General features: G+C 47.8%; 3 protein-coding genes across 20 annotated transcripts; 2 read left to right on the top strand and 1 right to left on the bottom strand.

Moving 5' to 3' along the window:
* Positions 1-28,213: 28,213 nt before the first annotated feature.
* Positions 28,214-73,899, top strand: Tmem233 (transmembrane protein 233). The gene is made up of 3 exons (XM_075981847.1): positions 28,214-28,583; positions 59,326-59,462; positions 73,244-73,899. The coding sequence occupies exons 1-3, from the start codon at positions 28,317-28,319 to the stop codon at positions 73,248-73,250; spliced, it is 411 nt and encodes a 136-aa protein (XP_075837962.1). The 5' UTR covers positions 28,214-28,316; the 3' UTR covers positions 73,251-73,899.
* Positions 73,900-89,737: 15,838 nt separating this feature from the next.
* On the top strand, positions 89,738-100,508 carry Prkab1 (protein kinase AMP-activated non-catalytic subunit beta 1). 2 transcript variants are annotated; one of them, XM_075981845.1, is made up of 8 exons: positions 89,738-89,867; positions 89,981-90,148; positions 92,385-92,548; positions 93,548-93,641; positions 93,894-94,008; positions 95,843-95,976; positions 99,003-99,071; positions 99,299-100,508. In XM_075981845.1, exons 2-8 carry the CDS (start codon positions 89,990-89,992, stop codon positions 99,374-99,376), a joined length of 813 nt encoding a protein of 270 aa, XP_075837960.1. In that variant the 5' UTR covers positions 89,738-89,867; positions 89,981-89,989; the 3' UTR covers positions 99,377-100,508. The 2 variants fall into 2 exon arrangements, with proteins under 2 accessions (XP_075837960.1, XP_075837961.1); XM_075981846.1 differs by lacking the exon at positions 89,738-89,867 and having other exon boundaries at positions 89,874-90,148.
* A 4,564-nt stretch (positions 100,509-105,072) lies between these two features.
* Positions 105,073-281,996, bottom strand: Cit (citron rho-interacting serine/threonine kinase). Of its 17 annotated transcripts, none has more exons than XM_075981753.1 (49): positions 281,973-281,996; positions 280,645-280,764; positions 272,341-272,482; positions 261,250-261,425; positions 253,981-254,082; positions 240,870-241,012; positions 239,669-239,759; positions 233,057-233,260; positions 231,556-231,709; positions 208,964-209,147; positions 191,957-192,062; positions 190,914-191,057; positions 189,543-189,662; positions 184,145-184,402; positions 183,928-183,978; positions 182,950-183,003; positions 181,058-181,198; positions 179,075-179,200; positions 175,795-175,890; positions 171,676-171,792; positions 170,538-170,647; positions 169,300-169,474; positions 164,981-165,178; positions 153,856-153,909; positions 147,426-147,623; positions 146,158-146,351; positions 143,337-143,472; positions 141,125-141,229; positions 135,659-135,799; positions 134,788-134,895; positions 132,835-132,997; positions 132,407-132,571; positions 128,772-128,909; positions 128,098-128,278; positions 127,868-127,959; positions 126,564-126,668; positions 126,162-126,331; positions 125,528-125,572; positions 125,004-125,084; positions 124,718-124,853; positions 122,505-122,644; positions 119,197-119,289; positions 117,830-117,938; positions 117,599-117,727; positions 116,982-117,062; positions 115,124-115,202; positions 114,841-115,020; positions 108,795-109,104; positions 105,073-107,509 (listed from the first exon to the last, which is right to left on the bottom strand). In XM_075981753.1, the coding sequence occupies exons 2-49, from the start codon at positions 280,738-280,740 to the stop codon at positions 107,486-107,488; spliced, it is 6,345 nt and encodes a 2,114-aa protein (XP_075837868.1). In that variant the 5' UTR covers positions 280,741-280,764; positions 281,973-281,996; the 3' UTR covers positions 105,073-107,485. The 17 variants fall into 17 exon arrangements, with proteins under 17 accessions (XP_075837868.1, XP_075837877.1, XP_075837894.1 ...); XM_075981762.1 differs by having other exon boundaries at positions 108,795-109,101; XM_075981779.1 differs by having other exon boundaries at positions 132,835-132,952; positions 281,973-281,995.
* Between the last annotated feature and the right edge of the window lie 6,362 nt (positions 281,997-288,358).

Here is a 288,358-nt window from a genome sequence, read left to right as displayed (position 1 = left end):
GGTTTGATGCCCAGCCCTGACACAGCTGCTTACAACAGTCTCTAACTCCAGCTCCAGGGAGATAAAACAGCCCCCTTCTGGCTACCAAGGGTATTACATGGGCATGATGCACAGATACACTCAGGCAAGACACATACTCATAAAAATAAATATTTTTTTAAAAAATTTAAAGACACCCATCAAAATTCTTCACAGATCTTGAGAAGACAATAATCAACTTTATATGGAAAAGCAAAAGACTCAGGATAGTCAAAACAATCTTATACAATAAAGGATCCTCTGGAGGCATTACTATCCCTGACTTCAAACTCTACTACAGAACTACAGTATTGAAAACAGCTTGGTATTGACATAAAAACGGAGAAGTTGACCAATGGAATCAAATAGAAGACCCTGACATTAACCCACAAACATATGAACACCTGATTTTCGATAAAGGAGCTAAAAGTATACAATGGAAAAAAGAGAGCATCTTCAACAAATTGTGCTGGCAAAACTGGATGTCAACCTGTAGAAGAATGAAAATAGATCCATATCTATCACCATGCACAAAACTCAAATCCAAATGGATTAAAGACCTCAATATCAGTCCGAACACACTGAACCTGATAGAAGAGAAAGTGGGAAGTATTCTACAACACATGGGCACAGGAGACCACTTCCTATGTATAACCCCAGCAGCACAGACATTAAGGGCCTCATTGAATAAATGGGACCTCCTGAGACTGAGAAGCTTCTGTAATGCAAAGGACACTGTCGCTAAGACACAAAGGCAACCCACTGACTAGGAGAAGATCTTCACCAACCCGCAACTGACAAAGGTCTGATCTCCAAAATATATAAAGAAATCAAGAAACTAGACCGTAAACGGCTAATCAACCCAATTACAAAATGGGGCACTGAGCTGAACAAAGAATTCTCAACAAAAGAAGTTCAAATGGCCAAAAGACACTTAAGATCATGCTCAACTTCCTTAGCGATCAAGGAAATGCAAATCAAGACAACTTTAAGATACCATCTTACACCTTTCAGAATGGCTAAAATAAAAAACACCAATGATAGCCTTTGCTGGAGAGGTTGTGGAGAAAGGGGTACACTCATTCATTGCTGGTGGGAATGCAAACTTGTGCAACCACTTTGGAAAGCAGTGTAGTGGTTTCTCAGGAAATTTGGGATCAACCTACCCCTGGACCCAGCAATACCACTCTTGGGAATATATCCAAGAGATGCCCTATCATACAACAAAAGTATATGCTCAACTATGTTCATAGCAGCATTGTTTGTAATAGCCAGAACCTGGAAACAACCTAGATGCCCTTCAATGGAAGAATGGATGAAGAAAGTATGGAATATATACATATTAGAGTACTACTCAGCAGTAAAAAACAAGGGCTTCTTGAATTTTGCACGCAAATGGATGGAAATAGAAAACACTATCCTGAGTGAGGTAAGCCAGACCCAAAAAGAGGAACATAGGATGTACTCACTCATATTTGGTTTCTAGCCATAAACAAAGGACAGTGAGGCTATAATTAGTGATCCTAGAGAAGCTAAATAAGGAGAACCCAAAGAAAAACATATAGGCATTCTCCTGAATATTAACCTTCATCAGGCGATGAAAGGAGACAGAGACAGAGACCCACATTGGAGCACCGGACAGAAATCTCAAGGTCCAAATCAGGAGCAGAAGGAGAGAGAACACGAGCAAGGAACTCAGGACCGCAAGGGGTGCACCCACACACTGAGACAATGGGGATGTTCTATCGGAAACTCACCAAGGCCAGCTGGCCTGGATCTGAAAAAGCATGGGATAAAACCAGACTTGCTGAACATAGTGGACAATGAGGACTACTGAGAACTCAAGAACAATGGCAATGGGTTTTTGATTCTACTGCACGTACTGGCTTTGTGGGAACCTAGGCAGTTTGAATGCTCACCTTACTAGACCTGGATAGAGATGGGGGTTCCTTGGACTCCCCACAGGGCAGGAAACCCTGATTGCTCTTTGGGCTGACGAGGGAGGGGGACTTCATCGGGGGAGGGAAATGGGAGGCGGTGGCGGGGAAGAGACAGAAATCTTTAATAAATAAATAAATTTTAAAAAAAGAAAAAATAAAATAAATAAAAAATTAAAGACAGACATGATCTTAAACATCACAGACATGACACAGACTCAAATATGTGATACTTGTGGGCTTCGACAGATATGAACATCTAGTGAACATTTTGGCAAGCTCTTCCTATAAGGATCCAGATAAACAATTGAAACGAGTTATTTTGTCTCTGTTACAGCAACTCAACTCAATTGTTTCAGTGCAAAACAAAAAAAAAATCACAGACAAAATGCAAAAAAAAAGGCATTGTGTGTTCTGGTAAAGCCTTTTTAATATTTGCATTTCATGCATTTCTCCAGCTACTTCCAAATGCAAAAGCCATCCGTGGTTCACACGGGTCACAGGAAAACAGGTGGTGACTGGATTTAGACCACGAAGTATAGTTTGGTTTCTCTGGTTAAAGGCTAAACCTAAAACATAAATAATAATTTAAAATAGCTTATGATTTTGAGCGTTGCTAAGTACCTGGTGTCATGCAAGTATATTTCACTATGATAATATTCGGGGTAAAGCTCAGCCCTCTGATTAATGAACTCAAGTGAGACAAAACTAAGGGCATTTGTGGCCACTGTTCCAAGAACTGATTGTAACTGCAGGCGTGGTCACCCTCGTGAACACCACCTATTACTTCCTTCTCTTTTAAAAGGCAATCCTAAGGGATGGGGAGATGACTCTGTCAGTAAAACAGTTGCCTTGCAAGCATGAAGGCCTGAGTTTGATCCCTGGAACACTTTTTTTTTTTAAAGCTAGACATGGTAATATGTGTTTGTAACCTCAATGCTGGGGAGGCAGAGACAGGCAGATCCCTCAACTAGTTAAGTTCAAGATCAGAGAGAGGAGCCGGAGGAACCACCCTGGAGGTTGTCTTCTGACATCCACACACAGGCGCAGACACACAATGACAATGATATTATAATAGCACGCTTTTAAAAGCGTCCCCGGCTACCATGCTTCAGGCTCACCCAGGGCCGAGCAGGAAGGAACTGGGTCCCACCTTGCTACTTGACGAAAGGAAAACACTCAGAGGGAGTTCAAGGAAATGAACTCAATACAAAGCCAACAGCCGTCACCTCTCTTGACCCCATTGGCCACCATTTCCCCCCACCTCCAATGGCTTCAGAGCACAAATTGGCAAAAGGGAAGACAGGAGACTGGGAGGGCATCCTTCTCAATGAGGCAACAGTTGGCCAAGAGAAGAGGCAAACTTAACAGGCTTCTGGGCAGGGTGCTCAGCCCTGTTTATTGATGGGCAATGATTTGCCAAAGTAAGGGCTCTTTGGGGACCTCTGGAGATTTTTGGCAAGCCCCCATTCCAGCAGCTATTGTCTGCTAAGAGGAACTGTGGGGCTCTGACGTCGGGCAGCTGAAAAGTCAGCACCGCAGAAACCTACCAGAGAAGCAGCCCAAGACATTTTCCATGCCAGCAGGGGAATGTCTCATCTGTTTGGGAGATGCCCTTCCCCTGTGCTATATCTCAAATCTAGAATGTTCCCCCAAAGGTTCATGGAGAACCCTTCATCCCCATATGGTGATGTTATTACTAGTGGAGCTTCGATGGATGACGTAATCCATGGGGCATATGTTGGAAGGATATATCGGTGCCCTGGCTCCCTTCTCTCCTCCCTCCGCCCGTCTGTCACCAGGTAAGCTGGTCTATTCTACCATGTGCCCTTCACTGTCATCACACATCCAGAGACAACAGAACCAGGTGACCCTGGACCAGAATGAACTTTCCTCCTTTAACTTGACCATCTGGCGTATTCCATCACCGCGACAGAAAGCTAAGCAGCACACTCAGGGAGAACGTCCAGGCTCCAACGCCAGGCCTGTAACTTCTGCTTGGGAATAAGTGGTAATTAGTTCTCAGTGTGTGTTTCCTCCTGCACTCTCTGAGCTCTGTAAGTGTGTTTGTTTGGCTGTAGTAACACTGTCCCTGAGGATAAGAAGGATGGAAACTAACAACCCTCCCTCTCTCCTTCTCTTCCTCCTCCCCTTCCTCCTTTCTGTATGTGAGTGCCTACAGAGGCCAGAAGGAGAAGCCAGATCCCCTGGAACTGTAGTTACAGGTTGTGAGTCACTCAACTGGGGGCTGGGAATGGAACCCAGGCCCTCTGCAAAAGTCACAAGTGCTCCTAACAGTAGCAGTGAACCGTCTCTCCAGCCTTCAGAATTAATTTTTTAAAAACGTTTTTCATTGATGATTCCATACATGCATATAATAGGTCTGGTACAATCCACCTTCCATTCTCTCCTCTCCAATCCCTTCCCTATCCCCCACACCTTTTCTCTCCTAACCTTTCTTAAACCTACTGTGTCCACTTAGTCATATAATACTGCCTGTATGTGTACAACTGACCCCAGGGCCATCTCCTGGGGTGTAGGTAGGCCTGTCCCTGTAGAAAACTGACTCCCCTCCTATGTAGCTGGCAGCTGCCGGGATCTTCTCTGCAAGGGACTAGGGATGAGACTTCATAAACCCCTCCCCTGCCCATGATGGGATTTTCGCTGACTCTAACTCGTGCAGGACAGGTTTAAAAATGCTTGGGTTAGGAAGTTCAACTAACCATGTAAAAAAGATAAAAAAAAAATAAGAGTATGAAAATGTTATATATCATAAAATTACAATGAGCAAAACAAGTATCTTAAAGGCGGCCAGGAAAACACAGATCATTTGTAAAGAAACGGTCAATAAACAGACAGCTCACATCTCGCCAGTGACACCGGAAGCCTGCTACAAGTGAAATAGTGTTTATAAAGTATGAAGGAAAAATACCTGTCATGCCAGTGCTGTGTGCTCAGAAAAAAACATCGTTCAGAAATATGAGCTGCATAAAGCATTTCAGAAAGGCAGACCCTGGAATCATCGCTACCAGCAGAGCTCTCTGGCGCAGCTCCTTGAAGAGAGTTTAAGAAGGAGAAAGGTAATGCCACAAAGAAAATCTCAACTGTAAGAGCAGTAGCAAAGATATTAGCAGACCAGTAAATGTGAGCAAATTCTATCTATAAAAAAGCTTTTATTTGTGAGCTATAAAACTGGACTTCAAGTATGGGAAAGTAAAAATACTTTCAAGGAAGACAGTAGAACATGCCTTTGGTTTCCGCATAGAGAGGCTGAGGCAGGAGGACCTTGAATTCAAAGCTATCCTGGGCTATTCAGTGAGTCCTTGTCTTAAACGGTTATGACGTCAGGAGCTTTTCCATAACATGGCTGCTATGGTTTATGATGTGGTTTATGAACGTGGCTTGTAACACGGTTTATAAATGTGGTTTATAATGATTTATTACTTTCTTGAAAATTGCTAAGAATGCTTTTGTTTCCTCTTTGAGAAAGCTTTATCTTCACTTGGCTCAAGGCTTGGAGGGGACTGGTGGGCAGCTACAAAGTTGCCTAGTGGCTGGAGAGGTTCAGGGAGAGGTCCTGAGACTGGCTGGGATAGAACACAGCGGGTAAGAGGGGTGCTTCTTGGAAGTGGCACCTAGCCATGCTTGAGGGCTAGCCTCTGAAAGGGAGGCTAGCCCAGCAACGTACCAGTCTACCATGGTGGCTGCCTAGCCAGACTACAGAGGTTGGTCAACGTTGACAGAGATGTCTGTCCGACCCAGTCCCACAGTTGTTCAGTCCTAATGAAACACACAGAGGTCTACATTAATCATAAACTGGTTGGCCTATTAGCTCAGGCTTCTTATTAACTCTTATGTCCTACACTAACCCATAATTTCTGTCTGTGTTAGCCACATGGCTTGGTACATTTTATCAGCAAGGCATTCTCCTCTTGCTTCCTCTGCATCTGGATGATGACTGAAGACTGAGCCTTCCCTTTTCCCATAATTCTCCTGTTCTGGTCGCTGTGCTTATACTTCCTTCCTGGCCATCCCGCCTATACTTCCTGCTTGGCTACTGGCCAATTAGTATTTTATTAAATCAATACAACTGACAAATCTTTAAGGGCACAAGACCATTATCCCACAGCAGGTTGTGGGTTGCCTATCTTTTTTGTTATTTTTAATTATCTTTTTGAGATAATGATTATATCATGTCTCTCCCTTTCCTCCCTCCAAACTTTCCCATATATGCTCCCTCTCTCTCTCTTTCATATTTGTAGTCTTTCTTTTTTAAATTGTTGTGTGTGTATATGCATGTGCTCGTGTGTGTGTGTGTGTGTGTGTGTGTGTGTGTGTGTGTGTTCTTGATGCAAGAAATGGTCCTCCAGGAAGACACAGAGATGTGGGACTGTGTGGGCAGAACTACCAAATGAAGACCCAAATTCTAAGAGATGAAAGGTCCCAGCTCTGAGACACACACTTGGACTGACAGAACTGAGACGTCGCTATCTGCAGGGTCCTCCAGGGCGGACCTTATGGTGTTTGGGAATGAGTGTGAGGAGGTGATCTTTGAATGGTGTAGGATCTGGAACACTGAGGTCGGGGAGGGGGCGGCATGTGGGTACCAAGCCCGCTGCTGGCTCTAACCAACTGGAGAGAATGTCAGGTCCAAAAATCTCTGAAGATGCTCACCGTTTATATCAAGCCAGCTACCTGCCACCTTTCCTCGGGAGTTCACATTCTAGTCCGGTGTAAGCATCAAGGCATCGTTATAAAAAGGAAACAAAACAAAAACAAAAGAGAAAAATTATGGAAAGAAAATATGGGGGAGACATGGAAAATAGAAAATAGTCCAAATAGAGAGTCAATAAAACGTATAAGTTGGGCTTGGAAGATGGTTCTGTAATTAAGAGCACTGGCTGCTCTTCCAGAGGACCCAGGTTCAATTCCCAGCACCCACATGGTGGCTTACAACCATCTGTAATTCCAGTTCCAGGGGATCTGATGCCCTCTCCTGGCCTCTGCAGGCACTACATACACATGGTGCACAGATACATGCAGGCAAAGTGCTCATACACATAAAATAAAAATAATCTTTTTTAAGTACATAGATTATTTAAAAAATAAAACAATATTGTAACTAGCTATAGTCTGTCTGTGGTCACTCACCTGTAATCTCAGCACTCAAGAGGCTTGGACAAGAGGACTGGGACCAATCTGGGCTAAATGAGATAGGCTGAAAATATGGTTCGGAGGTTAAAAATACGGGCTGCTCTTCAAGGAGATGCAGGTTCAATTCCCACGTGGTGGCTCACAACCATGTGTGACTCCACTTCCAGGGGATCTGATGCCCTCTCCTGGCCTCCTTGGGCACTGCACACACCTGATGCACAGACAGACATTCAGACAAGATAACCATACACAGAAAAAATAAAAATAAATAAACCTCATTTGTTAAAAAAAGAAAACTAAACACACAAAAATAAAATAAGGGTAAGAAACAAGAGGTCAGAGAAAAATTAAGACAAATGTAGTGACCAAACACAACAGAGTCTAAGCCGCTGTCTCACAGAACAGACCGCAGGGTCTGCTAGAATGATACGGGGACAATATTTAATGATAAAGAATTTAATTCATCAAAAATCTTTAACTGCTGCAAACTCATAGGACACTAATAAAACAGCACTGATGTAAGTGAAGGAAAAATGAGCTAACACGAGGAGAAACTGAGAAGGATGTAACCAGAGTGGAGGATTTCAGCTTCAGAGTAATGGTGTCTTGAACAACACAATCTAAAAGTTCAATTATGGGCAGAGTATACAGAGCCAGTATCTAACAATTAGATTCTTCTCAATTGCACATAAAACATTTATTTTAAAAATTGACTACATTCCAGGCAGTAAAGCATATTCTAACAATTTTCAAAGAATCGATACCATATAGACTGCAATCTCAGGTCATAACGCAATTAAGTCAGCAGCCACGAGGAAACAAAAGGGCCGGACATTTAAGACCTTGCTCCTGTGTGAGCTGCAAGACAAAGGGAAGTGACAACGGAAGTTTTAAAATACTCCCGAAAATGATAAAATGCTGCAGATTAAATTTGCTGAGAGGAAATTAATGAAGTACTTTGAGTAAAACATATATTCCTACAATTATTGTGTTAAAAACATTGGCTGATATGATCAAAGTACACTGTGTATGTGCATGAAATTCTTAAAGAAAAGCTTGACAATATTACATATTACATTTTGGTTTTAGTTTTTGTTTTTTGTTGTTTGTTTGTTTGTTTTCAAGGCAGGGCTCACTCCGTAGACCAGGTTGGCCTTGAACTCACAGAGATCCAAGTGCCTCCGCCTCCTGAGTGCTGGGATTGTAGGTGTGTACTGCCTGGCTGGTGATTCCAATTTTATACAAATTCTGCCAAAGAATAAAACAAGAGGAATTTCATCCTAAATATTTTAAAGCTAAAAGAAACCACTGAAGCCAAAACCAGACAAAAATAACAACAAAAGGAATCGTTAGAGTATATGCAAGGGTGGAGTCTTGCTTTGTTGCCCAGGCTAGCCTCTAGCTCTTTGTCCTCCCTCCTCAGGCAGGCTAGCCTCTAGCTCTTCACCCTTTCTTCTCCATCTCCAGAACCCCGAGACTTGTAACATGCCCCTTCACACCCAGCCAACCTTTCAACTTTACACTCTAGGTCTATTTAAATTTTCATTTTTTTTTATTTTGATTTTTCAAGACGGGATATCTCTGTCCAGCAGACCTGGCTGCCCTGGAACTCGCTCTGTAGACCAGGTTGGCCTCGAACTCACAGTGATCCACCCACCTCTGCCTCCCAAGTGCTGGGATGAAAGGCATGCGCCACCACTGCCCTAGATGTATTTTTAATTTGTGATGCTTCCAGCCAACTATGGGTCTAGCAGAACAACGAAGCCCTCATAAGTCTAAGCGCATGTATGAGGAATGCACAGAGCAACTGCAAACAACAGACAGAACAGATTATAAAACACAGAAAGTAAATTAACATGGAATCTTTAAAAAGTATTCAAGCGCCCCCTCAGAAGGCCGCTGATAAAGCGTCAAACTAAGTTCTAGCATAGCAGTAATTACCGTAAATAGAAATGTTCCAAAAGAGTTAAAATAACTCAATACGTTGAAAAGTGAATAACAAAGTAAGAATCAGCTACAAGCTACTTCAGACTTAAGACACAGACAACTTGGTGTTTAAAGGATGGCAAATCATATACGACACAGTTTTTTATATTTTTTATATTTTTTTAAATTTTTTATGTGTATGGGCATTTGAACTCCCTCTATGTCTGTGTACCGTGTATATGCCTGGTGCCCATGAAGCCAGAGGAGGGCACCAGATTCCCTGGAACTCGGGTAGCGAGCGGCTGTGAGCCATTATGTGGGTGCTGGGAATCAAACTCAGATCCTCTGTAAGAGCAATCAGTACTCTTAGGAGCTGAGAGATCTCTCTAGCCCATGGGAGAGTTCTCCTTTGGGAAAAATGTACAGCAAAGAACTTAGCTATGACAAGGCAGCGCTGGCTCACCCACGACAAGATCACACTGACACACTGGATACAGCAGGAAGAAAATTAATGAACCACCGGTGTGAAATGGGCGAGACTGGAACTCTGACTAAGCAAGAAATGGATGGTCTTTTCTAAGTCTGAAATTATTTCAAAATAAATTCAGTGTAAACAAGAAAAGTGAGTTAGTCATATATCAGACAAGCAAACGCTGAAGGATTTGTCTCAAGAGACCTGATATACTAAAGAAAGATAAAGGGGACTCTCCGGGCCCAAGACAATCGTGGGTTTAAAGGAACCAAGACTGAAGATTCTGCGAAGAAAGAAATAGAGGCGCAAACAGATGTGGCCATGCTATTGATGGCATCAATGCTAGTGCTAGGATCCAGAGGATTTCCCCATGGGGTGTCGACTTAATGGCCAACCTGTGCAGATCTTGTCAGCCTGACCTGGATCTGAGGACCCAGAAGAAGGGGGCAGACTGTCGTATAAAACAGTGTGATGCTGCACACAGCCTCCCTTCGGGTTCAGTCGACTTTTATACACAAATCTAACAAAAACAGCAATGATCCAATGACGATTATTTGAGTTCAGAAAAACCTGGTCCGAAAAAAAAATTATCAGAAAACCATTTAAATAAACACCAGTAAGCACATGTTAAATATTAAGAGAGCAGCCCTTTCCCAGAACTTTCTGATTCCATTAATCTTCCATATAAACAAAGGAGACAGACACTATGGAATTGACGATGGTGTTGTAAAAGATCCAAAAGAACTGAGGATGCGAGGGCAGACAGGGATTTGGAGGCTGTGATCACTCATGTGCCAGCAGGCTAGCTGAAGTCTGAACCTCAAGAGAGGCAGTCATATAAAGTTCAGGAGGAGAAAACAGCATGTGCTAAGGCCCTGGGGTGCGAAAGGCTATTTAAAGGCCCCCACTATCAAAGGTCAGTAAGCATCCAGAACAATATATTCTTTCAGTTTAAACCAAGTCTCCTGAATCGGGCACTAGGTAGGAGCTTCATTCTCATAAACAAGCAGCATCCTCACCCCTTATCCTGTCGAGTTTTTGACCACAACTAACCTCAGTTCAGACCTCTGGCTTGAAGCACCTGATGGCTCCACGGCACATCTCGTCCTCCTGAACAACTCGACTTTGTCCTTTAGAGCCCCTGGTATTTCCATGATCCCGGCTCCCTGCTGAGCACTACCTAGGCAGTGTCTCCTTTAGCCCCCCCGCAATGGCCCCTTCACAGCAGTCACTTGGTGTGGCAAGTCCATCTGTCTATGTGTTGGTTTTATTGGTTAATGGATATATCTGTTTTGGCCGGTGGCTTAAGAATAGGGCAAGGCGGGAGTTGTAAGCAGACAGACGAGGCCAAAGGAGGCGGAGTTGAAGAGAAGCCAGGTAGCTCCGCCAGAGAATGACGCTGGAGGGAACTTTACCCGGTAAGTCACAGCCATGTGGCGATACACAGATTAATAGAAATGGGTTAATTTAAAATACAAGAGTTAGCCAGAAATATGCTTAAGCTATTGGCCAAATAGTATTGCAAATAATATAGTTTTTGTGTGATTATTTCGTGGTCTGGGCAGCCGGGAATGAACAAGGAGCCTCCAACAACGTTAGGCAAGAAGATCAAGATTCTTAGAGAATGGTGATTCATTCAAATCTCCCAAGCAAGTCATGGGAGACCAGGGTTTCAACTCATCCACGTGCATGCCCTGCCAAGTGGGCAGCCTATACCACTATCCCTCCTGGTGTTTACAAGACTTGACCTAAACTAGTTGCTGAAACCCTGAAAGAAAGAGTCCTCATTTACCATCGCCCGCAAAGCCTTTTGGGACCGGAGGCAGGTGGACTCCACCTGTGTCTCTAGGGAGGATCTTAATAACCAGAAATGCCACGTCTCGGGCACAAGGCAAAAAGTACATCCACTGCCAGGGATAGATCCTCCTGGGCACTCGACTGAGGGGCCAGGAGGATGAGCATCTCACACACCTGCCGCAGGAAAACCCCAGGGGCTTCCACTTTGATACTAAGAGTTGAAAACTATTCTCTTCTGCCTGAATTTCTGTTCCCAAACTTCTGCTGCCTGGAGATGTAGAAGTCACCAGCGGCTGGGTGGGACAGCCTTACGGTTGGTGATTCCACACTGTCCTTGGATCTGCATGATGACTTGTTTGGGTTTTATAAGAAAAACAAACAAGCACCGTGAGGGACAGGTGGTGCAAAGCTGCCACCCCAGAACTGCACAGGTGAGGCAGGATATCAGGAGTTCAAGGCCAGCCTAGAACACTACTGAATTCCAGGCCTACCTAAGATACATAAAAGACTTTATCTCAAAGAGGAAAGGGAGGAGGAGGAGGGAGGGAAAGAAGGAGGGAGGGAGGGAGGGAGGGAGGGAGGGAGGGAGGGAGGGAGGGAGGGAAGAGACAGACAGAGCATTTCAGAATGAAACGATAAGATAGAAAAAGTGTATATCAATCCTCATTATACTTACTTTACAGAAAAAAAAAATAAAGTAATCAGTTGTACCGACAGAGAGAGCAAGTTGAAGGAGGGAAGATGGGGGAGGAGGCCACCAACAGAAACAGGAAGAAAACAGAGAGGAGGTCAAATTGGTTCTGCTGACCATAGTGCTGACTTCAGGGGAAGAAAAAAAAAAAACACTTTTGACGATGCTCAAATGAACAACAGAAATTCTTCCTGCAGTGAGAGCATGCTGTTCTTCCATTGGCCAAAAAAGATGCAAGAAAGTTCAAATCCTTAATCCAGAAAATTCCCTAGGAGCGCCCAGAGAGCGTCCGAGCTCCCTTTATCATGTATAATTGAATACATTCAGGATGGCCTGACAACCTTTCCTGCTTTCACACGGATTGGCTTTGGAGCCTTCAGCTAATGCACGGCTCCCTCGTGTGCCTCTCCACAGCAATTAACACAGTTAATTCTGAGGCTCAGCCCTGCCCAGCCTCTGTGTGGACTGCACATCTGAGAGCTATTCCCTTCAGCTCTTTGCTACTCTAACACCATTTCCTCGGGTGGCACTCCCTCCCTCACTGTGTAGGTGAGGCACGCGAACATTTTCCTATCAGCCTTTCCTGTTCATTAGCCAGCTGGTTTCTAACGTGTCGGGTGTAGGAAGAGAAGCTGCGCTATGTGTGGTCCTGACCCCTGAGGAACTATTCATTTCTGAGAGGTTGGTAGTCGAACCCATCTTCTGCACACAAAACCTAACTTGGTCCATAAATGTTGCACCGATTTTACATCGTAACTGTGACATGGAGTCTCCAAAAGCAGAGAAGGAATGGCTATCTTATTGGGCTTGGAACAGAGTTGTTCAATGTCTGGTCCACACACCAGTGGTAGCTGCAATGTTCTAGAAGTGCAAAGTGCCATTTTAGCATAGTGACTGGGGTGACTGTGTCTCCCAGGGGACATCGGGCTTGCTTGATTGTCACAGCTCCTGGCAAGCAGGAGGTAGGGGCTGTTGCCCTGGGTCCTCTAAAACACAACCCCCACAACCGGAGAACTGCCCTGCCCTAACACATCAACAGAGCCAAGAAACCCCCAAAGGAGAGCACAGTAAAGTTGCGAACTAGGAGGGTGAGCGGGTGAGCAGGTGAGCATGGGGAGAAAGAGTGTTAGGGAAGGGCTGATTGGATGGTTCAGGAGGTGTGCAAACATCATCATCTGAATTCTGTCCCTGAATTTCACACATGTGGACACGCTAACACTTGTTCTTACTGTTTACCATTATGTGCTCTTACCAAGACGTTGGATCTGAGGTCAGTTCTGAGTTAGAGGGCTGGTTATTGAGGGTTGGATCTGAGGTCAGTTCTGAGTTAGAGGGCTGGTTATTGAGGGTTGGATCTGAGGTCAGTTCTGAGTTAGAGGGCAGGTTATTGAGGATTGGATGGCCAAGGATGCATTAGCATCAATCTGAGGCTGTGACTGGATGATCTTCTACCCTCCTGGCAGGATGCATGGACACCCGGAAAATGATGGTGTAGAGACAGGGTGGGCAAACCTGGACAATAAACTCCTTTGGGTCCAGACCCCTTCAATTTTATGCTTCAGTGATGCTGGGATGTTGGGCAGGTGACTTCGTGAGTCTGAGTCGCTGTGGAAGCGGACAATAAGAGCTAAAGCACATATCAGCTTCTAAGGTAACCTCAAGACTCCCACCCAAGTCTTGGCCCTGCTAAGTCCCTCCACTTCAGCCGGTGACAGACTTATGACTTGCTCATAGCAATAGGATACCACAACACCAATGGGAGTCGCTTCTGAGATTAAGTTGTAAAATCTCTCTCCCTATCTCCCTGCCTCCCTCCCCTTCTCTGCCCTTGTTCTGAGAAACTGGGCTGCGGTAACTAACTGCCTATATAGCACTTACATCTCTCCCCTCAACTGTTAGCAAAGACATGGGAGCCAAAGAATAACAGCCAGAACAGGGAAAGGAACACTGTCTTTGCTGTGACTGCAGGGTAGCAGGGATGTGGTCCTAGAGGGCTCTTGAGACTTCTGGACCCCAAGTTTAGGCAACTTTGCTTTGGTGTATTTCCAAAACAAGCTTGAGTGGGTGTAGGAGGGAAATACCCCATTTTCTTTCACTCTGAAACACTAGAGTCAGTTGTACAAATTCCATTTTAGGATAACTGTGACAACGTAGTCATTCATAAGCCAATTCAGCCTCTTTACAGTTGGTTGCGCTGGGGTCTACCTGAGTCTGGGGCTGCCCCAGGGACTGTAACCTGCGCTCTAGGTCTCATCACTGGTTCCCATAGCAACTCAGGCTTACAGAGTTTAAGTCCAGTGTGCTTTGCTCATATGTGTGTATGCACATGCGCACGTGCATATGCATGCTCACACGTGTGTACACATGCACATGTGCGTGCGAGACACATAGCCAAGTCCTACCACACATCAACACCTCTGCCTACTCATTTCCATCTCTCCTGCTTCTCAGGCTGGTACCCTGCATCCTTCCCCACCTACTTCTTCTCTACTACATGGCTTCGCTTAAACAGCCAGCTCACAACTGGGTGAGACCTTCCCACTTCCTTGCTTTCCTGCCACCCAGGGTGATGGACCCTGAGACCCGAGGAATGTGAGGTGAAGCAGTCTACCACTGAGCAATCCTTACCCTGTTACTATTCTCTGTCTCAGGAGACATTTTAATTTGATTTTCCACTGCTGGGATAAAGCACATAGTGCCCTAGTTACTGTCCTATTGCTGGGAAAAGACACCATAACCACGGCAACTCTTGTAAAAGAAAGCACTTAATTGGGGCTTGCTTACCGTTTCAGAGACTTAGTCCATTCTCATCACGGTAAGGAGCGTGGCAGCACACACAGCGCTGGAGCAGTAGCTGAGAGCTGTATGCTGATCCACAGCTAGAGACAGACACTGGGCGTGGCGGGGCTTCTGAAATCTCAGAGCCCACCCCCAATAACACACTTCCTCAGAACAAGGCCTCACCTCCTAATCCTTCTAATCCTTTCAAATAATGCCCCTCCCTGGAGGCTAAACTTTGAGTACATGAGCCTAGGGGGGCCATTGTTATTCACATCACCATAGTAATCAAGAAAATGTCCCCCAGATAGGCTCACAGACCAATCTGATGGAGGTCATTTGGGAGGTTACCCCTCCCCAATTGTGTCAAGTTTTGACTAAAGGTAACTCAGACAGTTATCAGTTCACTGAACCTCACCATATATCTACTATATGCCAGGCATGGATTAGGCTCTGAACATCCATCTGTGACTAGATAAAAGCTCAGAGCTGAGAGCATTTTGAAGTGATTTGCTCATGCTTCTTGAAATATTTTTTTTTATTTTAGAAAGGTGCCCACTTAGCCACAAAATATAACTTATTTTATCATTGCATGCATCCCTAGCGCTACCATTGTTCAGGGCATTTGCAGCATTTAGAAGCAACTCAGGAAGAGGCGGCTCTTCTCTTCCTTGTGTTGGCCACCTGCTCATTAGCAGACTCAAGACAATCACCCCGAGTCAAGGCAAACTCTCTCCTGAGGGGTTGGAATTTGATCCAACAGACACAGGCTCTTCACTGAGAGCCAGATGAGAAGGGGCTGAGTCTTCTGGTGGGTCCATAGCTCTGTCTGCTTACCCACTGGCCAAGCAGTCTGTCTGCTGCCCTGGGATCTGCCTGTCTATCTCTCCTTAGAACCTGTGGAATCAGTCTTCCTTTCACTAAGTTTCCCAGTGTCAGTGTTAATCTCTCTCCAGATCTGACAGCTGACTAATGCAGTAATTAGTACAAAGGGACATTAATTAACTCATCTCCAAATATAGTTTACAATACTTTAATGTTACCCTGGTGGTCTTTCCAGAATAAAATCCAGACTACACCAGCTCTGGGAAGGCCTGACCTGTTGCGGCAACACTCATCTCTCCTACCTGATCTCTTTCCCTCAGAGGGCTTCTTGCTGGTGATGGGACATTTACAGATTTTTCTCTTTTTAAGCACTTTGAGTTTTTGCTCATCTCAGGATCTTTGCCTGTGTCATGTGCATTGCCTGGAATATTCTTTGTGTAATTCTTCAGGTGTCTGACTTTTCCCTAGTTAACAGGATGCTACTCAAATGTCTCTTCTAAGATAGGGAATCAGTTCAGTGGGTAAATCATTTGTCATGTGAATATAAGGGCCTGATTTTAGACCATGTGTAAAGACTTGTGTAAAGACAGACAGGGTAGTGTAGCTCTGTAATCCTAGCATACCTGTGAACCTGGAGGCAGAAACAGTAGAATCAGTAGAAGTTCACAGACCAGCTACGCAAAATAAGAGTACACCTCAAATCTCTACATATATGCCATGTATGGTATATGCACACGCACACGCACACGCGTGCACATACACACACACACACACAGGAAATATCACCGCTAGAGAGAAACACTCTGTCAGCCATGGGTCCAGCAGGTCTCAACTGGCAGATTCACGTTTGAAACATTGGCAAATGATTTGCAAGGCCGTGGAGAGCCACCGTGGAACAACAAAGGGGCTGGTGTCAGTGTTACAGCCGGAGAGAGGAGGTCAGGGCCACTGGGACAGAGAAGGCTGCTTTGGGGGTCTTTAACCCAGAGACTCACCTAGTTCTGAAAACACGCTAGCATCTCTCCTCCTCCATTCATGCTCCCCCAATACTTCTTGTTGACCAGTCCATGCGAAACCAGAAGTCAGGGCAGCTGCTGTCACAGACTAGAAACTGACCAATATGTCCTGTGAATATTTTCCACTTTTTGAGTCTGTCACTATCACAGCTACTGAGCTCTGCTTTTGTGGCCTGAGGGAAGCAATAGCGAATGGATGAATGTAAGAGTGTGACTGTGTCCCAGCAAATCTTTACTTCCTGGCTGCCCACCAGAGCTTCATGGGAAGACTCTACTTCTGAAGGAATCACGCTCTCCAGTCATAGGTCATGGAGAAGTCAAGTTGCTGACCAAGAGCAGGCTTCCTGGTAGGCAGCATTCAGAGTACCAGACGATGTCTTGGACGATGCTGGGGAAAATACTATCAACAGTCAACTACATGATGGTGGTGTGGATGTTATGGAAGTCACCACCCACTTCCTAATTGAATTTAAGGCATACTCCATAAGAGAACCTATGGCAAGCAACCTGAACTTGAGGAGTTTGCACGTCCCAAACATAGCCTATTACTATTATTCTCTTAAATTAAAATAGCATCAAATCGCTAAGTTAAGCTCCTTAGCCATAGGCTAGTGCAGCTCAGATCTCGCCAGAGAGGTCTCTTTGTGCAGTGGGTGGCAGCTGATGCAGAAACCCTCAATTCAAAATGCGAAGAATTGTGTGTGTGACGTGCTTGGCATCTTCCAAGGCTCACGGACTGTCACAGAATGGGGGACAGAATATTACAGGAGCCAGGGATCTGGAAGAGCCAAACTGAAACAGTAATTCCCGGACGTGGTGGAACCTCTGCACTCAAATGATTGCATACACAGATCAAGCCAGTCACCATTCTGCATGGAGGAAAGAGAATCATGAACCCTATGCTAACTGAGGGGTTATTAACAGTTAGTAGCTTCTGGGAAAGAGAGAACCAAATTTCTTTAAGGGTGTGGTCCCTGGTAGCTCAACCCCATTCCAGTGGACAGTTCCGTACCCACGACTACGTGGGCACCACACATTGAACTCCGTGGATTATCTTTAAAGAGGACACGGAGGGAGATGGGAGCGGATCTGGAAGGAGTTGTGGGAAGAGTGGAGTGAATACGATCAAAACGCATTGAATGGAATTTTGAAGATTAATGGAAATATGCAGAAAAGAGGCAGAACAATTCTGAGAGCCAGAGGTGGTAGGTGACGTCAAGGAAATAGTATTCTCTGGATGAAACAATAAATATGCCTATGGACTCAGGGGGATTGTGACAGCGTGCACAGGCCCTACAAGACTCAAGCCAGACAAAATCCCAGCATAGAAGAGGGGAGGGGAGCATGAAGGGGAGCTCTTGACATTTGATTGACGGCGGAAAGGGGAACGTCAGTGTCCTTCAGTGGAGCGACACCACACACATCGACCACACTTCGGGACAGGCTTGTGCCTAGGAAGAGTGCCACAATCTGGGCTGTATCATTTGTTTGTAAACAAGAAGGAGAAGAAAGAGGAGGAGGGAAAGGAATAATATGAAGTTGAGTGGGTAGGGAGGGGGGAAAGGATCTGGAAGGAGTATGTAGAGGGAGTAAAGGCTAGCAAAATATATCGTATGAAATTCTCAAAGAATAAATAAAAATATAAAATATCTTTTATAAGACAAACCTTTATTTACGGAAACAGACAATAGGCCATAGTTTTCAGACCTTTATTGTAGAACATTAACGGTGATATTCTGGAGCAGAGGCTAAGGTAGAAACAGGAAAGCAATGACTGTGGGGTTGAGCTAAATTTACCTAGCGTGCTTCCCCAAACTTCCTATCCAAAGCATTTGCTATAATTTGGATGTTAAATGTCTCCCAAAGGCCCATGTGTTAAGGCTTGGTCCTCACTGCAGTGGCGTTATGGAGAGATAGCGAAGCCTGTAAGAGGAGGGACTTGGTGGGAGGCACTCAGGGAGATGGAAGTGTGTACCCAAAGAGGATTGTAATGCCCAGCCATCTTCTTCCTCATTCTATGCCCACATCCGTGAGAAGCATGGGTTTCCCTCCACCACAGTCCCCATGAGCCAACAGACCCTGACCTGAAACCTCCAAAACTGTGAGCTGAAGTAAAGACTTTCTACTTCAGGTTGATTGTCCTGGGCACTTGTTACCGTGACAGAAACCTGTCTAGCCCTGTGCTTCAACTCTCTCTATTCCTGTGCCAAACCACTCCGACCAGATGCGACTGAGGAAAGCTTTGTTTTATCTCACACTTCCACCTCACACTCCATACTTGGGAAAAGTCAGGGCAGGGACTAAAAAGGTAGGCTGCTCGCTGTCCTGTGAAGTGTTACCTCCAACAGGGACATCATTCACAATTAAGGAAGTACAACAGGAGCCGTGGAAGATCCTGCTTGCTGGCGTGCTCCCCCCACACACACTTGGCTAGTCTTCTTATATAGCCAAGAATAGCCTGCCAAGGGAATGGTGCCACCCACAGTGGTATGGATCCCCTTCCATTGATTAATAAGCAAGATAGTCCCCCACAGATGCCTGCAGGCCAATCTGATCTTGGTAGTCGCCCAATTAAGGCTCCCTTCTCAGATGACTCCAGGCTGTGTCAAGCTGACAATTAAGCTGGGATACACAGTACTCCCTTCTATCAATACCGCATTATCTTATTTTATACCCTAGATCATAAGTTATAAGTATCTGGTCTATCTAAAAGCACAGGAATCCTGGGTCTTGTCCTCTTCACTCTATGAATGGCTCCCAATACGTGTCTGGTGCTTGGCAGCCAAATAAACACCTTTAAATGACACAGGTTGACAAAAACCCAAACCATCTGGTCACCTTGAATTGTATGCACCAAGTGATAGGCTCCTAATGCAGACACCTAACTCTCTCCTTTCCTGGACCACACTTACTGGGTTTCTCGTTGACTTCACTTCTCTCTTCCAAACACCTTCTCTGCACCAAGCTCGCCCATCCCCTACTCCCGCATCTCCACTGTCCATTACTGTAGGATGCAATTCCCCGTGTCAGCATTCAGCCTTTTAGGCTGTAAGTGGTTTGGAGTGCAAATGTTTTTGAAATAATTCTGCTTCGTGGGACCTCTCCCCCATCCTCCCAATGTAGCTAACCAGAAAAACTAAATAAATAAAACTGCTCTTAGCTGCCATTTCATCCAGGGAAGCAAGGCCGCCTCCTGGTTAGAGTGGTAGGGGAAGAAAGGAAAGGAATGGGCAGATGAGAGTCTCTGAAACTCCCCACACCCTCACTCCAGGCATGAAAGGGAACACTCTGCAACACTGCTTAGGATGAAAGAAACAGTCAAATCATCATGAAACGCCAAAGTCATTAAAATACCTAGATACCTAGGCGGAGAATAAGGCGAAAGATGGGCAATGAGCTGTAAAAGCTCCAGACACAGAATCGTGCACACGGTTTTATTGCAAGGATGATGGGAGCGTGGGAGGCATCAATGGCCGGAGTCTTGGAAGTGTAAGTGTTTTCTGTCTGTCCGCTTCTGCAGCCTGAACAAGTGTCCCATCTGTAAGAGGGACACTCACAGTCTAGCTTACAGAAGCTGTAGTGGGGACCCAGTGAGAGCACACAGAGAACCCAGAGTGCACACAGTAGGTGCTTCTAGATGTGAGGTGATGCCTGGGTGTTGGACTAGCACCAAGTAGTTGCACGACCTCACCACTGTTCTGTTGGGCCGATTATTATCAGGGGCTCATCCTGATCTGTGGAGTGTGGTCCAAGATGCAGGGCTTTATACCAATCAGCAGGAAGAGCAACGGGATGGACAGGCGCTTTATTATTGAGTACAGCGGAGGCTAGTGAAGGAGGAATTGCACTTTAAGCTTTAGCGGGTTTGGTTTTTAGGCTCCACTGTCCTGAACTGGTCCTCACTAAATCACGCAGTTTAAGGAATTAACATCAGGAAGGATCTCTTTGCTTTCATAGGCCTTTTCTCTAGGTCTGGCCTTTTTCTCCCTCGTGAAAAGCTGCTGGAAACTGGGGAGGTATTCTAATAATATTAGCCAAAAAGGCACTATTCTCTTGGAGCAAACCCCTGAGACCACAGCAGTTACTTTACGACTGCTAAAGGCTGGTGCTTGAGACTAATGTGAAATCTGGCAACAAACACACTGGACCTCTTACGCTGTTTCCTAAAGATCTGGGCTCACTCGTATTTCCCAGATCAGCAGATTTATAGGGCGCTCTCTCGCCCGCCCTCCCACTCCACCCTCTATCTCCCTCTGCTATCTCCCTCCCTCTTTGCCCTCTCCCCCCTCCCCCTCCCTCTCACTAGCTAGTGTGCACAAGCTCTCTTGTATTCTGGCATCCTATTCAATTTGTGTCTGGAACCCTGGTTTCCAGTATAACCCTATTGTTTCAGCTCTGACCTGTTGCATATCAGAGGGTCCCCCAAGAACTGTGAAATCATTCCCTGAGTCCCGCTCTTTTCATCTCATTCCAAGCACCTCATGTTTACAGTCCACTGAAACCATGATTGTTTTTGTTCAACCTAGATTTTTTTCGGCGCATGTCTTACCACGGCTGCTCTGTGTTTTTCTTGCCCTTACAAAAGTTGCCTAGGTTCCAGTCAACAATCCCCTGTCCAAGCTCATATAAGCAACCCTGATGAAACACAGAGACCCAAAAGGACAAAGACATAGGAAAGGGGGAGGACTGGTGGGGAGGAGGGGGATTCGGGAGAGGACAGTGTGAGAGAGGCGAAGAGGGTTAAATAGATGGAAACGCACTGCTTATATATGTGAGAAACTGTCAATAAACAAGTAAAAATAAGTTAAAAGTACTTGCTGCTCTTCCAGAGGAGCCAAATTCAGTTACCAGCACCCATATCCGGTGTCTCAGTCTGTGACTTCAGCTGCAGCGGATCCTAACGTGAGCCTCTGCATTCATGTGTACATTTATACAGAGAAACATGTCAAATACATACACATTTTCCAAGATTGGCATTTGTCTTGTAGGACCACAGGTCACAAAGCAGCTGTGAAAACGCAGAGACATGCTATCAGCAATCTCACTCTAGAGCTTTTCAGAGTCACAGCAACAACAATAAATGCTAAGCATCCTATCCCTAGTGACCAGGTCGTCAGGCAGTACCAATAACCCAAAGGGGGAAATGAGAGCGTAAACCCCATTGGAGTGAGGAAACCTACGTACATGTTAGAAAGAAACCAGAAGGGAGTAGACCCGAGTCTTTGTAGTGGCTGCCTTTGTGACCCTTCTTCCAACACCGCTCTTCATTCCTTGGTTTTCTAGGATGAACTCATTTCACGTGTGGGTACAAAACTCTCAGCAAAGATCAGGAAGATGTTCTGCTCTACTGGGTTCCAGACTCTTCCTTCTCCACCATGTTAGGAAGCTGCTTTGTCCCCATCACCCCTCGAAAGGGAAGACAGGGGCTGGAGAGATGGCTCAGAGGTTAAGAGCATTGCCTGCTCTTTCAAAGGTCCTGAGTTCAATTCCCAGCAACCACATGGTGGCTCACAACCATCTGTAATGTGATCTGGTGCCCCCTTCTGGCCTGCTGAGGGCATACACACAGAATATTGTATACGTAATAAATAAATAAACAAATATTTTAGAAAGAAAGAGAGAAAGAAAGAAGGGGAAGGCAGTGCCACATCACGAAGCAATCAGCCAGTAGGGCTCGTTGAAAAGCAACAAGCTGGCCTCTCAGAGAAAATTAGTGAGCCTCTGGAAACCGGACCAAGAAACCCCAGTCGAGTGATCCAATGCACATCCTTCAAGAGTGTGTGCCACATTCATTACACTTTCTGGTATGAGCACTTTCTTTTCAATTTCATCTTAAATGTTTCGGGTCATCACAATTTCACTGCTACATTTTTGACCAGGCATCAAGCTATTAATCCGGCTTCTCTCAGTGGAAGAGAACAAAACCAACAAACTCCGAAGATGCCCATCTAACTTTCTTGTGTGGACCTGTTAGCTGGAAAAAATGTCTTAACCGTAGTTGAAATGCCTGTACTTCCACTTAGACCCTCAGGAGGCTTCTTATCTGAATCATGTTAGACATTCCCATTTGTGAACCATCTAACTAATACAGAGTTGTAGACACTGGGGCAGGAGGAGAAGGCTCAACCGTTAAGAGCAGTGGTGGTGGTGACGCCTTTAATCCCAGTACTCGGAAGGCAGAGGCAGGCGGATCTCTGTGATTTCGAGGCCAGCCTGGTCTGCAGAGTGAGTTCCAGGACAGGTTCCGAAGTTACACAGAGAAACCCTGTCTTGAAAAATCAAAAAAGAAAAAGAAAAGAAAAGAGCACTTGATGCTCTGGCAGAGGTCCCAAGTTCAGTTTCCAGCACACACGTCAGGCAGTCCACAACCTCCTGTAACTCCTTCCTCAAGGGATCCAGCGCCCTCTCCTGGCCTCTGCTTGTACACACACAGGTAGCCATACATACACACAGGCACACACACACACACACAGAGTAAATCATTTTTGAGTTGCAAGGATTAAATGAGATGTGTATTTAAGGAATTCATTGTATGCATACAGAAATCACTCCTTAAATGTTTGATAACTCTGGTAAACCAGACAGTTGTCTGGCAGAGGCGCCAATCTCCTCGTTTCTATTTCCCTAGCTGATACTAATAGGTTAGAGTTGATGGCACAACTCATGAGAAAGCAAACTTCCACATGGTACCCAAACCTAATGTTTGGTCCCACCATTAAATTAACCAGCCTCAGATCACAGGAGGGGCACCACCGAGCCTTCCCAGTGTTGGTAAGAGCCAGAACTGGAACACACTGGCTGGAGCAAGGGGGAAAGAAGACAGAGTGAAGAGTCACACGTGAGATGGGATCAATAGGGTTTGATGAATAGCCCTTAGAGAGGCTGGAGGAGGAAGAAGAATGGAGTCCGCGAGCTCCTGACTTGGATGATTAAATATAACTCTCATTCACTCAGTGAATTATCTTCTGTGCACACACTATGGTCCAGGGCTGTTCTGGGTGCAGGAGCAATCCCAGTCCAGCAAAGAGGAAAAAGATCAGCTCGTGGAGTTTGCTAACTGGGAGACTAGCATAACAGACAAAGAAACCAAGAAAATAACTGACCATGATAACTGAGACAAAGACAATAGACAAGCCAACGAGGAGACGAATAATAAGACAAAGTCTATTTCAGATAGGATGGCCCCCCTGAAGAGGGAACCCATGGGGTTCCCGAAGGAGATGGAGCCAAGAAGCAGGGAGGAGGGAGACAATCCTACGAGGGGAAGAGCAGGCTACAGACTGAGGGCTGGGAAGGGTGAGGAAAAACCTTTGCATCTGAACGTTGAAGAGGGAGGGGCTAGCAGAGAGGCTGGAGGAGAAGGCAGGGCCATTAGTCCAGGATGGGCCTTGAGAAGCAGGCTCGGAGGTGGAGCTTAACGTACTGTGAGAAACCTCCAGACTAACGATCCAAGGCCTGTCTCCCTCCCATGTGTTAGGATAAATCTAAGCACTGGAGATGCATATAAGAGGTAAAGAAAGAATACACCCTAAATGAGTGTTGTGACCCTCACACAAAAGTAGCCATGCTGATAAAATATCACCTAACAGTAACTGGACCTACTCTTGATAAGGCCTGTCTTGAGAAAGTGACTTTGAACTAAGTGGTGAAGAAAAACGAGAGGCTGTCTGGGAATGAGCATTCTGGGCAGAGGGAACCACCATGGCAAAGGCCAAATGGGAGCCTGGGTATGGTGGTACACTTATAATCCCAGCACATGGGGTGCTGAGGCAGGAGGATCCCTGTAAGTGAAAGGTCATCCTAGGCTACAGAGTGAGATCCTGTCTCAAAAACAAAATATGACAAACACAAAAAGACTGAGTCTAATCTTTTGGTTTATCTGAACTCGATTAACCAACCAACATAGAGAAGAGGGCATGATGAAGAAGGTGCTGTCTCATCTCTGGGTGTTCCTCCCGGAAGCTTGTCCCAGGCACTGTTCCTCACACAGATACAAAAGGTCAGAAATACTAGGCAGTTTGGATGCTCACCTTACTAGACCTGGATGGAGGTGGGTGGTCCTTGGACTTCCCACAGGGCAGGGAACCCTGATTGCTCTTCAGGCTGACGAGGGAGGGGGACTTGATTGGGGGAGGGGGAGGGAAATGGGAGGCGGTGGTGGGGAAAAGGCAGAAATCTTTAATAAATAAATAAATTTAAAAAAACAAAAAAGGTCAGAAATACGATTTTCCTCCTCTCTCTGTGTGTGTCTCTCTCTGTATGGCTCTCTGTGTGTCTCTCTCTGTGTGTGTCTCTCTCTGTGTGTGTCTCTCTCTGTGTCTCTCTCTGTATGGCTCTCTCTGTGTCCCTCTGTGTGTCTCTGTGTCTCTCTCTGTGTCTCTCTGTGTCTCTCTCTCTGTGTGTCCCTCTCTGTGTGTGTCTCTCTCTGTGTCTCTCTCTGTATGGCTCTCTCTGTGTCTCTCTCTCTGTGTCTCTCTCTGTATGGCTCTCTCTGTGTCTCTCTCTCTCTGTGTCTCTCTCTCTGTGTGTCTCTCTGTGTGTCTCTCTCTATATGGCTCTCTCTGTGTCTCTCTCTCTGTGTGTCTCTCTCTGTGTCTCTCTCTGTATGGCTCTCTCTGTGTCTCTCTCTCTGTGTCTCTCTCTCTGTGTGTCTCTCTCTGTGTCTCTCTCTGTATGGCTCTCTCTGTGTCTCTCTCTGTGTGTGTCTCTCTCTGTGTGTCTCTCTCTGTGTCTCTCTCTGTGTCTCTCTCTCTCTGTGTCTCTCTCTCTGTGTGTCTCTCTGTGTGTCTCTCTCTGTGTCTCTCTCTCTGTGTCTCTCTCTCTGTGTGTCTCTCTCTGTGTCTCTCTCTGTATGGCTCTCTCTGTGTCTCTCTCTCTGTGTCTCTCTCTCTGTGTGTCTCTCTCTGTGTCTCTCTCTGTATGGCTCTCTCTGTGTCTCTCTCTGTGTGTGTCTCTCTCTGTGTGTCTCTCTCTGTGTCTCTCTCTGTGTCTCTCTCTCTCTGTGTCTCTCTCTCTGTGTGTCTCTCTGTGTGTCTCTCTCTGTGTCTCTCTCTCTGTGTCTCTCTCTGTGTGTGTCTCTCTCTGTGTCTCTCTCTGTATGGCTCTCTCTGTGTCTCTCTCTGTGTGTGTCTCTCTCTGTGTGTGTCTCTCTCTGTATGGCTCTCTCTGTGTCTCTCTCTGTGTGTGTCTCTCTCTGTGTCTCTCTCTGTGTCTCTCTCTGTGTGTGTCTCTCTCTGTATGGCTCTCTCTGTGTCTCTCTCTCTGTGTCTCTCTCTCTGTGTCTCTCTCTGTGTCTCTCTCTGTATGGCTCTCTCTGTGTCTCTCTCTGTGTGTGTCTCTCTCTGTGTCTCTCTCTGTATGGCTCTCTCTGTGTCTCTCTCTGTGTGTGTCTCTCTCTGTGTCTCTCTCTGTGTGTCTCTCTCTGTGTCTCTCTCTGTGTCTCTCTCTCTCTGTGTCTCTCTCTGTGTGTCTCTCTCTGTGTCTCTCTCTGTGTCTCTCTCTCTCTGTGTCTCTCTCTCTGTGTCTCTCTCTGTATGGCTCTCTCTGTGTCTCTCTCTGTGTCTCTCTCTGTGTGTCTCTCTCTGTGTCTCTCTCTGTGTCTCTCTCTGTGTGTCTCTCTGTGTCTCTCTCTGTGTCTCTCTCTGTGTCTCTCTCTCTCTGTGTCTCTCTCTGTATGGCTCTCTCTGTGTCTCTCTCTGTGTCTCTCTCTGTGTCTCTCTCTGTGTGTCTCTCTCTGTGTCTCTCTCTGTGTCTCTCTCTGTATGGCTCTCTCTGTGTCTCTCTCTGTATGGCTCTCTCTGTGTCTCTCTCTGTGTCTCTCTCTGTGTCTCTCTCTGTGTGTCTCTCTCTGTGTCTCTCTCTGTGTCTCTCTCTGTGTGTCTCTCTCTGTGTCTCTCTCTGTGTCTCTCTCTGTGTCTCTCTCTCTCTGTGTCTCTCTCTGTATGGCTCTCTCTGTGTCTCTCTCTGTGTCTCTCTCTGTGTCTCTCTCTGTGTGTCTCTCTCTGTGTCTCTCTCTGTGTCTCTCTCTGTCTCTGTGTCTCTCTCTGTGTCTCTCTCTGTATGGCTCTCTCTGTGTGTCTCTCTCTGTGTCTCTCTCTGTGTGTCTCTCTCTGTGTCTCTCTCTGTGTCTCTCTCTGTGTGTCTCTCTCTGTATGGCTCTCTCTGTGTCTCTCTCTGTCTCTGTGTCTCTCTCTGTGTCTCTCTCTCTGTGTCTCTCTCTGTGTCTCTCTCTGTGTGTGTCTCTCTCTGTGTCTCTCTCTCTGTGTCTCTCTCTGTGTCTCTCTTATGTTTCTGTGTATGTGTCCTCTGTCTCTCCCTTTGCCTCTAGGTCTCTGTGTCTCACTGGATTGGCAGTTCAGAGAAGCAAAGAGGTGAGTCCAGTTAAGTATGACCTCCATGCTTTGTAAGCAAGAGCGTCCTAGACAATGATGTTCATGTTCTGAGAGAGCCGTGATGATTAATACCTCTGAGTATGGTGATCTAACTGCTTTTGAAATCATGTGTGTTAGTGTTATTATCATTTTTATGGTCCTACCAAGCTCCGAATATCTGGATTTCAGATGAAATATCTGTGACAGTGAATTCTGGGTCTGAGATACTGCATAATCCTTTCCAATCATTTCTTCTCTAAGAAACCAGAATCCTGAACGACGCTAACATTTATTGAGCATATACATTTTCCTGGCTTTCTGTGCAATCTCACGCCTTCTGGCAATGTCCAGGTAAGGCATGAACCATGACACACAAACTCTTTTTCAAATGTAGAAATTGGGTAAGGTGATGGGGACTTTATCCTGTGACCAAGCTGCGTCTAGTCAGAGTCTCAGTTCCGATTTCTTGGGAATGGCTGAGATCTTAACACAGCTATTTTCTTGGCCCCAGGAACCAAAGCCCATCTCTCTGTCTCTCTGTCTCTGTCTCTCTGTCTCTCTCTGTGTGTCTCTCTCTCTGTCTCTCTCTCTGTCTCTCTCTGTCTCTCTCTCTCTCTCTTTTTCTCTCTCTCTCTCTCTCTCTCTCCCCCTCCCCCATCCGTTCAGGTTGCAGACACCAGCCAAAACCACCACCTGTCTCCCATATAAGAGGAAAAATAGAGAGAAGGACCTCCTTGTTTCTACTGCGGTGGAGGGGGGCGGGTGCGGAAGGTACCTGCTCCAGACGCCTGAGCCTGCGGAGGCGTGAGAAGGGTAGTATAAAGTATAAAAACTGTTATCGACTGGATAGGGGATCATACTCCCGCTAATGATTCAAATTCAGTGGTGTTTTAAAAGGTGAGCCCGCCCTTTGAAGCCTGCAACACCTCCCCCACCCCCACCCCCGGACCAGTTTAAATCTTAAAAGGTCCTGCTTCCTCTTTTCCTGAGCCGGTTCTTGCAAACTTCTCAGTGCATCCACTGAAGTGTCTCTAGGTGTGAGGGAAGTTAGTGTCTCCCGCTGCTCCTCTGCCTCTAAGTGAGACAGATCCTGTCTGTCCGTCCGTAGGTCCGCGTCGAGGTCCCCCCCACCCCCACCCCGCGCGCCCGTCGTCCCTCTCGCCCCCGCCTCCTTTCCCTGCTTTCTCCCTCCCTCCTTCTTTCTGGGGAGGCTCTTGGCGTAGGTCCCTGAGCCCAGCCGGGTACAGGCAAAGGACCGACCTACGCGAGAGGAGTGCAGTCACATCTCCCTTGAGGCTGGAGCTACAAGCTTTTCAAGAGCGTCAGCTCACCATGAGCCGACAGCCACAGCCTCAGCTTGCGCGAACTTCGCGCTCCTCTTCCCTCCCGGTGTCACCAGCGACTTCGCCCATGTCCCAGTATGTGTCCCGCATAGATTCCAAGGGAGCATTGGACAGCAGCAGCCCCGAAGCCAACACGGAAGATGACAAGACCGAAGAGGACATTCCTACACCCAAGAACTATCTGTGGCTCACCATTGTCGCGTGTTTTTGCCCAGCGTACCCAGTCAATATCGTAGCTTTGGTCTTCGCAATCATGGTAAGTGGGGTTGATATCAAAAGCAGCTGCAAAGGAAAGATCCTGGCGGCGCGGTCTCTCATGGACTTTTTGTGCTGGGTTTTGGTGTACACACCTCTTCCTTGCCTTTCTTCTGCTCAATATTATCAGCCTCCGCAGCACAGAGTCTAGCCAAGCCTTCGGGTGGCAGAAACAACTTGGCGCTCACTTTCCCCGCGCTCCCTCTCCAAGTTCCCTATCCCCAACTGCTTTCCTAGGACCTTACCGAGTGTGCCCTACGCTCTGAGCTAGCAGGCTGTACGTCCCGGGCTTGGCCACACTGGTGCCCCTGCCCTCTAAGCCCCCAAAGTTGCCCTGTGTTAGGCAAGCTCTTTTTCTTTGCCGGCATTGGGCTCTGCCTCCATGGGGTCCTCCCTGAACTTGCCCCACTTTGCCCAGAATGTTTTCTGTAGGGTCAAAGTTCCTTCTGTTTCTTCCTGCACCCAGCACCCCTCCCTTGCCTCTCTCTGGCACCTGTTTTCCAGCTCTCTGGAAGTTGTCACCCGGACATTTCCACAGGACTTTCTTGACTGTGCCTTGCGCTCCTTTCACAAGGAAAAAGGCGGCTTGCTTTTTATTCTCCCTCAGTTTGTCCTAGACTGTCCCCACTTTGCTGCACACGAACCTTGTCGCACTATTTCCAGGAACCCCTCCACCACTCTGTCCTGTGCCCAGAGCCCCCAGCCAGTGCACTTGAGGACTCCTCCATGCAGCTGCACCCTGGGGCTCAGCTCTGTTGCCCTCTTCAATGCTCCCAAGAACCAGATCCTCTCTTATTGACTAGAGCAGCTGGTCCCGGTGGTGGCAGGTGAAATTTACATAGACGCTGTCCCGCTGCTGTCCCTGGACAACCCCAGCAGTTCCGTGCTCCCTCCCCCATAGGCCCACTTCTCCTGCAGCTAGCCAATGCAACTCCCACCCAAGGCGGGACTAAGATTGGCCACCTGTAAAACCTAACCTGGGCACAGCAGCGATTCCATTTATACCTACTCACTGACCTTCCCCACATCTGGCTGATTGCACCAGCGTGCAAGTGCGCAATCGCTGCAGTTTTTGGCTTGGTTCAAATCCCAGTCACACCACTTGTTAGTCCTAAGGTGACCAGAAATGGGTGCAGATCTCTAAACCTAGGTTTCTTTGTAAAACGGGGATTATCATAGCTATATTTCAGGGTGATTGTAAGTATTAATGAGATAACTGTGACATACCTAGAATGGTGCCCAGCATCACAATACTAATATCAATAATAATAATAATAATAATTTCCTTATTCAAATGTTACTTCATGAGACCTGGCTATAAGTTTAAAACAAAAGACACTCCCCTCCTCCATCAAGCTGAAGGTGCCCCTTCCCTTTCGCTTCCAGAGCAAGATCCTTCTCTCCACCTAATATAGTGTTTGACTTTTAAGGTTTGATCTGGGGGGAAGCACATACAGCGCGTGAGTGGAGGTCAGAGGTCAAAGGACCACTCACCTTTTAGGTGAGTTCTGGGGATGGGACTTGGGTCGCCATGCTTGCACAGCAGGCGCCTGCTGGCTGGACTATCTCACTGACCCTTTATTTTTTACTATATCTGCTGCCTGTGTCGCCTCATTACACAAACTGCCAGCTCTGTGAGGTTGGAGATATTTACCATGTTTGTTAGTGGGTGCTGCAGAAGCAATCACAAGAGGCTCTGACACACAGATAAACTTAGGAAATATTACAAAACGAAGGCATGGGTGAAGGAGTAGGTGTTGAAGGATTCACATGTCCGTTTTGCTCCTGTTTCAAAGTCCAGGAAGTTGAAGTTATCACACCCTTCCAGTAGGACCAACCAGCTGACTTCCCCACTTCCTTCCTCTCCCTGGGTATCTGATCCTGGGTTGGTTTGGGGTTTTGTTTTTATTTTCCTAGAGGCTGGAAGAGTTGTAGGCTGCCAGACTCTCCCAGCAGCAGCCTCTCAGCCTGGCACCAGTGCCCACATTCCATCCTGGTTTATTGGTGAAGCAGCTAATTTACCCTTCCGGGTGCCACTTTGGGGAAACCCCTACAGAGGCTTTCCCTCTCTCTTGCTGGTCGGAACTCAGCCACCAGCTGGCGGTGACAGGCTGGATGCTAGTGCTGCAGCTGGGAGCTGGAGCTGAGGCTTGGAATGGAAGGAAGCCTCTCTTTGTCCCATCACTTCCCAAGCTTTTCTCCAGAGCTTGACAGCATGATAGCATTTGACTGTCAGAAAGCTGTAGGAAAGTTCCATACATTTTTTTAAAATGTTTTGGTTGTTGATCTGAAAAGTGGGGATAGGATGTTGGTGTGTGTTGCTGTTGTTTGCTTCAGTTGAGGGTTTTAATTTTGCTTTTCTTTGTTTGTGTGGGTGCCTGTGCCTGGGATATGGGAGGGGAAGAGGTCAGAGACAACAGTGTGGAGTTGCTTCTCTCCCTCCACCTTTTCGTGGGTTCTGGGGGTTGAACTCTGGTCTTCAGCTTTGTGTGGCAAGTGCTTCACCCGCTATCTGTCTTGCCAGCGGTAGTTTTGTTGTTTCTTTGTTTCAGGCTTGGGGTTTGTAGGTAGCTATGCGGGTGGTGCTGTTTTGAGACAAAGTTTCACTTTAGAGTCCAGACTAGCTTTGAATATGAGCCTCCTGCCTCCACCTCTTGAGTTGCTGGGTTGACAGGTCCATGCCATGGCACCTGCCTTGTGTACGCTGTTTAACACTGGGTAGTAGAGTCATATGGATGCGACAAAATATATCTGGCAATCATGTAGAGCCTGCAGCATTGTATTGGGTATGTGTAACAGTCGTGTCATGGATGGGGAGGTAGGTTTGGTGTCTGGAGGCACCAGGCTACATATGGAAACAAGCAGAATATGAAACAATTGAAGGTAAAAATCTAAACAGCCCCACCTACTTGCTTGCTATTGTGTATTCTCTAAAGTATCAGAAGCAATTGCTCATTCAAGAAGCGTAACACAGACAGGATTGATAAATTTCATGAGGATGGTTCCAAAGGGCAAAGAGAAAAAGTCGTGCAGAGGAAGGTGAGCGTCTGAGTGTGTTATAAAGTTGTTGAGAGGAGAGAGGGGAATTTTATTTGTTCAAAGGTCCGTGTCTAACAAAGACTTTACGGCTGGCATGACATCACGAGAGTGGGAAAAGTGAGAAAGACCCGGACAAATGGGCTTTCTTGTAGACCCAATCTCACCATTTCTCACGAACACATCAGTATATCGGTCATATGATGGGGTTTATTCATGAGGGTAACACCTTGTTTGCCTTCTAAAAGCACAATCACTCTTTTATTTTTTTCAATTGTTTTTATAGAGCTATATATTTTTCCTCAGATTCCCTCCCTTCCCCCCCTTCCCCTTCTCCCTTCTCCCATGATCCCCACACTCCCAATTTACTCAGGAGATCTTGTCTTTTTTTACTTCCCATATAGATTAGATCCATGTATGTCTCTCTCGGGGTCCTGTTTGTTGTCTAGGTTCTCTGGGGTTGTGAATTGTAGGCTGGGTTTTCTTTGCTTTATTTCTAAAAGCCACTTATGAGTGAGTACATATGATATTTGTCTTTCTGGGTCTGGGTTACCTCACTCAATATGATGTTTTTTAGATCCATCCATTTGCCCACAAATTTCAAGATATCATTATTTTTCCCCGCTGTGTAGTACTCCATTGTGTAAATGTACTGCATCTTCTTTATCCATTCAGTTGAGGGGCATTTGGGTTGTTTCCATGTTCTGGATATGACAAACAATGCTGCTATGAACATAGTTGAGTACATGTCCTTGTGGTATTATTGAGCATCCTTTGGGTATATACCCAAAAGCGGTATTTCTGGGTCTTGTGGAAGGTTGTTTCCTAATTTTCTGAGAAATTGCCATACTGATATCCAAAGTGGCTGTACCAGTTTGCACTCCCACCAGCAATTCAAGAGTGTTCCCTTTACCCCATATCCTCTCCAGCACAAGCTATCATTGGTGTTTTTTATCTTGGCCATTCTTACAATTGTAAGATGGAGTCTCAGAGTTGTTTTGATTTGCATTTCTCTGATGACTAAGGATGTTGAGCATTTCCTTAAGTGTCTTTCAGCCATTTTAGATTCCTCTGTTGAGAGTTCTCTGTTTAGGACTGTACTCCATTTTTTTCCTCCATTATTTGTTCTTTTGGTGTCCAATTTCTTGAGTTCTTTGTATATTTTGGAGATCAGCCCTCTGTCTGATGTGGGGTTGGCGAAGATCTTTCCCATTCTGTAGGCTGCCGCTTTGTCTTGTTGACCATGTCCTTTGCTTTACAGAAGCTTTTCAGTTCCAGGAGGTTTCATTTGTTAATTGTTTCTCTCAGTGTCTGAACGTACAGCCTCTTGATAGTTCATAGTGGGGCCTAAATTCCAACTTAAGAGTTGATGAGATACCATATCCAAACCATAAAAAATCGTCCAATCCTGCCACGGATGCACAGGATTTGAGGTGTCTTGTGATGTCCTGTCCTGGCTGTTTTCCAGTCTCACTCAATCATAAATTCATAACAAGTATAGCAATATTCAGGGGGTCTCCGCTGGGAGTTGTACATTTCCCATAAAAACATTTGGAAATGTTGGGGAGCTTCTATAGGGGATTTGGGCATTCATGAGAAGAGTCAAAATATGAGCATCCAGCAATGCTTCAGTTTTTCTCTCAATGCTGAACTTTCTCTCAATGCTCAATACTTGGGCATAAGCCGAGTAACAACAGCACCCCATTGCTGCTTCCTGTTCATGTGATCAAACCCTCTGACCAAAGGCGACATGGGGAAGAGAGGGCTTATTTCAGCTTGTAATTCATGATCTTCCTCCAAGACGGCAGGGTCACGGCCATCGCAGCTTCATTTTCTTTTGCTGTGATGAAATGTCCTGATCAAAAGCAACTTGGGAGGAAAGGATTTATTTGGTTTTCACCTCTAGGTCACAACCTATCATTGAGTAGAGTAGGAAAAAAAGTCAAGGTAGGAACCTGAAGACAGGAGCCATTGAGAAACACTGCTTGACGACTCTCTCACTGGCCTGTGCTCAGTAGCTTTCTTATGCAGCAGCCTAAGTCCACCTGCCTAGGGATGATGATGCCCACAATGAGCCTGGCCCTCCTACATCAAATAACAATCAAGACAATTCCCCCACAGACATACGCAGAGGCCAGATTGATTTGGCTAATTCCCCACCCAGTTGAGACTCCCTCAAATGACACTGGCTGAGTCAAATTGACAACCAGTGATAATTCTAATTGAAAAAAAAAAACAGTATAGTGGAAGATGGTGTGAACATAGATGTGCTGAAAATATTGAAAAGATTCCGAAAAACCAGTTTTAAAAATGGTTAATAAGAAAAAATGCAAGCAGCCTCAAAACAATCAAAACCTGCGCTATTAAGCCAAGCCCGAGGAGCATCGAGGAGCAGTCTATGACATGTAATTACATGTTGAAGTGGGTTCATGGGAGTTAAACCTCGATTGTTCAAGCTGTGGGGATCTGTGTTCTAACACCCGTTGTGGAACCAGGGAGTCCTGGTTTAAGATTCACCGTCCACCGGTCAGTGGCAGGTCAGTGACGGTGCTGTATTAGAATGCTGACGCGCTCAGCGCCGCCTGTGGTGGAAGCATGGACATTCTCAATACGCCGAAAGAGTACTTGCCAAAAGTGTGCTTAACTCTACTCAACATGGAGAGTGGTGGGCTGCGTGACTTTTCCTAGGGTGGCGTGGAGAAATGCTCTTCTTCCCAGGCAGGGCACCAATGGCAGATTAAAAAGTTAATTCCACCCAGGCCTAGCTTAGCCAATCTGTGAGTTTGGGGTTGCTTACAGGAACATGGATGACTCCAAAGCTGCTGCATCACTAAGAAGCCCAAAGTTCCCTCCTCCCTGCTAGAATGAGTTACTGCGAACCCGCACTGCATCTCGACTGGAATTAGAGCACAGCACCCTCCTTGGGGCAGGTGCAGCCCCGAACCAGGGCATGCAGCTTGGCAAGTGGAGCACAGGCTGGCCTTCAGTCCCCAGTTATTTCTATTTATTACGTCTGAAAGGAGCCCCACAATTTCTCAGCATAGCCCTCCACCTGGAGAAAGAATGTCTGCCAATTCAACAAATATCCCTATGCTAGACTTGTTCCAGGCGCCAGCACCGCCCCCTCTTTCTACTGTGCTATTAAGACCAGCAAGGTCTCTCTATAGATCTGGAAGAAGTGAGGTCCCCTGTGGGTTGTGAGACTGCTGACACATTTGGGGTGAGGTCACCATCTACAGTATTATAACTGGAATTCGATGGCTGCCTCAGAAGACTGTGGCTGAGTCCATTCTAAGCCTCCATCCTTCTTGACATCCTGTTGCAATGGCTTCGAGACTGGCCTACACAGTCACTGCAGTCATGGGTAAAGAACAGACCATGACTTCTGACCGGATAGCTTCCCACCTTCTTCTGCCAGGATTCTCCTTTTACACCTTCAGAGCCTCTGCACAGACTCCAGTGAGGTTCAGATCCTGTGCTGTTTGTCATTTATAATTTTATGTAAGTGTCTCAATCTTTCTGAAGGTTGGGCTTTTTAGCCCTGTAAGATGGGGGCTGTGATGGTACTTAGCCAAGTACACTTGTCCAGACTAAAAGATGGACATTTGAAATTTTCCGTTTTTGCTTACAATGCAAGCAGAACACAGTAGTGAACCTGGTGATGGTGGGGATGATGATAGAGATGGCGGGGATGGGGATAGAGATGGTGGGGATGGTGATAGAGATGGTGGGGATGGTGATAGAGATGGTGGGGTGGGGATAGAGACAGTGGGGATGGGGATAGAGATGGCGGGGATGGTGATAGAGATGGTGGGGATGGAGATAGAGATGGTGGGGATGGTGATAGAGATGGTGGGGATGGGGATAGAGATGGTGGGGATGGGGATAGAGACGGTGGGGATGGGGATAGAGATGGTGGGGATGATGGAGATGGCGGGGATGAGGATAGAGATGGTGGGGATGGTGATAGAGATGGTGGGGATGGGGATAGAGATGGTGGGGATGGGGATAGAGATGATGGGATGGGGATAGAGATGGTGGGGATGGGGATAGAGATGGTGGGGATGGTGATAGAGATGGTGGGGATGGTGATAGAGACAGTGGGGATGGGGATAGAGATGGTGGGGATGGTGATAGAGATGGTGGGGATGGGGATAGAGATGGTGGGGATGGGGATAGAGATGGCGGGGATGGAGATAGAGATGGTGGGGATGGTGATAGAGATGGTGGGGATGGGGATAGAGGTGGTGGGGATAGGGATAGAGATGGTGGGGATGGGGATAGAGATGGTGGGGATGGGGATAGAGATGGTGGGGATGGGGATAGAGATGGTGGGGATGGGGATAGAGATGGCGGGGATGGTGATAGAGATGGTGGGGATGGTGATAGAGATGGCGGGGATGGAGATAGAGATGGTGGGGATGGGGATAGAGATGGTGGGGATGGGGATAGAGATGGTGGGGATGGGGATAGAGATGGCGGGGATGGGGATAGAGATGGTGGGGATGGGGATAGAGACAGTGGGGATGGGGATAGAGATGGTGGGGATGGTGATAGAGATGGCGGGGATGGTGATAGAGATGGTGGGGATGGGGATAGAGATGGCGGGGATGGGGATAGAGATGGCGGGGATGGTGATAGAGATGGCGGGGATGGAGATAGAGATGGTGGGGTGGGGATAGAGACGGTGGGGATGGGGATAGAGATGGTGGGGTGGGGATAGAGGTGGTGGGGATGGGGATAGAGACGGTGGGGATGGGGATAGAGACGGTGGGGATGGGGATAGAGACGGTGGGGATGGGGATAGAGATGGTGGGGATGGGGATAGAGACGGTGGGGATGGGGATAGAGACGGTGGGGATGGGGATAGAGATGGTGGGGATGGGGATAGAGATGGTGGGGATGGTGATAGAGATGGTGGGGATGGGGATAGAGACGGTGGGGATGGGGATAGAGACAGTGGGGATGGTGATAGAGATGGCGGGGATGGTGATAGAGATGGCGGGGATGGGGATAGAGATGATGGGATGGGGATAGAGATGGTGGGGATGGGGATAGAGATGGTGGGGATGGGGATAGAGATGGTGGGGATGGTGATAGAGATGGTGGGGATGGTGATAGAGATGGCGGGGATGGGGATAGAGATGATGGGATGGGGATAGAGATGGTGGGGATGGTGATAGAGATGGCGGGGATGGGGATAGAGATGATGGGATGGGGATAGAGATGGTGGGGATGGGGATAGAGATGGTGGGGATGGGGATAGAGATGATGGGATGGGGATAGAGATGGTGGGGATGGGGATAGAGATGATGGGATGGGGATAGAGATGGTGGGGATGGTGATAGAGATGGCGGGGATGGGGATAGAGATGATGGGATGGGGATAGAGATGGTGGGGATGGGGATAGAGATGATGGGATGGGGATAGAGATGGTGGGGATGGTGATAGAGATGGCGGGGATGGGGATAGAGATGATGGGATGGGGATAGAGATGGTGGGGATGGTGATAGAGATGGTGGAGATGGTGATAGAGATGGTGGGGATGGGGATAGAGACGGTGGGGATGGGGATAGAGACAGTGGGGATGGGGATAGAGATGGTGGGGATGGTGATAGAGATGGCGGGGATGGGGATAGAGATGGTGGGGATGGGGATAGAGACGGTGGGGATGGGGATAGAGACAGTGGGGATGGGGATAGAGATGGTGGGGATGGTGATAGAGATGGCGGGGATGGTGATAGAGATGGTGGGGATGGGGATAGAGACGGTGGGGATGGGGATAGAGACAGTGGGGATGGGGATAGAGATGGTGGGGATGGTGATAGAGATGGCGGGGATGGGGATAGAGATGATGGGATGGGGATAGAGATGATGGGATGGGGATAGAGATGATGGGATGGGGATAGAGATGGTGGGGATGGTGGTGGTGGAGATGGTGATAATGAAGATGGTGGTGATGGTGGTTGTGACGGTGTCTATAGACAAGGTACAAGTCATTACTTTTCCCAGGAGAAATTCTGTTTTGCTGTGTGACTAAAAAATCTGATATTAATAAAAGCAACAACATGCCTTCTGAATAAGTATTTCTTACAGCCTAAAGGTAAATTTAAAGCTAAACTAAAATACACTAATAACCTTCAGCTCCGCATGGAATACAGAAAGTTCTTGTTTTTCTTACTCTGATCTGAAACCACTTAAAGTGCTGGTAGGTGAACTTAAAAGTACATATGCACCCAAAGACAGACTAAGAGTACAGGGAAAGGAAAGACAGAGAGGTGAATGGTTAAGCACTGACTGACTGTACACAATGTACCACTGTGAAATCTAGACCCTACGGACTGCCCAAGACGAAAAAGCCAATTTTACCTGCAAAACTCTAAGGAGATTCAGAAATTAGAGGTATCAGAATATATTGCCTTTGAAGGTAATTAAAAAGAAACGATACAGATGAAGAAAAGGGAAATCTCTGAAAGCATGTTCAAGATGTCATGAGGGAGCTGGAGCCATGACTCAGTGCTTTAGAGAACTTGTTCTTACAGAGGACAGAGGTTCGATTCCCGGAATCCACATGGCAGCTCAGCAAACTCCCTGAAAAACCAGTTGCAGATACTCTGACACCTCTGTTTTTTTTTATTTATTTATTTATTAAAGATTTCTGTCTCCTCCCCGCCACCGCCTCCCATTTCCCTTCCCCTCCCCCGATTAAGTCCCCCTCCCTCATCAGCTCGAAGAGCAATCAGGGTTCCCTGATCTGTGGGAAGTCCAAGGACCACCCACCTCCATCCAGGTCTAGTAAGGCGAGCATCCAAACTGCTTAGGCTCCCACAAAGCCAGTGCGTGCAGTAGGATCAAAAACCTATTGCCATTGTTCTTGAGTTCTCAGTAGTCCTCATTGTCCGCTATGTTCAGAGAGTCCGGTTTTATCCCATGCTTTTTCAGACCCGGGCCAGCTGGCCTTGGTGAGTTCCCGATAAAACATCCCCATTGTCTCAGTGTGTGGGTGCACCCCTTGCGGTCCTGAGTTCCTTGCTCGTGCTCCGTCTCATTCTGCTCCTGATTTGGACCTTGAGATTTCTGTCTGACACCTCTTCTGAACTCCAAAGGTACCAGGCACTCATGTGGTGCACACACACATAGGCAGGCAAAATACCAGTCCACATAAATGAGTAAATAAATCTCTTTTCAAACAAGGAAACCAGAAGAAATCTAGACAACATCTATAGCCCTATGAAGCCAGGCAACTGCATCCTCAGCAACCGTGACCAAAGGTGGATTTGTTTTCTGGTGAGGGTTAACAGAAGGTGACTAGTCACAAGGCAGGGTAGAGAGTAGAAATCGGGATTAATGGAAAGTTCAACAAGGACGCTCTTAGCCCAACTCCACTGACACCCAGATAGGGGACGGGAGGATTTCTGTCCAACGATGTGACCAGTTACAGCACAAAAGTGTCTTTGGGGGTTGTGTTAATTGCCAACCTTAGGCTACGGCCAATACCTGACACAAGAGAAAAGGTGGCTTATTCTGACGCAGAGTTGGGGGTGCGCTCCAACATGGAGAAGGCGCTGAGGCAGGAGCTCACACTGTAGCCACGGTCTGAGTCTAGGCTGTGCCCCACAGACTCATGGTTTGAGCCTTTGTCCCAGGCTGATGGTGAACTTTTGGAAAGATGTGGCATGTTTATGAAGTGAAGGCTAGCCTATGGAAGGAGGTCAGTAGGTGTGGGCCTGTGGAGGTTGTATCTGGCTCCTGTACACTCCCTATGCTTCCTGGTCTGCCGTGGTGTGAACAACACCCACTGCACACCCCACTGCCGGGAACAGAGCTCACTCTCCTGCCGCCATGGCTGAACCGAGACTGAGCCAAATTCAATCTCTCCTCCCTTGAGGCATTTCTAGTAGGTACTGTGGTCATAGCAACGTGGAAATAACTAATATACATAGAATCCAGCAAAGGCATTCAATGTAGAAAAGAAGCAAAGATATATACCACTGCAATCAAGACAATTGGCTTTAGAAACCAACAGAAGACACCATTGAAAATGGATGCTCAGGCCAAAGTCATTTGCAGGAAGCCACAGAAGTTCCATGAACTTGACCACACCTTCTCGGGATGACAAGATTTGTGGTCGTAAAGAAAACAAATAACCGCAGAATGAAATACAAACTGAGCTCTGTCTTCTTTCCATTTGGCCCAGGGTCTACCAGGCACTGGATCATCCATCCATCAAAACTGGGTTCCAGCCAGGCAGTGGTGGCACACTCCTGTAATCCCAGCACTTGGCAGGCAGATTTCTGTGAGTTCAGGGCCAGCCTGGTCTAACAAGAGCTAGTTCCAGGACAGGCTCCAAAGCTACAGAGAAACCTTGTCTTAAAAAAAAGAAAGAAAGAAAGAAAGAAAGAAAGAGAGAGAGAGAGAGAGAGAGAGAGAGAGAGAAAGAAAGAAAGAAAGAAAGAAAGAAAGAAAAGAAGAGAAGAGAAAAGAAGAGAAAAGAAAAGAAAAGAAAAGAAAAGAAAAAGAAAACTGGTTTCAGGTGAATATCAGTTCGGTTGCCTGGTCTACATGGTGACTTCCAGGACAGCCAGGGTTATGTAGAGGGACCCTGTTTCAAACCACACACAAAAGAAAGTATAGAAAGTATGGTGGTGGCACGCCTTTCATCTCAGCACTAGGGAGGCTGAGGCAGACAGATCTCTGAGTCTGAGGCCAGCCTGGTCTACTTAGGGAGTTCCAGGCCTGTCATGGTTATATATAATGAGACCCTGTCTAGAAAAAATAAAGATTATGAACACCTGTGACTTCTTTCCTATTTATTTCTGTGTGTGGAGTCTGAAGCCCCGAGGAGCATGTAGGCGGTCCCAGAGGATAAAGATCTGACTGGTCTGCCATCATTTGAAAGTGTTCCTCTAGGCATGCGCCGACCTTATGAATCCCTGCACACTGTCTGAGCAGCCCCTGCCTCATCATTTCCAAAGTCTGATCACTGTGTGGGAGTGAACATCTGTCCTTAGGAACCTAGAATCCAGCTACTATGGCGGCCCTTTTGATCTGCGACCACAGATGTGGAATACAAATATTTCAAAATGGTAATCTATGTTTCTCTACCAAAGAAGACATGTTAAGTCCTGTTCATATTTACTGACAAAATGCTAAAACAGATGGGTTTTTCATAACGTGCATGAACATATATATACACTACAATGTAATATGTGTGCACACGGGCATATATACACACTATAATGTAATATGTGTGTATATATGTGATGTATATTTGTACATATATAATGGCTGATTGTTGAAGTGGGGTTATAGCCATGAAAATCCATTCTGTCACACTGCCAGTGCTTATATACCATTGGAATTACATATAACAGAAGTCAAGGAAGAAAGATGATGGGATTTAAAAAAAAAAAAAGACTAAGACTTCCTTCCAAAAGTAGTAAACACATCTGGATGATGATCAAAATAAGACAGCAAAATGTAAGTGGGATGAGTCACTGAATGGATCGTGGCTGCGGTGGGGTTGACCCTTCCCTAACAAGAAAGCGGTTTCCGACTTACCATGTGTGGAATCTGGTGGCGACACTGAGGACACCTTCAAATATCCACCAAGAGAGGGCCAGGCAGGAGTCACATGGAACACAACGCTTCCCAAACTCCAGTCACCTGAGGAGCTTGTTAGGCGTGAATGCCATTGCTCTCCTAGTGTCCTGTTGTAAAACCACCTCCCTGTTGGCGCCTCTCCCTGTCTTTCTCCTGGCCTCACCTGGGGAGTCACCTGTTTCTTTCACTGTTTGTATCTCAATCCTATATGAACTGAGAAGAAAGTGTCGGTAGTTAGCTCCTTCTATAAAAACTATTCTTTGAAAAGTCTCGGGTTACCGTTGCTGTGCATTGTTGTTCTGAGTGGCTACTGTGGTCCTTGTGATTGGTGTGGCCCTCGTGATTGGTGTGGCCCTCGTGATTGGTGTGGCCCTCGTGATTGGTGTGGCCCTCGTGATTGGTGTGGTCCTTGTGATTGGTGTGGCACTCGTGATTGGTGTGGCCCTCGTGATTGGTGTGGCCCTCGTGATTGGTGTGGCCCTCGTGATTGGTGTGGCCCTCGTGATTGGTGTGGCCCTCGTGATTGGTGTGGCCCTCATGATTGGTGTGGCCCTCGTGATTGGTGTGGCACTTGTGATTGGTGTGGCCCTCATGATTGGTGTGGCCCTCGTGATTGGTGTGGCACTTGTGATTGGTATTTTCCCTGACTATTGGTGCTGTTTTATAACATACAATGTTTTACTTTCTTTGGCATTTTCATAGTAATGTAATTTCACTTGGTATGCATGAAAGTTACTCTCCCTGTCTTAGACTCAGGAAGGTGACACTGGGGGGCAAAATCAAAAACATCGGTCCTTGCACTTTCCGCTCGGTCGCTGGAAACACTGTGATGAGAAGTCACGCACAGCCCTGGATAGGAGCACGGCTCTGAATGCCGTCTCTCTGAATAGACATGCCTTGTCAATACGCGAGCACCCTCTATTGAGTCCTCCCCATCAACCCATGCTGGAGTCCTCCCCATCAACCCATGCTGGAGTCCTCCCCATCAACCATGCTGGAGTCCTCCCCGTCAACCCATGCTGGAGTCCTCCCCATCAACCATGCTGGAGTCCTCCCCATCAACCATGCTGGAGTCCTCCCCATCAACCCATGCTGAAGTCCTCCCCATCAACCCATGCTGGAGTCCTCCCCATCAACCATGCTGGAGTCCTCCCCATCAACCATGCTGGAGTCCTCCCCATCAACCATGCTGGAGTCCTCCCCATCAACCATGCTGGAGTCCTCCCCATCAACCCATGCTGGAGTCCTCCCCATCAACCCATGCTGGAGTCCTCCCCATCAACCCATGCTGGAGTCCTCCCCATCAACCATGCTGGAGTCCTCCCCATCAACCATGCTGGAGTCCTCCCCATCAACCATGCTGGAGTCCTCCCCATCAACCCATGCTGGAGTCCTCCCCATCAACCCATGCTGGAGTCCTCCCTATCAACCATGCTGGAGTACTCCCTATCAACCATGCTGGAGTCCTCCCCATCAACCATGCTGGAGTCCTCCCCATCAACCATGCTGGAGTCCTCCCCATCAACCATGCTGGAGTCCTCCCCATCAACCATGCTGGAGTCCTCCCCATCAACCCATGCTGGAGTCCTCCCCATCAACCCATGCTGGAGTCCTCCCCATCAACCATGCTGGAGTCCTCCCCATCAACCCATGCTGGAGTCCTCCCCATCAACCATGCTGGAGTCCTCCCCATCAACCATGCTGGAGTCCTCCCCGTCAACCATGCTGGAGTCCTCCCCATCAACCATGCTGGAGTCCTCCCCATCAACCCATGCTGGAGTCCTCCCCATCAACCATGCTGGAGTCCTCCCCGTCAACCATGCTGGAGTCCTCCCCGTCAACCATGCTGGAGTCCTCCCCATCAACCATGCTGGAGTCCTCCCCATCAACCCATGCTGGAGTCCTCCCCATCAACCATGCTGGAGTCCTCCCTAACGTTTGGCTTTAATGATGGGCAAAAGGACAATTCTCTTTGTCCTTGAAGATATTTATGGAGCATAAACTACTAAGAGCTGAAATGGAGACAGATAAGCATGAATGAGTTCATGTAATAAGAGGAACTAGACCTTGCCCTCTGGAAGCCCCATCTCAGAATTCCCAAAAATACTTTCAGGCTACGAAACTCAGGACCAAGCAAAATCTAAACAAGAAATCCCCAAATGATCTGAAAATGAAGGCATCATTACTAAAAATATCCACTAAGTGCCCGCATACATCAGGATATTTTGATAGAAGTCAGCTGTCTAGGATTTTGGAGTCTGAAATGCTGACCGACACAGAGTTCTTGCATCCAGTCCAAAGGACTCAGACTGTGATCCGGGGTTAATGTAACCCTACAGGCTGAAAGGATGTAGGGAGAGAGAGAGGCAGAGGGACGGTGGGAGAAACATAGCCAGACAGCGGCAGAGAAAAACTCCACTCCTCCGTAGACACAGAGACAGGGGGTTGAGGGGTAAGAAGGCGGCGGAGCCTTCGGAAAAGAGGAGAGTCAGTTTGTATAAGAGAGCATATGGTGACATAAAGACTTCAGTGTCGCAGCTCACGGATGGCTCAGAGGGTGAACATACTTGCTGCCAAGTCAGACGATCTCAGCTCCACCACTCCATGCCACTTTGGTGCAAGCAGAGAACCAATACCCGATTGTTGTTCTCTGATTTTACATACATACTGTGGCACATGTGACCAACACAAACATACACACTCTTTTTTACTTTATTATATTTTTAAAAAGAAAACAAACTTTTTTTCATTTTACATACCAATCTCAGTTCCTACTCCCTCCCCTCCTTCCCATTCCCTTTACCTAACCTCCCCACACCACCCCCCAACCGCTTCTGGTCTTTTTCATTTTTAAAGGTCAAATATTAGTATATTCAAAATAGCCAGTAGAAAACATTAAGTACCCACGACGGAGGAGATGGTGCCATGGATACAGCACTTGCTCAGTAGGCATGAGGACACGCAGAAGCTGGGCAAGCATGGTGGCCACCTCTATTCCCAGCCCTCAAGGGAGTCTCTCCCGCGAGCTGGCTAACTACATTAGCCAATTGGTAATCTCTGGATATAATTGTGAGACCCTGTGTTAGTAAAAACAGAATAATCCAGGAAGACCCCTGACATCAAGTTCAAGCTTCCACATACGAGCACGCATGTGTACATACATACATGTACAAACGCCACACAAACGCCACATGTGTCAGAGCTACGTAAAGAAAACACTGCTAAGAGATGAAAGCTGAGAAACAGCAACTGAACTGAATGCAAAGCTACCCCGTGGCCTGCTAGAGACTCACCAGCATTGGCAGCAGACTTACTATTTTTGGTCTCCTTGTTAAAAATATGGAAAGTTTTTAATAATTAATTCTTTGAATAATTTAACATAATGCATATTGCTAGCTAGCTCTTACATCTATAATTAACCCATTTCCAGTATTTTATATTTTACCACGAGGCTCGTAGCCTACCAGCAAGATTTCAGCACGTCTGTCTCTGGCAGTGGCTCCACGGCTTCTCCCTTGACTCCACCTCCTCTCTCCCAGCATTCAGTTTAGTTTTCCCCCACCTAGCTCTACTCTACCCTATCACAGGCCTAAGACAGTTTCTTTATTAACCAATGGTATTCAGAGCATACAGAGGGGAATCCCACATCACACTGTCTGTGGGTAAAGCAGACATCCTCAAGACTCCACTTAGTAGAACAATATTAGGTCTCCTCTAGGACCTGTGACCTCTCCAGTCACAGGCTCTGGGCCCTGTGGTGTCAGGCATGAGGTCCTTCTGGGATCCGGGAGGCTTTAGGTTGAATTGGAAAGTGGTCTTGAGATGGATATAAGTATTGATCCCAGATTAGAAATTTGACTCAAGTGTAAAACACCGATGTGTGGCATGAGACACATGTAACGCCATGTTAACGTGTAACGTCAGTCAGAATTACATGTAAGAATTACAGTAAGCTTTGGGTGAAGGGTTGAATGGGAAAGCAGGTCAGAACATGAAACTGTATAAACAGGGAGACCACACACAATTTATCAGTAAAAGTGTCCAGCCACCATCTCTGTGCCCTCACATGCCTGAACACGGATGGAGGGAGAAAAGGCTGGAAGTATTTCCGAATGCCTGTTTCCATGTGCATTTTACCAAGTAAATGAGATCCTTCCAGAGAGTGGCGCACAGTGCCAGGAGAACCAACAAGCAGCATGAGACAGAAGGCAGGCTGAGGCCGTGCTGGAGGAGAGGTCTTATTTCAGAAACAGCGGTAGGTGAAGGCTGAAGGGTGAGATGAGGCTCAGGGCAGAAAGAAGCTATGTGTATCAGAGGTACATATGGTATCACTTAGAATGAGTCTGACTTCTTTCGGAAGGAACCCTGTCATAGAATGGGTCACCTGGTGGAGTGTCCCAAAAGGGGCAGGAGGAGGGGTGGGAGGGAAAACTGGTTGGAATATAAAATGAAATTAAAAAATAAATAAAATTTTTTAAAAACTAGTTTTCAATGGGCCTTTCTTCCGGTCAGCCCTCAGTACAGCCTGTTCCCATATCTAGCACCAGCTCACAGGTTGCTTGAACTGTCAGTGTTAACACAATTTAGGGTAACCTGAGAACGAAGTCCCAATTGAGGGATTGTATGGATTAAATTGGCCTGTGAGCAAATCTATAGAGAATTGTCTTATTAATTGATGCCGGAGGGTCCAGCACACTGTGGGCAGCACCATTCCCTGGGAAGGCACCCCTAGACTGTAAAGTAAATCCGGCTAAGCATGAGACCGAGCAAGCCAGCAAGCAGAGTTCCTCCTTGGTGTCTGCTTCAGTTCCTGCCTCGGCATCCGTTGATGACAGACTGTGACCTGTTCATCTTCCTGCCTCGGTATCCCTTGATGACGGACCATGACCTGTTTATCTTCCTGCCTCGGCATCCCCCGTTGACGGGCAGTGACCTGTTCATCTTCCCGCCTTGGCATCCCCCATTGACAGACTGTAACCTGTTCATCTTCCTGCCTTGGCATCCCCCGTTGACAGACTGTAACCTGTTCATCTTCCTGCCTTGGCATCCCCCGTTGACAGACTGTAACCTGTTCATCTTCCCGCCTTGGCATCCCCCATTGACAGACTGTAACCTGTTCATCTTCCTGCCTTGGCATCCCCCGTTGACAGACTGTGACCTGTTCATCTTCCTGCCTTGGCATCCCTTGGTGAGGGACTGTGACCTGTTCATCTTCCTGCCTTGGCTTCCCTTGGTGACGGACCGTGACCTGTTCACCTTCCTGCCTTGGCTTCCCTTGGTGATGGACTGTTACCTGTTCATCTTCCCGCCTTGGCATGCCCCGTTGACGGGCTGTGATCTGTTCATCTTCCTGCCTCAGCATCCCTTGGTGACAGACCATGACCTGTTCATCTTCCCGCCTTGGCATCCCCCGTTGACAGACTGTGACCTGTAAGCAACAATAAATCCCTTTTCTACCTAAGTTGCTTTGTTTGTGGTATCTGTCACAGAAACAGAATGGAACTAGAACAGGAGGTGTTTCTCAAGGGGCTCCCACAAAACTCCAACCTGCTAATTCTAGCACCTGCTTGGTCTTGCTGCAGCTCCCAGTGAGCACCTAAGGTAGTCATTGTGCCCACTGGCTGTTTCTGAGCCCTGCCACCATCTCCTAACAGGCACTTCTCAGGAAGCAGCTAACCCCTGGGGGCTTTGAAGAAGCTAACATTCCTTCTATCATCTTGATAACACAGTGAGGTGGGTGGGCTTTGATACATCTAAAAAGTTGGGAAGCCATCACCACAGTCCAGTTCCAGCAAACTCATGCTTCAGTAAGGTGTGCAGCTCAGACCTAACCCAGCATGGGGAAGATTGAGGCAGGAGAAGCCTGAGTTTCAGATCAAAGAGATTTTAAAATGAAGATAGAAAGAGAAAATATAAATATTGTAAATTTTGCACTAGCATAGAACTCCCATTCTCTTGGTCAGGCGTGGTGGTTTAAGCCTGTAATCACAGCCCTTGGGGGACTGAGGTAAGGATTGCTACAAGTTTAAGAGCAGCCTTGGCTACTTAGAAAGACCTTGTTTCAGATAAAGAAAAGATTTCTGGATGTACCAGGACTGTTACCCCCATGAACATAGCAGCTATGGTTGTCCATCTAAGACCCACATAAGATCAAGCCAATCAATCTTCCGGCTTGGATATGGGTTGGGTGTTATAGGCTCTACCCATAGCTGAGAGCTATCGACTTGATGGCTGCCGTGGGTTGGGGGAAACCAGCTTTCTTCAAGGGTGTGGCCTCTCCTAAATTGCCTATGCTTCAGAGAATGGCTCTGTACCATGTGCGCATGGGCAGTCCTAACTGGACTCCGTGGGTTATAAAGAGGGGGGGAAATCGAGGACATGAGGTTTGGAGGGGGAGAGTCTGAGAGGAGTGGTCTACACAGAAACGTGCATGAAATTCTCAAAGAATAGAAAAATAAAAATACAATGTTTAAAAGAAAGGCAAAGACCCCACATCTGTCATCGCTCACTCCCTGACCCCACCAGGGAAACCTGGGGCATCTATTTAAGCTGCTTGTCCCCTTGGCTGGAATTTGACTCTCCGTGACCTTTCACATCTGGCTTCCGTCACTTCGCAGGCTGGTTTTCAAGGTCCACTTATATCGTCCAGGATCAGCGTGCTCTTCTTTTTAAGGCTAAACAGCATCCCAGACCTTTTTTTAAGGCTAAGCACCAGCAAATTATACCTCTGATTAAGTGTTGGATCAACTGGAATTGCTATGTGACTCCACTCAGTACTCTTAATAGAGAGGGGGTTGTGTGCTTAGTTATCAATTCATCATTGTTCAGGTATTACAGAATCATACTAACTCACTCCTGTGCCAGCCCTGGGAGCAAAAACACAGTGTATACCTTGATGTTGCTATCTCTATATTGATTTTTTTCCAATTTCTCTTTTCCCTCTATCATTTGTTGATGGGCATTTGGATTTAATCCACTTGGGGACTGTTACGGTTTGAGTCTAAAATGTCCCCCATCAGCTAAGGTTTGAACACTTGCTTCCTAATGGGTGACACCATTCAGAGAAGTTGTGGCTCCTTTGGGATGGGGGGGGGCACGCAGAGGTGAACCCTGGCTCTTTCGGTTGGAGTCCAGCCCCACTTCTGGTGAACTCTGTTTCCTGACCAGCTAAGATGTGATGATTGAGCTGCAGAACCCTGGCCACCATGCCTTCACCACCATGAAGGGTTGAAGTAAATCCTTCCTCCCTGAGCCTCCTCCTGAAGGGGAAAGCGTCAGTTGGGGGGGTCCCCCCTCATCCTCATCAGGTGTACAGCACAGGGACACATAAGGGGGCAGATGGCGCTGTCACAGACCTCCCAGCATAAGCTCTGTGTGGTCGCATACTTCAGTCTCCTTAGGAGCATCCTTCAATCATCACTGTTGAAGCCTGTGACAGGTTAGCCTTCTGAGGACCTGAAAGACTGCCTGCAAAGCAGCTGCATCACTTCAGACTCCCACGAGTCCCTAATGGGGGCTCCAGTTTCTCTGGATCCCCAGTAGTCTTTCCCATTGCCTGTCTTCTTAAGTCTGTCCCAGTGGGTGTCAGTGGTGTCTTCCCAGGCTTTTGTTTGCTGATGACCTGTGACCTTGAGCATCTCCTTGTTTATTTTTTTATTGGCCATTTGTCATCTTTGAAGAGATGTTTATTCAAATCTTCAGTCTATGTTTAACCTGGGTTAGTTTTGTTATTTAGCTACTAGAGCTCTTTATATATGCTGGTTCTAAGTATACATTCTTAACAAATGTGTCCCCCATTGTTATGAATAATCTGGCATTTCTTCTCTGCTTCATGCTCCTTGGAGAGGTCTGGTTGTCACTGAGAGCTGTCAGTGAATGTGTTCCTTTTGTTGTTTTGTTTATATACTCCCTCCCAAGCTCCCTCCCTCCCTCAGCATTAATAGGAACACTGGGCTGGGGACAGACTCAAAGACAAACATTGTATCACTTGAGGCTTTGGACTCAGCACCCAACTCTGAATCCCAGCTCTGCCCCTTATCCTAAGTTCCTTGAGCCTAGATTCCTCACCCATATGTTGGGTACATTGACACTGGGCATTGGTTTTTTTTTAATATTTTATTTATTTATTATGTATACAATATTCTGTCTGCGTGTATGCCTACAGGCCAGAAGAGGGCACTAGACCTCATTACTGATGGTTGTGAGCCACTATGTGGTTGCTGGGAATTGAACTCAGGACCTTTGGAAGAGCAGACAATGCTCCTAACCTCTGAGCCATCTCTCCAGTAGTAAATGGGAGAGCGGGGCTCCTTTCTGCTCTCTCTCAACCTCACAACTGGCCCATATCGCCACTGTTTTACCCATCTTCCCTGGGAGGAGCTTAAGTGATCTCCTCTGAGTGCAGCTACTACCATCTCAAAGAAATGGGGCCAAAGGAAATCAACAGTAACTCGGGCTTAAGAAGCAAAGATCAAACAACCTGTAAATCCACCCCTCCCCCCCACGTGGGGCTCTGTCTTAATTCCTTCGCAGCTCCGCCTTATTTCCTTCTGAGCAGTTCTCACGCCGGAAAGTTCCCCTCTTTTGTTGTTACTATGTGAAATGTGTTCTTGGTTTGTCACCCAGGCTTGACTTGAACTCTTGGACTTGAGCAATCCTCCTGCTTCAGTCTTCAGAATGGTGGGACTTCAGGCACACCTCATTGAGCCATTTTTAACCTTGTGTCTGAGTGATAAATGCATGGTTCAACTCCTTGAGGGCAGGGGCCTTGTCTGCCTCATTCATACCTGGCTAGTGTCCCCAGAACTTATGGTACTGGTTCTGAAATGGCTGTGGCTTAATGGTTTTTAAGGAACTGAAGACCGTGGCTTGCAGTGTCTTCGAGCTCTGGGGAATGTGCTGATAGGCCAGCAGCCTGTCTTCCTTCTGGTTGTTGGAAATAGAAAGCAGTTGCCTTTGGTTGCCTGTCAGTAGCAGAATGGCACTGAGAGCTTCCAGGGCATGCGTTCATGGGATATGCTGGGAATTCAATCAGGTGAATACCTATCTGGAAGGCACACAGAAGTTAGGCAACTTACATGGAATTCTAAAACTCTGGGGTGTGACTCAGATAGAGAGTCCTTGCCTCTCATCTTCCCGGAACTGGGTGTGATCCCTAGAGTCACCAATAACAGCCACAGAAAACAGCAATTAGTATAGATTTCTCAGGTGTGGAGGCACACTTTTATAATCCCAGCACTTGGGAGCTGGAGGCAGAAAGATCACTGTGTTTACAGTAACCCTGGGCTACAGAGCAAGCTCAAGGCCAATTGAGACCCTGTCTCAAAAAAGTAGAAAATAAATAAATAAATTACCAAGGGGTTGCACTAGAGATGGCTCAGCAGTTAAGAACATTTGCTGCTCTTGCAGAGGACTCAAACTCCATTTCCAGCACCCACATGATGGTTCACAACAGCATGTGACTCCAGTCACCTCCAGAGGCTGAGGGCTCCTGCATGTGTGTGCTGCGCAAACGCAATGCGCAAACGCATGCAGGGACACAGACACAAAATAAACAAAGAAATCCTTTAAAATAATCAAAATCCAAGGACCCCGGGATGCAGTTCAGTAGCAAAGCACTTACCAGGGCACACAAGAACACCTCCTGACCCCACCCTACCCCCAAACATAAAAAGAAAAGATCTGGATACCACACAGAGCCCAGGAAGGCTGGCTCAGCACCCTTCTGCTCGGTCGGCATAGCACAGTGCCTTTCACCATTAGAAACGAAATCTGAGCCTCCAAGCCCATGGTAGGTTATCATCTCTGACCTTTGGTCTCAGACAGGAGTCTCCAATTCCAAGTCATTAGAGGGGCTTGGTCTGTAGTCCAGTGGTAAGTGTGAGGTCTTGAGTTCAAGTCCCACCCAAAATAAACTCATAAATAGAGCCATAGCAGAGGTAAATAACTCTCATCCCTGAGAAGCCAGCATGCAGACAAAGTCCTGTCCATAAGACTCACACAGGAAACCCAGCATGCAGACGAAGCCCTGTCCATAGGACTCACACAGGAAACCCAGAATGCAGACAAAGTCCTGTCCATAGGATTCACACAGGAAACCCAGCATGCAGACGAAGCCCTGTCCATAGGACTCACACATAGCTCCCGTCTCTGAGAAACCCAGTAGACGAAGCCCTGTCCATAGGACTCACACAGGAAACCTAGCATGCAGACGAAGCCCTGTCCGTAGGACTCACACACCACCACACAGAGCAGACAGAGAAGCCTAACCACCTAATTATTCAGTGCTCACCTCTTCCTTCTCCTGCCCCGCCCCCGCCCCTCTCCCCATCCTCCTCGTCTATCCTTGATTCTCATGACAAGAACCTGTCATTCTTCAGGTTTCGTTCTACATGTATTTCCTCAGATCACCGCATTTTAAGTAGGTCCTCTGATCTAGGCAGTAGGATCTGCCTCAGCCCTGGTGTAAAAGAAAAAAAAAATCAGATAATGAGCAAACTGATGTAATTTATCACTTTAGGGCCACAGCAATAGAGTCTCACCTGTGGGGTCAAACAAGGATTCCCCCCTTCCCCGCTCACCTATAACCAACCTATAACCACCTAGACCCTGTCTAAACAGGAAGAGCACTGGGCAAACAGATCATTAGGAGGGCATTTCCCAACAAAGCGTGTCAGTGAACTGGAAAACAAAAGCTGGCTATTTAAATCTTATTTCTCTTGACTAGAAATACTTGCATGAGGAAAGGCTGTGTCTCACCTTCCACCAGGCTCTTGACAAGTACAGCAAGGTGTGGCAGTACTCACAGCAAGCTGCCAAGATCAAGATGCTCAGAAGTCAAAGGCAACCAAGGAAATGACAGGCAGAACCCAGGGTTCGGTTAGCCTAGTATCAGGGGTAGCCCGAGGAAACAGACGTGTGAACCAAGACAAGAAGAATGAGATAGGATGGAAGAGGGTTCCCAGCAGAGGAAACAGCCCTCAAAACAGAAGTCAGGGAAGGTGGTAGTGGTTAGGAGAAAAATTCCACAGGCAGCTAGAGAGGAGCCAGGAACGGTGGTACACACCTTTAATCCCAGCACTCAGGAGGCAGAGACAGAGGATCTCTATGAGTTTAAGGCCAGCCTGGTCTACATATAGAGTTCTAGGACAGCCAAGGTTAAAATAAAAACAAAATAAAATTCCTGGAGCTAAAGATGAATCAGCAGTTAAAAGCACTGGCTTCTCTTTCAGAAGACCGGGTTCAGTTCCCAGCACCCACATGTCAGCTCACAAACATCTGTAACCCCAGTTCTAGGGTATCCAACACCCTCTTCTTACCTCTGTGGGCACCAGGCACATGGGTGGTACACAGACATACATGCCAACAAAACAATGATACACATAAAGTAGAGTAATTTTTTAAGAGGCTAGAGAGGTATGTGGATGGGGGCAGCTCTGGAGAGCTGGAAAGTCTCCATAATTGGTCAAAATATTGAGAATACATGGCTGTTGAATGTCCAGCCATAGTAAGATACCTATGTCACCACTTCCCAGATCATGTACCTCGAGAGAGAAAGGGGAAAGAGAATATAAGAACCAGAGGAAGCAGTTGAGGAGTGTGTGCTGACCTCCAGGCATGGCAGGGTCACTGTGCTCCTGAACTCAGAGCAGCTGGGATCACCTGCACAGGACTGAGCCAGTAAACATAGTGAGATGGAAGTGGGAGATCCATGTGCCCCCCCACACACACACTCCCCGAGGATTTCCCCACAATTAATAGTTATATGGAGGAAGAGACATTGTCTTCAGTGGTATAGCCACTGGTAAGGTGCCCGTTCCTGTAAGCAAACCCTCATCCTCCGTGATCCTGTAAACAACCCTGACTAGGTCTCTCTCTCTCTCTCTCTCTCTCTCTCTCTCTCTCTCTCTCTCTCTCTCTCACACACACACACACACACACACACACACACATACTTATATACACACATCACAGAGACTCACACATATACTCACACAACACACACTCACATATACACACTCACACACACACATACATATACTCACACACTTACGCACAGGAAAGTAGAACTAAAACTGGTTAGAAAAAGGAAGGTGGTTAGTAGAAGTGCAAGGGGAAGAAGAAAGTTTAAAGGGAACAATGAACATAATTGAAAGTCATTAAGAGGGGGCTGGAGAGATGGCTCAGAGGTTAAGAGCATTGCCTGCTCTTCCAAAGGTCCTGAGTTCAATTCCCAGCAACCACATGGTGGCTCACAACCATCTGTAATGGGGTCTGGTTCCCTCTTCTGGCCTGAAGGCATACACACAGGCAGAATATTGTATACATAATAAATAAATAAATGTCATTAAGAATATGTATAAAAAGGTCAGTGAACCCCACAGTCATGTATAATTAACATATATTTAAAATGAGTCCCAGTCTCAGAATGGTGGCATAGGCTCCTAATCTCAGCTGCTCAGGAGGCTGACACAGGAAGATGGCAAATTCAAGGCCAGCTGGAAGAGCTTAGTGAGACCTGTCTCACTGAGGACACAATGAAAAAGGCAGGGGTGGATACAGCACAGTACAGAGTATCTGCCTAGCACTCACAAAGCCGGGGTTCAGCTCTCCCCTCTTGTGCTCACAGGCTCGATGTTATCAAGGTTTTCCAGAAAAGCTACTGCACAATAATGCTGGGAATTTTCCAAAAGGGAGAACTGGGCAAGGGGGATGTGGAGCATAGAAAGTGTATTCCCAGGAGCTGGGGAGATGGCTCAGCTGTTCAGAGCTCTTGCTGCCCTGGCAGGGCACGTGGGTTTGGTTCTCAGCACCCACAATGTGGCTCATGACCATGTACAGCCTGTAATTCCAGTTCCTGGGGATCTGGCACCATTGTTGAGCACAGAGCAGGCACATGCCACACAGACATACATGCAGGCATGCACTCATGCACGTTAAATTAAAACATATTAATTTTAGGCATATTTAGAGCTAGGAAATGAGTCAGTGGATACAGTACTTGCTGGGCATCTGAATTCAGATGCCAAGAATGCACATAAAGCTAGACACAGCAGCACATGTCTGGTCTGCAATCTCACACTCGCGAGACGCAGAGACAGTAGAATCCCAAGAAGCTCACAGCTGCTGCCTGCACAGACAGCAGCAAACAAGAAATCCTGCCTCAAAAGCATGATGAAGGCGAGGACCAATTCCAGTGTTTACTCTGAATTCCATACACACATCTCAGCATGGGCCTGCCCACTTACATACACACAAACACACGCATACATATACATACACACGCATACACATCTCAGCATGGGCCTGCCCACTTACACACAGGAACATGCATACGCACACACATATACACACAGTCTTCTTTCAAATGTGGATTTTTTTTCCTCTTTGTCAAGATCAGGGAGGGCTGACCCTATTACACTATACATGAGACACCGTCCTGAGCACTTGTGTGAACTGGCTCACTTAAACCAGAATGACCAGGCAGATAAACTACAAAATATCTCTTACTGTCTTTCCACGATTAACACTTTGTGTTCAAGGAGCCTATTTTGTTTGAGGGTAAATACAGAAATTTCATAGCAGTTAAGGACCAAGAGAATGAACAAACTGTCAACACAGTGAGACCAAAGGCGTAGCTTAGAGCCATTTTCCCTATCTCCTTGCGCAGAGGACAGCACCTACCCTCAGTCAGGATCAAGTCAGCTGTGTGGTATCGGTTCATCTCTTAGATTCTGACAGGTAGGCTGAAGCAGCTCAGGAGAAGGCTTGGTCGTTGAAGTGTCTTTGGCCCCCACCGCAGTCATGTTACTGTGTCTCTCTCTGAGCCTTGGTGGTTGACGTGTCTTTGGCCCCGACTGCGGTCATGTTACTGTGTCTCTCTGAGCCTTGGATTTCTGATGCATACAGGGCTAAAATTGTTTTTAACCCCCACAAATTACCTCGTACTGTGCCTGGCACAGAACTTAATATTTACAAATAATTAGAGTAATATCTTTTCTATGAATATGCCCCCTTCCCTCTCCCTACATTTCAGCCACATTGAGTTTCCTGGGGTGGGGGTGGGGGGGCTCTAATAGCTCTTTCTCGCTTCCTCCCTTGCAATCCTCCCAGCCAGGGCCCCTCCCTCCTGCGCTTTACACACTTGCCTGCCTCTGAGAGCTCCCTTCTCCTCTTCAGGTGTCTTGCCTGAGTACCATTTATCGCATGTTTATGTATTTGTTCTCTATCCCCACCAGAATGTAAGCCGCGCGAGGGCCAGAGCAGCACAGGTGTTTAGCTGAGAGTTATTGGATGAGTAAATGAATGAAAGTCTGTCCACCGAAGACAATGGTGTCAGTCTGCCATTCCCCAAAATGACTTCCGAAGCTTCCAAAAAAACATAGGGAGCATCTGAGTGAGATGGCACAAGCCTGCTGTTCCAGCACCCTGGTGGCAGGAGGCAGAAAGATCACAAGTTCAAGGCTAGCATGGACTCTGTCTCGTGAAAGCAAACAAACAAAGATCCTTGGAACCCACCCCTAAAGATCCTGACTTAGTCTTGAGGAAGACTTGAACTTGGGGCTTCTTTAAAGCATGCTCCCCACAAGCAACCCTGAGGGTCAGCCAGTATTAGAAATTACTGATAGAAGAGAGTGTACAAAACAGCTTCACAGAGCTTCACTTCTGGTCTCTATGGCAGCAACCCCACGAAGGATGCTGTCTCATCCAGGTACCACGTGGTGTGTAGCCAGGGTTCTGCTCTGAAGAGCAGAGGGAACGAACCTTCACGTTTTCCTGCCTTAGAGCAGTGTGGTAAATGCACCATTCAGCACGCAGTGTCAGGAATTCCTAGACAGCGGATCCACTAACACTGAGATGTAGCTACCAATATGACAGTATTGCTCTGATGTCTCCTCTTTGAGATGGACGCTCCAACAGGAAGCCAAGAGTTGCTGCTGCAGGCCACAGTGGGCTAAGAGTTATTCATGTGTGAAATGATAAAATCTATAGCTTAGGAGGAAATCCCATGCCATGTTCAAGTTCCCTAAGTATCAATCTAAAAATGATGGACATGGAGGCAGAGACAAGATCCCTGGAGCTCTCTACCCAACTAGCCTGGCCTACTTGGTTAGCTCCAGGCCAGCAAAAGACCCAGTATTAATAAAAAGGTAAGCACCTGAGGAATAACACTTGAAATTGTGTTCTGCTCCCCATGTGTGCACAAAAACACACACACACACACACATACACACACATGCACATGTGAGCATGCATGTGAATGCACAACCCCCTATCTATATACATATACATATGAATTAAATAAACAAATATAAATGCCAGGTGGTCAGGCATTAGGGTAGACACCTTTAATCCCTTTAAGCCAGGCCTCAGGAGACAGAGATGGGAGTGTGGTCAGTGAGTTCAAGGCCAGCCTGGGCAACACAGGAAGCCCTCATAATAAATGCACAGCTTTTCCCCAAGAGCACCATGATGGCGCAACATTAAGAGGGGGAAGTCTGTCGCTACGACTCAGTCTCTTGAATTATGAATGGAAACAGAACACAGAACTATGCCAGAGCTAGAAGCATCAGCTTGGAGTCACACACACACACACACACACACACACACACACACACACAAATAAACCGGCAAGTTTTTGTGATTGGCTTAAACGAGCTCCTCGCTCAGAGAGCTGAGGGAACTAGACAGCCCTGGAGAGAATCTAGCACGAAGTCAGGCGAGAAGCTGCGCTCCACAAATGTTGTCTGTTACGGCGCTGTTTTGTCACAGGAAAAGCCAAACGCTGTGCCAGCTGGCTTCCTGTTACTGCAAATAAACACCTCCAATCAGCTCACAAGGAGAAAGGGTTTACATTGGCTCATAGTTCTAGAGGTTTCTGTGCGCTCTCTGTCGGTCTGTGACTTTTGAGTCTGTGAAGAGTCAACTACACAAGGTAGGGGAAGTGACTGCCATCAGGAAATCTGGGGAAAAGGGGGAGGGGTGGAGAAGTTGGAGAAAATAAACCAGAATCCTACAGGTCCCTTCAAGGACACACCCTCAGTGACCTAAAGTCTCCCAGCCCCACTTCTTGAAGGTTCTAACACCAAGCCTGCAGTACGTGGCCCATTGGGGAACCTTCCAGAACTGAACTATAGCAGAAGCCAAAACATACAGAAAAGGGGGAAGACAAGGGAAGGGAAAAGGGAGAGGAGAGAGGAGAGAGGGATAGGAAGAAGGAACTTACTTAGAAAGAAATGCAAGGAAGTTCAGTTTCAGAAGGCCCAGCCAGCCAATGAAAAGCACAAGCGAGTATTTGAAGGAAACACGGGTGGCCGATGGCGGATCTGCTATGTCTACCAGGATTTACAATCGTCTGTTCCTAGTCAGAACAAGGCATTCCTCTGCAGCCTGTGACCGCCACCAGCCTTGCCAGAGGGAGGATGAAGCTGTCTTTGCATAGATTTGTAGGAAGTATACAAGGCATTCAGATGTGAGGGACCAGGATTAGACACACAGACTTGTTACTGTGGCTTTATCTTGGCGTGTGGATTTCTTTCTCCTAACCTGTCAGAATTATTTTCATAGGATTTGTGGATGTGACATCTAAAAGACAGACCAAGCCGCTTAACACTGAGAAATACGATTAAATGAAGTATTGTGTCCTGTTTGTTTCTGGAGTGTTTAAATGATTGGCATGCATCCAAATTGCATTCATAATTTTCAGACAAATGAGTAAGATCATATAAACTGAGCCAGAGAGGCGGCTCAGCAGGTAAAAGCCTTTGCCGCCAAGCCTGACGACCTGCGGACCTGCGTTCAACCCGCAGGTCCACATGTCAAGGAAAGAACCCACTCTGACAAGATCATCGACATTTTGGATATCTAAAGCCATCCACAATCCTCTCATCCTTTTGTACCAGATGGCACAGTTTGCATTCTGAACTAAAAAAAAAAGATTTATGAAGCATATGCATTTTCTCTAAGCCCATTTCCACACCTTCAGTCTATGTTATCTGCCAAGGGACCCTTAGGACGGACTCTAAGTGGAGGAAGAGGAGAGTTCATAGTAAAAGCCAACGTGTGTTGAGCGTACAAAATCAGTGCGGATCGTTTTGCACGTTAGTCCGTGGAATCTTCTGTGCAGTGCTGCTCCCGATGCCCCCAATTCACAGACAAGTACAAGGCGACTTTGAAAGATTGGTTACTTTCTGTACCTATCATGGCTTCTTAAGTAGAATCCTAACTCAGGCCTCTGAGATCTTGTGCCTTCTCAAGTCGCCCCAGGTGGGCCTAGAGCTGGCCAAGGGCAAGGACTAGCCTGAAGTCCTGACCCCAGGCCTCTGCCCACTGGGCTGCATCCATGACAGGATGAGCTCAGGAAGAACCCTTGCCATGTGGGTTCCTGGAGAAGTCATGGGTGACACAGAAAAGGACCGAGGATGCTGGGGGCTTAAGGAAGAAGCACCAAGGCTCAGGGTAGCATTTCTCATCCGCTGCAACATTGTAACAGCCTGAGAAGCTACGGCTGTGGGTCCCAGTTAAAAGATGACCCTGACTTGTGTATAGAGGCGAATAATTGAGCCCAAGTGTTTAGTGTGGGAACGGCTGGATGTTTTCTGCAGATAATCAAACAGCAGATAGTTTGGGTTTGACCAACGCTACAACCTCTGCACAAGTTCCTAACCAGCAATAGTAAACAAATCAGTGTGGCTTTGATTCGAATGAGCTATGCGAAACCAGGTGGCAAGCTGGCCCAGGCTGTGGGTCAGACTTGGCAGTGACTGCCCCAGTGCTTGACCCAGGCGTGCCTTTTCATTCTACAGCTATGGACTCAGTCTCTTCCGCTTGACAAGTGTGGCTCTGGGAACTGACATACTGTGCAAATGAGAGACTAGCATTACCATCCACACAGTCCCTCTGTGGGTGGGTGAGACAAAATCAGTTCTCTGGTGACATATGGAGGCCTTGGGAAGACTTCCCGGGAGATGATAGCTATGCTGTTTTCTCAACAGCCTGATACTGAGGGGAACGGTCACCAATGGCTTCTTAAGAGTTGTTTCGTCAAGACAGCCTGAGAAGGCTCCCGTCTTTCCTGTCACTGACTCTTCCTTTGTGTCCCCCAGTCTCAGAACAGCTACAATGACGGAGACTATGAAGGAGCCAGGAGGCTGGGGCGGAATGCCAAATGGGTGGCCATCGCCTCCATCATCATCGGCCTGGTCATCATCGGTGTTTTCTGTGCGGTGCACTTCTCCAGGAAGTAAGTAGGCTCTCCGAAGGCCTCCTGCTACTGAATGCTTTTCTCCAGTACTCGTGGGAATCTATTGGGCTAGGTTAGGAATGGCTTTGATAAGAAAACTAACAGGATCTTTACGTTTTCTTACACAGACCATCCAGGGCAGATGCAAGGTCTGTCTTCTGCACAGTTATTCAGAGACCCAGGTTGTCAATCACTCCACAATCATAGCAATCCTATGGGGAAGAAGAGATGGGTTCAGCTTAACATGACTATAGCTCCTTGAGTCAGGACTGCCATAGCTGTCCCAAGAATGACCTGAGTCAAGTTTTCCTGCTCAGCTTCCCGTCAAACAACAGACAGACAAAACCATTAAAGTAGAAAATGGAATTTTATTTTCAGACCCAGACTTGAGGGGCACATTTGACCCCTCAATACCATCTGAAGATAAACTAGGAACATTCCAGCACGGATGAGGTCACTTTTCCCCTCCTCTCTGACCCAATGTGTAGGTCTCAGTCCAGCACGTCAGGGCCAGTCCTCACACACTGGGACTAAACGACCCTGGCATGGTAGTGAACATCGAGGCCTTGCAGAACATGAGGTCCCTACCACCACCTCTGTCATAAGTACTGAGCTCTGCCACTGGACACAACAGCAGCCACAGACAGCGTGGAAACCATCGGTATGGCTGTATTACAGTCAAACTTTAGTCACAGAAACAAGTGTTTTTATATGTGGGTTATAATTCCCCAACCCTCATTTCTAGACCAGAAAGTGATCGGAAGAAATGATAGAAAGAAGTGATGGGAGGAAGTGATGAGAGGAAGTGATGTGAGAAAGTAATGGAAGTGATGTGAGGAGTGATGGGAGGAAGTGATGGGAGGAAGTGATGTGAGGAAGTGATGGGAGGAAGTGATGTGAGGAGTGATGGGAGGAAGTGATGTGAGAAAGTAATGGAAGTGATGTGAGGAGTGATGGGAGGAAGTGATGGGAGGAAGTAATGGAAGTGATGTGAGGAGTGATGGGAGGAAGTGATGGGAGGAAGTAATGGAAGTGATGTGAGGAGTGATGGGAGGAAGTGATGTAAGAAAGTAATGGGAGGAAGCAATGGGAGGAAGTGATGGGAGGAAGCAATGGGAGGAAGCGATGGGAGGAAGTGATGGGAGGAAGTGATGGGAGGAAGTGATGGGAGGAAGTGATGGGAGGAAGTGATGGGAGAAAGCGATGGGAGGAAGCGATGGGAGGAAGTGATGGGAGGAAGTGATGGGAGGAAGTGATGGGAGGAAGTGATGGAAGAAATTGATGGGAGGAAATGATGGGAGGAAGTGATGTGATGGGAGGAGGTGATGGGAGGAAGTGATGGGAGGAGGTGATGTGATGGGAGGAAGTGATGTGATAGGAGGAAGTGAGGAGGTGATGGGAGGCAGGAAGTGGGGAGGAAGAAGGAGCCTCTGTGACTCTTCCACTGCCTGTGCAAATGTCACTTAGGCTCACAATCAGAGGACTGAAGACTGTCACGTGGCCCCGCCAAACTGCCAGAGGGCAGGCGATATGAGGGTATTAGTGGAGCACCTAGAATTGTCTAATATTCGTCTCACCAGGTGTCTGCAAAATTGTGCCCTGCATGTGTGACTTTGTATTATGCTTGCCTCATTCCTAGTTCAAGAACAAAAAAGAAAAACAAAAACAAAAACATGTGCTTTGGGATCACCCATGAGCTCTCCTGTCATAAAGAGGGGGACACTGATGTTTCCCTCTGGATTTATACATATTTCTTCTGAATCAATGCCACTTTCCATCAGGGTTTTGACAAAGGCAAAAGACACATGGTATATAGCCAGGCCCAGAAATGAGAAGCACAAACTCACAGGGCCAAGAATACTTCACCTTCTCTTCCTGGGCAGCTAACTCTTCTACATCCTTGACCAAAGCACCTTGCTCCTTAAGCTGAGAAGGCCAACCTTTTGGGGGCTTCATTGACCAAAGAGACTCACATGGGTGGATGAGAGAGGAAGTCACATCCTTTGTCTGGATAGATCAGCCAGCCCAGCCTTGGTGATAGAGAGGACAGCAGATAACATAGGAGATCAGATGAGCCAAGTGCACAAGCAATGAGGACCAGGCGCATGTGGAAGCCCTTGTCCAAACAGAAACTCTCCCAAAGGGGAGCAGAGGGCAGTGTCCAAAAAAAGGGAAAGGGGAGCTAAAAGGACAGAGAGAGCTCGGGATTTCTGTTCAGACGACATTGACACCATTGTCAAGGTCTCTAAATCTGATGATGTCGGCCTGGAATGAGGGGAAGATGAGAACACTAGAGGACAGAGGAGAACATGCTGAGCTCCGTTCTTAAAGAACGTGTGTGCGTGTGTGTGTGTGCGTGTGTGTGTGCGTGTGCGTGTGTGTGTGTGCGTGTGTGTGTATGTGTGTGGTGTGTGCGTGTATGTGTGCATGTGGTGTGTGCGAGTGTGTGCATGCGTGTGTGCATGCGTGTGTGTGTGGTGTGTGCGTGTGTGTGTGTGGTTGTGGGGTGTGTGTGTGTGTATGTGTGTGGTGTGCGTGTGCTTGTGTGTGTCATAGACTGTGAAGCATGGGTAATAGTACAAGCTTGGTACCAGATTGCCTGAACCTAGGTCCTCACTTACCACTCACCCCAAATCAATTGTTTAACTTTCTCAGACCTCAGTTTCCCCAGCTGTGCTTCACAGCCCATGAAGCTATTGTACGCATTAGGCAGGTGAGAGAGGATGTGTGCAGACTGATGGCTGCTTCTTAGCACACTGAGAACGCAGACCACTTATTGAAAGTTATTGCTACTCTTGCTATAGACGGGGTGGGAGAGGACCTCGGGCAGGCGCTAAGAGGACTCTAAAGAGAGTTCAGGACTGTGCACCCATGAGCCAAGCTCAGAGGAAAGCGTTCTGGGAGAAGGAAGCCAGTCTTGGTTTCATTTCTGAGGGCTTGTGAAAACATGCACTGCCCAGATCAGACTTAACTAAATGGTCACAGTAATAGCAGCTCTCGTTGGCGCTGATCCTGTCACACAGCAGACAACACTTGGAACTTTCCCATAGAAACACTAGAAGGAGTTCAAGAGGTATTGCCATGTTGCGAGGAAGGATACCGAGGTACAGATGGTTGGCAGAAGATAGGATTTAGCTGCAGCTCTTTGTGCTGTGTTCATGTGTGCGTCTGTGTGTATGTGTACATGTGTGCGCACATGTGTGTGTGCATGTCTGTACCCATGCATGCACGTGTGTGTCTATGTCTGTACATGCAGGTACATGCATGTGTGTATATTTCACATGGATGTATATATGTGTAAAGGTGGGTTCACCTCTGCAGGTCACATGGCAGTCAGAGGCTGATGCTAGCGCATGTCCCTCATCCCTCACCGCCTATCATTTGACCCAGAGTCTCTCTCTGAACCCAGATGTCTCTGCCCTTGGCACAGGGGTGACTGACGCACACTGCCACACCTGGCTCTTATGTTGGCGCTGGAGATCTGAAATCATGCTTACACAGCAGGCTCTTTACCCTCTGAGCTGGGTCCCACCCCTGGTGCTGGGTTCTGAAGTACAGCTTCTCACTACCTGTCCATTATTGCCTCCTTTCCCGGTATGCCCAGTGGCAGGGATAAGCTGTCCCTGCTTTATGATCAACCCCAGCATTCCCTGAGGGGGTGACAATGCCATGAGGTTTGTAATGAGCCAGTGCCAAGACATAGACGTCAAGGTCAGACAGGAGACATACATGAATGTGGTGGCCAAGTTAGGAAACAACAGAGACATGGGGACTGTGCTGAGCCATTTGAAAGGGAGCAGCCTCCCTCAGGATGCTGACCCCATTTTTAAAAGGAGTGGGAAATCTGATTGAGATGTTGACAGCCACTGTTTAAACCCGCACTAAAAGAGAAAATGATGCCCACACCTGCAGGCTACAGCATGTCTACTTGCCAATCGGAGGTGAACATTCAGATCAAACATCAGATTGCCAAAGTTGGAGAGAGCTCGCTGGTGAAGATGGCCTCCTGCTCTTAACCAGGAACTGAGTTTGGTTCCCAGCACCCACTCTGGGTAGCTCACAACTGCCTTTAACTGCAATTCCAGGGTCATCGAACCTTCTTCTGGCCTCCACTAGCACCTACACACACACACACACACACACACACACTTAAAAAATAAAATATTTTTTTTAAAAAAAGAGATGTTTGTCCCTAAGACATCACACCCAAGTTTTTTGAACAAGGGACCCAGAAGTCATCATTCATGAGGAATTCCACTATTCATAATACAAATGTTTCCAGATGGTGTCAAGGCATTGGTGCGTGCATGCTTATGATTGAAGCTTCCCTAACACAAATAAAAGCTATGAACTGAGGTCACCTCGCCACTCTTTCTTCCTCAAGGCTTGTGTCTCACAATGGTTCGAGCACGGGCTTTGCCTTCGGTTTCACCAGCATTCATGTCCTAGCTCTGACCTGGGCTGGTGATGTACACCTTTAACCCCAGCCATCGGGATGCAGAGACAAGCACATCTCTGTGATTTCAAGGACAACCTGTTCTACATATCGAGTTCCTGAGCCACACAGTGAGATCTTGTCTAAAAATAAAACTGAAAGCTAACACACATACCGTCTGGGCAAGCTGTTAAATGCTTGGACTTCTTTTTCCCTACCTGTAAGATCAGACTTATTTAGATACATTTCTGTCCAAGTTATCAAAAAAAAAAAAAGAGGGTTTCTAGAGTTAGAATCCGAAAAAGAAACTCAAATAACTTAGAGCTCTTAGCAAGGGTGAGATGAGGAAATGTTCGAGGCCAGTCCCTGCTACATACTAAGACCCTGCCACAGAGAGATAAATTCTTGTCCTTTGTGTATGAGAGAGACAGAGTAGCCTATAGAGAAAGAAATCAATTGCAATCTTCCAGGAAGCTGAAGTGAGCTAAGGACAAAATTCTCTGTAGTCTTTGAAATAAAATATCCCCCACCCTGCTTCACCGAAATTGGACGGCCATGTGGGACTGCTAAATAGAGGTCCCCGAGCTTTGCGCTGCCCAAGAATCACCCGGAAAGGTTTATAGACATTTTTATTCAAAACATGCCCAGAGGTTTCCAACTGGTGAATCAGACGTGAGCCTGGGAGTCTGCAATTTTTCAGCTCTGAACATCCTCCCCCTCCCTCCACCCCGAGGATTTAGAGCCCGGTGTTTAATAGAAGCCTCTGGTCCAATCCTGGCAAACTTCTTCCTTTTCCTTTGCAAAGGAGGAGGCACAGTGGGGTAGCCCTCAGCTCAGTGGTTGGTTTTCCTTCACATCAGCAAACTCCCTGTCCTACTTTGTCCTACGTCAGTGCCAAGGAGGGGGTAGGGTTACGGATGTGTGCGTGTCCCCACGGCGGGCTCTGTGGGAACAGTCTGGAAGCCAGCAAGGACTTCATGGGAGGGAAATCTGACTGCAGAGGACATCAAGCCTAGGAGAGGCAAAGCCAGAATGGGTATTTCTGAGTTAAATTCAAAACTCCTCTCTAAAGGAGATTTTGCAAAACTGTCAAGTGTTTGTCTTTTTAAAAACACGGGAGTGAGGTACGGTGGCTCACGACTTTAGTCCCAGCACTCAGGGTGTAAAGGTGGGAGAATCTCAGTGAGTTCAAGGCCAGCCTGGTCTCTGTGTGGCTCCAGGACAACTAGGACTACATAGTGAGACCCAATCTCAAATAAAAACAAACACAAGCCGCAGCTAGAGAGATGGCTCAGTGGTTAGGAACACTGGCTGATCTCTTAGAGGACCTGGGTTCAATTCCCAGCACCTCCTCAGGTGGCTCACAACTGTCTGTAACCCCAGTTCCAGGCGATCTGATGCCCTCTTCTGGTCTTCAAGGACACCAGGCAAGTACACAGGGCAAACACATATGCAGACAAAACATTCATACCCAGAAAAATAAAAACAGATAAATCTAAATAAACCAATAATAAAGGAAGTGGAGAGATGGCTCAGAGGCTGAGAGCATTTGCTGCTCTTCCAGAGGACTTGAGTTCAGGTCCCAGCACCCACATCAAAAAGGCCCACAATTCCCTCTAACTACAGCTCCAGGAGACCCAATGCCCTCTTTTGGTCTCCAAGAGTCCTGTGCTCATGTGCAAATGCACACACTTCCTTAAATGAAAATAATAAAGTAAACAGTTTTTAAAAATAAACAAAAAATTGATCTTCGTGACTACTGTGGTGGTTGATATCTGTAACCCCAGCTCACTTGAGAGGCAGAAAGACAACGCAACAAGATCAAGAGTTCAGGGTCATCCTCAGCTACATAGCAAGTTCAAGATCAGCCTAGGTTATATGAGTAATATGAGATATATATATATATATATATATATATATATATATCAAAAAAATTAATCCCCCCAAAATTAAAAATAATGCAGCTCGGGTGTAATGTAATTGCTTGATATGAGCAATATCTAAGATTTGGTAACTTACACTGAAAAATATCATTATTATTATTATTATTATCATTATTATTATCATTATTAAAAGTAGTTCATATTTATCGTCATCAAAAAAAAACAATTATCAAGCGGGAAAACAGAACTCAAATGGCCTATGTCTCCCTAGTGTTTCTTTAAATAGCCCCAGACTGTGGTAGTCTGTAACTAAACCCACACAAAGCCCTGGTTCATCTCATTCTATAGACTATCTAAGAAAGTCACATGATGTTTGGGGACAGTTTCATGTCACCAAATTCAGAAGCTCTAAGAATCATGCAAATATTTAGTATTTTGCAGAGAACAATGTCTTGTCAGATGGTTCCGGTTTCAAACAACATCAGACACTTAAGTCTCTCAAAGTCAGGGACTTCTCTTCCCTCAAGCTGCCAGGCCAAGTGAAGAGATGAACCCCACAGAAGAAAGATGGTATTTATTATCCCGAGTATATACAAATCCCTGACATGTCTTCAGGTTGAGCTTTCTCCTAAGTCCCTTGAAGAGTCAAGCAAGGTGAGACTAGTCACGGTGGTCATGTTTTTCAAAGTACCCTCAGCTCTCCGACCGCCTGCCGCAGATCCTGCTGGGGGACTTGTAAATGCAGATCTCTGGGACCCAGAAAGCCCTGGAGTGATCTTAAAATATGTATTATCTCACAAGGTATTGATTCTAGATGTTCTAACATCACATAACCACTGCCCTACTGTTTTTACTTAATGAAAAACATTCTCGCCCATGTGCGTGTGCCATAAAACCAGACTGTTTACATGCCTAACATAAGAGATAAGAAGATGTTTTCCCTTTTCTATATATTCGAGGAAGCACACTTCTGTGGTCAAATGTAGGCTGGTGGAGTAGCCCACACAACAAACAATTCTCAGCAAAGACCAACTGGATGCCCTGCAGCTGAGATACCCTGTCAAGAGGTACGGGCAGTTCCCACAGACTAAGTGCTCAGCTACTTGAGATGTCAGTTCTAAGCCTCCCATTAAATGTGGCTCTCTACCAGAGAGACATCAGGTTCCATGACCCCGCTTCAGACTGCTTTCATATGTGTAGCTGGCTCACAGAACTCAAGGAAGCACTAATGGGCACTCATTTGCTATGAAGTACATCACTGAGGAGTGTAGATGAGCATCTAGGTGTGGGAAGGTGTGAGAGCTTCCCTGCCACTCTGGGTGCAATCCCTGCAGGCACGAGTGGGTGGCGATGCAGATGCTTTTCAGACCCCGACTCTCTGAAGGGCTACTCTGAAGGGTTTCATAACGTTGGCATGAAGAATTATATCAATTCAGCCTCCAGCCTATTTCCCTTCCCTGGGAAAAAAGAGATAGGACTGAAAACTACTGACCTTTCATCACATGATTGGTTTCCATGGCAACACTCCAGCATTGCTAGTCTATCTAGGACCAACCAAGAGCTATCTGCTAGAACAAAAGATAATCTTTATTACCCAAGAAAACTTGATGCTCTGTGTCAGGGACAAGGTCAAAGAAAACAAAGGATTTTCTAAGTGCTGCTGTCTGTAAGGGATCAGGGGATTTCTCAGCTCCCTGGGGCAGAGGTCGTGCCACATTCAAGATACCTGCTGACCCCTCATCTCCCGCATCTCCTCCTCTTTCCCCACGGCCCTTCACATGGCTACTTGTCTGATGTCCCATGGGACCAAAGAAACTTTGTTAGCGGCAAGCCAGTTGGGCCAAAGCCTGGACCTAAAGGTAATGACGGCTGTGTGACAGTGAGGCCGTCTCAGTTAGCTCAAGTAGGGTCGGCTTTTTTGGGGGTTTGGTGTTTGGTGTTTTTTGTTGTTGTCGTTTTGTTTTTGAGGCAGAGTTTCTCTGTGTAGCTATGGAGCCTGTCACAGAACTAGCTCTGTAGACCAGGCTGGCCTCAAACTCACAGAGATCCACCTACCTCTGCCTCCCGAGCGCTGGGATTAAAGGTGTATGCCACCACCTCCCAGTTTATGTAAGATCATTTTACATCTTCTCTGGTGTTGAGTACAATCAAACTTCATCTTGGAAGCTTCCAGAGAGGGCTCCATTTTACACTCTCAGGCAGATCTGGTCAGCTCCATGCAGCACCCCCCCCCCAAACATTTCCAAAAGAGATCGAAAACCAAAGTCACCTGCTGTGTATAGCGCTCTTGGTGGCTGCCCAAACACTACACACTCCAGGCTCTTGTTATGAGGGAAAGGGTTGGGTTCCCATTCGAGTTCATGAACACTGAGTGCAGCAGCAGCCAGGTTCTCCAGCATTTGTAGAATAGCATGGATTTGCCATTAAGTAAAATAAATATACAACGTGATCCCCAGACACTACCTCTGTGTGGTCTCGGGAATATCCAAAGAGCTAAAAATAGATTCCTAACTATACTCAGATTGCTTACCTGGGCATGGAGTCACATTCATTTCAGTATCAACTGAGAGTGGAGGACCACGAGTTTGAAGCCAGCCTGGAGTACATAATGAGATCCTGGCTTATAAAATGAAACAGCACCCCACAAACTAGCACTTGCTTGTCCTTTGTAGCCACAAGAATTTTCATGTCCTAAGGTTTCTTTTTTTTTTTTTTTTTTTTTTTGGTTTTTCGAGACAGGGTTTCTCTGTGGTTTTGGAGCCTGTCCTGGAACTAGCTCTTGTAGACCAGGCTGGTCTCGAACTCACAGAGATCCTCCTGCCTCTGCCTCCCAAGTGCTGGGATTAAAGGCGTGCGCCACCACCGCCCGGCGTCCTAAAGTTTCTTTAAGGAATAACTTGCCATCTGAGGATGGTAGGGGGTCCTAGGTGCCCACTAGGAGGTGCAGAGTAAGCAGGTATTGCCACCTAAGAAAGGCAGGGTCCCAAGTGCCCATTAGGAGATGTATAATAAGCAGATATTGCCATCTAAGGGGGCTTGGTGTCCCTAATACCCATTAGGAGGTACACAATAACTTTTAACTTATTCTCGGTTATGAAAGCACCTGTCTTGTACAGGTATGGGCAGGAACCCACCCATTCCTGCCCTCATAAAGGGTTGTTGTTATATCAGGATTAGAAGGACACATGCTGTGTTCTGAGGTGGAATCAAACAAGAATTTGGCCTTTTGTCAAAAGTACACAAGCTGGGCTGGAGAGTGGCTCAGCGGTTGAGAGCACTGACTGCTCTTCCAGAGGTCATGAGTTCAATTCCCAGCAACCACATGGTGGCTCACAACCATCTGTAATGAGATATGGTGCCCTCTTCTGGCCTGCAGGTATACATGCAGACAGAACACTGTATACATAATAAATAAATAAATAAATAAATAAATAAATAAATAAATAAATAAATAAATAAATAAATCTTTAAAAAAAAAGTACACAAGCAAATCTGGGTGGGACTGGCAAGATGGGGCTAGCCTCCAAGTCTGATCAGTGGGCACAGGGGCTGGCCTCCAAGTCTGATCAGTGGGCACAGGGGCTGGCCTCCAAGTCTGATCAGTGGGCACAGGGGCTGGCCTCCAAGTCTGATGCCCGAGTGTGATCCCCAGGACCACACATGGTAGGAGGAGAGAACCAGTTCCCACAAGGTGTCGTTTGATGTGTACACACACACACACACACAGAGAGAGAGAGAGAGAGAAAGAGAGAGAGAGAGAGAGAGAGAGAGAGTGAGAGAGAGAAAGAGGGGGGGTTAACTTTTTAAAAAGCAAACTTGTGTTCTGGCTTGGACAGGACTTCTTGGATATTGTTTTTCCATAAATATATCTTCACTGAAATTTTATTTCTAATAAAAATGGGGGTCTATTTCTCAAAGATTGAGCAGGCTTTTTATTATCTCAGATAAGCTTAGACAGGGGATTCAAAGCTAAGCATCCAGCAATGGTAGATTGGGATATAACGAAGAAACAGAATATAGCACATTCAGAAGCTAAGGCCTGTCATCTTAGCATTGGAAAAGCTGAGGCAGAAGGATGGCCTCAAGTTTAAAGACAGCCTGGGCTACAGAATGAGAGCCCATATCCATCTCAAGAGAAAAAGAATGAAAAATCTTCGCTAGTGACAAGGAGACACAGTTTAAACATGAATTAAACGCTATATTTTTTTCTTGGCCAGATGGAAGTAGCTGAAAAGATGGCTGTCAAAGCTGGCAGAGTGTGAGACACTGGCTGTTTTACCCTTGGTCAGGGAGTAGCTTGAGACTGTCTTCGTGGCTGTCTCCCTGGATGGACAGTCAGACCTCTGTACCTGTGGGTCCCTCATCCTTAAATTCATTCTCAGGCCGAAAACATTTAGAACAGTGCTGCCTCTTCATCACATAGGAACTGACATTTCTCTTGTTATCTCCTAAACAATGCAGCACAGCAGCAATCTCCACACTTCCATTGTATTCAGAGTTAAATAATCTGGAAATAAAAGGATTCGGGTAGGTTCTAGATAAATAACAAGCCACTTTCGATAGGAAACTCGGGCCATGTGGATGGATGCTGGTGTTGGTGGGAGTGGGAGGAGCTAGTCAATCCCCTCAGATACAGGCATAACCATGCTCCCCATGTGCCCACTAACACACCGATTCTACACCTCAGCACTGGGAAGGCTCCCTGGCCTGACTGTCTGTCCTAATGGGAAAGCTCCAGGTTCAGTAGGAGACTTTGACTCAAAAATGAAGGTGGGGAGGTGACTGAGGACACCCAGTGCAACCCTGACCTTCACACCATAGATGCAAAAGCACAGAAATGCATGACAAATAGGGATTCTCCACTCTTGCCACGCTGGGGGACCTTAAAAACTACTAGCCTATGATTTACCCTAGGCTGTCAGACTCTCCAGCTACAAGGCCAGGCATGGGTTTTAAGACTTTCTGGGTAATTCTCATATGCGGCCAGGGTTTCAAGCCATACCTGTGCAAGGATGCTCCAGGAGGCTCTGTCTGGAACAAGGGAAGCCCTTAAAAGAATTAAATGTCCTTCACGGGGCAGATTAAACCAGCAGTGCTGTTTGGGAAGAGCAGCCACATGGCCGGAAACGTGGAAACTTCCTTTCCAAGGCTGAGTGCTTGGCTGCGCCTGCGCTCGCTCCTCTCACAGTGCTTCTCTGCATTCTCACTCCAGCAGTTGAACTCTTCTGTGTGAGCACAGAGCATCCTTCTTTGCTTTGTGGCCTTGGCACTTGCTGGCCCCAGTGCCTGGAGCAATCTTCCTCTTATTACCAGCACAGCTTGCTGCCATTTCTTCCTCAGGTACTTGTCCTGAGACTAACCCCCAGTGGATACTGAATGGATATGACCCCATTAAGTACACATGTATACATTCTCACACACATGCTTACACATATTCCACACAACTCCACACACATGCACCCCACACACGCACGCCACACACAAACACACGCATGCTCGCCACATACACACACTTCACACATGCTCCACACACACTATATATACTACACAACACACTACACACATACACTATATACACACACACTCCACCCACACACATACTCCACATATGCGCACACACACTCCACACACACCATATGCACACAGTCTAGACACACACAGTCCATACACACACATACACACTCCACACACACAGTTCACACGCACAACCCACACACACACACCATACACACACACTCTACACACACAGTCTACACACACAAACACACACACACTCTACATACACGGTCCACACACACACACACACACACACACACACACTCTACACACCTGCATGTCCATGGATATAAACAAAGAAAATGCCCAGAGGACATAGACAACCGAACCCTGAGAACTAAGTCACTAGAGAAGAGCCCGAGGCACAAAGCTACTCAGTGAATGTAATTGCATCCGTAACATTCAGGTTTTTTGCACAGACCACACACAAAATTAAATACATTTTTTATTAAAAACTTTCAAGGGCCTGTCTTAAAAGTTTTCACTCAGAGTTCAAAAAGAGAAGCCACAATGAGCATAAGACAAAAGTCTAATGGCTGTAGGGAAAAAACAAACTTCTCCCAAATGTTCTTTCTAGTCATGTGCTCTTTATTTCTCTTTCTTCATTCCACTGCCTCTACCCTAATTCTTCTGTCCTAATTGTTCATAATTTCTTTGCTCTGATTCTCTGTCTCAATTCCAATTCTCTGTTACAATATTCTGTTTCAATTCTTTCTGTTCTAATTATTTTACATTCTTTCTTCTCCTCCTCCTCTCTCCTCTCTCCCTTCTTTCCTCCTTCTCCTCTTCTCCTTCTCTTCTTCCTTCTTCTTCTTCCTCTCCTTATTTCTTCTCAATCTATTTCTTCAGCTGTAACAAATTCCATGCATATATATATATATACATATATATATATATATTAGCAACTTGTTAGTAATATAAAATACTACAAGACAAATTCTTAGGACACAGGCAGTCTTTGAAGATATGTAGCAAAATTTATCAGCTAGTTTGTAGCTAACAGCAGCTTCAGCAGTGAGGAGGTCCAGGAGACCCTTTAAAGAGGCTGCTACAGGTTACAAAGAAAGAAAACTACACCATTGAGAGATCTAAGGAAAAGGCAAAGAATATGTGCATTATTTTACATTTCTTAAGTGTGATTAATAATATCTGGACCTAAGCAGTTAGATGCTATTGGTCTCTTGAAAGACTAAGACAGACACCTCCAATACCACCCTGATTCATCATAAATCCTCTGAAGGCTTAGGGCCTACAAGGCCAGACGCCTGCAATTTCATACATAACATCTGAGGAAGTTCCCTTTGTGGTCTGTCCAGAAGGACACATGTCTGGCCAACTTGCTCTGTCTGTAAGGCTAATGGTAGAGAACAGGCTTCTAAGTTTCTCACCATGATGCGGAGAACACAGTGTAGAGAGAAGCTGTCCTTTTGACCACATCCACAAATACGACCAAGATGTAATCATGAGATTACACGTACATAGTACATGGAAATACACGGCAATGGGGAGCTATCCCAACTGTTATTGCACAAGCAAAATTACAAATGAAAGCCACAGTTTCCAGAGGCAGTGGCCTTGCCAGCTCTGCCAGGCAGGGCTCCTCTATCTGAAGATAATTTCTCGGGTGGGTGACACCTGAATTATCAATTGCTATAAGCTGTAATTGCTCCATGGCCCACAATAGCTCGTGATAAACACTCCTGACAATTTTTCAGGTGAAAAAAAATTTTTTTTCAGAAGAAAACCAGTGCTTAGAGCCCAAAGCACAAAGCCCATTAGCCCACTTGAGCAGCCTCTAGTCAGGATGAGTTCTTCAAATAAGAGCAGCAAGCCCTCAAAGCCCACCCCCAGAAGTCCATTGTCTCTCTCTCTCACACACGCTGTCTCCTTCTCTTTGTGCCACACAGCCCCTGAAGAGCCAGCAGGCAGCAGGCAGCATGGAGGACAGTCCTCATCTGACACATCCCAAGAAGTTTCTGAGGAATGGATCCTCGATTTCAGACTGTGAGATCCTTCCCTCCAGGACTCTCCAGAGGCAAGTCCCTGGCAAACGAACACCAAGTCCGGGACGCAGGAAATCAGAGTGGCACAGACATGCCCACCAAAGTCACTGACTGCTGAAAAACAAGAAAATGGTGTCTCGCTGTCTCAGTTCAGCAAACTCTGCGTCCATTCCTCTTCTGTGGGGATGAACTTCAGAAACCTCACTATTTTTCATGGGGGGATCTGGATTTGAGGGGAGCCAATGGTTTCCAAGGAGAGCAGTGAATGCTGGTGTTTACAAAATAGAATCCAAACCTTGTAGCATGTTTAAAGTTGTACAGCAACTTGAATTCATAGATTTATTTTTCCCATGCTGTAGGTTCTCACCACTTCCCTCAGCAACCCCAAAGCTCACGCAAGCCTTCTGGACTTCTGCCCCATGTTTAATGTTTCCAATAGTCCCCCTTCTGCTTCTATCTGCACCTATCCCTCGGAGCCTGAGAATGAGCCCAGATCCTAGGCATATGTGCACCCTCTCCACCCCAACTGTGGGAATAAACTGGTTATCTTATGGAACGTGGCTTTCTTTCAAACCTATTTCTTTTAGAAAATCTGGCTGCTACTTGGAAGTGTCACATTCTTGCTTTTTTTTTTCCTATCCGACATCAACCACTAAGGTATGAATACCCTGGCTTCATGATGTCATTATCCCACGTGCCTGAGCATGCTAGCATAGGGCTTTTGCAGTGTGGGAAGCATGGGCCACGGGTGGTACACAAGATGATCTCTAATTTATAAATACAATAGCAAATAACACTGGATTTCGAAGAATGCTTCCTGCTGTATCTTTTCTCATCCCTGATCGCTGGAAGGAGAATCTCTCTCTCAGGAACCTTCACACCTTCCTGCCAGAACAGTCATTGCCCAGCACTGCAAAGCAGCACAGCCTTCAGGTCCAGTCTCAGGCTAGACAGAACTCGGTGATGTTATTAGCTTCCACGCGTGGTTCGTCATGGACTGATACTCTGTATTATGTAAGTAAGTGAACTCAGAGGTAGACACCAACTGCTTAACCTAACAGGTGATATTCATGGCAAAAAAAAAAATCACCTCCAGAATTAATGTCGGAAACACAGTGACAGTGAGCATGAGCAAGGCAAAGCACCCTGTTCTAACTGCAGGAACTAGTGATGGAAAGTTCAAACATCTGTTTCAATGTCTCTCAGGGGGAATGGGTTTTCCCAGGCAACTCAGGCTGGCCTTGAATTGCTATGTAGCCAAAGATGACCTTACAAATGATCCCTCTGCTTCTGCCTTCTGAGTGCCAGGCTTAGGGGCTTCTTCGGCCATGCCCGGTCACTCTGTATTTCCTTATTTGACACTAGCTACGCACGTTGATTTTAGGCAAGTTTCTTCCTCTGAAGAATGCAGATAAGAACGGCTACCTCCTTACCTCATACTGCTACGAAAATTAATTGCTGTAATAGACGTGCCCCTGGGGGGAAAGCTCTATGCACTAAACAGATGTGGAGCATGGTAATCGTGGAAACACTAGACCCTAGCAACAAAAAGAAAATTTGACGGACATGAGAATATACTGGTCATTTCACCCAGGTGTGTCATGAGCCAGCCCTTGTCCCAGAAGGGAGTCTCAGTGTCCAGGGACACCAGCGCCATTCCAGCCTATTAGGTCCTGTTTCTCACATCTTGTTGTTTGAGTATGTTTGGGTCTCTGGTCTCTTTTGCCCAGTGGAAAGTGTTGCTGAGAGCGCAGAATAAAAATGGCTTTAAGTAAGCCCATTTACCGTGCTGTATGAGTCTGTTTTTCTTGCTGTGTTCACCCCTCTAGAAACTTCCATAATCAAAATGTTGCTCATCTACCTCAGCTTTTTTCCACAGAGAAGACCATAGAAAGGGCAGAGATGGGGCTAGAGAGTCCCCCATTGCTAAACTAACTTATATCTGACCTGTGAGGCATTTAAAACATTGGTTCAGCTAAAGTCAAAATAAGATGATACTCTCATCAGTGGAATCTACAGGGTTAAGAGGGGCTCTGAGTTTTGTTGGCCCCTAGGGCCCCAATATGGGACAGTTCTCTTCTTTAGAGCATTTTATAACATCTGGACTGGCCCTCTCCCTGTGGTAAATCTCCACTGTCAACTTGTCAACCACAAGAGAATCAAGACTTGTGGGATTATCTCCATTAGGTTAACTGAGATGGGAAGACACACCCACTGTGGGCGGCACCATTCCTCGGGCAGGGTCCTGGAGTGAATGAAAAGGTGAGCAGAAGGGAGAAGGGAGCTGAGCGCGTGCACAGACACACACACACACACACACACACACACACACACACACCTTACTTCCTGAGGAAGGAATGTAACCAGCTCCCCCTCCTCCGGATCCGGATGCTGTGACTTCCTTATGTTGAGGGACTGTGTCACCCAACTGGGAGCCAAGAACAAAGCCTTTCTCCCAGGTGTCTTCTGTAGAGGAATTTCACAACAGGAAAAGGAAGTGGGATGTCCTCGCTCCTAGCACATCATTCAGTGAGATGAGCGGCTGAAGCAAAAACTGGGGTTTACTGTTCATGTAACTGCAAAACTCAGGGAGAATGTTGGGGAAGACTAGATAATGGTGTGTTGGGTTGCTGGAAACATTCCCCGACATTTCTCATCCCCGGTTTGTTGTGTTTGTTATAGGTTCATAGCAATGAGCTTGTGACCAACAGCTTTGGACTTTCCCGACTGTTTTACCACCACCCATGGAGCTAAAGCGTTTGCTTCCATAGTTACTGGGTGGGAGGAGAATTAACTGTACAAGATAATGTACAATTGATCAGGAACAAAAACAAACAAAAAGTCCATAGACTATCCAACCATCATCAAGCAGGTGTGGCCAATCCCAGCTGACTGCGGCGAGGAGTATGTGTGCCTCTCTCCCCTCCCTCAGCTTTTGGAACACCGGGGCTGAGTGTGAGGTTAGTGCCAGACAGTCTTCACAGATGGAGGGTGTGGAAAAGGTGACTCCCCAGAGAAGAACCAGAGAGCATTTACCAGAAGGAGAGACAGATGCTGGGCGGAAGAACTCAAACTCTGTCCACACCGGGCCTTCTGTTCTAACTACACCTTCCAAGAGCAGAGTAATCAGACAGCTTTCAAAGCCATTTCCCAACTCTGTAGACTCGCCTCTCATCCAGCCTGCATTCCCTGAGCACCTACTCAAGCACGGAAACCGGACTCAGCTTTGAAATTCAAATCCCGCTAAGGGAGAACCCAGGAAGTCTGCTCACCCCCATGAGGGACAGAGGCAAATGCAAGTGTAGAAGGGAGCCATGGAGGGGGCACACAAAGAATTCCGCAGATGGGCGAGCTGGCTGCCTGCGAGGGGCTGGCGGTTCAGGGAGCACAGTTCCTCTGTGTATGACTCGCTCGCTCGGGCTGATGTCTTGAGGCGGCCCTGTCCCTACCCACAAGTTATGGGCAGAAGCAGATGCAGACATAAAAATCGCTGGCCTCAGCTCCTGGATCAGCAAATTAGCTCTGGCAAACGGCAGGACAGCTGCAATCAGCAAAACAGCTCCCTGCACGAATCTTGATATGTAACCCTAGACCCAGGCTTCTAAATATAAGAGACGGTTTAGGGCTACCAACTACTTCCCCGGATCTAAAATAGCATCCATATTCATGGTTTACTACCAATCCTGAAAAAAAAAATCCATATTCCTGTCCTTTTTAGGCCCTAGGGTTACTCTAAAAGTGGGTGCCTGAGTCTTGATACTTAATTCCTGTTCTTCTGAACACAGAATCATAGATACCATTCAAGCGCTACTTAGCATCACAGGAAAGTCTCAGGCAGAAGGAACCCCCTCCCAAACACCGGTTGTCTCTTATCAGAGGTGAGGGGAAGCAAGTGTCCGAGTCTGTACCTGTTTCCAAAGGCAGACGAGCGTGCAGTCAAGCTGACGGTAACTGGGCCACATATTTTCCCCATGTCTAGGCAGATCCCAGTCCACACCCACACAGCAGGCCACACATGAGACCCAGCAATTCCGCTTTTCCCAAGGAGGCTGCTCCTGATGCTGCTTCAAAGTGCTCACTACCGGGGGTGGAGGTAGGGGGTGACACAGAATTTACAGGAACAGGAACAAGTTGTTTGACTGCCTAGAAGGGTAACCAATGGCCTGATGAACAGCATGGAAGAGGACCTCGCACAAATCGCTACACATAAAAGAATAAAAGAGAAGATAAAATTCTGATGTCTAAAGAAAAAAAAAACCTAAACTGGGTGGGTGGTGGTAGCACATGCCTTTAATCCCAGCACTCAGGAGGCAGAGGCAGATGGATCTCTGTAAGTTCAAGACCATCCTGGTCTACAAAGCAAAGTTTCAGGACAGCCAGAGCTGTTACACAAAGAAACCCTGTTGGGGGGGGGGGGGGTTCCCTTTTAAAAAAATCCTGACATCCATCAAAACAATTCACTTCTTGTGGTGTTGCAAATCCCAAACTATCCCAGCACTCAGGAGTCAGACGCAGGTAGATCTAAGGCCAGCTTGGGTCACATAGTGAGACCCTGTCTCAAATAAATAAAAATAAATCAATACATAAATAAACTCCAAGCTTTGATGCTGATCTTCACTGCCATTTAGAATCACCCAAGACTGGGGAGCCGGCCATCTGGGGTGTCAGGAGAGTGTTTCTGTGTTCCCAGAGCTGACAGGAGCAAGCTCACCTGAGTGTGGGTGACATCTCACATAAGGTGGTCCCTCCTCAGCCATGAAGTGAGCAAGCAGCTCCCCTCTGACATGCTCCTGTCATCATGATGTTGTGCCCAAGTCCCCAAAGCCAAACAATCATGCTGTGAACTCTTCAAATGAACCCCACCTCCTTAGGTGGTTTCTATCCAGCATTTTTTTGCCACAGTAACTAGAAAACTAACCAAAAGGCAGTGACTCAACCCAAACTTATTATCCTTTGATTCTGGATATCAGAAGTCTGAAGTGGTCTCACTGGGCCCAAATCAAAATGTCACCAAGGTAGGATTCCTGCTAAGTCCTAAGTGTCTGCTGTCCCTTCTATCCTCCAGCCTTCTCCTCACCTTCTGACTCCTGCCTGCCTGCCTCCCAGACTTTGTATATGCTGCTCCCTCCGCCCCAACACCAGTCCCCAGGTTCTATATAGGTAGATTTTCTCCTGACTTTATTGCCATCTATGGCACTAGTCACTTGACAGATAATCAATCACCCTGTTTCCGCAGAGCCAAGGGCTGTGGGTTGAGCCCCTGAAACCATGAGCCAAGACAGACAGTCCCCCTTTTAACTGTTCCTTATTTCTCAGATGTTGGCCACAGAGATGAACTTTGCTGGGCAGTTTTCCTTAGACACCTTCCCTGAGCAGCCAGCTCTTCAAGAACCCCCTCTGCCCCCTGGGTCTTGGTGGAAGCCCAGTCACTGTCCTTCACTGAATGCTCTACAGGCTTGCCTACGGGCCCCATCTTACAGACACATTGTCTCAATTGGGGAGTTGGGGTCCTCCTCTCGGATGACTCTAATTTCTGTGAGCTGACGTGAAACTAGCTGCACCACTGGCTCTTTGTCAACTTGACACCCGACACTCTAAAAAGTAACCCCTTTTTCTTATTTTTTGGGGGGTCATCCCCAAGATATCATATTTTAAAAGGTCGCCAATATAAAACATATTTAAACAAATATAAAACTCTGAGATTCCATCTTACACCTGTAAGAATGGCCAAGATAAAAAACACTGATGACGGGGCTGGAGAGATGGCTCAGTGGTTAAGAGCATTGTCTGCTCTTCCAGAGGTCCTGAGTTCAATTCCCGGCAACCACATGGTGGCTCACAACCATCTGTAATGAGGTCTGGTGCCCTCTTCTGGCCTGCAGACATACACGCAGACAGAATATTGTATGCATAATAAATAAATAAATATTAAAAAAAAACACTGATGACAACTTATGCTGGAGAGGATGTGGGGGAAAGGGAACACTCCTGCATTGCTGGTGAAAGTGTAAACTAGTACAACCCCTTTGGATATCAGTATGGCAATTTCTCAGAAAATTAGGAAACAACCTACCTCAAGACACAGCAATTCCACTTTTGAATATATATCCAAAGGATGCTCAATCATGCCACAAGGACATGTGCTCAACTATGTTCATAGAGGCATTGTTTCTCAAAGCCAGAACCTGGAAACAACTTAAATGCCCCTCAACCGAAGAATGAATAAGGAAAAATGTTTACACAATGGAGTACTACACAGCAGAGAAAAATAATGGCATCTTAAAATTTGCAGGCAAATAGATAAGAATTAGAAAACATCATACTGAGTGGAGTAAGTCAGACCCTGAAAGACAATTATTATATATACTCATAAGTGGTTTTTAGACATAAAGCAAAGAAATACCAGCCTACAATTCACAACCCCAGAGAACCTAGACAACAAAGAGGACCCTAAGAGAGACATACATGGATCTAATCTACATGGGAAGTAGAAAAGGACAAAATCTCCTGAGTAAATTGGGAGCATGGGGACCATGGGAGAGGGTAGGAGAGGAGGGGAAAGGATTGGAGGGGAGAATATATAGCTCAATAAAATCAATAAAAAAATATCACAAATATAAAACATATTACAAACTTAAAAGTCCCACAGTGTTTACCAACTCAAATACATTAAAAGTTCAGTTTTTAAAAATCGTTTCTTTTAAAATTCAAAATCTCCTTTTAAAATGCAAAGTTTCTCAACTGTGGGCTATTACGAAATCAAAACTAAGGAAATTCTTTCTCACTGCAAGGGGGATGAACCAGGGCACAGAACACTCTGAATACGGCAAAACCAAACCCCAACAGTGTAAAGAACTCAATGTCCAATTATCTGGGATCTCTCACGATCTTCCTGGACTTCTCCAAGGACTTGGGGCACTTCTCTGGCTCTGTTCTCTGCAGCACACCATTGGCCTCTAGGCTCATGCCGGCTCCATTCCACGCATATTTCCTCTCCTGGTGGCCTTTCCACGGTACTGTCATCTCCAAAATGCTGGGGTCTTCTGCAAACGAGCTGCACTCTCACCAATAGCCTCTCCTGCGCTCTCTTCATGGTGAAAAGCCTCAACTTTTCTCTGTGACCCTCACCCTTTCAAGCCAGTACCAGCTGGGTGACTCTTATACTACAGACTGGCTACCAACATGAGGTACAACCTTCGCCACCTCTGCAACACAGCTCCTGTGTGCTGACCCTCAGGAAACAGGAAACACTTCCCAGAAGATTTCACTTCAATGATGCTGGCCTTTTAATTTTCAATTCCAGCTGACCAGCATCAGATGTCCCAGTAACTCAAAGGTTTTATTTCAGTGGTCCCAGTCTCTAATCACAGCAGATTCTTCAGCTCCAGCTGACCAGATACCTCAGACTTTACACAAATGTCCCAGTAGAGTCTTTGATTCCCTCTGAAACGTCACCAGCCAGGCCTCCATTGAATGCACTGTTCTCAGCGTTCTGATCTTCCAAGCTGCTACAGAAGCAGCCCGCTGAGCTCTCAACCTCAGCGGTTTTTCAAGCCCACAGTTTTAAAGTCCTTCCACAATTCTCCCAAAAACATGGTCAGGTCTGTCACTGCAATAACCTACCATGCTGGTACCAACTTCTGTAACAACTTTTCCGGGGGGGGGGGGGCAGAGGAGATTGCTACATTTCTACAGGGGGCTACCCGTTAGCAGAGTGTTAGCAGAAGAAACATCTTGGGCTGGAGAAGAAGCAGACAGCTCTGCTAGGACGTTTTGAACAGAGCAGAACTCAGCTGTAGCGGATCTCCAGGAGAAGAGCAGGATCCCTATATCCTGCGGGGGAGACCACCCCCACCACACCCCAGCTACAGGTAGCCTGGCTTCCCAATAGTCAGGACACCTTTCCTCCAGGGCTGAGCTGTCCTATTGCAGCTCCAGCCTACAGAGATGTCCTATTGCGGCTCAACCCCCCCCCCAGCTCTATACCCCCCCCCAGAGCTGTCCTATTGCGGCTCTAAGTATATCCTGGCTTCCCGAAAAGTCAGGATATCCCAACACCACTATTGTAACACATTCCCCTACAGGGCCGACCCTCAGCATGTTTACCTCTGATTCCCAGAGGTCTCAGGAGTTGGCACAAAGATTTTTCATGAACATTCATTGGATGGATGGGTGGACACACGGATGCTGGATGGATGCATGGATGAACACATGGATGATGGATACATGGATGATTCCTAGATAACATGGGAGTTGACACAAAGGTTTTCCATGAACATTCACTGGATAGATGGATGGCTAGATGGAGGATGGATGGATGGATGGATAGATGGATGGATGGATGGACGGACGGACAGGTGGGTGGGTGGACGAACGGGTGGATGGATGGGTGGGTGGGTAGGTAGATGGATGGGTGGACGGACGGACAGACAGATGGGTGAATGGATGGGTGGGTGAGTAAAGGGGAAACAGAAGAAAATGTACTTGAAGGTTTCTCCACCATCTTGCCATTGTTAACCAACAGAAAACCTGTATTTTAAGCGAAGATGATGCTAAATCAAAGTATTAGCTGAAAATTCTGTCTCAGAACACACTTTTTATCGCCTTTCACGACGGCTCAGCAGCAGGAGGCAATGAATCTGCATCCTCACAGAAGTGACTCCAAGATAAAGCACCTACCAATCTCCTGTCGAGACGGCCTTTCCCAAGCCTCCTTTGAGTTCAGGGTGCCCTCTAGCGGGAAGCGGTGGGAAAAGGCACTCCAGGATGTTGCTTTGCTGAGTGGCACTGGAAGGAATTGTGTGGCCAAAGTTCTTTCCCAGGGGGAGATATAACCAAGATCTACTTCTTCTCCTAAGGACCATCAGCAAATCCAGGCACAGTTCAGCCAAAGCTCTCTCTGAGAAACCAATGAGTTTATCGGGCTTCCTTACAGAGCATAGGTGAGGGGTGTGGCTGTTCCTCCCTCCTCAACTGCCCTCACTTGGAAAGCCTTTACCCAGAAAAGACAAGAATTTCCCTCTATCTAGAGACCCTACACACACACACACACACACACACACACACACACACACACAGCCCCCTCCCCAGTCACATGCAATGAAGCTGGGCTGCCTACAGCAGGTGGGAGGAACCTGAACTGTGCCCACATCCTCACCTGTGCCCACATGGACACCTGTGCCCACATCCTCACCTGTGCCCCCACCCCGCCCCTATATGTAAACAACAAGCCCAGCTGGGATAATCTGCCAAGAGGTGCAGCGGAATGTCCCAAGATGGCAATGACTTCCTCAGAGGGCATTTGCTCAAACAAAATGGAAAAGAGGCAACAGGAGGCTAGATGTGTGGGTGGATGGGTGGTCCTATGCATGTTTACACGTGTGGTTGAACCCCAGACAAAAGCAACAGTAAAACATAAATCAGCCTCAATAGAGTTGTGATGTGTCAGTGCTGGGAGCCGGCTCCACAGTATCAGCTGGTAACTATTTGGTGACTATATTGTTAACTATTAGGTGTAACTATTTGCCGGATCAAACATGCAGAGGAACCACGGGGGGGGGGGGGGGTTCTCATCTGCCCACCTGGGGTCACCCATGAAAATCACTGTGGTACGGGCGGACGCTTTTGAACCGGACTTTTGACTGATCACGGCGGTGGTTTTCGGTCTTACTGATTCGGCTCTAGCCTGGAATGTCCCGAGCGGCGCAGAGACAGCCATTCACACAGCTGTTCCTCAGGAATACAGAATGTAGATAAAGTCATCACGTGTCAGTATTGGGAAGACAAAAGGCGCTACAGAGCTGGAGGGGATGGTGAGGGCCTGAAGATGAACTGTTGCTGGCAGAAACAGGAGCAAGGTGAGGGCTTGCTGGTTGCCAGCCTACCTCAGGCTCCCTGTCTCCAGGTAATAAAGCAAAGAGTGATAGGGAAGGATGCCTCGAAGGCATCCACGGGGACAGGAACAGGCACTTGTGCCTGAACCCATTACATATGCACATACAACACACACTTCAAAACACGTGGCTCCATTGTTCAGCCGTCTCCATATTCATCAACAGTGTTTGTTATGTATTCTTCCAGAACTTTCCATCCTCAAGAATGATGGTGAAGTGTTTTCTAGGGTCAAATGCTAACTTTTCATGAGTGTTCACAATTTTGTGTTGGGACCACATTCGTGACTGGAGCGCAGTGGGCACCGCACAGAAAGGATTTTATTTGGGGGAGCGAGGTTGAAGAGAGGTCCGGAGATGGATTACTGGGAGCAGGCATGCATGGTTTATTGACACCGTGGACGGAGTGGCAGCGGCATGTTGGGGCCTCAGAGGAGAGCTCCTTCCCAGCAGCAGGGACAAAGAGCGTGGCTATGTGACTGGCGTCGTCTCTGTACACCTTTCTGAGGATGAGGGGAGCTTTCAGAGCACAAGCCTGCGTCCAGGCTGACTCCCAAGCAGGAGTGGGGCCAGCGGGGCCAGGGTGTGTGCTCACCTTTATATAAATGTTTAGGTAGAAGCCCTACTGGCGTCTATATCTACCCCCAAAATTTAGGATGTGGAAGCTCTAGTTTGGGTTTATTCCAAACCCCGCCCTCGGGTTGCCAAGCAGCAGGCCCCTCCCCTGGAGTTGCCTCAGTCCAGGCTCCATCCCCCTGGGGGCATTACTCCACCCCTGGAAAAAAACCATCAGTGGCTCCACCCCCAGAGGGCATTAAAAGCCCCCACCACATGGGTTCCCTCAAGGTTCTCGCATTGTCCCCTGGGGCCACCTAGGAAGGCTTTACTCAGATCAAACCTGGATTTATTAGTTCAGTTTGATTGGCTTGTGATGTCAGCGGCAGTGGATTCACCAACCAGAGTTTCAAAACTGAATAAACTCACTTCCCCTGGGAGAGACATTGGCGACGGGAAGTCTGTTAGCTAGGGACTCGCAGGTTTCTGTAGGTTCCTGTGGGTATCTGTGAGAGGGGAAGGCTGCTGGGTTCTGACTTTACATCCTCAGAAGGACCATGGGGAGAATCTTTAAGAGTGGTCTACACACTTTGTACTTTCTGTTGTCTTGGCAACTGTCTTAGGCTTTCTGTTTCTGTGAAGAGACACAATGACCACAGCAACTGTTATAAAGGAAAAACATTTAACTGGGGAGGCTTACATCTTTAGAGGGCTAGTCCATTATCACCATGGTGCGATATGGTGGTATGTAGGCAGACGTGGTGCTGGAGAAGTAGCCAGGTGTCCTACATCTTGGCTCACAAGGAACAAGAAGTGGTCTGAGACACTGAATGAGATCTCGGAGCCCGCCACAACAGTAATGCCACACCTCCCAAAAGAGCTTATGAGAGTACAGGGGCCAATTACATTCAAACTACCACAGCGACCATCTGCAAAACACCCCAAGCACACTTGGGCAGCTCTGAAGCCCACTCTAATCCTTTCTTTTGGAGGAAAACTTTTCGTCTCAATGCACACATGAGGGAGGGAACAGGTACATGCCCCCTTGCTAAGAGCCAAACACAGCTCAGAAACAGATCTCATTGTTCTGTATAAAGTAACAGCTGAAGCAGAAGGGGTCCTAGAAGGGGCCAGCTAAGACTTTAGAAAAAAACTAAAACCACTGCTGAGGTCTGCAGCTTCAGCTCTCTTTAGACTACTTTGTAGTTCTTAAAAATGTGTGTGTGTGTGCAAGGAGGCCAAAAGAGGATGTCCAATCCCCCAGAACTGGAGTTACAGATAGTTGTGAGCAGCCATACATGGATGCTTGGGAACCGAACTCTGGTCTGGAAGAGCAGGGAGTGCTCTTAACCCCTGGGCCATCTCTCCAGCCCCAGGCAACTCTTTTACTTTTTTCATCAAAAGTGACCACACTGAAACAGTGCCCCGCTAAAGCTGCACTCCCTACCCCAGGGCACACCAGGCAGGCACTCCCATTGCTCACTCCTGGACCAAACTCGTCCATCTCTACCCCTCCTGACTGCTCACAGAAGAGGGAACAGCCACTCAACCGTGAGGCAATGCTTTAGTCTTCTGTCTCCTGGAAGGGAAAGACCATTGTGTTGTGGCCGTGGTTCAGTCATGTGACGTCAACTGGGATCTAAGGTGTATGCCACCACTGCCTGGCCCAACAGATACTTTTAGGTATGGTTTCTGTGCTACCTGTTAGGAAAGCCTGAAGGTTATTGGCTTTAAATGTGTTCACTTTGGTTGAGGTCCCAATTGAGAGAAAGAGAACCCTACAATGCAACTATTTTGAGACTAAACATTGACAAGTGACTTGTTTTTATTTATGGTACTGGAGATCAAATCTGTTGCCAAGCTCATTGTGTTACAAGTGCCACCAAATGGATGGAGATAGAAAACATCATATTGAGTGAGGTAACCCAGACCCAGAAAGACAATTATCATATGTATTCACTCATAAGTAGTTTTTAAACATAAAGCAAAGAAAACCAGCCTACAAATCACAATTCCAGAGAACCTAGAAAACAATGAGGACCCTAAGAGAGACATACATAGATCTAATTGACATGGAAAGTAGAAAAAGACAAGATCTCCTGAGCATAGGGATCTTGGGAGAGGGTTGAAGGTGGGAGAGGAGAGACAGGGAGGGAAGCAGAGAAAAATGTAGAGCTCAATAAAATTAAAAAAAAAAAACACCAAACAAGTTCCACCAAAAGTGACCCAACAGAGACACTAAGTAGACATCTAAAAATGGAGCGTCCACCCTACCTGGGCTTTCCACACAGGCCAGCGGCTGATACAAATGTTAGTTCTCCTGTAATTATGAGATGTAATATAATACAGCAAGATTCCCATCACTAGTGACCCAGACCTCTGGTCCTCAACTTCATCTCTCTGAGGCCTCCTGGGGTGTACGCTGAAGTCAGTTTTGAGAGTATAATATAGTATTATTTTAGACTATCTCAAATCTGTCTTCTGAGGTTGTTGCCCATCCATCCAATGCCTTCATAGGATGCAAGCACAAGCAGACAAACTGAGTCTTAAAATATTCTGAGGTCCACAATGACTAAAATGTGTCTCTTACAAATCTCAGTGTGATTTCCTGGCCTTTAATTACTAGCACCATGTTTTTAAAAATCATTTACCAACTGTGGGGAGTTGGCTCTTTCTACCAATTCGGTCCTGGGGATTGAAGTCAGGTCATCAGGCTTGGCTGCAAACGCCTTTACTGGCCGAGCCATCTCTCCAGTCAACCCCTCTGATTCTTGGGTTGACTGTTCCTGGTGGGAAGAGGCTAGCGGCTAGCCTGTGTATAGTTATACAAATAAGAAAGGCATGTCCTTTCCCTCAGACATCACAGTCCTGAGAAAAGGACTTAGCCAGAATCTCAGCACCCACTTATCTGCTGCAGCAGGCATCCCCGAGCAGGGTTCCTCTGTGCAGCCCCGGGAACTGAACCACCTCATTGACGACTGAACAGCACTGGCTCGTGGCGTCTGGCACCAAGAGACTGTGCTTTCACTGTTATCTGAGTAAGAGCAGAGACTTTCCTGGCACATCGGAGCGTCTGCCACACTCAGACAGGCACCCCCATCGGCCCTGGGCTAGTCTCAGCTGTCTAGTTGTTTCAGAAAAGAACCCACAGCCCCTGGGCTCCCTGCTGCCATGTGAGATCACTGGAATCAGAGTTAGGAAAACAGGTCACCTGTTCCAGCCTGGCTTACTAATTTCAGCAGGCACACTCAACAGTTCTGACTCCACTGAGTAAATTCAGGCTGTTGGTCATTAGTTTCAGAAAATCCTCTCTGGCCCTCAGCCCTTCCCTTGCCTACCTGCACCTTTGCCTTCCTGTGGCCCACTCCCCTTCCATGTTGTATTCCTTTAGAATTGGAGCATATCTTTCTTACTGTTGCTCACAGCCTCACGGGCAGAAAAAAAATTATATAAACACATAAGCTAAAAAGCAAACGTCTTCCTTCTGTGTTTTCCTATTATGATCTCACCTCTTACCCAGGAGACAATCCTTCCAGAACTCTCCATCTTCAAGGATGATGGCGCTAATAACAGTGCTCACACTGAGTGTGTTCTAGAGTCAGATGCTGACCACTTCCCACGGTTTCTCTTAAGTGAGTCACGAAACAGGCATGTAAGATTGGCGTTATTTTTTTGTGGCCATTTCCCAATAAAGCCACAGTGGAACTTACTAGATGGTAAAATCAGAGTTTGGACCCAGGTAGGCTGACGTCAGAGCCCATGCCCATCTGTCATTTTGTCACTTGGCTTTGGAATTTAGAAGGTTCTGATGGCTTCATACTCACCCACCCCACACAATTCTGACTGTTTTTCTTTAAGCATAAAATGTGTGTGTGTGTGTGTGTGTGTGTGTGTGTGTGTGTGTGCACGCGCGTGTTCACCAGCCTGTGGGCGCACTGCCACAGCACATGTGTGGAGGTCAGAGGACAACTTAAAGAGCTCTGGGGACAGAACTCAAGTTGCCACACTGGCCTGGCAAGTACCTTTACTGAACCATCCTGAGGCTCCCCTCCCCCTCCCACATACACCCATTTGTGAGATTAGCTACCACTGTGTAGCCCAAACTGGCCTCAAACTCATGACCAACCTCCCAGAAGCCTCTCTGCTGCTAGGATTTCAGGTTTGTCCTGCTACCAGCTACATCCAGCTATTGGCTTTTTTTTTTAATGTTCCTTCAATATTCCGTAAAATGCCATTAGCCATTCTGGCATCGAAATACTTCTGGGGTTTTTTAATTTCTCCATTTCATCAAATCTAAGACTCTTTTATGGCTAGAAGCATCCAATTTCAAAGAGATAAAATGTCTTATAATACACATCTTAGAATTAGTATAATAATTAGAATCAATGCTTCAAAAAAGCATACTGTACATAAGTTTTGTATGTGAATTTTTATAATAATTAACTAGAAATAAAATTGTCCATAAGAATGAGATTCATTTTTTTACGTACATACTGTCCAATTCCCTCTAAAAGCCCATATATCAGTCATCAGGGTCTCTGGTTCCCTTAACAAAAAATGTCTCATGTTGCAGATAATATAAAAATAATCCTAAATAAATGTTCAGTGGATGAAATGAAAGACATGGGCTAACAAATTCAATGCATTAAAAAAATAAACACACAACGTTTTTAAAAAATGTCGCAGAGGCAGGCGTATCTTTGTGAGTTCAAGGCCAACCTAGTCTATAAGAGTTAGTTCCAGGAGAGGCTCCAAAGCTACAAAGAATTCCTGTCTTGAAAAACCAATAAAATAAAATAAAATAAAATAAAATAAAAAATGTCTGATAGGGTAGAAGGTGAGAATATTTTAGTCATAAGGGTCTCCTACTGAAGCACTAAGCACTAACGCGTTTTATGCATAATGTGTTTAAAATAATTCCAAGGCCCCTTTTCTTTCTTTCTTTTTTTTCGGCTGTTTTTTTAAAAAAAAATATATATATATATTTATTTACTTATTATGTATACAACATTCTGTCTGTGTGTATGCCTGCAGGCCAGAAGAGGGCACCAGACCCCATTACAGATGATTGTGAGCCACCATGTGGTTGTTGGGAATTAAACTCAGGACCTTTGGAAGAGCAGGCAATGCTCTTAACCTCTGAGCCATCTCTCCAGCCCCCAAAGGCCCTTTTCAAAATGACTTATCAAAAGGCCATACTCTCAACTTAAACACCAACAAAAACCCACTGAAACGCCAGTGTTTTTAAGCCTCCAAAGCGTCTACAGGAAAAAACTTCCCAGAAATCTTAAGGTCTGCCATTTTTATCAAAACACCAGCCAGAAAATCTGCATCTCCCACCGTAGTCTACAGAAAGTTTGACTTGGCAGGTCCAGAGGCCGCTGAGCAGTGAAGGAACGCTACGTTATTCTAATCCACGCTAAAGTGAGAGCCACTGCATCTAAGGGGAAACCCAAATGTGTTTTTTTGGGGGGGGGGTGTTTTAAGATTATGTGAATGAGTGCTCTGCTCGCACGTTTCTGGGCACCACCTGCGCGCTGGAATCCACGGGGGTCAGAATAAGGCGTCGGGATCACCTGGAACCTAAGGCGCGAAGAGTTTGTGCGCCCGGTATCGAACCCCGATACTCTACAAGAACAAGCGCCCCAACGGCCTTACCACCTCTCCAGCTCATGGTTTCTTAATACGATTCGCCCTTTACAAAGACCCCATTAACTGGAGAGTGCACAAACTTGGGAACGAGGCGGGCGGCACGGTCAACAGCACCCTCGCTCAGTCGGGAACGGGAAAGGGACACGCGAGCGCCTCCTGCCGGCCGTCACGAAGCTCGTCCCGGGAGCTGCCCGCGACGACCCACTGCGACTGCGCACTGAGCGGCCAGAGGCCGCCGGCGAGCGGACTCTCCCGGAACGGAAACGGAAGTGATGCCGTGCTAGGCTCGAGCGCTCCGTCCCCAGTGACCACCCTTCCTTCACTGGGCCCGGCCGGAAGCGGAAGTTGCTGAGGGGTGGGAGAAGTTGCCCGAGAAGTGTCAGGTTACGGTCCCGCTCTCGTCGGGGTTCTAGCGGCAGCTGCCTGAGCAGGTAAAGCGGGGCTCGGCGGGCGCGCGCGCCGCCGGAGGGGCGTGGTCCGCGGCCGGTCCCGGGGGTCCCGGGAGTCCCGGCCCGTCCCTTCCCTCTTCCCTGTGTCCCCGCAGACCCCCGCCATGGGCAACACTAGCAGCGAGCGCGCCGCGCTGGAGCGGCAGGGCGGCCACAAGACGGCGCGGAGGGACAGCTCGGGGGGCGCCAAGGATGGGGACAGGCCCAAGATCCTGATGGACAGCCCCGAAGACACCGACATCTTCCACTCCGAGGAAATCAAGGTGCTGAGTCGGGGGGCATCCGAGCCTTCTGGGCTCAGGTGGAGGGGAGGGCACTTTCCTGTGTTCCCGCCACGTTCCCAGCCAGCTTCGCACCGGGAGGGAGCTGACCCTGTCGCAGCCCTCTTGCTGTCAGGAACCTGTGCCTAATTACAGAAAGGAGAGTCACCCTGGGCTTCATTGAACATCATTAAGGAGAAAGCAGCTCTGGGACCGAGTTTAAAATTCTTAATTAATTTGGAGTCGCGCTAGCTGTAATTGAGCACCAGCGTCTACTTTTCTCTTAGGTGTAATTGATTGCACAGCTTGGCGGAAACTTTTCCTCCCCTTCAGGCCGGCCGGCTTTTGCAAAAGTTGGGCTGGGAGTTTTAGTGTTCGTTTTGGAGGTAAACAGGAGCACATCTGTTAAGCTGAAAACGAAGTTGACTAGCAGACTGCCGGAGGTGTTTGGTTCTGCCGCTTCTGGGCCACCCTGCTAACTCTTTCAGATCTGGCAAGTCCATTTGAGGAGGTCAGTGGCCAAGAGTCTCCCGGAACAGCAGCCAGCATAGCTAACGACTACTCCACTTCTGCTTTGCTGAAATAATGGCTTGGACTTTAAGCAGACCAGAGCAAACCATTTTTTTGCAGGTCAAACTAAAAGTTCCTGCTTGAGCCACATTCCCTTACCCACAGTGATGTGGCCAGGGCTTCCAGCCCAGTCCAAGGACGGTGGGTGATCCTAGTGGAAATAACCACAGTTAGGAAGGTTGACTCTGCCCAGCATGGCCTGTTACTGTCTGCTTGCCTATTAATCCTCATTACTTAACAGGCTAGTTGCCTGGTCTTCCCTCGCTGGGCCTTTCCTCACCCCTGCCCTCAAATTGAGATAGGAACCCACATTCTTGTTCCTTGGACCTTAATTTTGAGTCTAACTTTAAGGAGCCTGCTTCTTGTTACTGTAACTCCTTTTCTGGGCTCGCTGCTTTGGCGGAAAGGTGTGTGCTGTGACTTTTGAGTGCTGTTTTCTCCACTGAGTTGAGGTTGTCCCCACCCCTAGAAGTGATCTTGGCCGGGGCTATTTAAGAGGAAGCAAGTATTTGTGTCACCTTGCCTTCTGCTCTCTGCGCTGAGCTGGTAAATGTCTTTAGAGGCCTGGGTGGTATTACTGCTATCCACTGGATGGGATGGGGAGGGGGACTTGAGTGGCACTTCTTTATTCCAACAGTAGTAGCCAGGCCGCCCAGTCAAGTCAGAAATTCCCCCCATTACCCCAGTTCAGCTTTGTGGCTACAGTTAGTGAGCGCACTAGAGCAGTGGCTCTCAACCTGTGGGTCACAACCCCTTTGGCAAACCTCTCCGTACAAAAACATATTTACATTATGATTCATAACAGTAGGGAAATTACAGTTATGAAGTAGCAATAAAAATAATTTTATGGTTGGTTGGGGGTCACCACAGCAGGAGGAACTGTGTTAAAGGGTGCAAGCAGGAAGGTTAAGAACCCCTGCTCCAGTCTGTGGCGCAGACCCAAAGACTGCAGGCATCTTTTAGATTAGAGAAGATCAGTATCTGGAGGTGGAGGCAATAGGCCTTCCTGAGCTCCCTTCAGGGCGTTTTCCCATCCTAGAAATCTAGTCTTTGGCTTTTCTTCTGACTGGAGAACTGTGCTCCACCCCAGAGCTGGATGTGGTCCTTTCTCTCTGGCTGGAGTAAGTCGGTTACCCTCTTCCATAACTAGGTATCGTCATTTGCCATAGTGGCGGGACCAGTCTGTTTTACTTATCTATTGCTCCAGTACTTGGTGAACAGACTCTTCCTCACCCTCTGAATTTGCCAGTTGTAACAGCTCCAAGATCATCCCTAATAAATTTTTATGTACCCGGAAGTCTTGCTTAGTGGAGGGAAATCACATGTATTAAGCTCACGTTGGATTCACGGCAGTCTTCTTTCAAGTAGGCCTTCTAGCTTCTTCTAGAGTTTTTGTGAAGTCTAATCGCAGTAATAGTAGCTAATGATTAAGCACCAACTGTGGGACTATCTCAGTCTGCACAGTACCGACAGCGGTTGCTTTTCTATCTCCATTCTGCAGGTGGGGGACAGACGCAAGTCTGTAAGTGGCCAGGCTGCCTGATTAGAGTTGCTCTTAGGCTAGCGGTGGTGTGGGGAGGCTGCCTGACCCTGAGTAAACGGCTCTGCTCTTAGGCTAGCGGTGGTGTGGGGAGGCTGCCTGACCCTGAGTAAACGGCTCTGCTCTTAGGCTCCAGAGAAGGAGGAGTTCCTGGCCTGGCAGCATGATCTTGAAGTGAATGATAAAGCCCCCGCCCAGGCTCGGCCAACTGTATTTCGATGGACAGGGGGTGGAAAAGAGGTCTACTTGTCTGGGTCCTTCAACAACTGGAGCAAACTTCCCCTCACAAGAAGGTAATGGTGGGACTTCATTCCCTCGTTACTTTAGCTGTGGATATATTCTTATTCCTAAAAGCTCTCTGCGGGTGAACAGAATAAAGGATTTTTTTTTTTTTTTTTGTAATATAGATGTTGAGTGAGAAACTATTTTGCTTAATGAGTTACAGATCTGGTTCAGGTCTCAAACCCTAGAAATGACTGTCTTTAAATGCACAGTTTTCAGAAGACAGCAGTCTCTCAGTGGAGAGGAAGTCTGACACTCAGCTACATGTTTCTTCTGAAAAAGTCAATCCTAGTGCAATGGAGAAAGAACTGGCTGGGAACCTCAGAGGAGCAGGTCTGAGCCCACATTGCCTGCACTAAACAGTCACTCTGTAAGGGACTCTTGGACTTCCCTTCTAGTACTTTTGGGAGGTACATGCTCTGAAGACATTAGCAAGGATATACGAGATGCTTCCTCCAAAACCCTGGTGTGGATTCTGTCTCCATGCTCACTAGTGACCACGCCTGAGCCATCCATGCCCGATGGTTGTTAGAACCCCTGTGCTCCCGTGACTGACAATGAAGGAGGGAACCAGTAGGCCCTGTAACAAGTTAGTTCAGCTCAGGCCAAGAAACAACTAAATGGCCAGGACTCAAGAACTGCTGGGTAGTTCTGTAAGTTTGTGTTCATGCATGTGAGCTCTGTAACACTGGCCATCTCCCTGTGCAAAGGGAAGCTAGGCCGCTAGTGGCTGCCTTTGTTGGCCTCTCCTTGGCACCCAGGCTGCAGACTGGAAAAACATGAATTAACCATTCGTTGACCTTGCAGTGTTAGGATTCTAGGTTCCTAGTGTCTGAGCAAAGGAAGTTTTCTGGAAACTCTTGCCTGCTGCTTTCTTAAGTGGCTTTCCTGGGTTGAGACTGTAACCATGCATTGTTGAACATGTCTGCTCTCCTGCAGTCAAACTCAGTTGGTCCTGGAGCCAGAGCGCAGCCCACCCAGCTGAAACACTGCTTCTTCTCTTTCTGCAGCCAAAATAACTTTGTAGCCATCCTGGATCTGCCTGAAGGAGAGCATCAGTACAAGTTCTTTGTGGATGGGCAGTGGACCCACGATCCTTCTGAGGTACTCTTCCTGCAGCCCCCAGCCCTCTGGGTGCCCGCACACCAACACTGACCACTTCCCTTGTCACTTGCTGTCAGGTCCCTTTTCCCTGTGTGTGGCTCCGAGTTAGACAGCACCAGTTGCTAGGTCATTGGTATAATTGACCAAGAGTAGCTAGCCAGGCCGTGAGACCTCCCAGCCAGGAATTCTAGTCCTCTGAAAAACTCCACAGACCTTCCATGTTATGATGTCTGCCTGTCTGTCTCTTCCCAGCCAATAGTAACCAGCCAGCTTGGCACAGTTAACAACATCATTCAAGTGAAGAAAACTGACTTTGAAGTATTTGATGCTTTAATGGTGGATTCCCAAAAGTGCTCCGATGTGTCTGGTATGAACAGTTACTTTATCCCACATGTGTGCAGACTGGGGCTGTGCAGCCTGGACATACTTCTCTTTCCCTTGCCTCTCACAATTGAGCAGAAGCTGCCCGGCCAGGTGGACAACTATAGCTCTCCAGGCCACAGCAGTTCATTCCTAACCCCGCAGCTCTGGCTGTTGAAGCTTAACCCCAAAGAAGCCGTATGTCACTGCCTTGTCTTGTGGGCTATTCTGTAGTTCCACTTGGCTTTAGGAACAGAACCAGGCGGGGCTGAAGAGGCCCTAGAAGGACACTTTGGGTCTGTAATGAGCCAGCACCAGGGGAGCTGCCAGCTCACTCCCCACTCAGTGTCTGGAGAATTGCAGGCTGACAGGTGATAAAGGACACCTCAGTGACCTTGGCTGTCACTTGTGCAGTCCATTAGCTGCTTGTCAGGCTTCTGAGAGAAAAAGGCTGCATAGCACAACTCTCTTTTCAGTCCTGGTAGACAAGAGTCTTCTAACCACGGAGCTTTGGGGACTGCTGTCCACCCACACCCCATAGGAAGAAACTACCTGGAATGTCAAGGGACAGTTGAAGAGAAACGATGTATAGTGATCCCGGTGGCAGAGGCAGCTGCTCTTCCCCTTCTTGTACACAGGGGCTGCTTCCTGGGCCCTGTGGGAGACAGTAAGGGAATCTTCGGGAGTGCACCCAACAGTTGGAGAGGACAGATTTAGTTCAGTTCACAGATTTCCCATCATCTCTTGGGCGGGTCTGGAGGGTCTGCCTCTGGCGTCTCACTGTTAACCACTTCTGACATCACAGCTCTAAACAGACTGGTGGGCTTGGCTGGCTGTGGATCTGGGTGCTCTTGCATTGGGATCACTGGCTGTCTCCGGATGACCAGTCACGTATTTTCAAATAGGCAGAGGGTGCAGCATGATGGTGCTGCGCATACTCCTCCCCCTGTCTGGTGTGGAACTTCATCTGCACACCAAAGTCTTTAGTCAAAGTGCACCTCACTGCTGCCGGGTGCCCCTCCCCCAGCGCTAAACCCCTTTGGACACTCAAGTTCGTTTGTTTAATATGATGTGCTTATTCCTTATGGCTCAGTTTCCTGCACTGAATGCTTTTCTCAGTTTTTCTACTGAGATGTGGTTGGATCATGTAAAGGGAGCCCGGCCTAGAAAATGATGTTGAGAAAGTTGGCAGTTGGACCAGCTTAAGGATCAGGTGACCAGAGCCCATCCTGATGTTTGGATAACGGCTCAGTACCTCAGCCAACCAGCCAACCAGCCAGCCAGCCAGATGTCAGTATTTGGGATGCTTCTGACCTGAGGTGCTGTACTTTCAGAAGCTTCTTAATTGTGTCTGGATAGTAAAGATGCTCAGACCTGAGAGTGAGGAGCCAAAGAGACTTTACACTTAGGTCTTTATTGTTATTTATTTATTTTTGATATGCCGGTGCCTCGTAAAACCTATTTTATTCTGCCTGGGAGAGCTTGTAACTTAGGCTAGGCCACTTTTCCCACTTTGAAGCCTTGAACTTGTGGCATTCATCAAACTCAGCCTGAAGAAGGAAGCCTTTCCTCTGACAGGAGAGGCTAGGTCATTAGGAATGGCTCCCGCTAGTGTGACCCAGACACCTAGCTTTGCCACAACGGTCCTTTCATTGGAATCTCAATTTACCATTGAGGTTTATTCCGAGCACCCAGATTCTACAGATGTTTTTCATCCCCTCTGTTCCTCCTCTCTCTTGAAGAAAATAGGAGTCTGTATTGAGGGAGCAAGGACAGAAAGCTGGATAAGGAAGCCATAAATCAGCTTAGGTCTTAGCATCCTTGTCACCATCTCCCGACAGAGCTGTCCAGCTCCCCACCAGGACCCTACCATCAGGAGCCTTACATCTCTAAACCGGAAGAGCGGTTCAAGGCCCCGCCCATCCTCCCGCCACACCTGCTGCAGGTCATCCTGAACAAGGACACGGGCATCTCTGTGAGTACGCTGTCCAGATCCCTACAGGGCCGTGCTCATCTGCTCTCCTCTTTGCCCGCTTTTACACTTGTATCCTCCACTGCGGGGACTGCCATGGTCCTCGGATGCGGAGGACAAAAGCTGCTGGTGAAATTTACGTTGAAATTTCACTAGAAAATATTTAACCACCCCTTCTTGGTCAGCTAGATCTTGGAATTCTTCCTCCGGCCATATCATTTTAGAATCGAATTACCAAGTTGCTTCTGGAAACATCAGCCCTTCTGGATCAGAATTTAAGCTGTCGTAACACATTTCCTCTGTGAAACTGCCCAGTGACCTGCGGAAAGGAAACATGGAGCCTGGGCCTCGCGCAGCCAGCTGTTTCCTGTGGCTGGTTTTCCATTCTTTTAACCTAAGTTGTCCATACTATGTAGCTCTGTTCATAAGGCACAATCTTACCCATTGTCTGCCGCTGAAACAGAATAGAAACCGAGGTGCTTATGAAGAAGGGAAGTGGTTTGGTGTAGGCCAACAGCTGTGCCGTACACAAGCATGGTATCTGCCATGCCGTCAGTGGGAAAGCAGGCGAGGCTTGAGCCCTCAAGACACCTGACCCACTCTCAGGGTGCCTCCATCTAACTCATCACCAGTTACTGCCATCTCCCGATAGTCACTGGGAACTAAGGTCCTAGTACTTGAGCTTTAGGGGACGCCGTCAAACCGTAACAGGTGCTAAAGTAGCCATGGCACTCAACACTCTACCCGTAAGTAGACTCCACGTGCTGGTGAGCGTGATGTGTCTGTGGGGGCCTTCTCTTAGAGCTGGACCACCAGGGCAGTGTTTGCTACTCCCTCTCAAAAGGCCCAGCTTTCTCAGGGACCAGCCTCGCCTCTGTGCTGAGAGTCCACACACAGCAGCTGGTGTGGTCATCTGTCTGTATCCAGGAGGAGGCTGGGGATAAGAACCAGCAAACTTGAGATCTTCTAGCAGTGTCCAGCGCTAAGTTGGCAATGGCTCATACAGACGGCCAGTGGGGTCTGCAAGGACCCTTAGCTGCTATCCTGAAAGAATCGGGTGAGGCTGCTCCCTCCCTCCTCTGAAACAGTTCAGAGGTTGGAAGACATCCAGCACCTTCTAAGCAAGGAAGGCGCCTCCTCCTGCCAAGGGAGCCATGAGTAGGGAGAACCTGTGCCGGCACACTCTGACACAGGCAGCCCTGGGCTCCAACAGGCCGTTTCCAGTCACAGAGATACTGAGTGGCATCCCCAGCAGAGGTTAGAGTCTTGAAGGTTTTGAGAAATCCAGCACATTGTCACTGTGGTCAGCCTCTTCTCACAATTGTTCCTCGTATCCAACAGAGATTTTGTACCCTCTGACCAGTGTCTTCCCCACAGCTATTGTTCTGCCTCTCCTATCCTACCTTTTAGAGATTTTGCTTATGTCCTATGGTTTTGTCTTCCGTGTCTGGCGTATTTAATGCCCACAGAGTTCATGTTTCCTTTTTAAGGCTGCGCCACATACCGTTGTCATAGTTTCTTTTCTAGTGCTGTAATGAGGTATTGGACAAAAGCAATCTAAGGGAGAACGAGTATGTTTTGGACTCCTAGTTCCAGGTTTTAGTTCATCCTAACAGGGAAAACAGCAGCAGGACTTTGAGGGAGGAGGTCTCAGTGCATCCACTATCATCCAAAATCAATGAATGCATGCCTTCTGCCCACCTCCTCCATATGGTGCAGTGTCCCATCCAGGATGGTGTGTCCTGTGTTTGTGACTCCACAGCGTGGCTGTGGTGAACAGTGCGGCAGTGAACATGAGCGGACTGATGTCTTTTCAGCTTCCAGATTTTGTTTCCTTTGGATGCACTTGTGCATTGCATGCACACGCATGTGCACACAGATACACACAGACACATGGGTTGTATGTCTAACTCTAGGGATCATCCATAGACAGTACTGAGTTATGTGTTCATTAACAGCACAGAGTAGATTGTAAGTGGTCTCTAACCACACAGAGAAAGTGATGAACGTAACTGGTCCAGTGTAGGTATTCCACAGAACTTGCACAGCCCAAACATGACGCACTCTGAAAACTGGCAGATCAAAGCTGTAGTTCTTGGGACTTCCAGCAGCAGTTGGCTGAAGCAGCATTCTACTGAGGCACAGAGGCCAACTCTTGTTCTCTTTCTGCCAGGCCTGCCGAGCAGGGGCTCTCGGGGAACCTGCGACAAAGCTGTTAGCCTCTGAGACAGGACAGGTGCAGTGCTGGGAGGCTGGGCTGCCAGGGCAGAGCTAGGTCTAGGGCCTGGGAGTCCTGCTCCTCCACCTCCAGTTCTCTCGTGACTGCAGGCTGCTGTCCCCAGCAGGTTCCAGACTGACCGCTGCAGCTCATTAGGATGCCGCGTGCTTCTCCTGCGTCCTCTGCACAGCGTGAGAAGGGCCATCCAGCTTCCTTTGGAAGGCCTGGTCACACCTTCTCAGAGCTCTTGCTTTCCCCATTCTGGGCTTCACGGGCCTGCTGGCAGCTCTTGAAGGCACTAAAGTACTGGGGTTCCCTGAGTATTGAGTGATAAGAACACACCTTCCCTGAGTGAGGGACCTCCTCGGCTTTGAGTCACCACAGCTAATCATCACCTGTGCTTCACTGTTCTCCGTGTGAGTGTGTTCTCTTAGAGTTGGGGATGTGCAGTGAAGGGACTGTCGGGGCTCTTGTGGTGGAAAGGTGTGGTGAGGCCGTGTCCGTGTGTCCACTTCTCAGGGGCGTGTAGACACAGCATATCTTGTGTTCCAGGGAAGTGTTTCAGTGGGTCCTTGATCTTCTGCCTCTTCTCGGTAAGGATGGGACAGGGACTCCGGTCAGGTGAAAGCTTGGCTGGAGTATTCCAGTCCATGATAGATTCAGCCTTCTCAACTGCCAGCTATACAGCCCTTCCACTGCCCCGCTTGGGAGGACAGGTCCTCGGCTACCCTGCCTGTGCCGTGAAGTAAGGGAGGAAAATCACCTTGCCTTCCAGATCCTGCTTGTTCATATCTCCCTTTGTTCCCTCCAGTGTGATCCAGCGCTGCTTCCGGAGCCGAACCACGTCATGCTGAACCACCTGTATGCACTCTCTATCAAGGTACGGCTTGTCTGGCCTTAGAGCAGTTTCTGAGCATGAGGTCTGAGGACCTGTCGTGCCAGGATTGCCTGCAAGTGTTGACAGCCAGGGTAGCTTTTGGGGGTCTGTCAGGCTCTGGTTCAGGTTCTGCCCAGGAGCTGCTTTCCTTAAGCCTGTGGCGAATCTCGTGTCCTCTAAAGTCTGTGTCCCTGACTCTGTCCTGCCTTTGGTCATTCCCACCCTCTTAGGACGGCGTGATGGTGCTCAGCGCAACTCACCGGTACAAGAAAAAGTATGTCACCACCCTGCTGTACAAGCCCATATGAGATGCTGAGAGCCAGCCATGGACCACAGGGACAGCAGGCAGTGCTGGGCTCTCCATGTGCATGCAGATCCTCACTTCACTCTCTGGGACATTTTACCCCTGCCCTAGTCCTCCTTGAAGGCTTGTCCAGACACAGCCTCTCTAGAAGAGTCCAGAAATGGGGAAGGGATGGCTGCCTGCAGTGCACGAGGCTAGTGTACTCCAAACATCCCCTCAGCTGCCCAGAGATGTCTAACGCCAGACCTGAGTGCTGGCACCTTGCTAGTAAAAACTGGGGAACAGGGACTGAAGCCACACAAAAGTCCTCATCGTATTGTCCAGGGTCGATGGCCTATCCCTGCTGGAGCCTCGCTGTGGACGTAAGCAATATTCAATGCTGCCTGTCCTTCCAAATCAAAGCAGTAGATTGTAGATTCAATGGAAACTCAGATGTCTGATTTCCAGGTGCAGCTTTGCAATCATTGCCCGATACCATGTGCACTAAGGACCTTTTTAACTAGAGTGGCTGGCTGTCCAGTCCTACCTAAGGCAATAAGTCACCAGGATGAAACTATAGACCATGTGACTTCGCTCAGCAATAACTGTCCTCAACACAAACTCCAAACCCACTGCCGTATTCTCCATTAAGCTGGATGATCCTGAGGACTGGCCAGCATGGAAAGTTGTCCACTCCTTATTTCAACTGTAATGGTGACAGTGTTACCATGACGACTGTCAAAGTACCCACCCTTCTTCAGTTCCAGCATGTGCTGTTCAGCTGGGGACCCGTGTCTCCAGTGAGCAAAGGATGTCACAGTGGTTGCTATTGCTCGTTCTAAAAGAACTTGAACCCCTATAGCAACCACCTAGATTCTCAGTAGGACAGTGTCTTTGGGATTCGTATGAATGAACCTGTTTTACACTCATCTTGATTTCCCTGGTGATGCTACAGATGTGCCCATTGGTGTAGGTTCCTGTCACCTGTCAGCAGAAATTACCAATATACCCTTTGTTTCTGCTGAACAGGCGGGAACTAGCTCAGTGGTGTCAGTATCTGGCTGACCTGAGTTTGGGTTCCTTTTTGTTACTGTTTTCAAAACACTGAATTGCTGTCATCTTGATGTGTAAGTTTCAATAAAGATTTGTAAAACTAACCAGAGGGAGTTTACATTCTGTTTGGTTTCTTGAAGAGTAGACCTTCCAGGTCTATCTTGTAACTCTGTGGACAAGACAGCTGTGAATTCCCACTGGCTGAGGGTCAGATGCAGAGGCACCTACCCATCATACCTGTGGGTGCCCGAGAGTGAGGTGGGAACTAGAAGAAAATCTCACGTGTAAATTAGCTCTTGGGGCGCTGGGGAGATGCACTAACTATGTGAGCATGAGAACCCCGGTTCAAATCTCCAGAATCCAATAAAAGTCCTGTGTTTGTAACCCCAGTGTTGGGAGGAGAAACAAGCAGATCCCAGCACCCATGGCCAGCCAGTCTAGTTAAAATACGAGTTTGAGGTTTAGTGAGACACCTTGCTTCAAGAGAAAAGGGGAAGAGTGACAGGACACCTGACCATCCTGTGGCCTGCACCTGCGCATTTAAAAATTTAGCTCCACTCACAAGGGGCTGGAATACCTGGAAGTGCAATGTAAAAACTAGTTCCGAGGGCACCCCGTGAGAGTGACAGTCCCAGGATCATAGGTGGCTCCTGAGGGAGATGACTAGTATACCAAAGTGGCAGACGGCAGGCACAGCTTCAGGAAACGAACACATACGTTCTGTGTGCATATTTATTCAAAGATCTCATTTTCTCAAAGAGCAAAAGAAAGTCCACTGTATTCCAGAAGATGCCCAGAGACCCCAGACCCAGAAGCTAAAGGCAATAGTGTAAATTACTTCCAAGAAACGGAAAAGGAACAGCTGTGTGGCCAACCCACAGAAGTACAGCTACCTGTCTGGTTGTGTTCTGTGACCCAGGTTACAGTTTCTTTGTCAGCTACTGTTCTCTATAGATGAGGACAGGCTCCATGGTTATTTCAAATTGCTTTTTAGTGAAGATGTATTTCCTTTGTCTGAAAACGTAAACACAAATTACAGAGACAAAGATAAGGCCTGGAAAATCATTAAAATGTAAGGGTATTGCTGAATCAAAATGTAAGTGGTTTCTCAGTATCCTCTGGTGACTGGTTCTTTCTCGGCTCCCATTATGAAAATCTCCAGACACTCAAGTCACAGATAAAATGGTATAGTATTTCCATATAAGCTACACGCATCTTCCTGTGTGCTTAATAAAGTGCAAACTTGTTATAACTAAGCTGTATTGTTTGGGGAATGATAAAATCTGAAGTAAATCTTAGGAAACAACTTTAGTTTGGAGGCCCTGTGTAACATCTTTCTAGGCAGTCAACCTCAATCATATATGAAGACACCATATCCAGAGGACCCAGGCAAGGCCACTTCCTTTCCTTGTCTCTACTTGTGGTAGATGTGAGGGCAGTTGACAGTGCTTTACGACTAGGTTACCAGCCTGGCATGTCAGTCTTGAGCTCTTCACCCCGTAGCAGATGTAGCTTCTAGGGATGTCCTCTCCCTGGAAAACGAAGGGTGAACTAAGCAAGATGACACCTGGACCCCCTTATGTCACACTGGGAGCCACAAAACAAGTGAGTTGTGTCCACAAACAGGAGGTCAGGGCACCAGACAAGGAAATTACAAAGTAACATCAGCTCCTTAGGAAGTCCCAGACATCCATGACTGAGGTCCGAGACCAGGGCATTTCAGAGAACAAGGTTCCTTGAACATGAACCCAAGTTCACTTTCAAGCTTACACTGAATTCTGGTGGTTCATTCACCATGGTCTGACTAGGTCCCATCTAAAGCTCAGTTGTAGGTGCTGTTTAAGAAGTTGTTAGGTCATGAGCCCCCTGCCCAGCCCTCATGAGGGAAGCTTTACCACAGGACTTCATGTCTTCTGCCATGTGAGGACAAAGCCCTCTGCCCCCATGGAGAAGTTCAGAAGCAAAAGGTTCATCTTGGAAGTCTACCGCAGCCCTGGCCAGGCAATCACACCCATAGCACCTTGTCTCAGATTTCCCAGAAGTGCACAGAATAAATGTGTTCTTTGTAAATTACACCGTCTCAGTTGCGGTTTCCAGTAGCAACACTACACAAAAGCATCCACCCGTGCTAACGGTCTGAACCGTGTTGTGAAGCCCTACACAAAAGTATCTGGTGGCTGGAGAGATGGCTCAGAGGTAAAGAACACTGGCTACTCTTCCAGAGGTCCTGAGTTCAATTCCCAGCAACCACATGGTGGCTCACAACCATCTGTAATAAGATCTGGTGCTCTCTTCTGTACTGTAGGTAAGATACATGCAGGAAGAACCCTGTATACATAAAAATAAACATCTTCTTTTAAAAATAAATAAATAAATAAATAAATAAATAAATAAATAAATAAATAAATAAAAGCATCCACCCGTGCTAACGGTCTGAACCGTGTTGTGAAGCCCTACACAAGCATCCGCCCATGTTAACAGTCTGAACTGTGTTGTGAAGACCCAAGTCTGGGTCCTGCTTCCAATGAGTCTGCAACACTTGTACCCAGCAGGTTAATGGACAAACAGAAACTTGAGCCTTCTGCCTCTGAGCCTTCGATCTTGAGGAGAAAGCAAGGAAATCATGACTATGTCTGTATTTCTTGTAAAGCCATCATCATCCCAGTTAATTGTAGGGATCATCCAGTCTTCCTGAGAGCTCTGAGTCCGAACCTTGGAGGGGATCCTACAAGCTGGAGCCTGGTCTGTGGGACCCCGCAACTGTCTCTGGAGTCCACATCAATAGCGCCCCCACTCCCCAGGAATTCACCTCTCTGTCCCATCTGGAAATGCCACAGCTAGGGAGACAGGAGACAGCTCCAGGTGCACAGCCCAGTCAATTGCCCTTTCCCCATTTTGTGGCTCAGTGAGGGAGCCTGAGACATGTGCAGTAGCAGTCACTTTCAAAGTCCTTTCTTCCACCTCTAATAACCCCTCTGGGCAAACAGCTCTATTACTCATTGACAGACCCAAGGGGAAGCCGCCATTGCTGTACTGTATTTCCACCCACGGCCCCCTCAACTTCAAGGAAACAGGTCCAACATTCGATGGTTTCTGACAGAATAAGCAACACCTAAGCCAGCAAGTAGGATCTGATCAGAACTGCCTCTGACTGGAAAGCCAGAACAGAGGCTCAGACTTCCTGTTGCTGGTGTAGCTATGGGGGACGAAGGCTCTCTGGGAATTATAGGGCATTCATAGCACTTCCCGACGCTCTCCCCATTGGATATCACTCAGAACCCATACCTGTGGTGACCAAATCTAACTCTGTCACCTAGAATCGCTGTCAGTAGCAATCTGTAGGGTCTTGGCTGAGAACCACTGTAAGGAGACAATGCAGTTATGGTGGAAGCTGAGCTGCCCCACCCCTGCAGGGCCAGCCCCACCCCCACTCCACTCCACCCCTTTTGTCTTTCGAGACAAGGTTTCTCTGTGTAGCTCTGGCTGTCCTGGGACTCACTCTGTAGACCAGGCTTGGCCTCAAACTCAGAGATCCACCTGCCTCTGCCTCCTGAGTGCTGGGATTAAAGGCGTGCGCCACCATACCCTGCAGCCTCATCTCTTGATGTGGGTCTTCATAAGTGTTCTGAACTAACCTTTGGCAAAAAGGTCCTTTTCTGCAGACTAGCTATTCAGCTCTTAATTAAATAGACTATCTCTTTCGCTTTGGCCCCAGGAACCCAAAGTTCATAGTCATGAAACTGGTATGAAGTCAATGTCTTGAGTTTGGTGAGAATTAAGTTGTCAAGGGCTGGGCCTCACTTTATAGTGTGACTGAGTGATTTCATAGTTGTTTCGTAGGGTAGTCCCTTCAGGTCTAAAAGATCTCTGAGCAAGTTCCTTTTGGAATCAAACCATTTGCTTATCTTTGGGGGCAGTCCTTGGCTGCCAAGAACCTTAAGCTAGTAACTGAAATGGTAGCTGGTAGCTCCCTGGCATCTTTCTGTTTGTTCTGTGGAAGAGTTGCAACATCTCACTTCCTCCTTTGTGAGTCACTGTCTTTCTCCCAATCACAAGGAACACAGCCTCTGTAGCTCCCATCAAAAGCCTGTTAGATTTGACCCTCAAAGTCAGCTTTTAACTACATCTAATTACCGTGTTGTATTTTAATCAGAGATTAAAAGCAACAGGCATTGTGGGGGGGGGGAGAAAAAATCTTTTTCTGGACCAGTCCAGTTTACATAAACTACAACGTAGTGGAGAGCGTTTACCTTGCAAACAGTAACCGTCTAGTCAGAGCCAGAAGCATTCAGCCCCCTTTACCCGAGCTCCCGCTGAAGACAAGGGCAGGATTAAGTTCACGGTGGCCACAGCGTAATGGGATAAGGAAGATGCTGTGCTGACCTGTTTTCCTGGTTAGCTGCCTCACAGCTAATATGTTCTAGACTAATCCTAGCCTAGGCGGCAGTTGAAGCTGCTTTCCAGTTCCCTGTCCTAGAAAACGACTTTAATAACAAGCACCTGGTTCACAGAAGCCCTCACCAAACCAAGTGTTCCCCGACTCTTAATCCCAAGATCAGAATCTGATTCTCGCCACCCAGCGGCACCCAGAACGATCCTCCCTCAGAGCAGAGGTGCTGTGCCAGTGAGCCTGTGCTCTGACGAGAGACCATGCCAAGGGAGCGGACATTTTGAGATCATTGCTTTATTTCACTATTGTTCAACAGCAAAGTTCATTCCTCTCAAGGTGGATCTGGAATTGTCCGTGTGTTCTCCTCGTTCGGAATAAAAAAGGTAATGAAGAAAAAGCCTGTACTTTTGGAGACCTAGAATCTTACTGATGCTAAGAAGCTTTTGACTGCGATTTCGGGTTAACGATTATTTCCTGCTGGCATCTCGGTGGTCACACAGAGAGCTCCCCACTCCGGCGGAGATGACTGTCCACAACTACCACCGTTGAAAACAAAAGTAAGTGTTGAAAAATGCACCTTTTACAATAAAAAAGTAGAAACCAATTCAATTTCCTTTTTTTTTGTTACGAATATAAAGTTTCTTGTAAATATGTACAGTCTTCTGAGCTAGTTCTATGTAGCAGGAAGCACTTCACAGATGAGACGCGCAATACACACGGTCAGGGCTCACGGCGCCCATTTCTCGTGGAGGTCCTAAATGAAATGCCAAGACTGAAGACCGGGTATCAGTGACCATTCCAAATACTTGTGGACCAAGAGACAAAAACTTCAGCAAACAGTCAGTCAGATCTGCCCTGGGGGAACGGGGATAGGGAACACAACCCCAAAGATTCCAAGCCACACATAAAACACAGCGGCAGGGCACTGGACATGGAGGGTCACGGGCGTTTCAAACAAGAAAGCACTTAGGTCAGAGACGAGCAGGAAGGAGCCGGCATTTAGGCCAGGTTGTAATCTGGGAAGTGACATGGACTGTGGACACGGTCACCGGCTGTGGTGGGGACGGGTCTACCTTTCAGCCTACCTAGGAGGTGCCTCAGTTGTGGAGGCACGCCTAAGAATCGTGGAGAATCCAAAGCAGAAGAGGCCTTGTGGGAGATTAAAGGCAGAAGTAAGGCCGCTAGTTAGCTTGCCAACTGCAAAGCCTCTACGTTGGTTCTATCCAGTTGCCAGGAATTCCCACTCTAAAGAGCGTGGAGAGAGACTGGGCAAGCCGCACTGCACCTAAGGGGGGGACTCGCCAGCCCCACAAGGCTGGAAGAGTTGAGCTGCGGCTTCTCTCCAATGTCCTGGTCTTAGGTCCAGCCCTAGGGAAAGGCTCATCTGCGAAGTCACAGTTTCGTGGGGTAGAACTGTGCTGGGTTTTTGTGTGAACACACAGGCATTCTTGAAGTCAGCGGGGAACGAAGGTGGGAGGGGAAACTGAGGGAGAAGTGTGGTTTGCTGAAATCCTTCTCTGGTCGTAAGGCTTGAGCGTTTTGTTTTTCGTTTGTTTGTTCAGTGCTACAGACTGCAGCCTGCTGTGGCCGGTTAGTTGACAAGTATCAGAGGGTCTCGGCTTGGTGGGGCTATGGGATGGCAGCAGTACATTGGCAGAGCAACCCAGGGAGGAGTCAGCCAGGTCAGGGGCAGCGCATGCAGTGATCCGCCATGCAGGGCTCCCAGACAGCTCTCCTCCCCCTTCCAGAGGAGTGAGGAGCAACACGCCAACCCTCAGAACAGGAGGTGGGTGCCCCGGTCCCAGGCCCAACCCCAAGGCCTGTTAATGCTGGGCTTGCAGCAAGTCTATTGCGTGCTTTCCTGGCCAAAGCTACGTGGAAAGCTGGGGAAGCAGGCTGGGGAGATGACGCTGAGGGGTGGGGGAGAGAGTTTGATGAGGTCCCTTGGCCCCAGGTCACTGCCTCCGAGCTGAGGCCGGATCGACCTCCATACATTCTCAGCTGGTGGGAAGGGAAGTTGTCAAGGCCATAAAAGGCAATGAGAACGGTAAACATTTGGCTACGATGTCACCCTGCGTCCAACAGGGCCATCTATGAGACTGGACCAGAACAAGAATGAAGCTACATGAACACGGGAGGTTAGCCGACCAACGGGGAGTCTTCTATGCTACGTTTCAGTGGCAAAGACCTGATGGTGTGATCTAGCTAAAAACGACTACAACAGGAAATACGTCGCTATCCAAATCTACTAAGAATTCTGTTGTCTTAAAAAAAAAGAAAGAAAGAAAAAAGAAAAGAAAAAAAACACTAAAAAGCAAAGAAAAACCAAGCAACCCGAGGATCTCGGAGTAGCGGGTAGACTCCAGCCACAGTCCGGGTTGGCGTCCTTTGATGAACGGGTACAGGCTGGAGCTAAATACAAAAGTCTCTGAATGAGTGAGAGAGTAACAAAGTGCAAAGAGGATGACTGCAGGAAGGTGCCCCGGGGTGGGGCACCGAGTGCCAGCAGCGCCTACGAGCCTTGGCTATCTGCACCCCTTGTAGGTGGGGGTATCCGTGCCAAGGACAGTCTGGACCCAGCTGTGCTGAATGCGGGTCGAGTGGACGGGCGCTGGGGTCCCCTGCGGCAGAGACCCAGGGTGTGGTGTGGTCCTGCAGACTGAATGAGGAGGTGGTTTTTCTGGTTGAGACTTATACTGAAGACTGGTCCCAGACCTAGGAGCAAAACAAACAGGAGAGGTTTTAGCATCCAAGGCCACAACTGTTGACTCTCTGTGTGAGGCCAGTGTTACTTAATGGTATCTGTCCTGTCCCACCAGCGGTGGGCGGTGGTGCCAACTTAACAGAGCCAGCCCTCAAGGCATGGGGTCAGGCAGGAAACAGTTACTGAAAAAAAAAAAAAAACCAACCAGACTGAATTTGCACAGTTGCATGCACACATATGCACAATAAATTTCAATGGGAAAACATTTACGTTGCTTCTCTTCTTTCTCTACCGGAAGTCCTGACCGTGTGCTGTAGCAGCATCAGCAGGACAGTGACACTCAGAAAATCATCCTCAGCGGACAGGAAGGTAGTACCTCTAGCTAGAGTGGGCTCTAGAAACTGGACAGTCCACCAGGAAGGATGGACCCCCAGGACCCGTGTGCACACTCATGATCTCCACCTACTGATTCAGACACTATCCTAAACATCACCCGGTACCACTTCGAGATCTCCACCTACTGATTCAGACACTATCCTAAACATCACCCGGTACCACTTCGAGATCTCCACCTACTGATTCAGACACTATCCTAAACATCACCCGGGTACCACTTCGAGATCACCACCTACTGATTCAGACACTATCCTAAACATCACCCGGGTACCACTTCGAGATCACCACCTACTGATTCAGACACTATCCTAAACATCACCCGGTACCACTTCGAGATCTCCACCTACTGATTCAGACACTATCCTAAACATCACCTGGGTACCACTTCGAGATCACCACCTACTGATTCAGACACTATCCTAAACATCACCTGGGTACCACTTCAGATGTTGAAAAAGCTCAAAGTTCTAGAAGGCAAAAGCACAGTTACAAGTTTCTGGAAAACTTACAGAAAAATACCAGTGTCTACAATACATGAGTTTGCCTGCATGTCTGAAAATATCTAGACTGCTATCATTTGTACTTACAGGGGCCACACACACACATATTTGTCTGTGTGCACGGAATAGACCTAGAAGCCACTAGTACTGCCTCTTGGGCAGGGAACAACCCACCCTTTGGTAGCTGTTACATTTTGAGGTGTGCACACCCCCTTCCCCTAATCACACATGTTGTCATTTGTGGTGGAAGTACCTTCAATAAATAGTATAAATAATATTTTCTTAAGCTTTTACTTCCCACAGCCTGAGCCACAGTCATGGAGTCTCACTTTTACAACAGCAGCCAACAGGCAGCTTCTGGCCACAAGAGAGCTGTGCAGCCCTCGGGACACTGCCTCACCTTGTTAACCTGGGACAGTGGGGTCCTCACGGCTCCCGCAGGCAGCCGGCCCCTGCTGCTGTCTTCAAACAGTCTCCCTGGGGACCGCTCTCTCCTCGTGCTGAGCATCCGGCCTGGGGACTTCTCCCGCTCCAGGGGACGGCCTGGGGACTTGTCCCTGCGCAGCTCTGCCCGGCCCTCTCGGTCTCGGTAGCGGTGGGGTGTGCTTGGCTCTCGGGGGTGGCTGGGGCCTTCTGGTGGCGCTGGGCTGGAGGCCACACGTTTGGTGATGTGCTCATTGTATGTTGGTGGGCCTCGCTTGTTGGGACTGCTGGGGGCAATAAGAGAGTCAGGGGTCTGAGAAGCTGTGGCCCCAAAGCTGCAATTCCCTTCCCCTCTAAGTATCTAAGCAAGCTTCTCACTACTGTTCAGGCTGTTTGGTTTAGTTTTGAGACAGGGTCTCCCTATGTAGCTCTGGCTGGCCTAGAACTCATTATAAAGTATGAAGCTCAGGCTGGCTTCAAAGTCATGATCCTCCTGCCTCAGCCCCTGAGGGTTGGGATTAAAAGAAAGCTTAGACCTGAGGACAAGGACAAAAGAAACCCAAGCTTCCAGGTGTGGGTGCCAGTTCTCACCTGCTGCGCACTCGCCTTGTGCCCGCCTCAGCTAGTCCCTCTGCGCTTTGCCTCACTGTCTCCAAACACCACCCAATGGAAACAAGCTTGAGAGAGCAGAGCCCTCGCTGCACAGGGAAGTGCACGGTGGTGGAGAGGCCAGGAGGGGCGAGGTAGCACCCAAGAGAGGTCAGTCTGGAGTCATGATCTCCACACTCGATCATACCAACCGAATAGTTGCCAGAAGTCTCCTGTTAGGAACGGGGCCTCTCATAATGCAGGACTCAGAGGCCCATCAAGGACAGCCTTGAGGAAGACTGTCACCTTCACCATCAGGGGTTGGATCTATAACAGCCTTGTGCCCTGTGCTGGTCACCTCTCCCTCTCCCTGAGGGTGGCTTTCCAAGTTTTTGTGGCACCTGATATAGTTGCTCAGAAGGTCTACAATTTCCACAGGGATGACACTTGATAAAATCAGGAAACCAAGCAGAGCAGACAGAGACAGTCTGGCTAGTTCACCCTGGCTCAGAGATTAACTATTAACAACCTCTGATCTCCCCAATCTACTGAGAACACAAGGCCTTTCCCCCCACTATCCTTGGTGATACTAAAAATTGAAGCCAAGGCCTTGTGCACGCCAGGCACGTAATCCACTACGGAGCTACCCCTCCCCCCCATACTGGGACCTTCGATAGGATCAATCCAATCCTGCCTGGCCTGGATAGATCTGGCTTTCACCAGACCCGTGGCCCTAACTACTGGCTGGAAGAAGGCAGAGCTAACCAGGCCAGCTTACAGAGGTCATCTTGTGGTCAGCTGGCCATGAACAGCTTTATGCCGCCGTGGCCTGGCTTTCCCACGCAGGCTACCTGGCGATTCAGATAAACACTCTGAAGCCAGCCCCACTCACTCCACTTCTCTGTGGTATTAAATGGAAGGGACCTGATGTCTACACCCGGAACTCAAAGTCTCCACACAGCTCGAGCTGCAGAGCTCTGAGAGACAGAAGAGGGGGAGAAATACATTAAGCCTGTGTACAATGGAAGAGAAATTCTGGAATGTGTCCACAGGGGCCCATCATATGGCACAGGAGGGTGCTGTGCCCGGGGACTCAGAGAAGACATTTGGGGCACCGGCTGAGACTAATGAGGGGAGAAAGGGCACTCATCATCTGAGGCCAAGGGGGCAGGCAGTCTTTCATCTCCACATCCATAGCGGCCCAGGAGCAACCGCGTCATTTATGGTTTCGGCAGAGTGACGGTCCCTGCTCTGCTAAACAAACCAGGAAAATGGGACCTGCTGTGAATGCCAGCCAGCCACGCCAGTCAGACACCAACCCACCCAAAGCAGCCAGGAGCGAAAAGACCATTCTAGAAGCAGAACGGTAGTGGAAATCTGACTGGGAGTATGAGTGGGACTTGCTGGCAGCCCCCAGGGAAGCCACACTGCTATTTCACAGCAACTGGGGCCCTTCCGGACAGCAGAACAAGCAGGCCCTCACCGCGGAACCACAAGGGGTCAGGAGCAATGTGCAAGACCACAGAGAAGTCTAACCCAACACGTGGACCCCGTGGACCCCTTTCTGCATGACTTGGAAGTGACACCAAGATTCTAGACACTTTAGGGGTACACGCTGGCCTGGAGTGCACACTGGTCTTACAGCACACCCCTGCAATTAAAATCACACCAACAAAGAAGTAAGGCCACCGGCAAGACACGCTGAGGCTCAGGAAAGTGTGCACTGTGCTCTGTCGCTTCCGCACCAGCGGGGCCAGGACCACATCTCAGAACGGTAGCTCCTATCCGTCAGTAAGAGGCAGCTTGTCCGGCACAGCACAGAACACTGAAGATGTGTCTGTCTTTTACAACATCTAACGTGTCTCGGAACCCTTGGCGTTCACCCACCTAATTACAGGCCCTTGGGGAATAAAGAAAGCGCCCTCAGCATTGCTCTCCAGAGCCCTGGATGGGATGCCTGGCACCTGGCAGGGGATCCTCACAGCTGTGTACAGGTAGAACTGTCCAGAGAAGTAAAACCATAGGTCAATGAAATAGTCCCCTGGGCTGACTCTCAGAGTTTGTGGGCCAACATCTCCAGCTTCTTCTTCTTCTTTTTTTTTTTTTTTCCTGTGAAACAGTCCTGGCTGTCCTGACACTCGCTTTGTAAATCAGGCTGGCCTCGAACTCCCAGAGATCAGCTTGCTTCTGTTTCCTGAGTGCTGGGATTAAAGGTATGTGCCACCACTTCCCGGCAATCTCCAGCTTCTTATGCATGATGTAGCTCTGGCTCCTAGTCTTCTGGGCCAAAGTGAGGCAACTTCTATGCCCAGCTGATGGAGCTACAAGTGGGTCCAGCCCAGGAAGGCAGACTCAGTAGCCCACAGATTCCTTGATTTTCAAAGGGTTGGAAGTTCCAGTAGCAGACTGGAAGCCCAGAGAGCTGCTGATGTTTATGACAAGAGCATTTTTTTTTTTTGGTTTTTTCGAGACAGGGTTTCTCTGTGGCTTTGGAGCCTGTCCTGGAACTAGCTCTGTAGACCAGGCTGGTCTCGAACTCACAGAGATCCGCCTGCCTCTGCCTCCCGAGTGCTGGGATTAAAGGCGTGCGCCACCACCGCCCGGCTGACAAGAACATTTTTTTAAAATTTATTTTTATTTTATTTGCATTGGTATTTTGCTATATTACATGTATGTCCTTGTGAGGATGTCAGATCTTGGAGTTACAGACAGTTGTGAGCTGCCATGTGGTTGCTAGGACTTGAACCCAGGTCCTCTGGAAGAGCAGTCAGCGCTCTTAACCACTGAGCTATCTCTCCAGCCCCATGACAAAGAGCATTTAAATAAATAAGCAGAACAACAGCTAAGCAGGAGAGGAGGAGAAGCCGCTCCCTGCACTGCCCCGGAGTCATTGCTAAGACACCAAGGGGCAGGTGTGCACCAACACACAGCCCCTTCCGTCAGGAGGGAAGGAAGCTAGAATGGAAGACTGAAAACCTCTGAGGTCCTACTTCTCCATGAGCGCGAAGAGCAGCCACACAAAGACTGGCAAAACCAACCTCACACGACTCAGAACCAAACTGGGTCATTTGCCACCTCAGATTTTCCATCAAGTCCTGGATTGACTAAAACCACACTGACCAAACCTGGGGTCAAGGGTGGCTCCGTGGCCAGAATGCCAGGCCCAGGGTTCAATTCCCAGACCTGCCAAGAAAGCACACATGTGTACACACTCAAGCATGCTGACCTAGCACATTGCGAAACTGGCTTGCAGCAATCCAACAGTATGTTTGCAAGACAACTGAACTCGGCATGGCTCGGGGACAATCCAGCATGCTCTGTGCCCGTGGCCCGCTCCAGATCCACAGTAGAGTGGAAGCCAGCGGGCTTGTAGCCAAACAGCCACTGCGAAGATTCTGCAGTCAGGCAATGTCTGAAGTGACCCCAAAGCCCGTTTCCAGAAAAGGATCAATATCTGGCCTGAAACGACCCACAGGCACTCAGAACTCTGTGCTGGAGTGGGCCTGGGGCTCCAGCGTGAGGAAGGACCCTGCTGGGCCGTTTAACAGGAGCCCTCGCTGGAAGTGGAAAGTGCCTGCCGCAGTCACTGAAGCAGAGGAAGACAAACTTCCTTTGGGGGTGATAAAAATGTCCTAAACTTAGATGCTGGTAGAGACTGGATACATCTCCAAAGATGTTAGGCTTTAAAGGGCCACTCTAGCAGTTATCTCATTAGAGAACCCAGCGGGACCTAGACTGTTTGAGGGTTACTTCCCACCCCCTGGAGCTGGAGTTACAGGAAACTGTGAGCCCCCAATGTGGGTGCTGGGAACACAATGTGAGTTCTCTGTGACCACGGAGGAGGCTCTAGTCCTCACTGTGAGATATGAAGAGGGCTGGAATGGAATCTGTGCTATCAAGGGGTAGAGGCAGAGTCTTGACAAGTAAGCAGGGTGGACACAGAAGGTATCCACACGTGTGGTTCCGTTTCGTACCACGTGATGCCCTGCACAACCTCAAGACATTGACAGCTGCGCCATTGCTAGATGTGGGCCCTTGACTTCAGAACAGAAGCATGAGCCTTCTTTACACCTAACCCAGCGCCATGTATCCTGTCACAGAACCAGAAAACAAACTAATACGTGGGATTGTTTTTATGGCATAGCAAACATGGGCCTGTGCACATATATATATGCAGAGAGATCTCTAAATAGAAACACAACAAGTTATAAGATTGGTTCCTTCCTGGGTGGTGCTGGAGTGAGGAGGAGAAAGGGAAGAACAAGAAAAGGCTCCCTGAGGGATGAGGCAAGAGGACTGTTTGAACCAGGAGTTCAGGGCAGCGTGGCAATTTCACGGAAGTCAAGGAGGAGGATGGTTAGAGTGGAGAGGTTAAGAGCACTGGCTGATCTTCCAGAGGACCTGGGTTCAAGTCCTAACACCTACACAGTAGGTCACAAATGTCGGTAACTCCAGTTCCAGAGGATCAAACGCCTCCTTCTGGCCTTCCCAGGTACCACACACACACATATGTAGGCAAAAGACTCATATACATAACCTAAAAGTTGAACAAAAAAATTCAAGCTGGGTGTAGTAACACAGCTGGGAGGCAGAGGATGGGTCTCTATGAGTTTGAGGCCAGCCTGATCTATCATGAGTTCCAGGCCAGCCAAGGCTACACAGTAAGACCTTGTCTCAAAAAAATAAATACATAAATATTTAATTTTTCTTAAACACAAGAAAGAAAAGGAACCCAGGAGACTGTACTACTTTATACTTTTTGTGTTCTTTGAGTCCTATACCCTGGGTTAGATTACCAACACAAAAATAAATAAAAATTTAAAATAAAAAATTTAAACTCTAGTCAGGTGGTAGTGGCACACGCTTTTAATCCCAGCACTCAGGAGGATCTCTGTGAGTTCGAGGTCAGCTTGGTCTATAAAGCAAGTTCCAGGGCAGGCTCCAAAGCTACAGAGAAACCCTGTCTCGAAAAACAAAACAAAACAAAAAAAAGTTCTCAGGCTCCACAGAAGCCTTGAGGGGCTAGGAAGCCACGGCCCCTTATATGTCCTGCCTCCCTGCCCTCCTGATGTCATTCCCTTGCTGTTTCTTTGGGGAAGTCCATCCTGGTCCCAAGTCTAGGCTGCAGGCCCATCAGGACTAGAACTCGGGTTCTAGTTGCCCCGCTACCGCACTGGGCTGGAGCAGCATGAAGGAGGGGCCACACATCTCTGTGGGGCTCAGCAGCTAGCATGACAGAGACACACACACCAAAGCAACAGAGTCTAAGTTGTGAACTGTTCTCAGCAGAGTCACTGAAGACACCCTGGCGCGACGTCAGGAGTCCCCTGCCGCTGTGACCGGGGAGTCCTTCACAATACCTGAGATGCTTAGGAGCTAAAGTGTGGTTGATGTCCCCCCTGCTCTTCACTGTCTTGGGGAGGGAGGCTCAGTACCTGCGGGAGGTGGAGGGCACCCGGTGCTGGTCAGTGCCGGTCTCCTTCACCAGGTTCCCCTTGCAGCATATGACTCTCAACTTGTCCTGGTAAGAGGAGGCCAGGTAAATGGCGCCCGAGGAAATTGCAGGGCCCAGGTAGCGTGGGTTTGGGATTTCCAGATATGCTCGGGCAGGGGTCCTGCAGGGTTACAGGAGAGGAGATATCATTACTGTTTACCTCCATCGCTGCATGGCATTCCTGCCTCTAAACCTGTCCTCAGAGCATGGAGGAAAATGCTTACCCTAGGGAGGAACGTGCCTGGATCTCAATTACTTCCAGTGAGTTGAAGTGAGTCACAAACAGATAAGGTTCTCTGTAGGCTGCAGGGTCACCATGGAGGAGGAGCGTGAGGAAAAAACAAAACAAAACAAAAACAAAGATGGGGGAGGGAGGATAGAAGAAGGAAAATCAAGACTTTCAAAAAGACCAGTGGCCGGGAAGCCGGTACCCCACGACTACTTCCCCACACGGCATAATCGCAGGGGCTTGGTTCATTCAGTGCCAAGCCACAGCGTCAGGAATAACTCTATCCCAGGAGTTAGTCAGGTAAATTATAGTGCCCCTAGGAAGCTCTGCCCAAGGTAAGAGACACAGCAGAAAGGCCTGCACCTACAACAGTGTACTGCCCAACCAAGGCAACTTCAGGATACAGGAGCGCGCCACTCAGGACGGGGAGACGTCTATTGGATGCCTGTATTTGATAAAACATTGGGAAGACGATAAACTCATCCAAGTTCTTCCCTTTGGGGCAACGAGATGGAGACAATAGAGATGGATACACGGGTGAGATGTCTCCTGTGGAGCTGTTTACACCATTACTCGGTAAGATTTTAAAGATCTTGCCCTCCCCAAATATGAATGTTTTGCCTGCATGTATGTCTGTGCATGATGTTCTCAGAGGCCAGTAGAGGGCGTCAGGTCCCCTGGAACTAGAGTTACAGACAATTATAAGCCACCATGTGGGTGCTGGAACTCAATCCAGGGACCTCTGGAAGAGCAGACAGTGCTCTTAACTGCTGAGCCATCTCTCAAGCCCCTCCAACTTTATAAGATAGGTATTTAGATTTTGCTGTGGGTTTTTGTCATTGTTATTATTTGTCTCATTTTGTAGAGTTTCCCTATGTAGCCCAGGCTGGCCTTGAACTCCAGACCCTCCTGTGTGTGCCACCATGCCAGCTATATGGTAAAACTCATCTCTATGTGATAGCGTCACTGAAACTAGAGAGGGCAGGACAGATCTTGCTCTTCCAGAGAGGAAAGCTGGTCCTCACTGCTGCTCCTGTGACAAGCCATGACACTTTTGCTTATACTCTGAAGAACCTACATAGAGGGGAACGATGGTCTCTAGCAGAGTGAGTGACCCCTATCCCCTTGGCCAGCAAAAGGAAAAGCAAGAAAAGCAACCTTGTTTCTCCTTGTTTTTGAGGCTGGTTTTGCACTTTGTTCCGGACCCCACTGACATCATGAGGGGCAGAGCTGAGCTGACCCAGAGTCATGGGTAACATGCATGTTGCTATAAACCACCAAGTTTCAGAATGGATTAACATTTATTTATTTACCTTGTGTGTCTGTGTGTGTGTGTGTGTGTGTCCTTTCGGCCATGATGGTGCTGTAGAATATCCACACGGTCTTGTCTTATGGACCTGCATGTTTGTGTGTTTGTTCTTGGATCCACTCTACAATTAGACACTTACAACCCAAGGATACAACCTGTGTGTTCAGTGTCAGTTCAAGGATGCTTACCACAGTGTTTCTTCTTACAGAATGAATGCATGTGACCTCATTGCTCTGCCTAGTCAGAATTAACTAATGTGTGTTCAACTCAGGGGCACTGCACAGCCTTGAGAATGACTTCTCATCCACAGGGAATATTCTCTTTTGTATCCTGAGATCGTAAACATTTCACAGGCTGGAATTCGGCCTGGGAGACCTGACTTACACATTTTCCACAGACACATTAGGTAAATACCTAATACTTAATACTTAAGTCCATTAGAATACTCTAGCAGCAGACTGAAGCCAAGAATTCCACACAGCTCTTTCCTAGGACATGGTTCAGCAAATAGGAGCCCCGCACCCCAACCCGGTACCTCACGTACCAAAGGCCAGAGGTAAGCGGCTCCACTTGAGATCGTCTGTGCGGCTACGCCTTCCATAAGAATCCACAAACACCCCAAATTCTGTATGGTGTCAAGAACATTTAAGGTGTTAGCTCCAGAGGCCACCTATGCTATGACAGAAGAACAAGGAACAAACCCCAGGGACAACTGACCAGATTTAACCGGACTGTTATAGCCAGCCGGCTTCCGCAGAACCATCACCTCAGTTAAATTAAAATGAGGATTTTCTTAAGTAAAGTTATCTCATCAATCAAATTTATTCTAGCAAGAGGACTAAGGCAAAGGGGAGGAAGGAAGTGGGGAGAGGGAAGAAGGAAGATGGATGGACAGACAGACAGGAGACAGAAGAGGAAGAAAGTCAGAGACAGGAAAGGGGAAAGAAACACCCAGTGATTAAAAAAGAAGAAAAACTTAAAACAAGTATCAAAAGAAAAAGTAGCAAAAACCAAACCAGAGGAAGAAGGTGAGTGACAAAAAGATGAAAGGGAGGGAGAGCCACCGAGGGCTTCCATGTCGCTGGGCAAACATCCTCTGCCCCTTGGCAGGACCCACCCTGCCGACCAAGGGAACCGCGGGGGCCCAGGCTGGGGACTGACCGTGGAAGCAAAGCAGGTACTCCTCCCGCTGCCCGGCGCCATTCGCCTGCACGATGGACACGGGGAAGCTGTTGGATGAGGATGCGAACACAGCAGGCGCCAAAGAGTGGTCATTCTTGTCCAGGAACTCTGTGAAGGCAGGTGAGGTGGGGCTTCAGGAACAGTGCCCACGCCTCCCTCCTCGAGGCCCGAGCCCTGTGGGGTGGGGAGGAAGACCACACGCGGCCCTACCCTCGAGTGTGTACTGCTTCATGTCGATCTCATAGAATTTGTTGGTTCCAATGAGGATACTGTAATTGGTGAAGTGGATACAGCTGCAGGGTTCGGAGGTCTCTATCTCCTGAGATGAGGGGCACAGAGGGACAGAGATGACACAGGACACCTCCTCTCCACGGCTGTTTCTGCCTGAGCCTCTAGCCTCCCATCTATGCCTGCCAAGATGACGTGCAACCTGCTTCTACCTAATAACTGTTGCTCTATACCAGCCCAGGCAGCCTCAGAAAACAAGGGGGAACTGCAAGTCCCAAACGGGTGAGACACCATTTCCACAGACAGGCAAAACACCAACAAAACGTTCTTCCAGGGGCGGAAGACTGGAATGCCACACCAACGATTAACACTGGCAGCAGGGATGCCTGGCCTCGGCGTCCTCCTTTGGGCTAGTTTGTAATTTGCTGGTTTCTAATTTGAGACTGTATTATCCATAGAGTATCCCTGCATTCCCGTCTTAATTGACTCATTATTTGTAGTCATTTCTAGGCCAATCCAAATATCATTAAGACAAAACAAAACGTAACCGGCATGCTTTCTTAAAGCGATGGCCCAGAATCAAGTTTGCCTGAAGCCAGCAGTTCAAACTTTAATCATCACCATCGTGGAAAACGTATCCATCGGCTCCCTGCCAAGCGTGAGGAAACAGACGCAGGACCCTACTAGGAGAGGGTAGGAAAACCAAAGGTTTTCTCTTTCCCAGTCTTAATTTCTCACTTACCAATCAGAAAACACTGAGGTAGCCAGCTCCATCCCCAATGCACAGGCTACACAGACAGTCAGCAAACACTGGCTGACAAGCCTACCGTGAGCCCGTTTCACTAACAACCACCTACACACATAACTCATATCTTTTTATGCTCTGAGTATTATCGTGATGTGACCAGGCATGAACCACAGCACACTTAGTCTGGGGCCAGGAAACACCTTCTCCAGATGTGAGGTTAACTTAAAGGTCAGAATGCTTCTCCTCCACACAGCACTCTGTCCTGAGGAGAATCAAACAGAGCCAGCAACGGCTGTCCCTTATCCCCAGAGACCTCTGAACACTGAGGGAGATGAGGCGGATGCTGCTGGAGACTGCTAACCAAGACAAAGCTGCTTCTGTCAGCTCAAAAAAAGATGCCTCCTCCATCCACCTCCAGATCCTCAACAGGAAAAGGAAAGCGAGAGGGTCACTCTCCTGGTTACCACAGGCTCTGGCTCTTCCAGGAAGGACAGGGCCATGCTCTGGGCAGCAGAGAGTCAACACAGCCTGCTGTGTGCACGACCCTGGCTGGGGCCCGTGTGCAGGCCCTGGGGGTGGGGAGGCTGGGCTGTTAGCTTGCCTTCCGGATGCAGTACTTGCTGAGGCTGTCGTTGTAGCGGAGGATAACGACTTTGCTCGGCATGGCGGCACAGATGCAGAGGCTATTCTCGATCTAGAAGGCCATGGGGGGGGGACAAGAAAGAGAACGCGTCACCGTCATGAATCGGATGAATCGGAGCTCTGCATAAACCTAGAGAAGGAGTGTGATTGGAGCAGAGTCTTGGTCTCAGCACTGGGGATGTTTCAGACCAGATCATCCTGTGATGGAGGAGTAGGATGGTCTGTACACTGGCGTAATGAGGGTATCATGGCCTTGGTCATCAGATGTCTATAGCACCCTCTAGTTGTAACAATCAAAACTGTCTACAGACGTTACAAATGTCCCCTGAGGACTGAATCACCCCTGCCTGAGACTCACTGCCTTAGCTGGGATCCAGAGATGGTCTAGCGGGCCATGTGACACCTCAGTTCATATATTTGTGCCTTTGGGTGGAGACGGACTTTTTGACATTGCCCTGAATGGGAGAGGACAGGGTGACGTGAGGAAGGTAGGGAGTAGGTTGTAAACAGCTTTGTCACGTGGTTCATCTCCACTGTCAACTTGATTTGGAATCACAGAGGACATGCACCTCAGGCAGGGTTAGCAGAGCCTTTCCCGGGCGGGTTAGCAGAGGCACAGCTTCTTTTCTGTCCCTGTGACAAAATCCTCTGACATAAATAACAAGGCAAGGGAGACAGGGCTCGCCCTGGGGCAACCTGTGGCTAGCTGAAGAGGTGGAAGGCGCAAGAGACAGGTGCATGCGCTAGACCGCATGCGCGCTAGCGCTCAGAATGCATGTGTGCTTTGTTCCTACGTCAAGTTAGCTACTAACAATAACCATTACAGGAAGGGCAGGAAGGAGGAAGCCTGAAGGATGCCAGCATCTCAGGCCTTCTGATCCACACTGGTGTGAGTTCTGGCTGCCATGCCTCCCCTGCCGTGAGGGACTGACTACCATGGGAAATCCGTCCGTCTGTAATTCTCCTGGTTGGGGATTTGGTCACAGACACAAGCAAATAAGGAATACACTTTGCATCTAGAGGGACAAGGTTTCGGTAGGGTCTATAGTACGGCCTTCTATATCAAGATGTTTCTACCTCTTACGCTCAGGCTTTTATCTTTCACCAAGAGTGAAAAGACATCCATTGCACACACAACCATCAACTGACGGTCAGCAGTTGAAGGAACAGAGAGGAAAAATGTAAATTATTCATACTGCTGTTCTGGGAGGCTGTATACAGTGCATTATGAGGCTTTAAAATCTATATGCACATTTCAAATGGGTTTTAATATTTTAAACAATAAAATAAAAGTGATTTATAGTTTTTAAAAGGTATTTTTGGAAATTAACATGTACATTTCTAAGTAACTCATTGTTCATAGGAACAATATTTAAAATATATGGGAATGTAATCAAAAATAAATGCCCACATCAAAGTTACAAGGTACAGCTAAAACAGCAGTCTGAAGCGCTGGTATTAGGAAATGCTATGAAATCCAGCGAACTAAGAACCTGGAATAACAATAGGAAAAAGTCAGGGGAAATTAAATGAAAGAAGAAAACAGACAAAGGCAAAAGATAATGATAAATAAAAAAATATGCCGTGACAGACAAAGTCTAAAGGTGATGCTGGAAGCTGATGTTGCTGCGAAGGTGCGGGCTGCTCCTGCAGAGGACCGGGATGCAGTTCCCCACAGCCTCATGGGAGCTCACAACTGGCCATCCTCCAGTCGCAGGGCTCATCTGGCCTTCATGGGTACCAGGCATGTGGTGCACAGACATTCATGCCAGTAAAATACTCACATACATGATATAAAATAATAAAAATGTTAAATGAAATTTCATCTCCATAAAACTGCTGCTAAAGTGTAAGTGTGCAAATATGTACACACATGTACAATACACGTCTATGTGCGTGCCATGCTGTATGGACACAGGTCAGAGGACAACTTTCCCACCCTGCACTCTGAGCAAAAGAGCCACAAAGTTCATTAAATCAGCTGTGCCTGCTTGCAGACACTCACCTGCAGGCGAGGGGACGAGGAGTGTCACGGAACCCTGGCGTGGGACTCCACCACTCCTGACCATTTGTGTGTAATTCTGCCCTAACTGTTCAAGGTCCCAGCATGGTGGGGTGGGGTGTGTCTTGGGAAGTGCTAGAGTATGTAACTGGGGAAGGCTAACTCAAGGAGAGGACTCTCCCCGGCTCTAGGGAATCCGCCATCCAGCTTTTCACATGGGTTCCAGGGATCAATATTGGATCGTCAGGCTTGTGTAGCTGAGCCGCCTTTGTCAGCCCAAAGTTGTACCTCTTTGAAGATAAATAAAATTGCTGAGCATGGCCACTCATGCCCACATCGTTGGCATTTCAAAGGCTGGGGCAGGAGTATTGCCATGAGTTTGAGGCCATCCTGAACTATAGTATGAGATTGGATTTCAAAGCAACACCACCAACCCCCAAAGAAAGGGAGGAACAGAATCGAAATGAAAGCTATGGGATCTGCAGGACGACTCAGCAGATGAGAGCATTTGCTGCACAAGTCTGGTGACCTGAGTTCCATCCCTGGGACCCCGCATGGAGGCGAAATGAGAGAATCCATTCTATAGCAAGGCCCAGGCCAGCCAAAGCTAGTGAGGCCCTCTATGGATGACAGAGGCTGGGAAGAAAGTACGAGACCCCATCATTGTGCTCAGCAGAGAGGACTGGAACATTTTTGCATTCTGCTATATTGCAAGTGGCAGTTCCAGAACCGATCCCTGGCAGGCACCGAGGGACTGCCAAATAAATATCTTAAATTAGATTTTGTACGTTTCTAGTAATAAGCACACTTTCATTCAGTTTAGACATGGGTTCCATATTGTATTGCTTTTTTATCCCCAAGTTGTTTGTGTTTTATTTTGAGACAGGGACTCACTATACACCTTAGCAGGCCTGAAGCTTGCTCTGTAGACCAGGCTGGCCTTGAACTCTGAGTCCTGCCTGCCTCTGCCTCCTGAGTGCACTGGTCCCTGCATCGTCCTTTTCAAGAGGCTCGGTGTATAGTTACGTACTCTAGAACCCTGAGTTCCGCCATTTGTTTCCTGCTCCTCAGACATTTCCTTCAGATTCGAAGCCTGAGCAAACTTTGCATCCACCCAAATTATTTCACTACCAAAAGGACGCCAAGCGCTCCTGGTGCACGTGCTGAAAACCAATGTTCAAGGCTGACTCAGTAATTTTGGTGGGAAGAGGAGCAGGGTTGGTTTCCAGAACATTCCATCAGCAAAGACCGTGAGGGGAGTTTACCTTGCCAGCGGCAAACAAGTGGCAGCCTTTGACGGCTTCAAACACACTGGGGGAGATGTCGGGCTGGGCGGGAAGGTGCGACTGTGCCAAGGACTGCTTCACCTTCTTCACGTCTACCAGACAGAGGGCCCGCTCTTCCCCTGCAGAAAGCAAGAGCTGTGGTCAAGAGGAGGCCATAAATGCCACCAAAGACAACTTGAGTACCCACGACCAGAAAGCATAGGAGCTCTGTGGAGGAGCCAGGGAGTGCCCTTTATCCAAGATGAGTGGGGCAGAAGGGGCTTCTGACTTTGGAATATCTGTATATAACGAAATACCTTGGGGATAGGGTCCAACTCTACATACAAAATTCTGCTATGTGCCATAGCCCCCTTAGAACCTAAAGTCAACTTCATTCAGTAGTGTGTGTGGTGGGGGAGGGAGGTGTTGTCCTGAATTTTGTCTGAGACCAATCAAATGAGATAAGTAGGGATTTTTCCATCGGTGACACCATGGTGACACCCAAAGATTCAGACAGAGGAACATTTCTGGATGTTCAGATAAGGAACATCACCGACATGTTCATCATCAGCCAGGCTTTAGAGCGGAAATGAAAGCAGCTGATTTTCTCGGTTCAGCTTCTTGGGGAATAGGGAAATTTTTGCAGGCATGAAACAGCAAGAATGTTGGCTGAATTTTGGGCAATCTCCGAGAACATGGAAGAAAGGATGTGTTAGGGAACCATGAGGGGGTCCATGTGAGGGGGTCCATGTTGTGAGAGACAAAGGGAGCGGCGAGAACCAATCACTATGTGGTGGTGGTGGGCACGGCGCTGCCCCAGCCTTCAGGGGGTGGAGGCAGGAGGACTGGAATTTCAAGGTAACCCTAAAAAATTCAAGGTCAGCCTGAGATACCTAGCTCAACTTTTTCTTTAAAGACAAGGTTTAAACCAGGTAGTGGTGGCAAAGCATGCCTTTAATCCCAGCATTTGGGAGGCAGAGGCAGGCAAATCTCTGAGTTCGAGGCCAGCCTGTAAGTTCCAGGACAGCCAGAGGTACACAGTGTGACCCTGTCTTGGAAACAAACAAACAAACAAAATTTAAAAGCAAGGTTGCTCTGAGTATCCTGGCTATCTCTGGATCAGGCTGCAGTACCTTTGCCTCCCAAGAGCTGGGATTAAAGACGTACACTACCACACCCCACTACCCACGTCAAAAATTAAAATAAACAAACAAACAAAAACTATTGTCAACAAGTAATGAAGTTAACAAAATAAAAGATGCTGCACTGACGTGTGACAGAATGGCCCCGGCCCATGGGTTCACATGCAGACAAGTTTGTGGGGACATTCCTACATTAGCTCAAATGGTAAAATATGCAGAGAGGGAAAGAGGTGTGAAATGTGTTGGCTGAACCCAGAGGTCGGGCTTGAGCGTTCATAAACATAAGTAGCCACGTCACGATCATGCGCAGGAGGCAAGCTCTCGGGAGGGAATGGTCCACAGCGGGGAGAGGCAACTACAACAAAGGGCCTGCAGGCCAGCGGAATGAAATATTCCCAGAATTCCTCTGCTTGGGAAAGAGAGGATGGGAGTCCAAGGTCAGCCTGGGCTTCCTGAGACCCTATCTAAAAAAGAACAACAAAGTTGGACTTCAAGCAGACTTTGAGGCCATGGGCACTGCACTCACAGGGTGCACCTACATACATGTGGGCAAACACACACATAAAATTAACCAGGTAGGTCCAGCGTCCAAGGGAGGTCTTGGGTTTCAGAAGGCAGCTCCCCGGAGTCCGTGAGAGATCTGGCAAAGAAGCAAGTCTAGCCCGACCCAGTGCTCCTGTATGGTGATCGCCTACTGATTCCCAGCATGCCCCTGCCACGCTAGCTGGATGAGATGATGCAGCCAAGGAGAAGTTTGTACCGGCACAATGCCGTTTGGACTTCTGAACCTCCAGAGCTGGGGGGTAAACAAACCTCTTTTCTTCATCAGTTGCCTGGTCTCAGGTACCTCACGACAGCAATGAAAACTAATTCAGCATCCTCCACTGGGCAGAGTGGCACAGCGTTCCTTGAGAGTGCCAGACTGTGCTAAACTGGACACTGACGGGGAACCAAATGTGGGCAAAGGGCTCATCAGAGTCACACGGAAGAGGGGCACTGCTGACCCAGTCCACTGCATATCTCCAGGTTGAAAGGCAGCTAAGTCAGAGAGGCTGTGACCAGGCCACCCACCTGCTATCATGAGCAGCTTCTCCAGGTCCTTGATGATGTAAATTTGGAAGACTGCTCCAATTCCTGGGATGTGAGTTAAGGAGTTTTTCAAGACATTTAGTGCATAGAGCCCTTCCTCGGTGCCCACCAGCACCACCTGCCAGGGTGAAGTCCAGAGACAGAGTATAAGTCACGTGACCACAGATATAATCGCTGTGCTTAGCAGCAGCAAAGCCAACCCCCTACCCATGCATCCTGACGGTGTGTGACTATGGCCAGTCACTGGGACAGGGCCCGGGCAACGTACCTGGTCGCTGAAGGGCAGGGTGCAGTTCATGTCAAGTCGGTCATCACCTTCCAGCTTCAGCAGAGAGTTTCCAAGTAATTTCTGCCCATATGTGAGGGGAAAATAGAAGAGAGGAGACAGAGGAGTAAGAACTGTCTACAACCAAACTATCCAGAGACGGAAATTTAAAGTCAAGCTCAGCAGCACACGCTGGACCAGAGCCTCACACGTGCCAGGCCAAGTACTCGACAGCTGAGCCGCAACCCCGAGCTCTGGCCCCATCTTTTGACTGAAGCCCCAGAGGCAGAATGGTTTTGTTGGTTTTTCCAGGGCAGCTGTTAATTAGCTTCAGAGTCACAACACTGTGCAGACACACAGGAGTGGGTGATGCAGGCACAGAAAGCTGTTCTGCGATGGGAAATAAGATGAAGCTGTGGAGGGTTAGAGGGTTACCAAGCTGTTAGGAAGGCCCCTTCCCCACCTCAGCTGCAACAAGAACCCAAGCAGGGGCGTCCATAGCAAGGCAAGCTTCTAGCCCGCATTACCTCAGCCCACACAGGCCGCCGCTCACAGGAAGTACAGCCACGGGCCTATTGTACACATATTAATGTACATTTCAGCAAAAGGCTCATGAGTGGAAAGAGACACACTTCATCTAAACACGCCTCTTCAGGAGGCTCACGGAGAAGAATGTTCCCACTGCTAAGTGTCTGCAGAGTGCTGTTTGGTCCTCGGTGGAGGACGCACCAATGAGCAGCGAGCACTGTGAGCATCCAGGAGGAGTGATGCCAATCAGAGCACAGGGATGCTTCCAGTGTCTTAAGGGTAAGTGGGAGAGCGGATGCTGCAGAGGCAGCTGAGGAGGCCACAAACAGCTAGCTTCCTGGAGTGCAGGTGCTCACTGGCTCGCAACTCAAGGACCTCACTGAGTAAACAGGAAGGCTATTCCAGGCAGACTCCACAGCTTCCCCCCTGCCCTGCAGGGCTGCTGAGGGAGATGCAGAAATATCCCACCGCTGCCTACAGCCTGCACCTTCAACACAACAAACCTGGTTACCACCCTAGCTGTAGCCAGTGGTCCTCAGAAGGAGTCAGGAAACCCAGTCAGGCAGTGGGATCCCCATCACTCCAGTCAGCGCCCACAGCCACACACTCTCTGACGGTCACGGGCATACTCACAGCATCGGCTTCTGCCTTTTCCCTAGAAACTCTGCCACCCGCGACGACAGACTCTAAGGCGGTGACCCAGCGCTGCTTGTCGGGGAAGCTGGGTGCTAGCAAGTACAGGGTTCTTCCAGGCCAGCAAGTGGTATGTGGGTGAGACTCCATCTTCAGTATGTATGGGACATCTAGAAGATTCCAGAGAGCACAGGATTGGTCGTGGATGCCTCCCCTGTCCTCACCAGCAGGGATAATGTCATGGCATCCGAATCCCACCAAGCCCTGGGACTCGAGTTCCTGCTAAGATGGGGGACTAGACAGAGGTCTTGGCAGAGCAAACTGCCACATCTCTATCCTGCCCCTCTCCATTTGTCAAACCCAGTCCACCTCTTGGGCAGGGCTCCTCTGGATCCCACTCACCTGCTTTGGCTGTATTTGCAAGTTCAGAAGCACCAACGGCACCATGAATAGATACGTCCCCATCAGGAAGGCACAGCTCAAATTCTTCCACCGGCCTCTGTCCAGCTTGATGCAAAGAAGGGTGGAAAGAAAAACAAAAGAACAGGACCAAGAACGAGAGAAGAGAGAGGAGGAGAGAGAGAAGAGGGAGAGGAAGACAAGAGAAGAGAAAGGAGGGGATGGGAAGGGAGGAGAGCAGAGGAGAGGAGAGGTGAGGGGAGGAGAGGCGAGGGGAGGAGAGGAGAGGGGAGGAGAGGAGAGGGGAGAAGGAGAGGGGAGGAGAGGAGAGGGGAGGGGAGGAGAGGGAAGGAGAGGCGAGGGGAGGAGAGGCGAGGGGAGGAGAGGAGAGGGGAGGAGAGGCGAGGGGAGGAGAGGAGAGGAGAGGAGAGGGGAGGAGGGGAGGGGAGGGGAGGGGAGGGGAGGAGAGGGGAGGAGGAGAGGGGAGGAGAGGTGAGGGGAGGAGAGGGGAGGAGAGGCGAGGGGAGGAGAGGAGAGGGGAGGAGAGGAGAGGGGAGGAGGAGAGGGGAGGAGAGGAGAGGGGAGGGGAGGAGAGGCGAGGGGAGGAGAGGAGAGGGGAGGAGAGGAGAGGGGAGGAGAGGGGAGGAGGAGAGGGGAGGAGAGGCGAGGGGAGGAGAGGGGAGGGGAGGAGAGGGGAGGAGAGGTGAGGGGAGGGGAGGGGAGGAGAGGAGAGGGGAGGAGAGGCGAGGGGAGGGGAGGCGAGGGGAGGGGAGGAGAGGAGAGGCAAGGGGAGGAGAGGAGAGGAGAGGGGAGGGGAGGGGAGGAGAGGGGAGGGGAGGGGAGGAGAGAGCAGAGCAGGAGCGAGAAGAGAAGGAGAAGCATGTAAAGAGTTGCAAAGGACAAAGAAGGAATGAGGTGCAGACAAGGCAGAGAGGGAAGATAAAAAAAATAAAGTGTGTCAGATGAGGGGCACAGTCAACTTTGTGATGACGATGCAGATTTATGGGCTAGTTGACTGAGGCGGAAGTTCTCTGGTGTGTTAGCAGGTGGAATCTTCAGGGCAGCACCCTGCGGGTTCTTCAAGGGGGAGACCTATAGATTGAGTATCGCACCAATAACCTTTAGAGAAGTCATCTGGCTTTTAATTTGAAAAATGGAAAGTAGAGAAGGCTTGTGAGGCAGTCCCAAAAAATAAATAAATAACAATAAATAAATAAAACCAAAAACTAAAAACAAAGCCTTCACGCCAACACTGGAAGACCTGGGTTAACCGCGTGCAATGACTTCCCCCTTAATCATTAATTTACCTTCTCTGGCTTCATTGTCATAGATGAGGACTTTTGACCCCTCCAAGACAATGTATTTCCTGTCCCAGCCTTGCTGTCCTCGTTTGTTATTCCTGGGAAAAGAAAGATGGGCAAGCGGAAGCAAGGTGGAGGGGCTTCCTCAAAGACACTTCCCTAGAAGAGACGGAGAGTGGGAGCAGATGTGGGCCCTCCAGGCCAGCACCTGAGTCCAGGCCACCCTACAATGGTACCTGGGCACTTTCATCCACCCCTCCAGGTGCAAGCTGCTGCTGGGCTCCTTGCTCTGGAGACCCGGGGAGTTCATTTTGTCACGGCAGAAGGCCTCGGTGAAGTGTGTGGCGTACTCAGCAGGCAGGCCACAGGTGGCTGGCAAGCAGGTGGAGCACTTGGGATGGCACATGAGCTGGCATTCTAGAAGAGAACAAGGGACAGTCTGATGGCGCTCTCCGCGGGCCACACACTCCTCCACCCCCAGAACAGAACGACTGCAGGTGGAGCTGAGCACACAAGTAATCCCTGTGCTTTCCCGGGTGCCAGGGAAGCAGCTGCTCCCCTCGACTCCATTGTCCTGGCCTCGGTCTAGGCTGCCCACGATGAGCTGTGTATACAAACATGTTTGCATGTTCAGTTCACGCCAGGAGGGGAGACACCAGCCCGACACAAAGGGAAGAGAGATGAACAAAGATGGAAGCATTTTACATATCAGCTTAGAAGTCATGAGCTGAAGCCACCATTTGAAGTCATTGCTTTAACAAGGGAAAAAAAAATAGTGTCCTCCCACTGAAGTGAAAAGCTTTGGTTCTGAATGCATTACATGACAGTTTAAAACATCGCCTCCACCTGACAGATTCTACGGACGGAGACACGCAGGTGCCCGGCACAGACGCATGGCTGCTGTGCTTACCGAGACATTTGGATGCCTGACGTCCGAAGTGCACAGTATCCAGACACACAGCACACTTGGTGGCTCGCATGTTCAGTCCCACGTTGAATCGGTGAGGAATGTTGTGGTGCATACGTTCCTTAAGACGCCGATTATATTCTGAAGGGAAAAAAATTTTAATTGAAAGTGGAAAGAGAATCCAAAGGATGGGAGAAACAGTCTCTGGTTAGGGTTTGTATAAGAATCTATTAGAGCTCTTACAACCAGGTACTTTGACTACATAGTTCCCCAAAGAGGAAAAATAGCCCCAAAGTACCTGAACAGAGTCAAGGTATCATTAGGCTTTAGGAAAAATGCAAATTAAAACCATAGCTAGGTGCCGGGTAGTGGAAAAGTCTAGAATTCGAGAAATGGAAAACCAGGTCTGGAGGATGTGGAGGAATGTGCATTCTTTGAGCTTTCCAGTGGGAACAGAAAATGGTACAGCTACTTTGGGACCCAGTTGGACATTTCCTCAAAAATACACTACAAACATCATCTAGCAATTCCGCTCTTAGCTGTATGCCGAGAGGACAGAAAACACACACACCCCCAATTGCATATTGCACACAGTGGCACAACTTACGGCAGCCAAAAAGCAGAACTAAGTCAAGAGCCCTCAGTGACGTAATGGGCGAGATGCGCCAACCAAACAATGAGATAGTATCTAGCCACGGAAAGAAAAGAACTGGGGTGCTGATGTGTGCTACAAGGTGGGTGGCGCTCAAAAACATGGTGTTCTGGAAAATAAGTCGGGCACAAAGGGCTGCAGGCAGTGTGATCCCATTCATTTGAAAGACCCAGAGAAGCAAATCCACAGAGAAATAAAGGAGATTAGTGGTTGGTGGAGGTGGGGGAGGAGACATAAGGAATAACTGCTGACAGAGATCAGAGGTCATCAGGGGCGTCCTCAAGTTAGTGAGCCGATGATCGGACAGCACTGTGAGTATACTAAAACCACTGAATTATACATTTCACATGGGTGATTCTTAGAGCATGTGAATTTTATCTTCATTAAGCTGTTAAATCATGAATCGTAAAATTATTGTAGCCATCGCAGATGCATCTAGATTTATATGAGTCAGTAAGACCTCGATGACCTGATAGTTACTCAATTTAAGAACATATTCCTGATAGAAGGATGACTGTGTGGTGGCACCCAAGTCTGTGAACATTTATGGCTGGGGATCATTGTTGTCTGATACAGGGTCTCATTATGCAGCCAGTGCCTGGCTGGCCTGGACCTCACTCATTATGTAATCGAGGCTGGCCTCAAAGGCAGAGATCTGCCTACCTCTGCCTCCTGAATGGGGGAAGCAAAGGTGATTACCACTAGCCCAGCCCTAAAAATGTTTGTGAATTATTTGTAAATATTTAGTCGTGAAAGCACGTATCTAATGCTTTCCATGGAACTCAGTTTAAAAGTCAGAGTTGTGAACAGCAGAATCTTTTTGTTATTAGGAACTGAGTAAAGAATTCTTTTATGCCCAGTTTTTTCGTGAATGACCTTTTGTTCAGAACTTTTTATGTCTGGAGAAACGAGTCTTACATTTCTGTTAACGAGGCTGACCCCACTCCATCCCCCATATAAGTCACCTGGTGAGAGGCATGGCCATAGTCCATACGGAGAAAAGCTCAGAAGACACCTGAGTTCGGCTCTGCTGGGGTCTCCTTACCACACCTTACCACACCGCCCCCCTCCTGTCTCGGGAAGTGGCAAGGCGCAACACGAATGCACAGTGCTACCCGGAGGGGGCAGTACACACCGGGAGGGTGCAGTTCACACCGGGAGGGTGCAGTACACACCGGGAGGGGGCAGTACACACCGGGAGGGGGCAGTACACACTGGGAGGGTGCAGTTCACACCAGGAGGGGGAAGTTCACACCAGGAGGGGGCAGTACACACCAGGAGGGGGCAGTTCACACCGGGAGGGGGCCGTACACACCGGGAGGGGGCAGTACACACCGGGAGGGGGCTGTACACACCGGGAGGGGGCAGTTCACACCAGGAGGGGGCAGTTCACACCAGGAGGGGGCAGTACACACCGGGAGGGGGCAGTACACACCAGGAGGGGGCCGTACACACCAGGAGGGGGCAGTACACACCAGGAGGGGGCAGTTCACACCAGGAGGGTGCAGGACACACCAGGAGGGGGCAGTACACACCGGGAGGGGGCAGTACACACCAGGAGGGGGCAGTACACACCGGGAGGGGGCAGTTCACACCAGGAGGGTGCAGGACACACCAGGAGGGGGCAGTACACACCGGGAGGGGGCAGTTCACACCAGGAGGGGGCCGTACACACCGGGAGGGGGCAGTTCACACCAGGAGGGGGCAGTTCACACCAGGAGGGGGCAGTTCACACCGGGAGGGGGCAGTACACACCAGGAGGGGGCCGTACACACCAGGAGGGGGCAGTACACACCAGGAGGGGGCCGTACACACCAGGAGGGACGCTTGCAGGACACCTGCTAGTGGACATACAGCGACAGGAACGCACCCAGGTCTGCATGGCCACAGCCATAAGACAATGTCATCAAAATCCTCAGCCTACAAAGCCTGACGGTGAAGCCAGGATACTGAACGACAGCTCCACTCTGCTCCCCAAACCATTTTCCTCGTCCTTTTCATCTCTGCACGACACAGTATTTTTGAGACCACAAAGAAAACCCTTTACCCTGCCAGGAAGTGGTGGCACACACCTTTAATCCCAGCACTCAGGAGGCAGAGGCAGACGGATCTCTGTGAGTTTGAGGCCAGCCTGGTCTACAAGAGCTAGTTCCAGGACGGCCAGGGCTGTTACAAAGAGAAACCCTGTCTTGCAAAACAAAATAAAAAACAAACAAAACAAAAGGAGAAAACCCTTTACCCTGTAGTGGTCATAATAACTGGCCACAAGTTGGTCACATTTGAAGTGCCCACAGTCTTTCCCCCACTGATTCATTTCCTAAGAATTCACCCCTCAGCCACTCCTGGAGGTACAGGATGTCCTAGAAGGGGCATGTGGCCGCAAGAGCAGGTCTCCTTTAGTAGGGGACTCCTCTACGCACACCATGGAACGCTGTGCAGTTCTTTGCCAGAAGGAAGCAGATCTAATGCACTAATGTACAAAATAAACAATGCAGCAGCCTGCAATGTCCAGGACAGGGTCAATAAGATTTTATTTTTAAACGGACCTAAGAAACACAGGTTAGCTTTCTTAGTTCGCTGTCATAGCCTGAAACTCACAGGGATCCGCCTGCCTCGGACTCCTGGGTGCTGGAATGAAAGGTGTGTACCACTATGCTGACTTGTGTTCTTGAGATATATTTATATCAGGTATGGGGCTGAATACTGACAGTAGCTGTTCTGGGTAATGGATGGGGAAGGAGACCGTTAGCAGTGTTACACTGGGGTCCTGAGGACAGACTTCTCGTGCCTGCCTTGGGGTTCCTGGGTTAGGTCTGTCTGGCCACACGCTTCCCTCTGCCACCCTGAGGTGTAGCGAGATTCCCTTGCGAGACGCTGGCACCACACTCCTGGATTTCTCAGCCAAATAAACTCCTTTTCTTTATAACCTACCCCATTTCCGATGTTTTGTTACAATGGTAGAAAAGAGACGGCGACAAGAGCCTACCCTCTGGAGTGGACGACTCCTTTCGGCGGCTGGATGGCGGGGCGAGCAGGCTCATGGCACTGGGCTGGTGCTCGGGCGACCGCACGATGGCAGACATGGCGATCTGCTGTCTCGCAGTGGCTGGCGTAGACGGGTGTGGGTGGTCTGTGGCTTTGCGGTGGGCAGCTGCGGAGACAGCAAAACAAAGCCTGCCAGTTGACATGACCACCTAATGGACTAGACGAAGAAGGCTGCCCGTGGCTGCCTTTCAAGGACCAGAAACCAAAAGGACAGGTGTTGTGCTAACTCAGCGACACCGAGGAGGCTGCAAAATGTTCAGACTTGGGACACGTCTGGAGTGAAAACACACTGGCCACAGACAGACATGCTGAACTGGTCTTGGCCAGCCTCATGGGGAATGGTCTTCCGCCGGGTCCCAGAGCTCCTACCTTCCTCCCGCGCAGACCGGAGCTCGATGCGCGTCTTCTGAAGGGCTTCCTCCAGCTCTGCGCAGCGCGCCTTCTCCTTCTCCAGGGCCAGCTTCAGCTCATTGTACTGCAGAGGAACCTGTGTGGGCAAAGCAGGGTCCTCTTTCCGTCGACTAAATAAACCCTAGCAATGGAAACAGAGATATCTCCTAACTCCTAGAAACTGGCACTGGACCCAAACTAAAGGAGAGCTGACTCAGGAGGAGCAAGCCACCGAGGCCAGGCACATACTCACTGGAAGTGTGTGTGGGGGAAATGGCATGTGAAGGGGAGGAGGAAGGGGAGGCCGAGCCTCAGCCCATTCCAGTCTGCTGAAAAAAAGAGTGGGGTGCGGAAGTTTTCACCGAGAGGGTTAAGATGCTTCGGCTGCCTCCACCGCTTCCTCTAGCATCCCCAAGACAGGAGAGTCACTTCCCGAGAGTCTTTTCCCCTCAAAAAATGCAATCAGGTTGGATGGAGGATGGAGCTGGGAGCGGTGGCTATGGTTCAGAGGTTGTTCTTGCCTTTGAACTTGTCTCATGGTGCTTGGTGACAAGACACGGGGAAGGGGTGGGCTTTGTTTTTTTAAAGAAAGCAAAATTTGAAAATGAATGCTAAAATGATATCAAAACAAGGGGCTTACTAAAAAAGAAAAATACCAACAGAAACATTTACTGTACACAAAAGAGGAAAAAAAAGCAGAATTACGCCATCTGACGAAAAATTACTGAAAGAAAACCAAATGCAAACGCCCTAACTACATCAATGACAACCAGACAACAGTCCGCTGCTAAAATTAAAAAAAAAAAAAGATTAAGTATCATGAGCATAGCAAATATGGTACCATGGTATGCAAGAAAACCCTCCCGTGCCAGCACCGTAGCAAGGGGCAGTCTTGGAACTCTATGCCCACCCCTCAGCAGTAACAGTGACCCAGGAACACTGAGGCCAATCAAGGGCATTGGCCCTGCATTCCCTTCTTCTGACTAATCTAAGTCATGAAGCCCTTCCCTTTAAAACTGCTGCCATGGCCACTACAGTGTGCTAAGACCCTTGGGAGGAAACTGCCAAGCCCCTAGAGACCTTTCTGGAAGTCAGAACATTTGGCCAACCTCAGATGAGCGCTTCAGCTGTTGGGGAGAGGCATGGACTGGGCTTGTTTATAAAGAGCAATCTTCACACTGGACTCGTCACATGCTCCAGCCCCCCCAGACTACGGCTGAAGGAGGTGGAGTATCAAATGTCACGGCTGGCTTCTCATTCAGGTTCTCCTTTGTTACAATTCAGAGCCGAGAGTGCAGGGCCGGTGAAGGCAACAGCTATCGAGTTTTAACCAGGCCGGTTCAACTTCCTGCACCAAGTCAGTCATTTAACAGCAAGGGACAGGCAGGCATGGCAGGGCACACCTGAAATCCCAGCACTCAGAACACTAAACCATTGTGAGTTTAGGTCCAGCCTGAGTTACATGGCAAAATTCCATCTTGAAAAAGATCAAAGAATAAAAACTAAGCAAAAACCCTGGACTCAGTCGTCCTGGAGACCCGTGTGGTTGACATTCCACCTGCTAAACTCTCAGGAGTCACTTATACATGACCTGACCCACATGGGAGTCCTAGACACATGACCTTCGAACCAAATATTCGACCTATGCCGAAGCCATTTTCTCAGCAGATGCTCTGGCCTACCTTCTCTGCAGGAGCAAAAAAAAAAAAAAAAATCCCTCCCTTAGGAGAGCAACTTGCTAGTCTTGATCAACAGCTCCCCTAAGACAAAGGCTACTCCGGTTACATTAAGACCCAGTCCTCAAACCAGAATAAACAAAAAGGTGTGTTTTTCTTCTGCTTGCGTGATTATTCGTCACAGTGGTGTGCATCCACAGAGTCACGGGGGATGGAGCAGGGCTGCCTGCTCCTACTGTCCAGCACTCTAACTCACCTTTTTCTTCTTAGCCGGTTGGTCCATCTTAGCTTGCAAAAAATCAATGAGTTTGGTTTGTTGAGAAATAGTGCCTTCCATTTTCACCTTTTCATGAGAATAGAGAACCTGAAATTCATGGAGACAAAGATGACCTCAGAGCTGGACAGAAGTGTATGTTTGAATTCAGTACATTAAGAACATGAACAGTCAAGCAGGAAAACACAACACAAAAAAACACTGGTGGGTAATATCTAGAAAACACTGGTGGGTAATATCTAGAAAACACTGGTGGGTAATATTTAGAAAACACTGGTGGGAAATATTTAGAAAATACTGGTGGGTAATATTTAGGAAACACTGGTGGGAAATATTTAGCCCCAATCTTACGGCAAGAAGAAAAAACACACGGGACCAGCAAGATGGCTCAGTGGGTAAAGATGCCCTGCATCTGACTGGATCCTAGGACCCACATGGAAGAAAGAGAGAATTGACTTCCACAGGTTGTTCTGACCTCAGACACACATCCCATGCCAGACCTCCCAAATAAATAAGCAACCAATAAGTATATGAAGAGTAAAAATGCGAACTGTTGATTAATGAGATTCAGATTGAGGATACTTCGGAGAGATGTTTCAACTTTAAAGAGTGTTTGTAAAATTTCATAATTTAATGTTAGAGAAACACAGGCAGCATACAAATGAAGGACACTGACAACCGCAATGGGGCGGGGGAGGGGAGGAGAAAGGGGGGTAAAAAAGGAGAGGAAAAAAAAGGAAGGGGAGGAGACAGGGAATGGAGGTTTGGGGGAGAAGGGAGGAAAAAGGGGAAGGAAGGAAGATGGAGGAAGAGGAAGCAACAGCTGTCTGCAGCACCCCCTGCTGGCCCTTACCTGAATGTTTTCCAGCTGATATTCCAGATCACTTCTTTCCGTCTTCAGCAGATCCGCCCGGTCCAGCGCCTCCTGCAGCCCTTGTGTCAGGCGGAAGATGTGGCTCTTCTGCAGGTCCATCTGCTGCTGCAGCTTGGCTTGCTGGGAGGGGGAGGGAGAGGGGGTGGCAGGAGGCTTGATAATGTGCAGAGCGCCACTTCCTTCCCACCATGGCTCCCATTCCCCAACTTCCGGCGTGACTCCGAAGTCCCCTTATCAAACCACCTCCTTCACCTCCTTCCAGAATTGCTGGTGGTTTGCTCTTCCAAGTCAGGAGGGCATGGCTAAAAATGTTTAAAGGTTCTCCTGAAGGCACATGCCTGTAATCTCACACTGTACGGGAAGTCCAGGCCTGCCTGTCCTGTGCTACCAAGAAAGCCATTTTGGTACCTCAGAGCAAAATACAGAGAGCTGACAGCGAAGCAGTGAGAATCAGTTTCATCTGTCCCACCTGGGGGTGTCTACGACCTCAGTGGATAATCAGGAAAGCTACACAGGCCGTATGGTTGCACAAAGACAAATCACATCAGCCCGACTGGAGCGCTGTCCTCGAGCGCATAAACAGCCACAATTAGAGGACACATCTGCAGTGTGGGGACACAGAGGAGCCTAGGGGCGCAACAGGATTTGGTAAAACCCAATGAAAAAAATCAGGTTCACATACTAGAGCTAGTGTATGTTGAAAAATCTCCCCAATCTTGACAGTCTAAATCAGCCGGCCCCTTCCTAAAATGCGTTTCATTTCATCTAACCTCTGGTTGTCATGTAAACACAGCCAAGGTGGCCCACAGAACCTCTTCCTAATGGTCTAAACTCTCTGCAGAAGAAAGGAAAGCAAGCTAAGAAAGCAAAATAAAGATCATCCTGGGAGCTTTCGAACAGTCCCAGGCAGATGCCCCAGTCCCCAGCCGAATGGGGCCACAGTGGCCTCAGACCGGCTGGCCCTCTTACTTCACTGCTTTCTGCCAATGTTTTACTTCCCATTTGAATGGCAACAGCTGCCAGAGGCATTGTGTCATTGTAAGTTGAATCTGGACCCTGCCATCGCCTAGATCCTGGCTTAAATCCTGCTCATATTGCCTTGCCCAGCCCTCGCTTCTTCCTGAGTGGGTGTAAAACCCCGACTCTCTGAGTGACAAACTGAACAGTGCTTGCATATCTTCTATCAGGGAATAAGTGCTTGGTGCTGGTAGTCTCTGTCTGTCCTTTCTTCTCTCCTTCCGATTCAGCGTTTTTCACACTTTCCCATCTGCCTTGTCTACCTATCCAGTCACATTTAGTACGCAAGATGGCTAAACTTAATGGTCAACTTGTTGGAGAGATTAGTGAAGCAAAGCTGAGTTTTCTGGGAAGGCCCAGGGCAATGGGATCTGAGGGCCCTTTGATGGAGCAGCAGCGCCCCCTGGAAGAAGAACATCACCGGGACTGTATCTTGCCCTCAAGTCTCCTCTCTCTCCTGCTCTACATTCTCCCGGCTGCCATGGTGTGCCACGGTATGCACGCCTCCAAACCCTCCCCCAGTAAAGATGGATGGTTCCTCTGCAGCTGCGCGCTAAAGCAGATACTTTCTTCCTCGAGCTGCTTAGGTCATGTGTTTTGCCACAACAAAGAGAAAAGTAACTACACTAAAGTGCATAGCCTGGAATTTCGAAAATATACCAGAGTCAAACAACAAAGCCCACGACAGCGACAAAGAGGAAGGCAGTTTACACGCTGCCAGGGGGCAGTTGCAGCCCTTCAGGCTCAAGAGTTTTCCTTCCTTAGTTTCCTCCACGATTTTTAGGGCATTAATTAGTGAGCGGGAACCAGGGAAACATGTCATGGGCACAATGGTCACTTGGTGACAGCTGGGCTAAAAATATTTCTCTAGACTAAACACATCAACTATCTGCTGGTTCTCCAAGAAATAACCAGATAAGTGATGTCTGTGCTCTATGGGACGTTACCCAAGGCATCTGTCTGCTGCCCAGAGAGAGGCAGAGGGAGGTGTGTTTGTGGGCCAGCGTTCCCCTGGGAGGCCGACTTGGCGATGTGCTTAGACCTGTCCAGCAGCTTTACGGGAGTGACAAGAAGCTCCTGACAGAACTGGAGCAGGAGCGACTGCGGTGAGCAAGAAAAATGGTCAAAGCTAAGAAGAAAAAGTTGGGTAGGATGGCAGTTTTAGAAGATCAACTGAACAAATATGGGCCACAACGATGTTCAAGAACAAAGTTAGTGGGCAAACAGGTGTGATTTCAGCGGTTAATGAGCGTCGATGGCGTGATCAATCAAAGAGCCAAGTAATGGTCAGGGTTCGCTGAGCCCAAGGGAGAGACAGAAATACATGGCTACATACAAACCTTCCTCCGCCCTGGGTAAGTCACGAACCTTAACCAATGAGCAAACAGACATCCATCTTGGTTATGACTCCCAAAGGACTGACATGGGAGAAAAGCCATTGTAAAATCTGTCAGAGGAAGTTAGTCACGAGAGGAATTTGGGCTGGAGACTACAGATTCTTAAGTCGGAGACCAAGTTGGTTTCTTTGCTGTCTCTGTCCCTATGGAGACAACAGTTTGGTGGGGGCCACACTTAAGAAGCGCGTACCGCACCCTGGATCCCAAACATGTTCTGGACAGCAACAACAATTCTTTTTTTGTTGTATAATGGTTTTTGATGATGTGTGAATCCCCACTCAGATCAGCGTTGGCCAGATGTCTACTCAACATCTCCCCGTGAGGGGCAGACTGGGAAACTGAAAATGTTCCCCTAAGTCAGAAGCGAGAAGGTGGGGCTGAGTCAGGCTCCCAGAATGCTATTCCTGGCTTTGCCACTGACTCACCATGTAACCTTGGACTGAGCACGGAGCTGTCAGGGCCAGCGTGCCCTTCGCAGATGGAAAATAGGACACTCGGGAGCCTCAATTATTTCTGTCCTGTTTCTGTTTCCAGCTTGTGCCTAATTGTAGGAACATTGCCTATTCATCCCGGAGAAAAGACCACCTGGTAGGCTGATGGTTTCTATTACAGGTCAAACATTCCCAACATCAAAACCCCAGATTTGAAATGTTCCCCAACCCAAAACTTCTTGAGTAGAAAATGCCACAGCTGATCTCATGTGATGAGTCACAGTCAAAATGTGGGCATATTAAAAATGCTGGACAAAGACTGCTGAGGGAGTCAGGACTATGCTGCTTGCCCAGAATGCATCAGGCCCTGGACTCGAACTCCAGTAGCACACACGAGCACAATCTAACATTACCGCCAGTCCATGTATATACAGTGTCTGTGATGGGAGGGAATCGCATGTTCACATTTGGGTCCTATCCCCAAGAGATTCCATTGTTTATACGTACCAACATTTCTTTTCTTTTTTTTCTGAGACAGGGCTTCTCTGTAGCTTTGGAGCCTGTCCTGGAGCTAGCGCTTATAGACCAGGCTGGCCCCGAACTCACAGAGATCTGCCTGCCTCTGCCTCCCAAATGCTGGGATTAAAGGCGTGCGCCATTACCGCCCAGAACATGCCAATATTTCAAAGATCCAAAATCAAAATTACTTCTACTTCCAAGTATTTTAGCAAGGAATAGTCAACTTATACAGTGAATTTCATTATATCTGAAGAATTTCATATATGTTTGTACATACTACATAAAATTATTCTTTTTATTTATGATGCTAAGGATCAAACTGTCAGTTTCTTGCATACTAGATCATTTTAGCTATACCCCCACCCCCATCACGTGTAGGAGGGCAGTTGGTTCCCTCCTTCCGCCATGACCAGAGATGGAACACAGGTCATTGGGATTGGGCACAAGCACCTTTATTCTCTGAGTCATCTCACCAGCCCCAGCTCAGCTCTGGAGACAGAGCTTCTCACTGAACCTGAAGTTAACTGTTTCAGCTACGCTAGACAGCCACTGGGAACCAGGACCCTTTGATCTCTGCCTCCCCAGCACTGGGGTGACAGGTGCGCCACTGCACCAGCTGTGAATGCGAACTCAGACAGATTCTCATGTCTGAGCAGCGTAACTCTACCAACTGAGCCATCTTCCCAGCCCCGATCTGAGCCATGAGTGTAGCTCAGTGGCATTGAGGGCATTTGCATTGTTGCACAATGGCGCCACCATCCACCTCCCGAACTTTGCCAAGCGCCCAGCTGTGCCTTTTAAAGTGCGACTTTATGGGACATCTCACTGTCGGCAGCTGTAAGACCTGCAACGTTTTCACTACGCCCCTCGGAAAGAACAGCACGGCCACGTCATAGCCCTCAGCAGAGCGCCTCAGGAACTCTGACCACGTGACCATCATGGGACTCCAGCTAACTGAGCTGCCGTGCCTTTCTCCAGCTTTTCACCAGGTCTCAACAGGAAGTGCATTTGCCCTTGTGGGTCAAGGTGAGTGAGGAAGAATTATCATTGGCGACGCCTTGTCTGAGACTTTGGCTGGGGGTGGGAAGTCTTTACCAATTTAAATAGCAATTTTCAGAGTTCTGACAAGACAAGACACGAAATCACAGAAGGGATGCATTTAGATCAGTTTGAGCTTGACATCCTGTGTCTCAGAATCAGGAGAATTCTTTCTTAATTGAATTAAGTGCATGTTCAAAAGTCCTCAAGAAATTTGGTACTCAAAAATCTGATCACATCCTTGCCCTGTGTAGGAAGCTAATTTGCATGAGTGTTCTATCAACATGAAACTTAATATGCTTCAACTATCAACTCTTACAGGCAATCTAACTCAGTCTTCACTCAGCCCTGTGCTCACTAAGCCCCTACTGGGCATATCCTAACTCGGATGAACGGCAGCCTCCACTGAGCGCCTTACGATACAGGAAGACACAAATAATGGGTGCTCTGGCCTTCAAGACAAACTCTTTTACTGGGTTAAGCAATAGGAAGTGTTATGTGGTCCCCTTAGGACTCTACCTCAGAAATTCTAGCTTCAAAAATCTGAATGTCTAATTTGGATCCAATCGCCTGAATATAACAACTTACTTCTTTCAAAATCTTAGCTGAGGGCTCACGCGATGCCTCAGTGGGTAAAAGCAGTTCCTATGCAAGAATGAGGCCCTGAGGTGGAATTCCCTCCACCCGCCTAAAAAGCTGGGCATGCTGTGGATGCCAATAACCCCAGGGCTGGATCTCTTGAGGTCACTGGTCTAGTCAGACTGTGGAGCTTCCACTTCCATGAGAGGATCTGTCTCAAGGCAGCAGGGCGCACAGCAACAGACGAAGCCACCAACATGCTCCTCTGGCTTCTGGATGCAGAGCACACAAGCACACAGCCCACACATACACATGTATGCAACACACACAGACACACTCACACATACTCTCTCACACACAGTGTCACATACATGCATGCACACACACACACACACACACACATACAGACACAGTCACACAGTCACACATGCACACTGGCTTGTCCTTCCAGGTGGTTTCCTCACCTCCTCCAGAAGCCTCTGCTTGAGCTCCCGTTCCGTCTCCAGCTTCTGCTGTAAACTCCGGGCGTTCATCTCGAGCATGGCGTGCTTCTTCTCCAGGTCATTGAGCTGAGCATTTGGAAAAATTGGCCATGATGCCACATTTGGGAATGTTAAAGGGCTGCAGACTTTGTGAGATGTTCCCAAACCTTCACATGTAAAGGATAAGCACGGTCTAAAAGTCTCAGGTTTTCATTTGGAAAAAAAAAAAAAAGACAAGTCCACACAACAAATATGAGGACAGGCATCCCCTCTGTGGGCCAAGTGTCACTGCACCAAGTTTTAAGAGAGTGGCTGCTCAGCTCACTGGTCATGTTTTGCCTAAATTTAATTAAATGATCATATTCTGAGGGTTCACAAATATATGATAGCTGTTGGGATGAAAAGATGGACGAGCCGGGTGGTGGTGGTGCACGCCTTTAATCCCAGCACTCGGGAGGCAGAGGCAGGTGGATCTCTGGGAGTTCGAGGCCAGCCTGGTCTACAGAGCTAGTTCCAGGACAGGCTCCAAAGCCACAGAGAAACCCTGTCTCAAAAAAAAACCAAAAAAAGAGAAAAGATGGCCGAGCATTCCCAAGTATCCTTCATCTGGTCCAGAAAGGCAGAGAATGTGGCTACTGCAAGGGTGTCAGCTACCGTGAGGTACACCCCCGAAGTCGACAGCCTTGTTACAGATAAGATAAAGTGGTGTCAGGATGTCTAGACACATAGAGGTTGACTATTAAATACTACAAAAATAGCCAACTAGACTAAAAAAGCAGCAATCAGCTAAACCCAGAAAGGTTCATTTCTCAAGACAGTAAATGTTTACCAATCTTGACCTGCTAGACCCCGAGTCAGAGCTGGCTTCGGCTTCTGTGAATTTCCAGTAAGAAACTAATCACAGATGTCCATAGAAATCTATGTTCATCACAGTGTTATTCATATGGGGGGGGGGGAACAAAACCTGGACGAAGCCCAAATTTCCTGTACAGAGCAATGCTCAAATTAGATGCCTGTGTGCAATTTTAGTTTTTCAGAATTACAAGTTTAAAAAAATATTAATAAGCCAGGGAAAGCCTCCAGTTACATGATTTTTTAAAAAAAAAAGATGTTAAAGTATATAAATAGTAAGAGTCTAAAGTTATAAAAAATGTGTGTATGCACATGTCTGCGTGTATAAGATAAGCAAACAAGGTAACTGGTACCAGCTTTTCTTTTATTTTTCCTGTGATTTTGTTATTTTTCCACAGTAGCCCCAAGAAATGACTTTTATAAACATGAAATAAAACCCCAATTGCCATTTTATGTGCACATATGTGAAGAGGAAACAAAAGTTTCTCTGTTATCTCCTGTTGCTATCAAGGGTCTAGTCTACATTTCTTCAAGTCTATTAGACAAAAGCACCAAACACTGGCGCGTCACTGCAGGTATACGGCAGACCACAGGGCATGGACAGAACGCAAGCAGGCCTGACGTGACACACTGAGGACTTGTGTGCATGGACTGTGGTCCGAATTGTCCCCCAAATACTAGAAACTTCATCTGACTTAGGTGCGGATGATAGCTGGAGGCGGGGCCTTTTGGATATCAGTATTACATGAGGCTCTTAAGGCGAGGCCCCAGGGAGGCATTAGTGGCTTCCTACACTGACGCCTAAGCTGGCCTGAGGAGCTCTGCCTCACCACGCAGTATCTGCCATCAATATGTCACAGCAAGAGGGACCTCAACAGATACAACCATCTTGGACTTTCTAGCCTGTAGAATATTAGCCAAATATACTCTTTATAAATTAGCTGGTCCCAAATACTTGGTTATAGCAAGAGAAAAAAATACATGTGCCTACAGTCACACTTCAAGAACAAGTCACTGCTGCCACGTTCTGCTGAAGGAAGCAACAGGAGGCTTCTGAAGCCTTTTAGGAATAAAATAGCATTGCGTCCCCAGCATTGGACTTTTGGGGTCCATGGGGAGATGTCAAAAACTCACCACCCATGCAGGATAACCTGGGACCCAGCGTACCCAGCTATGCCATCGCCAACCAAGACTGCCCTGAGGTGAATCGTGTCTGGCATTTTTGGAGCAAAGGCATGCTTATGAAATATGTTTACCACAGCTGTATCTGAATTCGTGTTAAGTTAAGTTAAAGGAGGAAAGGAAGACGTTTCCCTACAGGAAAGGGCGGATGGGCGCTAACCTTGTCGGACAGGCTCTCAGCTTTCAGCTTCTGTTCTTTGAGCGCCTGCTGCAGAGCGAGAATCTCGGCCTTGTGCTCCTTCACTGCCAACTCCACCACCTGGCGAGACTCGGTGATCCGCTGATCGGCTCTCGCCCTGCCAGAGAAGAAGCCCAACCGTGTATTCTACCTTTAAATGCTGTCTTCCTTCCCTACAGCTTACAGAGCAAAAGTCTGACCCATTCAGACTTGGTTAAAATTGCCCTGCAGTGTCACGTCCACCCTCGACCAGCAAGGAAAAACGCAACACCCGGAGCTCTTCTTGCAGCTGTTTTCAGGACTTTATTCACAGCAATCTATCTCCTTCTCTTTCTCTTTTTCTCCTCTCTCTTCCCCTCTCTCTCCTCTCTCTCCTCTCCTCTTTTCTCTCTCTCTCTCCTCTCCTCTTTTCTCTCTCTCTCTCCTTTCCTCTCTCCTCCTCTCTCTCCGTTGACCTCTCTCTCTCCCTCTCTCTCTGGGCAAACCTCTTTCTCTCCTTCCTCCCTCCCCGGGCAAACCTCATTCTCTCCTTCCTCTCTCCCTGGGCAAACCTCATTCTCTCCTTCCTCCCTCCCCGGGCAAACCTCATTCTTTCCTTCCTCTCTCCCCAGGCAAACCTCTCCCAGCCCTTAAGTAGGCATGGGCTGCCAATCCCGGATTGCCAGGTGGGCACTGCCCATAGGCCCACGCATATGCAAGCAGCTGATGATCATTGCGTGATCAGGCATAGGTCAGGCCTTAGCCATTTCAGGAGTTGATTATACACCTCCATCAGGTGTGATTTCACGCAGCTCGCTACACTGCAGCAGTAAAAGCTCCTGCGGGGACTGACTGTGGAAAGGCTCGGGCTGAAGAGGAAAGTCATTCTCAAAAGCAACTGGACTAGATGGGGCTGTGTCCAGAGTGTCACAGATGCCTGCAGATGGCCCCTCCATACCGCCACCAAGGAACCAGAGCGTGCGGTAGACCGCGGGGGATCCCGTTCGAATCTGAGTGACCACCTTCTCCCCTTAGGGCGCAGGCAAGACCTAAGCATTTTGAGGGCTCATAGAAACTTGAAACTTATGAATGCATCCACTAAATAAGACAAAAATTCAAATGTAAAAGGGAGGAAAATCCCTTCTTCTCCCACATCTAAGCCCTCTATTTTCCCACCATTGGCTTGTGTGAGACAACATTCTATTCCAGAAATTCTTAGTCGTCCTGGAGAACCCATGCGCGGGCTCCACGACCCTGCCCTAGCTCCTCTTCTTCCTTGTTCTCCACTGCTCTGCAAGCAGGCAGTACTCTCTACTCTAGGTGACAGACATCTAAACAACTGGAAGGTGACTCTTGGCTTCTTAGGATGAGGGTTACATAATACCAAACAAGAGTGGAGAAGCAGGCCGGATCTCTCACGATCGCCCAGACACGGAATGAAGCAGTGCATGCACCTTGCAGGTGTGGCTGTGTATCTCTCCATTCCAAAGCCAGATCCACTCCCCAGGCCCCCGACTTATCCCTGACAGACTGAAGAACAGCTCAGAGAGAAGTGGGGCTTGAGTGTGCTCTGGAAGGTATCTGTGGGGGAGTGGCCAGCACTTCCGTGGAACCTCAGCCCTGGGCAGCGGAAGGAAGGGAAGGAACAGGTTTCTAAAACAGCAGTCCCTCACATCAAACACACGAATTTGTCACGAGGCAACTGCTGCTCCCAGTTTCTCTCATAATTTAGGAGTTCTCATCTTTTGCATCCCATCTTTTCTATTTCAGCTCAGCTAGGAAGCAGACCAGTCAGCCAGCATATTTTATTATAAAGTCCATGGCCACCAAGTAATTGCTGGGGATACGAAAGTGACTGACACAGTCTCATTAGGTTACCTTACTTACGGGATACAGAGCCCCCTGGGGAGGTGACATCAGCAGGGTTCTGAAGGACAGAAACCACATAGGAAGAGACATGAAGTCACCAGCTAATGTCGGCCCGTGTGGAAAAAGTAAAACAGTGGGCCCTTGGATTTCAAGGTAGTTTCTGGCCATCTTTATGTAACATGGTAGAAAAGACAGCGAGTTGCCATGGGTTACACTCTGAGTGTTAGCACCCTTCAGTTAGGTAGCACATTCAATGAGAACGGTACTCCCTGAACTGTGACGCCCAGCGGGAAGGGAACTGAGAACTGGGCAGGAATATTTAAAAGGAAAAGATAGGAGGTAAAGTGGGGGGAGGAGGGGGAGAGAGAGAGAGAGGAGAAGGGAGTGGGTGCAGTTCCATGCTCACCCCAGGGGACACTGGGTAACTTCTAGGATTGGTTTTAGCTATCACAGCCTGAGCAGTAAGTTGTTGCTGGCATCTAATAAAAAGAAACCAGGCAAATGCGCCCTATCCTATAATACGAAGCACCTCATACACACATAATGAGGGAATGCCCAGGCAATCCAAGGCATCAGCGCTCTAGAGCAGAAGGAAGTGAAAGAGTCCTCATGACCAGGATTCAGATGGTGGCGACCTCACTACTAAGGTGACACGGTTGGGATAAGAATCTTGGGAAGGCTATTTCTACAGAAAAGCATGGGCATTTTTTATCAGCCTTGTTCTGGGCATCTGCACAACCACAGGATTCATGTGACATTTGCCAGATTTTCAGCCAGGATGTCCACCCCTCTTTGGCTCGCCTGAGACTATGCTGGTCATTGCTCTGAATGTCCTGCGTCCAGGGAGACAGCGTGGTCTCAGGACACTGGGACAGTTGGTGGCCTTGTTCGATGCTCTGGGGGGATTCAGGTGTGATCACCTGGCACTGGCTCTCTACGAAAGGGGAAGTCCCACCTGCTCTGCTTCTCAGTGTCCAGCATCCTCTGCAACTCTCGAACGCGACACTCAAACTGGGACTTCTCGTCCCCGAGGACGCTCCTCCAGGCCTCCCACTGACGCTCTTTCTCCAGCAGCTCATCGTTTAGCGCCTCCAGATCCATGACCTGCTCCTCCAGCATGGTGCACGTGGTCTTCAGAGCCTCCATCGTCTGCAAGTCAGGCAGGAAGCCCTGGAGGTGACTTTTGTCAAAGAGCTTCAGAAGAGCAGAAGTTCCTAACCACAGACTCAACAGACAGGTCATTTCTCTATCCCACAGCCCAAGGGGACCAAAGGCCATCTATCCACACTACCATCTGAGAGGTACGACCCGAGGTGGGTGGGTGGGGGGCACAACGACACCTATAATCCCAGCACTCAGGAGAAAGAAGGTCAACAGTCTACTGTCAGTCTCTGCCACACTAGTAAGTTCTGGCTAGGTAGGGTTGAGAGCCCATCTTTAAAAACCAATCTATCCACTTCTAAAGATTTCTTATTGTTATTTTTATTTGTGTGTGTGTGTGTGTGTGTGTGTGTGTGTGTGTGTGTGTGTGTGTGCCACATGTGTCCAGGTGCCTACAGGGCGTGTGTGTGTGAGCGTATATATATATATATATATATATATATATATATATATATATATATGTGAGTGTGTGTTTCAGTCACACTTATGCAGCTACCTACGGGTGCTATTAGATGATATCAGATCCCCTGGAACTGGAGGTTACAGGCTGTTGTGAGCCACCATGTGGGTGCTGGGAACTGAACTCACAAACTCTGGAAAAGCAGTAAGCACTCTTAACCCCAGTACCCATTTTTAAAAGCCATTTTAAAAACCATAATCCATGAGCAACTGTGTATAAAACATGAGGAATGATGGGACCGTCCTCAAAGCAATGTGCCTTACCCTCTCTGAGGAGGTGAGGGAGGGGGGAGGGAGGAAGGTGGAGGAAATGGAAGAAGGAGGGGAGTGGGAACTGGGATGGGTATGTAAAATGAAAAAAGATAATTTGCTTTCTTTTTAAAAAAAAAGATAAAATAAAGATAAATAAATAAATATAAGCAATGGAAAAAATAAAAAAAAACCATAATCCAGGACTTATTTAAAAACTATAAACCAGGATTGACAAGAAGCCTGCTTGCAGGAGCCTACTTGGTCTTGGACCCCCTCAGAGAGAAAACTCCAGACCCTTCCAAATCCCTCTGAGGGTCATCCAGGACCTGAGGGCCCGGCCTCTCCTCTTACTTGCTTCTGGCTGGTGAGCTGCATCTCCCTCTCGGTGATCTCACGGCGGAGATGGTCCACCTCGCTCCGCAGCTGCACAATCTCATCGTTGGCACCTGAGGCCTCGTCAAGTTGTTTGGATAAATAGAAGTTTTGGTTGTTGAGTTCAGCGTTGTCCTCGGTCAGCTGGTTCAGCTGCTCCTCCAGGTCAGTGATGACCTATGGGGTGGGGGTGGGGTGGCAAGAGGGGACTTAGGTATCAAGAAAGGTCAGTGGTTCTGAAAGCTGCAGCGGGATAGTGTCACATGGCATGACAATGGGAACCGACATGCAGGTGTGTGACTTAATGGCTCCTTAGTTAGAGCAGGCATTCTGAGGGAAGGCGTCTCCTTTCTCTCTAACTTATGATACATCTGGAAAACATGGCAAGAGCCAATCACAACCAAGCGCTAAATGGATGGGCCAGCTGGAATGAGATCCGGTTAATAGCAGAAGGGGACACAGGCCAAGGAGAGAGGTCTGTCTGAGACTGCAATCATCTGATTAAACCGAAATCAACCTTGACACCACCTACAGAACACTGCCGCTGCACACAGCCACGGTCTTAGGAAGCCAAATAAAGTTTTATCAGGGAAGAATCACAATGAAAAGCGTCATTTAAATAAAAGCACAGGCAGTGAATTTAATTCTGTGTAACAAAGATGGGGAAGAAATCTTAAGAGAAGCCTGGCTAATTCTGAGGATACAATACCACATCACGATGCGGCTTAATGGGTTCTGCTACGCAGTGAGTTCTCCAAGTCTATGAAATTGTCATTCTATTGAGAGAGATTTAATCTGGTTTTACTAAATTATTTCCCTGTTCAATGGCAGAACGACTTCCATTTCAGTGCGTTTAGCTTGCCTGTTCTCTTTGCCGAGGCTTAGCATCAGTGCTTGTAGAGAACATTTATATAAAATACTTTTGAAGTTTAAGGATAATTTTCTCATAATAGTTAGACTACGGCACGTGGGACATAAATTAAATTTTATGTAACAAAAAGAAGTAAATTAAAAGGAAACATCTTTAAGCCTGCAGTTATTAACTGTTTCGGGCCTCTGCGCCTACAACAGACATACTTTTGTGACCTGTTAGCATTGCTAGCATGCCTAACCCCTTATCTCAACTGTCTTTATCAATTTAAAAATATAACAGTCTTCCTATGCACACAGAACTAAAGATCACAGATAAGAGTCTAAAAGCCCATTTGACCGAGCAGTGAGCCTCTCGGGGCGCAAGTGGTCTGGAACCTGTGTGGACCGTGTTGGCAAGGGGTGCACCGCAAGCTGTGAGCGGGCACCTGGACGAAATAGCTTCCTTAGAAGCCTGGAAATGGAACCCTGTGCCGTGCTAAGGGTCCCTTTGTCACACTTCCGGTGCCATGGCTTAGTTGAGATCAACAATTCCACACACTCCACCTGTCTTCATCCTACACAAAGTAACCCCACCACCCGAGGCTCTTCCCCTAAACAGTAAATGTCTCCAGTTAACCGGAGCACTGGGAGCAAACCGGTTCACTTCCTTCTGCCCCTTCCCCAAAGAAAAGGAGCAGAATGGGACAAACAAGCAAGCTTGGAAGATTCCGGAACTCAAGTGAGTTTGTACTTGGGTAGGTTTCTCCATCTGTGACATATTTACTCTTTTCCTTTAAATTTATTTATTTCTATTTTATGTATGAGTGCTCTACATATAAGCCTACAGGCCTGAAGAGGGCATCAGATCCTATGATAGATGGTTGTGAGCCACCAGGAGGCTGCTGGGAATTGAACTCAAGACCTTTGGAAGAGCAGCCAGTGCGCTTAAACCCTGAGCCACGTCTCCAGCCCCTATATTTATTCTTGATCTTTTATTTTTAAATTGTCTTGTATCTATTCAAGTCCTGTGCTGTGAGATAAATATGGGATATAAATTAGTGACCAAAATGGTGTTTCATTCTGAAAAACCTCTTGGGGAACAGACCAACTGCAAAAAATCTATTCACAGAGAAAATATAATTTCCTTGCCATTCACAGTTTATATTTAAGCTTCTGGGTGACTACTTCCTTTCTTTGATTCACAGGAAAAAAAATACAGATTATTATGAACCCATTTCTGTCATCTTTTCTCTTTTTCCCAAATTAAGATTATAAAAAGCTAAAGAAGAAACCTGTGAAAAACTAATGAGGTGGCCAAGTCTGGGCTCCTCCCCACTTGAGGTAGGGCTGCTAAGGAGCAAAGGTCCCTCCATTCCCAGTGTCTCTGGCCTCTGTTCCCAGCATCTGATTGTTGTTCTGAATGTGTCACTGTCTCCGTTTTCCTCATTAGATGGGGGTGACAGGCGTGCATGCGTGCACAGGGCTCTAAAGCATTTCCACTTTGGACTGCCCATCTGCCCAAGTCAGAACACACCGGCTTCTGCCCTTTCTAAGCAGCGAGGCGAAGTGGTGAGCGGACACGTCTCTGCCCGCTTTACCCAGGTTACAGATACTGAGCTGACATGAGACACGTCTCCAGGTTAAAGTACAACGAGCAATCCCTCCAACTGTTCTCTGAAGGGTTATTTTAGTTTCATTTTACAGGTGGGGAAGTCGGGGAACCAGGAGACTAAGAGACTTCACCAAGGGCACACGGCTGGAAGAGAAAGAGGTCAAACCTTGAAAGCGGCTCTGAAACTCAAGCTCGTCTCTTACCCCTCCACGATGCGGCTCAGAAACCGAGGACCGAGATACACTGACTGCTTTGGCCTCTTTTGCTTTTGTTTCTCTGAGACATATTTAGCCTAGACTGGCCTCAAAGTCACCACAGCCTCCTGCTTCAGCCTCCTCAGAGCTGGGATTGTGGACATGTGCCAAGATGCCTGGTGTCATGCTTGCTTTTGAACCAGGTGATATGCAACAATTCTTAGCTCAACTTTGTGTCCATGAGTAAACTCTTTCCATGCTGAGGGAGGATGGTCTGTTTATTGACAGACTTAGTTATGTTCATTAACTTTCAGGTCCCAAGAACAGAGGGTTAAAAAAAAAAAGATAAATAGAATGTCTAATTCTACTTCACAGTAAAAAAAAAAAAAAACAAAAAAAAAGACAGGGCAGAGGGCGGCTTCCCCTCATGGAGGCCAGCCAGGTTTTCTTGCAGGCTATTTTGTGAACAACAGATCTTGGTGCAGTTCTAAGAGAACAAGAACACAAGACTGTCTCCTCCGGTGTCAGGAAAAGGAATAGATGGGCACACACATGCACAGCTCTATCTGGAGTAGCCTGTCACTTCTCAAGTCTACCCTCTGCCCTGTACATGCGACCCCTCACGCCGAACTAGAAAGGACCGGTGTCGTGTTAGGCGGCAGGAACCAGGCACACAATGAACAGCAGCCGAAGGCTCAGGACCCAGCCTATTTTAATGCCTACTTTCCCGAAGGCAGCTATTTGCATATTATTTATTTTTAATCTTATAGCTGACAGATTGATTCATAATTAAAGCTGTGTCATATGCTTGCCCACCAACTCCCCTCTAAAACAGACACAGGGAGGGGTTTAGGTGCCAGATTGAATCAAATCCTTTTTTTAAAATCCCTTCAAAACATAGAAATGGTCAGAGCTTGGAAGTCTCCTGCCCCCGGCTCTGTAAAATCGCTAACCAGGCGCTCCTCGTGACTAGGTTAGTATGGAGTTCTTACCAGTGACACAGGGGACACTTCCTAGCAGAGGCCATCTTGGACAGCATCCAGAGGGAAGGACACTCAGGACAAGATCCCGCATCTTTAAAGCTGCGTTGAACTTTACTGTGTCACTGAGACCCACTACTGTAGCTAATGTCTTGAAGTAGATGTTCCCAGAGTTTTTAAAGTAGAAAGGCCATTTTTCCAAATCAAAGATTATGGTATGAACCCGAGGTAACTGCAGAAGCCAACATGGCTTAGTCCTCTCTGTGGGCCAAGCCTGGATGTGTCTGTTAGGTGCCCCATCTAATACCGCAGGTGTCCTTGGAGGTGCTGTCACCCCCAATGCCAATGGCTCCTGCTGCCAAGGTCTTACTGATTCTGAAACTCAAATACTTCTCAGAAATGGACAGTTTCCCATCTTCCCTCATCCAGAACCCAAACCACAGTCATTGACTGTCAACTGGAAACATCAATGCCACGCTAGACGCGAGGCTATAGGCTAGTCCCATTTTATAACAAAGAAATGGGAAGATGGTATTGGACAGGTTGCTGGTGGCCGCTTTAGAATACGAACCCTGTCTGCCTGACCCCAGAGTCCGCAGCTTGGACCCCTGTGTCTCCCTCTGTTCTAGTTAATATGTGGAGTGGAGGACACTCTGTTAGATGCCCCCTCCCCCCTCCCCCCCGGAATTTGGAAAGGGTCCCATAGGCCTTACCACCAAATACCAGTGGTAAAAAAAAAAAAAACAAATAGAAATAAAAATTTAAAAGTATAAGCATTACATAAGCTAAACCAAAAATCAAACTAATTTCACATACTGGCAGGTTCCCTTATGGCCAAACTTGCAATTTTAAAATTGGTGGCCAGGCTTCACAAAGTAACATGTAAACCTTTAAGGGTGTGTGTGTGTGTGGGGGGGTGTTTCTTATTCCCACTCTGCCGGTTTCACGGGCATTTACACATTTCGGAACCCCTGAAGTCTAGTCTATACCGATCACACCTCAATCACACACAGAAAGCTCATTTTTAACGTCTATGGTAGAAAACTGAAGAAGTAAAAAGCGCTGTTGGGTAAACGGAACAGGTTTGCCGACTGACATGTTTTAAAGCCTTCCAAGCTTGAGGAAGAGTTAGTCATGTAAAGGAGGCACAGCTCGTGTCTGCTGCTATTGATTAGATAATTGATCGGTATCAATTTGTAAAAACTTATGATTTTTCTAGAAAAGAAAGTGTGCTGTTTAACATTTCTCATAATTTATTTTTCTTTTTATTTAATCTTGTTGATTTAGAGTATTTTGAATGAAAAAATACTTATATTTTTATCTATTAAATTTATCAACTTTTCTCTTCTTCATAGACTCCTTGTTCTGAAAGATATTTAAGTACATTCAAAGAATCTCAGGGACAGAATGGTGACCTTTGCCTGAAATCGAAGCACTTGGAAGGCTGGGGCAGAAGGGTAGAAAGTCCAAGGTCAGCCTGAGCTACAAGGTGAGGTCTTATTTCAAAATAATTGAATAAGAAAGAAAAGAGAGACTTCACACAAAATCTGTATTTTATTACTCTGTGGTCATTTATAAGCACGTATGTGGTATAAATTACTGGAGCAAAAATCAGGAACTAAAAATACTAGACGGACAAGTACGGAGTCCACCAGTTCTCCAAGGAACGGGGAGGAGGGGCGACTGACAGGCATGTGGAGGCAGGACCGTTGCCCACCACATCTGGACACACAGACCAAAACTGCCTGACAAACCCATCTAGTGACCTAGCAACTCCATGGCTGGTCATGTGCTCTCCAGGGATCAGTGCTCTGCACAGGAACCTTCCCTAGCAAGACTGAGTGTGACAATAAAGGAAAGAGGTACCCGTGTGTGGGAGGGGTGCTTCTGGAAATCCACAGGCGTATGCCGTACACACAGGGACAGGACCACCGAGGACCGAGAAAGTCAAAATCCACAAAACGACCAAAGATACAGAAGCACAAATAAGGACAGCGGCCCCAGCTCCTAAAGGGGCCTATTTCTGTCCTTCATTTTGATCAAAAATAGACTTTGCTTCTTCACTGACTTGACTGGATTATGTAACCTGTGAGTGACGCTCGTCTGCTGATAGAATTGCTCCACAGAAGTGATGTCACCCACAAGGGTCCTAGATTGTGAATTTTCATATTAAAAAGGTGATTTTTTTTTCCCTATTAGGAAGACAAACTTTTTTGGTCTATAGGAGAACGAATTAGCCTTTCTTCTTGGCAAAGGCCACAGGATGGAGAAGCCACGTGGGAAACCAGTCCCTGACATTGGGATAATTTCTTGCCCAGGTGGGCCATGGACCCTTCCATGCTGGAGAAGGGAATGAGCTACCTTGAGAGCTTGGTCAGAATCTCTCTACAGTTTCATAGTGAGGGTGAAAATGAAATGCTTTGGCTTTCTGTTTGCAGATAAGTTCTCATCTGTAGCCTGGCTTCGCCTCAATGTCCTTTGGCCTCCTACCTTAGCTACCTATATAGGTACGTGCCCCAGACCCAGCTAGAGGAAGAATTATTTGACTATTTTAACTATCCTAACTCCCTTCCCCTCCAAAACCTAAAGGACAGTTTTAACATCCTTAAAAGCAGTAGCCCCCTGAAAAACTAAAACAAAATAAAAGCATTATGGTCTTCATGCTGCAAGAGCGTATGGAAAAGCAGTCACCAATGCAATGACACCACAGAGAGCCCTCCCCTTTGCCTTCTCGGCTCTACTCCGCTCATCTTCGGCTTGTTCATACTCACAGTGCAGCTGCTGCGAAGGGCATCAAATTTGCGCTGGATTTCATCTCTATGTGCCTGAAAGGTAAAAGGTATGTTATAAACCTTTCACAGGGTTGGATGCAATTCTACATGCTATGGGTCAAATACAGAACCCAGCGATTTGCTTGCAAAGCCAGGTGCACGACTGCAACAGCCCCAGCGTCTGCTTTGCAGAGGACTAATCGACGAGACCATCCCGGCATCAGCAACAAGTAACAGGGACAAACATTCCTGCGTTAAGGAGTACAGCCACTCAGACCGCACCACGACACTAGGCAGATGCTTTCACTGTATTACCACCGGGGAGAGCTGGGGAAGGGGAAATAAAGGACCACACTTTTACCCTTCCTCATCGGCCCTAAACCAAACCCCAGCTCTGAAAATAGGAGTGATTGTCCCTCTTCCCTCCAAATGACCCCTTCCAAGCCTGGGAGATGGACAAACAGAAGACAGACAGACAAGCATGCACGCACACACACATGAGACACTGTCAGGGAAAAAGTAGAATTTTTTTTTTTTAAATTAAAGATGCTGAGATTCATACAACCTCACACTGACCTGGGAGTTAACACCCTGACTTCTCTGAGGCAAAACTATCCTAAAATGGCAGTATTTCTGCTATAGTTTGGATCTTAAATGCCACCCAGAGGCCCTTGTGTTAAAGGCTATTATAGTCAGCCTGTGGCATTAATGGGAGGTGGTAAAGCCATCAAAGCATATGACTTAGCTAGAGCTGAACTTAGGCTATGGGCAGTTCTCAAAGAAGATATTGGAGTCCTGAATTAATTAACTAACTAACTAACTCTCTCCCTCCGTCTCCCCTCTGTTTCCCTGCTGTCAGAAATAAACAGGCCCCCTCCACCATTTGTCCCATCTTGACAACACTAAACTGTAACAGCCCAGCGATCACAAGCTAGAATCTCAGGTACCGTGAATGGCGGTAACTAACGAGAGTATTTTATCAGAGTACTGGAAAGCTGCCTGACACAGTTCCTATCCGCACTGAGATAGGGCACACTCACACGCAGCCCATGCCTTCATTCTGGTGAAGGAAGACAGTGGCAAAGACCCAAGGAAGAAAAGGACTTCACACAGTGCTGAGTGGGCAGAATAGGGTTCCTTAGACTCTGACCCAGTAGCAAGCAAGTCAAGGAAGGATTCAGCCTGTTTGCTGCATTCCATTAAACCGGAAGGGCTTGGCAGAGACAAAATGAGTTCAGTGGTAAAGGCAAAACCTGACTTCAAAAGTTTTAGATATATAATCCATCCAGTTTAACAGGTCTCAGTTGCCACAACTTTATGTAACATTTAGAAAAAGTGTGATCAATTAAACCCTGGCATGTTCCTGTATATATATGGCTCTAAGACACATCTTGACTTGATTTGCCTTAGAACTCATGAAGTAGGGTCTATAGGGTCTGCATCCAACCAACCATGAAAAGAAAATATTCTGGGGCACGTGATGGTTGGTTTTATATCAAGGTGACACAAACTAGAGTCATTCAGGAAGACGGAGCCTCAACTGAGAAAATGCCTCCATAAGATTTGCCTGCAGGCAAGTCTCTATTGATAACGCAGGTGAGCCCAGCCTCACTAGGAGTGATGCCATACCTGGGCAGGCAGAAACCAGGCTGAGCAAGCCAGGAGGCAGCGTTCCTCCATGGCCTGGGCTTTAGTTAACGCTTCGAGTTCCTGCCCGGACTTCCCAGGATGATGAACTACAGCTGTAGGATGAAAAGAAACATTTTCCTCCCGAAGTTGCTTTTGGTCATTGTGTTTTATCACAGCCAAAGAAGCCCTACCTAGGATAGGGCAGGGGGAGGGCTGGCACTGAATATCCCCACAGCATCGATACTGTATGAGTATTCTAAGCAACCTAGAAATGGTTTACAGCAGAGAGGACATGCACAGGTCCAGGCCATTGCCTGGAACAGGCGGAAACATCTGCTAATTTAGGTACCAATGAGAGGTCCTGAAAATGAACCTCCAAAGATGACTATATATTCTCTCTTGAACTGCAAGAAAAGATATATTTTTCTTCTGAGTTTTGGTCAGTTTCGAAAAAAAAAAAACAAAACAAGAGAAAGGGGGAAAAATTGTTCAGGAAGGCATCTGGGGCTCATTTGAAGTCCAAAAACCTAGAAACCGAGGGAAGGAAGAAGAATGTGGTCTTCTAGCTATTATAAGAGTGCCAACACCGGGCAGTGGTGGCACACGCCTTTAATCCCAGCACTTGGGAGGCAGAGACAGATGGATCTCTGTGAGTTCAAGGCTAGCTTGGAATATAGAGCTAGTTCCAGGACAGGCTCCAAAGCTACAGAGAAACTCTGTCTCGAAAAACCAAAGGATGCTGGGATGTTGTGGGAAATCACAGATCGAAATGAAACAAAGGGACTAAGGAGCAGGAGAGCCCCTGAGGAGGGCAGGGTTACCAGCCAAGAGAGAAATGGTGGTGATTCAGAGCAGTATGGCAGCAGAAATCAGAAAAGTTTAGAAAGGACAACTGAAAGGGCATGAGGGGAACGAGGGACAGAGAGACCCAGGGGACCTCAGACCAGAGAGACAGTGTAGATTATAGCACCAATTGCTTAACTGTGAGAGCACAAAGAGCCATCTAGTCTTAGCTAGAGGCAAAAGGAGTCATTTTCTTAAACAAAACAAAATTTATTCTCCATAAAAGTCTATGAGACAACTTAAAAATTTTAGAACTATGACGTCCTCTCTAACATGTCCATTTTCCATTTATAATAGGCTATATAAAGACATGTGAGATAGAGACTAGTGCACCCGAAGTCATAGCGATAGAAACTAGACAAGAGAAAACACGGACAAAAAATAATAATAATAAAATTGTAAAAAGAGTTTTAAAAGTGAACAGGGAGCTGCAGAGAGCTGAGACAGCGGGAGCAGCACGTGCATTAACTGGGGTCTCTGGAGGACTTTGGGGTGAGCTGGAGAAATGCCGCAAGAAGCAATGGCCACCAACGTCCAAAGTTGTTCAAAGCTTTGACCCCACAAACACAAGAACATCACAAAACTCTAAACCGAAGAAACATGAAGACAATTATGCTTAAGTGAATTACATTCAAATTGCTTAAAACCAGCAACAAGGGGGCTGGAAAGATGGCTCAGCAGTTAGGAACACTACCTGCTATTCCAGAGGTCCTGAGTTCAATTCCCAGCAACCACATGGTGGCTCACAACCATCTGTATTGAGATCTAGTGCCCTCTTCTGGCCTGCAGGTATATGTGCAGACATAACACTGTATACATAATGAGTAAATAAATCTTTTTTAAAAATATTTATTGATTTATTATGTATACAATATTCTGTCTGTATGTCTGCAGGCCAGAAGAGGGCACCAGACCTCATCACAGATGGTTGTGAGCCACCATGTGGTTGCTGGGAATTGAACTCAGGACCTTTGGAAGAGCAGGCAATGCTCTTAACCTCTGAACCATCTCTCCAGCCCCTGAGTAAATAAATCTTAAACAACAACAACAACAACAAAAACAGCAACAAGAAACTCGTCAAACCAGGCAGAGAAGAACTGTTATACCCAGGGCAACAACAGGAGTGCTGGGAGGCTGATTCCAGGTTGGATGTAACTGTCGCCATCTTAGACCAGAGCAACGTTCATCACCAGGGCTGGGCCCCCATGGGACTGCGACTACCAATATTCCCCTTCACTGGAGAGGGGAGGGCTTTCCTGAGAACACACAGCAGTAAATGATGGCGAAAGAAGGAAACTCGATAGCATAGCTGCCCATAAGCTGTCCATGTTCCTATGAGTAACCCCAATAAATTCACTGGTTCACTGAGCCAGGCATGGGTGGAATGGTCTCCATAGCTATGAGAAAACATCATGACCAAAAGTAACTTGGGGAAGAAAGGGTTTATTTGGCTTACGAGTTCAATCACTGTCCTTCACTAAGGGGAGCCAAGGCAGGAACTCAAGCAGGAGAGGAGGCTGCAGGCAGAAACTGAAGCAGTCTTGCTCCCCATAGCTCACTCGGCCTTTCTTTCGGTACAATCAGGGACCACATGCCAAGGGGATGGCACCACCCACAGTGGACTGGGCCCTCCCACATCCGTCAGTAATCCCACAGGCCAAACTGAAACACTTCCTCATTTCAAGTTCCCTTTTCCCAGATGATGCTGACTTGTGTCAAGCTGGCAAAAACAAAAACCTAAGCAGCACAGACACACATTAACAAGATCAGATGTTCAAACCATGCTGTGGGAGGGCTGAGCCTGAAGACAATATAGCAGCATTGTAAACATTGCGATATTGTTTAACCTGTCTGCTTAAAGCTCTGCAGATAGCAGAAGTATCTATCTCTCCCAAGAGAAGATGAAGGAGAGGTTGCCACTGACAAGGGGGAAAGGGAAGTCTCCCCAGCAGACCCACACTGCACAGAAATCCTTCAGGCAAGACAGTGGCAACTGGAAATTGTGTCTAGATGTTATCTATGTAGACTCAAGACTGAGAGTTGCTGAGGGTCTAGTGAGAGGGTCCTAATGTCATGACCTTGAGAGTGACTGTGGATCCAGCCCCTTACTCTACCCCTCCACCCTTGCGTTCTGGTCACAAGGTGAGCAGTATGTGTTCACAGTGCCCCCCCACCACCACCATGTGCTGCTTTGACATAGACTCAAACACAAGAAGCCAGTCATGGACAAGAGCCATCAAACCAGCCAGGCGGTGGTGGCGCACGCCTTTAATCCCAACACTTGGGAGGCAGAGGGAGGCAGAGGGAGGCAGATCTCTGTGAGTTCGAGACCAGCCTGGTCTACAAGAGCTAGTTCCAGGACAGGCTCCAAAACCACAGAGAAACCCTGTCTTGAAAAACCAAAAAAAAAAAAAAAGAGCCATCAAACCTGTGACCCCAAACCAGTCACTTTCTCTGTATATGCTAATTGTCTTGGGTTACCATGATGGCAAGCTAACTAAATATATCCAGCAATGACAAAAGTCTAACTTGCTGGGGTGAGAATAAATATTTACTTAGCTTTAGAACAAAGCCATCTGTACTACTGTTGAAATCTCATTTGCAGCCAATGACCAAGCAGGGTCTGCTCCCATGAGCCTCCTCAGGTCCCTCTGATGCACGCCATAATCACCATGGAGAAAAGAGAGGATTTATCGAGAAAGAACGGGCTCTTACATTAATCACCTCTACATCAGGGGTAGCAAGATTTGTGTGTTTTTTATTTTTTGTTTTAATGGGAGAGATAGGAGACATTTTTGGTCTGTAAGCCAATATGATCTACTTAAATATGTCCTCACAGGGCAAAGGTCACTATCGAAAATATGCAAATTTTCGACTGGAGAGAGGCCTTGAGCTTATTCTCCAGAACCCACCTAAAAAGCCAAGCTCCCATGAGCATAGCTATAACCTTAGCACAGGGGGTGGGGGGGCAGAGACAGGAGGGTCCCAGGACTCATTGGCCAGCCACTCTAGTCAATTGGCAAATTATAGATTTAATGGAACACTGTTTCAAGAATACTTGATGGAGACCTTTGGCCTCTGTATTCCATGACATACACATGTAGATACATCCATACGTATACCACCTTTCCCTCTCTGCACTTGGTAAAAACTCTCAAAATAAATAAGAAACAGAGGGTGAACTCAGTTCTTTCCATGCTAAGGCTTGCTGGGCCACACAGAGGTGCTGAAGCCCTCTTCTATATCCCTATTTGTTACACTTTATTAATAGCAAAGATTCCAATACGTCTACACCATTAAAAACTCATTCAACTGTCCCTTGGAATCAGAAATTTCAGTCATGGATGATTCATTCCCATTAAAATTCACCATTATGAGGCATTTGGACACATTAGACACCAATCCTCACAGAGGCAAGCTGTAATGAGCCGCCATCATCAATGGGGAGGCATGAATAGAGAATGTAAGCAGGCCCTGGTGTGTACCAGCATCGCCACCGGCTTTGAGGACCACCCAGCTGAGCCCAGAAAGGAAACAGTAAGAGGGGCTGGAGACATGACTCAGCAGTTAGGGGCATTCGTTCTTGTAGAGGACCTGGATTTGGTTCTTGGCACCAACATGGCCGCTCACAACCACCTTTAACTCTGGTTCCAGGTGATCTGTGACCCTTTTATGGATTCCTCAGGCAATGCATGCACATTTTAGACATGCCAACAAAACACCCACACACATAAAATAAAAATTAATAAATCTAGCCGGGTGGTGGTGGTGCACACCTTCAATTCCAGCATTTGGGAGGCAGAGACAGGTGGATCTCTGAGTTTGAGGGAAGCCTGGTTTACAGAATGAGTTCCAGGACAGTCAAGGCTACACAAAGAAACCCTGTCTTGAAAATTCAATAATAATAATAATAATAATAATAATAATAATAATAAATCCTTTTTAAAAACTGAAAAGAAAATGGTAGGAGATATTAACGTTCCTTTAAACTGGGAGATAGAACCCACACAACATGCATTCAAAGACAGTGATATACCTGAGACAGGCCAAGGAAACCACTGGGAGCTAACTAAGCATTGCGGGGGGGCTAAAGAGAATATTTTCTAAAATTATCAGGGACCCCAGTGAAGACGTTAACATAGTGGACTATGCCACACAGACATGAAAGCAGCCTGACCTCAGGAACCCGCAGGGATGCCCAGGCCCACCTGGGTAGAGGCGTGGCCCCAGGGCCTGGGACATTCCGGTTGTCTTTGGGAGTCTTTGCACATCCAGTAACGGGAAGGAGAGTTATGAGAAAAGGGAAACTGAACTACAAGGGTTGAGACCAGGAAGGCAGCGCTCAGTGCCTAGCAGCTTCCGGGATCCACAGCCCGCAGGCCTCCATCCTTTCTGGCTCACACCTTCACTACTCTGCCAACAGCTTACTAACCAACACAAGGCTTGATGTTTGCGTGAAGGAATGAGAGCCTGCACTGATTAACGACTCCCACAGATCAAAGGCGACGGCGTTGGGTTCCGTAGTCGCACTGCTGAGGAGGAGCTTTTCATTGGGCCCGCAGGGTTCGGCCACTTGTTATTCAGCTAAGAGCATGGGGTCAGGACCACAGAGCCACCCGCGAAGCCTTGCTGGTGCATACAGAGCGCATGCCACTTCTCTTTCAGGCTATTCAGGGTAACTCTGACGTCCAAAACACAGCTGTGTGCCACCGAGTCTGCGGGTGCCAGTTCTGCAGGGAGGGGTGGGGCCGTCTTCTGGATGGAGAGTGGACAGAAAACTGTCGTCTGTTTCAGGAGGTCTCTAAAGCACGGTGGTTAGTCTGACTCTGCAGCAGGTGTCTACCTTAACCCAACTTTAGCTTTAACAGGCAGTTCCAATGCAAAAGCAGCCAACAGGCTGGACAATGTGAGAAGGGGAGGACAGAGAAAGCACAAGAGTCTCCCGGCCGCTCCGCCAAGCACCTTCAATGGAGAACTCTAATGTAAGAGGGTTCCATCTAATTTGGCCCAGGGATGGAGGCCGGACCAAGTGACTTCCATCCTGGGAGAGGACCACCTCTTTGAATTAAGCAATAACAGCCCATTTGACCATTCTCTCTATTATTAAAAACCACCAAGCTGTGAGACTCACAAACCTCCTACGAGATCACTATAGATCTGGCTGCTTTAATTTGACTGACGCTCATGTTGGATCTAAATGTGACCCTTGAACAATGAGAAAGTAATAATGTACCGCGTTTGTAGCTATTTTCCTTTTCTTAGGAAATACGCCCTATGAAACCAAGCTAACCAAGTCCTTTACTTGGCAGCCGCATGCTCTCCATAACCAGGTCTGAGAGACAATCAAGATGGAGGCAAAAAGGCAAAGGCTCAGGCCTCAGAATGGAATGGAAGCCTATGGGGATGAGGTGGAAGGCTTCCCAGGATATGGAGGGGTTCCCCACGACAGGTTCACAAACAGCTGCTATTCCCTGTCTTCCCTGGACCAAGGTCTTTGGTGTGGGCTCAGCCGCTTATGGGCTGGTGTACCAGCATCTTCAACCATCAGTTTGAGCAAGTTCTATAGTTCATGTACCTTCATGTGCGCGAGAGAGAGACAGAAAGAGAGAGAGAGACAGACAGAGAGAGAGAGCGCGCGCACCTGAGACTTTAGAACTAGGGATGGCTTTTATTTTCTGGTTTTTTTTTTTTGGGTGGGGGGCGGTTGTACAGATTCTTGGAGGCAGTGAGCTCATCCAACTAAATTAAGTCGTCACTAGCTGCTGTGACAGGCTTCCAGCAGCCAGTAGACACAGCACATTCCAACCAAAGCAGTAAGGCAGGATTTAAGGGGCTCATTTCCCACAGATAAACGGCAGTGATGCATGCTCTATTTTATGTCCTCCTCTGTCCAAACGCACAGGGAAGATACACGACCACTGTCTGCCCTCCCGATTCCCACAGAGCCCGAGATACACGGATCACCCTTGAGCGCTGCAGAGAAAAATGAATTGAGGAATCGCAGGCTGATATCCTGGGGAGAAAAGGCTAAAAACACCACGTTAGGCACACAGCAAGTGCTCTTCGTCGACGGATTAAGTCAGTGATGTCTCGAGTTTTGCTGCTGAGTTTGAATGTGCTCAGAGTACAACCAAAAAAACAGATGACACAATGCGTTAAGTAACAGTGGTTCTCCCAATGGCAGCTAGGAAAGGCTGTCTGTCTGCCTGACCTCCTTTCCACTCGCTCAACTACAGTGAAAATTTACATCTTGGCATGCATTCCTTAGAGATCACTTCTTTCCTTCACCCTTCTTTCCCCCTTCTTTCCTTCCCCTTTCTTCCTTCCTCTGTCGTGTCTTCTATCACCTACTCTCCGTTGCCTTTTCATTCTTACTGGGCCCAGCTCTCCTGCTTCGTACCTTGCCAAACTACTTTCAGTCCACTCTCAAAGCAGAATATAAACAAAGAAATGGCATGATTTTTCCCCCCACACTAAATGTTGGGGGCAAGCGGCATCATAATGAGTGTTCTCATAGAGATGATTGGATTTTGGGGCAATCAATATCCAGACTTGGCAGACGTTCCAGAAAACCAAGGCTGCATAGAGCGCCTTCCTTACAGGACTTGTTCTGTGTCACGGGTATCGTGTAAGCCACTGTGGCGTCCACTGGTCTTCAGGGGACCCTGTCCCTGGAAGATCGCATTTTCAATCTTGTTTAAATAATGGTAACCCTAAACCCAACAGCAGGAGGCAACTTGTAACTATGAAGCTAGTTTAAGGATGGACAGATAGGTACACATACATTATTAAACAAGGTAAGCCATAAGCCACAAATGCAAATGACATAGAAGAGTAATTCTGCCCTAAGAGATGCAGAGATGATGGCTGAGGTGGGCAGGGCCAGCATCCAAGTGGGATTGGAATTGATAAGGCACCCATTATTAAAAAAAAAAAAAAATCACTGAACAAATCAGCTATTTTGTGCCCTGCCCACAGGAAAGGGTACCCTGACCAGCAGGCATGACTGTACTCATCTGCTTGGCAGGAACAGCGTGTTACTATGAGGACTATGTGGGCTGTCTAATATAGCCAGTGACGCTCATCCCATTTTCTGAGCCTGTGCCCACCACGCAGCCTTCCAAAAGTAATGGGGCTTGCTTGCTTTCTTTAAAGATTTATTTTATCTATGTGCATGCATGCATGTGTATGTGTGTCTGTGTATGTATAAGAGAGACAGAGAGATACACACACACACACACACACACACACACACACAGAGAGAGAGAGAGAGAGAGAGAGAGAGAGAGAGAGAGAGAGAGAGAGAATGCAGGTGGGAAGGCTTCAGAAGAGGGCATCAGACCACCTAGAGCTGGAGTTAAACAGCATGGTTTCTGGAAACCAAACTTGGAAGTAATAGATGTAAGTGTTCCTAACCATGGAGCCATCTCTCCAGCCCTCAGTAATGGGGTCTTCTAAGTAATCTGCCCTGAACGGGAGATGTCAGGACCCCCCCCTCAGAGCATCCCAGCCAATAGCTCCTTTCCCCGGAAGTTGATGGGTTGGCATTCCATGGGAAAGCCTCACATGCCCTCCATCTGTCTATCTGTTAGCCTGGATCAGTCCCTGTGGAATGGACCATGATGGTGAGCACAGCCAGAAGATATTCCAGAAAGAATGGAGGTGTGAGTCCAGTGAGGTCTTCCCATAGTAAACCTCAGGAGAACTCTTTCCAGCTTGGTACACTTGTCTCTCAGAAAGGGCAGGGATGTTAGACTGCTTTTAGAGAAATGATCTCTCATCCAGACAACTCTTTCCCACCTAGATCATACCAGAGGCATGAAAAAGACATGAACAGGACTGAAGAGATGGCTCAGGAGTTAACAGTGTGTACCTCTCTTCCAGGACCCAAGTTGGGTTACCAGCATCCACGCCAGGCGGCTCACAACATCTTGTAACCTCAGCTCCAGGGACTCTGACGCCCTCTTCTGGCCTCCACAGGCATTGCACTCATGTGGCACATATTCACACACACACACACACACACACACACACAAGTGTAAATTAAAAAAAAAACAAACACATGAAGCATGGGACTGCACCTGAAACCCTAGCATTGGGAAGCAGAGGCAGGGGGATTGTAAGTTCAAGACCATCCTGGGCTACACAGCAAATCCTCATCTTAAAACCTCTCTTGTTTCAAAAATAAAATAAAGCAGAATCTATGGCTTAAAAGAAATAGTAACACAAATGAAACCAAGGAAAAACAAAAGTCAAACAAACAAAAACAAAGCAAAACAAAAATAAGTCCCAGGGTTAAGGTATAAAGACTACTATAAGACAGAAATTATTAATTTCTTATGATTATTAAAAACCAAGGTAGAAAACTCAAGTACACCAACTCCAGCTGAAAATGAATTTCACATGTAACAATGATCGCTTAAAAAGGAGAACAGGGGGAATTTTTCAAAGTGCTCAGGAAGGAAGATCTTACCGCATGAGCTAGTCAACAAAGAAGTTTAGCTACACAAGCTATTTTAACACCCACTATCCACACCCATGAATCGTTCTCCCCCTCCTCTCCTGACATCTCTAAGAGTAAACAAAGACACTTGGCGCCTACTCTCCTCCCGGCTAAGACCTCCTGAACCTGCCAGAGTGCTCACAGACTAACCGTCAGTGCCTGGATCTCCTCCTCTGCTTCCGCCGTTGTCTCCTCCAGCTCTGTCTTTGCCTGGCGGAGCTGGCCCTCCAGGGCTGCCCTGGCTGCCTGCAGGGCTGTCAGTTGGGACTCTCGCTCCTGCAGGGACAGCTGCAGCTCCGTGAGCTGGCGTTTCAGCTCCAGCTTCTGCTCCTCATGCTCCAGGCTGACCTGAGGAAGAAGAGGTTACACGCTCAGTGGACTGTAGAGAGAGACTGTGAAGATGAAGCAGAGCCTGCAGCTTAGACCTGGTCTTGGCCAACAGCTCAGCCTTGTCAGAGGGTCCATGCGTGTCTCAGAGCAACAGCACTAAGAAATAAATACGGCAGGACGTGCAGTGAACTCTCCCGGGGGTTCTGCCTCCATGGACTCATTCAACCACGGACTGAAAATATTCAGAGAGAGACTGTGTCTGTAGTGGACATGCTTGAACACATAACACATACAGAATTGTCATCTTCCCCTAAGCAGGAGAATGAAGATTTTGGTTTTACTTTTTTCTTTCTTTCATCCTTTCTTTTGATTTTTCAGGAACTCACTCTGTAGACCAGGCTGTCCTTGAACTCAGAGACCCACCTGCCTCTGCCTCCCAAGCGCTAGGATTAAAGATGTGCACTACCACCGCCCAGTCAGTTAGCTTCTTGGAGAGCAACTGCATAGCAATGTTGTTTCGTGTGACCCAAGGCACTTGTGAGATGTGTGTAGGTTATATGCAAGTACTTCCCTATCTTTGAAAGGGCACTTGAGCAGTTATGGGTTTGGGGATCGCTGAGGGAGTCTTAGAGCCATGCCCCAATGACTATCTCTAACTCACAGACACTTAGATGCAGCCACAAGTTTGGGCATCGTGGAGGGGAATCCTAGAGCCGTGCCACAATGACCATCCCTAATTCATAGGAACTTCGATGAAGCCACGGGCTTGGCTATCATGGATTGCCCCAATGACCATCCCTAACTCATAGACACTCGGATGCTTAGGAAGGCTTCCAAAGAAAGATAAGACGGTGGGAGTCTCAGATGGAAACTGGATTCTATTTCTCCTCAGTATTCTCACGCTGATTTATTCCCATTAGATAGTCTACATGAATGTCCTATTTTGAGGTATGCACTCTCTGCCAGCCCAATCATCCACTCAATATTTTAGACATCCATTTTAGAACTTTTGTTTGTTTGTTTGTTTTGAGACAGGGTTTCTCTGTGTAACAGTCCTAGCTGTCCTAGAACTAGCTCTTGTAGACAAGGCTGGCCTCGAACTCACAGAGATCCGTCTGCATCTACCTCTGCCTCCCAAGCGCTCGGATTAAAGGCGTGTGCCATTACTGCCTGGCTCATTTTAGAAAAGCTTAATGAGCCATTTATGCATAGAAGAAGATATGGAGAAGGACAGCCTCCACCTTTGCGTTGAGAAGAGCGATGAGGCCAACCGTCCTCATTCTGTAGTCGAGTGTAAGAGCTGGGACATGGAAGGATGCTGAACAAACAGCAGAGTATGGTAGCTGACTCCGGAACTCTGAAACTGCTGTGAATTTACAGGAGAAGGGCTGAAGTGAAGCGGGCTAGAGAGATGGCTCAGCAGTGAAGAGCACTTGCTGCCCTTGCAGAGGACCAAGCTCAGTCCCCAGCACCCACATCAGGCAGCTCCATGGGATCTGACATCCACGGGCTTCAGTAAGCACAGACCGATTCCAAAGAGCAACAACCTTCAGGGGACACTGATGGCCCAGATGAGCTACCCAGGCAGAGCCAATTCAATAAGATGGACTTGTATGGAAAGGCAAAGCAAGTGACTTTAGTCCCAGGAGATCTGACAGTTTCTTCTGGCCTCTGCGGGCACTGCAAATGCATGGCACACACTCACACATGGACATAAAGAAAAATAAGTCGTAAAAATAATAACAATTTGCAGGACTCAAATTAGATGGGAAAGGACTAGAAACATAACCCTGGGTTTTGCTTGAGCCTAGCACACACAAGGCCCTGGCCAAGTTCAACTGGGATTTTTTTTCAGACAGGGAAAGTGAGGCATCCAACCTGACCAGCATGGACAAAGTCATCCCAGGACCATGCCGAACCAGTAAGACATGCTTGCTGTAATCATAGGCTACCTTTGGGGACTAGCAACAAGGGTACAGAATAAACTCAGCACACTCACTGGGGGAAGTGGGGGACATATCCAGCAGAGAAGGTACCCCAGAAAAGGTAAAAACCAAGTCCCAGGTCACCAGAGCAAAGAGAAGAGAGAACTGCAGAAGATGTGTGGCTAATTTGAATGGGGCTGGAACAAAGGACAGAGGAGAGCTGAGTATCTGTGGTGTTTCCAAAGGGGTACCTTCCAGAGAGTACCACCAGCGACCCCGGCTCAGAAGAGGAAGAGCATCAGTGCAGGGAGGGTGGGGGGACTGTCCGTGGAGAGGGGAACACAGCTCAGTATTAACATACTAACACGTTGAACTTCTCCCTCACGGGAAACCCAAGTGTAGTGGTCTAAAGTCCTCCGCAACACCAGCTCAGAAACTCAACAGGAGAGCCTGGCCGAGTCTAGATCTGCCAGTCCTCAACACGTCAGTGAGAGCTGAAGCCAAGAGTTCAGGATTCTCACGTGACAACAACGAAGGTGATGTGACCACAGAAAACAGAACTTAGAAGACACCAGGCACTGTCGCTCATAGAGCTCCCCAAGAAGCCGATGAGGGAGGTGTTACCGCTCCCTCCACTCAGGGATAGGCAATTATGCAAATTTTACAGTTTAAAAAAATACAAAATAAAAAGACGGTAGGGCTGGCATTCGAACCCAGGAAGCATGGTAGGAGTTCATGTTTGCAAACACAATGTCTTCCTGTTTGTCTCATTAAAATGCCAGCTGTCAGTGCAGGCTGGGACTCTACCAGCGAGCCTGCAAACTCCCCAGATGTCCACTGGCGAAAGCCCGAGACACGGGCGACAGTGAGGCAAGGAGAAATCTGGTAGCAAAAGGCTGGGCACTTAAAGCAGAACCCAGAAGTCCCGAAGGTCACAGAAGGAGCCACCATAGCACGCCGGGACTAAGGAGAAAGCTCAGGGCCCTTTAAGGCGAAGCAGATTTGAGGCTGAGGCCTCTGTCCTGAATCTCACACCAGCTTGTTGCCCAGAGAAGATGGACTCCCAGGGAGAATGAGAGCCCTGAGCCTCTTATGAAACATTTTAAGTTTCTCCTACCGCCCCGGGGGTGGGAGAAGCAGTGAGTTATTAAAGAAAGAAATGCCAACAAGGTTCCCCGAGGACGTGGTTACCCAGAGGAGCTACTGCACCCGCAGGAAGGCGGTGTACGTCGAGAGGAAAGGTAAAAGACAGCTGGCTCGCCAAGGCTGAAGGCGCCTGCCTGTCTGGGTTGTCTGCACTGACACCCTTAAGGCTGACTCTACTGGGAAAAATCAAAGTGTAGCCTTGGATAGTTCAAGTGAGACCAATTCTCCAAACCAATCACACAGACTACTCCCTACAAACAAACAAAAGAAACTAAAAAGCTACAAACTCCATGCCCCTTCCAATTCCCTTTTTAAGATGATAAAACAGCCTTTGTGGCTCACAACTATGGCTCCCTCAGGAGGCTGAGACAGGCTGGTCATGGTCTCAAAGAACTTAGAAAAAACTGAAGACGACGCCATACGCGCACTATAAGGCTCTGGAGGATGCTACTGGAGGGACCCGTACCTTGACAAGCCCTGGAAATGGGATTTGTCTTTGGAGCCCAGTTAAATCAGACACGTGTAACATTCCTTCTCCACAGTTTAGTCCTCCAATGTTCCTAGTTTTGCTCCATCAGGCGAACCTTAGCCTGGCTGTCTTTTAAATCTCCTGTGATTATGAGACCGACCTCGGCCCCAATCATAGGCCTGCAGCCTGCCCATGCATGAACTATACATCTTGTGGCCCTCACTAAATCCTGCTGAAGGGGGAACTTCTTATTACTGTTGGACAGATGCTTCAGATGCTTCAATCTACACGACTCCCACAGAGCCCTAAAAGGGAGAAATGTCACCACTGACGCTTTAGAGATAAGGAGCCTAAAGCACGGACATATGATCCATGAACAGAAAACTAGGGGGCTGCCAAGAGGGCTCAACAGGTCAAGGGGTTTGCAGCCAAACCTGAGTTTGAAATCCAAAGGCTTACATGGTAGAAGGAGAAACCCAAACTCCCACAGGCATGCTGTGGAGTGTGCACGCGCAAGGCCTCCAGTGTGTACTGATTTACGCTTTGGATGCTGGCTGACTCAGGGACTGGATTCCCCCAGCAAAACCCTTCATCCTCACCTCCCTCAACCTTGTCTCCAGCTCCAGCAGCCGATTCTTGTCACTGTGGTCTTGGTGGCTGATTTTCTCCAGCTGCTCTTCCAACTTTCGGTTCTGGGCCTCCAGTTTCCCGGCCTGTGTCTCCAGGTAAAATTTCTGCTGCCTGAGTTCTGAAATCATCTCTTCCTGGGCCTTCCTGGTGGGGGGGGAGGGTAAACCAAACAGACTCATCAGAGGCAAGCATGTCTCCCTGGTACAGCAGGCAGAAATGGGGTGAGAAGGTACATCTTCAGTGAGTAGTCAACAGTGCTCTGAGTTCCTTGTCAACGGGATTACGTATGGTCAAGCAACAGATGCTAACATTACAATCCTTTGGTAGATCTTTTTGTTTGTTTCTTTTAGAGCCTGTATACAGAGTAGAGAGAGGCCTCCTTCAAGTAGAGGGGGAGTTCACAATGCACGCTCTGTAAAAGATGCTGCAATCGAGAAAAGACAACTTTGCTCCTTCTAGAACTCTGTGGTGCTTCCTCACCTTCCTGCCAATTGTGACAAGTATCAAACCCGAGAACCCAAGACTAGAGAGTGGGTGGCCCAACTGGTTCATAGTAAGATGGGAGTGTTTCCAAGGTCTCTGAAGGGATGTGCCGAGGGAAGACATTCCTCAGGACTGTAAATTCAGGCAAGGAGACCATGATCTGAGCATTTATAAACTTGGCTGGCCCTTGCTGACCCCCAAGGTACAGCTCCCTATAGCAGGATGCATGGCTGAACTGGGTGCACACAAAGTCACCTCCTGCTGATTAACAGCAGCCCAGGATGGGAACAGGGACAGGAGCTTTCCAGAAACAAACTCTAGCCAGCTTCCTCAGGCACAGGAAATGCTCTGTGGTCTGTAGGAATCTGAGGTACCTGAGAATACGTGACGTGTACCTTGGTGGTGATGCACACCATTAATCCCAGCACTCGGGAGGCAGAGGCAGGCAGATTTCTGTGAGTTCAAGGCCAGCCTACTCTACAGAGTGAGTTTTAGAACAGCTAGGGCCACACAGAGAAACCCTGTCTCAAAAAACCAAAAGAATGCCTGACTCGAAAGAGAGGCCGCACAGGGGTGAGGCCATTCAAAGGAGAGCAAAACTACACAAGTGTGCACAGCACGGCTCAGCCGATGCACACACTTGACTTAGCCTGTGGCGGTTTCCATCAGACAAAAGAACAGACTTTCTGTTCCGGAGCTGAGGCGAGCGCAGTAAACTGCTTACATGTTCCTCTGGGTGAAGAGACTGCTGTTTGCCGCCAGCTTGTTGGCCTCGGACAGTTCCACAATCCTCTGCTCCAGGGATCTGATCTTGGAGTCCATAGCATTGATCATCTGAAACACAGGTGACCCCTGACACCTCACACACGGACAGTCTAGTCAGAAAGGGGTGAGGGTGGGCCCTTACAAATGTCCACAGGTGGGTTGGCCAGAGGTAGTGAGAGACTGCACTAGGCAGTACCCTGAAGGTCACAGGTGTCATTGCTCAGTGGATGGTATTCATCAATGAATAAATCGATGAATATGAAAGATATTTCAGTTGTTTTTCCAACTGAAACCACTGTCTCCACACTAAGTGGCCTGTATCAAAAGCAGCTAGCAGGAGCTCTCGGGGAAGCGGCCATCCTGCACAGAAGCAGGCCTCTTACATCTCAGGGCCGTTTGTACTCAACCCAGGCCTTTAGGAGCACGAACATACAACTACGTAAACATTATAACACATTTCTCTACGTTAGCGGTTTCTCAGTTTAGCTAAGGGTGGGGTCAGATAAAAGTAAAACTAGGGGCTATCACACGCCTTTAATGTTCAAGGTCAGCCTGGTCTACAAGAGCTAGTTCCAGGACAGGCTCCAAGGCTACAGAGAAACCATCTCAAAAAACAAGTGTATACCTTGGTCAGGCCCCTCCTTTAGAGAGACAGGGGAGGAGGCATGAAACCCAGCGTCCTCGTGTATGAAAGTACTTGAACTGTGCTATGCCGCAGTCCCAGTCCTTCCCTTGGGGATCCTGGGGTAGGAAACCCCCATGAGCATCTGGGATAATATGGATGGATTTCATGTATCCCAGGCCAGTCCCATGCCCAGCAAGTTTGAAGGGAGAGAAATCAGTAAATTTTAAAAGAGAGAGTGACTTGGGAGCCTGAGAGCCACTGGGTGCTGTCCAGAGGCACTTTGAAGGGACCCTGCGGTGTCAGTCACTAGAGAACACAAATCCAGCCACTGTTCTTTGGGGAACGAAGCTTCCTAGTACCCACAGACCCTGTATGATGCCACAGAGAGAACACGTTACCAGATGAAATGGAGGGACTCTTGGCCTCACTCGAAACCCTTCTCGGGAAGGTGGCCTGGAGTCTTGCTACCTACCGCCTTCTGCTCGCTGAGGATTTTGCCCTTCTCGTGGGCCTCCTCTTCATGTCTCTGCATCATGTTCTCCAGGCTCTCCTTGTCGGCCAGGTCTTTCTTTATCTGATTGTCCAATACCTACGGAGACACAAGATGTGAATATCCCAGGAAGCTAAACTGGGGGAGGAGGGGAAGAGAGGCAGCAGAGGTCCAGGCCTCCAGACTCCAGGGCAAAAAAAAAGGTGAAACCCGAGCAGAGTCAATTCATTCACCAAGACAACTTGAAGAAGAGACCATCGCCACCAAATGCCCAAAACCAGGTGGACATGAATGAGAAGTCTGCTGGGAAGTCGGGCAGCTCCAAAGACCGGAGAGCTGTGCCCAAACCAAGAAGGCTGATTCCAGCATGTGGGAAGAGGGAGCGCTCAGTGCCTAGCCCTAGACAGGGAAGCGCCTAGCATTTGAGAGCATTACCTAGCGGGGGGGGGGGGGGGGGGGGGTCCTCTTAGCGGTGGTTTTCAAAACATGCCTTGCTCCTAATTTGTACAAAATGAATTCTGAATACTCCCAAGCCATGCATCTCAGAAGGAAAGGAGATGAAGGGCCACAGAGTCTGGGCGACTGGGGCTGATGTTCTGATACAGCCAGCGACAAGATGATGTTGCCCACCAGTGTGTGGGTGGGACAGATAATATAAAAGACAAGGGGAAAGATCCTTTTTTCCTCTGATATAACCAGGATTAAAAGTCCCTAGAAAAAGACACTGTGCTCAGGAAGAGAGAAATGCTGTGTTCTCAGGGCTCAGGCTGTTACTGTGAGCACCTGGTCCCAAAGAGGAAAAATAGAACAGCAACGGTGTCACCAACCACCAGTTTGATCCAGTGTTCTGCAAGGCACTTGACCCTCCAAATCACCAAAACCTCGGGGACAGAGAGGAAAGATACTGAACTCCCCGAGCCTTTGACCAAGCAAGAACCTATGCTCCTCACCACAAAGAGTTCGCTTTGCTTTTGTGAACAACAACACTGCCATCCAACATCCGCCAGAAGACTGGAAATAAAGCTGTTAGAATCGGGGTCACAGATGGGACCTGAAATATGCCTTTCCCACAATGTCTATTGTGAGGGGCCCTCCATGGCTCCTGAGGACATTGTCCCTAAAAAAGAACTAGTCAGCGGGGAAGGGGTCCACAAGATAAAGGAAAGAACAAATATCAAAGAGGGCTTTCAACTAGAATTCTATGAGGAAGGAAAAAAAAAAAAAAAGAAAGTTAGTGGAGAAGCCTGGAAGGTGGCAAGCAGGGTCATGAGGGTTCAGAGCACTCAGTGGGGTAATAAAGTGACCGTTCTGTTGGATGTCTGAGCGTGGTTCTAAAATTATGAGCAAGAACACAGTGGATCCGGGGTATGATCAGAGCTATGACCAAAATGGCCTTACAGAAGCTGGAACCAACAATACAATACAGAAGAGTTCAGAGGGAACAGCTTGTCTGGATCCCAGGAGAGGAGGCAGAAGAAAACAGCTTTTCTGGAACATTTCCTGGGGTCTATAAGATAGAGTTCTGTCCAGCTAGAAGGGACCAGAGATTGCGCAACACCTAGGATGCCCAGGCTAAGGAAGCCCCCTTCTCCAGGGTGCTAAGGCAAAGGAAGATGGCTACTCAGAATGGCTGTTCTAAATCAGATCTCCACCTTGGCAGCAATGGGTCCTGATACAACCTGCACGTTGATCAAAAGGGACATGCCGTCACCCAGAATGAAAGCATCTTGGCTTTGACAGGGTTTGACTGGCAGGGGACAGAGATGTAAGACAGACATGGCTTTTGATGGGCCTTCAGTTTCATCATTCAAACCACACAGCGGATTCCACAAGGGGGTTACTGTCGTTACGCAGGCATTCTGAACACTAAAGTCTGGAAACCACTACAAATTCTAAACTAAAAGGTGAGCTCGATAAATTTAAGAGGCCACATCTGGACATTTTCCTACAGTCATTTAATAAAAAGTAACTGAAAATTGCCACAGCTAAGAGAGAGTGGCAGGCGGTGATGGCAGTGTGTCTGGGTGAGAACGGACATGCTGGACTCGCCAAGAGAGGACCTCTTAATGCTAAGGATGCAAGCAAACCCAGAACAGGGTCACCACAGACACCAACAGCCTCTTTCAATGACTGGGCAAAGAAACGATCACATATGATAGAATGACCAAAGTCATGTGACAGGGGCTCAGTTCTCAGGAGTGGGGGTAGGGGTGCTGACAAGAGAAAGTATTTCAGACCAAAAGCCAAGCAACAGCAGACAAAGAAAGAACGACTAAAACAAAGTTGTTTCTAGCTGAAGGCATTTGCTGACCCAAGTGAACTGGAGCTCCTGTCTCATAGCCTCAGGTATGAGAGAAGACTGAAGCCAAAGTTTCCTGTAATGATGCACCAGAGAAAACGGGCAAACGGGAACAGCCATCATCGTGAGGGAGAAAAAGAGAGGGGTGCAAAGCCAATCTTCAACACACCAGTCATCAGATACAAATGCTCAAAAAATGACAGACCTGAAAATGAATACATAGGATCAAAAATTATCTTTCATAATCTAGCAAACTTGGGAATAAAACAAATAGCATATCTGCCTAGAAATAAAACATATTCCTGAAATTAAAACCTCAATAAGCAGGTTTGTCAGCAGTTTAGACACAGTTAAGAGAGGCTTAGCAAAGTGGAAAGCAAGGCAGTAGAACTCACCTAGGATACAGCACAGAGGGACAAAGAAACGGAAACATGGAAAAGAGTGGATTCCAGGAGATCTAGCCCATGTCTACTTAAGTTCTCAAGATGGCAGCAAAGACAAAAGAGAGCAAAAATAATACTTGAAATATATCAAACACTGATTTTCTTGGTATCGAGTAAAAATGTATCAATCTACTCAAAATTTCCAGCAGGATAAATAAAAGAAATCAACGTCCCAACAACTCACAGCAAGACTACAGAATTAAAGACAGAAGGAGACACACACACAGAGACACATACACACAAGCTTAGCTTCATTTTCAGGAAGGTAACAGTAAGAGTGGGGTTGAGTGGCCAAAGAGCACTGTCGCAGCTACAGAGAACACGGCACCCTAAGAACGAGGCTGACGTGTACATCGGCAGCACAAACTGAACTTGGAAGTGGTTGGGGGCAGTACACTGGAGCTGAGGAAAGTATATATGCAAATATCAAATTATAAATAATAGTATCAAATATAAAATAATAAAAAGCATTTTTTAAAAAAAAGAATGGGGATGGACACTGTTACATCCAACAAATACACCAACTTAAAATGCACATTCGAGAAAATAAATAGCACAAAAGTAAAGGTGAGGGGGCGGGGACGCAAGAGAGGGTAACCGAAGAGATGTGAAAAAAGCAACTGATTAGACATGTAAAAAATGTCATAATGAATTAAATGGATGATTTTGTACTATAATATATGCCATTTCTAAAAAATGAAACTAAGGAGCTGGAGAGTGGTTAAGAGTGCTGGCTGCTTTTGTAGAGGACCTGAGTTCAATTCCCAACACCCACGTCAGGTGACTCAAAACCATCTGTAACTCCCAGCTCCAGAAACAAACCAAAACAAAACAAACAAAAAACAAATCCATTGCCCTCTTCTGGCCTCCTCAGGTACTACACTCACATGCATATACCCCACCCCCACCACACACCTAAAATTAAAAAACTAAATTAAAATTTAAAAATAAAAAAATTTAAAATGAGGATTATGCAAGCACATTTTCAGAACAACAGTAGCTCTTTACAAAATTAAGTTCTAAAGGATGTACTTTAAACGAAAGGAAAAGGTACTGAATGAAGTCAGAGATGCAGAGAAAAAGTCAAAAGCAAAGAATATCATGACTACGTGGGCAAATCTACATAAATCACGCCCCAAACCACCGTGGGTTAAAAACGAATAAATAAAGATGGACCACAATATGGAATGAAGAATATATTAAGCTCCAGACTTGAAAATCTCCCACCATGCAGTAAGGACAGGGTTTAGCCTACACCACCCTTTGCTCTAACAAGCTGTGAACCCAAGTGCCCGCGGATGCAGGGAAGCCACCCGCGTGCTCGGGAAGGTTTAGACGGGACCGGCAGGGTGGCTTTACTTTAATCTTTTCCTCGTAGTGCTGTTCTTTCTGTTTCAAGTGTACTTCCAGGTGTTGTGCTGAGACCTGAGCCTCCCGGTGTTTCTCCTCCAGCTCCTGGACACAAAAGAATAGTCAGTCAGGCGTGCTCGGGGAAGGGAGCCAATGCGCACGAGACAATCACAGGAAACACGACTGTCACAGGCACCGCAGATCACTGCAGCCACTGCTCCCTCCAACACTAGACGGAGGCTCTTGGGAAGAAAACCACCAGTGTGTGGCCTTGGTTCTCCCAAGTCCAAGCAGACACACACACACACACATACACACACACATACACACACACACACACACACATACACACACACACACACACATACACACACACACATACATACATACACACACACACATACATACACACACACACACACACACACATACACACACACACACAACAGCTGGTGGGCTGTGAGGCCAGATCAGTTGGTGTGACAGATCAGACAGGGGCAGCGGCTTCACTTTACACAGAGAAATAAAGGCAACAAGGCAACAGTCAAGAGTTCAGCATGGCACAGAGACCCTGTCTTGAGCCTTGGGCTATTTTCATTGTTAATGTTCATCAGCCTTAAATAAGAAAAGGGATTTTAATTTATTATGAAGATAAACAATACTTTGGGTCTTCCTCATTCATAAAAGCATTGCTCAAGAACCCGCGCTAATGTCACAATCAGCGTAAGTATAAAAATAACGTGGCGTTTGGAGTGACCACTGTAAATGACTGGCATGGGAGAGCGTGGACACTGGAGACGCATGCGTGAGACTATGTTTACATGAAGCAGCGCTAATGGGAATGGCGATGAGAATGAAGACGCATGTGTACACAACACACGAGCGAGAAGAGAAGCTGGAGCCAGCAAACAGACTAGTTGAAGGTTCTCTTGCTTCTTTCATTGCTTTTTCTGCCTTTAAACAAAATTGTGATTCATTTGAAAATTACACCAACTTATCTGCCTGTGTATTTTAAACCGACCTCTTAGGAAACACAGCATCCCGTTCACTCGCTAAACACAGGCGCCGTTGCATCAGAACCAGGAGTCTGAACCCTTAGTTAACTACTGACAACAGAAGTCATTGCTCTCAAGTTCTCTTCTCTTCATACTCCTGTGAAATCCTCTATGAAGTCAAAGCAATGATAAAGAATTTCGAAGAATGAGGAAATTATATGGGATATGCCCAGAAAACCGAAGGTGGGGGGTACTTTTGGGAGTCACAGGCACACAACGGCTCGCAAGTCTGCAGCTACAGGCTTTGCTTTGAGGGCCGCTGAAATGCTCGGGCTGCAGACCAGGCGCACAAAACCCACTGCAATGTGCCAGATGCACCCCTGGGGAGCTGAGTGTAAACAGGGGTCCAATTAATAAAAACATTTCGCGGGCTTTGCGCATGTTCACGACAGGACTGCAGAAGCAGAGATGGTGCTGTAAGGAGGCCCTGGTCACCCCCTTGGAAACTTCTCCTCACAATGGCAAGCATTTTAAAGCAAGGACATTTTGGGACCCGCTTGCCAGCACCATCTCTATATGACAGCTTGATGGGTCGTTCTCGGCCAGTGTCCCATATGCCCTGCAGCCTGAGCACAGGGTTCTTGAGCAAGAGGCACGTTCGGCTAAAATGAAGGCACAGACGGTCACACACAAAGGCACTTGGGCAGGTGACAAGATACATTCAGATCAAGAAACTTTACTCTTTGGTTACAAGGCACTTGACAGTCATCTTTCCTCGGGTTCAGTCCTCATAAGATGGCACAGAAATGGGAACAGAAATCTAAAAGTCGGTTAAAAGAAAACCCAGCACTCAGACAGCTGAGCCTGCCGGCTACGTAAATAGTAATTTACAGTCCAGAGTCCGACTAACACCTCGCTGCTTGGGCGTTTTGCATTTTTTGTTGTTGTTGTCATTTTTTAAACGTGTCTTTTACTACACACATCAGAGCAACTCTTCCCTATGCCACGCAGCTACTGTGGTTCGCTGCCGTATTCCAGCCCCCAGAACAGTGCCTGGCACATAGTAGAAGCTCATTAAATATTTGTTGAATGAATGAATGAACACATCACCATTAAAGAGAGAAACACTTCGGAACCACAAGAGCTTAGCCCTTCGTTAACTGTTTGTTAACCAGGGAAGGGGTAACAGCGGCAGGACCTACCCTTAATCACAGTAAAACTCACATGCTTGACAAGAGTCGAGAGAGATTCTGACGACAGAACAGGAGATCGGGAGGGAGTAGACAACCACATCTGTCTTGTGTGCAGACACACACACATACACACATAAATAGAAAGACTGGGAGGCAAAGCAAACAATTTAACCGATCCCTCTTTCATCCCTTTGTTCAAGAACATCCCTACATTGCGGCTATACCCAGAGAAATCTTTCGGGTGTTGAAGAGTTTGTATCAAGTGCTACACAAGCCTGTAAGCCAGCCAGCCTTGAGTTCATATAGCTGCGGGTACCTCGGCTCCCACGAGTGAGGAAGAGAGAGATGAAGTGGCCCATTTACACCCCCACCTCCTTCTAGGGGACAAAAGGGGATTGTGCATGAACCCCAAGTCATCCCTAAGCCTCTTAAATATTGACATCCAACTTCTGCCCTTGGGAGCGAGACTCGAAGGTGCTGCCTCCCCCACTGCCACGGCCTGGCCTGGGAGGCGTATCATCACATCCACAGTCTCAGCCGCCCAAGCGCACATTCCCTGATTGAGTTAATTTGGTCATCAGCGCTGAAGACAGACTCCGAATGATGACACACCTAAAAAAGGACGCTCCAGCGGAGGCCATGGGGTAAAGTACTAGTAAGAGCCAACCCGGCAGAGCCAGTGCGTGGGTGAACAGCGATCTGTGGCAGCTACTACTCCGAGAAAGCAGTCCCTGTGACTCACTTCTTTCGCTTCTAAAAACAAGAATGGGGGCTTTGGTCTTAGAAGTCCAAAACCCAGTAGATTTTTGCACTGGTTTTGCCACATTAATGGCCAAACAAAACTCTGCTAAAGAGGAGAACGGCGGGCAGGGGAGGCGGGGAGATAAATGCATGATTTCATTCTGTAAAACGCCAGGTGAGAGCACACAGAAAAATGACGGCAACGGCAAGAACAGGTCTGTCACCGGGCTGGCTTGTCCAGGCTCCTCTCCATGTGGCTCTCTCCAGTCACCTCCCGTGGGATGGCATTTGAGCCTTCTTGCCCCCGTCCCTCGGAGACCTCTAGCCTCTTTGAACTTTGCGACCTCCACTCCCGCTCACCAGAATTTTATCAGCCATCTGCTGGATCTGTTGGGACTTTGTCTGGATGTCGTCCTTCAGTCTGTTCTCTCTACGCTCCATGGTCTCTAGTCTCTTTACCTTGTTCTCCAGAGAGTGCCGGCGTTCCTGTAGGTCGTGAATCAATCAGAGAGTTTTAATGGAGCAACTGCTGTGGGCATACCACCTGCACCGAGGGAAAGAGCCCTCGAGAGGTAGACACGCAAGTCGGGAAGAAAAAAAATCTTGGGCACCTGAAGCAACGGCGAAGACGACAACTCTAGAATCCGGGTACTCAGCAGTGTGGATTATAAGAGTGCATTCATTCATTCAAATATTTACCAAGCACCTACTATCTGCAAAGTACCACACTAAGCATCATGTGAAATACAGAGAGGAAGGCGATGTCACTCTGCCCTTGAAAAACAAAGGACAAACAACAAACAAATACGACGTGGGTTAAGAAGGGGAGAACCACAGAGCAGACACAAAGGCAGGAAGGGGCCATCTGAACGCACAGTTGAGGTATGGGATAAAGAGGCATGAGCTCTGGAGACACTGCAGGGCAGAAGATGGGGCGGGGGAGCAGGCCACTGACACACAACAATATTTATGAAAGAGAAAGCTTGGGGGAAACACAAAGATAGTCAAAAGGCAATGGGAGTTCCAAGGCAAGCCCAGACTGACCACCACTGCAAAGGCCGTGGAAGCGCAAATGAAAAGGAGCCAGCATTTGTGGGTCACATGGCTATTTCATAGGTCTCAGGTGCACCCAGCCTCAAGGGGTACACCTAAGATATATAGAGACCCTAAGTCGGGTAGTGATGGCACTCGGGAGGCAGAACTCACTCTGTGAGTTCGAGGCCAACCTGGTCTACAAGAGCTAGTTCCAGGACAGGCTCCAAAGTTACAAAGAAACCCTGTCTTAAACCGCCTCCCCACAAAAAACAAAACAAAACAAAAAGAAAAAATATACAGAGACCCTCAAACACTGGGGATGGGGCAGGAGTACTTGGGGGTCCACGAATATTATCTTGTATGAGTTAGGAGGGGAGAAGGAAAGATCTGAAGCTGGAGATCCGGAAACCGTTCCATCTGCTTAACTAGCTCTGGGCCATGAGGAAGGCTACAGGGAGGGCAAAGAGGAGAGGAAGCTTGTTTGTATTTCTAGAAGTCAGGGACTCACTGCTGCACTGGGGTCACTCTGGACTTGAGGCACTGTTCACACACACGCTTGGGTTTCAGGGCAACAGTGGGAGGCAGCAAGGAATGCAGGTGAGGACAGACCTCAGACAGCCGTGTCACCATGTACAGGCAGAGTCACATGAAGATTGTGGTGGGGAAGAGGAAAGACCAGGGGACAGACAGGACAGAGACACTGATTGTGTTCCAATCAACACTGAGACAAACAATGAGGGAGGGCGGCAGAGAGGCAGAGACGGGCAAAGGGGCCTCACTTTGTACTCTCGATTTGTCTGCACTGTTAAGTTTTGACAGTGAAAAGCCACTCGGATTTTCAGTATAATTATATAAATGATTTCAACAACAACAACAACAAAGAATCTGATGGGGAAAGGGCCCAAAACACAGGCCTGGAGTCGCCAACGAGGGTAACCAAAACACAGGCCCAAGTCGCCGACGAGGGTAACTGGCGAAGCCGTGGAGAACAGTCTGTTAGATCTGCATTGTGTTAGAAACAGCAAAACACGGGAAAGAAAAAGAAAACCACAGAGCAGCAGCCAGTGAGCCTAGAGAAAAACAGAACCCAGAGCAGTCGAGAGGCCAGGGCGGAGCAGCAGGACCACCTGTCCAGGCATCGCTCACCTCAGAGCTGCTGAGGTAGGCGTGGAAGGGTTCTTCAGAGGGGAAGAAGTTTGGTCAAACAGGAACAGTGATGTTTCAGTTTCTTTGCCTCAGCACAACCAGGATCAAAGGCAAGGTCAGCTGGGGACAAATAGCTCGGGCTGAGGAAAGGGCCCCGCTCACCTCGGCTTCAACCAGCTTCTTTTTGATGCCTTCGGAAGAATCTTCTCGGTTGTGCAGCTTCTCCAGCTCCCTCTCGGCTCGCTCCTTGGCCTGGCGGATATTCTGCAAGAGCTCAGTGGCCTCTGTGCTCGCTTTTACAGCCTGGCAGGAGAAAGGGGGACAGGGCACTGATGTCTACATGGACTTGTATGGGGGCAAAAAAAACGAAAACAGAAAAAGCAGGTGATACTGAGCACATCAGGGCCAGTCTTCAAAGCAGGAGCATTCGCTTACTGCAGATCTTGTGTATATTAGGTACACTCTTTTTTAATATCGCTGAGTTTGGAACAAGTCTCATAGTTAAAATTGATGTACTTCTCTTTCTTGGGATGACTGATAATCTTTTGTTTCTCCAATTCAATGCAATACAAAGAACCAAACAAAGAGGTACCCAGCATTAATCTGGTTCCTTCTGACTACTCTGCCTGTGGGGAGTGTGGAAACGATTTCAACAGGAAAACAAGGTCAACGCTAGCCGAGTTATGATCTTTCAAGGACTGATAATAGTCTTGGGTCTGTGATAATCGACAAGGTAAAAAGAAAGAAGGCCGAGCCTCTTAATTTTGCCATTTATTAACTTTGATTTGGGTCTAACCTGCACTACAGCTTTTACAGCATTGTGGATAACATATGAATTTAGGGGACAAATTAAAATGTAAATGTATATATAATATTTACACATACATAGGATGCATGTGCATGTGTGTGTGTGTGTGCGTGTGTGTGCGCGTGTGTGCGCGCGTGCGTGTGAAGCATCCTCATATGTATCGCTTCAACTGTAATTTTAACAAGAGCAGCCAGTCAGCTGGTACGGGCCTGTGATCCCAACATCTGGAAGGAGGATAAATGAGTTTAGTGCCAGCCTGTACTGCATAGCAAAGCTCTGGTAAAAATTTTAAAAGTGTAAACTATAAGAAAACACCAATTCTAAGACCTGTAATATGCCAAATGGGAGCCAGTGGCCACAAGGGCTGCTGAACCCTGAAATGCACGAGAACATTCTTTTTATTTTTAAAAGCTAATTTTAATTATTTCAGTCAAATAACAAGAGACTCATTGGACAGAACAGCTCGAAGACAGAGATGTGTCGTTCGGCCACATCGAAGTGCTTAGTGACCTGGAAAAGGCTAAAACGGAAATGCGATGCTATCGCTGTGGTTTGCACAGTACGTTTTTTAAAGAAGGAGGAACTGTCCTTATTAAACCAACCACCAAGCATGTGCATAGACAATCTGATGCAGAAACCATGTCCCAAACCACAGTCCCTCTGTCCGTCCGCTGGGCACTTCTGCGTTCAGCTAGAGAGGCTTTGAAAAGTGGAGAGCAGACCTTCCTTCCCTGTCCCCATCCCGGAAAAGGGAGAGCCGTAACGAAGATGCTAATCACCCCGTCACATCACAAGTGGACACAGCAGCAGAGCACCATTGTGTGCACTTCCGGCATTTGTCAATTGTTTCTTAACAGCTAAAGCACAACTGAAGCAGCGCCATGAGCACAAACTGTGCCAACATCTCCCCACACCCAACACACACAACCACACCACGACACCAGGGAGCCATCACAGTCCCCAGAGAGCGGATCTGCCACAATCCTGGTGGAGGAGGAGCCAGGCTGCCCGGCAAACATGCAAAACGAGAGACCTCCCCTCCCAAGGCACTAAAAGCCACTTTTGGGTTTCTGTTCCCAGAGTCTCACACAAGTTTGGTTTTTAACATCCCAAAAGGAAAACTGAAATCCAGAAGCCTGATATCTGGGTAACAGTACACATGCCCTTCCTCATCTCCGCGCTGGGGTGAGGCGGACAGGGACTCAGGAATGGGGGAGCCCCCTCACGGCCCCTCAGTGGAACTTACCTTTTCCAGCTTCTCCTGGAGCTCCTGGATTTTGAGCTGCTGCTCAGCATTGATCTACAATTAAAGCCAGGGAGAGAACAGAGCGATCAGAGCCTGCTCTTGCTACCTGCAGCGTGGTCCTATTTCCTCCAGGGTTCTGTGGAGCCTCTGGGGTTTGTTTTCTAGAACTTACTAGCATAGAACACTGGCCTGTCAGAGAAGCGTGGGTGTGTCCCAACATGAACTGCGGGGTGGACTATTGATTTCTGTAGGACTAGCAACATATATGAAGACAACATGGCCCAGTGCCTTAACACAAAAAAATTTACCAAGTACCTGGGTAGATGATAACCCCCCACCCCACCCCCCAAAAAAAAGGAGAGAGAGAGAGAGAAAGAGAGAGAAGAAGGGGAGGCTGTTTTAGCCAGGGATGGTGGCATGTGCCTGAAACCCCAGAACTTGAGAGATGGAGTCAGGAAAGCCAGGAATTTAGGGCATCCTCAGCTACACAGTGGGTGTGGGACTAGCCATGACTGCATAAAACTCTCTTTAAAAAAAGGGGGGGGGGCTAGAGAGATGGCTCAGTGGTTAAGAGCACTGACTGCTCTTCCAGAGGACCTGGGTTCAAGTCCTAGCACCTACATGCCAGCTCACAACTGTCTGTCACTCCAAGATCTAACATCCTCACACAGGCATACATGCAGCAAAACACAAATGCAAATAAAAGAAAAAGAAAAAGAGAAAATCCCAATGATTTTATAAAAGAAAAAAAACAAAAAAACAAAAAACCATTAAAACCTAGGGGCACGAAGCATAGTGTAGTGTATCAGTAACGGTACATGCCTGCATTCAATCCCCCTCACCAAAAAAATAAATAAACAAATAAAATATGATAGATTCATCAAGTCTCTACAAAAGTATTCTTATGTGGTAAGCAGTCACTGGTAATATTACAAAACCATTTGCCCCAAATAGTAAACCCAATCCCAGAAAACACACCTTCTCAAGTTTGGAGTACTCTCCCACTTCAGGCTTCCCTTGGTCCTTAGCCTGTAAGTAAAAAGATACATATTGGGAATCTCAACAACCCACGCACATCACCTGTTGTACTTCCTAGGTCTCTGTGATAACATTACAACAAACAATAATAATATTATCTACAAATAAAGGGGAGTTTTCTAAAAAAAAATAAAAACTCATTGTGTCTCCAACCTACACTCATTAAGCCAGCGTGGCCTTGCATCTTGTGAAGATCATCCAGGGCCGTGCCCCCAAAGTCCCCTCTTGGAGGGTGGCTGACTACCTTCATCAATTTGTGCTGACATTCAGTGGCCTTCCGCTTGAATTCCTCAGCGGCAAGCCGAGACTCTCTCAGCTCGGATTCGTAGAGATCGCTGCGTCTCCGGGCGGACACGAGGTCCTCTTCCAATTGACTCATCATCAACCTCATCTCTTCCACCTGAGCCTGGTACTCCTAAAGAGCGGGCAGAGGACGGAAGGTGAAGCCTGGAGCTCCACAGCAGAGGGTGGGCAGTGAGACGGATGTAGATCAACCACAGGGGAAGGTGTACGTTGGAAGAAACGTGTCAAAGGACAGATGGGCAGACAGAGAAAGACGTGAGTGGAAGGATCTAGAGACAGGAAAAACTGGGGGTGTTGGGGGGCGGGGAAGAGGGAAAGAATATTAAATTGTTTTAATGCAGGACACGTGTCTAGAGTAGCCCCAGCAGGAACACACATGCTGAATCAGAGATGCTGAGCAAACAACCGCACAGATTCAGAGAACCCCCAGGGATGCGCAGACACGCGGAGAGAGCTGCCCTCTGAACGAGGATGAACTGCCTGTGTGCTTCTCCTCCAAGGTGCTTGTTTCTATAGATTTGTCCTTCGGACGCCACGTGGTCCTAACACAATTAGATATGGTACTAGCTTTGAAATTAACCTTTCAGACAGCACCAGAGGGTAATTGGAAACCTCGGAGGAAATCATCTGGGAAGGTGAAACTCATCATTGCCAGTTTCTCACCATTAATTTTTCTGGGCTCAAAACGGAAGGTTGAGCTTAGCATTGTTCCTGCAACCCAAGTCACCCTGAAATCTGAGGAGTCAAAAACACTGGACCGAGACAAAATAACTTGCAGGGGAAAAGAGATCTTTTCCCTGCAAGAAAAATTATCTTGTTCCCTGAAGCAAAAGCCTTAAAATGATCCAAACAGTCCAATGTTTTCCAAAATGAATTTTAAAACCAAACCAGAACATTTGAATCAAGGCTTCCCACCACCTCCCCACCCACACACATTGAGATTTACCAGAAGAAACAGGCAACAGCCTTGAAAACCTAGGAGCCAAGTATAGCAAGGCTCTTCAATAGCAAAACTAAGGCTAAAGTATGATGCCCTGTCTAATAGGACCAGGTAGGTAAAACACGAGAACAAGAAATTAAGCCAGCACTGTGGCATTCATGAACTCCAGTGACAGCTGCGAGGTGAGGCATCAACCACGACAGGATGCTGGCTGCTGCATTTTAATTCAGCAGATTACAACTTAATCTTTGACGATTTTGTTTTGTTGGAGATGGGACTCTACCTTTGTATGTGCTGGGTAAGTACTCGACCACAGAACTACAGTCCCAGCCACTTCTGATCTCTCTCCTTCCCTCCGTGCGTGCGTGCGTGCGTGCGTGCGTGTGTGTGTGTGTGTGTGTGTGTGTGTGTGAGTGCGTGTGTGCGTGCATGTGTGCGCATGCATGTGTGATGCGCGTGACTCTGGAGGTCAGAAAACAACTTTCCGTCTGTCTGTTCTCCCTCACATCACACGGGTGCTGGTTTCAAACTGAAGGCATCATACTTGAGAGGCAGCATTGTCTAACTACTGAGCCATCTGGCCTGGCCCAGTTTAGCCTTTGGTAACAGCAGGGTGTGAGGTGCCTGCTTGAGCTCACTGTAGCAGACACTGGGGAGGTATTGCAAACTCTACAGAGTTCAGCTAGCAATGTTCACCTTAATGGGGGAGCGGGGGAGCATGAGCCAGAACAGGGAGCACAACCCTTCCTCTCAGCCAGCAGTGCATTGTGTCTGAAGGCCAACCTTGGGATCATGGGCACATGGGTGTGCTGTGTAGAGAGCTTCAGACATCTGACCTGGGACACAGGTCATGGGTGAAATGGCAGAGCCTTTATTCAGGTTTCCTTGAGATCCTCTTTATCTGGGGATAATTTATGACTTTCATGACTCTTGACCCTTCCATCCATCAGGAAAAAAAAGTGACACATGACACATGTCTGTAATGCCACTACTTAGGAACTAGAGGCAGTAGAGGCAGGGGGATCAGGAGTTCAAGATCATCCTCAGATACAGAGCAAGTTAGACGCCTGCACAGAAACACCAAAAAAAAAAAAAGCCCAACCCAAATACCATATTTTTACATACATGTAAATACACATACATACACATAAATATACATTACACATATACACTCAAGTCATATTTTATATTACTAGACTACATTCATATATTATTTGAATGTTAATATGATCCATAAAAGCAATACTTATAACCTAACAGCTCAATTTTTAAAATTTAAATAAAAAAGGAGAAATTGAGCCAGGTGTGACGGCACACTGCTATAATCTGAGCACTTGGGAGACAGAGGCAAGAAGATCCTAAGTTGAAGGCCAGTCTGGGCTACATATAATAGAAGATTAAAATATTTGAATATTATATGATATTTATTATCCCAAGTTATTTTCCCATGTCTGATACATCATTGTGCCACCTTAAACGTACAGTGGTCCTCTGTCCCCAAGCCTGAATGTAAATTACTGAATGTAAAAAGGAGCCTGCCAGCAGATAAGACCCTTCAAGGTGTGAAGACAGCAAAGTTCTAGAAGGTCTTTGGCATAATTTGTACTCAAACTTTTCCTTAAAAAAAAAAAGTATGATATGACATATGTGTGTGTGCGCGCGTGGGCACTATGGTGGAAATCAGAGGAAGCATGGAGGAGACGGGTCTTTCATTCCACTGTGAGGTAGCAGGCATCAGGATCAGACCTGATCTCTGTACCAGGTCTCTGTACTCAGAGGCAAGCACCCTTATCCCCCAGGGCCATCTCGCCAGCCCTCAAACTCCCCTTTTGTTCTCGAACTTGTGAAGAAGATGTTTTTCCGTTCCCTGTCCCCACCCTGCCTCCTCCATTTCCTGCCCCTCTTTGGCCCTGAAGTCCTGGCCAGTCACCACGACATTGCAGGAGGGTGCCGAGCACAGACCGTGGGGTCTGTGTGCAGGAGCAGCAGAGAAAGCCGCTGTAGCTCAGCATGGAATGACTCTCAGGCACTGAGTTGAATGGGTCAGAACAGACAAACAGAAACAACTGTCCATCTTCAGCAAGCCTTCCAGAGGGAGCCTTGGGACTGGAAGAGGCCCGCATGGTCCTGTTCCCTAAAAGTCTGGAGGGCATAAATGACTTCTGAGAACTGTCACTGTTTTGTGGTATTGGAGTCAAAGTACGAGAGGGGCCTGCTAGGCATACTCCAGAAGAAATAACTGACTAAAAAGAGAAGGTTAAAACAAAAATGAGCAGAAACTCATCTGAAATCCATGAGAAACCAGTGTGCCAAAAACTAGTGTTTGCATAGGTCTTAAAGGCATCCTTTGAGCCGGGCGGTGGTGGCACAGGCCTTTAATCCCAGCACTTGGGAGGCAGAGGCAGGAGGATCTCTGTGAGTTCGAGACCAGCCTGGTCTACAAGAGCTAGTTCCAGGACAGGCTCCAAAACCACAGAGAAACCCTGTCTAGAAAAACCAAAAAAAAAAAAAAAAAAGGCATCCTTTGTCTACAAACATCCCTAGCCTACCAAAAAAAAAAAAAGCCTTTTTAAACATATCCTTCTTTAATGAGAAGTAAAATCAAGAACCGAAAACTTTTCTCTGCCCCCATCGGAACTTTTGCCAGTCATCTGAAACTCCACATGCATGCCGGCTGTGAAGTGAATCACAAAAGATGGCTCTGAACTCAACCAACAGCACCGAGCTTTTCAAAATGTCCTGATTAATTCTCTTTCTGTGGAACGCATGGACACCAGCTGCTCCCTCTGGTGGCCAAAGACAGCTTTCATTTCCCCAGGATGTCCCCAAAATTAATTTCCAAGCACAATGAACTGATGGGAGATAAAGAACCCTACCTCCTGCAGCCTTCAGGATGAAAAAAAGAAAACCCATGTTGATAAAGGGGTGTGAGTCACCTGTCAAAGCACAAGTCTCAGGGCATGCGTGTGCCCTTCAGAGCCTCCCAGGGGATGCCGTGCAGAGATGTTATGACCCATTTGCAAAGTTCCCAGTGCATATTCACTTATGATTTTCTTACACAGCAAGAGGGTGTCAACCTACCATTTAAGAAATATTGAAGCCGGGCGATGGTGGTGCACGCCTTTTATCCCAGCACTCAGGAGGCAGAGGCAGGCGGATCTCTGTGAGTTCGAGGACAGCCTGGTCTACAGAGAGAGTTCCAGGACAGCTACACCGAGACCCTCTCAAAAACAACAACAACAAAAAAAACCCCACAAAAAACAACAACAAAAAAACCCAACTTGAGGTGACAAGGAGAATGAGATAATCCACTGATTTAAAGAATAGCGAACAAGTTGAGCTATCTGCAGGAATCTCTTTCATTGGAGCCACCCAGAGATGAGAATGCTCACTTCTATTAGTGTTCCCACTAGGTTTCCTGGAGTGAATGAGAGTTGCCTGGCAGCTGATAATTCAGCTCTCCAATTACTCATTTCCATCTCTTCATTAAAGTTTCTATTTACAGTGTCTTCAGAAGACAGAAAAAAATCCAAGCTAAAAAGAAAACAATGAGGCGATACAAAAATGAGCCTCTCAAGAGAAAGCCCTGTTAGTAAGGCAGGGGGCTGTTTAAAGGTCTCTGTTCTGTTCTCTTCTGGAAACTTGGGGGAGTGGGATTGTATACCCAGATTTGTTATGTTAATTCTGACTGGGGTGTGTCCACGAGCGTGTGAATGTGTAACTGAATGTTCATGGTCTCTTGACAATGGAAAGTACATCTGAAAAGCTAGAAAAATACCGAATTCTTTTGGGACCATCCAAAGACGAGGTTGGTAAACTTTTAGTAAAAAGTCAGAGTAAGAAGTTTTGGCTATATAGAAACACACTCTGAAAACCCCTCGCTTTTGCCTCTATGGTATCAAAGTCAAGATAAATAAAATGAGCATGGTTGTGTCCCAGTAAATCTTTAGGCAAACTGAAATTTGATGAATTTTTCAAAATTACAAGCCACAAAATATTCTTTTTCTCTTTTGCCTGATCATTTAAGGACACAAAAGTCACTTTTGTTCTGAGAGCCACAGAAAGTATGTAGGAGGCCAGACCTGTCTGCTCACTGTATTCTTTATTAGAAGTGGTAGCTATTATGGGTTAAGGCCTTCAAAAAGGGCAGAACCAACAAGCTGGTGTGATCTATACGATCACAGAGAAGCTAAAGACTCCACGTGGTCGCCTGCCTTTCTCTATGCTTCCACCCTTTATTCCAGCAACCTCTGCCTCTCAGACATGCTGCCGTCAACTGCAGGGCCACTGGGCTCTGAGGGAGCGGTCATACCTGCTCCTTGATCTCTTGGAGCTTCCGGCTCTGCTCTCTGATGTCATGGAGAAGCTGCAGGGCTTTGTCATCCTCCTGGGACACCTCCATCCGTGCTTGCTCCAGACTTCGCTTTAAGCTCTGCAGAAAGCAAAGGTTTTAATAGGGATGCCCATGGGTCGTGCTCTGGCTGAAGAGCTTCATCAGGACAGCTGCAAGCTGCTCCGAAGACACCGGCATGGTTTCGAGCGACAGACCAGAGCGGACACCTCCAAGTGGTTGCTGATTCCATTTTTCGCCCTGTAAAAGCCACTTGGTGGAAGAAACGTCATCGAAAGCTCACAACCTTACGGGCCGAGCCTGAAACTCTACCAGCTAGTAGCCTGGCGTCATCTACCTATCCTGGCAGATACTTACGTGTATGGTCAGGACTGAAAACCAGTAAGATCCTGTGTCTCTTACAACCACCACCTCCATGACTATCTAGTGTATTCCAGACTAGGAAAAGCTCTTCCAGACTCTCAAGGGCATACGTCTGTTTCAAAGAAGCAACCGTTCATCGCCTATGTGGCTGCCATTTCAGAGTCCAGTAGACTGTCTCCCTCCTGACTAGCCTCCGAGATGCCTATCACCCATCCGCTCCCCTCTGTGCTCCAATGGCACTGACAGAGACATCTGAGAGACAGATGGAGAACTTCACCCACCACTGAAAGGTGGCCAAGTCTGGAACACAAACATCGCAGTTATTCGTAATCAGCCACATGCCATAGATTTCCTCTCCCATGTATAAAAAATCAAAGACTTTATAAATGTGTGATTCAACCTCTTAAGATTGTTTAACGGGGCACATCAGAGAAACACCTGAATGAAAAATTCCACGAGACAATGGAGAAGACAGTCTACGCTTGTGAAGGAAAGGAAAAAAAATGGAGCTGTATGAGAAATAATGACAGAGGATCTGGATCTCAAGGGCTGAATTTCCTCGGCACTACCGTGCTTCTAAATTGAATAAAAAATTGATTTCCAACAGATTCAAATTATGTTTTCTGGTACAGATTTGGGAGTTTAGTCCTCAGAGCTGATCACATTGACACAGCGTAGACCAGAGAGGTTGGGGCAGGAGATGTCAGAAGTCTCTGCAGAAGGCTTTAGTGACAGCTGACTCCCACCTCCAGGACCTGTGGTGCCCAGCAGCCAGCATGGGTTTTTTGTTGAAAACCGGTTCCTTCCTAGGGACCTAGCACCTCACTCCTGCAATCTTTGCTACCCTGTCTGACTCTACGCTCTGCCATTGGCTGTGATGTGCCTCATGGAGCTGTCATGAAACAGGATGAGACACACACAACAGGAAGTGCCGCCTCCGAGGGAAGGGGGGCTTTGGGGAAGGCTCACACTGCATTCTGTGATGTAGGTGGCAAGGTCCTGCTCCAGGAGGGATCTCTGAGTCTCAGAGGCCTTCAGTTCCACCTCCTTCTGACTAAGCACAGCCTCCACCTCTGACACTCTCCGATGTAACCGGGTCATTTCCTGCTCCATCTGAAATAAACACACGGATGGGTTAAAAGGGCCCAAGGAGGTTTCGTGGGAGCAAGCACATCTCAAGCAGGCCCCTAGGCCACCTGGTGGTCTGGGGTCGGGGGGAGGGGTTACCGCTAATTCGCCAAGAGCTGGGATGGAAATACCATTGCTTCTTCGCCCAGGAGCACACAGTTCTTCAAAAAGACAGTCACCAAACGCTAGGTCACTCCTGTCATCCAAGTCCCGCTTCGCACGATCACTTCTCTAACCCACTTAGCAAAAGAGCCACCATCATTTTCACCTTTTTTTTTTTTTGGTATTGGTTTGGCTTACACAGATGTCACTTTAATTTTATATTTTATCCTAAATCCATCTTGATCCCCCCCATCTCCTTGCAAAGATCTAGAGGAAAGATCCAGAACAAGGCTGAGGGATAATTATTCGTCTGTACTCTTAGGAGTCCCACACAAGCAGTGGTTTTTATTAAGTTTTCAGAGAGTTGCCTCTGGGCAGGAACAGTGAGTATTAAGAGACGTTGAGCATAATCAACACAGTGGCCGCCGTGACACAGGCAGGAGTTTAAAAGACTAGGAAGAGAGACTTCGCCTCAATCCGAGCAGATGGGAAGCATCTCAGCCACAGGTGAGGACCCAGGCCACCTGCTGGAAGAAGCAGACATCGGGCTGGGTCATGCTGAGACACAGGCTGTTTTAAATCCAGGGTCTCCTCTGGTTAAGATTTAAAGGATTTATGGCAAAGTCTAGGCCCGAATTCATCTCCCTCTGAGCTGCTGGAGGTGCGGCTTCAGCGAGGGATCAGGAGGCTCAGAGCCAGCCGTGGCCCCCGGCGGGTCCCTTGGCATATATTGGCGGGAGGATCCTGGAGCAAGGACGGAGGCCGGCTGCGGAGATAAATACCTTGTGACACTTGTCCTGCGAGTCTTGCAGCTCTTTGCTTTTGATGAGAAGTTTCTTTTCCATGGAGCTAGTCTTGGCAGGGGAGTCCAGACCCGACACAACAGACCTAAAGAGAAACATAATAATTAAAAAAAAGTCAAATGGTATGCCCGTCAGCCCGGGAGCTGTGTTCAGACATTGCAGCAGAAATGGCAGTCCTGCCTGCATTCTGCAGCGGAGCTGGCTCAAGCATTTTCTAGCAGCATTAAAACCAGGGGGCAAGGAAGTAGAAGGAAGCATGGACTATGGCAGGTAGACTTGGTGCAGAGTCAAGGGAACCTGGAGCCAAAACTGGCTTCTGGGAGCCCTGGTTTGCACAGCTGTCCAGCGGAATGATGACAACAGAACTTGTCACACAAGAAAGTGTGAGCATTAAGTGCACAGCCTTTGGCCTGTGTTACTCCTTTCACTGACACACTCAACAGGTATGGCTTCAACACTCACTGTGCCGCCTGCGCGGCACATAACACACGGGGTCCCCGCTCCTCCCAAAGCTGATGTTCCAAGGAGAGCAGACAATGCACCAGGAAGGTTCAGAAACAAAGAGCTTACTGCTGAGAGAGACTTGAGAGGAGGAACAAGGATGTGGTCTGATGACACAGTGGAATGAGAGAGGCTGGGGACAAGAGGAAGTGTGACCCAGGAGGGCTTCTTAGAGAAGGTGGCATTTGAGACCTGAAGGATGAGAAGGTTCTAGATACAAAAGGATCTAACAGGAAGGAAGCAGCGGGGACAGGGGACGGCAGCCATGCTGGCCCTGAGGCAGGACAGACATGACCGAGCGGTGTGTTGTAACAACACACTATGAAGTCTGTCTGTTCCTCCCCCAAGCTAGGCAGTTCCATTCTGTTGTGTTTGCTGTAAACAGCCCATGCTTACGGTGATGAGCCAAATGGCGTGCTCACTTCCTTCCCCCAAATGTCGATGTCCAATCCAGAAGCTACAAAGACCACACGTGAACACTAAGTAGCTGCAATTAAGTTAATGATCTTGAAATGCAGAGATTATCCTGGATTACCCAAAAAGTCCAATATCCTCCCCACAGAGTCCTCATAAGATAGAAACAGAGGGGTAGGGGCCCCACAGAAGTCCTCATAAGATAGAAACAGAGGTGTGGGGGACAGAAAGCCAAGCACAGAGGCAGGGCACAGGGCCAGAGATCTGAGCATGCTACACAACTGGCTTACAAGATGCAGAGGCAGGCTAGGACTTAAGAATCCCCAGGGCCCACATAAAGCGCAGCACAGAAGTGTGTATGGGTAACTCAGTGTTCTACAGCAAGGTAGGGGACAGAGCCAAGAAACTTCCAGGAAGTTCCCAGGTCTATGGAGAGCGAAGTAAGCGGCCTATCTCAAACTAGGTGGAAAGCAAGGACAACAACCAAAGTTGTACCCTGTCCTCCACACAGGTGTCATGAGGCACACATGACACCATACACAAACATAAAGATAGGGAGCCACCAAATCACAAATGGGTGGACCCTAGGAGCTGGATAAGATAAGGAGGCTAATTCTCCTCAAAGCTCACAGGCAGAGTACAACCTCATTTAGGCTGTCTTGAGCCAAAAGAAACTCACATGGAACTTGGAACTGCCAGAACTGTGAGATAGTGAGTGTGTGTTCTTCCACGCCTCTGGGCCTGTGCTGACTTGTTACAGCACCAGTGTGAAACTCATACACTCACCCAGCTGCGACGTACCTGGTGCTCTCTGAACGCTAGACATGTTTTAATTCTTTATTCCCCACAACTCACTGAGGAAGACACAACCTATTATTCTCATGTTACACATGAAGAAAGTGAACCTGCTGGTTGATAAATGGTTTCTGTTAGTCTACAGGAAGCGAGAGACTGAAAGGCTAGATGCCCCTGATGTCGCGCTTAGGAAACATTATAAAAATTGCATGACAAGCTATGTAGGGAGAGGACTAGAAGGGCTCTCTCACACATGTGCGGGTGTCCTGGGGCTAACTAGGGATGGGCATGAAAATGAGTACCTTGGTGGGGGTTTAAACACTGGGTGAAGAAAAAAAGTCAAGGCCATAGCAAGCAACCGTTCTTATGCATGGAGGGACATGGTGGTGCCCACTGCTGCCCACAGTCCTGTCTTGGTTGCCTTGGTAACAGGACTGCAGGAGCTTCTTACTGATGAGCACTCGGGGTCTTCCCAGCAGGCACAAGTTCTGTTTTCTGGTGCCCCAGACTACTTCTCAGCCTAAAAGAGATCGGCCCCCTGCAGCAATGTGGAACACCTCTCTGCTACAGCTGCCAACCCAGTGACAGGGTGGTGAGACAGCTCTCTGTACGCAACAACAGGAGTCAGGCTGCACTGGGTACAATCTGACCCATCACTTCCAAGCTGTGTGGCCTCCCTAACCTCAGCTGCCGCACCTGTAAAATGGGTAATTATAGTGCACGTTGAGCCCCAAGCACAGCCCTGGCACACACAAATGCCAACCATTACTATGACTGGTGCCATTTTTATTACGATCTCTACAACTCTAGAAATAGCTCGTGCCTCACAGGCCTAAAACAGTTGCTTGAAATGGTAACACTCAGGGGGCTGAGCGTGCTGTGCGCTATTGTTCACATCAAGACAAACAAGGATTATTCATAGAAATGGGCAACAAGGATTAAAACCCAGAAATAAATCTTTTTTAAAACTCTCACATTGAGCTAGAAATTTTAACACTTCTCACAAGCCTATATACTAGCCAAAATACACACACACACACACACACACACACACACACACACGCAGGCACGCATGCAGGCACGCACACACCCTCTTCCTGCTTTCACAGGGATGGCCTTGAGTTTCCCTCATCCCTGACTGTACTTTGGTGGGCAGGTTAGAGACAAGTCCCAGGCCACCTGAGCAGGCGGAGACAGCCCCTGGTCCTGTAGTAATCGAGGGTCACCCACATGTCACAAAGGGACACACAGGATGTATATCAGGGATGACACACAGGCCACAGTTCTTACTGGCACAAACTACTGCATGGGTTTTCTGATACGGAGTGGGATGTGGCTCACAAAACCCAACGACACAAGGAGGGCGGGCTCCAGTGGAGCTTGATGTGGAACATTCGCTGCTGTGGGTACAGAACAGATTGCTTATTCACCAAAAGAAAGAAAGAAAAGGCGTTTCTAGGCCGCTGGTTAATGGGCCCGGATGAGAAGAGGAGCACTCACGGGAGACAATGCAGCCGTCACCCCAGGTCCACTCGCTCACTCTGCTATTTTGATGCCTGACAAACGCTCACATTTAAGAGTTCTAAGTACGGCAATTAAGAGCTCTTCAGAATAAATACGCTAAAGAAGCCTCTTTTTTAAAGAATAAATAAAAATCACATATTAAAAATAAAAACTCCTGTAGGAATGCTGCAACTAAACTCAGCCCATGACAACAGCTGCGGACGGAGGGCAAGGGTCATGGAAGCTTTGGGCAGCTTCCTGTACCCTGACCCATCACCCGGAGGTGGCATGCTTGTAGCCAAGGCTGGGGGCAAGGCCAGTTCAATCTGGGCAGGAACTAAGGGCTCGGCCTGGCAATGTCATCTTTGTTAATTCCATGATGACTTGGAAGGATAGTCAGGATTGGAAGCGGGGGTGCTAAGGAGAAGAGCGTGCGTGGCTTCAAGTCGAGGCTTTCCAGTACGGCCAGCCTGGGCGTCTGCTCCCCTGTGGCACCTTGGTTATGTGAGGACAGTACTTTGTGTTCCTCCCTGAGTGGGAACTCAGCTCTCAATTCAGGACAAGCGTTAGACAATGATTAAGAGCAGCATTCCAGCTGGGCGGTGGTGGCGCAGCCTTTAATCCCAGCACTCGGGAGGCAGGGGCAGGCGGATCTCTGTGAGTTCAAGGCCAGCCTGGTCTACAGAGTGGGTTCCAGGACAGGTTCCAAGGCTACAGAGAAACCCAGCCTCTGAAAATTAAAAAAACAAAAAGCAACAACCAAAAACCAGCATTCCATATCATTTAATGTGCCCATTGCTTTAGGTGTGTGGCATTGTGTACACGTGTGCGCTGTGATGCACACGTGTGGAGCAGGGACAACTTGAGGGAACTGGCGTTTTCCTTCCACCACGTGGGTTCCCACAACTGAAGTCATACTTATCTACTGGCTGAGTTTGCTTCTTTAAGACAGGGTCTCCCTGTGTAGCCTAGGCTGGCCTCGAACTCACGATCCTTCTATTTCAGCCCGCAAAGGGCGGGATTTTAAGATGCCCAACTTTGCACGTTAATTTAATTACAGCATCTCCATGGGTTTCTAAGGGGAAAAAAGTAGAGCCAGGTATAGCACAAAACCCTTACATGCCATTTACCTTTCATGCAACTAAGGTAATTCAGCTCACAGTCCCTGTGACAAGCTCCAACAGAAACTGTTTAAAGAGTTTTTTAAATTTGTGTGTGTGAGTGTTTTGCCTGAGAGAGTCTATGTGTACCAAGAACACGCAGAAGCAGAGAAAGGCCAGGAGAAAGTGAGCATCAGGTCTCATGGAGCTGGGGTGAGAAGCGGTTGTTATAGGGAAAGCCCCAACCAATCACCTTGTTTATAGGGCAGGGTCCCCTGAGGATATTTTTTACTTATAAATATTGCGGGTGTGCTCCCCGCCTTCCCTTCTTCTGCTTTCCTGTTCTCCGCGGGAACCTCGGTTCTGTAAGTCTTTTCCTTATTAAAGCTGAATATTTTATTATAATTTCTGTCTGCCGTTCATTTACGCCGTAATAGGTTGTAAACACCATGTGGGTGCTGGGGACCAAACCTGGGTCCTCTGCAAAAGCGGCAAGTGTTCTTAATCATGGAGCCCACTCCCCAGCCCCCAAGTATGCATTTCTCAATGCAGCAGATACACATGCCCCAGCAGCCATTCCGAAACATCAGCACAATCCGTTGTCTCTAAGAAGCCACTAGCCACCTTTCTGACTTGCAGCAAATGCTGTTTCCTGAAACTGACCGTAATGTGAACGAACCTTAGCTCGAGAGGCCTCATCCAAGCTTGCCAGAGAGCAATCAAACCATTCACACAGCTCTGTTGTTCAAACAGGTCATGGGTCTAAGGTCTTCCCAAAATTCAAGCGTGGCAAAATCTAAAGGTTATATTGTTGAAGGAAAGTTAAAAACGAAACAAGATCACTCCTCTACAAAGTTCTTTATCAAAATTCTGAGGCCATAGTATAAGCCTGTGGCCCACAACCGCAGGAAGAAGGGAGGAAATCAGACACATATGCAATAAAACACTCAACATAAAGTAAATTTCATTTTTAAAGAAAGTTAATCCTCTCAAGCCCAACGGCTTTCCCATGTATATTCCAGGATACATTTGGTGATATTTAGAATGTTCTTTCATCTTAATGGCGGGGGTGGGGTAGGGGTAGAGGGTGCATTGAAGGAGAAGTTGGGATGGCGGGCATGTTGAAGGTGGGGGTGTGTTGGGGACAGGGTGGAAGTCAGGGAGGGCTGGGGGGACAGGAGAGGAAGTGTGTGTATATGTGTGTGTGCGTGCACACGCGCGTGCCTTATTAACATTCGGCAGGAGGAAGCTAGAGACACCGCTCAACAATCTATACCACACAGGAGGGACCTGGAAGAGTTACTCAGCCAACAGCGCAGCGCCGAGCTGAGAAACCCTCGTGTGGAGGCTGTAAGGGAAGGAAAGTCTCCATTCTGCACCTCAGGAACCATCCAGGAGGAAACATCCTGAGTAGCGTGTTCTTGGTGCAGGCCCCTTTCAGACCTGACCCCCCACAGACCTGTGAGATGGGCATTCTATCCTAACAGCACTGGAGTCATCAAGAACTGATCTTACAGTCCCTACACATACTTATCCTATGTGTGAGAGGGCCAGCCAGTTAAAAGTAGAGGGGTCTACAATCGATGGTTGTGAGTTCAAATATCAACTCAACTTCCTCAGGGCTGGACAGCAATAGATGAACCCAGACAGGACTGAGGATGTTCGGAGGGGCAAAGCCATAGAGGAAAGAGAGGGGTGGGCCGTACAGAATAAGGTGACCTCTATCTATCCATGTGATGCTAAGTGTGAGCTCAAAACAGTCTAGGAACCCAAAAGCGTCCACAAGCCATGTTGGTCCACAGCCACCCCCAGACACAGTTCAGCCCACACACACAAAAGCAACTCTCCTTCCAGTGCTCGATGGCTGGGGGGCAGGGGACTGTTAAACTAGAAACAGGAACGATGTCGGAAGTCCAGGCAGTTGGTGCTCTGGATTAGCTGGGACGCAGTACAATGAAGACACTAATAAAAGGACACGCAGCCTGCCCACACAGCTCTTGCCTACTCTCCCGGCCATGTCTTGGATGCACAGCCAGTTGCCCCCATGGAGAGGAGCGGCTCCTCTGAGCAGCGGGTGCATGCAGTCGCCCGCCCACACACAGCACTGCTGTCTCTTCCAGCGCAGAGCCAAGTTTGGGTTTTCCTTTTTTTCCCCCAGCTTCTATTTTTCTAGAAAATTTTACTCTGAAATCAACATCTCTTCCTGATATATACATCTGCTTTATAATTACAGAGGCCCAAGGAGTATCGAGAGAGAGGATGGCACAAGACAGAGAAAGTGGGAACTGCCAGCACCTCTACAGTCGAGAGAACGTTTGCTTAACATATTACATTTGACCCAAAAACTGTTTTACATGGAACCTCTACATTTAAGAAAAATTATAAAATTCAGTTTTACCAATGACATGCCTATAAATAACCCATGTAACTTAGAAAAATCCAGTAGAGCTATTAACAGAATATTCCATATCTAATGAGAATACAGTACTTCTACCCCACAAAGCAGAACGTGGACTAGGTCAACGCTAACCTCCAGGCCTAGAATCTTGTGTGAGAATCAAGCCATCCGCCTGCTTCACTAGGAAGCCGCCCCCTGCCTGAAGAACCCATCACCCCATCACTGACCAGGTCGCATGTGCTTCAGGGACAGGCAAGTGTGGAGACTCAGTGTTGAAGCCGGATTCGTGGAAATTAGTTCAGCCGAGGGCCTCACCTTAATCGTGGCCAACAGCACTAGAAATACATGTAACCACAAGCTGCAGCGTGGGGCAAGAGAATTTAAAACCCAGCAGCCTTCTGCTTCCAAAAATACGCTGGCTTTTAAGATTGTACATTCTGAAATTTATGAACTAACTTTATAAGCCCATTTTAAGATAGACAGTGGTGTCCGTAGCAAGCCCTTGGAAATGTGAAAAATGCCACTGTCCTGGAGAGCTGCGGACTCTTGCCTGGCTTTGGAGTGACACACACACACACACACCCAGATAAGCAACCACACACATGCCACCACCACTACCATCGCCAATGGGTTCCAGATGAGTGGGAAACTATTGCTCTAGAATGATTAATAGGTAGCTCAAAAATCATTTATCAAAACTCTCACTAGTCATAAAAACATAGCCAGGCAAGTGATTTCTTTAATACCATTCCCGGCGCTATGTGAGTGCCTCGTTTTGAGAACTTTGTTGACATATCCCCACCACTTCTCTGAGTGACTACAACCGCCTAATTAATCCCTCTACCATCCCCTCTACCATCTACCCTCCAACAAGGGGCAGAGAGATTTACCACGCTCCTACTCAAAATCCTACCAAACCTTCCTACTCAATGTAATCCCATGCTTTAAGTCCAGGCTCTTGACCTCAACCAAGACCACACCCCAAGGAGCTGGGAGCTCCAGCTCTCCAAGGCTCTGATAGGTTTGCTGTTGGCTGGGCCCTCAGGAGTGTGGTCCTGGCTTCAAAGTCTTCTCCTTCCTCTCTACCAGGAATAACCTTCCACGTGCCACTGAGAACTAACTCTCTGACAGATCCTACTCCTGTAGTCAGGGATTTGTGCCTCCTCATTCTCACTGTTGAAGCCTCGCTGTCTGGAATGTACGCGACACACAGTAGGCTAGCAAGACTTTGCTGAGTGGATGACGGAATGACGGCGTGTCCACCTGTACCACCAGGACACGACTCTAGTGAAGAGAGCCCCACTGCCATGCCCAGCCTAGAGCGGAGCTCAGTGCCTCACAGGACCTCAGGTGACTCAACCTTCTCCAGCAGACCCCTAGTGCTCATGTCAGGGAGACCCCTCCTGGGTGTCTAAATTGACCATGCCACTTTGGTCCCCATTTTGGTCTGATTTCTAGAGAGCCTTTGCCACCATCTGAATCTGTCTCTTGTGTATGGTGACTTCCTGGGGACAGGCATGCTATCTGTTCTACTTACATTTATGCCTGTAAACCTAGAACTGTGGCTCTGTTAGGTTAGTGAATGAGCGAACGGTGTGTGGGCATCAGGCAGGTACAATAATATACAGATCATCATGGAGAAAAGAATCCGAAATGAGAACTTCCGTGCAGGGTCAGGGTTGTACAGAAAGCTTTCCGGCCCCCACATCAGAGATGACATGCTTGGTCCTGGGGCAGCAGCATCTACCATAACACACACCCATCTAGGGGACACTCAAGTGCCCAAGAGGAGGAGGGAACAGATGACACCTTTGCTGGGAACAAAGCACGAGGCCCAGGCTCACCATAACTGGATCTTGGCAAGAGTGCTTTATGGGAAATTCAGGCTTAACTGATGTGCCACAGACTGTTAAGGGTAAAAAACTGGATGCAGATATTAGAGCACCCAGCAGGCACCCCACACGCGACTGGATTCTCTCAATGGACAGAAACCAGTGAAAAGTCTTTATGAGGAGGAAACTGGGGAGGGGGGAGAAGCAAGAGCAGCCGGCTCCATCTACACACCTCACTAACAACAGGCAAGAACACCTGCTCTGCTGCAGGCAGGACCGGTGAGACTCGCCTGTCTCTGCAGGAAACCTAGCAGACACTGCTACAACCCATGAGAGGGACAAGCAAGCGGAATTTGGAAGAAGTTAAATACCCCGTTTATAAAACTGCCAAGGGGTGGATCCTGGATACAAACCCCTGCCTGTCTGGTTCTCAAGTCTGGACTTTTCACAGGGGTGCTATAGCTAGTCTCCCCAATAAAGAATGTTCTCCTGAGCTCTAAAGCTAAGGGTGAGCTGTGTAAGCCTCGGAGGGGAACGCAGGCTCCATAATCCCCAGCTTTACTATCTAAACAGGACGGAGAGTACTGAGCTACATGACCCTTGAGACTGTGTGGGTTACCCCTCCAGAAAGTTGTTCCTTAACCCTGACTGTTTAGACAAATGCATCATTCTTACATGAACTAGCAGCCATGACCTTTAGAGGTTCAAGTACGGAGGTCCTCAGGTCCCCAGACATGGGACAGGTCTTAGATCTGTGTCAGACTTCAAAGCAACTTCCTTGAGTCTCGGTGTCTATCACGTGTACTATGGTGAGGCTGTGAGACAATGCATGGAAAGTCCTTAGGATAAAAAGTTCTAGGCCTACCGAAAGTACTCAGCAGACGCTGTGTACTCTGAGCAGAAGGAATTAGTACAACCCTGACCACTTTAGTCTAACTCAATTTAAAGTCAATTTAAAGTCTGACCTGCCGAGGCAAAGCCCTGTTTGGGGCAAAAGGAAGACAAGGCCCTGTCTGTCCTCAGTGAGCCCTAGGCAATTTGGCCAGACATAGGGACAATAGAAGGTAGGACTGGGAGCACAAGCTAGGGTCTTGGCACAGTGAGCTTGAATGTCACACCAAGCTGCTGCTGAAGGTGCCCACAAGAGAATGACATCATTCCTAGGTTTTGGAGGAATTCCACTCTCTGTGGAGAATGGCCTGCAGCCAGAACACCAGAGGCAGAGGGCTCGTTCGGGATGCGACTGCACCAGCCCAAGCAAATGTCCACCGGGGTGATGGCGAGGACAGGACAATGGGCACAGATGTGAGTGCCACCAAAGGAAAGCTTAGAGGCCTTGCCAGTGAGGGGAGGGGCAAGAGGCAGAAGAGTGCTTAGGGTGACACCGTTGTCTTGTCTAGAAGGGTGGGGAAGTGGTAGCTTCTAGACTGAGGAAGAGCAGGGGCAGCGGAAATAGGAGGTAAAGTCGAGAACTGAATGGATGGCTCACGGGGCAGTGGGTGGTACCCCGTGTTCCAAGGGCCCAGACACAGAAAGTTACACAATGGCGAAGGAGTAGTCAGAGGTGGGGGTAACCGAGTGACCAGGACCCAGCGGACAAAGCAGAAAGCTGTGCAGAGACAGGATGGCTAACGCTATCCGGTGTCTCGCTTTGTTGGTTGAGGGTAGTCAATAGCTTCTGAGATGGCCCTCAAACTGTGGGAGTGGAGAAAAAGAGGTGCTGAGCACAAACGATTCCTTCAGGAGGTCATTGGAGAGAGGCCAGGAGACAAAAGGCAGAGGAACCAAGTCAGAGTTGCCAACCTAAGGCCATGCTTGGGACCATGAAGCACGCTCAGTCAATGATCACCTTCTTAGGGGCCCAAGACCACCACAGGACTAGCCTGTGGGGGCTCCAGAGCACACTCGACAGATCTTCTAGAGCCTGACCTTAAGGTTAGGGTGGGACTGTTTGGACCTGAGCTCCTAGAGGCGTCTCTAAGACAATTAGAAGGTGGCAGAATGGTCCCGCCAGGGCTGAGAGGCACGCACTCACCGAGTCTAAACAGAGAACAGGGTGAGACAGCTGGAGGACAAGGTGTGTTTGACTAGAGAGAAGAAAACCTGAATGAGCAAGAGAAGAGAAAACCCAAGACAAAGGCCAGAGGGGAGCGAGCAGCTTAAGACCCATTCAATGGCAAGAGACAAGCAGCGCCAGGCACTTGAGGGCAGCTGCTATTAAGTCACTTGAATATAGTAGATGGGTGCCCTTGGGGACGGTAGAAGAAGCTGCTATTGCTGTTGACTATTTAAAAGCCCAAGTCACAGATGAGACTACTTCCAAGAGGGATATGGGTAGGAAGCACAATACCAAGGAGTTTCTGGCTGGATACAGAAGGAAAACTATTTCCTCCCACCCCCCTTACCCCTATGTGTGTCTCTGTTTTTGTTTCCCCCTGCCTTTCTGTATGTCTCTCTGTCTCTGTTTCTCTCTCTCTCTATCTCTCTATCTCTCTGTGTCTCTCTTTCTCCTTCTGTCTGATTGTGTCTGTCTCTCCCTGCCTCTGTGTGTGTGTGTGTGTGTGTGTGTGTGTGTGTGTGTGAGTGTTGGTTTATGAATACATGTCACAGCATGTATGTGGAGCTCAGATGACACCTGTCACCGAGACTCTGAGAGCCTACAGAGACTTTCCATCTCGGCCTCCCTCCCGTCTCAGCAGCACTGTGACCACAGCAGCACCGGATGACAGACGATGCTTCCAGGCCTACCTGTACATGCATTCTGGGGAAAACAGTTTTTAAAAGAAGATTCCCCTCACTCCTAAATAGCTCAAAACAAAGTAAGACTGATGGGTAAATCTTCCCTCCCATTCCCTCTCTGGAGTAGGGAGGTGAGACTGGAGACACCTGGAATACCAAAACCAATCTGAAGAAACACAGCATCTTCACTGGCAGCCATGAAGGTGACTGACTGGGCACAGTGGTGCCCAGCTACAGGAAGCTGAGCCTGGGCTACACAGAGACACAATTTCAGAAGGGGGTGACTGGGATCACCCTCTGGAATGTTTATTGTGCAGCTTATGAATGATCAGCCTGAAGGCCAGGGTCAGTGCCATTCCCTGCCCTCAATGAAGTTCTCTCTAGCAAGTCAGAATGTGAGTGGTTACAAGTGCCTATGTGCATGCACACACACATACATACACAGAGTTACATACATGCACACACAGAGAGACATACATGCACAATACACATACACGCACATGCGCACACACACATATACAGAGATACATACATGCACACAGAGACACACATGCACAATACACATACATGCACATGCGCGCGCACACATATACAGAGATACATACATGCACACAGAGACACACATGCACAATACACATACACGCAATGTGCACACACACGTGTATACACACAGAGATACATACATGCACACATGCACATACATGCACATGTGCACACACATATATACACAGAGACATACATACATGCACACACAGAGACACACACACAAATACACGCACACATATACAAGGCATACATACACATATATACACAGATGTGTATGCTTGCACGCATTCACACACACACACGCATGCATGCATGCACACATACACATGTGCGCGCACATACACCCCAGGTCAGTGTCTCTCAATGAGAAGACACCTGAGACCTATATACTAACCCACATACTCAATAAACGCATAAAGGACAAATACAAAAGCAGTGTTATGACCAGCTTGTCGACTCTCTCCACACCTGCCCCAACCTCATGGCTCTTCGTTCTCCAGAATGGCATCTACTTCTTGGGCACCCCACGAGCATTTCCCGACTTCTCCCGCCCAGGGCATTTATATGGTGTAGCACCATAGCCCAGTGGACAAGTTCACGCTCTCCATGCCTTATCTTCCTTACATGCAGAGTGGGAGAACAGTGACCAGTCCTTCCTCCTGGGCTGCTGTGTTGCTGGAGTGATTTGGTCTGTGTGAGGGGCTTAGGACTGAGCCTGAGCACTGGTCACCCTGTGAGAATAGGCTCCGGTTAGCCCTCTGCCCAGGAAGCTCTCTTTACCTTCCTCTCCACTGACCCAAATACACCATCTTTCACAGAGCTGACCTTTAACCCGCATCCTCCATCAGCACAGCATATGGGTGAGCTCATTCCAGCACGCATATTCACTGAGGGCCTGCCATGTCTTCCTGTGTCTGGGACAATGAGGATCAATGAGACCCATCCTGCCCTGCAGACCCCAACCTGCGCAGGGAAATGGACAGGCATTGCAAGAAGGATCGTCACTGCTGGCTCAGCAGGAGAGCACGAGTCGGCTTCACTCCTTCAGTGCTCTCGAGACTGTTACTCCTTCACCCCACGGTTCCTCGGCTAGGGCACCTGCTCAGTTCTATGATCCGTTTCTGCAAATCTGCTTTGATTAGTGAACCTGATGGGAAAGCACCTGTCTGAACTTCATCCTGTCCTTCTGTCCTCCGGCCTACTCCTCCACAAGGAGCACCTCTTGTTAACTAGATGTTACTCTTGGAGTTGGCGTGAACATCTAAGCACCCCCGGAGAAAAACTCCCGAGGGTTGGAGAGTCTGGCCAGACTTGGAACTCCCTAGTCCTAGTTCCATGGCCTCTTTGCATATACGGAAAGTTCTACATCGATATAGACTGGTGTGCTAGAAAAAGCAAGAAACAGGGCAGCAGCAGCTATTGACTGAGGTCTTTTCATGTGCCGGGTATTAGAGTAAATGCTTGATATGGTTTTTTTGTTTTTTGGTTCTCCCAGAAGCCTTTTGGGAAGATATCCTGGTTACCCTGTCACCACTGAGGAAAATACTGTGCAAAGAACTCCCAACCACAAAAGGAGGAGGCACTGAAAGCCGGCCATTTGAAATCTAGGAGGACAAATAGTGTCAGACAGCTCCACTCCTCCATCGTGTCCGAAGGGATGGTTCGACCCTTGCATTGCCAGATCCACAGGGAGGAAAGAAGAAGTGCCCAGGACAAAAGGAAGAAAGAGCACCCTTCCTAAGACAGCTCACCCAGAACCCACAAACGCACAAATCTAGCCTCATCAAGATCACATCACCTTGCAGATGTGATCGAAATGTCGACTCGGCCAGAAATAACGGGGGAGCGCTTCAGTCCAGGAAGAAGGACGTGAAGAAACTCGCCCCACACTGACAACAGAGCAAGGATGCTGGGAGCCATGGTGTTTTTAAACCTTCCACTTAACTGATTTTTGTTTCCACCCCACTACTGTAAAGCTCAAGCAAACGGGGGCTCAAGGCATTCAAGGCATGGGAATTGGGTCTGGGTTCTTGTTGAGAAAAAAGAAAAGAGTTGGGTCGGCCGTGTAGCTCAGTGGTCACTGCGGTAGAGTGCGTGCTTAACACAGACAAGGTCCCTGGTTCAATGCCCAGCACCACAAGGGGACTGGGGTGGGGTGGGGTGGGGGGACATGAAGAGAGGCACTGGTGCGGATGCTCTTCAAAGCTAACTTCACCAAATGCACCTAACCAAATAAATCTGGCTCTCACCAAGCTCCCCTAGCTCTCAACTTGGGCAGCAAGGAACTTCCCCTACACCTCATTCATCAACACGCTGAGACCGAGCTTCTCGCTAAACCTAAAATTAACGATGCGCGCAATGACTGGCTTAAAAATAGCCTGGGGTCCCCTGCAAAAAGAGAAAGATCCTAAAATGTGAGGAGAGACCACAACACGACAATATGAATTGCTCCCGCAGCCACAGTCCCTGTGAAAAGTCCTCGCTCATTCAGCCCCACCTCTGAACGTTCCATTCAGTTCACTGGTGACAAATCTGGGGTCAGTTTCCCCAGTGCAGCGCGAGCTAGCCTCTGCGGTTCCCTCAATGGTGTAAGGACCGAGTAACCGCGGTGTAAACACAAACCTGTGATGCTGAAAACGACAAGCGGAGGAGAGAAACACAGGGAGGAAGTTGAGGTCACTGCAGGGCAAAGATGGTACCCGGAGACAATGCCACCGCCTGCAATGAGTCCTGCGGCTGCATGTCTATGAAGCTGCAGGAGAGCTGCTGAGCAGCTTCATCTCCGAGGCTCTTTGATTGGCTTCCCAATTAACTCTGACCCAACATGCCTGGGGTCACCTACAAATAACATGCCCAGGGTCACCTACAAGTAACATGCTCGGGGTCACCTACAACCAACAGGTGGATAGGAGTTTGAAGATGAGGCCATGGGTTTCACCCACTGAGTCTCATCTGGCAAAGTAGCCAGGTCCAACAACAGTACCACAGAGTGAGACTCGAGACAGAAGAAAAGCTGCTAATTCCAGCCCCAAATTGCCATGGAAAAAGCATCAAGTTCCCCCAAAGATAAGACGCCTCCAGTTACATCTTCCGGATAACAAATGCACGACTTTGTCAAAAGGAATTTTATTTTTATGAGAATCTTATTAAACGTTCTTTTGGGGTATAAATGGAAGTTCAGTTGATGCATTAGAGAGAGATTTTTGGACAGCCAAAAGTGAAATCGCAAACGTTCAAATTCAGAAAGCAACACAAACACATTCCGGGGGTAAGGCTCATGAGTAAATTCAGTCAACGTTTATCCGGTGCCTGGGCCCTAATGCTAAGGAGCCCCTCTACTCGGTGCTCTGAGAAGCAGAAAGAAGCAATTAGAGTCTTCCTGAACAACAAGCAATTAATCTCACTCTGCTTCAGGTTAACCGCGATGCCCGGGCTCCCTCCCATCATCCCCCCCTTTTTGACCCCAAAACCTGACTCCCCCAAGGCCTCCCAGGTTTTTTCAGAGCACTGATCTGCACCTTCAGACAGCTTTCTCTCGACACATCCAGCCCATTACTAACCAGACCAGAAACTCCCCGCACATCTCCCAGTTCGGATCTGTGACCTTCAGTATGCTGATTGTGTCAAGGTTACTCTGCCCACTAACTATACATCCTTCACCACTGGGCCTCCACTCCTTCCTGGATCCTTGATACCAACGCCAAACCTCCCAGCCCTGCTTGGGCCATTTCAAATCTGTCTTCTGCCACATTCAACAGCTAGTGAGATTTTTGCCTCTCCTACATCCTCTGGGATGCTTTGGGTGGTGGAACACATCAGCAGGAAAGCCACATCTAATAATACTGACATCGCCTGGATTCTAAACCCAGACCTCAGGCAAGGTAATAAATGAAGCCCAACTTGGCATCTTTCGTTGTAAAAGCCCCTGTCAAAAATCAAGAACAGCCCACACTCTCCTAGCTTATATCAAATGTTCAATTTCCTGTTTAAAAAAAAAATCTGACAGCTTTTTAAGAACCTCAAAATTGCACCTGTGGGGTGACACCATCCAGGAACCAAGACTATATCCATACCTCAAATCAATATCTGAGCTACAAATACAACAAACAGGTATGAATGAATCTACCAAGGAGAGACTTTTTTAAAAAAATAAAAATGTGTTCTTCTCCTAAGTAGGCAGCAACTAGTAACCCGACATAGCCCTAAGAACCTCAGCATGAGGGTAGGACGCTGGGGGAACAGCGCAGCTGGCCTGATACCTTCCTATGGGAACTCGCTCCCCTGAAAACAGAATGTCATCAAGCTCCCACATTCCAGGCGAGTGCATGTTAATTCTAAGTCTGGAAACAAGACCCTCCAAACCAGCCCCGGGCTGCCTCATCTAAATGCTTCCTGTAAAGACAGAGAACGACTCCCAGGACAAGAGGGTTCCTGGCTATCTCTAATTCTAGTTGCTTCGTTTGCTTAGGGTTTTCTTCCCCCCCCCCCCTTGTGAAGCCCAATTTCTGTGAATCAGTGGCGGCTGCATCACACTCCCTCCTGGGGGCTCCAGGGAATGGGGCTTCCTCTGGCCACGGGTGCTCTCCCTGCTCAGAATGGCTCAGCTGCCAGATCTCTGATCTTGCAGCATACTTGGACAGGAGCCGAGCATCATCTCTCAGCTAGAGCTCTGGTTCAGCCACTTGCAGCTCAGTTAAACCCATCGGGAAACCTTTAGCTTGTGAGATTTGGTGTTTAGGATCCTTTCAGTACAGCCAAGATACCAGCCAGCCTCCCTCTTGAGACGGATGCACAGATGGATGGACGGGCTCAGTTTAACTCAGACACAGTTCCCCTCTGACCAAGGAGCTGCACGGCTGGAAACCTCCACTCTCTCCTCCCTCTAAGGAAGACCAAAGACGGAAAGAACTAACCTAAAGTACCCACTTGACCATGAGAACGCCACAGGCAGGAACAGGCACCGAACACACCGTGCGGAACTGAGCATCAACAGTCTGGCCCCACAAGCCCCAAACAGGTAGACCGCTTTCCAAACGCAGGCAGCTCAGAGGCTTCCCTCCGCCGCACTCCCCCCACCCACGGCCACCAGCACCACCACCTTTGGCTCCGTGTGCCAGGCATCCATGCAAGTCCCCCAGAAAGTCACACCGGCACTTACTCAGATCTACCAAGAAGTCCTAGTGCCTTGCTGTATGAAAAACCCACAAACGGCAGTTCTTCGCCCGAGAAACCCGAGGGGCTCAGCTGGCACGGAGAGGATGAAACCCACGAATTCTTCTCTGGTTCATCGAAATTGGAGGTGTCATCATCAGACTTGAGGGTGGGAACGAAGGGGGGAGGAGCTGGTTAAAAGAAAAACAAGAAGGCGGGGGGGGGGGAGAGAAAAATTCAGATGAATTCCACACTGTTGCGGAGAAGGGAAAAAAAGCGCCTTACTCCTTCAGCATTGGAGGCAGCACTGCAGCGCCTGCTTTCAACCCAGCTCCTAGCGCAGGCAGACCCAGCCTCGGCTCCTACAGCAACAAGAGATTAACCCCTTCGCTGCCAACATGGCCACCAACCCGCAGACAGCTTGCCTTTCAGGGCAGGGGGTAAAGTGAAAGATAGAAGTCAAACAGGCCACTGGGTTCCTACAGAAGCACTTGGGCAACTCACCTGAGCAGACGGCTCCTGCCTGATATTTCCAGAAGGCTTCCACTCCATGCCAGTTGGCTAATGCCAGGGTTCCCGATGACCTAAACCCATTGAGCCCCTCTTCCAGACAGGTCTAAATGAGCACTAGTTAGCGACATCCGTCGCTGTCAGAAAGAAGGTATGTATGTATGTCTCATGACCGAGCCAGAATGAGAGGCGAGAAGAGGCCGGGGGCTTGGGAGGCTGTGAACTGCCACTGGGTTACCACTGCAGTCGGCTTCATTCATAGCCAGACGAATCTACTTGGAGATCTTATTAACCACTTTTTTTTAGTTCATTATCTCTCCTCCCCAGCACAATCCTGCCCACTGAATCCACCGCAGTTCAATCCATATAATCAAAAACAGCCAAATAAAGTTGCAGTGATTTGCAGCAGCCAGAGCCAATGGGGGCACACAGAGACCTACAGATGCACATCTGCGGCAAGGCTCCTACCTCCTTACGGCATGACTCCAGCTAGGGGGGGCATCACAGCCTCGCTGCTGCCTGCCGACCTACTAGGCTCTCTCACTCAGGGATGTGAGCGGCTGCCCATCGTAGGGGGCTCCCGGGGGCATTTCCAGCCAGAAGTGTTACCATGGTTGCAGGCTAGAGCGTCCGCAGTGGACCAGGCAGGGGGAAGTTGGCAAGCCGGCATCACATCCCCTGCAGTGCAGGCTGCATGCTCCCCACTCCTTAGTGCCTGCTCTGGCGGTAACCCCACCTGGCCGCCTGCGTGGCAGGGGCCAAAGCTGATCTGAGTGACAGAGCAGCATGAGTCACTGCCCACCAGGGCTCGCTAGAGCTCCCCCTAGGACAGCTGTCACAGCCCTTCACGGTCCAGACTTCTTTTTTAACCTCTTATTTTCCGGACCAAGCTCTGTGCTGGGAAAATGAGCAGCAAGCATGTCTTCAGCCTACAGACTCCTAAGAATCCGGTTGTTTCCGAGGCTTCCCCAAGGACAATGGCCAAAGCAGCACAGAGAAGCGACGGGAATGACGGAAGGGTGCGGAGGAGAGAGCGATGAACACAGAGGGCTGGCTGCTTCTGGGAAATGCAAAAGAACATTCCCAGAGCTTCAGGTGCACCGAGGTGAGGTGGAAAAGAGACGATCCAAAATGTGCACCAGCAGAAAATGGTTTAACACCTCCAGGCTCTCGGGAGCATCTTCCCCGCCGGAGTCAGGAGCGTCAAGCTCTAACGCTATAAACGTTAGCTTACGGGAAGAAAACTGAGATTGACAGCATCCGCTCACATCCCCTTTGCACGTCCAACAGCCTGGGAGCAAACCCAACAAGACTGCAGTCACCCAGTGACTTCCTTAGAAGTAAAATAAAATTAAATTAAAATAACAGAAATTATGATGTGTAAGGATCAAAAAGAAATGGTTTCCATCCCAAAATAAGGAAACCCAGATAAAGACTGAAAACATACTGACGAAGACACGTAGGTGGTACCAACACACACGTGTGGTGGGCTAATGGCTCACGGCTTGCAATCAGAACCGAGTCCCAGTTTCACACACTCAGAAGTCGTGTGACCCAGGCAAAGTCACTCGACCTCTCTAGGCATCACAGGTTACGACGAGGTTATTTCCGGTTTTGAAAGAGTCTCCCTAAGAAGTGCAGCTGGCCTCAAAGTTGTGACCCTCTTGTCTCTGCTCGCTGGGCATTGGAGTGCATTGGGATGACAGGAGCATCCCCACCCCATCTGTTGAATGGCTTCCTTCTGTTTGTTTGTTTATTAATCTATATGAGGTGCTTATTATGGCTCTTTACATACAGTAAATACGCATGAAAGTGACCTGTGGTCACTACTGTTACTGCTGGTGTACAGTGCGCGTTTATGGTAGATCTTCCAGTCGCTGAAGTGAGACACACATGCATCTGCATTGACGTCTCCGCTGTACGAGGCACAGACACATCACGGTGACTGTTTGTGTTAATTCCATCACAGCGATTAATTCCTCGCAGAAGTCGAATTCCCTTTCCACTATATACTAATTTATCTGTAGGAGACTAAAATAGAATCCCATTTCTGCGTGAAGGGGATGACTAATAGAGAGGGCTAGGAGCCACCCTCAGTGAAGTAATTATGATTTCTGAATTTCTGTACTATAAAATAAGATTCATCTGTAAGCCAGCTTCATGTGGTCAAGATTAAAAAGGGCTAGGGCTGACAGCACAGGCCTGAGGCAGGAGGATTGCAGGAGGAGGACCTGCCTGGGCGACAGATGAGCTCAAGGCAGGAAGATAAATCAGTTGGTAAAATGTTTGCATTGGAAACATGAGAAGCTGAGTTCAATCCCCATATGTTAAAAAAAATAATAAAAGTCAAGTAGGATGGCATTAAATATCCGTTCTGGGTGGCGGACTGGAGGCTCTCTGATGCTCCGTAGTCAGCCGGCCTCGCCTACTTGTAAGTTCAAGGCCAGTGAGAGATCATGTCTCCAAAAGAAAAAGGAGAGAGGCTAAAGAGATGGGAGCATTTCCTACTCTTCCAGAACTGGGGTTCAGTTCCCAGCATCTACATGGCAGCTCATAACCATCTGTAACTCCAGCTCCAGAAGAACTGGCACCCTCTTCTGGTTTCCACCAGCATCAGGCACACACGTGGTACACAGGCATATGTGCACACACGTGGTACACAGGCATATGTGCACACACGTGGTACACAGGCATATGTGCACACACGTGGTACACAGGCATATGTGCACACACGTGGTACACAGGCATATGTGCACACACGTGGTACACAGGCATATGTGCACACACGTGGTACACAGGCATATGTGCACACACGTGGTACACAGGCATATGTGCACACACGTGGTACACAGGCATATGTGCACACACGTGGTACACAGGCATATGTGCACACAAAACCATACACATATTTCTTTTCATTTTTTTAAAAGATGAATGGTACCTAATGAATGGCACAGGTTTGTCCCCTGGCCTTCACACGCATAAGCACACATGTACATGCACACACACGTATCCATAGATACACAAACACACACACACATACACACAAAGGAGCCTGAGAATATAGTTCAGTGGTAGAATATTGCCTAGCATGGGCAAGACCCTGGGTTCAATCCCACAAAGAAAGAGAAAGAGAGAATATAAAAAGGTCAGACAAGTTTCAAGTTGAGAGGCTGGAAAACTCACAGTACAGATTAGAAGCTAGAGACATCAACCTCTAGACAGGTAGTTCACAGCAACAGGATCTTCTGGGAACAAGGGTTTGGGGGGCATCATCCACACGGCATGAGAAATCATAGCCTCAGAGCTAAAGAGAAGTGGCCCAGCAATGAGCCAACTCTCCAGCAAGGATGAGGCTGCCCCTTGTCTAGACCCTTTAGTAGGGAAGAGATGTGGCAGCTACTAAGAAACTGCAGCTGGGCTAGCCTGTCTGCATCTGTCGTGTCCCACGAGTGGGAACCATGACTTGGAAGTGAACATGAACACTGGCAGACACGAGTGGGCAAAGGCTGCCTGAACACACATGACCAGCACACGCAGGACTACTCTTACTCCATACGAGGGGGGAAGGGGGAAAGGCTGCCTGAACACACATGACCAGCACACGCAGGACTACCCTTACTCCATACGAGGGGGGAAGGGGGAAAGGCTGCCTGAACACACATGACCAGCACACGCAGGACTACCCTTACTCCATACGAGGGGGGAAGGGGGAAAGGCTGCCTGAACACACATGACCAGCACACGCAGGACTACCCTTACTCCATACGAGGGGGGAAGGGAGAAAAGGCTGCGTGAACATACATGACCAGCACACACAGAAGGACTACCCTTCTTCCACACAAAGCCCATTGGGACTGGTGAGAAAATTAGCTCTCCAGAGCCTGAAAAAAAGAACAATCTAAGCCAGGTACACTGGTGTGTGCCCATAGTCCACAGTCCCAGAAATGGGAGTCACTGGAACTCTGAGACACAGTGTGAAAAACCTAAACACCTGGATGCCACATCATAAAATGACCCTGTAGGGCCTGGCCAAGTCCATTAGATGAAACGGGGAGAGTCTGGTGGTCCCTCTAGATGGGGACCATGCCCACCATCAGCATAGAAGAATGACTGAGCCTCACTCCCCAGCACAGTGGACCACAATTCTCAGTGGGAACAGGAACTAATGATGTGGAATTCCCCTCTGTATGCTGTGAAAACCATTGACAAATAAAGAAACTGCCTTGGCCTGTTGATAGGGCAGAACTTAGGTAGGTGGGGGAAGGGGGAACTAAATTGAATGCTGGGAGAAAGAAGGAGGAGTTAGGAAGAAGCCATGTAGCTCCCGCCGGAGACAGACACTGGACATAACTTTAGCTGGTTAGCCACAGCCACATGGCAATACACAGCTTAATAGAAATGGGTTAAATTAATATGTAAGAGTTAGCCAATAAGAAGCTAGAGCTAACGGGCCAGGCAATGATTTAATTAATACAGTTTCTGTGTGATTATTTCGGGGCTAAGTGGCCGGGAACTAACTAGTGGCCCAATTACAACAAACTAACAGTGAGGGGGAAATCCCAGAGGTTAGCATATGGAAGGTCACACAGGGAAAGGCCAGTTGTCTCCCAAAGCTTCACTCAGCCAAGACAGCATGCTCTCACGAGGGTCACTGGGGACCTCTTGGGACAAGCCAAAGGAGAGGTGAGACAGACCTTAGTCTCCTCTGCACCTCCCCTCCATGATCTATTTCACTTCTCCTACCTACAAAACAAACGAAAAAGCAAACCCTTGGTCAAGCCTAGAACCCACCATGTATGAGAAGGAGTTGAAGGAGGCAGGAAGCAGGGAATAATTCTCAGACTTCTTATGCCACGTGGAATTGTTTTTATACACTGGGAGGGGAGGATGAGGCTGGAGAAAGCTCAGTGGGTAAAAATCGCTAGCCACAGAAGCCTAGCAACCTGAGCTCAGACTCCAGGAACACCCGCATAGTCTCAGCACTAGGAGGGAATGAGAGATTGAGACGGGAGAACTGTCTAGAAGGCTTACGGGTGAGGTGGTCTGGAGAATGCAGCAGGGCAGAAAAGCAAGAGAGAGCGGGAAGCAGCAAGGACTGACCGCTTAAAGTGGCCTCTGACTTCCACGTGTGTGCTGTGGCGCTGTGACACACGTAGGACCCACACTTTAACACACATAAAAAGTAAGATTGTGTTATTCCTTTGGCTTAAAAAGAATTAGTAGGTCATGGAAATCTTCTTGATTTTAAGTAGGTCGTAAGTTTATGCCGACCCAGCAGGCAGCACCACTGCCAGGCACATAGTAGGTATACAACGAATGTTTAACGAGCAACTACATGGCGGAAAGACTTGAGCATGGACCTTGCAAAGAGAAGACTAGCACAGCACTGGACTCGAAAAAGGCACTTGATGTGTGGATCGAATGAGAAAGCTTTAAAGCCAAGATTGTTCTGTCTGAAAAATATGTTAATGAGTACCTATATTAATATTTTCCTATACAGTGTCGTGACATCATCGTTCCCCTCACGCCACATGCCTACCACACTGATGGCAAATGCATATGAAGTCACAGATTAAGCTCTTTGTTCACTGTAAAAGACAAGGAGAAAAACGGGTGGGGAGTGTTTTCCCATGTTTTTAAAATTAGTCAACATGCATGAGGTGACAGCAGAGCTCATTCTCCTTAGTGGCAGAGGTAACTTTGAGGGGAGCCCCACCCCCGGTTATAAGACAGACAGCAGAATAAGGCTCTCAGAAACAAAGGCTATTTTAAGAACTGTAGTTAACTTCCCTTCATAAATCCCCTTTCCCTCTCTTCCTCCTTCCCTCCCTCCCTTTCCTTCTCTAATCCTGACATTCATTAAAAGCTTTAGGAGGAAAATTTATTGTCTTCAAAACTGTTTACTCTTCAGCAGCAGTGAAGTAAGAAGCATGCACGCTCGTCCTGCTCAGCCACTTCCCAGCATTCCCCACTGAACTCTCCCATGCCCGCTTCTGGTTTCTCAACATAACAGATGAACGCTGTGATTGTCTTGTTTCGGCCTCATCTCGAGCCTTCTGCGCTGGAATCTAAGTTCTGCAGCAGCAGAGCTGCAATCTTCATGCAGCACCTCTCAGGGCATGCAGTGAGGCCGCCCTCAGTCGGTGTGGAATAGAGGTTCTGGGGGAGCAACCCGTGACAGTGTCGGCTAGTTTCTCAGCCTTTGTATATTACTCCGGGCAGCACACCACTTCATGGAACTCAGTTCAAGACACAATTCAGAGTACTCAGCTGGTCATAAAGAATGGACACATTTAAAGAAAGGATGAAAAGGAAACGGCCAGGCATGGGGCCACCTGCCTGTATCCCACAGCCTGGGAGGCTGAGGCAACAGGACCAAGAGTTACAAGGCTGACAACAGCTAGACAGGTAGATATTATCAGAGAGAGAGAGAATGGAAAAAAAGAAAGGAAGGGAGGAGAAAAGAGGAGGCTAAGCCTACCCCTAAACTCTAAGTCATCAATTCAAGCGACTGACAGATTGTTGTACCAAACTACAAGATGAAGGGCAGCTAGCAAGCACCGTGTCACAAGGACAAAGGCGTGTACGATAATGCCATGAATCAGGACTGTGTCTGCACCGTGCTTAGTAATGTTCAACTAACGCACTACAAAGCCTCCTTCAGTTCGTCCCAACTACATGATGTCCTGCCCCTCAAAGGACAAGGAGATCCTACACTCAGAAACGAGGGAAAAATTACAAAATAATAATAACAATAAAAGCCATCTTACCTACGTAATGAAGGAAGCTTTGACACTGGGGAAAGGGCTGATGCATCACTTAGGGTTGGGCAGTGGGTTTGAAAAGCAGAGGATTCACAAGCAGAGGGGGAGCGAGTTTGGCTGATGAGTTAGATGTGGTTTCCTGCAGGTTCTGCATAGCAAGGAGCATGGAGGGGACAGAATCTCAAGAGCTGGCTAAAAGGTATCTTCATGAGCCAGAGTGGGGAAAATGAGGTACCTTTAAAGAGTGGTAATTGGAGCAGTAGCCCAAGAAAGCTACGGGTAAAGAGCTGACCTTGAAGAGGGAGTCCTGGATTGAGCTAGATTGAAGATAATATCAGAGAAGGTCTTAGTGGACCAGACAGATGCAATCTTTCCGTAGTCATGGTAGGAAGGGGTCAGTGCTACAGTTCTGCCTATAATGCACAGGTCTGTGACAGTCGATGTGACAAATTCCACACTCGGGAAGAGAGTGATAACACAGAGAGAGAAGATGTGACCAGGAAAACTGCTGTAAGGTCTGAGAGCGTAGAAATACCCAGTGATGAGTTCTTACTATGGGAAAAGGGCCGTGCTGGGGAGAGGAGGAAGATGGCCGGCGTCTGGGGTCTCACAGGAATAATGGAGGCAGTGACTTAAGTCATGGGCTGGACAAACAAAGCTGGCTCACAAATAGACGAGTGTAATTCGACCTGTGAGAAGAGACGACTTTACCCGGGGGCTCGGACCCACCCCCTGGAGAGTAGTGAGGATGAGGGTGATATGGCCACCCAACAATATGTTATACAAGAAACTCAAGACTCTCGGAGAGCAGATCGCTTTACAGCAGCCTTAAGTAAAAAATGACTTCGTCTCTTTGAATCGTCAAAGAGACAGAAAAAGATTTTTTAAGGTAACACCGATTTGCCAATCAATTTTTTTCATGGTATCTTCAAGATAAATAAGGAACTTAGCATAGGAAAATGTGCTTCAATCAATTAACCAATCTAAGTAATGCTGGCACGGGTCGGCTAATGGCTAGCTAAGTCAATATCCCCCAGCTGGTGACCGCGATGGATCTCGGGATCTGTGTGTTCTGATTTACCCTATCCCAAGGCCATGCTTCTCCTCCAAGTCTGCTTAGTATCAAGTGCTTGGGGGCTAGACAGATGGCACAGTGGTTAAGAACACCTGGCTCTTCCAGAGTTCGGTTTCAAGCATCCACAGCTGGTGGCTCACAACCACCTGCAACTCTGGCTCCAGAGGGTCTGACACCTTCCGCTGGCCTCTACAGGCACATACACCCACACAAATAAATATACCCATAACCAGAAATAGATAAGTAAAAGTAAAATAAATCAGACTGGAGAGATGGCTCATCAGTTAAGAGCACTGGCTGCTCTTCCAGAGGACCCAGGTTCAAGTCCCATCACCCATGGCAGCTCATACCTGTAACTCCAGTTCCAGGAGATGCAATGCCCAGGACACCAGATAAGCATGCAGTGCAAAGACACCCATGCAAGAAAAACACCCATATACATAAAGTGTTGTAAAAATATACAAATCTTTTAAAATGTTAAGTATTTTGTGATTGACTTACATTTTCCCAAAAGCTTATACAGTTAGAGATGCATCCCCCTCCCCCACGGTGAAATTGAACCGGATTTCTTCTCTATAGATTGACTTTTCCTCCCTCCCCCTTGGCTAGGTATTCAGCAATCTGTGAGCCACCTACATTAGGCTAGAAATACTCAAGAGAGGAATATTCCAGTTAAAAGAGCCATGACTACGCTTCTCTGCAGGTCTGGGTTTGGAGTGTTCCCATCAGGTGATGCCCATCAGGACACACTTCAGAAGAAGGGAGGGAGGGCTTTCACAGCTTCCACGCCCTGGGGTCTGCGACCTCAGACCCCAGCAATCTCCACTTCCAACACTTTCCCCTGAGTCACCCACATTCACAAGCACAGATGGGCTTCAGGCTTTGCTGTCCTCTTTGCCTCGGTACCTGCTTGCCCAACACTTGAGGGTTTTTGTTTGTTTTTATAGGGTTTCACTCTGTAGCCCCGGCTGGCCTGAACTCAATGCCTGCCTCATCGCCCTCCTGAGTGCTAGGATTAAAGGCATGCACCACCATACATGGCTAAAGTTTTTTATTCTTAAATGTTTATTATAAACCAACATTTTCCCACCCTAGAGTAAGAAGTAAACGAACCCCTCACATGTCCACCCTCCGCAGCTCCCACTCACATGTCCACCCTCCGCAGCTCCCACTCACATGTCCACCCTCCGCAGCTCCCACTCACATGTCCACCCTCCGCAGCTCCCACTCACATGTCCACCCTCCGCAGCTCCCACTCACATGTCCACCCTCCGCAGCTCCCACTCACATGTCCACCCTCCGCAGCTCCCACTCACATGTCCACCCTCCGCAGCTCCCACTCACATGTCCACCCTCCGCAGCTCCCACTCACATGTCCACCCTCCGCAGCTCCCACTCACATGTCCACCCTCCGCAGCTCCCACTCACATGTCCACCCTCCGCAGCTCCCACTCACATGTCCACCCTCCGCAGCTCCCACTCACATGTCCACCCTCCGCAGCTCCCACTCACATGTCCACCCTCCGCAGCTCCCACTCACATGTCCACCCTCCGCAGCTCCCACTCACATGTCCACCCTCCGCAGCTCCCACTCACATGTCCACCCTCCGCAGCTCCCACCATCAGTCATCCCACACAGCCTCACCTCGCCTGTCTGCTGACCCCAGACGGCACCTGTTGATGGGGTTGGCACAGTTACAGTGTCCAGCATAACATCCTTGGTGCCTACCCACAACAGCACCCCCAGCTCATCAAGAATGTCTCGAATACTGCCATGTCCACTACCAATCGGAAACTACTGCTCTACAGATCAGGACTTTTAAAGAATGCTGTGGTTACTCCATACATGTGGGCATGTATGTGAGTGCACAAGAGACAGGTGTGGAGGTCAGAGGACAACTCTCAGGAGTTGGTCTCCTTCCACCATGTGCACTCCAGAGGGTATTCTTCCCTGCTGACCCCTTCACCAGGCCTAGATAAGACCTTAGAAGAAACATAACCTGGGCCCGTGCAGTGGTAGCAGGTGAGGCACACGCCGTGGGGGCCAACAACCAGAACCCTCGTGGTGGAGCAAGAGAGCCAACTCTCAAAAGCTACCCTTTGACCTTTACATGTGCACTGTGGGACACACACACACACGTGCACATGCATGCATATACACACACAAATGTAAAAAAAGTTTAAAGATTAAAAAAAGACAATAACCACAGGGTCATCACCACACTCACTGAGACAACTGTCCCCTCTACACCCACGCCTATGCTCAATTTTCCCTTATGTCCCAAAAGATGCCTCTTTGTTTAAATCAGAAACCAGCAAGCAGATGTCTCTTTTTACCTGAACATTCTTCTTCCAAGAAAGGAAGGGAGGGAGGGAGGAAGGAAGGAAGGAAGGAAGGAAGGAAGGAAGGAAGGAAGGAAGGAAGGAAGGCAGGCAGGCAGGCAGGCAGGCAGGCAGGCAGGCAGGCAGGCAGGCCATTATTTGATTAAGGAACTTTGCAGAATTTCTCACATTCTGGACTTGGCTGACACTTTCCTTGGAGAGCCATGTAACATGTCTATCCCCTGTTCCCCTGTGTTTCTGATAGGTTGGCAGATAAACCCAGGGCCTTCTGGATGTTCGTGTGCTTTTTTTTTTTTGTTTTTTTGAGCATCACCCAGGATGGGGTGTCAACTGGCTATCACCTGACCTCACTTCTTGTGATGTAAAAACTGATCCCTGAATTTGATGATATCACCCTGATTCCCCCACCAGAATGTTCTCTTCAATCATTCACCTCATGGATTCAGCAGCCATGACGATCGTTGTCTCTGAGCCGTTACTTCCTAAGTGGCTGCCAAAAGGAGGCTTTCAGACTCCCTCCCTCAGCCCACGGGGATTAGCACATCAACAGTTCGGGTGCCCTGTCACATGCTCGAATAAGGTGGACGCTTGGCTCTCTGTACTTAATGACATCAGGGTAGTGACGCTGGGGCCTCGGCATCATTGAACACTCAAAGTTTTATGCATTTGGTGTGTTTTGAGATATTGCGGTCTTGTTGATTGTTCTAGGCTAGGCCGGCAGAGTTAATGTTCCAGTTTACAGGAACCAGAAGAGTAAGTACCAAACCTCACCCCCTACTGAGGTGAGGGAGACAAATCCAGACTGTGGGCATATCCAAAGGACGACACAGCTTCTTTGCCAAGCCAATGTCACGAATATATATACATATGAATACTCAGATCTCATGTGTGTGTTGTGTGTGTGTGTGCATATGTGTGCATGTGCACAACCAAAGGTCAATGTCATGTGTCTTCCTTGATCAATCTATACCTTAGGTTTTGAAACAGACCCTCCTGTCTCCACCTTCCAGCATTGGGATTGCTGCAGCGTGCCAAGTCTGGCTCTTTACAACCAGCTGAGATCCAAACTCAGGTTCTCCTGCCTGCACTTTACCAGGTGAGCCAGCTCCCCAGATCTTACAAACTTTTTAAGTCAGGGGTATGGGGGAGACTACTTAAGCCTATCTAAACTCCACAGCTGGCTACTTCCCAAGATACAAATGACTCTGGGTCAGGGAGTCTCATAGGCACTGTTGCCGAGGATGGAAAATGGGTAACCACTGTGGAAAAGGTTGGTGTCCTCTTTCAAAGTTAAATGTGCCTACCATATGACCGTATTGCTGTTCCATACCTACTTTAGTCCAGAGAAATGAATGCATGCGTCTGCAGGCTGGTGCCCATGTGATAAGAGCAATCTGATTTCAAGGGGCCAAAAACTGGAGACAACCCAATCGCTCACTGGCAGGTGGTGAGATAACCAACAGACCCTCGGTGACAATAAAAAGCCATGAACTATGACTCATGCGTCATTCAGCAGGGAGGACCTTCGGAGAAGAGAGTGCTGACAGTACACACTGCGTGATTCAGTGCACATGAACTCTAGAAAATACAAACAAACCAGGTGGTGATGGCTCATGCCTTTAATTCCAGCACTTAGGAGGCAGAGGTAGGTGGATCTCAGTGAGTTCCAGGCCAGCCTGGTCTTCAGAGGGGGTTCCAAGACAGTCTGGGCTACAGAGAACTTTGTCTTAAAAAAGAAATAGAAAGAAAATACAAACTAAACTACCCACGCTTGGAATTGGTTCTGTTGTTTCTGGGGACAAAGGAAGGGATGGGGAGGATGGAAGGGAGAGTCACAGGGCACATAAAGTTTTGGAATGACAGGCGTGTTTGTTTTCTCAAACCTGGTAGTGACTTCACAGGTCTAAATGCATAACAAAGTTTAAACTGAACAAGGACGTCTATTACTGCTCAACAAAGCTGTGTCCAGCCCCTGGGAGATCTTTTATTCTCTATCTGGCCCCGGCCAGGGAGCTCCGACTCCACCCATTTCTTCCTGCAAGGTGGAAGTATTAGACAAACACACCAGTCTCCTTCTCACTCACCCCTCCATGTTTCACTCGGAGGTAGGGTTATGTGCCCTGCAAGATCCCAGTTCAGCACCTGCTCTTCTCCATACCTGCATCCAGACTTGGCAGGCACTCAATCCATTGGGCATTCTTGTCCTTGCTCCCAGACACCTCTGCAGCAAGGCCAACCCGCCTATGAAGCAAAGTTTACCAGTCTTCTGTAGGACGGGTAAATCCATCAGCATCAAAGGCCACTGAACACTAACATCTCCAAGGGTCAGTCTTTTGCATATGTTCCTTTGGAAGTCAGGAAGGGCTGTCTCTGGTCCCAAACTATAGGGGCTGCAGTTGAGGATCCACTACCAGGGTGCCTAGAACTGGCCGCATTTATTTTCTCTGAAGTAACACGCTGGAAACCATTCCCAAACCCTTAGTCATGGGCCACCTGTGCCTTCTACTTTGTCCTCACGCTGTCATGTCATGTGACTCCCGCCAACAGTCCCCTTGAGTTCCATCCAACCCTCACCCTCAGAAACTGAGCGTAAATGCAATCAACACACTTCATAGAATTGATTGGAAAGTTGGCTGCTGAACAAAGTCCCAGATGTTTAATATAATTTTGAATCGTTAGCCAAATCATTTCCATGCTCGCTTGTTTATGAAAGGCCTTCAGCAAGCGAGAGCTGATTGGTGGGGGCCTCCAACTTCTAGGTTCCCTGACAAACCTATTCCCACCTCCCATCTTCTCCATGGAAGAGCATTATCTTCTATCTCCTTTAGAACTGGTCACATTGAAATCTGGCGCTGTATCACTAGCTCGGGATGAGAGGCACAGTCAAAGGCAGACAGACGAAGGGGTGCCCTTTGGAGGGATGCGGTCCATCTTATCACAGGGGCTTTATAGGAAATCCAAGGGGGAAAATCCCCGAAGGTCAATATTTGGAAAACCAAGTTGTTGAAGAACAAACCACTCTAGGCTTGTACTCTTCATGAAGTAGGACTCTATTGGATCATGTAACTCTTCTTAAAAGCTAAAACTCCCAGATCATCCTCAGCAACACGCCGAGAATTCCTTTCTTTTAATCCGAACCAGTGCTGTATTTCCCAAACCAGACACCCCCTTCATCCAGATCGCTGCACCCACTCCATCTTAATACTGCAGTTGTCTCTAGAATAAGTTGTCTCCATTTATAACATAGGATATATACTTTTAATATCTCTGGATGCGGCCTCCAAGCTCACGCTAGAGGAGAAAAGACCTATAATCTTAATTCATAAGCATTTAGCTCCCTTTAGCCTATTTTTTCTCTTAACCACTTACCCTCTAAAAACATAACAGCCCCCAAGAGACACATAAACATTCCCGCATAGTCCCTAAGAGGCTAGTCTGCAGCTCTTCACTCCTTCTCCACCTTCTGCCCAGCTGGGTTCCTGGAGCGCTTACAGCAGCCCTCCCCCTCCCAGCTGCTGATACCCAGGGGGCCTCAGTTCCTCTCCCTTTCTTCCCTTCTTTCTCTTGTCCCTACACAAACTAGAAGACTGGCAAGGGTCACATTTCAGCATTAACCATGCCTAACAAAGAAGTCCACCACTGTCCTCTCCTAGTAGCGGCAAAACAAAACATTGCCAGATACCTGGCTCAGGCAATGGGAATTCAGAACCCAGCAGTTTTTAAAGAGGCTGAAACCACAGGAGCGATCACATCACAACATAGAGACAATGCTATCCTATAGGCAAAACGCAGAAGCACAGAAATGGAAGACAAGTGTTAAAACTATAAGGGAATTTTATTTGCGAGAAAGACAAGAAATCGGTGGCAGAGAAGTGGTCTTATAAAGGCTTGGCTTTCTTCTTTTCAATGATACATGAAAATAGCCTGCCATAAAGAACGCCTAAATTTTGTTGGTTTGGTTGGTTGTTTCTGGTTTTGCTTTGTTTTGTTTCAGGACAGGGTTTCAGCGTGTGGCCCTGGCTATCCTGGATCTCACTCTGTAAACCAGACTGGTCTAATACAGAGATCTACCTGCCTCTGCCCCTGGAATGCCAGGATTGAAGGTGTGCACCATCACCATCCAGCTGAACACCTAAATTATTAGGAAGGAGAACAAAGATGCCACCTGAAGTTCAGGAGGTGATATTTTATATCGCATTACAGCATGCTCCAGAAAGTTACATGAGAAACTCACAAAGGAGCAACTAGACATGAGATAGGAGGCATTATTGACCCTACGACTGTCTGTATCAATTAGTTTTTTGAGATTTTTTAAAATTTATTTATTTATTATGTGTACAGTGTTTTGCCTGCATGTATGCCAGCACATCAAAAGAGGGCACCAAATCTCATTACAGATGGTTGTGAGCCACCATGTGGGTGCTGGGAATTGAACTCAGGACCTTTGGAAGAGCAGTCAGTGCTTTTAACCTCTGAGCCATCTCTCCAGGCCCGAGATTTTTTTTTTTCTTAGATTTATTTTTATCTTACGTGTATGAGTGTTTTGCCTGCATGTATGTATGTATATCACATGCATGCCTGGTGTCCAAGGACATAGGAAGAGGGGGTCAGACCTCCTGGAACTTGAGTTAAGTTAAAGACCATTCTGAGCTACCATATGGGCACTTGGAACCTAACCCAGGTTCGCTGCAAGAACAACAAGTACTCCTAACTACTTAGCCACATTTTCAGCCCCCCACCCCATACTGCTCAAAACGTCCACCATTCCAGCATTCTCAAAATAAATAAAAGCTAAAGAGATATGTTTTATTTGGTGGCATTTTAGATAGAATGACGGTATGTATATAATTACAATCCCAGGACCTGGAAGACTGAGGTAGGAGGATCATAAATTTGAGGAGAGCATAGACTGCACAGTAAGACCCTATCTTAAAAACAGCAGCAACAACAACAATAAATAGCCCTCATTAACAATAGAAAATAAAAGTAAAAAGGCTAGAATTGGAAGGACCTGAATTCAACACCTAGCACTGACAGCTACGCGATCTGTGACCTTCACTAAGATCTCATGTCTTCGAGACCCTGTGTCGTCATGTGTACTGTGGAATTAATCCTAGGAATTAAATGACTCTTTGGGGGTCGAAGGAGGAGCAAAAGGGCAGTAAGATACACGGTGTGCTTTGTAGAACCCTGGAACATAGTGAGTCCCTAGCATTCCAATAGAATGCTTGCCTAAGAAGCACTAACGCAGGGAACATGGCCTCCTTTACTAATAGGGAGTGAGACACCAGTAAGTGGGAGAAAGAAGCAAATTTCCTTTTGCTAGAGATGAAGAAAAGGTACAGCATCATCTTCAAGGATGCAAAGTCTATCTGAGAGAAAACGTTCATTCCTCAAAGCTATAGCATAAAATCCAACAATCCTGGGCCGCTGAGATGGTTTAGCAGGCAAAGGCGCTTGCTGCTTACTGCCAAGCCTGGTGACCTGAGCTTGATTCCCAGGATCCACGAGGCGAAAGGAAGGCACCGGCTCCCACCAGATGTTCTCTCATCCCCTTCCTAACCCCCCCCCACTTACGTAAATAAACAAATGTAATTATTTTTTTTTTAATTAAGCCAACGATTCTCTTTAAACCAGAAAACAGTCTCATCTCATCCTGAGACCAGAAGTCAAAACAAGGAAGACTCACAAAGTTGAGCAAGAAATGCTAAGTCTGACACATCTAATTTTTCTCCTCCTCCATAGCTTCATAAACTCTAACATGCACAGGAATCACCGAGGGATCTTATTAAAAAGCAGCTTCTGACTTAGGACCGAGTCTCCGCATCTCTAACAAGCTCCCAGGCGATGACAATGCTATCGGTCCATGGACCACACCTAGGAAGAAAAGTCCTACAGACCTCTGACAACAGCTCCGGCCTTATTAGCAGGATCAGTCTTGGGGGATTAACATTAGTGGAATGTTGTTCTTCCTCCTGAAAGATATTCTCAACTGGGGCAACTGTGTCCCTGCAGTTTTCCCCCAAGGGACCATGAGCAATGTCTGAAGATGCTTTTTAAGTATCACAGCTGCAGAAGGGAGATGCTAAATGACAGTGTGTCGAAGAACAGGGACAATGAGAGGCACGCTGTAACTCACACAGCAGACCCACAACAAAAAAACATCTGGCCCCAAGTGTCAGCCGTGCCAAAGTTGGGAGAGCCTGCTCTAAAGAAACATAATGCTCCTGAGACTACAAATCCTAATTTTAAAAGCAATGCATCGGCCCAATGTCCTTTCCCAGGTTAGCTCTGAGACAAGAGGGATCACTGTAAGTGCAGCAGGGTCTCCAGGTCTGTGTTTTGTCTAAGGTCAGGCATAGGTGGTTCAGTAACCCAGTGAGGAAACGGGCAGAGCAGGAAACCTTAGGGCTAACAGCTCTTCAGGACCACAGTTCTATTCAAGCTTATCCAAGATTCCAAGCTCCATGCAGGCAGGACCACATTCAGATTTGCTCATGCAGGGCTGAGGACCTGATACAGCACCTTGCACACTGCAGATGCTCAGATGCCAAACTGAATCTCGCAACTTCTAAAGTCACTTCAACTCCAAACATTCTCAAATGCACCCAAAGGCTAAGCGGCCCACTCTCGAGTGCAGCATGATTTGCCATTTGCCGCCATCACTAACGCAACCATTACTGATTACTGAAATGGCTCACCCGAGGGCAAGCGTAGCATTGCAGAAAGGGCACTGGTTTTGAATCACATGGATTTTGACACAAATCCACAGTCATCCCATGATCTTGAATAAGTTACGGTATTATCCACATCTCTAAGATGGATCTAACACCGAAGGGTTTTGAAACAATACCATGTCATATGTTAGAATCCCTTATGCTGAGATAGAATAAACGCAGGCAACACTGCTAAAGGACTGCAGTTTTAAACAGAAGACGCAATATGGTACCATTCGCTTAATACACGAGACTTTTCGATACCGTCACTTAGCCATGAGCAAGCACCGAATCCCTCCTGCTCAACCAGATGCACCCACCCATCACACCGGCGTACAGTCATGCGACCAAATGCTTACAGTCTAACTACCAGCGGCCCAGGACCAGGGAGGGCAGGGCAAGAGACGTCTATTTGGAAAGGGAAGATCTCAGTGTGCCACCAGCATGGGCTCACCACGGCGTCACTGCTGGATCAAAACAAAGTGCATTCTCTGCTAACAAATGCTGCAGTTCACTTCCTGTTGCAGACAGTGAGAGAAGATGACTGGAGAGAAAGGCCCGTGTCAGGAGTGATAACCAACAACGCTGCTTCTCCAGGACGTTAGCCGGAAACACTCAGGAGAGAGCTCACGCTCATCTCTCGCATTTACGCCGTCCTTGAGACACAAGGCCTTGGGTGGAAGGTGTCAGGGTGCCAGTTCCACTGGGAAAAAGCATTTTAAAAGATGTGCTCTGAGAAAATGCCAGGCAACAAACCCTTCCCAACGCTAGGAGGAGAGATGTCAGGGAACGCCAGCAGAGTGGAAGTGGAGAGCTCTGACTGGCTCCCAGGACTCTAGAAAAATCAAGTCGGGTTAAGACTGAATCTGAAAAATTGGACCTCCTCTGCCCGGGGCAGCTGTTAGGGTTCAGGAGCCCCTGGAGCGCGGCCCTGAAGTAATGACAATAATAAGCAGTGGAAAATACAACCCTGCAGAAGGCTGGGAAGGGAAGAGCGGAGTAATGGGAGCCTGGACACCCAGCAGTGTGGCAGTTAAAATGCCTCACAGGGTCGTCATTTGCTGGGAGAATAAAAACCCCCGAACTAGGTCAGATTCACAAGTCACGTGCTATTGCCCACGACAACTGCAAGGGGCAGGACCTGGGAGGGCAAGGATACTCTGTCCGGCCTCAGACGCAAAGCAGAAGAGAGTCCTTGCTTCCCTCGCTGCCACTCCCTGTTCTGTCCGTCATCAGCTGCCGGGACCCTTCTTAAATCACATTTCTGTATCCTGCCAGGACCACCTCTCGAGATAACGCGTTTTCGGCGATTATTACCTGCTGTGTTAAGCAGTACTTTCTTTCATTGGTTACAATAAGAAAAAGAAGAATTAGGGGCGAAGCAGCAGAGAGGCTAATGTCGCCTTCATCAAGGGACAATATCATGTTGTGGGAGCGGAAGTGTTCAACAGCTGGGAATCATAAGGCATTGAAGTGGTGACCATGAACTCAGGAAGCCTGATGACAGCCAGGGTTCTGGGCTGATGAGAGTCATCCCGCATGTGTTTGTGAGAAACAGAATTGGACAAAAGCATAATTCATGTTAGAAAACAGCTCAAATCACTTGGAGTACAGCAATGTTCTGACTCACAAGGCCTGAGCTGATTGCAAACACACAGAGAAAAAAGAGAAAAACCTCCAGCAGACACTGGATGAAGACCGTGCCTCTCCGCATGGTCAGGACCCCCAGGCACTACCAAACCTCAAACAGAATGAGGATTCCGGCAGCAACTGAGCTACCTAAACTGACTAGTAACATCCAAACACCATCCTGTGCACGGGCCGTAACAGAAGAGGGACCCGCCTCGGAAAAACTGGTGAAATCAGTGAAAAGTCTCAAGCTTAAGTAATAATATGATAAGAAGAATTTAGTCTGGGTTCTGACAAGCGAGCCACTGTTCTGGAAGCGCTCTCTGCATCAGGGGCAAGGAGGTGAAAGGGCCGGAGACACCGTACCAACTCTGCAACTTTTCTGAAAGTCCGAGAGCACAAAACACAGGTTGATCGAGACGAAAAGGATTTCTTTATTTAAGCAAACTTATTTTGTGAGCTTTTGGAGCCATTTACTACACTGGGAGCTGGCAGGAAATAAAAGCATTAAGGTTTATATTGTTTTGTAGTGTCTGTGCACACATGTGCCAGCGCCAGTGACCACGGACACCAGCGAGAGCATGGGCTCTCCTGGGGCTGACATACATACATAATTAAAAGGAAAATAAAACCGTTTTTTGAAAAGTACTGGAGGGAAACCGTGGCTATGCTGAGCACACCTTACTGCTGCTTCTGGTCACTGATGCCCTGAACAACACAGCACAGGAACTATTTGGGGCATTTCCTGTCAGGTGTTAGAGGTCATCCAAGTATGACTTGAGACACAAGAGGGTGCTAATCCAGTATATGCAAATGACGCGTCAACTTATATAAAGATGAGATTGGGCAGTCTCAGATTTGGGTATCCAAGAGGGAGGGGGACTGTCCCTGGAGTCACCGCCTACCCCACCCCACCCCCGCAGCAGAGAGGGCAAACTCTCATAGCAAAAACAACCTTAAGCCCCACCAAAACACAAAATAAAGTTACTCAGATAATTAAGCGCCATTCACCGACTCACCTAAGTGGAAATGCGTTGTTGGGCATAATTAGCAAGCGCATGCATAAAACATTAACTGCTTGTTCAAGAAGATGAGATAAAAAGGCAAGACAAGAAAAGATTAAGTGCTTGAATAGCATCTAAAGGATACTCTATCAAATCTTTCTAAAACTATTCATGGAAAGAATGAAAATATATTACTGATTAAAAAGTCTCACCTTTGAAAATTTGGTGGGAATTGACTGGATACCAGAAAAACAAACAGGTGTGACTACCAAAATGCTATGGTTTGGGCTGTAAATGCTCCTCTTTAAAGGCCGTGTGTTGAAAGCTTGGTCATTACACTGTGGCACTCTGGGGAGGTGGTGGCACCTTTATAGGTAGGGCCTCGTGGGTGGAAGTGAGGTCACATGACCCTGAAGGGGGTATACAGACACAGGTCCTTCCTTCCTCCTCTTCTTCATTCCCGCCCACCTTGACGGGACACCTCCCACCACAGGCTCAAAGCAGCAGAGCAAGAGACCATGGGCTGAAACCTCTGAAGACCATAAACTCTTTCCCACTTTCTCAGCTTTCATCACGACAACCGAAGGCTAACACCCGAAAACCTGTCAGGAAGGATTTACAGAGAGATACAGTGTATCACCAGGTGTGGTGGTGCATGCTGGGATCCAAGACGGCCATGGCTACACAGGGAAACCCTGTCTCGAAAAACTAAAAAAAAAAATTTAGAAGCCAGGCAGTGGCGGCTCAGGCTCACATCTTTAATCCCAGCACTGGGGGAGGCAGAGGCAGGCGGATCTCTGTGAGTTCAAGGCCAGTCTGATCTACAGAGCTAGTTCCAGGACCGGCTCTAAAGCCACACGGAGAAACCTGTCTTGAAAAACTAAAATTAGAAGAAAAAAAGCATTCTAGGCCCGGCAGAGGTGGCGCATGCCTTTAGTTTTAGTTCCAGAACTTGTGAGGCAGAGGCAGGTGGATCTTTGTGAGTTCAAGGCCAGCCCGGTCTACAGAGTGAGTTTCAGGACAGCCAGGGTTGCACAGAAGAACCCTGTCTCAAAGAAATACAGTCTCCAAAAATACCTCAGCAGGCAGTTAGAGAAACAATCACCATGGCTTTTGATTCACAAGCTGGATCCCAACAGTGATAGTTCTGTCAACTTAACAGAATCTAGACTCACTTGAGAGAAGGGACCCTCGGCACACCTGTGGGAGTTTCCTAGTTACTGTTAACCGGAGTGTCAAGACCTGCCGACCGTGGGCAGCACTACTCCCTGGGTGGGAGCCTGGGCCATATGGGTGCAGGGAGGAATGTGAAATGACCACGACCCGCTGCTCCAAGTTCTTGTCCTCTGATTTTGCCACCAAGCTGGTCTGCACCCTTGAACGGTGAGCAGAATAAACCCTTTCTCCTTGAAGTTGAGTATTTTATCACAGCAATGGAAAAAAGTCGACATGCCGACCACTCCTCCACCTCAGAGTAAAGGCGCACACATCCCTCTTTCTCCACCTCAGAGTAAGGGCGCACACAACCCTACTCCTCCACCCCAGAGTAAGGGCGCACACATCCCTGTTCCTACACTAGAACAGACTGCTCCGAGCTTAGAATGTTAACATCTAGACTGCACGAGATACCACGAGGTTGGGGCCCATGTCCAAGAGTAGATCTCATATATGGCCTACACACATAACCAGAGGTAATTTTACATATTTAATGCAAACCCTCATGAAGGCGCACATGGAATTTCCATTTGGGATATCATATTGGTGCTCAAAAAGTTTCAGATTTTGGAGTATTTTGGTTTTTGGTTTTGTTGGTTTTGGTCTTTTTTCTTTGTTTTTGTTTTTGATTAGGGATGTTCAACCTGTAATCAGCACAGCTCCAATTAGAAGCTGAGACTCGATACCTAAAAACAGCTCCCAATTCCCCACCTTCCATCAGCACCAAAATAAACACAGCCAATGCTGCCACTCTAATCTATGCTATCCCTGGGCCAGGTCATGGGGTCACCTTCAATCAATGACACACACAGATAAATAAATAAACATGCTTCTGGGTGCTGTTGATGATAAATCGGATCCTTGCTCTTAATGAATTGATTCGGTGTATACTCTGATTATACAGTGAGGTGTGGCTGAGTCCCTGGATGTATGCAGTACAGATTTTACACGCTTGTGAGCACAGAGGGAAGCCAGCTGTTTATGGTTCATACCAGGCTTGGCCCTTTACAGAGTCCCAGCTGCACGAACTCCGCATCTGTTTCCTATTCTGAAGATGAAATAACTGGATGTCTGTTTTCTCTGGGAAGAAATTGTCAAACCAAGGGACAACCTTTGAATGCCACCATTTGCACCTCTAACTAGAAATTTTCTGAAGGCCACAGAGAGACAGAGCTTGGTAAGCGACCACTTCCATGCAGACTGACGATTACTGCTCAAAGACAGTTGCGCCAATAGCTCTTTCTATGGCTGTAAATAATTCGAGCCTTTCCGTCAATTTCAGACTGCCTTGCAATACTTCTCTACCCCAAACCAAAGCTGAAGGAGCATGCTCTACTTACAGTCACGAATGTTATTCCAGTCGGTGCTGGCAAAGAAGGGGTGGCAGCGGAGACCCTCAAACGTCAGTCTCTCCTTCTGGCCACACAGCAAACTCTGAATCAGATCCAGGAACTCACTGCTAACTTTTGGGTCTTCTGGAAACTTCAAAAACCGCTGTTCAAAAAAAAAGGGGGAATTATTTCCTTAGCAGTGATTCAGTTTATGTCCTGAAGCGAAGAGAGAATTTCTCATACATAAGTTCTTTTCATTCTCTTTTAAAATAAAGTTTTGTGCCCTCATAACTTTAGACCAAAGGCATGTTCCTGAAATAAGTGGCCTACACACATCAATAGGCCTAGTTCTTTTGTTGGGGTTCAATGTCCTTCGTGGCTTGACCTGTAGCTTCCCTCTCCCGTCCAGTCTCACAGACACCCATCTCTCTCTCTGCTGTCCAACAGTGATGAGCTATTTCAGGCTTCCTGTACCATCTCATGCTGTTCTCTCGGCCTAGAGCTCCCTCCGCCAGCACCGCCCCCAGCTCTCCCGGCTACTCTCCTTCTGCATGCTCCCTCTAGACTCCACCCTTTCTTGCTCACTTTTGTTTTTTTGAAACAGGGTTATCATTAAGTCCAGACGGGCATCAAGGATCTACCTGCCTCCAGCCAGCCAGCGTGTGGTCTGCTTTGGTTTCTGAGGGACGATGGGGAGAGAAGGTGAATATGGTGCCCTGCTCATCACTGCTGACCTGGTACCCCACAGTACTGAGTACAATTCTGTCAAAGCCTGCATTACTGAGCAAGCAAACCAAAATGAATGATGGAAATGAGCTCCAAGAGTTATCTAGAGGGAAATTTCAACTCAAGAGAAGCCTCAGTAACAGCGTTCGTACATTAAAAAAAGTATATGCATCAACCATTCCAGGAAAATGAAAATTGAATGAGAAACAAAATCCAAAGGAACGAGGCCTCTTTTCTCCTTGAAGCTGAAACTGAAAAACGGGCTCATCATGTCCTTTAGAAATGGGCTTAACGGAATCTAAGTATACGTATTAGGACGTGGTTTTAATTCTACATTATACGTGTGTGTGTGTATACACACAAGTGCGTTGCTTCAATTCTAATTTATCCGCTTACTTCTTCCCCACTTGAGAATCATGAGCTACCGAGCCGAACAGCCAGTGCTGTGCTCAGTCTGTCCTGTTTGGTTTCTTCGTCAGTATGTGAGGTGGTAATGCCTACCTTCCAGGGTTGTTTGAAAAAGAAGGGCGCTAAAAAGCTCGCTCATTGAGCCACACTCAGGCACATTGAACAACAGTGAACTCAAGATGTATTTCACGACCAATAAAAGATGGAATTAAAACGGCAGCCAGCTTCCGTTTTTAGTGCTATTGAAAATGCTGAGGTGCCCTTACGATGATTGACAGCTGCGATTCCGGAAGCTGCTGTGAAGAGCGAGCCCAGTGGACGGTTCAGCACAAAATCAGAGCTGTGCTGTCTACACGTGATTCTAACGAGCCTTCACCTGAAAGTTCATGATGTTGCTGAAGGTGCGGGCAGAGGTTCCCTCTGTGAATGGGGTTCTCCCGTAAACCATCTCATAGGCAACCACTCCCACCGACCACCAGTCACATTCCAAGCCGTAGGTGCCTCTCCGGTCCTCATTCATCACGGTCAGTACTTCGGGAGCCATGTAGTCTGGGGTCCCAATGGGTAGTTTGGCATTCACCTAGAAACCCGGAAATGAAGAGAACACAGCACTCTCAATTGCCCGCCAGTAGGTGCCAACACCTGCGTTAGACGCCAGCCGATTTGCCCGATTGCTATCCACTCAGGCACTTAAAACCTTCTGTCAAGAGGCACGCTATCAGGAAATGCCAATGCTTTACTTTTAAAAAGGGCAGGGATGGGCATAATACATCTGAGTGAAGAAGGGTTTCTTGGTACAAGTTACTCAACAACAGAACTTCATGCCAGTGCTCAGGGACTGAACCCAGAACCTTATAAGATAAATAAGCCCTGAATTCCCACCCAAGCTCCATTCCCAACTCAACAGAACTTCTTTTACTCAAAAACAACAAAAAAAATATATACACAAATGGCAAAGTTGGGCTGGGGAGAAGACTCAGTCGGTGAAGTCCCTGCTGAGCAAGCATGAAGACCCCAGTTCAAATCCCCAAACCCACATAAACAATTATAAACCCAGCACTGGAAAGGCTCATCTGGGGGACCCTAAGGGCTTGCTGCTAGCCAGGTTGATGAGCCCCAGGTTCAGTGAGAGACCCTGCTTCAAACTATAAAGTGGAGGGAAGTAGAGGGAGAGCCATGCACACACCTAGGCAAGCACACTCACATACATCACACATGCAGAGAGAGAGGAAGAACAATCTAAACATAGATCTATGATATAAGATCAATCTGTTAATGAGAACTGGAGGCTACATGGCAACACAGGAACAGCATGAAGCCAGCTACATCTCAAGTCTGGAAAAAATGGAAAATGGCCGTAAGATCCATCTCCTCCATCAGCCCACCTGCAGGGCAGTGTGCTGAGCAGGTCCCAAACAGGCTGCATGTTAATGAGTTCACCTTTCTCATTTGCTCCTATGGCCCCCTCACTGCTTGGAAACCAGGTCCCTCCAGCCCGCCAGCGCCCGCCTGCCTGAGCACTGCCCTTGGCAAAGGCAGAGCAGGACACTGCAGGAAGCCTTCCGACAGAGCCAAACACATTCCATTCCAGGGACCGGCCTGTCGCCTAAGGATTCCTGTTTTAGGGTTTAATGCCTTTGTTTCTTGGAATGATGCTGATCAAAGAACTGGACTTCCTGACCCTTACTAGGGGGCTCAGCAAGTCAGCAACTCGTTTGATCTTCAAAACTGGTTTTCAAGTTTTCCTGAGCACGAAAAGTGAATGTGTGAAACTCGTGTCTATGCTCCTGCCCGGCAAAGCAGAGAGGCCTGACTTCAGACAGCAGTGCTGACCGGTGCCCTGTCACCCACAGCATCTACGGCCTTCTCGTGGTCAGCGGTTAGATGGTGCAGGGGGAAAAAAAACCCTCATTGTTAAAGGATTAAAAAGTGCCCCCAACAAAACCCAAAAACCTGGAAGACATGGACACACCCCCTTTAGGCTGGACTTTTTATCAAGGAAGCCGATTTAGGCTGGGCGTGGTGGTATAAGGGTTCCATTCTCCGCTGAAGAGGAGGACAAGGGGGCAAGCAGGAGGAGAGGGATGGCAAGTTCGCTTTGATTTGAGAGGAAGGGGGCCGCTTAGAGCCGGGCACTACAAGGCTGCCCTCCACAGTGATGGGGTCGGATGAAGCCCTTTCAGCTATGACTTAAAGCTTGTCCATCCTCCTACCCAAGAAATGAGATTTTCCAGTAATTCTCCCATTCCCTCATTTTTATTCTTTACTTAAGTATGTACATGTGTATATATAGAACATATAAGGCATTCCTATATTGATCCCATTCCTCTTTCCCCCATGTATATATAAAGAATTTCAGAATATTCCTATAGCTTTCATGTTCTTTCTCTCATGATTTACAGACACACATACACACGTGTACATACAGTACAGAAATACTGAAACCATCCCTGCAAACCCCCACCTCCTCTCCGCAGGCCCAGAACCCAGAACAGCATGGTGCTGGCACTCCTAACACTGAGAATCCTCAGAAGTCATGGCGCAGGAGAAACCCCAGGCAGCCTGTGCCAGAGGCAACAGTGGAGCACAGAGGCCAACACTGAGTCTAGACAGGCACAGGGTGACCTATCCTTGAATCCAGGCCTTGATGGCACCAGTGTGGGTCTTGCCAACTGGACGCCGACTTCCCTTGCAAGCACAGGAAACACACAGTTGTTAGATGAACATCATTTGTTGCAGTTAGGGCCTATTTTATTGTCACATGGTATGTTCTAGAATATTCTGCCCTCTTTGTTTCCCGTCACTTGTTCACATCCAATGAGCTAAACCCGACCGAGTTTAGTTTATTAGGATAACCAAATCAAAGGGTATAAAATGTCAACACCTTATTTCTCAACTAGTGATCAAAGAGAGTCAGATAATAACCCTGCAACTATTCTCATCTGGTATAAATGTATAAACATCTTTACAGATTGTCCTTATCTGTGGCCATGCTGGAAAGCTACGAAAGCAAAACTGCCTCTAGTGTGCTCTCGATGGACGCGACTCCAACCCCCGTGCTTATTAGCGATTCACAAAGGTTTTTAATGATTACCAGGTTTCGATTAGTCACTGGCCTCCAAGCAGCGGGTCTTATGTGTGATGATAAGCCTCCTCACACGTTTGCACTCTGCTCTGACCGAAACTCAGCACTCAATCTGGGTGAGATAATCAAAGTGACCTAGGCATCCCAGGGGCCCACAAAGGGCGCTGCCTGACAGAGACTCCTCAGCTTTAGCGAAGCCCTCATTCTACTGACAGAGAAATTAAAACCGGGGCAGCAAGAGACCAAAGAACAGGGGTGGGAAGGTCTGCTCTATTTTAGGAAGAAAAAAAAAAGAAAGAAAAAAGGGAGGAAGGGAAAGGGAGAGAAGCAAAGTAACTGAAAAATTCAGCAGATTCTTTTAAAAATAAAATGGCTGGGCAGTGGTGGTGCACATCTTTAATCCCAGCACTTGGGGGGCAGAAGCAGGTGGATCTCTGAGTTTGAGGCCAGCCTGGTCTACAGAGTGAGTGCCACTATAGCCTAAGATACACTCAAAAACAAAAAAACAAAGATAGAGATGATAAAGATGATAGATAGATAGATAGATAGATAGATAGATAGATAGATAGATAGATAGATAGATAGATAGATAGATAGATAGGCAGGCAGGCAGGCAGGCAGGCAGGCAGGCAGGCAGGCAGGCAGGCAGACAGACAGACAGACAGACAGACAAGCTATATAGGGAGCTGGAGAGACGGCTTCATGGCTTAAGAACACGTGATGATCCTGCAGAGAATCCAAGTTTGATTTCTAGCACCCCACATCAGGAGGCTCACAACCACTGTAACAGAGCTCTGGGGGAATCCAGCGCCCTCTCCCTGACTCTGCAGGAACTGCACTCACATATGCTCATCACCACACACATAAACAGTATTTTTAAATAAATATTTAAAAGTCAAATATGGAAGTGAAACTATTCTCGTCTTCTTCTCAAACCACCACCATAAAAGGCTGAAATGTGAAACTATTTAAACAACTTTCCCTTCTAGTATGTACACACACACACACACAAACGTGCATAGAAGTAGGTGTTTATTTTCATTAAAGTTCTGGCTTTAGGGAAATCTACATTAGCAGAGTGTAGGCCTGACATAGGGGGTGGAGAGATAAGAGAGGGCAGAGACACAGGACGATTCTGTATGTCTATATTGTGTGTGTGTGTGTGTGTGTGTGTGTGTGTGTGTGTGTGTGTGTGTGTGTTGACAAGCACTCACTATGTAGCCCCGGTTAGCCTAGAACTCACTATGTAGACCAGGCTGATCTCTAACTCACAGAGATCCTTCTGCGTCTGCTTCCTGGGTACTGGCATTAAAGCATAAGCCGTCATTCCCAGCCCAGGGCCTTCTCTCCACTGCTCTGTATCTACGGAGCAGATGTGATAAATCATCATCTACCTTTTCCCACGGGCTTTTCTCACTGCAGACACATATTGCCAACTCTAATTATTTCTCTGGTGCTTTTCAATCTACGGTTGCCATTCTCAACCCAGGGTGCTCTTCTCCCTCCACCCTAGGGTACTCTGGGAGTGCCGGAGACACTTGGGGCTGTCATAACTGAGCAGAGGGTGGTAGCTGGATCTCGTGGGTAGAGATCAAAGGTCTAGTTAAACATCCAGTGCACAGCACAACTCCCCAAACCCAAAAGGCAATGGTGAGAGGTGACTGACAGACTGGAAACCTATAATGTAGCTCTTTTCAAAGCACATTAGTTTATTAATGTCACTAATACAGTTGGTGAGTTTCTGAACCCCACAAAAGTTTTATGCTATTTAATTTATCCCCTGTATATTACTCCATTAAATTCAATGTCTGAGCTTTCATATCTGTTTCTGGGTTATACATGACTTTGGGTGGGAAGGAAGAAACTCAGTGACTCATCCCATGCAAAGAGAATTCTCTATAGCTGAGCTAGACCCTCAGCACCCATTCGTTTTTATTTTGTATTTATTTTCTTTTAAGGGTGGGTGGTTTACAAGACAGGATTTCTCTGTGTTCTATGGCTGCCCTGAAACTCACTCTGTAGACCAGGCTGGCTTCAGATTCAGAGATCCACCTGCCTCTGCCTTCCAAAGGCTGGGAATAAAGGCGTGCGACACCACCATCTGGCTAATTTTTTTTTAAGTATTATATACGGATCTTTTAATAAACATAGAAAATAAAATGCTTCCTGAGGTTTTTTTCCAAAAATTCTTAATGCCCTTTATTTTGGAGTTTAAAATATAAAATGATTTGATTCTATAATTCTTTTAAATTTTTCTATAAATTATATAAAGTTATATATATAAAGTTATATATATAAAATTCTATTTTTATTTTTCTATGATTTTTATTAATTTATCGTGTGTGTGTGTGTGTGTGTGTGTGTGTGTGTGTGTGTGTGTGTGTGTGTGTGTGTGCACATGCCATCACGCACATGTGGAGGTCAGAGGACAATCTTGCGAGTGAGCTGAGCGTTCTTCCTTCTTCCATGTGTGCCCAAGGATCAAGCTCAGTTCATCAGCTGACAGTGTGTGTCTTAACATACTGAACCATCTCACCAGCCCCTGATTACACAATTCTTAATATGATGATTAAATGAGTAAATTATAAGAATATCGCCTGTGGAGCTGGAGAGATGGCTCCACTGTTAGCATTTGCTGCTCTTCTGGAGGACCCAAGTTTGACCCCTCCCTCCCCCGCACCTATACCAGGCAGCTCAGGACGCCCAGTAACTTCAGCTTCGGGTACTCTGTCGCCCTCTTTGGGCCTCCTCAGGCATACACACATGTGACACGCATTCACAATGACACAGACACACAAACAAAAATAAAAATAAATCTTTTTGTAAAGGGGAGAAAGTAGTGCTGGAGCTGAGTTGGGACTGCACCGAGATCCTGTTCCTCTTACAGCCTAAATGCCAAGTAAGTTGCCTCAAGAAGTTCTCAGGGCTGCAGAGCACACAGGCCAGATTCCAAAGTGCACAGAACTAACACAGCTCTAAGCCTTTTCCTAATATCAACCTAATAATATCCACCTTTCCCAGAGGAATCTGGGGATGAAAAAGTAATTTTACATATTGTCCTTCATATAAAGGACTTAAGGCTCAGACCTGGGAGACATTCTGAGGAGCGCTTTCTCCAGGCTCCGACTTTAGCATTTTAAGTAGAATCTGTGTCTTCGACAGAAAGGATGAACAGCCGAGCTCCCCAGGATTTGCCCGAGTCACCTAGTGGTTCAGTGGTGAAATCAGGCTAACCGCTTAAGCTGGCGAGGCTTCCCTCAGAAGGACCCTTTCTCCAGCCGACCTTGAAATTCACGTGTTAGTCAACTGGATTAGAGGATTTTACATCCTCCTTTGTAACTTTATCACCTTCCTTCAGAGTAGGCTCCTTGTGGATCTGCTCCTCTCCTGGCTTCCTAATCAGCGTGTGGAACACAATTTAATTTTTACCAAAAGTCCAAGACTTGAAAATGTCATTTTGAACATCAGTTCTTGACACTACAGGATGTTTAATTCAAATTCTCTAGTGACTAATTTTAATTTTTCTGCACGTGGAGAGCATTTAAGAAAAAGAAGGTCATGTATCATCAACATATTTTAAAGTAAACCAAAGTGATGTAACAGAAAACAGTCTCTGTAAGAGGTAAGGGGAAATAAAATTAACATTTTCCTTTTTTTTTGTGAAAATGTAACAATACTCATATAGACAGTTGGCAAGGTATGAGCAGGTACCTTGGGCATCGCTGTCTGGGAACCATCTCTGCACCCTGACCCCTGACCCCACTCCCTACAAGAGTCAAACATTGACAGATGAGGTCCCAAAATGCTGTCCACCACTGTACCCTAACATCTGCCAGGTTCTCGAGCGCCACAGAGTGCTCTTCAGTGCGACCCCCGAGCTAGCTCCTGCCGTATTTTAATCACCTTATTTGAGTTCATTTTAGCAGCTGATCCAAAATCCACCAGCTTGATGTGTCCCGTGCAGTCAATGAGGATGTTCTCAGGTTTGATGTCTCTGTAAGAAAGTAAGTCAAGGCCTTAATTAGTGCTGCCTTTGTGTCAACCAACAAGCAGTTACCAACCTCAGGCCGCACTTTAGCCAAAAACCTTAGTTTATGTGTTATGCTATGCAGACCTTCCCTACTGGTAGATAGGAATGATTAGCACCCATCTTGAAAGATAAATTTAATTTATTTTCTTAAAAGGGAGGGAGAAAAAGCAAACGTGAAGCTTGAGATGGGTTATTTCTACTAGAGGCTCACATTTTTATATTTCAAAAACAAAGACCAAAAAACCTAAAGACCTAACCCAAGGTCCTATGGTATCCCAAATTCTGCATCCCCACAATTGTATATCTATGATCTGTATCTGCTATCTCTACTCCATTCTGAGGTGAAGTAAGGATGTGGAGAGACTCCTGAGGACAGAGACTTCTGTAGGACATCTTTGCAACTTACTAACGCTGGCGGTAAAAAGCGTGCAACCTCAGCGTGACACGGCAGAGAGACAGTGGAACCTGAAGGAGGCGGAACCCAGTGGGTACCATCAGGTCACGTCTCATCAACAAGAACGCAACTCAGCCCCACCTCCCAGTTACCAGACCCCCCATAAAACACCATCAAAGTATGACTCCCTCAGTATATTGATCCATTAGTGAAAGATGAGTCCACAAGACCAGATCACTTCAAGCAACCAAGACACAAGAGCCGTGAAGGTAAAGTTTCAAATGAAAACCATCTGAATTACAGGTGTGCACCACCACCGCCTGGCTTTGATGAACAGCTTTTGTTAATTACCGTTTTTTGTTCCCAGGATATGCGCCAGTTCCTCTACCAGTCAGAAAAAAAAAAAAACAAACCAAAAGGGGTTTTTGCTATAAACCCAAAAAAAAGGAGTTTTTAATGCTACTGACTACATCTGACAGCCACATCTTACTAGCAAAGCAGGCACATTGCAGGCCTAGCTCTGTTCCATGGCTGAATGGACGTGCTAAGACGCCAGACATTTTAGAAAGCTTTTAGCCAATCGCAGGCCAGGCTGGCTAAATGATGATTTCTTCTGACCCCGTAGGGACTGGTGTGTGACTCAGAAAAGTTCTCAGTATGCTCCTAGGGGTCCCACTTACCGATGCACATATCCCATCTGATGCAGGCTGTGAACAGCCAAAATCAGCTCAGCAAGGTAAAACTGAATCATATTTTCATCTAATTGGTCCTCATATCTATTCAGAAGTGACAATAAATCCCCTCCAGGCTGATATTCCATGACCTGCAGAGAATGGCAAAGTTATTCATTTTTCACACACTCCACATAGGGAACACCTCAACTGAACCCTCAAACAACACCTAACAATGATGTAACCACAAAGACTCTGGAAAGCAAAGGGGATGTGTGGCTTGTACCCTAAGACGTAGGGTAAGGTCTTTGGCATACATGACCCAGGAGAATGGAGAGGATGCAAGAACAGCCAGACACCGTGCGTGATGCTTGCAAGGCAAGCCTGAGAAGTTGAATAAATCCACCTCCTCCCACGCCCGCCCACGCTGACACCCCAGACATTCCCTAGGATCAGGTACTGCACACACGGATATTCCTGGAGGGCAGCAAATGTGCTAACATTCATTTTGCATTCCCCTCAGCACACGGCTGAGTATAGGAGCCGCGGAGCAAAGGCAATACAATCTTTCTTCCCCTTTACAGTCAGTGTGGAAGGCAGCTGATGATCTCTATTAAAAATTTAACAATGAATAGATACCCCTTGACCTAGCTATTCCGCTCTGAACAATTTACTTTATTGGTACTTACAATTCATAGATAAAAGATAGATAAGTAAATAGGTTCTCTACTGGGTAGTTTATAACAAGGGAAATATACTTGAAAACCATACAAATGCCCATCCATAAGAGGCCAATTAAATTATGATGCCTCTAAATTCTGGGCTATGACTTGGATACTAAAAACACACAATTCCAGTTATTCATGTCAGGGGAAAGCTGTCCATACCACAGAAAGCAACATTCTGTACAGGATAGAGAATAACCCACCTCTTCAATCAGAAAGAATATATTTTTGATGTATATAAAAAATAAATCAGAATATATAGCTAAAATGCTTGATTAGAAAGGAGGTCAGCAAGGGTGGCACAAGCCTTTAATCCTGGCACTCGGGAGGTAGAAGCAAATGGATCTCTGTGTTCAAGGCCAGCCTACAGAGCAAGTTCCAGGACAGCCAGGGCTGTACAGGGACATCCTGTCTCAAAAAAAATTTTTTAAATGAAAGAAAAATTCCACCCCAGGGAAGTGAAAATCATCAATGCACATTTTACCCACTTTGCTAAGTCCCCAACCTACTTCATCTTATGATAACCAGATGTAAAAATTCCTGAGTCATGGGCTGGAGAGATGGCTCAGAGGTTAAGAGCACTGATTGCTCTTCCAGAGGTCCTGAGTTCAATTCCCAGCAGCCACATGGTGGCTCACAACCATCTGTAATGAGATCTGGTGCCTTCTTGGCCTGTAGGCATACACGCAGGCAGAACACTGTATACAAAATAAATAAATAAATCTAAAAAAAGAAAAAATGACCTGAAGGCCAGTCACCTTGGTCTGACTCACCTGGTGACTTCACTTCTCAACCTTTTCCGGTCTTCCCTGAACACCCCAGATAAGACTAATCCCCTTGCAACACTGCCTGAGGAAAGCACCTGGCTCGGTGCCTGGAGCCAACTTGAGATCCATTCTTCCCTCCCCTCTCTGTGTGGTTCTTTCTGGCTGGTGAGAAGCTAGGACCACTTGACTGCAACTGTTCTCCTAGCGGTTCCCCTGCCCTTTGCTCTATTGCCCATCTTGTTGACCAGTGCCAGCTTGTGTCCAATTCTTTCCAGAAAGGATGTTTTTCAAATGCATTCTGTCAAAAAATACTAAACCCCCGGTGATGGTTCATCTTAACTGTCAACTTGACTGCACTTAGGATCACCATGGAAACACACCTGGGGGGCGGGGGGAGGGGTTGTGAGGGAGTTTCCAGAAAGGTTTAACTGAAGAGGGAAGAGCCATCTTGAATGTGGGCAGCACCACCCCATGGACTGGGGTCCTGGACTGCAGAAAATGAGAATGCACTGAGCACCTGGGTTCATCTCTCCATTCCTGGCCGAAGATAAGAACATGAGGCCCCCACCCCTCCCCTGCCCTGCCTTCCCCACCATGAAGCTGAAATAAAGCCTTTCTTCCTCCAGTTACTTTTTGCCAAGTATCTAGTCACAGCAATGAAAAAAGCAATAGACCTACCACATACTGGATCCTAGTTCTGGGATGTAAACTGTTACCCTCCCCAAATGCTGTTTGTCGTTCCTGTAGTCTTAGAAAACAGCTGTAGGCAGGTGTGATGGCTAGCCATGGGAAGAGGGACCCTCAGGTGAGGGGTTACCCCATCACACCTCCATCACGTCTCACCCATGGCTGGGGGGCATGTCAGTGGGGCATTTTCTTGATTCGCAGCTACTGTGGGAGGAACCATCCCTAAGCAAGCAGGCCTGGGTTGTGGAAGGAAGGCAGCTGGATGTCAGCCTGAGAGCAGCATCATTGCTGCTTCAGCTCCCCTCAGTGGTGGACTCTGACCTGGAAGCAATGGATGAGATAAACCTTTTCCTCCCCCAGGTGCTTTTGGTTTGTGGTGTTTCTCACAGCAACTGAGCACTAACTAGAACAAGTCAGATGGAGAGCCTCTGCACAGGTCCCCAGAGGCCCCAGGCTGGTCCTCCTAAAAACTACAGGAAGTCCATCCAGCATCAGGCTCTGGGGAAGGGACTTGCACATCCTCTCATAACCCTGAGACCGAGCCGTTCACATGGTTTCTTATGCTTTGCACACAGTGGACAACCGCCCTGGGAGAGCGAGATGCCATCTTACGCTATGCACACGGTGGACAACCGCCCTGGGAGAACAAGACGCCATCTTACGCTATGCACACGGTGGACAACCGCCCTGGGAGAGCGAGACGCCATCTTACGCTATGCACACAGTGGACAACCGCCCTGGGAGAGCGAGACGCCATTCTGTACCACAGTCGCTCAAAGCAAACTGATTCACCAACACATACAACACCTAGACGGGGTAAAACTCGTTCCTCCAAATTCACAGCTGCTGACGATGACGTCAGCTACTCACCTCAGCCTTAGAGGAGCCCATAGCAGCCACCTGGCTTGCTAGAGCTCACCCACTCATCCCAACCTGGTTCTCTACAGGCCTGGGGATGTGGGTGAATGCTAATTGTAAGTCTGCTTTAAATATATATTGCCATTAAAAGGGTCTTAAACAACAAGAGGAAACGCACAGATAATAGCAGGCGCGCTCATACTTCCAGAACGCAGATGGTTTAAAATAAGAAAAATGCATATTTATGATGACACACCGCTGTTACAGACTTCTTCGGGCTCTGTTATCTGAGAGCCAGAATGGCTTCTAAGTTTAAGGCGGAGAAAGTCAAAACTACAGCAACTGTTGGCAACTTTGGTGAGCTCACTTGTCAACTCTACTTAGTATTTAGCGTCACCTCCTGAAGACTCTATTCAGTAGGGACCAGCAGAGAGTTTCAGAAAATCAGCATTTCTTGCAAAGGGAGCAAGATGCACGGTCCTCACTCCTCTGTGCAAGATGTCCACCCAAACTAGATGCGTCTTTTCTGAGAATCAAGCGACCTCTCATGTCTTCAGAAGCCAGGACTGACTGAGAAAACAAGCCACAAAAATTACAACAGCTGCTAGCCTGTACACTCTTCAGCTCAGGGCCAAAATAGACACCCTAAATGTCAGCATCTGAATAGGACGGAGCTTTATCAGGGAGTCTAATCAAACCCGGGAACCAGCACGCTCCCAGTGAACATACCAACATCTCCAGCTGCACAACACAGACCTGCTCTGGGCACTCAGTCACCTTGAGGAGCCCGAGACCTTCTCCACAGTCCATACCTACACTGTGGAGTACAGGTCTCATGTGGACTACGCGGAGCCCACGGGGGAGGCAGTTTATGGGGGTGCAACCTAAGTTTACTCGGTTCACCATGCTGTTGAACTTAAAGAGATGATTAAAAAAAAAGGGATTTGGGGTCTTTCAGAAACACCTGGGGACTGTGAAAGACGGTGCCAGGCCAAGACGCTATCAAAGTCCTCATCAAGACTGGCTGTGACCCAGAGACAAGGACAAGAGAACACTACAAACTAATGAAGAACAAGGTCACCACCGGTGTTGTTCCGGAGTCCACAAGTTGCCCCTGCGTCTCTGTCCCCAACCCTGCTCCTCAGAGAGAGCTGGTGATGCTCGGATCTGCCCATCACTCCCAAAATGCAGCAGCTAGCCCAGGAAGGCTATAAACCCTCTATGGAGGGTTTTCCTAGTCTGCTTGCCCACCGGGGTCACTAGGAGGAACACTTTGTAAAAATGTGACAGACAGATGGCTCAGCAGGTAAAAACATGTGCCACCACGCTTGGCAACCTGAGTTTGATTCCTGAGACAACGCGGTAGAGAGAACGGACGCCTCCGAGTTGTCCTTTGACCTCCATGTATGTGTCATAGTATGCACACACATACAAAATGTTTTTATAAGACACATTCATCCATCATATTTGAAAGCTTACTATGTGCTAGTGCTCTAAATATCAGGGATGAAAAGGACTAAAAATAAAAAATCCCTGTGTCTTCATAGAGATGGCATTCAAGTGAAATGAAAAATAATTAAATAATTATTATAATGGTAATAAGAAAACTCAGGGTAAAAAAATTATTTTCTCCCTTTCATTCCAACCACTCAGGAAGTTTGCTAAAATACAAATTCCAGAGACTAACTTTAGGTATGAGTGCTCAAGCCCCACGGATCTGCGTTGTTCTGAGAGAATGTGCCACTCTTAACCTCAAACCTGCAATCCTCCTGCCTCAGAGTACATGTAAAGGTCAGAGGATAGCACTGTAGTCAGTCCGAAGAGGACCCCAAATTTACATGGTTTCCAGGGATCAAAATCAAGTCATCAGGTTTGCAGGGCGAATGTCCTCTCTCCGGCTGAGCCACCTCTCCGGCTGAGGGCGTGCACCTTTAGGGAGAGGTTCTGATGCTGTTCACCCAGCACTGCACTGGGTGAGATGCTGCACAACCAATTCAGTTTCCTAATGCAGCCATATACAAAGTTTCTGCAGCATCGTGCCCTTGGGTGGACCTTGGCTTTAATGCAGCCATCACTTCCGCTTACATTTTCTACACTGACGACACAAAGGCCTTCTGAGTATCAAGACAAGATCACAGACAATAAAGGGCTGGAAAACAGCCAGAGCACTGGCATTGAAATAACGATCTTCTACCCTTGCATGGACCAGAGACATCTCCTACACAGAGAATAGGCATATCCAAAAGGGGAAATCACCAAAACACAGCAATCAAAAGCAGGGAGATGAGACAGGGAGAAAGAGCCCTCCGGCAAAACAGGCCTAAACAGTGTGGCCCTGGTGGCAGAGACGACAGCATCTGAAGACTAGCCCGCTTGGAGCTACGAAGGACTTGCTCTTTCAAAGCAAAGACTTTCTGGCCAGCAGAGACAGACCCTTCTGCGGCAGCAGCTGCCAACGCTAATTAAGGGCCGATCTTACACGTGTTTGGTTGGGAAGGCGCGGATGCTTCACTGTTGGGTTTTGCTTCTATACTCCAAGGACTGCAGTGGCAATTTCCACTCATTGTGCTGAAGTCAAAAGGAAGGACAAATGTGTGTCTGTGTGTGTGTGTGTGTGTGTGTGTGTGTGTGTGTGTGTGTGTGCGTGCGCGCGCGCGCGCGCGTGCGAGCGTGTCTGTGTGCACGTGTGTGCTTATGGGTAGGAGGGTACGACTATTCCTTATTTAGTATTCTTAAAGTCTGAATGTGTGCTCAAAGGTCCACATGTTGGGTTTAGTGAGATAGTGCACTTGGCACCTAGTCTGAGGACCTGAGTTCATTCCCTGGAGTCCACATGGTGGAAGGGGAGAACTGACTCCCTGACCACTCCAAGTATGTCCGGGTACACACGGCACACACACACACACACACACACACACACAGAGTTCACATGATGGGGCTGGGGAGATGGCATAAAGCACTGGGAGTGGGTAAAGCGCTTGTGGTTCACACGAGGACTAGTTTAGATACCCCAAAAGCCATGGAAATACTAGGTAGGAGTGGCAGGGCCTACGTAATTCCAACACTTGCAAGGCAGAGACAAGCGATCCACAGAGCAAGCCGGCAAACTCTGCGTTCAAGTGAACAACCTTGTCTCAGTGAATAAAGTGTGGTTCAATCAAGGAAGATTCCCCACATCACCCTTGGACATCCACATGGATGCACACACATGTGAACATACAACCACATGCATGTATGCCCACATATGCACAAACACAAATATGCATAGGGGAAAAATGTTTACACATTGGCTATTTAACTCCAAATTTATATGATGATGCTACCTGGAGATGGGGTCTTCGGAAGGTAACTAGGATTAGACTGTAAGTATGAAGATAGCGTTAGTGGCTTTATAAGGAGTGTCACATGGAGACTGTCTTAGCATGTGACACTCTCCACCATGCTGTCATGTAAGAAAACTGGCCAGATGCCAACCTGATGCCGATGATACTTTCCTGGAGTTCCCAGCCTCGAGAGCCGTGAGCCAAAACCGCCGAGTCCTTGTAGACTTCCCTGTCTCCGGTACCTTGTTTTAGCACTAGCAAATGCACCAAGCACCAGAAGAGAAACTGTGCAAGCCACCTCTCGGAAACGTCACCTTGAAATGCTTACACTCACTGTGCACCACGACAAAATGTAATGGTGATGTGCTCTTCCAGTGTTTCTGAGCTTTGTCATCGGGAGGGGGGTGGGAATCCTCTAAGCAAGCTGACCCCTGACAGGGACCTTTTTTTTTTACTTTTCTGGAAGGGCAAGGTAACATCTAGAAGATGAGAGAAGGCCTCTATCTCTGAGAGTCTGGATTCTAGCCTGATTCCGCCATGTGTTTTAAAAGAAAAAAAAAATCACCTAGCATTTGGGAGGCAGCCCAGTCTCTGAATTTGAGGACAACCTGGTCTACAGAGCAAGGTCCAGGACAGCCAAGGCTACCCAGAGGGAAAAAAAAAAAACTTTTAGAGCACTGATCACACTGGGCAAGAAACAGTAAATCTGACCAAGTAACTGGAGACATGAGTTAGAGCAGGTAACAAAAGGGGGGGGTCAGTTCAAAGGAAACATATAGAACTGTGGAGCCCCTGAGGCCCCAAAGCCGACAGCCAAGAGGGGAGGGGCCGACTCCTGGGCCTCCAAGAACGAGGCGTCCCATGCGTACATTACGTTACTGGGTAGGTAGAGAAAGAAGCAGACAGAAACCAGGGCCTATAGCAGTAAGGCGACAGTTCCCAGGGCAATGCTGCTAACCAGCAGCAGCACACGGTCATGCACCCCAGTCGGACCTCCTGAATCCGAGACTCCGGCAGTGGAGACAAACCGGGGCCATGCTCAGTTTGCGGCTCCTAAAAAGGACAAAACTCTGGGTGCACTCTCTTGAAACAGGCCTCAAGACCTGGACATAGAACAACTATTTCAAACGCAAAGAACCCGACAGCTATAACACATGCAGGCACTTGAATCTGAGCCAAAAGGAGGAATTACTATCTTATTCACCAATGAGAAAACCCAAGCTGAAAAGGACAAGGACTTGCAGAGACCCAACAAGGAACAGCATCAAAGTGAGACTGGGTCTTCTAAGCACCATGTGTTCTGATGGGCAGCAGCCTCCTAAACCCTGGCTTCCAGAGCAATAACATGCAAACACATGCCTGAAACCCAGATAATCCTAGCCAAGAGATTAAAACAGCACATGTCTCGCTGTCAAAGCTATCATAAGCTGCCCGTCTACTAGCGTAAACAATGGGGCTGCCTTCATTAACTCCCTCCTGACTCAAGGTGGAAACAGATGCTGACGTCCCCAAAGGCCCTGGGGCCAGTGGCGCAAACAGCTCATTTCCAAATAGTTCCTACATAGAAAGGAAATGCTGGCCACAAAATTGCACAGGTGTGGATTGAAAACTGAGAGAATATGAAAAGCTAACCTCAAACGGCACAACAAAGCCAGAATTCCGTCAGGAGTCATTCTGGATACAGGCATACAGCACTATGAAAGTGAATGCAGAACGTGGAGCTAGGAGCCTGAGGACTGCTGACTGCTCCCCAGACCCACCCTTCCATTCTTCCATAGTGCAACGGTCAGACGTTTCTGCCTAACTGATGGGACTGAGAAGCATCTGGGAGAACGTCCAACAGTGTCTGGGTATGTCTGGATGTGTTTCCAGGGAGAACTAAAGAAGCAGAGCCCAAGAGGAGTGATGGTACCCTACAGTGCGGGGAGGGCCCGATGGAACGAAGGAGGGAGGCAGGCCAGAGGCACAGGTGTTCTCTCCCTCTCTCACTGCTTCCTGGCAGCCATAATAAGTTGCCCTTAGCAGGGCGGTGGTGGCGCATGCCTTTAATCCCAGCACCTGGGAGGCAGAGGCAGGCGGATCTCTGTGACTTCGAGACCAGCCTGGTCTACAGAGTTAGTTCCAGGACAGGCTCCAAAACCACAGAGAAACCCTGTCTTGGAAAAAAAAAAAAAAAAAGCTACCCTTTTCTACCACACCCTCCCTGCCATGATGGACTGAGAACCTAAAACTGTGGGCTGTAATAAATTCTTTCTCTTTAAATAGTTTCCCACATTAATCTGGTTACAGAAATGAAAAATCGTCAGTAAGGATTTTAGCAGCTAGACAGCATGTGTCCATGTTGTCCCTCCTGAGCAGCGGGGATATTCAGTCTAAATTCTGGCTAAGAGACCACGAGAGAAAATAATTTCACACATAATTCTGTGTGGAGGAAACTTTCCTTCTCTAAATTTCTCTCTTCTCTTACTACCCAGATGGAACAAAGATATCAACAGCAATCCCATGAAAGACAGCCTCCTAAGAGGTGGAAGAGCCACAATATAGAAGGAACCTGAGCTCTAAACTAATACATACAACCAAGCAAGTCCCACCAGCACGAACTGTTGGGCTCCCTTTATTACCACAACTAATATCTCTCAATATGCAACTGGGGGAAAAATCATTTGGGATGAATAGAGAGATGAAAATGTAAACGAAACAGAAAAGAGGTTCGTAGCTTTGAGTTCAATCTGAGAGCCAGGACAGCCTGAAGAAGCCCCTCAGCATGAAAGGTTCACAAAAAAATCCAGATACTATACAGCAAATGGTGAATTGTGAAACAATTTTGTAGAAATCAGTGTCACTTTAAATAAGAATGTTTTAAGCATCAAAATTCAAGACATCTCAAATTCAACTTCCTCTCACAGTACTCCAAATCTGGGGGGGTGGGGACTCACTTAGGCTTATCTTGAATTGCATACTTTATTCTAAACTCCAACTGCTAACATAAAATGATTTGGGTAAATCTGTACATAAATCTGAATTCTGTGGAATCAATCATTCATCCAGTGAATATACCTTAGGCATTTACTTAGTAAACATCTATCAGGAGCATCAAAACATAATTGCACCCATTAGGAAGGAGACTAGTGCAAGAGACTCACCTGACTCATGGGTATGGGGGCGCAGGCTGCATAACAGATGGTCCCCCATCCTAGGGGCAGAAGGCCCAGAAGGAGATTCGGGAAAGAACATCTGATCCCAGCCCAGAGAGAGAAATAGAGGATGGTGAGACCAATAGAAAAAGAAGGAGCGGGTAGATGAGAAGCAAGGTGAAGAGGAAGGAATAGGGTTAGAGGTTAGAGGTTAGAGGGTTGGGGTTGGGAGTTAGGGTTAGTCCTGTGATGAAGGTAAAATGAAGGAGACACTTGGAGGGACGGGCTTAAGGCCTGGTAAACAATCATGTGGCTAGCCTGAATCTACCCAGAGGGCATCAGGAGGAGAGATGGGGTTCTGACAGCAGGATGACGTTGTAGCACAATGTGGAAGACCTGGGGGAAGACACGATGAATGCCAGGGAGGTTAACACAGAAAAGCGCAAGTGAAAACCAAGGTGGGGACCGAGAGAAGAGATGGCCAAGCCAAGGACAAGAGGCAGAATCTTGCTTTGTTTTTTACTAATTAAACTACACCTGCAATTATTCTGCCATAGGATTACAAGTTAGTGTTCAACTTCAGAAGGAGCAAGCCATAAAATGTTGTTCCCTAAACTTCTAGAAGTGTTCAGTTGACACAGTGGGATTATTTTAGTGAGGAAGCCCTTTATGTTACTGTAGAATGCATTTCTGGATTTAGAAACTTTCTGACTTTGGAAAGATAAAGTAACTTATATGCTTTATATCATATAACCTCAGTAGTCTGGGACACAACCTCAGATGTGGGTAAGGGTTAGGAACATGGCTCAGTTGGTGTATCATTAAACCTTGGTATTCTGGGATACAATCTTAGATGCTGATAAGGGTTAAGGATATGTCTCAGTTGGTGAGAAACACTTGCCTTGCAAGTGTAAAGACCTGAGCTTGATCCCCAGAACCCACAAAAGGATGCCGGATGCTGGGCACAGCAGCACATGCCTGCAATCCCACAGCTAGGGAGGCAAACAGGGTTTGATGTTCAGCTAGCCTAATCTATTTAGTGAGCTTCCAGCCAATGAGAGATTCTATCCCAAAGGAGGTGGATAAAACCTAAGGTTGTTCACTGACCTCCACAGGCATGCGCACAGAATGCATGTGCGCACGCATGTGCGCACATACACAGAGCTCTTTTTTAAGGAGGGGATAGGAAGATGGCTATCAGGAAAGAGCTTGCTGTGCAAACATGAAGACCTGAATTCAGATTCCCAGAACTCATGGGGAAAGCCATGTACAGTAGCACACAGCTCAACTCTAGCACCAGGGAGAAGAAAGAATCCTTGAAGCCCAGATCCAGCAAGAGACCCTGTCTTAAAACTAGAGTAGAACTAGGTGGTACACAGCCCTCGGGAGGCAGGAGCAAATGGATCTCTACAAATTTAAGGCCAGCCTGGTCTACACAGAGAGCTCCAGGCCAGTGAGGACCATATAGTGAGATGCTATTTGAAAAATACATGAAGTGGGAAGTGACTGAGGTAGATCCGCAACCCTGGCCTCTGGCATACGTGCACACACCCACATGAACACGTACATACACCACAGCCACACAAGAAAGCTCAGTGGAGCCCTCTCTACAGGGAAGGCTAGGGCAACAAGACCCTTGAGTTGTATGCAAACCTGGGTGTATAACCAGACCTTATGCCAAGCTAGCAAAACCAAGAGAGCAGGGCGGAGCCAGGGAGGAGCTTCAATCATATGAAACCAAGCAAATAGATTGATTCTTCCCCATCAGAAACAAACGCAGTGACATCACCAAAAGAGAAAAAAATGCCCTGTGGGAATTCAAAACAAAAAGCAGCTCCCTGCTCCCTTCCACAGGCCTCCTTATCCCCACCCAAGGTGACACGAGAGTCCCCGCATCAGGAGCTGTTCCAGGAACAAAGGTTGTTTCTAGAATACACGTTCTACATTTAAGAACTTAATCCTCTAAGAACCTAAATCGGGCCCCAAAACGGACACCAGAGAAAACTATGCCACCATCCAAATGCTGAACTGGAGATCAGGGTTGTAGCTCAGTGGAAAAGCGTGTGCTTGGCATGCTCAAGGCCCGGTTCAATCCCCGAAACCAAAAGGAATGTAGTAGCACTAAAGAGGTCTGTGTGGCACTGACTCTCCTGGAACTCACAGAGAGCCACCTGCCTTTGCCCCCTGAGTGTTGGCACTACTAGAGAAAAGACAAGACAAAACAAAAAAACCTTTCATTTGTATATACATCTATGCATTCAATTTTTCCACAGTAAAACATAGTTAAGGTCATAAAGGACACATATCTCCATTAGCATCTGCTCCCTACAGAGAGATAAGAAAGCAAAAGACCATGGTTCTACTTAATACTTCTTCCGCGTACACATTTTTAATTTTAAACTTTTTAAATTACATTTCTTTATCTGTGTATGTGTGTGGTTATGTGTGTGTACCTGAGTGGACACAAGCACCACACGTGTGTGAGAGAGAGAGAGAACTGTGTGTGAGAGTGTGTGTGTGAGAGAGTGTTGTGAGTGTGTGTGAGTGTGTGTGTGTGTGTGTGTGTGTGTGTGTGTGTGTGTGTGTGTAGCAGAGGGCACAGCTAGCAAGAGTTACTTCTCTCTCTCCATCTTGTAGGCGCCCCAGAAACAAAACTCAGGTCTTTAGCCTTGGCAGCAAGCAACCTAACCTGCTAAGCCATCACACTGGCCCAGTATATGTATTTTTAGGATGGGGTTGGGGATTACTGGTGTACATTTTAATTTATACTTAACAGCTGTGCTTAACCAGGGGTACAGTATATTTCAATAAATACATACAATGTGCAAGGAGCAAATCAAAACAATCAACAAATTCCAACACCTTCCATCTGCTTTGTCTTGGGACCATTCAACCTCTTTTCTGCTTGTTATTATGAAGGACGTAATAGTTATTAGAAACAGTTGCCCTCCACCCGTACAGGACACCAAAGCTTATCCCTTACACCTAGCTACTCACAGCAGTCTAACTGGTCTACCCGTTAGCCAGCCCTCCTCTGCTTCTCCTCACCCCAGTTACCTGGCAACCACTAGCCTATTCTCTGCTTCTTTGAGATAAACTCAGCCGGCTTCCACACATACACGAGAAGGGAACAGGCTGCCTTTTCTTATATTAACCATGCATTATTACCTTAGCTTTTAAAAATTAAAGTGAGAAATGAGCATGGTGGCAGAGGCCTTTAATCTCAGCACTGGGGAGGCAGGAGTGACTGATTCCCTGCGAATTCCAGGCCAGCCTGGTCTGTGCAGCAAATTCCAGGCCAGTCAGATCTACATAATGAGATATTGTCTCAAAAACTAAATGAATTGACTTAATTTAATTAAAGCAAGATTCCATTAAAGGCAGTTAGAGACCATTCCCAATTAAATAACTTTCCACTGCTGCCCTTCACGGCCGCGGTATAGCAGGCTGTTTCTAAGTGGGTCAGCTCTTAGTCTTTGGAACGAGGAACGGGAGACATCCAGTCAGAAAATCGACTGAATGAGTGAGCGGTGTCACAGACCACGTCGGCAAGAAGCGCTTTCAACCCACAGCATCTGAGTATCAGGGCTTCGGCTAGTCCCACGGGGACAGATGTGAAGACTCACCAGGTAAAGGTTATTTTTGTCCTGAAAGGCATACTGTAATTGGGGGATCCAAGGGCTCGTGCTCCGAGATAATATGTTCCGCTCTTCCTCGAAAAATGAAACCTGGAGGGAAAAGAAACTCTTTAGATAATTGTAAGAGAACTAACTGTGCAGGGGGACGGCCTCTGTCCTGCCTTACAGTCTAAATTGATGTTTCCAGGTTTAAAAAAAAAAAAAAAACATAGCATGACACTCAGCAAATCTGGGAACCCGTGAGGTTCAGCTTTGCCAGGCCCACGTTATCCATCCAGCCATGCATGTGGCATCAATTCACTTCTTCCAAGCTTAAACATCTTTCTCTTCTTCCCCACCTTCGCTTCCTGGATGGTTCTACTAGGTGCTGTCAAGCCAAACCAGGCTGGATGGTCAGAGAGCCATCAAGCCCAGGCCCAAGCAGAGTGAGGACAGTGGCAAACAGGTGTAACCGCAGGCCAATATGGACTACTGGAGGACGTGCAGGAGGAGAACGGTATCTGCACATGGGGGTGGATGGCGTAGAGCAGGTAAGGAGACAAGGCTATAGCCAAAAAGATGGAAGGGACTGTTTCAGTGTAAGAAAACAGTGAGAGGCTGGAGAGACGGCTCGGCGGCTAAAACAACTTGCTGCTCTTGCAGACGACCTGGGTTCGACTCCCAGGGAATCCAACACCCTCTTCTAGACTCTGAAGACATACCCATGGTGCACACATATATAAACATGCGAGCAGAACAAAAATAAATACACAAAAAATAAATAAACCTAAAAACATTTTAAAAGAAGAAAATGGTAAAGGCAGAACGTCAGAGAAAAGAATTACTATGGTTTGGATAAGTGCCCCACCCTACAAAGGCCCATGGTTAAAGGCTTGTTCCTCAGTCCATGGCATTAGAAGAACGTCTTTCAGTCACTGGGGGGATGGGGCTTACCCCTGAAAGGGATCATGGAGCCCAACGTTCATCTTTCTCTATTCTGAAGTTTCCCTTGGACTCTCACCAGTTCTGACTGCTCGCCACAGGCCCAAAGCAGTGAGGCTGGATGCAGTGGTGCAACCTTTAACCCCAGCACACGGAAGGCAAAGGCAGGTAGAGCTAGAGAGGCTTCAGGCCAGCTGGGATTACACAATAGGAAACTGTCTTTTTTTTTTTTTAGACAATGTAGCCACCCTACACTGAAACTTTCAAATTATGAGCCAAAATAAATATTGTCTCTTTATGTGCTGATTATCTCACACGCGTGTGGCAGGAACAGGAAGCTGACTCACCAGGCACAAGCACAGGGAAGAGAAAGACTCGGGAGAGACATAAAGGTGGACTGGAGTCAGAGGTAACTGTGTGAACATGATTTGCCATATTAACACACGTGGGAGTAAACACTTGTACATCTGTGCATGTGTCTGCATGTTTATGTGTTCGTGTGGGAACATACTGTACACATAAACATGTATTCCTTGCCCAATTCATGAAAGAGATCTAAGAGCAATGACAGCCCAATAGAAGCTCAAAACCCAGAGTTAGCGTCTTGGCCTCTAGGTAGGCGGTGGTGGCTCATGTCTAACCCCAGTACTCAGGAGGCAGAGGCAGGCAGATCTGAGTTCGAGACCAGCTTGCTCCACAGAGCAAGTTCCTGTACAGCCAAACGACACACACACACACAAAACACTGTCTCAAAAATAATAATAGTAATAAATATCTTGGCCTCTAATTTTTTTTATTTTTATTTATATATGTGTATGTGTGTCTATGTGTGCTTGTGACATGTGTGTGCAGGTGCCTGCAGGAGGCTCCCATGGAGCTGGACCTTACAGGTGTTTGTGAGCTGCCCAATTGGAGTACAGAGAACCAAAGCCAGGTCTCTGCAAGAGCAATGTGCTTTCTGCTGCTGAGCCGTCTCTCAGCGCCAAGGTCTAGCCTCCAAGGATCGTTCCTGCTGAACAGGGATCCCTGGAGACACGTCAATGCAGGGAAAGTAACTGCGGGGCAAACTTGAACATCTCTCACTAGAGAACCAGAAATGAACTCAAGAATGGCAGGGACCTGCCAAAAGGAGACAAAAGTCAATCTGAAGAGCTGCCTTGAAGATACTCTGGGTATGGTAGATTACACTCATTGGATAAGACAAGGAAAGGCCAATAGTTCACAAAGTACAAACCAACCAATATACTGAGGATTGCACAAGGAATGGAACAGTTCTGTCCTTTGAGAACTCTGTAAATGCGTGAGTACCAAGAGGAAACTCCGCAACGAAGAGCGGCAGGCACCACCTCCATCCCACAAGCTGTGTGAGCGCATCCAGAAAGTGGCCAGTTGGAACTGAACCATCTGCTGCAGGGAACAGGAAAAGAGTTCCTTCTTCATGAAATATACACCCCAAATCTATAACCTGGACGTTAAACACAAGCAAAGCAGCTAAATCTGAATTTTATGGACTAACTGGCCAGCTATCATTGGAACCATCGAGGTCATAAAGACTCAGGGGGAACAATGAAGGAACCGACTCAGGTAAAAGAAAGAGAAGGGCTAAGTGCCCACGTCCCATCCTAACGATGTCATTGGGACGACTGGTAAACGTGAGTGGGGCCAGAGGAATGTACTAGCTAATTTTCTGGTTGCGTGGTGGATCGTGGGAAAAATATTCCTGTCATAGGCCATATATACAAATACACAGATGTAATTTTGAGTCATTTGGTGGGCAGGGAGATGGGGCATAAATAATTTTATGCAGAAACCAAGAAAGGCCAAAACACCAGTTACTCAATCAAACACTAACCCAGGTTTTGTGGTGTTGCTACAGAGGTGTTGTGTGGCTATAGCTGATTGACATCTGAACTCAGTAGCTTAGGAGACTACCCTCAGGAGTCTTGGTGGGCTTCATCCAACCAGCTGAAAGGCCTCAAGAGCAAAACTGAAGGGCTAGGGGGGTAACTCAGTGGTTGAGCACTTGCCTGCCTAGCATGCTCCAGACCCCAAGGTCAGTCCTCAAAACTGCCAAAACAAATAAAATAAGTGGGAATTTAAAAAAGGAACAGGAGACTGAAGAGATGGCACAGCAGTTAAGAGCATTGGCTGTTCTTCCAGAGGTCCTGAGTTCAATTCCCAGCACCCACGTGGCGGCTTACTCCTATCTATAACTGCAGTCCCATGGGATCCAGGAACCTCTTCTGGTGTACAAATGTACATGCAGACAAAATACCTTTAACAAAAATATAAACAAATAAATCTTTTTTAAAAAATTAAAAATTGTCAGGTTGTGGTGGCGCACACCCTTAATCCCAGCACTCAGGAGGCAGAGGCAAGCATATCTCTGTGAGTTTGAGGCCAGCCTGGTCTACAGAGCTGGTGCCAGGACAGGCTCCAAAGCTACACAGGGAAACCCTGTCTTGGAAAACCAAAAAGAGAGAAAAAAATTAAAAAAAGAACAAAATTGCAGTTTCCCTAAATGGGGGGAAGGCAGGTGCTCCAAGACTATTGTAGGCTGGAGAGACTGCTCAGTGGTTAGCACGCTAGCTACCCAAGCATGAGAACCTGAGTTGGAGTCTTAGCACACACACACATCAGATAAACAAGTAGATAAAAAAGAAAAAGCTGGGCACAGCCAGGTTCTCCTACAATCCTGATACTGTAGGAGAGAGACACGAGGCTCACTGGAGCTTACTGACTGACGGCCTAGCTCCAGGTTCAGTGAGAGACCCTGTCTGGAAGGGATACAGGGGGAAATGACAGGGAAGGACACCCAAGTCCTTCTCTGTCACCACACCCATTTATGCAGTACTCCCCTGAACCCAGACTTCATGCATGCTAAGCAAGCATTCTACCCAGGAACTGTATCCCTCACCCTGAAATGTCTTTAAAGAGCTTGTCTGTGTTCCTAAGATCACCCCAGAAACCTCAGTGCTAAATCTAAGCCACTTAAGAAATAGCAGCCCAACCCAGTGCTTTACAGTGCTGGAGGGCCAATCCTATTACTGACATGGGGGGGGAGCAGGGAAAGCTGGATCTCAGCCCCCAGCCCCACGTGCTCACCGATGATGCTGCCTAAGCCCTGAAGACTCCATTAAAGCTACTGCTCTCCGAGGAGCATTTCTGGCTGACACAGCTCAGTGCAGGCTCGCTGGCCTCTCCCAGGTGACTGGCTCTGTTGGAGATCTACCACTTCTCCACATCCTCCCTGATGCCTCCTTCGCCTCTTCCCAGGCTGCCCTTCTCTCCTCATACCTTTGAATCCTAAATCCTCATGGTGACTCCATTAGGAACCCTGCTTTTCTTTTATATTGACCCTCTAAGTCAGTGACACATTTACCAATGACAACTGGTTTTATTAGCTCCTGCATACATAGGGTTTTTAAAAACCCAGTCCTCGCACGCCTTTGATCCCAGCACTTGGGAGGCAGAGGCAGGCGGATCTCTGTGTGTTCGAGACCAGCCTGGTCTACAGAGCGAGTTCCAGGACAGGCTCCAAAGCCACAGAGAAACCCTGTCTCGAAAAACCCAAAAAAAAAACAAACAAATAAAAACCCAGTCCCACACCTCTTTACCGTGGCCACTTCGGGTCCCTGGCCCGGATAAAGTGCATCTGTTTGAATCTCGACTGTCTGTCTGCGTGTGACGTATTGCATTTGCTTCATCTTCCATGCACTGTTTCCCATCCAACACATGAGCACCGCAAGGTTGGCTAACATCATGTGCCTCTGCCCAAGGCTCTAGAAACACGCCAAGCACGAAGGCTGCCCAGCGAGTGAGTAGGGATGACGGTAGCACCTCTCTGGGTGGGAGAGCTGAGAGAGCACCTCCCACTCCCCTCTTGCTAATCACAGGCAATGTCTTGTCATTCTCCCTCCCTGCAATGTTGCTCACAGTTTATTCTGAAACACAGAGGCCACATCATGCCTGGACTCCGACAGGCAGCTTCCCACCCTCTGCTGCAGTTTCTGTCTCAAGAGACAAAAAACAACAACAAAAGAGGGATCTTCGGTTTCTGTTCTGATGATTTGGGTCTGAAATGTCCCCCAAAAGCTGGTGTGCTGAAAACTTGGCTCCTAATAACAGTGCGCAGAGACGGGGGCCTTGGGAAAGGATTGGTTCATGGGTTCTGTGACCTCATCAAAGGATTAATCCATTCGTGTATTAATAACTTAATGGGCTACTGGAAAATGGTAGGAAATGCTAGGAGATAGGTGTAGCACGAGTAATAAAAACCCAAAGACAGATATTGCGGTTCAACTGAAGGTCAGAAAAGCAAAACAGCCAGCCACTGGTTCTTACTTCTACCTCAGTCTGAAATAGCGATCCTGCCTCCAAGAATCTCAGAACGAGACTGTGTGTGAGAGCTGCCTCCTCCCGTGTTATATTCCTCTCTAGTGCTGGGATTAAAGGCGTGCACCACTACCGCCTGGTTTCTATGGCTACTGGGATTAAAGGTGTGTGACCCCACTGCCTGGTCTGTAAGGCTGACCAGTGGGGGCTGTCTTAGTCTCTGATCTTCAGGCAAGCTTTATTTATTAAAATACAAATGAAATGTCAGCTAGTAGGGTCTAGCTGGAGGTCGCTGTGCATGCCCAGGGAAGGAGCATTTTGTCCCTGGTCTTTCTCTCGCGTCAGTGGTCACATACCGTCCACCATGGTCCTCTGCCACAGCACAGGCCTAAAGCCATGAAGTCAGCTGACTCTGGGGAGAAATCTCTGATGCTCCAGTGAAAACGGCCCATTCCCCCTCTAACTTGGGTTCTCTCACGTACTTTGTCACAAGGTTGAAGTCTAACACAGGGCTGGTGGCCAAGTTCTAGGAACGGATGGCAACTGTGGGCTGTACCATGGTGGAACTTCTTAGTGCCACTGAATTCTACAGTAAAAATGGTTAACGTGGGAAATTTTACCTTATGTAGAGTTTAACATGATGAAAAGCTAAAGTTGCTGAGATTCCCCCTCAATTGTAGACCCCTGCCCACCCAGATGTCTTAATTTATTAGTTCTAAACCAAATACCCCTCCACACACACGCGCACACACACATACACACATGCACACACACACGCACACACATGCGCACACACACATACGCACGCGCACACATACACATGCACACACACACGCACGCACACACTCACAGATACACACACACACACAAACACACATACACGCACGCACATGCACACATACACACGGGTATATACACACACACACACACACACACATGTGCGCGCACACACATACACACGCGCACACATACACACATGCACACACACATGCACTCACACACACATACATGCACGCACACACGCACACATACACATGGGTATATATATATATATATATATATATATATATACACACATACGCACACACATACACACACATACACACACGTGTGCGCACTCACGCACACCCCTGAACAGGACCCTAGGACTCACACCTCCAGGCCGTCACCCTCAGCCACATGTCTACCTGGCTCATTCCCATCACTCCTCGGCCCACAGCCTCCATTCCCTCTCATCCGAAGGACTTTCCTGACTGACTGCCCTTGGCTCGCCCATGACATCGCCCTTCACACCACCGCTAATGAACCTGCTAATTCTCTCCGTCTGTGGTGCTTTAGCTGGCAAGCGCCTGCTCTGGAGATTTGCATTTTCCCTCCACTTCTGGGTGCAGCTATTCGGCCCTGCAAGGAACAGTCATGGGACTTCAATTCCTTCCGCAGGCTTCCCACGGAGCCGGGGACATTATCAGACACACAACGTGCACTAGACTGCCTGCGACTAACGAATGACTCTCTCAACTCCAAGGTGACGGCTGTCTCTCGAAAACACAGCCAATGAATCAATATGTCTGAGAGCGAGCACAGCCTTTCCTCAAAGGGAGAAAAAACACAACTAAAAAGACAACTTCGTGACCTGTTATCAGACGAGCGGCTCGCAGGCAGGGAACACAGCTGTGTTTTGACTCCTGCAGAGGCCGCTCTGAGATGGAACACGTGGGCCCGCAGCAGGAACACCTAGCCATGCACACAGGCAGACACCGCCCTAGTACCCCAGCCTGAGGCGTGTCCCTCAGACCAAAGCTCGCAGCCCCGACAGATCATCTTGAGATCCTTAGTTTAAAGCCCAACGTGGTTCTAAAAGAAAATGCAACTACACAGTCCTGACAAAGAAACCGAGGGAAATTTCTGAGCCTGCAAAATTAATCAACACCAGTTTGAGGAGAGCTAAGAACATGAGAGGCCTTTTGTCCGTGGAAGGAGCAGAGATTCAAATGGTCCTACCTGCTCCTGGGCCAGCAAAGCCTTCTTCTTCATGATCTTCATGGCATAGACGTCCCCAGTTGCCTTCTCTCTAACCACCTGCACCTCAGCAAAGTGACCACAGCCCACAAGACTTCGGACTTCAAAGTCTCTCACTGAAGGCTGGAGCTCCCGTAATTCGGCTATTGTGTCGGAATCTGTGGAAGATGGAAGATTTACACCCGGGAGAAAAATACACTTACTTCAAATGCATGCATCTTTGCGAAAGAGGGGAAAAGGAAAGAAAGAAAAATGTATTCTGTCTTCCTTCCCTGTCAAAAGACGTTGAGTCACTTTCTCATCCATCATGAATAATTATAAAATCGGCACAAAAGTCTTTTATCTGTTAAAATTAAGGGCTCCAGAAATTCCAAAGTACGGTTTCCATGGTAGCTATAATTCAAATCTTGTAGACTTGGGAAGTAAGAAAGGAACACACATGCGATGCTTTTCTCCTTCCTCTGAGGGCTGCAGGCAGTGCTGGGGTCAACAAGCTTGACGGCCTCCAGCCTGGCCTGACACTGTGACCTAAGCAGCACGACCCCCGCTTTTCCACCAGCACGGCCGTTGATCCCCGATCACTCTGTTCTAGCTAGCCGTGCTCTGCCTGGATTTGTGCCACTGGCCCTGCATTGCTGCAGAAGACTGCTTTCCTGGCCTTTCTCTACGCAGAACTGGAAAGGGCACACGGTTAGTCCCCAGGTCCAAACGGGCTGACATCTGCTCTCAGGGTTGACAGCCACACACCCAGACGAGCCTGGGACTCTGACTTTCTGGACTAACAGGTCCAGTGACTCCAGCCAAGATCCATGTGGGAAGGGCGGGACTGAGGGGTGGCAGTGCAGGATCTCGTACACATTTAACAACACTGTGAAACGGGCATCTCTAGCTAAGCAAGGACTCTGTTGACTCGTCTGTAAGAACAGCAGTGATGATCTAAAAAATGGAACCCCGTGAGTAACAGAGGAGCTGCATCGGAAATAGAGGTTATAACCAAAGGAAAGCGAGAAACGCCAAGGGTGCAGCTCAGTAGCAGAGCATGTACTCAGCATGCAGGAGGTCCTGGGTTCAAATGCTAACACCAAAAAAACCTTACCCTAGATAATCTCATAGTTACGTATCACAATGAAAGCTGAAAGACGAGGCTTGGGGAGACGACTCAATGATTAAGAACATTTGCTCCGCAAGCATGACAATCTGAGTTCAAATCCTCAGCACCCACATAAGAAGCCAGGCACAGTGACACATGCCTGCAACCCCAACACCAGAGGTCAGAGACAGGTAAATCCCAAGGACTCACTGGCCAGGCAACTTAGCCAAAATGGCAAGCTTGTGGTTCAATGAGAGACCCTGTCTGTAGACAATATGGTGAACAATGAGAGAAAATGACATCTGACGTTCTGCTCGGGACTCTGGGGGTTCACACACCTGCACACTCAAATGCATGCCACACACACACACACATACACACCATAAACAGAAAACCAAGAGACTGTGCTGAAATGTCCCTCAGACACCGAAGCAGGTGGCCCTCCAAATCCACAGAGTCAACCAACTAAACATGGATTAAGAGCATTTGGAAGGCCAGCAGGATGGCTCAGTGGGTAAAGCTGTTGCCGTGCAGGCCTGACAACCTGAATTCTATCCCTGGATGACCCAGTAGAGAGAAATCCGCTCCTAAAAGTCGCCTTCTGGCCTTTGCATCCAAATCATGAAGGACACACCTATTCACATGCACACCATAATAATGAAAAACTTTAAAGACATTCAAAACAAAGAGCATTCTAGAAAGTTTCCAATGCAGAACTTGAGTATGTGGCACACAGACATCTACACCGAATGCACGCCAAGGCAGCACCACAGTGGGCACCGCAGTGGGTATCGCAGAGGCACCGCAGTGGGTACCGCAGAGGCACCGCAGTGGGTACCGCAGAGGCACCGCAGAGGCACCGCAATAGGTACCGCAGAGGCACCGCAGAGGCACCGCAATGGGTACCGCAGTGGGTACCGCAGTGGGTACCGCAGTGGGTACCGCAGAGGGCACCGCAGTGGGTACCGCAGTGGGTACCGCAGAGGCACCGCAATGGGTACCGCAGTGGGCACCGCAGAGGCACCGCAGTGGGTACCGCAGAGGCACCGCAATGGGTACCACAGTGGGTACCGCAGTGGGCACCGCAGAGGCACCGCAGAGGGCACCGCAGTGGGCACCGCAGAGGCACCGCAGTGGGTACCGCAGAGGCACCGCAGTGGGTACCGCAGTGGGCACCGCAGAGGCACCGCAGAGGCACCGCAGTGGGCACCGCAGTGGGCACCGCAGTGGGTACCGCAGAGGCACCGCAGTGGGTACCGCAGAGGCACCGCAATGGGTACCGCAGTGGGTACCGCAGTGGGTACTGCAGTGGGCACCGCAGAGGGCACCGCAGAGGCACCACAGAGGCACCGCAGTGGGTACCGCAGAGGCACCGCAATGGGTACCGCAGAGGCACCGCAGAGGCACCGCAGTGGGCGTCCCAAGCAACACAGAATTGGTTCAAGTACAAGAAGACATGTTCATAGGTATATGCAAACACCACACTAGTCCACATAAGAGACTTCAACATCTGTAGCTATTAGTTTTGCGGGGTGTGTGCATGTGTACAAGTTCCCATGGAAACCCCAAATCTACAGCCACATTATCTCCACATGTTGTTCTCATGATGAAAGGAACCAAGAGGAAGGCACTCCCCACACCTGCCCTTCAGGGACTCAGCCCTGGCAGACACCAGACACATTGTCACCCTCCACCCCCAGGTGCAGCACATTCCTTCCCACTGTCACTGTGAGTTGTGTATTTCCCCTATGTGACTTGTGTACCCTTTAAAAGGTCCCTCCTGACATCATGACTCTCTCTTGCTCATTCTGTCTTCTGGTCTGTCTGTCTGTTTCTCTCTCTCTCTCTCTCTCTCTCTCTCTCTCTCTCTCTCTCTCTCTCTCTCTCTCATCCCCACTCTGCAACAGCCTTTCCACTCCCCCTCCCCAAATAAACCTCTTACGTGACATCTGTTGCATGGTACGGTCTCGGCAGCATGGTGTGATCTAGGCCCACCAAGGTGCTCTGCTGCTAACCTAACCTTAGTTCCGCAGTTTCTCTTGGATAGAAGGCAAACGTGGTCAATTCCACGGTATTGGCTGACTTCTGATCCCCACTCTCATGGTGGCCAGTCATACCAAGCTCCCTTGGTCCCGTGGGGAACCACTCTAGAGTAGTAGGTGGATCCACATGCATTCACTGTGAGCGCTGTTTAAAGTAGATCTAGGATCATGGAGATGGTTCGGGATCCACACGGGGGGCAAAAGAGAACTGACGCCTGCAATTTGTCCTCTGACCTACACACATGCTCACGCACGTGTGCGCATATACACACACATGTGTAAAATAAAGAAGAACTGACATGCCTACAAAAAGAAGCCAGCATGGACACAAACTTGGGGGTCGCACAGCATTTCCCCTTTGCTCTCGATCACCATGCCGAGCCCCATCTGCCCCCGCCCCTTCCTGGGCTTCCTTCATGTCAAGTATTTGAGTGCTGAGTTATAATTAACCGAACGTGCTGGCTCGCAGCTTTCTGTGTTTGAACCTGACTTGGCTGCTGCTGTACACAAGGCCAATCTCTCTTCATTTTCTTTAGGGCCTTGGGCCCCAAAACTGCTTACGACTCAGAAACCCTGGGCCTGTCACTGGGGACGATCTGGCTTCTAAATCACACACGTTAGACAAACTGCTTTGTGGGGAAAATGATGATGCCTTCAGAAGTGCAGGAAAGCATTCCAAATCTCTCTTTTCCCCGAAGGCTTTGCATTATTAGGGTGAATAGGTGAGGTGCTAGAATCAAGCCCCTGGCTGTTTTAAAAAAGAGAAATAGGGGGAACGCTTCACAACTTCTCCCCATACCAGCTGCTTCTGTGACCCCAAAACCATATGGACTCATCATCTCCTTGAACTTTTAGTTGGTGTTTATGGGTCCAGTGGGTCCTGAATATTGAGGCAAACCAAGACAGAGCACGTTAATGAAAACACAGCCCAGGCTGTGGCTTTGTTAGACAGACAACTGGACCCGTGGGGGTGAGGGGAACAAAAAGTCAACCCAGCAGAATCAACAGCTTCCTTCCCGGAACTTCAGTCCAGCCTTTCAAGGTCTAGGAATCCATCCTTCACAGAACCCTCAACACCGGCTAGTAAACATGTGCGTGAAGAAGCTCATGACGAAAACTTCAACAGAAAACACTCAGAAGCAACCTACCCTAAACCTCCATCAGCACCAATAATAATCTAAACATCAACTCAGAACAGCAGGGCTACATGGGGAGGCGCTGTCCAAAAAGGGGGAAAAAAGGTTCATTTATTTTATTTTTTGTGTATGAGTGTAATGCCCTTGGAATACAGAAGAGGGCGTTAAATCACCTGATGCCTGTGAGCTTGCGTGTGTGCTGGGAACTGAACCCAGGCCCACACCTGTGTACTTTAATATGTAACATGAGATCACTGTGATACTGCTTCATCACATTGAGCAGTTAGCATTTCTTTGTCCCATCAGCATAGCCTCCTGACTCCGGGACATATATGACGAGGCTGCTGCCTGCGAGGTTAGGCACACTCTTTTTTTTTTTTTATTTTAATTTTTTTTATTAATTATTTATTAAAGATTTCTGCCTCCTCCCTGCCACCGCCTCCCATTTCCCTCCCCCTCCCCTGGTCAAGTCCCCCTCCCTAGTCAGCCCAAAGAGCAATCAGGGCTCCCTGCCCTGTGGGAAGTCCAAGGACCACCCACCTCCATCCAGGTCTAGTAAGGTGAGCATCCAAACTGCCTAGGCTCCCACAAAAGCCAGTACATGCAGTAGGATCAAAAACCCATTGCCATTGTTCTTGAGTTCTCAGTATTCCTCATTGTCCGCTATGTTCAGCAAGTCCGGTTTTATCCCATGCTTTTTCAGACCCAGGCCAGCTGGCCTTGGTGAGTTCCCAGTAGAACATCCCCATTGTCTCAGTGTGTGGGTGCACCCCTCGTGGTCCTGAGTTCCTTGCTCGTGCTCTCTCTCCTTCTGCTCCTGATCTGGACCTTGAGATTTCAGTCCGGTGCTCCAATGTGGGTCTCTGTCTCTGTCTCCTTTCATCACCTGATGAAGGTTAATATTCAGGAGGATGCCTATATGTTTTTCTTTGGGTTCACCTTCTTATTTAGCTTCTCTAGGATCACGAATTATAGGCTCAATGTCCTTTATTTATGGCTAGAAACCAAATATGAGTGAGAACATCCCATGTTCCTCTTTTTGGGTCTGACTTACCTCACTCAGGATAGTGTTTTCCATTTCCGTCCATTTGTATGCAAAATTCAAGAAGTCATTGTTTTTTACTGCTGAGTAGTACTCTAATATGTATATATTCCATACTTTCTTCATCCATTCTTCCATTGAAGGGCATCTAGGTTGTTTCCAGGTTCTGGCTATTACAAACAATGCTGCTATGAACATAGTTGAGCAAATACTTTTGTTGTATGATAGGGCATCTCTTGGATATATTCCCAAGAGTGGTATTGCTGGGTCCATGGGTAGGTTGATCCCGAATTTCCTGAGAAACCGAAACACTGATTTCCAAAGTGGTTGCACAAGTTTGCATTCCCACCAGCAATGGATGAGTGTACCCCTTTCTCCACAACCTCTCCAGCAAAGGCTATCATTGGTGTTTTTGATTTTAGCCATTCTGACAGGTGTAAGATGGTATCTTAAAGTTGTCTTGATTTGCATTTCCCTGATCACTAAGGATGTTGAGCATGATCTTAAGTGTCTTTTGGCCATTTGAACTTCTGTTGAGAATTCTCTGTTCAGCTCGGTGCCCCATTTTATAATTGAGTTGATTAGCCTTTTACAGTCTAGCTTCTTGAGTTCTTTATATATTTTGGAGATCAGACCTTTGTCAGTTGCGGGGTTGGTGAATATCTTCTCCCAGTCAGTGGGTTGCCTTTTTATCTTAGTGACAGTGTCTTTTGCTTTACAGAAGCTTCTCAGTCTCAGGAGGTCCCATTTATTCAATGATGCCCTTAGTGTCTGTGCTGCTGGGGTTATAGTAGGAAGTGGTCTCCTATGCCCATGTGCAGGCACACTCTTTCATGCTTACCTAAATAAGCAGGTATACACTGAGATGACAGACAGGATAATACAACAAAAACATAACACAGTAGGATAGTCCTTTATTACCATTATCAAGTACTACATATAATTGTACATGTTCTGTTCTCATGGGGCTCACAGCACAGGTTTGTCTAGAACGGTACCATCATAAATACTTCTGTAATACGTGGTGCGACAAGTTAGAATGGCTGCCGCGTTGCCTGCTGGCAGACGACATTTAGTTCACTGTAACCTGTTGGAACCTATCACATAACTGTTGTTCTTGGAGCACTCAAGTGTGGCGCCCAGCGGTACCCCTGTATCTGGAACGGCTAAAGCATCATCTGGTGTATATCTTAAAGAATATCTGCTCAGCAAGTGCACTGCTAGGTAAACAAAGTGCAAAGAGGCCGATGTCACTTCCGTGAGCTCACGCACCGGTACACACAGCGACCCTCAGACACACACACACGTATACATCAAATTCTTTAAAAATTAAAGGAACGGGGGTTAGAGAGATGGCTCAGAGGTTGAGAGCACTGACTGCTCTTCCAGAGGTCCTGAGTTCAGTTCCCAGCACCCACATGGTGGCTCACACCGATCTGTAATGAGATCTGGTGCCCTCTTCTGGTGTGCAGCCATTCATGCAGGTACAAACACTGTATACACAATAAATAAATGTTTAAAAGAAATTAAAGACATGAAGTAAGCAGCAAATATTATGTCACATGCTTTATGTAAAGATAAACAAGTGTGTTTTGGTTTGGTTTGAGACGTGTCACCACACGCAGAAGACAAATAACTCTTTAAAGAAATAAGTAAATAAGCAGATATTGTAACAGCATTCTATATCTCAAATATAGAGTTAGGTGCCACTTTAAAAAATACATAAATTATATAAGCATTTGTTTTATATAAGAGGGCACCAGGTCCCCTCGAACTGAAGTTAGACAGCTGTAAGTTGCCATGAGGATGCTGGGAACCAAACCCAGGTTATTTGTAACAGAAGCAAATGCTCCTCACTGGTAAGCCATCTCTCTAGTCCCAAGAGAGAATACTTTTTAAAAGAATTCATAGGCAAGGTGTGGTGGCACATGCCTTTAATCCTAACACTCGGGAAGAAGAGGCAGGTGCATCTCAGTGCATTCAAGGCTAGCCTAGTCTATATAGTGAGTTCCAGGACAGTCAGGGATACATAGGAAAATCCTGTCTCAAAAAGAGAGAAACAGCAGCCAAATACAGTGACTAGCCTATACCATCTCAGTTTGTGTAAGCATCCTATGATAGCCACAGGATGACAAAAATCACCTAATGATGCAACCAGAACACGTGTCCACAGTTAACCAAGGCAGAACTGCAGCTGAAGACAACAATGCCTCCCCTGGCTCCCAGACACTCATTCCCTGCCCTCTAACGGCTCAAGGTCGCGACATCTGTGGGAAGCACCACTTCTGGCCACCTCTCCGTCCCATTTCCTCTGCAGCTCCAGAGTAAACCTCCACTCCTTCAAACGTGGACAGTGGCCACTGATGGACCCTTCTCCACACAGCACGTGAAAGCAAAGCTCACACTCTGAAATAGAAACTCAAAGGGGGTGGGGGCAGGGGGTGGAGCTCACACTAACGTAATCACCGGATCTCAATCATGGGCTCTTCAGGGTCCTCACCAGGAAGCCTCTTCAAAAAATATGTAAGTTTCCTGGAAGAACATCTACTAGAAAAAAATCTCCACTCCACTGGCACCAGCTCCTGATTACACCCCGCTTCTCTATGATTGACTGCTCTTAAGGGTCCCCAGGGTCTCAAAACTAACGAAGGGGCTGGAGCGAGTTCCTCCAAGTTCTGCCCCCTCCCGCTGCCTACTTGATAATTTCCATATTCAAAAGAAACCAGAGGAGCATTCAAAGGAACTCAAGTGCCAGTAAAGACCTCAAGGGCATTCTGAAGATACATAACTGGTGGCTGACCACAGTTAACACTGTGGTCAGCGGGCAGTGTCTATTGACAAGCGGTGTCCTAGTGACTGCTGTCACTGTGACAAAATAGCCTGACAGAGCAACTAAGGGTACAGTCCCGGGGTACTGTTCACCATAGTGGGAACTAAGGGTACAGTCCCAGGGTACTGTTCACCATAGTGGGAACTAAGGGTACAGTCCCAGGGTACTGTCCACCAGAGTGGGAAGGAAGGTCAAGGCAACAGGAGCCCAGGGAGGCTGGTCCCAATGCTGTTAATGTATTCGCTCACTTTCTCCTTTATACTGGGCCAGCATACTAGCCCCGAAAATGGTGCAATTACAGAGGGAGTCTCCCGACAGGACGTGACAATGGCAGAGGTCAGGTCTCCCTATAGGAAGTGATGTGTTCATAGTGGCGAGCCTCCCTGCAGAAAGTGGCGCAATTAGTGGGCGGGTCTCTATACAGGAAGTGATTCAATCACAGTTGGCGGGTCGCCCTACAAGAAATGATGTAAGTTCGCGGGGCTGGTCTCCCTATCTCAACCTAATCAAGATAATGTTTTTGTTGGTGGCTGTCCTGGAACTCACTCTGTAGACCAACCTGGCCTAGCACTCAGAGATCCACCTGCCTCTGCTTCCCACGTGCTGGGGATTAAAGACCTGCTCAAGATAATCTTCCCAGGTGAAGGAACTGAGAGCAGACAGGTGCACACAAGCCAGTGAAGCCCTTGTTAATGTTTGAATGTGAAATGGTCCCCACAGGCTCCTGTACTTAAACACTGGGTCCCCAGCTGGTGGCACTGTTTTGGTCGGCTGTGGGCCATTCAGGAGGAGACATGGATTTGAGTGGCTGGAGTGTGGGCCTTGAAGCTCATAGACTTCTCCTCCTGCCCAAGCTCGTCGCTTCCTGGTCAGCATTCTGTGACAAGGGGTTGCCACATGGCCCTGCCGCCTCTCCTCTGCCATGAACTCTCTCACACCGTGAGCCAAAACAAACCCCTTTTCTCTTGATTTGCATCTGTTGACTACTCCATCACCAAGGCAAGGAAAGTGGGCTCGCTGGTTTTCCCTCCTCAGCACCCACACAGAGATACCACCATAGGTGGCATAAGTCCACCTCCCGGCAAGAGTCGTCCTGGAGGATGCGCCTTTGAAAAGGACCAGCGGAACCCTGATGCCCCTTCCCTCTTTCCCGTTCATTCCTAGCCATGACGTAAGCACCACACACTCTTACCAGGATATGTTGCCTGGTCACAGGCACCAAAGCAACCAGCCAAAGACTGAAACCCCAAAGGTACAGGCCCAAACGATCCTTTCATCTCCCGCACTCCGCAGCCATCCTGGGTGTTTGATGACGGTAACAGAAAGGTGCCTGACAACAGCCAAGGATCTTACATCCTCAAAAAACTCAAGGCAGGGCAGTGGTGGGGCAAGTCTTTAATCTCAGCATTCGGGGAGGCAGAGGTGGTGGATCTTTGTGAGTTCAAGATCAGCCTAGTCTACAAGAGCTAGTTCCTGGACCCCTAAGACTGTTACACAGAGAAAACCTGTCTCGAAAAACCAAAAAAAGAAAAGGGAAAGAAAGAAAACCTTCAAAACAGCCTGAGCTTCAGTGCTCTTGGACACTCAGGGCCACTGTGGGGAAGCCTGGCCTTCGAAGCTAGAGCCCTCATAGGTCAGGGGTTCCCCAGGCCTTTTCTTAAAAGGTCACGTGGGAGAAAGTTCAGACTTTGGGAAGTCACATCGCTCCTGTTCCAAGCATTCTAATGTGTGACTGAAGCACACGGGGGCGGTTGGTTCCCCTAAGCTTTGTTTACATCCAGAGTTCACAGTTTCCAGGCCCTCACTTTAAAGGCCACACAGAGAAACCACAGCGAGCATAAGACTCTGATCTCCACGAGAGAGGCATGGGTGGACAGGTTGAGTCTGCTTTCATCCCAAAATCTCAATGGAGCTCAGCTTTCCAGCCAGGACTACAGACACTGAGCAAGCCATCTAGAACATTCCATCTTAAGAGCCCGGAGCATGCAATTTTAGCCAATACATCAGAGCAGAGGAATCCCCTGATGAAGACATTTGAACCATGAACCCAAGATGAAGCAATACAAAACTATCCTTTTCGGCCTCTACAGGCTGGAGTGTTTGGTTAGATGGCCATGTTAGATGAGGCGGTTTCTCAGATCTGTCATGACTGACTACATAATCCTGTGTGCTGTGCATGCACCACAGGACCCCGGCTGTGACAACCAGAAGGGTCTCCCAGTGCTTCTCTAAAAGATGCTGAAGGAGCAGGATGCCCACTGACTGAAATCACTAGTGGAAAACACAAGCAGATGTGGCATCAGCACCAGCACCCAACTGCCCCAACACAGGGAGGTGAGCAAAATCAGAAAAGCAGTCCAAGTCAGCTGAGCCATGACATCAGAGGCCCTAGGTCACCCTGCCTTCATCAGCTGCTTCTCCATGTCTTATGACATCAGTGGTATAAAGAAAACAACCCAGGTAGCTAGTGGTGTAGCTCACTGGCACGGCATATGCATGCCATGAGGGAGAGCGAAGAGGAGACACCAGATTCAGAATCATCACTGTTTTCGTCTACTATCATGATTTTAAACAAATTATCTTACTGAATTTAAACACAATGGCCCCTAAGCACTGCACCTACTCTGCCTGAAGGACAGGTTGGCTCAGAGTATAAGAACAGAGCTAAGTCCCTGGGACCAGTCATGCCTGAAGGAAGCATCCTTGGATTTCTGTCCCATGAGTCAACATAATTCCCTTTTGAGCTGAATCCATCCCTTGTAGTGAGAAGCGGGACTTAAGTCTGGTCTCCAGGTTACAACCATGCAATCTGTATACCACCCTGGGTTAGTCTTATGCAGACTATGGTTTTCTGCAGCTTCCGCCTACATCTTCTGCCTCCAGCATCCCTGCTTCTGACAAGGGAGACGTGGAGAGCGAGTCCCCCGACTTACACTTCTGGACAAAGCTGCTCACGTGCTTCATCTTCATCAGGGCGGGCTGGCTGCACTCTTCAAAGAGAACAAAGAGGCCGTCTAAGATCCCTTCCCGGGAAAGAGCAGACTGCTGCTGTTGAATCATGACGGGCGGTTTCCCCTAAAAATGGCAAACAGCAGATGGAGATTCTGTCAATAATGAAAAGCTTTGATCAATAACATCCACGCAGAGTAAATCACAAGCGCCCTGATCAACTACCTGCTCACAACACACCGGCAACGATTCTGGGCCCGTTAAGTGATTATTTGCATGGGTCCATTGTGCAGGGTTTTTCACCTGCATCTGGGGAAAAGACTTGACGAGAGCACCGTCGGGGTAAATGGTCATTCCTGCCGGGAGTCCAAGCTTCATGGGAACAGTTACTGCGGACCCCACAAGTTTTGAGATGATTCTGTATCTCCTCAACAGGAAACAATGATTGCCACCCCTTCCCCATGTGGCTGGACGGCTGCTAACACAACTTCAGCCTCTTTTAATTCATCTCAAGTAGCAGAAATGGATGCCTACCATGAAGCCTAATTTATTCATGATCTGTGGGATCAGTTACAGATTGGCAGACTGTGTCTAGCCCACAAACATGTTTTGTTTGGCTTGAAGTATTTAAAATAATTTGAATTATCTGCCAATATTTTTAAAATTTTTAAATCAGATTTTATACACACACACATGCGCACACAGCACACACACACACACACATCAGAATATCTGTCTTTTCCTGAAGTGCCAGTGGATCTCGCAATATTGCCCTGTTCTGCCTGGTAACACAGCGGGAGCTGAGTGATGTCGCCCTCTTGGTGGGCGCTAAAGTCACTGTAGATTTGACCTGCGGTCTTCTGTCTGGCGAGCATAAGTCATTTATGCCTACTATCTGGCCTCTCAAGACCTGAGTGGGCAACCCCTGGTTTAGAGCAATGATTCCCGTGGGAGGCCATGGATTGTGGGGCAATCTCTGTGTAAAAACAGCTAAAGGAGGGAGGCACAGAAAGGAGATTTTTAAGAGTTCAGGGGCTAGGGTGATAGCTCAGTTGGTAAAGTACCCATCACACAAGAATAAAGACCTGAGTTCGGATCCCCAGAACCCATGTAAAATATCTGGGCATAGTGGCAAGTACCTGCCACCCCAACACTGGGGGATGGGACATGGATTCCTGAAGCTCATCCTGTGGAACTGATATCTCAAAATGTTACAGCAGAGATCAGCCAAGGAAATCTACCCAATGTCTACGGCTGCATACACACCACACTCACCCCAAAGAAATCTACCCAATGTCTGTGGCTGCCTCCACACACACACACACACACACACCAAGGAAATCCACCCAACATCTACGGCTGTCTACACACAAACACACACACAAACACACACACACCACACACACCCCAAAGAAATCTACCCAATGTCTGTGGCTGCCTACACACAAACCAAGAAATCCACCCGACGTCTACGGCTGTCTACACACAAACACACACACACAATGCGTGCACATACACATACCAAGGGAATATACCCGATATCTACAGCTGGCTTACACACACACACACACCTAGGAAATACACCCAATGACTATGGCTGCATACACACACGCACGCATATACATATACCAAGGGAATATACCCGATGTCTACAGCTGGCTTACACACACACACACACCTAGGAAATACACCCAGTGTCTTTGGCTAGCCTACACACACACACACACACACACACAATTTCAATGCATCATCATGCCTACAATCTTAGCACGTGAAAGGCTGAGGCAGGAGGATTATGAGTTCAAAACAAAAGGGTGGGGGGCAAAAGAGAGCCACTACCGGTTCCTGGCACATGCCACACGTCCCTCGAATCCACCGTCCATTCGCACAGGTGCCATTCCCGAGACTCACTTTAAACGGCAGGGCGGCTGGGGGCTGGAGAGATGGCTCAGCGGTTAAGAGCATTGCCTGCTCTTCCAAAGGTCCTGAGTTCAATTCCCAGCAACCACATGGTGGCTCACAACCATCTGTAATGAGGTCTGGTGCCCTTTTCTGGCCTTCAGACATACACACGGACAGAATATTGTATACATAATAAATAAATAAATATTTTAAAAAAATAAAATAAAAAATAAACAGCCAGCCAGGCAGTGGTGGCGCACGCCTTTAATCCCAGCAGAGGCAGAGGCAGGCGGGATCTATGTGAGTTCGAAGCCAGCCTGGTCTATAAGAGCTAGTTCCAGGACAGGCTCCAAAGCTACAGAGAAACCCTGTCTTGAAAAACAAGAAACAAAAAATAAAAAACAAAGAAAACAGCCAGCTTCAATAAGGTCATGGGACAGAGATAGTTGACCGCAGGAAAAGCCTTATCCTCTCTGCGGAGCAGATGAGGATGGGGTGGAAAGAAGGTGGGGGGCCTGGAATTGGTTTGTAAAATAAATAAATTTATTAAAAAAATAAAATAAATAAGCAAGATTGCCTTAGTGAGCAGTCAGTGCCTAGATTCTACTGACCCAGGTGTAATCTCAGTGGATTGTGGACTGAGTAACCACAGCTGAGGTCCTGGGGAAAAAGCAAGGCCACCCACTGAAGCAACCTGCTGGGCTTTGTTGTCTGTTTGCTTGCTTGTTTGTTTTGAAACAAGGTCTCTGTCCTGGCTGGCCTTCACCTCACAGAGATCCACCAGCCTCTAACTCCTGAAAGCTGGGATTAAAGGCTGCACCACCAAGCCTGCTGGAAAACCCTAGGAAAAGGCGTCACTATACCTTTAAACTGTAGGGCTTGTTACACAACACTGGGCGGCATAAAAGAGCAGCTGCATCTGAATCACTAGAGAATCACAAGAGAACAGATTCTTTGGCCCTATTACCAACCTCCTGAATTAAAATTTTCTAGACTGCAGTTTAGAACTGATTTTAATAAATTCTCCAGGAGACTTGGTCAAGTTGGGAAGTGCTGGGCCTTCCTGCCTGACCCTTCACCTGAGAGTTAAACCCAAGTAGACAAGGGGTTCCTGGAGACTCAAGGAGGCTTAAGCCCCATGGTACCTTCTCCAAAAGCTCAGGGGACACAAACTTGGAAATGGCCCTTTGTTCTGACGCTTTTTCCTCCTCTCTCCATGTTTCTTAAAATGCTCTTTCTTCAGGAAATGAAAAGACCAGAAAGTAATGGCTTTTTCCTTTCATTTGTTTTCTACATCCTTGCTTGGCAGAATATAAAAAGCTGGCAAAGCCCTGGCCGCCTGGTGATTCGTGAGATTTCTGTGGCTCTGGAAGTCTGCCAAGCACCAAACAGAAGTGCCCTGTGCAGGAGGGAGCCACACCATCTGAGACCTCGTCTAAAGGACATACCTTAATAGAAAACAAACCAGCACTGTGTCTAACCGTCAGGGTGGCAGCCCGGCATGGGGACAGCACAGTGGCCTCGGCAGGCACATGAGGCTCATGTCTGGTGTACCCAGACACTTTGCCACAACCTTTCCTGGGGCAGGAGGCACTCATTGCTACCGTCTGCATGTGCTTTACCCTCCAAGGGTTCGTGGGCTGCAAGCTTGGACCTCAGTGTCAAAGTGGTGGGAGCGTTAAAAGGTGGGTTGAGACCCTGTAGGAGGTTCTCTAGTCCTCAAGATCGGGTGAGACACTTATGTGCTCTCCAAGATAAAAAATGTTTTTCTTAACCTTGGGAGCTGGGAGCAGGTTGTTAGAAAGGGAGTAGGCCTGGTCTTTTACTTCCTATCTTGCCCATGTGATTTCTGCACGTGCCCCTGCCAGTTCAGAGCCAAGCAGAGCCAAACAGAGCCAAGCAGAGCCAAGCAGAAGTCAGTGGCATACTCTTGAGTCTACAGAACTGTGAACTATGTGGCCTCTTTTGTTTATAAAGCACAAACCCTTGGGTACATTGTTATAGCAAAAAACCATCAACTAAAGTCACTCAGCATTAAAAAGAGATGTAGTGAAAGTGCCCTGGTTTGCTTTCTACCTCTGTGGCAAACACCCCGACAAAAGCAAGACAGGCAGGAACGGGGTCTTTCAGCTTACTGCCCATCACAGAGGCAAGTCAGAGAACTGGAGGGAGAAACTGAATCCGAAGCCATGGAAGAACGCTGCTTACTGGGGGCTTGCTCGCTCTGACCCTCCCACATCGATCGCTAGTCAAGAAAACGCCTTACAAGCTTGCCTACAGTAGACCAAGCTGGTGAAGCATTTTTCCAGTTGAGGTTCCTTCTCCCTAGATGGATGACTCGAGTGTGTCAAACTGACCAAAAAAAAAAAAAAAATCGGCACAAGGTTTTACCCAGAATCCTTCCCATAAGACATTTAAACATAAAGCATGGTGAAGCAGCTCTGTCTGACACACGCTAGTAATGTGTCTTAGAAATCAGACAGTCCCAATGTCACCTGAGTGTCTCGCAAGCTGCGTGACTTTGGGCCAGCCCCACGTTCCTCCTGTCCACACTGAAAATAACAACAGTTCTTACCATTTGTTATGAGGCTGAATCGAGAACCATAACTGTGTCAACATTTATTCATCAGCATTAAGCCCTTTTTTTTAAATTTTTATTTTATGTGTGCAGGTGTTTTTCCTGCATGCTTGGCGCCCTCGGAGGCTAGAAGAGGGAATCAGATCCCTGGCACTGGAGTTACAGCCAGCTGTGAGCTGCCATGTGGGAGCTGGGAACTGAACTGGGGTCCTCTGGAAGAGCAGCAGTGCTCTCGATGGCTGAGCCGTCTCTCCAGCCCCATAGCACAGCCCTTAACAAATGAGGACCTGTTTTGTTTTTAGTTGGGCGTCTGTTTAAAGTAAAGCCATCAAGGGTCCTGTTTGTGACAGCATTCAGACAATGAGGTCACAGACAGAGCACTCATCTGTGAGAACTGTCTCACGATTTAAATAGGAACATTTCCACAGCACACCCCAAGTTACCAAGCTGTTCCCACTGTTTCACGCCCCCCCCCGAGGCAGGCGAGGAATGTCAGCAAGAATATTACCCGCCATCATACAGACATCCCATGGCATGAGATCATCATGACTGTGACCACAGTATGTGCAATGACCCATGTTGCCAACTAACACAATTTAAGAGCGCCTTTCTGCACACACCCGTGAGGGATTATCTAGATTGTGTTCACTGAATGTGAAGACCCATCTCAGCTGTGAGCTGGACAAGACTGTTCCCCAAGCAGGGGACCCTGGACTGTGTAAATGCAGACAGAGACTTAGCAACAGCAGCATGACTGCCCATGATGTCACGTGACCAGCTCCCTGCCCTGCCTGTCATGGGCCCAAAGGCTTTCGCCAAAGCATCCTGCCACAGAAACACAAAGAGAAACTGAGACATGATGCTACAATTAGTATTAACGACAAATACGGGGCTAGAGGACAGCTCGGCAATTCAGAGCTTGAACAGCTCTTGCAGAGGATGAGTCTGGTGGCCAGCACTCACATCAGACAGCTGACTCCAGCGCCAGGGGACCCAATGCCCTCTTCAAGACACCAGGCACCTCCATTCACACATGCACAGCACATTCTGAGGTATATAATTAAAATAAAATGGATTTTTTTTTTGAGACAGGATCTAACTATGCAACCCTGAATGACAAGAACCTCATTATGTAGCCCTGTCAGGCCTTGAATTCAGAGATCTGCCTGCCTCTGCCTTGGAGTGCTGGGACTAAAGGCGTGCGCCATCAAACCCAGCTCGATCTTTTAAATCTTTTTTAAAAAACGAATTAGCATTCTTACTTTTTCTTTTGTTTTAAGACAGGATCTTACTACTTTGCTCAGGTTGGCCTCAAACCTGCTAAGTAGCCCAAGATAGCCTCAAGGCTTATTTATAAAGGACTTGCCAAGAGCTAGGCAAGGCACAAAAAACTTCATGTGGACCATCTCATTAACCCATCAATAACCCGATGGAAAAGGCATCTCGGCTCCTGCTGTAAGAGTAGATTTGAGCCTGGTGTGACGGCACATACCCAGTACTGTGGAAGCTGCAGCTGGAGGATCATGGGAATTTTCCAGGGCTGCCTGGACAATATCCCATTTCAGCAGGCCATAGCAGGGTACAGAGTCACTACAGCATGCAGAAGGCCAAGGTGAAGGTAAGTGTTAGGCATGGAGGTACATTTTCCAGCATAGGAAAATGAAAGCAGAAGGATCGTGAGTTAGAAGTCAACCTGGGGTTGGAGTTCTAGGCCAGGCCAGCCTGAGCTACATAGCGAGACCCTGTTTTGAAAACAGGGAGGTGCCAGGCGATGGTGGCGCACGCCTTTAATCCCAGCACTCGGGAGGCAGAGGCAGGCGGATCTCTGTGAGTTCGAGACCAGCCTGGTCTACAGAGCTAGTTCCAGGACAGGCTCCAAAGCCACAGTGAAACCCTGTCTCGAAAAAAACCAAAAAAAAAAAAAAAAAGAAAACAGGGAGGTGACTTGGAAGATAGTTAAAAGCATTTTTTAGACAAGCCTGATAACCTGAGTTTGGATATCGGGGCCCACCTAAAAGCCAGATATGGTAGTATAAGAACCTTTGATCCTAAATGCCCCCATAGGGAATAGAATCTGAGACTAGAGAATCACAAGTTCAGCTAGCCTCGAAAACACAACATTGAACAAGAAGGAATTAAGTCAGAAAAAAAAAAATCCCAGGATGAAGCCAGGCACACACCTTTAATCCCAGCACTCAGAAGCAGAGGCGGGTGGATCTCTGTGAGTTCAAGACCAGCCCGGTCTACAGAGTGAGTTCCAGGACAGCCAGAGTTACACAGAGAAACCCTGTCTCAAAAACAACAAAAATGAGGACAAGACAACAAAGGTTATCATCCTTGGTCCTCCACTCGAGTGCCATGGTGCATGAACACAAAGGCACAAGAACGCGCACGCATACCTCTCCACGTCCTACACGCATTCATCACAAACACACATGGAGTTGAGGAACCTCTCCACGTCCTACACGCATTCATCACAAACACACACGGAGTTGAGGAACCTCTCCACGTCCTACACGCATTCATCACAAACACACACGGAGTTGAGGAACCTCTCCACGTCCTACAAGCATTCATCACAAACACACACGGAGTTGAGGAACCTCTCCACGTCCTACACGCATTCATCACAAACACACACGGAGTTGAGGAACCTCTCCACATCCTACACGCATTCATCACAAACACACACGGAGTTGAGGAACCTCTCCACGTCCTACACGCATTCATCACAAACACACACGGAGTTGAGGAACCTCTACATGTCCTACACGCATTCATCACAAACACACATGGAGTTGAGGCCAACCTGTGCCACATAAAACCCTGCTTTGGAATAAATAAATAAACAAACAAATAAATAAATAAATAAGAAATAAAAAGCAGATTCAAATTAATTTACCCAAAGCAACACAACTAACAAATGCATGCCAGACGATAGGACTATAGCTTTAAGACGTCCGTCTTCACCACTCCCTGTTTGTCCTAACTTGCGAGTCCACAAGCCAAGCAAGGACCCATTTCACCAGAGTCCCACATACAACAGAAACAAACAGGTTAGGAGACTGCTCAGAAACAATTTCAGGGCATCTGTCCTTATAGGATGAAGGAAATGTTAGGTGCCTCACAAGGGATGTGGTTACCCAGGTGTGGTATTTAATCTAAACAGCAGACAGACAGCCACCAAGTGTGGTGGCGCACGCCTTTAATCCCAGCACTCGGGAGGCACAGGCAGGTGGACCTCTGTGAGTTCGAGGCCAGCCCGGTGCCCATAGAAAAATGGCAGGACAGCCAGAGCTATGTAATAAAAAAGAATTTATCTTTTAAAATAGAAAAAGCAGACATTCCTTGTACGAAAGAAGTTTGTGTCTCCACTGGGGCTTGTTGACTCCTCTAGAGGACCACAGTTGGGTCCCAGCACCCACATAGGCCGCTCACAAACACCCGCAGCTCACGTTCCAAGGGAACTGAAGCCTATCGCTGGCCTCTCTCTCTGGGTACCCAGACACACGCACATGCACACGCACACGCATGCACACACACACACATACACACACACTTAAGAAGTCCCTTTGTTCTTTTCTTTCTTTAACTGAAAGAACGAGCTTTGGAAGGGTGAAGCCTGAGAGATGAGGCGTCTCGAGAGCAGGTCCAGCCGTGGAACCGTCTGCACAGTGGCACCTTTGTCCAGCTCAGTCCAGTCATGTAAAACAACAAATGGGATTCCCCCAAGAATATCAGTCTCATACAATCAGAGGCGATAACCGTAACAGCCGAGGGTGCGCATCATTGGCAGGCAGCCTCCTACCTGGAAAAATGCATTTAGCCTGGAGGCCCGACTGGCAATGGGCTCGCAGGCACTGGCATCCAGTGGGTTCCGCACTCCATACTTGAACTTCAGCATCTCTCCGCCGACGCCAGAAGGACACTGGGGAAAGTCACGTGTGTACTGACATTAGGGCAGGAAGGGCTTGACAGGATCCGATCTCCCTAAACACATCAGGAGGAGGGCGCTTCCAGCCGCCCCAGCACTGGGCAGGCACATGGTGCATACTCGTTTTTAAAAGCAGTGATAGCCACTGCTGGACTAGCCAGACTACAGCCTGTAAGCCACTCCAGTCAGTCCCCACTTGGTTTTTCTTTCTGTCGGTTCTTCTCGTCTAGTGAACCCTGACTACTACAAATATCTTATACCTCATATGCTAACTTTAAAAATTTAAAAAGGTATATAAACAGTAATATTCATAAATTACAAAGTAAAAACTCTGCCTAAAATAGATGCAACGTGTGGAACCAAGGCCTGAAGGGGATGGCCAGAGAGCCCTGCAGGTTATCTGGGAGAAGAACAGTGCACTTTCCCGGGAGGGTACAGAGGGCACTGCTCCTGAGGAAGGACGTCTGGCCTGACACAGCAGAAAGCCCAGAGGGCCACACAGGGAGGAAGACAAGGAGACAAGAAGGAGGCACCAGTTTAGACGTGGAAGAGGATGAAGGAACTGGAACAGAGAGGTTAAGTAAGTGAGTTAAGATCACACAGATAAAGGGAAGTGCTGGCAAGAACAACGCAGGGAAGGCTTGCAGGAGGCACAGGCTACAGGGGACTCAGTCTCTTTAAGGAGCCCCTGGATCCGGGGCAGCACAGCCCGGACTCCCCTCCACAGGCTTCCCCCAGCCCACCCCAGTGCTGCACCCACAGACCCAGGGCTGCACTCACTGACCCAGGGCGGCATCAACAGACCCAGAGCTGAATCCAAAAACCCCAGAGCTGTAGCGACACATCCAGGGTTGCCCACATAGACCCCAGGGTTACACCCACAGACCCAGGGCTGAACCCATAGACTCCGGAGCTGCACCCAGAAACCCTGGAGCTGCACTCACGGACCTGGGTTGAACCCACAGACCCTGGGGCTACCCTAGTACACCTCCGGACTGCAGCCTCAGCAGACCCTCATGGGCCCCTGAGATCCTGAGGCTCCCAGCCGCAGGAGGCAAAGTGGGCATCAGTATGGACCGGGCCATCCGGGAAGACACGGGAAAGGGGAGTCCCCTCCAGACCCTTTCCACACACACACCCCAGACACAGACACACTTACACACCACACGACCCGAACTCACATGCTGCAGACCCCCGCTTACACTCGCCGCGCTCCGCCCTGAGCCTCCCGCCCCAGCATTTGAGAAAAACGGCGTGGGCGGGTCTCAGCCGTGCTTAAACCAATCAGCGCTCGCCATCGCTGATGGACAGCAGGGGGTCTCCGCCAGGACCCGCCCTGGTCTTGGAGGGCTGGAGGAAGTGAAATAAGAAAACCAATCATATCTTTTCTTGCCTTGATTGGCGACCAATAGGAAGAGGGCAAGGGCGTTCGGGCGGGGCAGGGCTGGGAAGTTTGAAATTGGCGGTTCGCAGGATGCTGTGTTTGGAGTGTGGGGCGGCTCCCGGGGAGCCTGGGGTGCTGTCCTTTGCTGCCCGAGCGCCTGCGGGGAGTCTGGCCTCTCTACCTGGACCGCCTGCTCCTGGTAGAGATGTTAGGAACCAAACTCCAGTCTTCTGCAAGAATGCGCTCAGCTGAGCCATCTCTCCTGCCAAAAGTGGGCGCTGCGGTTACTTGTGGGGAATCCGGGGGCTCTGCGGTACAGCTGAGCAGGGAGTGTAAACTCGGTGCAGCCCGCCTGCCTTGCCGCACCTCTGCATTGACCCGCAGCAGAAAGGGGAAGATGTCCCTACAAAGACATTTAAATCTATTTAAGCCAAGATCATAACCTCCAAATGACAAAGCACAATGACCGTCCGTGTACGGAAAGTGCCCAGTCTGGTTAGCAATGGGTGGGGGTGAGGGGGTGGGGTGAAAGCTGAGCTGGGTCTGCGTGCATTCACCCCGGGGGTAGAATGAATTGGCTATGGAGGGGAAATCTCTGAAAGGGGGTTTGGTATTTGCTAACCCTGAGGCTCCGTACACTCTGTGACTACTTAGGGATGGCTTCTCTGCATTGATTATGAAACCGAGAAATGCATACGAGAAAGCAAGTTCAAAACGATGTTGTCGGACAGAACAGCCAAGCTGGAGAGGTGGCTCAGCGACACTGCCTGGGGACCTGCCTTTGGTTCCCAGCACCTACTTCAATCCCCGCACAACTTCCTGTAACTGCTTCCAAAGAATCAAATGACCAATTCGGGCACACATCCACAGACTCAGACCACACACACTCTAAAGAGACGGACTATATCACATGTAAAATATGGAGACAGCAAAGCCAGGAGGAGAGGCATCTAAGGTTGGAATGGAAGCTTTTCAAGGAACCAGGAGAAAGGCACTGACTTATTTCTTGACCTGATGAGAATATGAATGTTGTTTTCTTAATTATACATTTAGATTTTTCTCTGTGCAGGGCTGAAGCGATGGCTCAGCAGTTATGACCCCAGTCCTCCCTCTTTCAGAAGACTCAAGTCTGGTTCCCACCATCCATGTCAGGGGGTTCACAGTTGGCTGTAACTCCAGCTCCAGGAGGTCCAACACCCTCTGACCTCCATCAGCATCCACACACATCTCTCACGTACCTCCATACACACCCACACGAAGCCACATAATTCAAAAAATAAGCAAATAGATGGGCATGGTGGTGGGCACTTTTAATCCCAGCACTTGGGAGGCAGAGGCAGGTGGATCGGATCTTTTGGTTTGAGGCCAGCCTGGTCTACAGAGTGAGTTCCAGGACAGTCAGGACTACGCAGAGAAACCCCATCTCAAACAAAAAAAAACAAAAAGTATTTGTTTTACTGTGTGTTAAGAAAAACTGTAGTATCCCATCAAGACTTAATTTTTTTTTAAAATGGGGTCCTAAGAAGACCAGGCCAGCCTCAACCCCACTATGTAAGAGAGGCTGGCCTTTAGCTCTGAGCCTCCTGCCTCTACTTTAAGTGATGGGTTTACAGGTGTGTGCCTCTTAAAAACTAATACAGGTGTTGCATGGATCAAGCAAAGATTTCTTTCTGAAATTTAAATAGCACTGTAACATCCGACACGATCGTGAAGAGGGCTCTCAAATAGACACTATTTATAGTGCTTCTGCTTTACCAACAGACTCATCCGAAATGTAAGAAATCAAGCCTCAGAGGCTGGAGCAATGGCTCAGCTATCAAGAGCATTCAGTGTTCTTTCAAAGAATCAGAGTTTGGTTCCCAGCACCCAGGTCAGGTGACTCACAACAGGCTGTAACTCTAGCTCTAGGGTATCCAGTGCCCTTTTCTGACCTCCGTAGGCACCCGCACTCACAATTGCACACACACACACACACACACACACACACACACACACACACACGCCAAAAAATAAATGTTTAAAATAAAATTAAGCCAAAGCAGGGGTAGTGTGTCCGTGTGCCAGCAACCTCAGCACTTGGGAGGCAAGAGGATCGGGAGTTCAAAGTCCCCCTGACTACATACTGAAACTGCAGACAGCCTGCTGAAAAGAAAGAAAGAAGCAGGGAGGTGGTGGCGCACACCCTTTAATCCCAGCACTCGGGAGGCAGAGGCAGGCAGATCTCTGTGAGTTCAAGACCAGCCTGGTTTACAAGAGCTAGTTCCAGGAAAGCTCAAAAACCACAGAGAAACCCTGTCTCGAAAAAATAAAAAAATTAAAAAAAGGAAAGAAAGGAAGGGAGGGAGGGAGGGAAAGAGGGAAGGAGGGAGAGAAATAAAAAGGAACACACTCTAGTAGTTAGGATTTGATCTGGGCTCTATCATTCTAAATTCCTGTGTTTGTTTGTTTGTTTGTTTGTAGACAGGCTTTTTCTGTCCTGGAACTTGCTTTGTAGTCCAGGCTGGCCTTGAACACAAAGAAGTGCCTGCCTCTACCTTGCTAGTGCTGGAACTAAAGGTGTGCACCACCACTGTCCTGTTCTAAAGCCCATTTTTCATAACTACCAAATTGTAGTGACTTCTAATTTTGCCTATCCCAGCACCTAGCACAGGATAGATATTTATAAGCATGCTAACACAGTGGTAAAAAAAAATAATGACATCTTGAAATTTGTATGCAAATGGATGGATCTAGAAAAAAACATATTGAGTGAGGTAACCCAGACCCAGAAAGACAAATATAATATGTACTCACTCTTAAGTGGCTTCTAGACATAAAGCAAAGGAAGAAAAAAATCTACAGTCCACAACCCCAGACAACCTAGACAACAAAGAGGACCCTAACAGAGACACAGAGATCTACATAGGAAGGAGAAAAAGACAAGATCCGAGTTAATTGGGAGTGTGGGAGTCATAGGAGAGGGTAAAGGGAGGGGGAGGGAGGGAGGAGAGCAGAGAAAAATGTATAGCTCAATACAAAAAAAAGTATGTTAAAACTGAAAGACACTCCACGCTTGTTTGATAACAATTTGGCCTTCTCATCTAGACAAACCTAAAGCATTGGTATGTACACTGGGACCACCAGAGGAGATTTAAAAACTACTAACCCATGGGTCAACGAGACGGCTGAGCTTAAGGTGTCCGCAGGCAAGCCTGATGAACTGAGTTCAATCCTTGGGACCCCCGTGATGGAATGAGAGAGCCAGTTCTCCCCAGCTGTCCTCTGATCTCTGTGTGCATGCCATGCTATGGTGGAATGCTATGATGCCATGCTATGATGGAATGAGAGAGCCAGTTCTCACCAGCTGTCCTCTGATCTGTGTGCATGCCATGCTATGGTGGAATGCTACGATGCCATGCTATGGTGGAATGAGAGAGCCAGTTCTCACCAGCTGTCCTCTGATCTCTGTGTGCATGCCATGCTATGCTCCCCTGTGTGCACTTGCATGCACACACAAATGTAAACAAACTTTAAAATGTAAAACAAAAAGAATACAAATGCATGACCTCACCTGATGGAGGAAGGTCATTGGCTAAGGAACTGCCTTAGCCCATTTTATTGGTTAGAACATAGGTAGGTGGAGTAAACAGATCAGAATGCTGGGAGGAAGAGTAAGTGAGCTCAGACTCCACAGCTCTCCTCTTGGGAGCAGACGCCTCAGAGAGACGCCATGCTCCCCGCTCCCGGGAAGATGCACTCGATGAAGCTCCGACCCAGAATGGACATAGGCTAGAATCTTCCCGGTAAGACCGGTGCTACACAGATGATAAGAAATGGGCTAGTCCAGGTGCGAGAGTTAGCCTAGAAGAGGCTAGGTAGAAATGGGCCAAGCAGTGTTTAAATGAATACAGTTTGTGTGTTGTTATTTCGGGCATAAACTAGCCAAGCAGGCAGACGGGGTGCTGGGAACGCAGCCCCGCCGCCCTTATTTCAACACTCACCCGCTCCCAGCCTTGTTTCACTCTTCTGGACTTGGGGTATTTTAAAAGCTCCCTAAGTGATTCCAATGTGTGGTGTGTGCCCATCCCAAAGACCCGCAGTCAAGAGAGTGGGTACACTGCTAACTAAATAGCAGGTTGTTTTGCAATATTTTTGTGGGTGCAATACCGAAGACTCAACTGAGGTGTCTGTGCATGCTTAGCATGCTCCACCCCAGACTCGTACCCTACTAACCTGACTTCAGCACCAGCCTTTATTGTGGAGAGTCCTCTCTATAGGGAAAACCTGCTCTTGAGCTGGCTCAGTCAAAAAAAAAAAACCTACATAAGTTCACCTTCCTCGCTTCTATCCTGGGATCAGCCACGATGAAATCAACAGAAGGTGATGGTCAGGAAATATAACATGAAAAAACCAGGAGTCGGGACGACAGCTCAGTGGTGCAGTCAGTGCTTAGCAAATATGTTCTGAATCTGACCTCCGGCAGCGCATTAAAAGATGCCAGGAGTGCAATGGAGGCAGAGGCAGTTGGAGCTCTGAGGGGTCAAGGCCAGCCTGGTCAACAAAATGAGTTCCAGGACAGCCAAGAATAGATAGTGAGACTGTGTCTCAGAAACAAAGAAGGTGTATGTGGTAGGAATGGGCAAAAAAAAGGAAGAGCAGGAAGAGGAAGAGGAGGGACCTGGAAAGTGCTAGACTACCCTCAGATTAAAGAGTGGACTTTCATATATTTCATATCTTTCATATTTCATATATTCATGAGGAGTGCCTCATATACAGATAGATACAGAAAACAGGCACGGTGGTGTGTACACTTAATCCCAGCACTTGGGAAGAGAAAGCAGGAGAATCAGGAGTTCAAAATCAGCCTCAGCTACATAGCAAGTTTGAGACCAGTCTGAACTAATGAGATCCTGTCTCATAGTGTGCGTTCATGTGTGCCTGCGTGTATGTGTGTGTGTGTGTGCATGAGCACCTGAAATGCAAGCTGAAACCCCTGAATTCAAACCTCAAACCCATGTAACATAGCTGGGCAAGGCTATGCATTTGTCAGCAGTGCTGGGAAATAGAGATGGGAGGATCCCTGGGGCTTGCTTGGTGTGGGAGAATTGTCTGTATTCTGTCAATCATGTTTTAAATAAACGCTGATTGGCCAGGCATGAAGTATAGGCGGGGTCAACCAGACATTAAGTAGAGGCAGGGTGATGAGAACAGGAGTATTCCTGCCCAGACCACAGAAGAAACAAGAAGTAATCTACTCGGCTGAGAAAGGTACCAAGCCATGTGGCTAACATAGATAAGAATAATGGGTTAATATACGCTATAAGAGCTAATAAGTAGCCTGAGCTAATGGGCCAATCAGTTTTATAACTTATAGAGATCTCTGTGTGATTTTCTTTGGGGCTTGCCGGCTGTGGGGTATCAGGCGGGACAGAAACCCCAACAAACACGCCCTCCATGTTACACTTGCTCAAGCCTATCTAGCTGAATCCATGAGATCCTGGATCAAAGACAGACCCTGTCTCAAAAATACAAAGAAACCTGGCTTTATTTCTGTGAAATTGCTCTTTGAAAATTTCATTTTCACGTGTAAGCCAACTGAGATACTACCGTGATGGTGCTGATTTCCTTTGATGATGCTTACCATCCCTTTTAGCCACTGAATCTTTTATTATTTGTCTATTTGTAAAGTTTATTTGTCTTAACTCATTTAATAAATATACTGTTTACCTGTTTAAAAAAATACAAGGTGGAGCAGGGTGAGCGGTGCACACCTTTAATCCAAGCATGCAGAAGGCAGAGGCAGGTGGATCTCTGTGAGTTCAAGTCTACCCTAGTCTACATAGTGAGACCCTGTATTAAAAAATAAATAAAAATATTCTCTCTCTCTCTCTCTCTCTCTCTCTCTCTCTCTCTCTCTCTTCTCTCTCTCTCTCTCTCTCTCTCTCTCTCTCTCTCTCTCTGTGGGTGTTTATGCACACACGTGCACATATGAATATAGGTGCACATTGCATCTAGAAGAGGGTGACAGATGCCCTGGAGTGGGACTTAAAGGCGGTTATGACCCAGTTAATGTGGTTACTAGGAACCACACTTAGATCCTCTGCAAGAACAGTAGTGTTTTAACCACAGAGCCATCTCTTCAGTCCCTCACGGGTTTTTTGTTTTGTTAGTTTATTGAGTTACTGTTTGGTGGTCTCCTGATAACTTGTTTTTTGTTTATTTACA

The sequence above is a fragment of the Microtus pennsylvanicus genome, chromosome 1 (assembly GCF_037038515.1).
Source record: "Microtus pennsylvanicus isolate mMicPen1 chromosome 1, mMicPen1.hap1, whole genome shotgun sequence".
Lineage (NCBI taxonomy): Eukaryota > Metazoa > Chordata > Mammalia > Rodentia > Cricetidae > Microtus > Microtus pennsylvanicus.
Note: the sequence above shows the minus strand (reverse complement) of the source record. Positions and strands in the feature narration are given on the sequence as shown.

Excerpts from the sequence above, each read along its gene's own strand:
- Prkab1 (XM_075981845.1), top strand. The coding sequence starts at position 89,990 with ATGGGCAACACTAGCAGCGAGCGCGCCGCGCTGGAGCGGCAGGGCGGC. Across the intron at positions 92,549-93,547 it reads AAACTTCCCCTCACAAGAAG|CCAAAATAACTTTGTAGCCA; the intron begins GTAATGGTGGGA and ends CTCTTTCTGCAG. Across the intron at positions 99,072-99,298 it reads TGTATGCACTCTCTATCAAG|GACGGCGTGATGGTGCTCAG; the intron begins GTACGGCTTGTC and ends CCACCCTCTTAG.
- Tmem233 (XM_075981847.1), top strand. The coding sequence starts at position 28,317 with ATGAGCCGACAGCCACAGCCTCAGCTTGCGCGAACTTCGCGCTCCTCT. Across the intron at positions 28,584-59,325 it reads CTTTGGTCTTCGCAATCATG|TCTCAGAACAGCTACAATGA; the intron begins GTAAGTGGGGTT and ends TGTGTCCCCCAG.
- Cit (XM_075981753.1), bottom strand. The coding sequence starts at position 280,740 with ATGCTGAAGTTCAAGTATGGAGTGCGGAACCCACTGGATGCCAGTGCC. Across the intron at positions 184,403-189,542 it reads TCCAAGAGATCAAGGAGCAG|GAGTACCAGGCTCAGGTGGA; the intron begins GTATGACCGCTC and ends CCCGCTCTTTAG. Across the intron at positions 119,290-122,504 it reads ACTTGTTTGCCGCTGGCAAG|ATCGAGAATAGCCTCTGCAT; the intron begins GTAAACTCCCCT and ends ATGGCCTTCTAG.